The sequence below is a fragment of the Patiria miniata genome, unplaced genomic scaffold (genome assembly GCF_015706575.1).
Source record: "Patiria miniata isolate m_02_andy unplaced genomic scaffold, ASM1570657v1 HiC_scaffold_4, whole genome shotgun sequence".
In the NCBI taxonomy this organism is placed as follows: domain Eukaryota; kingdom Metazoa; phylum Echinodermata; class Asteroidea; order Valvatida; family Asterinidae; genus Patiria; species Patiria miniata.
The window spans coordinates 6973921-7243684 of NW_024037071.1; the positions used below are offsets into that span (position 1 = coordinate 6973921).

Below are 269764 nucleotides of genomic sequence, written 5' to 3' on the forward strand. Positions count from 1 at the left end.
TAAAAAGCACAACGGGAATTGAGGAATTGATTTAATAAAGAAGACTTGGCGTAAATTGGAATTTTGATTAAAATTTTGGTTTGAATATATATGAGGTTCAAACCAAAAATTTAAGTCAGTAAATTTTGACGTTGAAACATAGTCTACAAAATGCCACTAACACCACGTTAGTGGCATTTATTTGCATTGTCAAATTTGAGATTAATTTTGTAAAATTTGCAACTGACTTCGGTATAAGTTGTAGAAAGTTTTGTTGGCGTTTTTAGCTTTCCTCCGCCATCGTTTGGCTGAAAATTTGGCTTTGTTCTTGTCATTTTAAAGTTCTTTTAAGCATGCCTCAGTTTTACTTGTTGTGTACGGAAGCAATTGTTGCAATGCTTATCTATTTATTTGCATTTGGAAAACATTTTGTTTTTGTATTTTTTGCTTCCATTGTATTTTGCTTGTTTATATAAATATAAATATATATATATACATATATAAATTATCATGCAATGATTCTAAATATGAGCTAATCAAACTTTGGCAAAATTATGAGCAAATCTTGATTAGCTCATATTTTGAATTTATTGCATTATTATAGCTCTATACAGAGATGTACCGAGCACTGTGAACTGTGATAGAAGACGATTTCATTGGATAAATATATAAATACATACATATAAGCTTGTACCACACTCTAAAACTGTGTTTAGCGATTAAACACAATCTTGCTAACCACTTTGTAAACATGTTTGGAAGTTAAACATAACGTGGCCAATTTTTAAACATCAATGTTCGAATGCTAAACACAACCCATCCTATAGTTAAATCATGTGTATAGTGTTTAAACGTGTTTACAAACTGATTGCAAGAAATTGTTTAGAAAAGTGTTTAAATAGCTACACACAGTTTTAACAGTACATATTTCAATTCATGTTAATTTTTTTCAGCTTTCAATGTTTGCTTCTTGCTCGGTGTCAGTCGGGTTTTTTTAGTTGGTTTTAAGTAAGAGCAGGGGGCTTAAAATCCCACCATCACAAGTTCGGTGCTCGGGTAACCAGACCTGCCCATGCCATTCACACGTCACAAATCAAATTTCAGTATTGAAAACACTTTAATTTGGATATTTCTACAGATTAAGACATTTTGGGAATTCCAGAATTCAAAGATTTTTTTACACATTCAGATTTTGCTGGAATTGCGGGAAAATACAATGTGCATGAATTTTATAAATAGGTATAGACAAAGTTACTTCGGAATTTAGTGGAATCAGATTTCTTTATAACAGTGAAAAGGGTGACTGCTCTATGTTCCGACACCCCTATGTTCCGACAACCTAAATTGTGTTACTCCCGGTTAGGGTTAGGGTTAGGGTTAGGGTTAGGGTTAGGGTTAGGGTTAGGGTTAGGGTTAGGGTTAGGGTTAGGAATAGGAATATGTGCAGTCGGAACATAGGGGTGTCGGAACATAGAGGTGTAACCGTGAAAAGTGATGGATGTTTTTACTCAGTACATATGGGTTATGGCTGTACCTTAAATTCTATTTCGTCATATTATGGAGTCACGAAAGACAATGTGATGATAGTGATAACGTCGACTGCTAAAGCATATCTGCTTTCCACCTATACACATGTTTTGTGGCAACCTTTCCCAGCAGCACCTTCACATTTCAACTTGTTTTGTCTTAAGCGGTGAATTTATTCAAGAGTTGATGAAATGTATTAACACAAAAGTACATCTCCCCTCATTGAATTAAGACACTTTTGTTTTTACAGGTGTTTTTTTTTTAAATGTGGGTGTTTTTTTTGGGGGGGGGGGGGGGGGGGTTCAACCTTCAAGCCTCATTATATTTCATCCACTCATTTTGGAGCAAAAAGAACTCGTTTTGTACAATATTTCGATGTTATATCTGTACAATCATGTTTTATGTCACTGTTTATGTAACAGTATATTGTAGAGTAATTTCGTACAATGCATTGACCAAATAAATGTCAATTATATCTTTCACAGCCCAAGAAGGGTCTCTGATATTGCCGTCTACTACACTCAACTGGATTGATTTCGCCAAAAGAGGGCGCAATTTTGGCCAATTTTGTAGAGAAATTGCAGCACCCTTTTTTGTTTGCTGCGTAATGTACACAATTTTACACCACATTTGTATTTACTTCCACTCGAAATGAATGTTAATTTCATTATTCTTAATTGCCCTCCACAATTTAACTTTATACTTTCATGTATGTGCACTGATGTCCAAAACATGACTTGTACGTAAAAAGTAAATTTTCATAAAGCAACGCGCTTGTCATCATAGACTCTCCGTTTAGAGCCAATGTTAGACCCGAGTCAACCAGGCTCCCGACATCAAATCCAGACGACGCGTTTGTCATCATAGACCCTCCGTTTAGAGCCAATGTTAGACCGAGTCAACCAGGCTCCCAACATCAAATCCAGACGACGCGTTTGTCATCATAGACTCTCCGTTTAGAGCCAATGTTAGACCGAGTCAACCAGGCTCCCAACATCAAATCCAGACGACGCGTTTGTCATCATAGACCCTCCGTTTAGAGCCAATGTTAGACCGAGTCAACCAGGCTCCCAACATCAAATCCAGACGACGCGTTTGTCATCATAGACTCTCCATTTAGAGCCAATGTTAGACCCGAGTCAACCAGGCTCCCAACATCAAATCCAGACGACGCGTTTGTCATCATAGACCCTCCGTTTAGAGCCAATGTTAGACCGAGTCAACCAGGCTCCCAACATCAAATCCAGACGACGCGTTTGTCATCATAGACTCTCCATTTAGAGCCAATGTTAGACCCGAGTCAACCAGGCTCCCAATATCAAATCCAGACGACGCGTTTGTCATCATAGACTCTCCATTTAGAGCCAATGTTAGACCCGAGTCAACCAGGCTCCCAATATCAAATCCAGACGACGCGTTTGTCATCATAGACCCTCCGTTTAGAGCCAATGTTAGACCCGAGTCAACCAGGCTCCCAACATCAAATCCAGACGACGCGTTTGTCATCATAGACTCTCCATTTAGAGCCAATGTTAGACCCGAGTCAACCAGGCTCCCAATATCAAATCCAGACGACGCGTTTGTCATCATAAACTCTCCATTTAGAGCCAATGTTAGACCCGAGTCAACCAGGCTCCCAACATCAAATCCAGACGACGCGTTTGTCATCATAGACTCTCCGTTTAGAGCCAATGTTAGACCCGAGTCAACCAGGCTCCCAACATCAAATCCAGACGACGCGTTTGTCATCATAGACCCTCCGTTTAGAGCCAATGTTAGACCGAGTCAACCAGGCTCCCAACATCAAATCCAGACGACGCGTTTGTCATCATAGACTCTCCGTTTAGAGCCAATGTTAGACCCGAGTCAACCAGGCTCCCAACATCAAATCCAGAAAACAGAGCACAAAAAGAAGGAAGACTTATTCAAAAGTTGATGTTATGGTTCATGATCATGTCGCCCGCAAATTACAAGTTCATTACAATTATTGATTCGGTTTTCACAAAGCAACCCTAAATTATTATTTTTGTTTTAATGAAAACACACGTACACATTGGATATGGAACATTTTTTTCTACTTCTATTTTATTGATTAGCAAAAGCAGTATACCTTAATGCTGCTGCAAGAATATAACAGTTAACTGCAATTACCTTAATTTGACAATATGGCTATATCTCATACACATAGACAATATAACCTTTGAAAGAGGACCTATTATCAATTTTGAATTCTTTTACTGTAGGGTTACATCTTTTTGAATGTTCCTCGATACAGGTACTCTACGATACAAACACACACATATAAACATCGTCCAACAATATGTTCACCCCACTCTCATTGAAGGAGTCGAATTTCATCTGATCATTTTGGGATGATGTCAGTCATGTGACCTTTAAGATGTCGTTGGCTTCATTTTACATCAATGGTGACATAATACGACGATCAGATTCAATATTGTGACCCCTCTTTCTCTGGAGTTCGTTTACAGGCTGTGTACAACAAGAAAACCAGAATGTTTGGAAATAAAAACAAAATAACAAAAAAAGATACCCAAGAAGTTTTGCCCAATTACAAAACTTTGAGTATCAGATTATTTCACACCACTCATGTACAGTACTACGGTGTTTGAACACAATCACCATTCTCAATTTTTCCATTCTCCATCGTCAATTTTTCGACATTTCAGGTTTTATTTAATTGTCTTACCCATGTACAGGGTGATTAAAAAGAAACGAAACCCAAATGTCTCGACCACTGTTTTAATGAGATTCTGCATGTAGCACTTTCAAAATCTAGGATATGAAAGCCGGATTCATAAACTTTCTTTTAGTACAGGAATCATTGAAATCACTCATGTGCTCTTCAAGTTACTGAATTTTAAACACAACCATTGTTTTAAAGTTGTGTCCACGAATCACAAAAAAGTGAGAGTTCTTTCAGCAAAATGAAAACAAATCACATACACGGCATGTGTGTGAATTGTTATCGTTTTGCTAAAAGAACGCACGCCTTTTTTAGTGATCCGTGGACATACATGTCATTTTAAAACGGTGGTTGTGTTTGAGATTCCGTAACTTGTAATTACATGAGCAATTTGAATGATTCTTGTACTAAAAAAACCCTTATGAATTGGACTTTCATATCCTAGATTTGGAAAGTACTACTATACACACAGAAATTACCTAAAACATTCACATTATCTGTACAGATAACTGTCATGGCTTGGAATCTACATTATTTATGTTTTATCTTTCGATTTAATTGCAGGCCATACCGAAATTGAATGTCATCTTCAACCAAACATTAGTACACACTTGCAACATTACAGAGAAAAGCTTGCAACATTTAAACTACGGGTTGTTTTCTGCTTCACAGGGTCAAACAAAAAGCAGACCATAGATCCCAGCATTACTTAAATTGACAAATCTGTTGAGATAAAATCGCCACTCCGAAATGACCCTAAAGAACTGTTTGATTCATTTGAAACGATCTCCTCAAAAAAAAAAATATATATAGAAATGTTTACAATCCTGTTGATAGCCAAAGCACGCTTATTAAAAAAAATATTAAACTTTACTGCCCACTACAGTCATTTTTTTTCTAGTCATTTTTTTTTGGAGGGGGGGGGGGGGCTGAGTGGCGAGGGGTTTTAAACAGTAAAAATCCTACATGTACATTATATAAAATGTACATTACTCATTTGGATTTACCTGATTTTAGGGTTGTCGTCATTTAAGTACATGTATTGATACAATCTTAACTTGTAAAAAAATGACATAATTTTCTCACTGAAAAGTAGACACAAAAAATAGGATTCAAATTGATAATTATTTTTGGTGCTTCTTACATTACATTTATGACATAATTTTAAAAAGATATCCTTAATCCAAAGATAAAGCCTACGAGGTCAGCCTTTACTCAAGGTGTACATGTCTACGCAGACATCTACAAAGGTAGGAGTGACCACCAATTAATAAAACCTGCGAAAAAAACCCCATAAAATGGCGTAAACAACTGAACTTTGGAATTCTCCTATACTTCTGCACACAGCAAGTGAGGAAAAACTAAAATAACAAACAATTACAAAAAATAGACTTATATTTGTTGACAAACACAGGGCTGTTTCGGTAACTTTTTGTGACACATGACATGTAAAGTTTCAAGTTTAAGTTCCATCCAGGAAGGATGTGTAGTTCTGTTTATAATAAATGGTGGCATAATATGTGATTTCATTCTCATTGGGCTTTGAATTATGACGTCACATGTCACGTGATGGCGTCATGATGACATCACATAAATTTTCATCTATAACTTTATTTTTTTTTGTAAATAACAATTTGGCCAGAGCATACATCGTTCAAAGCAAGTTCACATTTTTCACCAATTTTAAATTACAAGGCACTTCCGGTTTCAACTGGAAGGATCACATGATTTTGCACATAATATCAGAAGTGAAGACCCTGGATTGTTCTATTAATTCTCGCAATAGTCATTTTCAGGTCTCTCATAATTGATTTTATATTGATTTCCAAAAGATTAAATCTATTAATCTTTAATGTGACGTCACGTGACCCATGATGACGTTATCATGACGTCACTTCATTTTTGTTATCTATAACACATCCTGGTCTAAGTACACACCAACTTTCACACCAATCGGACCTGTTGTACTGTAGATACAGACCTTCAAAGTATGGACGTTTACTATGATGTCACTTGTCACGTGCTGACACCATCATGACGTCACCTAATTTTTCATCTATAACACCTCCCGGTTTAGGTATGTACCAAATTTCAATTTAATCGGACCTGAAGTTATGGGCCTTCAAAATGTACATCTATATTTTGACGTCACGTGACTCGTACTGGGCCGTACCATGCGTATATCTGCGTACAACAAACCTACACAAAACGATAGAGATGCATATGAGGTGCGTATTGTGCGTTCGACTGCGTATGAAAAAAATGTCAATGCGCAACTCATAAGGAATTAGGATACGCAGAATTGTGACAGGGCCCTAAGGTATGACGACGTGAATGACCAATTTTTGGACAACAGCATTCAAACCCCCTCTCATAGTCATACTCAAACTTAACTCAGAGATGCCACCACTAAACAATATACCACTAAAAAGCCGAAAAAAATCCCCAACAAACTAAAAACATCCTTAACTCTTTCTAAAATGTGCTATCTTGACGTTTCAAACCAAAATCCTGTACCTTTGTGTGTGTCATATTACCGAGAATAAAATGTTGCATTTTGTCATAAATTAACTTCATCTACCTAGGGTTTTTAACACAACAGCTTGAAGTGTTACCAGAACTGAGAAGAAAAAAACAAACACATACTCTACTCCAAATCTGAATCCATGTCTGACAACTCCTTGTCGTCTAACTTCATAGCACCCATCCAGTCGTCTTCAATTGGTGCTATGACATCTCCCACAAGGACTTTTTGGAAGAGTCTTGATCCCCTTTGTAGAAGACGTCTTGCATGTGCTGCTCCTCTTCTTCGGAGAGCCATCAAACCGTGCTCCACACCCACTGATCTGGTCTGGGCCTTATATTTCCAATCCGTTTCCTATATGGATGAAGTTTGCAGATAATGACAAGTTGAAATTACAAAAGGCAAACTGGTTCATGCATAAGATATATTAATTGGCTTTCAACACAAGAGTGAATCCAGGGACCCCCCCCCCCCTATATTTCGTTTTGGTGCATTCAAAACTTACTTTGTATTTTCTCTCAAAATAAGTCTTTTGATGGTTGACGCATTCAAATTAGCAAACGTCAGTGCGCCTATAACATATTACCATGCTTCTCGTTTCTTATTCGATTATGGACAATCAATATCATCGTTTGGTCATTCAAATTAATACGATTTTTTTTCATTGGAATATTTTCTTATTTTCCTCCAAGGTTAATTTTCCCAAAAAATCTGGGTGACTGTACAACATACATTTACAATGAAACAAATTAACTGATATGAGGGATACAAGATGTACAAAAATAATGAAATGGAAAGGACTAAGATAGTTTCATCTTCACTGTTGATCTTTCCTACTTGTTTAAACATTTGGTCACGGGGCTTCTTTATAACGTTGACCATTTTGTGACGTGCAAGACATCTGGGCATGTATGTTTGCCAACAATTCTAACCATTGGGAACACTTCTCTTGGGTAATTTCTGAAATGTTTTCTTGCATATATCTGACCGAACACTTACTTAATTAAAAGACCAGTGCAAAGTAATTTTTCAATGCAAACCTCGCAAACACATCTTTGTGTCAGCCTTATTTTCAAGTTGTATTTTTCCACTTCGAAGGGTATTTTTGGTGCCTTCTCCATTTTTATGCTGACACAAAGTTCCATATTAATTAGTGAAACTTTCATTCATACTGGACATGATTAATGTTACATGGCTATTTCAGCACAAACATTTGGTAGAATTGTGGATATGTCACAAATTTCTTTTCTTTGATGATTCTTTGTTTGGTCCGTTTAATAGCTCCATGATGTCAGGACGCCAATGACCCTTCTTTCTCACAAATGTTTTCAATTGGCAAATTTTGGGTAAATTATTTGAAAGAAAACCCCTCAACTGAACAGTGTCTACCTGAAAGCACATCAAAGCAACAGCGAGCTCAGTAGTCCACAAAAGCATGTAAAGTTGTAAATGTTTAAAGACATGCTCTTTGCAATAAGATTAACCAAAAAAGGATGTCAAAATAGTTTTCATACATTTCAGAGAAGTAGAAAGTTGCACAAAATGTATTCCTGAGAAAAATTCATAGCACAAATCCTTTAATTAAGAAAGAGATGTGTGCATTCATGGAATGAACATCAGATATGTTTACGCCTACATAATTCAGACGATTATTTTCAAAATCATTTCTTTGATGACGTCAAACACTCTAAAGAATGTTGGCTATAGATCTAAGAAATACCAAACCTAACACAAAAAGTATTTTAAATGTTCAATTCATGAGATATGGAGATAAGCTGTACAAATGTGAAAAACAGTAAAAATCAACATGACGTCATTGTGATGCCAGGTTCCTTTTTCATTTGTAAATCTCACCGCTTTGTCTACAACCAAGTTTCAACCGAAGTTCTCTAGATGAAGGCCCTTAAATAATGCAATTCAGTTTTAGATGAAGGCCTGATTGTGTGCAGTTTCAAGTCAATGTCAGTGCGTTTGAAGGTTTTTTTTATAAGCAAAAAATATTAAATGCTTAAAAACTAATCAGTTGAGAATGTCATCATGACGGCATTTCAGATTTTGAATACTGTAACCAATAGATATTTATACCAATTGGACATTTCCAAATATTTGCTTTAAACGTCACATATATTTCGATGATGTCATCAAGGTGTCACATATTTCTTTTTTGTGGTAATTTGGTTCATCTATTTATGACCTGACTTTCCTGACAAACCTGATCATCTTCCACTTCAAACCATGGCTGCACCAGAGCCACATCTGACGTCTCAGTTTCTGCTGTATTCTGTTCCATTTCCCCAATGAGTCGTTGGAAATACAGCAGGTAGTTTTTCATCTCGTTCTTAAGAAGAACGACCTCCTCGTGGTTCCTTTGGGACAGCATCCATAGATCCACTGCAGTCTTCTTGAGGTTCCATGAAACCTTGGTTCCTGCAACCAAGATACAAAAAATAGCAAGAAATGTTACAGAAAAGTAACCCATTACATGCACAATATGTCATGTATTATTTGCAAGCAAATAAATCGTGAACTAATTAGGGTGACACGTCAACCCAACCACCCATCAATCATGTCAATCAATCAGATGACATTACCTCTCTGCCAAGGGAAATTTCCAGCTAGTGCATCCGCTACACTCGCATCAACAACGTCACTGGCCTTCATGTTTTGGATGGAGTTTAACTTATCGACCAGCACTGCAAGTTTCTTCTTTTCCTCAAGATTTTTTTGTCGCAAGTTTTTGCGGATCTTAGAAGAATCTGTTTGCAAGAAGGGAGGAGGTGGGGGGGGGGGGATAGAAACAGCATTAAATATAATTATGTTTATATGAGTCTACAACTACAACAGGAAAACTAAGACAGATACCGTAATATTTCAGATTACAAGTTCGAAATTGTTGAGCTTGTCCAAATTTCACTTTGATTTTTCAAGCAACTTGTTTGTAATAGTGTGAATGGACATGAAGTGTGAGTGGTGCAGCCAATTCAGTGGTAAGGGAGCATTTTATGTACTGCCTGGCAATAAAATAATGAATATTTTGACATTAATTGTGTCAGAAGAAATTGAGTCAGCATTTTGATTTTATAGACCAGGTAGGTATTTTTTTTTTTTTTTAAAAACCAGTACTTGGTAATACAAGTGCAGCAGAAACGTATCGTCCAGGTTGGATGTCCCAAAAGAAAAAACACCCTAAACTTACTAATGATGCTATAAAGCAACCTTCTCCTTCCTCTCATTTTAAAAAAGTTTGCACTCTGCATTTACCACTGAATTGGCCGCGCACCACTCACACTTCATGTCCATTCACACAACATTTCCAAACAAGTTGCTTGAAAAATCAAAGTGAAATTTGGACAAGCTCAAAAATTTCGAACTTGTAATCTGAAATATTTACATTTAAGTAGAAATGAATCTAGTTTATTTCATTTGTGGCTATTAGATCTATTTCATTTTTCCTAAATATGTCCAACCCTGGTGGCCAAACAACAAATAATGACATAATCTCAAAATAGATCTAAGGGAGCATTTTATGTACTGCCTGGCAATGAAATAATGAATATTTTGAAATTGAATTGTGTCAGAAGAAATTGAGTCAGCATTTTGATTTTATAGACGGGGTAGGTATTTCTTTTTTTTTGGAAAAAAACAGTACTTTTGTAAAGGTACAATAGAGTTGAATGGAACGGCTGAAATAGATGTGGCAAACATACACTGCACTGGATCTAGAATTGCAACGAACATTGTGACCTACTTCTAATATTGTCTCCTATTCACGACAATGCACACTTCATTTTTTTAATTGCAAATATGTCATGGGCTGGGAAGAATATAATTTAAATGCACTACAAATAGAAACGCGCGTCATTGACTGAGCCATAAATCTAGTCATGGTTAGTCAACTTACCCGCAAACTTGGTTATTTCCAAGTCTCTCCTTTTGATTTGCTGGCAATGCAGCTCCACCTGGTCTTGGAGCACTGCCACTTGGTGCTCGATGGCTGCAGTGCGACCCATCTGGTAGAGTTCTTCTTCTGGAACGCCATACAGCTCATGTAATATTGTATGTGTCTCTTCCAATTCCTTCAAGATGTTGACTGCTTTGCCGGTTAACTTAGTGGCCTCTGAGTACAAGTCAGTACTGTCGAGCAACAAGCTGATGGGCTGACTTGAAATGTCTGTGTATTCTTGCAGGGGAGCAATTTCTCGGAGCTTCTGTTTTAACTGAAAAAAGCGCTCCAACTCAGCATCGGGTGCATGGGGCATTGTGTTGCTCTGTGCATCTGCATGAAAAAAGATGAGGATGGTGAATTAGCACAGCTTTCTCTACGAAGGGTAACGCCTTCTGTAACTAGCACTACTTGTAAATGAGACCCTAATGTACAGGTATATGATGCATGTATGTCCTTAATGTTCACATAACAAAATAAAGAATCACAATGATAAAATGGGACTACATGTATTTGTGTTTATAGACAAACATAAACGTTATCTATACATTTGTACATGTAGTTTCTTGACTTTCCCGTTTCACAAATCACGTTTCTTATGATGTGATCACGACAGCACACTTTTACAAAATTTAGATTTATTACCTATCAAACCTAATACAAAAAGAATTGTCAAGGTAGCATACTTTTTTTCACAAGATATGGAGAAGAAAAGTCAACAACAATTTACATAATGATGTGATGTAACCTCAATTTTCCTTTTTCGCTCCTCCCTCTATGTTTAAATACCAGAGTTTCATTTGAATTTGCCTTGTTGTTCTCTTAATATACATGTAAATGGTACAATGTAGGTCCTTAAAAATCCACCTTATATAATGACATAATATGTGATGACACATGTGATGACTTCATCATGGCTTCATGATTCAGGGACTTATCTTCAGATAATTCATTCATAATCTAATCAAGTAATTAAAAACCATCACTTAATCAGTTATTGTGACAATGAAGTTATTGTTAGGCTTTTGAATTCTGCTGTCAGGAAACACTGTACCGAAAGTTTTCAATATTTCAAGAGAACTACATACACGTACCTTTTGCACATGCTCTTATTTCTCTCATCCATTCACCGAGATTACTGTAGTCAGCTTGCACTTTGTCCAAAAGGCTCATCAAGTCAGTGTCAGTACTTGATATCATTTTCTGAGCCTGAAATAGATAACAATTTTATTCCTTGTTAAGTTCATATACATTGTACTCCTGACAATGCACGATGAAAAACAATATCTTTTTGACCAAATGTACAATTCAGGAATTAATAAATATTCCTCTGTTATGTTATCAGAGTCTGCCCAACAATGGGTTACAGAAAAGGGCAGTTTGTTGGGTAATTAATTTTACAATCATATTGGGTCATTGGATTTTTTCAATAGTAAGTCTTTTTTTTAGTATCTTTAATCTATTTTATATTGTGTTTTTACAATGGAACCCCAAAAAACAGTTATTTCTTAGAAAAAAAAGTGCTAGGAGTCCATGCATTAAAGATTAAGGGATGATCTTTTGACAAATCCTTTACATTTTTACGACTGAATTATTAACATTGAAGCTTTGTTACACGTTCCAGAAAAGGAATATGGGTATATTTAAGGCAATCTTATAGCAGATGTTTTTTAAAAATGTATTATTGAATGAATACCACTTTTTGGGGGAATTCTTAAGAAAAAGCCAAAAAGAAATCTTTTCAAGAAATATAACAATGTCAGCATTTATGTAAGTGCCTTTGTGTTAAGGTCTGTATCGTGGAAATACCTATGCTGTTATTTTTAACAGAAGAACTAGACAACTGAAATATTACACACAATATCCAAGTTCTTTTAAGAATGTCCTAATAGATACATGGACATGTATGGTGTACATGTACATGCACCATCTTGCCCTATGTTACGCTCCGATGAGACACATGAAACCTTCAAAATGACGATTCTAAAGAGCTGACCTATTATCTAGAAATATAAATTCATTGTTGTATGTAGATGATATGATTATTTTGTCTGACACATATGAGAGACTACAATTGCTTATTAAGAAATTTGAGTTATTTTCTAATAAGTGGAGACTGATTGTAAATGTTAACAAAACAAAAGTCATTATGTTTAACAAAGATTTATCTAAAGCCCAATACATGTACATGGTTAATAATTTGAGTACATGTATTAGTGGTGAATCCATTGATATTGTTGATTCTTATTTGTATTTACGGATTACTTTTCAATCTCAGGTTCATGTAAGTCAGCAACTAATAATCTTGTAAACAAAGCAGCCTATTCAATTAGAAAAGAAATTGGCAATAAGTTATATCCTAAATTAATTTGAAAATGTTTGATACCTTAATAAAACCCATTGTTAAAAATGGCTCTGATTCTGAAATAAAGTGGAAGAAGGGTAATAATCGAGCAAACATTTTTCAAATGAACTGGTATAAATTCATTTTAATAAAACAAGAAACAACAACATCCCTAACACTCCTCAATCCTCCAAAATCCTCCTGCCGGTTTGGATGAATTTAGAGGATTGAGGATGAATGGCAAGATGTTTTTTTTTGTGTGGAGGATGCATTACTTCGTGCCAGTAGGCCATATCCTGCATTGATTATGTTCAGCCATGCATAAATCAGCTCTGTGTTTTTCTTGTTTTTCATCTGCATCACTTCTTAACGCCATTCGTTCTTTGCTAGATTGAGACAGTGGTCACCCTCCACAGACTAAATTAAAGAAACAACGGATGATTTTGGAGGATTGAGGCCGAATCTAATTTTTTCTTGCACACATAACCAAACTTTGAATGGATCAATCGGTGTATGTAATTAATCAGATTAGTCAAAAAGCTGTGCAGCTTCGAATTTTTTGGCACAAAGTGATCAAGGAATGGCCCAATGGTATAAATCCAGAACCCATACATGTACTGTAAGTGTTAAAAAAAAATCATACCACTTCATATCTCTTGCACAACTGTCTAGCCAGTCCTTCTACTTTTTTGGAATTCCAAAAAAGGACATGTGATGTCAGTGTATCTTCTCGATCTGGAACACAGAACAAAACAAATGAAAAGTACACGGGACAGATGAGAGAGATGTTTGATGAAAGAAAGCCTAGCAATTAAACATGTTATTGTTTTATTAACATTTGTCCTATAGGGGTATGTGTGGACTTCAGACTCACCCCTCCCTTCGCTGTCTTGGCAATAAAGAAAGTCAGCTCATTCATAATAAACGTTACAAAATTGAAAATAGGTTGTTATAAAAAGGGTTGTATAAGGCAAAATGTGTGACCTAGATTTGGGAAAAATTGAATTTACACACGTAAGCTAAATATCTAAAAATCTTTTTAACTGCTTCCGAGTCATGGATAGAATTTTCTGTAAAAAAAAAACCAAACAAACAAGTGCGCTATTCCCCCCCCCCCAAAAAAAAAAACTAGCACTGCATATTGCACATCAATACTGTAGGAAACAACAGTAATGGAAAAAAAAAAAGTTTGCTTCAAAGTTAGAACACATACTTGCTTTTCCCATGTTTTTGGTTGTGGAACCACAGCGTGACAGGTAGCTGAAGAATAGTTCCATGTCTTCACCTGCACCTGCACCAGCTCCATCTTGGTTTCTTCCACCCCAAAGGACCTTAAAAGTTACAGAGTAATGTGCAAAGGTCCACAAATGACAAGCCTAAACAAAACATATAGAGGGGTCGGGGGAATAAATGAAAAATGATGGGGTTCGAAAATCAAAACCTATCAAGTTTAAAACACCCAATTACAGTAACCTCCTCATTCTTTAAATGACTGGCATCAGGAGCTCTGGAGAAGACATTGTATTGCTAATAGTAAAAAAGATCTCAACCAGGCCATGCACATTTTAACATGTATCTCATGTGCAACAAAAGCACCAATATCAAAAAATTGCCATGGTGATGAATTGAATGAAGAAAGGTATGGTTTTGTGCTCTGAAGCCAGGCAGTGCTCTGTATGAGTGGGTTAGGAAGATATCGCACTCAGGCATAACTTCAAAATTGTCACTGATTATTGGTTAAGAATGCATCATTGTTCTGCAACTGAACTCATTCAATGATTCACCATGACTGCATTGACAGTGATTTCAAAATATGCTTGTCATCGAAATGTGTAGAAACTTCAAACAGTTTATTAAAATGTCTTAAAGATGAGATACACAGTGTCATACCTGTAGCATGCCCACATGTATACTCTTATTGAATAACCACTCGCAGTGATACTGTGTTGCATTAGCCTTTGTTACAACTTCAAGATTCACAACTTCTTTCGTTCAAATGATAACAAAGGTAATACTGTTCGTGTTGTTCAGTCACTATAGTTTTCCCACAAATATAGAACACCTTAATAACAAGGTCCTTGGGACTTTACAATTACCTTGTTATAACAGGTACCTTGTATTAACAGTAATGGAAAACAAAGAAAAACAAAGCCTTTGAGCCTAACATTATCCTTGTTATAAGTATGATGTTGTAATAATGGTTCATGTCTCCAAAATTACAAAACAAAACTGTTTCAAAATGTGCAGAAAATCATTGAGATTCTTTTGCCCAATAAAACTTAACTGGCACTCTTGAAAACGAAATGGATCAGAAGCAGTCTGTTAAAGTTCACCGTACTGGCCCCTTTAATACTCTCTGCCAAAATTAACTGACTACAAGTTTAAATGTACATGTACATACCTGGCAATCCCAGCTGTGAGCCTTTGCATGCATCACTGACAAAGCTGGTTTGATGTCGGTCACCGCTGTTTTGTATGAGGGGTCAAGCTGGGTAATTTCCTCCTGTCTAGCCCATGGAAAGTATTTGCATGCCACATCAAGCCACAAGAAAGTAACCTGCTTGGGGAGCAGGAAGTGGACATGCAAATAGTGGGGATATCCATACTTTTCCCCAGTGAACATATTCACAGCTTTTTGGGCAATGCTGTGCCGACAGCCCGCCACGTCAAGGCCAGCTTCATCTAGCTTTGACCTTGATTTGCTTTCTACTCTTGCAGCTTTCCAGGTAGTCTTGCCGCACATGCTGTTATGATCCTCCTCCTTGTCCCTCTGAAATGGAAAAAAAAAACTTTATTATATAAACAATCATATTTAGAATAAATATGTGTGTAACAATCAGACAATAACAAGTCTAATGAGGCAAGCCCATCCCCTGGTCAAAGATCAGGATAAAGACAAGAAAGCAAAGCAGTCTGAACACGCCTTTTACAGTCACTTCATAAGACAACTACAATCATTCATGCAAAATGTGTGCAGAAATATAAAAAACAATAGAATTTTAGACTACAGCTCTATATCAGTTACAGACGAGGCTTTCCCTCATTTAATTTTTTTAATGACTTCATGCTTTTTATGGTTGAATTGCAGCTTTATGAGTTATTTGCTGCTCTTGTAATTCTCCCAATTTAGGTCTTAAACATTGCAGCTTTAAAATATCATTTCTAAGATGAACATTTGGGACCAATGATGACATCATCCCCACCTCGTTCAGATTTTGCACAGTTGATTTTATTATTCCCAACACCAAGTTTCATGACAATTAGATATTCACCATGGCGTCAAACTTTTTCCAACTTTTGTGCATACATTTATACCAAACAAGCTTAACAGAAAGTAACTTTGAATTTAGCATGTTTGGTTCCAGATATTTTGTGATAACCTAACAAACTTCGATAATCTACATTATCTCCCATTATGATGTCATTATGACATCACCTCAATCTATAGGGTCATTCCATGTCAAATCACCCAAAAGAAATTAAAATTTAAACCCCACCCCCTTCAAATCAGTTCATATTTAATTTATAGGGTAATTTAGGCAGAAAAGGCTGAAATATCAAGTTTAAGCGCCATCGGACAAATACTTTTCGCGCTTCTGCCCGCCATTTTTTGGCAGTTTTGGTCAAAATGGGCATGGCCGCCAATTTTCAAATGACCATATCTCCATAACCTGTGGGCCAAATTGGTTAATCTTGGTTTCTTTTGAAAGGTTACATCATAAGAAATCCAAATTTACCATTATTTTTCATATTGGAGTTATTTGAAGTTTGATGACCTTTTGACCTTAACTTTGACCTTTAATTTGACCTTGTGGATCATGTGACCCGAGAAAAACTTCAATGAAAATTATACCTCACCAAGTTTTCTACAAAATATCCAAAAATTGGGAGTATATTTGTTTTGTTTGGTTTCCAGCTCATTTCAAAAATGTGATATCCTTATGCAGTGTACTAGTGGATTTAAATCAGTGATTTTTTGTCATTGAAATGTGTACATGTATAGGGATATAACATTTTGCAACACATATGCCAACTTTGACATCAGCTAGAAACCAAACAAAAAAATGGTGCAGGAAATTAAGAGCTTTGAAAACCTAAAATGTGCATATATTTGCACATCAGGAAACATACATAGCAGTTTACCTTGTTTTTCTTTTGCCGATACGTGTAAACTTTGTCCATGTGATGTGAAACATCTGAATCCTTCTCAATGAATGTACCGCTGAAGTATGGTTTCTGAATGCCTCTATGAAAATAAAAATATGTAAACAGAGGGTAACAAATAATTATTTACGGAAATGAAGGTTTACCGCACTAACCTTTTAATTCCAAACACATGTTCAGCCACCTACCTACATTATTTGCTCGCTGTGTTCTTTCAAAATGACAAAGTCATTGTGCTCCATGGTGAGCACAGTAAAAACAAATGACAATAAAATCAATATTCAGAACAAAAATTGGTAAAAATGTACACATTTTGAGATCATACCCATTTGAAATGCTTTCCAAACTGAAGAAAAGAGCATCATATAAATTAACATCTTCCTGATAAAACATGTACAGTTTGAATACTTAATTAATAAGTTTAAAATTTTAGCAACATATAGTGCTTCCTTGCAGCTGTTAGGAGGGCAGAACTGCCAAGACAAAACACATGCATGATGGCTGTCACCAAATCTGCAATGGCTACAATCTCCTAAATATCAGTAGACAATGGAGTTACCAAAACAAATCCTACAAGTAGCTTGTTCAAGCACAAAGGATGGCTGCAATACAGGTAGGATCAATGTCTTTGAGTAACTGTGCTGGTGTAGAATTCAGGGAATTAATCAGTATGACTGCAAAAGATACACTTGCAGTATTCTTCACACGAATGTCCTAAAGATGCCTATTCCATACAATTAAATCTCACCTACTTTGAACATATAGCCACGCAGTAAGAGTGCTGTCGGTAACAACATCAGACTGAAAATGGATAAAGGCTCTAACAATGATTTACTAATCTGTTGCTCACTGACAATGTGAAGCATTCTTGCGAAATGAGACAGAACTGGGCAGCGATCTAAATTTGGGTTTGCTGGTTTAGGATAATTCATTTCTAATTATAAGACTGACGGTTGCACTTCAGTCAAAAATTGTGTTGTCAATTAACAGCCATATAAACTTTGCATTTATCAAAAGTGCAAAAGTGAAATATTGCAGAAAAAAAGTTGTGACCTGCATTCATAAAAAACAATGATGTAAATACTTTTTCTTATAAACACATTTATTTCACATATTATTATACAACTTTAAAACACAACTGTGTTGTATTACACTATCAAAGGTTAAAAGTGTGAAAATCTTGCAAATTGAAAAAAACAAACAAATTTCAGTATTTTGTATTTTTTCTCCGCTTGACCTATGCCCAGTTTACATGTAGTCTGATTTTGCAAGAATAGCTCACATTTGTAATGAATCAAGAATCTAGAATCAAGAAGGACATGTGTACATTTTATATGCATGTGTATTAGTTAGCCGCATAATGTTTGTATAGTACACGTTACATGTGACCTGTGAGTCAAGTTTGCTTGCAAATATTTGTTATTGTGCTCATGCTCATGGAACACAGGAAGTGAATTCTATTTATACCTACCACTCCAGTGGCACTACATTATTTTACGTTCCACTAGCTCAACTTACTTCGGTACTTTGCTATATCTGTACACCTTGAAGTTTCCATCCACGTGTGCTGAATGTTGTTTTATAGCGCAAGGAGGACATTTCATGTCATCAAGTCCTTGACACAGAGCAAGTTCCCTTTCACAGTATCTGTACTCCGACAAACATCTTGAAAGCATTGTGCGGTTAATGCTTGTTTCCTGTAAAAGGGACGGAAATATGATGGTTTAGTTATTTATTAGACCAAAAATTCATACAATTTTAATATATGGTAGGTAGTTAACTTCCAAAATACAGGAGCAATGCTAATGTTTTTTAACACCTGGGCATTAAACTAACCCCTTTGAAAAATGTCAGACAGGTTGCATTTGCATTCATATTCATTAATTTTTCAAAATTTGCAAACTTCATGTTGTGTGCTATAATACCGGGTACCAGTCTGATTAAATGTCGCATAATTTGAATGACCATTATAAATTCCAAGAAAAATGTTCAATGAGTATGTTAGCGCATAAGATGTTTTGGATGTGGAATTTTGAAAAATAGAATTCCAAACTGAATAGATAATTTCTGGTATTGTACTAGTTGTCAGCTTGCTAATGAGACATTATGCCAAAACAAAAATCAACACACTGCACCTAATCAATGATGCTTTTCTATTACTAGACTTGAAATCAAGCTGGTATTAAATTGGTAGTTTTTAGTCTGCCTGCACCACTTAACACAGAGCTGTGTATGGGGGGTAGGTATATAATAACATGTTGAAATGTTCAATGAAACCTAGGCACAAACATGTGTGTGGGTCGATTATAAGTCAAGTAAGTTGAATATTGAACACTGAGCAGTGGGGTGGTGCAATGCTGGTTCATTTTGGTGTCACCAGCTGACAAGCATGGCTGTCTATTAACGACTTGATTTCAAGTATATCTGAACTGGAGCGTGCCATGTTAAACACCTTTTTAAAACCATATAAAAGCCTGCAAATGCAAACATGCCGGTTGGATTTGTAACAGGGCATTTCATTACTTCATTATTTTTGAAAAAAACCAAACAAGAATACATACAACAGTTTAACATCTTCTAACCAAAATTGTATTATTAAATAAATAAAATTGTATTATTATGGCTTCAGGCCTAGATGAACATTCCTTTTTGCAAAAATAACAATCACATAATACATTTTTCTCCTTAGAGGAAAGGATTCGATTTTCTTACAATTGACATAACAATCTTCAATATTCACATCATGGATGGAAATGGTTAATGGCCTCCAGTAACAAGAAATTTATATTGAGACAATTGGGGTTTTTTTTAAAGTCCAATTTCACATTGAAAATAATACTTCATTCTTGTACCAAGAGCAAATACTCTTTTTTTCCAGCAACAACCAAATAGTTTCCAAAATTCGAGAGCAAACACTTTTTTTTAAGAAGCTGTAATATGGTAAAAGAGAAGATTTTTAAGTGAACTTTACTATTCAAATAAGGAAATATTTCAAGCAACAGAAATACTACCGCCCTAGTAACACACCTCTATGCTGATGTCCTCAATCACCTTTGCAAAAGCTGAGAGAGAAGTGCCAGGCATGTTACTCATAATTAGATCAATCCATCTCAGCAGCTTCACCTCCACAATGGTGCCAATGTTTTTGGGATTGCCTGGAAAGAATCCATTGGCTATGATGTCACTGACCTCACTGTTTGCGTCGATGAATCCACACAAAGAACACCTAACTTGGTGTTTCCTGAGGTCATATCTTCCTGTTCAAACAAACAAAAAATAATCACAGTAACATTATCATGAAATACACAATGTAAAGTTATGAGGCAGCGAAGTTCACAGATGAAAAGAAACTGACAAATCTGTATGGGCAGGGATGGGATGACTTGAGGTAATTAAAAGGTTACTCTTTGTTAAAGGCTGGTTATGACTTCTTATGAGATGCAACACTGGTATGTAGCTTCTAAATATTCATCAGGGCCAACTGCAATTATATGGGTAGGGCATAGAAACAAGGGACACAAAAGGAGGATATAACAACACCCAGGCAACAGGACGTTTTTTCCCTCACCTCCACCCCAGCAACTGTTCACACTAAACCCATTTGGCAACTCCAAGCAAACTGTTTTCAAGGAATATGCATAATCGGTTTAGGAAATGTAATTGCGTGTGTGTACTTTTGTACTTAATTGTTTTGAAATACTTTTATAGAAAACCTGTAAAGGCAGTGTATTACAACACCAGCAAATATTGTGGCGCAAAATATTTGGCGCACTATTTGTGACCTCGGTGACCTTTTGAGATCAAAGACTTTAAGGTACGATAAACAAAATCCAGGACAAGAGAGTGCCTCTATGAACAGACAAACAGAAATTACCAGGAATTTTCCAGGAAATACTTCCAGTGTGAACAGGGCTAAAGAGAAAGACATTTACTGAGAAAAACTGGAATGTAAACCAATTGAGATGGATTAAAGAAGAAGGTGAACAAGCAATTGATTCATTTGAATAAAAGACAACAACTAATTAATTATCACTAGAATTAATTATAATTTGAAAAACAAGTATTAGACAATATTGCTAAATGACATTATTTCTTACCTTGAAGAGTCAACACAATATACCGACTTCCATTTGCAGTTGGAGATGTTTCAAACTGATCCTCAGAACACTTTTGACATCTTCTTGGGAATTTCACAGGGAAATATTGATCTGCATAGATGTATAGGGAGAATAGTTTGGAATAAGAATACATCCTTTTTTTACCATTAATCATTTAGGTTTCCCTGGTTTCTTCAAATTAAGGAGGCTGAATTTTTATTTATAATTTGTTTTGTTTTCCAAGATGGCAGCAATGTATGCAAATTCAAAATGGCTACAAAAAAATTCAAAACAACCTCAATATTTTTAAAATTTATAGTAAGCCATCTTCTCTGTATTTTACCGAATTTATGCAGTTTTTTATCTCGGATAAAAGTTCCATTATCTTTTTACCTAAAGGTGTCAGAGAGTGTACTTCATATACTCTGGCAGGTACCGAGTAGATTGGTAGGAAATTGAATTTAAGCAACATTTTAGCGATGTAAGTATTCCACTTTTATTGTCAAATTTTACTTTCATAGATTTTAGTTCTAAGACTATGGCGCAAAGAGCAATGTATCGTGCATGTAAAGCACATGTTAGCTGCAAGCACATGTAATGATCATACCAAAGCTCTGCAAATGTTGACCACTGTCACCAATCACCACTGTTTGACAAGGCGGAATCCTCTCAAAGTAGGACTTCATCCACATCTCTCTGTGATGGAACGGTTTGCAAGTGTGCAACTCAACATCGCATTTGGAACACAGCACAGGAACTGGGCAGTCTGTGCACCTCACTGTTGCCTGGTTGTTTTCACATCTCTGACATTCAGGTTCAATGGGAACTGCCTGGCTTTCCAAAACATGTTGGAAAATTAGCGGCCGAATGCCCTTCCAATTCCCCTCAACGGCTTCCATTCGAGAGGACCAGCTTGATCTGGAGGATGATGCTTCGTCAGTCTGAGGACAAGTGTCTCGAATAAGATCCTCTAAAGATGCCTGCAACATTTCGTAACCTGATGACAGTCCACAAAAGGGGGGGGGGGGGAAGAAAGAAAATAGCGAAATTGCTGTGCCGTTCCAAAAGTTGCAATTATCTTAGTGCAACTCTGTTAGGTACAACTCTTACATGTTTGAAAATATCTTATACAGTGTGCATTTTGTATCAATTACATGTACAATTACCTGAAGTGAATCGTAGGTAAACTAGGAACCTTAGTGCTGAATTCATACCTATTTGACTATGGCCATGACATGACATTTAAGAGTATATTCTGGACATCAGCAACCTCTAAACAACTGACTGTGCAACTCTCATGAGCACCAATTGACATACCCCTTAGACAACCCTACATGTATGTAATTTTTGTACACTAAGTTTTGTTTGTCTCAGATTTTTGCGCGTTCCGCATCGATTTGTGTATCATGTAATTGGACAATATTTCACAAGCTGCGTTGACAGGATTCTAACGCAATTCTACTGTGATAGGTCAATTGATGTGTATCCTGATGAAAGAGCATTACATGTATTTTGTGCAATTGTCAACAATGACCTTAAATGATCATGCAAAGACATTCTGAATCTTCAAACCAGACAACCTATAGGTATTGAGGTTCATGAGTTATTAAAAATTGGATATTTTACAAATTAAACTCTTCCAAAAAATGTGAATTAAATTTAAATATTGATGTAAAAATTGGTTTACAAAACTACTTCAAGTCATATACGGTCACATGTACATTTATGTAACTGATCAGATGGCAACAGACAGAAAGTAAATATTTGTGACTCCACGTGTATCCAGGAAGTACAAGGTAGATCAGGGTTGGATACATGTAAATCACAATATTGCTCTGAAGATTATGATTTTGCCCATCAAAACAATAAAAGTAAAGCAAAGAGCCGCAATTTTCATATTATAAGTTTTGTCTATTTCATTTTCTACCCCAATGCTAGGGGGGGGGGGGGGGGGGATGAGTTTTAGAACCAAGCGTGCAAACGAGTGAATCTATTTACATCTGAAACTGCCACACAAAAATTGAAACAGACAAAGCATGCTCGTCACCTATGACATTAATATTGACATTTCCTTTACACAAAACCAACTTCATTTTCAATATGTAATTTAGTGTCGGGCAGAATACATGTTATGTAGTTGTCAGGAAAACTGAAAGATATCTGAACAAATTTATGTATTTCAATTCAAATGAACGTTACCTTGACTCAAATCAACGTTGGCTGCATACTGTTCATCTTGTCCAGTCTTCTGTGCACCTAAAAAGACGAATATAGTGTTTACAGATTAGGCCTATAAATATTATCCATATTTTTCATAACTAAGAACTATTTTGTGTTTATTTCACTGCATCTTATACCCATTATGAGGAATTTAGGTAGACAACTTGCTTCAACGATTCCAGAACACGACAAACAACTATACATCTGAGAACAAATATTCAAATTAATATCAAATTATGTACTTGTCACTGTTGTTATTGTTTGTCTTTGAACAATTATGCATTTCCATAATACAATTAATCAATAGCAGTGGCGACAATTTCTCACAAAGGTTGGGGGACAAGTCGTCGCAAGGATTTTTCTGGAGGAGCAAAACACATTTTCCCTCAAATCCCTGTACTTTCCTAGCATATCACCCGTTTCCCATGGAGCGCATCTCCTGTCTACATGGTCTAACGTCTGATATCAAAGCATGCAGATATATGTGATGCGCGCCTCAGCCAATCAGAGTCAACTTTACCAATTTGTGACGTCCTTTTTATTCCCAAATCAGGACTAAAACTGTGATTGGTCACTTCGAATGCAGTGTTAATACAACAACAGCTGCGCGCATACATGTACGTACATGTACATGTAGCGTAACGTAATACATAGCCTGTGACCACAGCCTTTGTTGCTGTGTCCACGTTTTTTATCCATGTCTAGACGCGACAAAAAGCGAATGACCAAAGACCCGAAATAGACCGTGCCTGCTGATTGGTCAAAATCTAGAGATCAAGATGCGGTTGTCTTGCTTAATAAATAAGGGAATCTGTTCAAAAATTATAGACTATGGCTTTTGCCCAGACTAGTCCTTTCCAAGCACACAAATTTTAAGGGGGCAGGGGGACATTACCCCCCTCCCGCAGATCTAATTTTTTTGTTTTGGCCTTTTTTAGAAGTATCGTTGAATGGCTATTTACATCTTATTAACTCTCTGTTATTAGAGAGTTCATAATATTGGAAAATTGTATTTGGCGCCTCTTGTGTCTCCTGGGAAATTTTTGAAAATGTGTGATGATGTTTGCGAGTTATGATGCACACACTGGTGTGTGAATGTCAATGACCCATTGCAAAATATTGAGGGGGGGGGGGGGCACCGCAATAGCTGTCCCCCACATTGGTTGGGACATCACCGACCATGATCAATACATACAGGACAAGTACATTGTTCTCGAAAGGAGAGCGGCATTTTGAGGTACATGTACATGTACAACCATTTGACACAACTAAAAATAAAGTTCCTAACAAATTTTGCTGAGTCTAATCAAAATCTACATATATTCTTCTTGAGCGACACTTTGCCCTTATTTTATTTGTTTGAGTATCTTTCTCAACTTGACACACTATAGGCATGGGCAAAACAGTGGAAATGCATTTACTTGCCTCTTCCGTCTGCAGGATTATGTCTTCTGTTTCTGTACTTCGTCTTTGTACGACGTTCACTAGTTTGTGTAGAAGGTCTCGTACTTTTACACAATGTCTTTCTCTTTGGTGGCAAGAAGAAACCCTTTTTTCTTTTTGCTGTTCAGAATAGAAAAAAATACAATAACTACATGTATTTTTGGGGAAAAGTACATAATACATTGTTTTATATTTGAACATTACTTAAAGGTTTATTATGTTTGACATGATTCCACTGATGTTTGTTGGGTGCAATTTACGTGAGTGTGTAAAGAGGTACAGTATGGAGGTTAGGGACAAACTGTGCAGCGGTTCTGTGGGAAATGGGCGTGTTTTGATGGACATTTTTGTACTTTTACATGTATTTGGTGTTTTGAGAAACAAACAATTTTGCGGGGTAAGCTGTCCATGGGGCTCCGCCCAGGGAAGCATCCATTTTTAGGGGTCACATGTTATGCGTATACGTATACCTACATGAACACAGATGGCCATATTTTTTGCACCCCGTCAAACGTTAAAACTGTGATGCCGAAACTGTGATGTCTGCTTTATTCATTGCAAAACAATCTGGTTGTTCAAGGCATGATTTGCAATACAACGCTGCCAACAGACATATACTGTGGCATCGATATTTGCTGCGCTTTACCAAGGCCCCACATCGCATTTGGCAGATAGGCCCTAGGTAATTGCAGGGGGAAAAAAATGGTGTCAATATATGGAATTTTTTCCAAAATGTTTGTTAGAAATTCAGCTTTAGCGGCCTAATTTTTTTTTTTTTTTAAATGAGTGATCTGGAACTGGAATTGTGATCCGGTGTCGTGCCAAAAACCGTCCGGTGCCAAATAGTGTCTGCTAATTAGCATAATGCGATCTCATTGGTCATGCGTCTATGACGTCACATTGTTTACGGACGCTTGCCAAATAGTGTCCGCGCTTAGCGTGCATCCTATTGCGTGCCTTGTCGAGCTGTCAATACATCGTATAGAAAAAGATCTCTTTTCACCTGAATTTGCTTTTTACAATCTGTTTTAACGTTTTCCTTGTTATCTGTGATAACTATTTGACTTGGTTTCCCTAATAGTTTAAACATTATATTTGTGCAAAATGTTTGTGTCTTTGTTTCGCGTCAGTTCACCTGTTTGGCATGCAGTACGTACGTAGGCCTAACGCCGTGTGAAGTGTGTGTAGTACGTACTGTGCTGTGTGTAGCATTATAACCAACGTTATATTTTACGGTTTCTCCAGAGTCCCACTAATACTGTCCGATTTTTCCTGCCAAATGTTGTCCGATTTTTCCTGCCAAACTGTCCGATTCCTCCTGCCAAATATTGTCAGATTCCCCCCTGCCAAATACTGTCAAATTTTTCCTGACAAATACTGTCCGATTTTTCCTGCTAAACAGTGTCCGATTCCCCCTGCCAAATAGTGTACAATTTCCCTGCGAAAAAAATGTCCGATTTTTCCTGCTCAATACTGTCCGATTCCCCCTGCCAAACTTGTCTGATTCCCCCGCCACTGAATATTGTCCGATTTTTCCTGCCAACAAATACTGTCCGGTTCCCCACCCTGCCAAATATTGTCCGATTCCCCCTTGCAAAATACTGTCCGATTTTTCCTGCAAAATACTGTCCGATTTTTCCTGCAAAATACTGTCCGATTTTTTCAGCTTAATACCGTCCGGCAGGACGTACGTACGTGCGCCCTTGTTCTCGCTCGATCGACGGCGCCCGGACACTATTTGGCACCGGACACTATCTGGCATGTATTACATGCCAAATAGTGTCTGGCGCCTACTGTGCATGCTCAGCGGACACTATTTGGCACTGGACGGTTTTTGGCACGACACCGGCATGTCCGGAACTGTCACACTGACCATGGAGGAATAAGATTAAGAATGCACTGACAAAATTATCATAAATAACTTCAAGTAAATCAAAAAGTTATAAATAAGGCGATCGTGTAGTGTAGGGCCCGGTTCTAGTATAACGGAACAAAATCCATTTTAAAATTATTGGACCTACAAAACTGGTTGGCGACATTCTGAATAAACAGGTAGGCCTATGTCATAAGGCCAGGGCTTTGATTTTTTGGGGGTCAGACAAGTCGCCCGTTGAGACAACTCGACTCGGGACAAGTTGACCGTTGAGACAACTCGATCGTTGAGACAACTCGACCGTTGAGACAACTTGACCGTACATGTGCGATAAATGGAAAGACAAGTCGACCGTTGAGACAAGTCGACTCGCATGATTTTGGCCCTAGTATTGGGGATAGTACCGGGGATTTTGACGGCGGCTGTGCGCGTATCCCCAGTCGTACCGTACAAGGTGGCATCGTTTTTGCCAGGCCTGTGCGCGCACCTATCCCCAGTCAACTTGTCCATACCCCGTGCACGCAATTATCCCCGTCAACGTGGCCATATCGTGCACAGTGACAGCGTTTGTGCCAGGCCTGTGCGCCCTCTTGCCGTGCCGGTCAACGTGCCCGCGTGCCGGGCCGGGTCTGGTCCTCGCGGGCGCCGGCCCGACGCGACGGCCACCGGATCGGAGCACCCTCTGCGCATCGAGTATGCCCGCGCCGCGCCCGGGACTGGTCCTGCCACAGATTTATGCAACTTTTTCCGCTCCACGTGTATACATTTAAATTAAGTCGAGCTGTCTCAACGGTCGAGTTGTTCCAACGGTCGAGTTGTCCCAACGGTCGAGTTGTCTCAACGGTCAAGTTGTCTCAACAGTCGAGTTTGTCTCAACGGTCGAGTTGTCCTGAGTCGTGTTGTCTCAACGGGCACGCACGGCGTGCTGAATTGCAAGGCACAAACCCCACAGGAAAGTTGTTCTATCCCAAGATTCTGTTCAAAATTGCAAAAAGGGTGTCATTCATGTCATTACTAGAATTCAGATACGAGAATAATCTGCTTCTGATTATAAAGGTCAGGTGATTTTTGAGCATGAGCAATTAAAAATATTTTTGACTCTAATTTGATAAAAACAAAACAGGGGCCATACACTTCACGATCGCCTTAAATAGTTGTAACTTTTTAAGGTTCAACTAAACTTGGATTGATTATGGAGGAATAAAACGTGGCACGCCGGAAAAAGCAACACGCCACGTTGCCTACCATGCCTACTTAGTCTCATACCTCCATGACCTCCATCGTGTCCGTGGCCTCCACTGCTACTGGCTGCTTTGTCATCATCTGGATCATGCGAATCCATACCTACTGTCCCAAGTTCATAAGCTGAATATCAGTAGGAATTTATATCATGCACAAACTTTAATTAAAAAAAAAAATCTGAGTGAAACTGGAGTGACCGTCACGTACCTACCTCACCTGGTCACTCAGCCATGTCATTATTGTCAGCTCAGGACTAAATTTTCGCGCCAACGGTGTAGCATGAATGTGCGACTCAAAAAAAAAAAGACTCAAATAATATTACGTTGCAATATTGCGCATGCTGTTATGAGTGCTTAAACACGTACGACGTGCGCGTACGGCCCGGTTGTGGAAGGCCAATTTTCAAGTGAGTCTGAATTTTTTATGACACCATTGCCAACGTGTACAGCGAACATCCGGTTGTGTTGACCTCTCTGCCGATGTAGGTCGGAAGAGGGCGGTACGTTAAAATGTGATATGCACTCAATTGGTCAATTGTGACATGTACACAAAATAAGAAGGAGACTGGGTTGTGAATACAGGTCAACTCGTACGCGAACCAACTCGTACGCGACCAACTCGTACGCGGGTCAATTCGTACGCGAACCGACTCGTACGCGAACCGACTCGTACGCGGACCGACTCGTACGCGGACCAACTCGTACGCGGACCAACTCGTACGCGTGAGTTTAGACGATTGGTTTAGCTCACATGGACAGATGAAATTAGGTTCGGTACGGTAGGTCGGCATAATTTTACCTTTTCTGAAAGGTGGAGATTTTCAAATTAAATGTAGTTGATTTTTGAATCCGCCAGTGCTACTTACAGTAGAAGAATTCTGCGTTTGTTTGTTTTTTTACAAGTTCGCTTGATTGATTGGGAAGTTGTCTTCGCGATAACCAGTATGATTGGTTCCCGCCGCACCGCGCACTGTGTATAAAGAATGCATGATTGAATCACTGTAACCTGTGTATGCCGCGGTATAATTGCTGGTTGGTTAGACAAGTAAAATGACAAGAAAACACCGATATTTGCGAGGTCTATTGTATAAAAAGGAGCTACTATAAAAAAAAAGGAATATAGCATCACGCATGCTTATACAGTTGTACGGACAGTGTCCGCCAGTTTTTTGCTTGGTTCAGATAGTTTTTTAGTCCTAATTATTATATATCCAAATAATATTTTGTAAAAAAAGAAAAAATGGGGAGTTGATTTTTTCATTTTTTGTTAAAATCAGAATTTTATATAATTTCACCGGAAATGCGAGGTTTCTTGGGTCAAATGCGATTTTCTTGGGTCAGAAAATTATTTTTTTGCTTGGGTCCGATAATTTTTTAGTCCTAATTATTATGTATCCAAATTATATTTTGTAAATTAAAACAATGGGGAGGTGAATTTCATTGATTTTTTAAAATTAGAATTTTATTTAATTTCACCAGAAATTCGAGGTTGCCCTAAAAATATTTTTTTTTCTTGGATCCGAAAATTAATTTTTAGCTTTGGTCCGATAATTTTTAGTCCTAATTATTATGTCTCCAAATTATATTTTGTAAAATAAAACAATGGGGAGGTGAATTTGATTTATTAAAAAAAAAATGAATTTTATTTAATATCACTGCAAATGCGTGGTGGCCCTGAAAAGGACCGATTGTGTTTTCAGTTAGTGCAATTGTCTATTCTCTCACTCCCAATCACACACAACGGTCACACATTGAACTACGGACTAACCGTCACACTATTCCCAAATTCTTCCCAACCATGCCAACCCAATCCTCGAAACCACTCCTAAAATGGAAAATGGCCCGCGTACGAGTTGGTTCGCGTACGAGTTGGCTCGCGTACGAGTTGGCTCGCGTACGAGTTGGCACGCGTACGAGTTGGTTCGCGTACGAGTTGTCTCGCGTACGAGTTGACCAATCCGCGTACGAGTTGACTCGCGTACGAGTTGGTTCGCGTACGAGTTGACCTGTTTCCAGCATGCTCATTTCAAAAGTCTTAAAACTAAATAAAAGTCAAGTAGCGGGGAGCTAGAGACCGCAGTCTCTCGTCATTGGCATCTTTTAAAATCGACCGCGAAATAATTTCAATTGTGAGATTGTAATTGCTGTGATGTAGAGATTGAGGAGGATGTTTTTTAACAACCCTGTTTAACGGTAAGCATGGTAAGTGAGTCTGTCTGAGTTTGTCAAGTTTTCTTTGTTCGCAGTGGCTATTGTTACGGCAGCCGTAACGCATTTCCCATTTTCTATCGTTACGGTAGACTGCAACTTTTATAAAAACATGAGAAGAAAATATAAAATTAGAAGGAAAAAAGTGAATTTGAATGTTATGAAATTCGGACTTTATTTCCCTTTTAAAAAAATCCTCCAAAGCCTCAGGTTAGAAAAGGAAAAAAATTCGAGTGCAAAACTGAGATGCGAACCCTCAACCTCGCGGTGCAAAATCCTACCCTCTATCGACTGAGCTATCGCACTGCTCGCTAAAACGTGGGGAAACAAATAATTATATACCTGCGTGCGTATCAAAAAAGTATCGTAGAGGGCGCTAAACAACGGCTGCCGTAACGATAGCCACTTCGTTCTTTGTTTTAGCCCGACTGCCTCCGTCCATGCATTCCTTGCTCTAATTCCTCTCTTCCAAGCTCTGCACCAACTTCATAATGTTGAAGTTGGCTCCATGGCCTCTGGCCGTACAGTACTAGGTAAGTGCTACGCCTAGTACTCATGTAATACTAGTAGTAGTATCACTTGCACCTTAAGCTTCACCTCAGCGTTAACATCCAGAAGTGGACTTTGCTGAGTACCTGCGTACATGTAGATGTAGATCCTATGTAGATGTAGGAAAGTTTAGATTCCCATGTATCTGGCTAGCCCCATAAATGTGGCCAATTTACTGGACTACCTCTTTATAGGCTAATCAGAAAGTGCTGCCTTTTTCAGATGTCTATTTTTCGTGAAACTTCCAGATTCATTTGTACACGTTTGCGTATCAAAATTTCAACATGAAATTTCACAAAAAATAGACATCTGAAAAAGGCAGCACTTTCTGATTAGCCTATAAAGAGGGTGAGTAAGCTTCTAAAGCAAAAAAAACCTACAAACTAAGCCTAAATGTGAAAATCAAAATTTGACAAAGTGCGACACGTTTTTGTACAGGTGGCTGTGTGGCCTATGTTTACGGAGGTAGTCCAGTAAATTGGCCACATTTATGGGGCTAGTATCTGGCAAGCCCGACTGCCTCTGGCTGTACAGTACTACGGCCTAGTCCCATAAATGTGACTGAAATACTGGACTACCTCCGTATGTTCTAGTCCGACTCCGAGTAATAGGACTCTACGAATCGCCTTTTTTAACATTTGGAGATGGTCGGGCGATAGTTAGTAATACTAGCATGGAGGTATTCCTCCATGATACTAGTAGTAAGGTCCTAGGATCTTAGAGTACATGGCGATACCAATAACTTATTTTGACCATTTTCACTTGTACCCCCTATCAAAATCTTCAGATTTCACCCCCAAAATTGAAATACAAATGGTGGTGGTTAGGTTCACATACCTTTGGGAAGAAAAGAGAAATTTCACCTTCAATTCGGGACACATCCTTGTCACAAAATTCAAAAATGTTTGGACTACATTGGAGCTCTCTTGTCTGCGCTCTTCACCTGCAGCCGCGTAGTACATCCGGGTACTCCAAAGATTTTGGAATGACAGGCAACAGCCGCGGTGCACTTTGCCAAAGTTGACGCACGCTCAGTGGATGATTAAAGCTCCAGTCTGGTTCCCTGACCCCATTGGCCTTGTGACTATTTTGCTTTTTCAAAACCGTCGGAATTCGTTGTTGAATTACCATGATTTTTGGATAACTACACCTCTGAAGGTACATTTTGTTTTTGCTATTTAGCAGTCATAGCTGGGGTAATTTTCTGGTGACAAAATAATTTTGATCTTAAATTGATTTTCGGCTCCCCTAGCAATGGGACTATCCATGCACAGACCATGAACATATGGAGGTAGTCCAGTATTTCAGTCACATTTATGGGACTAGTATAGCTGGAGTTACCCAGCCCTGAGTTTTATCATTGGGTTGTCTATTAGGGCTGTAGCGAATTTGGGGTGAGTTGTAGTTGCAATTAGTGTGTAATGGGGACAAAATTGAACATTTTCCAAAATTTTTTGCCTATACTACAAGTTACGAGAAAAATTCGCTCCAGCCCTAATAGACAACCCAATGATAAAACTTAGGGCTGGGTAACTCCAGCTAGGACTAGTACAGTACTAGTCCGAAAATTTTGGACTCTCAATACTGTGTATGAGAGTCCCAAAACTTAAGGTGTTGAAAACATGCAAAACAAGAAAATAGACTGGCACCTAAAACAACCAGTCCAACACAGCTTCAGTACTGCATCAATCAACCATGCCAAAAGCATTTAAGAAACATGTGGCATGAAGCGGGAACTAGTCTCAATTTACTACACATTTCTCCATAGTAAAGCCACCAGACTATTGACACTGAATGAAGGGGTCAGTCTTTCCAAATAGGCGGACCATGGTTGGACATATACCAGTCTAGTTTTTAGCCCCATTTTGGAATCACTTGACTTCCCACTCATGTGCAAAATATTGAAGAAAAGTCTCCTTTAAAAATTGAATTGAGTCTGCAAACTTGGTTGGTGAAATGCTGAGGACATTTTCTTTGCCCCAGTGGAATTTTTGGAGAAATTTGCTGGCTAAACTGTGAGTAAAGTTGGCCTGATTTAGTTTTGCACATTTCAGAGCACTCCAGAGCCCTGACTGGTGCAGTACTATCACAAGCTGTGTAATACGGCCAGACAGGCGATGCTCCCATAAACGCTAAAAAGTGATGTGATGTAATGTCCCTTTAATCCTAGTGAAAATACACAAATCCAAAAACGTCACAGTTAACACAAAAACAGATGTAATCATCATTACAAGTGTTGCATTGTTAATTCCTGCAGTGTTGTGATGATGTGCAGTGGTGTCTCTGCGATGAAGTCTCTGGCATCCAATCTTAACGGCCTCTTTGCAGTCGTCAAACCGACTGGAATCACATCTGCTGGCGTAGTCAATCAACTCAAGCGAATCCTAACCAAAGGTAGCATAAAAAGTTTGGCTCATAAAAATGAATTGCTGTAGTTGTCACATAACAATAATTAATGGCATTGGTCCCAACTAAGGGTGAGTCAAAAAGAAAGTGACCAAATCAGAAAAAAAAAAAAATTCTTTAAATATGTGGCTCGCTCATAGAGATATATTAAATTACCAGAGCGCTAACTCGATGTACAAAGTAATGCCTGGGCCAAATTTCATAGCACTGCTTAACAGTAAGCAGAAAAGTTGTGCTTACTTTAGCAGAAAATCATGCTGCTGCTTAAGCACTATTTCATGCTAACGGTTGCGTGCGCATGGAGATTTCTATTGTTACGTCACTGATTTAAGCAAAGTTTTCTTCATGGGTTAAGCGTGATTTTGCTGCGCTTGCTGCTTAACGGACCCTAAAATAGATGGAGGCTCGGTAAGCACAAAGTCGGCTGTTAAGCAGCGCTATGAAATTGGGCCCTAATGGGCGCATCCATGTTTGTGCACAAACCTATGGAGAACTAGAAATTTTGTACAGCTTTTGTACGGCTATTTGCATATCTGCGTTTGTATTCCATACCGGTGCGTCATCGAAGCCGATACGCCCAAAACCGAAACGCACGATCAGCAAATGAGTGTGTCATTTTGCTCTACGCAAACAGCGCAATGCGTGCGCGTCCCTCCGCTGCAGATGCTTTTCGCCGTGACTTTATTGAACCGTCAATGACGCGCTTAAGTTGTTTGCGTATGTTCTACTTGCGCGTTGCATGTAGAGTACACTTTCAAAATTCAATTCATCTAATTTCGTTATGTTCTACAAACACGCAAATGAATTCAAAATGTCTGCACCCAGGACGGCTTCAAAGCGTCACCGCACTCAAGAATGAGGAGTTAACGCTCTATAATAATTAAATATAGCTCTATGGGCTCGCTCTATTTCCCCTCATGAATTTATTCTTACCGTTGCACTCATAAACATTCATTATTTGTAAAGTATCTCTTGTTCCTTACACTTGTAGAGCACAAGAAACAGCTACAGGAGTACAGCAATCACCACACCAGGTCTGGAAAGGTGGGGGCACCTTACAAGAAGCTCCGTATCGGCCACGGTGGCACCCTGGACTCAAATGCCTCAGGGGTTCTGGTTATAGGGGTAGGCTTGGGGACAAAACTCTTGGCATCACAACTGAAGGGAAACAAGGTAAGATAGTACCCAATCTGGGTTGAAAGTACAAGTACAATGTACAGGCCAACTTGCAGGGGGCACTTTAGTGGGTCCTCATTTTCAAGGAGGGCACTCAATTGGTTTTGGTCACAGTTAAACAAAATCCACAAGCTTCTGCTGAAATATCTGAGCTGGGGTGTTCAGAGGGGGTTATTACTATTTCTTATTTATTCAGCCAAATTACAAGCATACTACAAGCAATCCACAAAAATAAACAAAACTTAACAGAAACAGCCCAATCCAAGCTGGCCAGGATTGACAATAATAAAACACTGTGACTCGATAGCCTGTCAATCCTAACTTGAATGGTAACATACAAAAATAAATTAAAACATAGATACAAATTTGTAATGAAAAAATATCAGAACACAGTGACAAAAAACTTTAAAAGAAAATAGATTAAAAAGATTAAAAGTTAAAAACTTGACACAAATTACAGGTTATCAAAGGCAAGAATAGCTGGTGTAAAAACATAACAATATGCAGAAATAACATATGGCTAAAAAAAAAAGGTGGCACAGAACGCAGCTGTGCCGGTGTATTGTGAATTTAGGACTTTGAAATACTGACTCACTGGTAGTGTTGCGCATGCCTACGTGAGGATTGTGAACGTTCAACTAATAAAACGGTAAAAGGCACTGGATTATAGGAGTCCAAATTTCATGTGACACTGGAAAGGTGTTTAATACCAGCCAGCCGGTCTTCATCAACCGTTTAAAACCGGTCTCACGACCAATAGGAATGGGTAAACTGTAGGTATTTATGTATATTGCTTAATTGCCACCAGCCTTCAGCGCTTATGATCTCCATTCTGTGCTAACAGCGCTAGCAGAAAAAAAATAACCCTGTAACCACAGAATCCTCAGTTACGGGATGTACGCATGCGCATAAGGAAACATTCCTTTGCCAACCCGTAAAATATGATTACCGTAAGTGTGGAATTTTCTGCTACACTAAGCAGGGATTTTTAGCTAACGGTAAGCAGAGCCATAAAATTGGCCCCTGAATCCGCCACTGGGGACTGTATAAAGTCAAATGACACTGACAGGGTTAATGGTAGAGTTGTTTTGTGTTCTCTCGCAGCGATACCGAGCAGTCGGTTGTCTGGGCACATCCACAGACACGCAGGACGTCTTGGGGAAAATCACACAGCGATCACCGGCAGGTAATGTGTAGCAGCCTGAAGTTGCCATATGAAGCACTATAACTCTATCCGCTCCATTCACAAGTACCTCCTCACCGGCAAAGAAAGTACAGTTTGGGGTGACCGACCGATGCCATCTTGCCTGACTGTAATTTTGCCGCAACGCGCGGCCGTACCACTGCATGTACATCATTGATCTCCATTAGTAAGACTAATGGAGATCAATGATGTACATAGTACAAATTCCCTGGTGTACGTGCGTCACACACAAGGAGCGGTGCGGGTCAACCAGCTAAAAATGTCCCGCCCATGGGACGTCGTTGCTAGGTAAAAGGGCGCCCTCTATGTTAGCGCACGGAGCCCATAATCACATTATAAGGTTGTGCACAGTACATTCACCTTCAGGCTGGTTCGTACGTTTGTTCGTTTGCAAGTATTTATTTTGTAATTTGTACTGCAAAGTACAATGCGTTTCAATTGATACCGTAAGTGTTTTGTGGCATCAGATTCATTTCACATTTAGTTTGTGTGAAGTATGAAACATTCTTAATGCTCTGGAATGCTCACTCAAGTTACGAGGATGCCGCGTTATAATGCTTTACTTTGAATGCGCATTGCACTACTCGATCCACCTACCCTGCAGGTGAAGTGAATTAAGTTGTGAGCAAAACGAGTTTTGAGTAACAAAGTTGGGTGGTTGCTGAGAACGTAAGCCAGTGTTGTTTGTTCCAAATTCTCCGACGGCTTACTCCACCTAGCAGTTTAAATAAACCGTAAATGTTACCAAGTTCTTTTGGAAACAAATATTTTATAGTTGTTTTTCCATTTTTGTAGATCACGTTACACTGAACCTGATTACATCATCTCTCCAGCGCTATGTGGGCAATATCATGCAGATCCCTCCTTTGTGAGTAAATGTTTTATTTGTTGGGATTTCCCTCAATAATATTTAGGCATTGTGCTTACAATCCCGTGAATTGTTTTTTTTTTTTAATCTCTCAGCCTCCAAATTCCCGCAGCCATCTACTGATGAATCAACAAGCCCAACCATACAAATTGTACTTTCTGATTCAACCAGTCCCTGGCAATTGCTAATTCTGTGGGGGGTTTTTGCGAGGCATGCTATGGAGGGATGCAGGGATGCCAGTTTTCAGGCTATGCGCTCCGTGCGCCAACAAAAGAGGGCGCCCTTTTACCTAGCAATGACGTCCCATGGGCGGGACATTTCGCTGGTTCCTTGTGTGTGTCGCATGTACACCAGGGGATTTGTACTATGTACACGGTACGCAGTAGCCGGGCAAAATTGCAGTCAGGCAAGATGGCGTCGGCGGGTCACCCCCAACTGTACTTTCTTTGCCGGTGAGGGGGTACTTGTGAACGGAGTGGATAGCCTGGATCCAGGCTTTTTCATGTTTTGGAAAAAAACATACTTGGGCATTCCATACCTTCACAGCCCGGAAAAATTCATCCCCGTGTAGCAAGCACAGAGAAAAAAAATTGTTAGTGCAACGCCCATGGCAATTGCAGCACAAGCTTGATACATGATTATAAATTCAAAGTAGTCAAAGTGTTGTATTGCAATGTGTTTATGGTGTATTGCAATGGTTTTGTGCATTTAGCTGCTTTCACATGTCAAATTGTTCAGGCCCTGGAGCAAAAACCCACTGGTGTCCATGAGGGCTGGCCACCCTGTTAAAACGTTACACTACCCCACTAATGTTTTCCCTAGATGTCCATGTACTAAAGTTTTAACAATCAGTTATTTTTTACAGTTGACAAGAAAGACCTTGTCATTTTGTGGATTTCTCAGTGTTTTAATAATCATGGTAAAACTGTCAGATTGAAACTCGATAGAAATGTTAGCATGACCAGGGAAGGTGTGAACGCAGAGTTGGCTTCTCAAAAATATCCTCTGATAACTTGAAAGAGCGCCCTCTGTGAAGTCATGCCTTCAGCGCTCTAACCGGGGCGCAAATATATTTTATGCATCTCGGTTAAGTCATTGACCCTAATACGCAATATGTCACCTGATTCGGAATAAGTTTTACGTGTACACGTACTTTATATTCCACAGTGGTCAATGTGGTTTCACTGTAGCGTTCTTAATGCTGTGTGGTCTTAATGCTGCGTGGTCTTAATGCTGCAGGTTCCGGGTTCGAATCATGGAGGAATTTCACAGTTTCATCCTTTTTTTTTACCGAAAGTGAATTTTTTTCCCGAAATTGTGTTTAATCAAGTCCTGATGATCGATGAAATACTTTTCTCCCTTTTCTTCTCATTCATGACACTGGAGGATTTTTTTTTGAAAGGGAAATTAAGTCCGAGAACCATTCCGTTACCAATTGATGCACGTGCATTATAAACTAACTGAAACCGGGCCTTTTGCCCGCTGTGCCACCCTGCTTAGGTTTTACTCCATGGAGAACGACACTGCTACTTCTCCCCATTGCTTGCATACTATCAGCTAAATAGCCAACTTGTCACGTAGCCTATCGACCTGCTGGAGTTACAGCCTTAGTAAGGCCCATCATTGACCATGTGTTATATATTCTATGTCTCCATGTATTAGGTACTCAGCTCTGAAGGTGGGAGGTGTCCGAATGTCAGACTTGGCTGTACGCGGTGAGCCCATCGCACCCAAACCAGCCAGGCCTGTCACCGTACACAGTCTGGAATGTGTCCAGTTTTCCCCACCTTATTTTACTCTAGGCAAGTCACTTGTATCTGTCTAATACAATCAAGAGACATTATATTGTCATCACTAAATGCTTTATTTTTTTGCTACCAATGTTTACAACTTGCTAAAATGCTCCGTCTTTTTTCGATTTTAACATTGTCTCAAAATTTATCTAAATCTCTGAAAACGTGTATTGCATCAATGACTTCATGTAGCTCAGTTCTTGTAATCCATTTCAAATTTGAAATTCTTTCAACAGAGTACAGAAAGATGTGAGCTCTTCCGATGAGGAATTCAAACATCCTCTATCATTTTGTTTTCTTCAATTTCCTTGCAAGTTTTTTTATATTTCCTAGGCAGATAAATGCTAAACAAAATGTCCTCAACTGTTTGCTTTTTCCTGGGTTTGCAGCATTGCTAATGTTGCTATAGTGTAGTGACTTCGGGTGTGATCTCTGGCTACATGGTATACAGGTTTATGGCTTCTGACTGACGCCCTTTGAACGAGAATATTGACAAATTGGGAACCGCAAACATACGGCAATTCGGAGGTTGCAGGCTGAAACCCCACTCCAGTCAATTTCTTTGTTCAACTTTGAGAAAAATTATTTTGTGTGTGTGTGTGTGTGTGGGTATGTAAACACCGGCAATCGTGGACGTAGGACAAAAGAATTGGGGCGCAAATAATACGTCCACGATTGACCGAACGTCCACGATCTCAAATCGTGTACAAAACCAATGAGAGCTGTCGCTAAAAAGTTACAAACAAAGGAAAGAGGACTAGGGACAATGGGGCGTCCACGATTGCCGGCATTTACACACGTGGGTGGTGTGTGTCGCCTAAACAAAGTTTTGGGGGACACTTGCCAGTCCTAAATTCTGTATGTCCGTATCCCCGTACGACCATATGTATGTTGAAGTTTAGATAAAGTTTTTGAAAGTGGGTACATAACTTCTACATGGTTTCGTGAATTTTGCTGAAACTTGGATGCAGTGACCGTTAAGTGACACAATTCTTCATCGATTACTGAGGTCAAAGGTCATGTAGGGGTCATTTGGGGTCATATTTTCAAAATGCACAAAATTTGACTTTTTTGAAAAACACAAAACGTATAGGGATCGACTGCGAAAAAAGGCAAAACGTGCGATCCGCGGATCACTTGTCTGAGAAACAGATTATGTGCAAACTTATTTTAAAATTAATGCCCATTTTTCAATTGCAGATATCCACTGTGGAGGAGGGTTCTATGTCAGACAGCTGATACAAGACCTTGGTCAAGGTAGACACAAAACCACTAGTTCACAATCAATGCTGGGCGAGTAACACGAGTACTCGAGTACTCGCGCGTAGTGTGTGCTACTCGTTGCCCTCGTTGTTTTTCATCTACTCGAGTACTCATCCTGGCACGAGTACAAGTAGGTACTCGCAAGTAGCAATTTTGTGTTACAAGTGCTGACATAGAAAAAAGTAACCACTTTGCGGTTTCTGTGCCAAACTTGTCTTTTGTCTTAATACTCCCCCGCGATAAAGGAATCACTACCTCCATCGGTTTCCTTGGGATTCCATCAGCTCTCTCAACGAATAATTTTTCAAGTAAAATGAGCCAAAGTTTTGCATAGTCAGGATATCTCAGTCCTGAAGAATGTGGTGTGTCTTCTATGCTGTTAATTCGTAGTAACTGCCTTCTTAATAATGTTTATGCCATATTTTCTGTATTTATGGGAATTTAGTAAACAACTCACGAGTACTCGACTACTCGCGAGTAATTTCTCTGTGAGTACTCGAGTAGGAAAATCCACTACTCGCCCAGGCATATTCACAATGTTCAAAACCTGATGGCAGAAGTCCTACTTTACCAACAGTCATATGCGTCTGTGATGTGTTAGTGCACGTCATGGTTGAAAATTATTTGCATTTACTCATTACCGTAATGTGTGCGACATCCAGTGCATGCATTGTAGCTGGCTCCGTTAAGAAGTCCATGCAGTACCATATGCCAAATATTCCCCCTCCTATTTTGAATGTTACCTTTTTCCCCCAGCTTAAACAAAAGGTTTTGTGTATATTTTAATCCTTTGTTTTTTTGAAAATTTATTTTTAAATGCTTCAAAAAAAAATCGTAAACAAAATTGCCATTTAAGAAATTTTAAGTACATGTATAAAACCATTTTTTAGTTCCTTGTTCGTTGACTCTGTTCTTTACAGATATGGGGACCAACGCTCACCTTGCAGAGTTAACACGCACCCAGCAGGGACCCTTCACACTAGCCAAGCACGCACTGGCAGAGGACAAATGGACATTAGAGCATATTTGCGAAGCGGTTCAAGAATTCACTGAAATTGCAGAACTGGAGAATTTAATAAAGCCTCCTTGAACACTGACAGAATGAGATGACTAAAATCCTTCATCCCATCTGTGAAACCCACAAAACGAGGAGTGTTCAAATCTGGTATCAGTGTCGGACACCTGAAAGGTTAAACACTGAAGCTACGAAAGGGGGGACGAACCTGTGTTTACAGGAAGTGCCCATCTCTCTTTCGAAGCGATTGGGCCAGACTCAAGTCCATGAGGTGCTGCTGTGGGGGATCGCCACACCTCCTCTACAGCAAGTCTGTTACTTTCCCAGCATTGAATAATGCGGTACCCATTTAACACCTGGGTGGAGAGGAGTAATTGAGGTAAAGCGCCTTACTCAAGGGCACAACATGCATGGCCACGGCGGGGCTCGAACCCACAATCTCACGATTATCCAGGCTGTGCTCCACCGTTAGACCACACGTACCCAAAGCTATGAAAATAGTGCCGCTGCTTGTAATATTTATACGGCGAGCATTACTTGCAGACCAACGTGAGTGTTTCCTGTGCAAAGTATGTCTGTGCTGCTACAAATCCAGTCTTTGGATGCATCTCTAGAACTTGTCTACATTGTGCAAGTCACAGGGAAAGCATTGACACCTGTTGACATGAACTGTGGGTCCCACAGAATCAAAAAGGGGTCAACCAGCAGAATATTTAGGATGTGGACACTTCAAAGATAGTTTGCTGATCAGGCTTCCCTTCAAGAATGATTCTGTCGGAATAATTTTCAATTTTAGGTGTGTAAGCATCTCAGAAGAGACGAGGACACCACAAGTGCATCGAGGGGCATTGCTCCGAGTACACCCCCAAAAGTAACAGAGATATGACAGATACCTAACTTTGTTGCATTCGTTCAGTATGTGCCTTTATGAAGATAAGTTGTGCACATTTGATGACAAGCCATGCATAAGTTTATGCCATCTGCATGCAATTCAGTGTTTGCACACGGTTTTTCCTTCACATTGAAGCTATTGCGAGAGAAAGACAATACCATCTATTGTTAGTTTGGGTATCAGGTTGATGGAGGATCAAATGGTGCAGTGGCTCTTTCCTAGCCTTCCACCCCTTGTGGTCTGGGTTTGATTCCTGCCCCAGCTGGTCCACATGTGGATTGGGTTTCAGTCCCTACATGATTCCATGGGTTTTCCCCAGAATGTTCTTCTGGGTTTTTTTGCTCCCACTTCTAACACTGTAATGTCTTCATTGCTTATAAACAGGTTTCTTCAGGCTTGCGAGCTAGTGCCCAGGGCGCCAAGCTGAGGAATCATTGGTTTCAGTCACAGAAAATATAAATACAAGAAATAGTAATACTTTACTGGCTAACCCTCTCATTATTTCAATTTTACAGCATAAAAATATCTTGATCCAGAAGAATTGTGAGCCCACAAAAATATCAGAGCTGCAAAAATTTGACGCCCGAGTCATATCTGCTAAAAAAAAGTGTACAATCTTTTATTGCAAAACTGCGCACTGTACATGTATGCACAATTATATACAAATGAAATAACTGAAATAAATATACACTGCAGTTCACCAAACTAATCACATTTACTTGAACATTTGTGTCTTGCTGCATGATCTTACTATCAGAATCTTATGTACATAATGCATGTGGTTAAAAAATTGAAGCCACTGTACAATATACATGCACAATTGTACACTGTATCTACACAAGTGTTGTAAGAGTCCTTATTTTCATCCTTTTCCAAAATACATGTAATTTGTTGCATTAAATTTATTAGAATCATTTCCAAAGCCTACTTTATTTAGACAAGTCACTTTTACATGGACCTCTTTCAATTTTCTAGAACACACATAATGAATCAGAAGGTTTTTTTATGGTGTTATTTTTTCAAATGACTCTTTGCCGTTAGCTGCAATGATCAATTGACTACATACAGTGAATCAATTAATTATGAAAAACAGCAGGATCATGGGCGTCGCCAGAATGTTTTCTAGAGGGGGGCAAAAAAAAAATTTGCCAAAAAATGCTTGTATTTCTCAACACATTCTTGATTTATCAGTTTTAGAGGGGGGAAGGGACATTTTGCCCCCCTCCCAACTCATTAAATTTACACCACTTTGTCTTCGCGCCTCTTTTTTTTTTTCTCTCTCTCTTTTCTTTTTCTTCCTTTTTTTTTTTTTTTTTTTTTTTTTGCTTTTCCAGGGGGGGGGGCAAGTGCCCCCCCTTGCCCCCCCCCTCGCGACGCCCATGAGCAGGATCACCAAGGAAACCCTTAACTGCCAAAGAACTGTGCACTGGTGCCCCCCTCAACAGTGAAGGTGAGAGGACCATGGGCGTCACCAAGATTTCTTTCTAAAGGTGGCAAAGCACATTATTTCCCCAAATCCTTGTACTTTCTCTAGCATATTCTCAATTTATGATTTTTTTTAGGGTGTGCAGGGGGACATTTGCCCACTCCACCCCCATTCACACCCCTGAAGACACCCATGTTGTAAACTGTGCATTCAATTAACAGCAATATGACTCTACACCTCTATTTTTTGTTCCCTCCCCCCCCCCCCCCTCCCCCATCCCCCTCCTCGGGGCGCCCATGGAGAGGACCCTCGGGTGTCATTCCAACATTTTAGCCCACACCATGTGTTCTGACACGAAGACACTGCGGGAAAGACGTAGTACTCAGAACAGACATGGAGTACTCCAAACACTGGCGCTGAAAAGTGTTGGCCACATGTCTGTTCCTGCATGGGAGTCTATAAGGCACCAAGTGTAGATGAATTGCCCAGAAATGTCATCCAAAACTAGAAAATGCAGCTTGAAAATACTGATTGACTGGTGCCTATTCAATAACCAACATTTAATGTACTTGTAACCAGTATTCCAGCATCTCTATGACACATTTACCAAAAGTTTCAGACCTTGTTACATTTTTTGAAAAGATGTACGGAATTGACCCCATTCTCCAAGTGTGAACACATAAGGCCAAAAAAAAAAAGTCTCCGGTTTCTGGTATGGAGCTTGCCCCAAAAGTGGTGCGGCGACGCGGCTTTTTTTTTTTTTTTACCTGTTTTTTTTTGCTTCAAATGCCGGCTGATGACTGCAAATGGTGCCCGACTAAACTTTGTGCAATTATATGGGAGTCCAGAGAGGCCACATAAAGCTTATTCTCGATCATAACCCCATCTAAAAACACGTTAAAATTGCGCAGCAGCAGGATTCCAGTCAAACCAGTGAGTTTGGCGGTTTTGAGACATCATCTTTTATTGAAAAAAAAACATTTTCATTTTGCCGACGCGCATGGCTACGGCGACGCGCGCGCATACCAGAAACCGGAGACTTTTTTTTTTTGGCCTAACACATTTTTTTTTTATTAATCAGCACTTGTTCCATCAACTGGGATTGCATTCCACATCTCCATCCTTGGAAGCCTTGATCTTTTGTATCTCCTGCTGGACGAGTCGTTCCATCTTCAGAATTTCTTGCGGTTTCTTGTACTGTTGGTTCAATACAAACAACGAATTCTGGATTGGTAAAGTCGGCAGGTTGCTACTCGCCCTTAATCCCTGTAAGGTAAACCTCAGCTTTTGTGAGGTTCCTTTATTTTGTCCGTCCCCATTTCCCATGTCTTAATGCATGGTGTTTGCATAATCTTTATACAGTTTTCCAAAGCTACGACAATTATTAGGAAACCTCACACCGGTCCCTGCCTCCTACAAGATGGTTTGCCTGTGTCGGCCATGTCCTGATCTTTGCTGAGGCTCTCTGCCCTATCCTCACACTGAGGCAAAGTACTGTCACTAGTGTAGTGTGTGCTTGAGCTATTAACAGCACATCCATAAAGTCCACACCTCATGTGAGGTTACCTGCCTGTCAGCTTTAATATGGTCACTTTACCCTGCCCACCTCAACCTCATACTGAGGCAAATTACTGTCACTAGTGTGGTATGTGCCGGAGGAATTAACAGCACATCCAAGCTATGAGGTTTTCCAGTAAACCTCGCGTTAATCCATACCTCATGCGAGGTTACCTGCCTGTCAGCTTTGATATGGTTACTTTACCCTGCCCATATCAACTTCGCACCGAGGCAAATTACTGTCACTAGTGTGGTATGTGCCGGAGCAATTGACAGCACATATGCACATCCAAGCTATGAGGTTTTCTAGTAAACCTCACGTTAATCCATACCTCATGTGAGGTTACCTGCCTGTCACACCATTTAAGCTTTGGTTACTTTACCCTGCCCATACAACCTCGCACCGAGGCAAATGACCTCCACTAGTGTGGTGTGTGCTTGAGCTTTTAACAGCACATCCAACTATGAGGTTTGTAGCAAACCTCACATTAGTCCATATCTCGTGCGAGGTAACCTGCTGGCCTCAACCTCACACTCAGGCAAATACCCTACATAATAAGCTATTAATTGTAAGCTACGAGGTTCTCAGGTCATGTCAGTCCATAACTCATGCGAGATTACCTGCCTGTCACACCATTTAAGTTTTGATAAGGTTACTTTCCCCTGCCCACTCAACCTCGCACCAGGGCAACTCACCATTATTATCAGTGTGTTGTTTGCATGAGCAATGGACACTGCTGCTTGATCAAGCACAAGACCTGCCCTGTCCATGTCCGGTATGGAGAATTTCTTGTAGTACCTTTATAAACAGCAAACAACACACACAAAACTAGAATAATCTTGACATTTTTTCAATTCTCAAGTTAATTTTATGGACATTTAACGAAGGATGAGGGTCAGCTTGACACAGTGGCAGAAGCTATTGAGCCGATGGTCAAGTTAGGCATAAAGATCTGTGGCTACAAAACATTTACTTGTTTTATGGCTGCTGAGTTGTGTCCAAACCAAAGACGTTGACAAAATGGAACTTTGCTGACATAGGGTTACTCGGATAGCTCAGTTACCGTAGATAAATCATGCTGCATTCAACCAAACTACTGCACAAATTACTGCATCCAACAACAAAAACATGGAAATTACCATATCAGTTTTCCTGGATGGTTGTTTGTTGCATAAAAAAGAAATGAATAGTACAACTAGCCAACTTTTTTTGCCATGGAGCAAACCTAAAGTTTTCGGCACAGAAACTGTAGGCCCATCAGGGATAACTATGAATACTGGGGCTGCTTACTTTTTATTGGACGTTCGGACAATGCAGCATCTGTTGTCATTGTCTACGGTCACACTGTACACGCCCATTGGATATGGCAGATTGCGAATTCTCCACTGGAAACTCTGCTTGGTGTCCTTTCTCGTAAAGATGGGCTGAGGAATAGAATCAACTTTATGAAGTTAGAAGGTAAACATTGTATTGAAAGTAAATGTACATCATTGAAATCTACATGGTTCACTGCAAGAGAGTCCTCCTTGCATAAAACTTTAATAGTAATATCAAATGTAAGTATCTGGTGACTGCAGACTCGTTTCGGTTTGCAGCAACACCATGTGTTAATAGATATAGTAGATATATAGTTCTGATAAGAACTTGTCCTGCTTATTAACTTTCGCTAAGTAGTTTTTAGTTCTGATAAGAACAGTCTTGCTTAGTTCTAAAAGAACTTGTCTTTTGTCTCAACGTTTCAAGTAGCCTGTTCTAGTCATCGTCAGGAGACTGAGGAGAGTTGGAGATGCTGCTCCTTATTAGTAGGCTGTGTTAGGATTGGAAGAGCTTGTGTTGGTAGATTCTGATTGGTTGTCTGTTGGGAATTGTGTTGGAGTGGGATGCCCGTAGTGGGTCCTGCTCGCTCAGGTGTGTCAGCCGGCTGTGAGCCCTGGGCATTGTGTCGGAGTGGGATGCCCCCTGTGTGTCCTGCAGGACTGTTCTTATCGGAACTAAAACTACTAATAGCCTAAAAATCTCATATGACTGCAAACTCTTTGTAATTCACACGGAGCTCACATTTAAACTGCTCTCTCGCAAAGGTTCCACCTCCAGACTGGCGGCCAGGCAGAGTTGCTCCCCGATCTCAAACTCCCACTTGCCAGCACCACCGAGTGTTGTCTTTGTCTTCCATTTTCTAACTACGAAAAAACGAATGAAATTGTTGAAAATGTCTACAGTGTCTACAGATAAGTTTATAGCAAAGGGTTCTGTAAGGAAAACTTATGAACCATAATTAAAGGTAGAGTACATTATTTGCAGCTATCCAAAAAGTAAATGACAAAATTATTGTTGAAGAACATGCTTGGTTTAAAGATAGTAATGGCACTAAACTCCCTGTGAAATTGTTCTGTCTGGCGTGCTGTCATTTTGATTAAAAAAAAAAAACAGAAAAAGGTCATTTCCAAAGATGCATCTAAAGCACATTTTTTGGAAATTTCCGTTAGCATTTCATTTTTAATTTGGCAAAGTCGTGAATGGGTGCGTGCAAGCGTTGACACGACGTACACACGCTCGCGGTTACTATTATTTGTCAGTTCAGCGCACGACAACACGTAGTGCAATCGGCTGAATGAGAACGTGTCCTGGATGCTGATTTCAGGTGCAATTCAAAACGTGACTCGGCAACTTTTGAATAGAAATTGAGATTCTAGAATATTGTATTCTCGGAATATACAGCATTCAGAAATGTCAAAAAATGGGTCCACCTTTAGTTAGCCTTTCCAACTTACCAAGTAATTCGTTTGATTTGAGGTCGTATTCCTCCACCATCTCTGTTCCACTCGTGAAAATAAAGTGCACCTTCTTGCAAGCTAAAACAAGGAAAACAGGCAAATGAATTACTAGGCAATCTCTTTGAATTTTCTTGGACCAAGTGTTTTCATCACTAATTTTGTAATCCTAATTTTATTTTTGGGCAGTGGATATCTGTTAACCGGTCTCCAAATTTTTTCAAGCTCTTTTACCGGCACAGCACTGAACATGCCCAGTGACTGTTTTTTGGGACTTACAAATTTTAACCGTGACAAATCTTCGTCTGGTTTCTTGCTTTAATTGCCCTTGTGAAATCGTGACTTCGTATTCACAAGATGGCGTAATGCAATTTCAGACTTTATTTCCCTATTAAAAAAATTCCTCTAGAGCGATGATTCAGAAAAAAGCAATAGGCCTATATAAATATCGAGCAAATGACCCAAAACGACACACATCTCAGTGAACATGATGAAGAATGTGGTGTGACTTCAGACTTGCACGCTATTTTCTTACTTCATCATATTTAAACATATATTCTACTTTTATAGGTATTTGGTTAACTACTTGTGTGTACTCGACTACTCGCGAGTAATTTCTTTCCGAGTACTCGAGTAGAAACATCCACTACTCGCCCATAGCAGTGCCACTGGCACTCTGCAGACTGCAGTGACACTGAAAAGGAAAACAGTTGCCAGTGCAATTGTGTAACTTGCGATGGTTCTCTTCAACTATAGTATAACTCCTGATAGATCTGCTTTTGTTGGTACTACTACTAACCATCTTGCACCAAAGCAGTTTTCTTTGCCGATTTCAATTCTTGCAACCAGCTCTCTACCGACGATAGAGTCTTGGCGACGTTCATGGAGGACGCCATTTTTTAGCAACTACGGCAACCAGAAACAGCGCCCTCTCTTGCTGTCATATTAATGTAAACCTCTCGACCGAGAAGGGCACTGAACCAATTCAAGCCCCATTGAAAACAGTGTAAAATCAACAAAGTGCAGGGCCAAATAACATGCAAGCCGACATCACTGGGGTTTCTCAAACAAAAATTAAATTATTGTCTTGCACGTCATCTTTTCATTTCTTTTCAATTTTGGGTAGACTAGCCGATTACATTTTTAAATATTCACACCAAAACAAAATCACCTCCCGAAAAGTGATAGTTCCCAAGCCTGCATGTAGCCGTTTTACAAGTGACATCCTTCCACTTTCTCAGGCAAATAGGACCCATTTTTCAACCGTAATTTTATCAAGCCTGCCCTCTGATCGAAGCCAAAATCCAGGGAGTTGATCCTTGGCTACATTTACACAATTCCAACGATTTTAAAGCCAAACGGTCTCCGTTTTCAAAAGAAACTGTGGGGTCACTTTTTATGCTAATCAGCTCGCGTAGAAACTCTCACTTGAATTAGTTCACTGCACCCAGAGGGTGGACAAACAACCCATTTTTTTGTTACGATCATATCAGATTCCCCAACTTGTTTTCGGAAGAACAAAACTACTTCATATCTATTTTGCAATCCTCCATCCAAAAGGCTTTTATATTTGGTTGCTTTTGCTTACCAACGGATTGATCTGCCCACGATCTGCCTTTATCAAATTTATTCCATCACTTGAACTTGAGCCGATCGGATCTTTTTCTCATTTAAAAGTGGCAGTGTTTTGCAGAGACTGAAGCTTACAACCCTGTCTGCAAAGAAGCCTATATCCAGTGAGCTTAATTAACCAAGGGCTAATATTAAAGGTACAAGAACAAGTACTCAACCGCTAGGTATGACCATGAAATTAAAGAGTTTCCGATCAAAATTAAGAGAAAGGCTTGGTTCAATTCAGGTATCACCATTGCCCCAGCGTACTACAAGCATGATTACACCAAGGCTCGACATGATGTGACGGCAGCAAAGCGTGAGGCAATTAATTTTTAAAAAAAATGGTGGCCTCTGAAATTCGAGATTAACCTAAGTCTTTCTGGAAGTACCGGTATCGTGAGGAGATATGAAGGTAATCTGTTCCGAGAGGATTAAGGACAAGGCAGATATGCCATAATTTTTTTCATCAGTTTTCACAGCAGAAGATATGTCAGGTGTCTTGAGCAGGTGTAGAACATAGAGATTGCGCCTAGTCTGGTGCTTAGTTGAATCCAAACAAGTCGCCTGGCCCCGATGGGTTTCACCCATGAGGAGCTAGGTTACTATAAGGGCTATTCCACCTCAGTATTGCGCTCTAGATGTCTCAGTTGAATTTGGTTATATTCCTAAAGAATGAAGAGCAGCTCATGTTAATCCTGTCTAGCTGTTGGAAACTACCGGCCGATCATCACTGCAGCCCCACTTCAGTCAGACTGAAGTAATTGTGAAATATATTATATGGATGATCATCATGCTTTGTTCTCACCCAACCAGCATATTATTATGGCTTTAGAAGTGGTATAGATCTACAACTATACTCGGTTACTCGAAATCAAGTCATTCATCACATGGCCTGCTCTGCTTGATCAAGGTTATTCCATAGATGTCGTTTATACTTAGACTTGCAGGTGAAGGCATTTGACTCAGCGTCTCACAATCGCGTCTACTTGAAAGAGGTTGGAAGGATACGGAATTGTGGTCATGCACGTTTGTGACTGGATCGAAGCCTTCTTAAAATATCTGGGTCTGCTTCAGATTGGTATGAGGTCACCAGTGGAATTCCTCAAGGTGTTTCACTTTTAGGGCCTGTGTTGTTCTTTATTACGGTAAAAATATAATTATTTGCGGATGATACTAATTAAGATCTACATAAATTATAGTGTGAGAGGAGAAAACCCTTCCCCTTCCCTTCAGGAAGACCTGATAATATAGCACTTGATGAGTGGCAACTTCAATTTAATCCCAAGAAAACGGTGGAGTCGTGCGGATTGGTGTTGATAAGTGCAATGGCACTTCTCTAGTGAAGGGAAGTGGAAGTGATGTCTTTCATGATCTCAAAGATATATCATCAGAGAAGGATCTATAAGTGTTATCTTTGACTCACTGTTGAAATTTCGTGACCAATGATCAGCTAGCTCTGCATCTGCACTGAGTTTCGAAAGGTTAATGCTGGGAGTTATGATAATATATATAAGCGGACATATAGTTATGGATTGTGGTATCTTGTTTGTACAAATCCCAGATGCGACCTCATCTTGAGTTCAATAGTGTCTGGTCTCCTATCTGATTAAAGATATTAATTACATTGAATCGGTCCCACGTATAGAGCAACTATTGGTTCTAGAGGACAACCTCTGAGACTGTTGGTGCTGCATAGGTCTACCCACTCGAGTATCGACGACGGGGCAGACGTGGTCCAGGTCTATACAATTCCCGGTGAACTTGTTAATTTGATCATGTAGAGGTGGAACAAATATTTAAGCCTATATCAACTAAATCAAGTTGAACTAGACGTCACACCAAGAAATGTATGATGTAGACTGGATTTTTCGGCACATCGATTCGTTGACACTTAAACAGCTGCCAGTGAGGAAGTGGTCCAACGTACTCCACTCAGTTCTTTTAAATTCCACAACCGTAAATTCACTCCAAGATATTCATTTGTAATTACCTCATCAACTGCCATTCTCTTCTGTTATTTTTTCTGCAACCAGACCTCTTTAAGTTAATAGATCAGATTAGTTAGGCTGACCAAGATTTGTTGGGTCATTATGTTAAGCCTATATAGGCTTCAACTCGACCGACCCTCAGGCAATTACAAGCAAGATTTTACATTGCTACAAAAACAATAATTTAGAAACAACTGTATTTCTTTCGGGGTGAAACGTAAAATAACTCGAGCCCGCGCCCGGACAGTACAAAGGTTTTTTTTAGCTTTAAAGAGAAGTGTATACGAAATTATTGGTCAGCAATATTGGCTTTGTTGGAGCATGGAGAGAGTGATAAAACACAGACGAAGACAACCTCGTTTTCATTGTGTTCAGCAGAACGCTCCCGCCACAAGTTACTATTGCAAAACGAGCTTGAACATAAAGTAACTCCCCGGGGATCGGGACGAGGTTGCTGGCGGAGGGTAAAGCCGCTTTGGGCTACGGCTTGAAGTAACATCAGTAACACACTTGTCTGTTAGAAGTGGCATTAGCCGCTTCTATGTGTTATGTGCATTAGCCATAGCCAAGATGCGGTAAAATTAGACGGGTACCCATTCGACGTCCATTCATTACCGTACTATACAAAGGGCGTGGACATGGGTACCCACAATAAATAAATTGCTGTATTGACAACGCCCGGAAAATTTGTCAGGCATTATTGGACTTTGTCTCGGCGTTTGGGTTGTGAAATCTGCACCAAGTCTGTCTGTTTCTTCGCTTATTTCACTCGCTCGGGATTAAAGGTAAGCTTTCGTTGTTTCAGAGATGATTTATACTTTGACAGCACTGGATATTGACGGTCTCCTTTCCCTATGTTTACGAAGTACGACGGTAAAAATGTTTGCCATGCAGCAGAATTAATAATGCACGCGCTGCACACACACAGCATCGACATCGTGACTCGTCACCTCCATTTTGTATGCAGTGTGTACTGCTGACTGGAGTAGAGGCCTACACCACATTCACATGTTTGTGTAAACAAAATGCCAGAACATTGTTTCATCACATCATCACATTTAACAATTAATTTGCCTTTAATACATGTATCATGTAATAAGTTATAAGTACATGGATAGGTCTAGCCCCACTAGTGTGGCCGTCGGTATGCTGCGCTGAACCCAAGGCCACACACCGTGGTCTGCGCACTACTGAGGACGTTTTCATAATTTCAACAGCGAATTTCTTACATATGGTTGTATTCTACGATGTCCCAACTTTCACTTCTGGGATGCTTGGGTGTAATGATGTTCAATTTTCCAAGATATTCTTGAATCTTTCTGGAGCCCATATGCACTCGTGAAACGTCTGGTGATGGCAGCCATTTTGAATGTGACAAGAGATGACCTCAAGCTGTGACGTCGCGTTTATGCAAATTGCTTGTCGAGCGAGGGTGCGAGTTGCAAATGCGACGGCTGTTTCCTGTGCCGTAGATCCTGAATAGAGATCAGTGCACGTGGCCCCCAATAGAGATCAGTGCACGTGGCCCCCAGACGATAAATGCATGGTACAGGAAACAGCCGTCGCATTTGCAACTCGCGCCCTCGCGATCGCCCGACAAGCAATTTGCATAAACGCGACGTCACAGCTTGAGGTCATCTCTTGTCACATTCAAAATGGCTGCCATCACCAGACGTTTCACGAGTGCATATGGGCTCCAGAAAGATTCAAGAATATCTTGGAAAATTGAACATCATTACACCCAAGCATCCCAGAAGTGAAAGTTGGGACATCGTAGAATACAACCATATGTAAGAAATTCGCTGTTGAAATTATGAAAACGTCCTCAGTAGTGCGCAGACCACGGTGTGTGGCCTTGGGTTCAGCGCAGCATACCGACGGCCACACTAGTGGGGCTAGGATAGGTCAAGCATTAAAAAGTACTAAGTTACATGTATCATCCTTGTCCAGGCATGCCGGCTGGTTTTTTTTAGGCAGTGTATATTTTGCCGGAGACGGCAAACCTTTAGTAAACGTTAGTTTGCCGGATATGCACTGAACATGCGCAGTTACTGTTTTTTTGTACTTAAACATTTTCCGGTGACAAGTTTTAGTCTGGCTCCATGCCAAAATTATCGTTGTTACCTCGTATTCACAAGATGGGATTCAGACCATTTTATAATTTCGGACTTTATTTCCCTTTTAAAAAAAATCCTCCAGAGCCACAAATCTGAAAAAGAAAATGTAATACTCTGCAAAAAATGTTTGAGACATGTTAAAATAATAAAAGGATAATATTCTTATTTATTTGGGGATGAGAAAAAAAACCTTTAAAATGTGGTGCGGTCGGAATCGAACGCGAGTCATCCAACTTACTAGAGCCTTTGCTTAACCATTACACCAAACGTGCTACACAACTTTTGGTGGGAATTTAATACATCTTATAATTCAGCCCTATTTTAAAGAGTACAGCGCCCTCTGTTGCTATGGATTGCCGCCGGCAAACCTTTAGTAATCGTTAGTTTGCCGTCATTACCTCCGGCAAAATATCCACTATCTTTTTTTTAAAGGGAGGACGAGGAGGCAGTTAAATATTTAGGATGGTAGATTTTTCAAGATGGATTCGTCATGTTCTTCTAAGTTCCATTTCATCTTCTTGACTCTTTTGCTGATTAAGTTGTGTCTAAAAAGAGCCGTTGAACTTGTAGGCTAAGTAAGAAAATAAACCAGTTTCTCACCCCAACCCGCTTTTCTCACCCGCCGCCTTTTGTTTGTATTTTAAAAAAATTAATCCATACTTTTGTAATATATTTTGTACATATACATTTGTACTGCCAATATATTGTCTTTTTATTTGTTTCCTACAAAAGTTTAGCTGTGTAGATAGCTAGATAGATGCACATGTTATAGCTTTGTTGTTTACATTCCTATCTTTTTTTCTGAACATGCTGAAAGAAAAAGGAATTTGAAACAAAGTGAGGGGTGTTCCATCAGTATAGGGTTTACCAAACCTACCAAACAAGAGTTAACAGCAGTTTCATCATCATCTGAAACATTTACTTCAATGGACTCGAGCTGCCAAAGGGCCTCAACTTGATTGATTGATATTTCAATGCTGCCATTCATGACAGTATACATGTACCATTGTATTTAGACCAACAAACAACAGATCATCCAAACAAAGGGGAAAAAATCAAACACCCTCCCAAAGAAAGCCGACACAAATTGTAACAACATACTGAAAAAAAACAGATCAAATAACAAAGCCGACACAAGACTTCAACATACTGAAAAACAAAACAAATAGCAAACCAAACAAAGGATAAATAGAAACGAAACACAATATCAAAACTCCAACAATAAATGGATTCATAAACCAACCACAGATTACCTTTTCTGCCACACGCTTCATAACTATTTATGACAAATATAGGCCTAATACCAAGACAATGCATACAAACTTGTGCCTATATCACTAATCAAACCTTTTTATCACTGATTTATCATAATCTGTCAGGTTTGTGCACAAGTTTAATTATTCAAAGCTAGTTATTTTTAAGTTTTTTGGGGGGTGGCAGTGTTCTTAACAAACAAACCTGCTTTTGGCTTAAATTATGTGTACTTGTGAAATGTGACCTCAACTGCATCTAGCCAGCATAAAAAATGGCCCCAAAAAGTTGACTTTCTACCTACCCTATATTGAAACATTCTACCTCACTGATTGAAACAGCATGTGATCGGAAACAGATGTATTTTTTTTCTTGGCCTTACATGTACGATATGAAATATAGATTGTAAAGGATGTCATACAGATTTGCATTTTGCAGTAGGTCTATCTTTAGCAGGATGCACAGTACATGTACATTGTACATGTAGGTAACATTAACCCTAACCCCTAGGCCCTTGTTGCTTACAACCATCCTCAATCCTCCAAAATCCTTCAAAATTTTGCAACTCCGCCTAAATTTTTCAAAATTGTCAGACAGTCCTGCCTCAAAATGCATTCATCGTCAATCCTCCAAAATCCTCCTCATCCCAAAACTTTGCACTCGTGTTTAAATGAAGGATAACCAACGCCAAATCCTTCAAAATCATCAGACAGTCCTGCCTCAAAATGCATTCATCCTCAATCCTCCAAAATCCTCTTGTGCTTCATTCACCATTCATCCTCAATCCTCAAAAATCCTCATGTGCTTCAATCACCATTCATCCTCAATCCTCCAGAATCCTCATTTGATTCAATCACCATTCATCCTCAATCCTCTAGAATCCTCCAAAACCGCCAGGAGGATTTTGGAGGAGTGAGGTGGGTTAGGGTTAACCCTAACTACCTAGGCCTTTCTGCTAGGATGTAGCCTCAATCCTGCAAAATCCTCCAATTGGCCTCATGGAAAAATAGCATATAGCCTCAATCCTGCAAATTCCTCCGTTGTTTCTTGAATATGGTCCATGGAGGGGTGACCACTGCCTGAATCCTGCAAAATCCTCCGGCTATGACTGTCGATAGGCTGAGGCAGAGGCAGTGACATCCTGGAGCAGTGCGGAGGATGTCAAGTATAATCAAGGACTAAATTTATGCACGGCTGAGCATTTAACAACACAAGGTCTGGCCCAAGACCTTGACACAGTGCGTACTCCGAAATTAGCAACGCACTTTGGCCATGTAACCTCAATCCTGCAAATTCCTCCAATTTGCAAAAAGGATTTTGGAGGATTCAGGGCGGTTAGTTAATTAAACAGCATTTTGGAATAGTCATTAGTTTCTGTGATACAAATTTCTGTAATTGATTTAAAAATAAGAAAAGAACAGTTCCTCTTAGGATGTGCATCAATTTCTAATTTATCTTTGCTACATCTGGAAAAATAGTTGAAAAAGACATTCTTTAACCCTTACCCCCTTTGATCTATCTAAGACAATAAGAAGCTTGGAAGGACACACACAACTATGTAGCCTAATTATAAGGCTTGATTCTCCTTGTGCAATCAGGTTTTTCTTCACACTCTTAGATTTTTCAGAAATGGGGGGAAATAATGTACCAGTCAAACATGCCAGGGGAGTGATACTACTTACATGTAAGGCATCACACCGGAAAGATGTTGTGTTGAAGTGTTTGTAGAGCGTTTCTATTCCACGTCGCACCAGTGGACTGGTCATGTGGGAAGAAGCCAGCTGGCCCACATCGCATACATGTACTGTACATGTAGGTCTGTCATGAATGTAAACATCACGCATCCAGTACTGCCATATTTGCCGAAAAATACATGTACTTTGACACACGTATGCATGTACAAGTAGATGTATGCATGTACACTGTCAAATTCTCTTGGTAAAGTAATTTAAATTCTGTACTATATTCTAAAACTATGTTCTGTAAAGATGATGGTAAAACTTGTAATGTTACAAGTATAAAACAATGATTCAATATTAAAGGTAGTGTACAATGTATATCATTTGTCTGATGGTCTGATCGTGCATTTTTTTGTTTGAAGCAACAAAGGTGTGGGGCGCTATGGTCCAATGGTTACGGTGTTCGACTCGTGTGCCGTGGTACATGGGTTCGAATCCTGACCGTGGGAACATGGTGCTTGTGCTCTTGAGCAAGGCATTTTACCATTATTGCTTTGTCCTTCGGATGGGACGTAAAGCCGTAGGTCCCGTGTGTTGTGTAATGCATGTTAAAGAACCCAGTAACACTTGTCGCTAAGACGAGGGGTTTGCCCCGGTGTTTCTGGCAGTGGCAGCAACATGCGCCGCAGCACCTAGCAAAAAGGTGCTACATAGTGGGTCTCATATGTTCATATACTTCATTTACCTGTCTTTGGTTGCATTCTCCCCGTGCGCTTTGTATCCTCTGAAAAAAGGCGCTATATAAATACAGTTATAAAAAATCTCAAAAAGGGTGCTTAACAACTATATTGTAACCTGATGAAGTTTTTGCTCAATGAACGCTGTACATTCAGAGAAAACAATATTCTAGGATCTCAATTTCAATTCAAAAGTTGCCAAGTCATGTTTTGAATTATATCGAAATCAGGGTCCGGGACATGTTCTAATTCAGCAGATTGTAGCTTCGTACATGTGCGTCATGGCACGGCTTGCGCGCACCCATTCACGGCTTCGCTAAATTAAATAACAAACTACTAACGGAAACTTCCAAAAATACGTCGTTATGGTTTTTTTTTTTTTCAAAATTATAGTATGCCAGAAAGAACCATTTCACAGGGAGTTTAGTGCCATTACTATCTTTAACCCTGATATGCCCAGTGCAGTTGGCAAAGAGAATTATCAGACCTTTTAAAACATTCTAAATTTGCCTGACTAAAAGGGTTTTGAAAGGTGAAATAGTGCTGGAACTTTGGGACTTTTTGAAAGGTTTCCAAAGGTGAAGCAACTCTGTGGGCAAATTCAGTAAGTTGCAGTTCAATACCTTTCGAAAGGAATTGAAAGGTGTGGTAGTGCAGTTACAATAAATTCTGGAGGATTTTAAAAGGTCCTGCAGTTTTTTCCTCCAATTTGCCAGCACCCAGATTTTGAGGTGTTTTGAATGGTCTAACTACAGGAGAGTTAAGGGCTTGATAAAAAATAATGTTGTTGATGTTAGCACACGCTTAATTGGTGACTGTCTAAATTCACTCAAGACTCCAGTGCTGTCTTGCTATCATGCATGAGTACCGCAAAGACTGCACAAGTCATTCACAGCACGCTGCAGAGGTGTGTGGAATACATGTAATTAAATCTGGAATCTATTTTCCGTATTTTGCAAGTATAATTTCATTAGGGTTTCCATCTCCTTATGTATCCATTTGGAATTTGGATGTGTGGTTCATCTTAGAGACCACTTTGTTTGTTAAAGGTTGTTGATGTTATTGTAAAGCACTTATGTTAAAAAAAGAAGTATTGGAGACGATATAAAAAGTAGCCTTCAATATAGAACAAACACAATTACACTACATGTACAATTGTATATGTAATAACAAAATGAGGCTTCTCATTCTCCATGTACGTGCACGAACATGTACATACATAAAATAACCATAAACATGTACATGTACACGCATACTGAAATTTGTATTCTTGTTGAGACGTTTCTTTGTTCTCGTGTAGTAAAGTTTTTGAGTTTGAAAGTGAAGTGTGAAAATGCTCTTATTTTAACCAGAATTAATTTCCTTGGCTAAAATTTGGACTTAATATCCCTTTTCTAAAACTCTTCCATTTGCGACAGATCAACCCACCTTGGAAATTCCTAGTTTTTGAGTAAAATCCATATATCTATTTCGTGAAAATCTTGTGGAGATTCATCTATAGAAATTGTCCTGTGGAGACGTATACAGTCTTTTGTTCCCTATTGTACACGCGTCTCCAGAGGGTACGGTGTATCAGATCATGTTCATGTACATAAACGTGTACATTGTACATACATGTACGCTGTACAACATGTCACAGTCCTTACAAAATGTGTCCTGCTTCAAATAGAATTTCCAATTTTGATGTTGTTTCTTGGAAACTAGAGATAACCATGTGACCAATTGGTAATTTGCATACAGACCTGTGTAATACCGGTAGTATACAAATAATGAATGTTTATGAGTGCAATGGTACATGTAAGAAGAATTTCATGAGGTGAAGAAGGAATGTTCCATTCCACGAGGCTAAGCCGAGTAGAATGGAACATTCCATCTGTCACCAAATGAAATTATTCTTACCATTGCACAAATGTGAAACATTCATTATTTGTTTTGTACACACCTGAATACATCCTCGGCATTTGATTGGACAAAGCTACCAGTACCAATAGTGTCAGCGTGCAGTGGAACCTCCATTTACTGTGGAATAGAACTTTTGTTTTTGAGGTGCGGCCAGGCCGTGGGTTGGGACGAATAAGTCAGTGATCAAGGACCTACCAATCAGATGACGGGGATTTATTCAGGCATTGTGTAATACTGCATATTTTTTTTCATGTACATTTATGTAACACAACATGTGTACCACAACACAAGTTAACCATAACCGAACTCAACCCATCAAAGTTCAACAGCAGGTTTTGTTTACATGTAAATCTGTTGGGATAGGTACAGTACCCCTAAACTGATGTTTTTTTACACTGGGGTTGGCATACCTCCAGAAACTAAGTCCAACAGTGTGTGTGTACAATTTCCCATGTGGGTGTTGGAATTTGCCAGAATGGGTGTGGTTCCTAGTAAATATTGCTGGGGAGTTAGGGTTAATGACTGTGAATTTAAAATGTCTTTGGCCAGAACGTGGCGTACTTTCACCCACTGATACTAGCATGTTATTATTACGCACGTGAGTCAACTGTGTCATTTTATTGTTTCCACTCTGTGTAGATAATTCAAGATGTCGAACCTAGCCACCCTGAGGAAGATGCTTGAGCAGCTCCGGCGCGAGGTCAACATCGACCGCATCCGGGTCTCCCAGGCCGGCGCCGACCTGCGGGACTTCTGCGAGAAGAACTGCCAGGACGACATGCTGCTGACCGGCAACCCGCCCAATGGAGAGAACATCTACAAGGACAAGGGAAAGTGTGCGATACTGTAACCCTCCCTCGACTTCTTCTCTCCGGTTCTCTTCATCTCTGTGAAAAAAGAAAGAAAAAAACCTCGTCACTCATCATCAGTCCTCCTTGTTTGTTCCGGTTATAGTAACATGAATCCACTTCCAACGCTATTAAGCACCACATCTTCAGATGGGGTTTACCCGACCGTCTCAGCTGGGAAGCCAAGTGCCTAATTCGTACTGTAGTCAGCTGTTTTCTCCGACGTCTCCTGCCATTTTATGAATTGACTAGATGCGAGCTTCCATGGACTCATTCATGAACTTGAATATGATCTGTGGGGTCCATAGAAACACCCCTCCCTCTATTTATTTTTATGGACAATGAATTGAAATTGATTTCAGATGCAGGTCTTCCGTAGTCTGTCTTCTCTTGCGTCATTTTGTTTTTGTTCATCATTGTATGCATTTCAGGTTTGAAAAATGTCCCAATGTACTCATTTTGCTCTGTCAATAAGACAAGCTCTTGAATCTGACTTGAATCAACTGATCCCATCAATTACTCTCAACGAAACATGGTGAGGAGTACACGTAGGAAAGCTTCACAGCATAACGATCTGTCGTTCTAATGGAGTCCTCCACAGAGTGGCTTCAGCTTCTCCATCACCTTCATGACTTGACAACTCGTGTGTAAACTACGAACGAAATCATCGGTTAAGACTGTAATGTCTGCCCTTCAGACCTGTCGCCTACTGCTATGTCCTACCCCTAAGTAAAACAGAGCACATTCTCTGAACCCAATACGTTTTGTCTACCGGCTTTAAACTAAGTCTTGAAACCTCATGTATATGTACAGCTGATGCAGGGGAAGAAGTATCTCCAGCAGCACACATGACTACATGCACCGTAAAATATATGCAATTTTAATAGAAGAAAATTGCCTGTGGTTTGTACTCCAGTTTTTACGTACCTCTTTTTCTTCTTTGTCTTTAGGTTTTACAAGTTGTGCAGAGGTACTAGGTGTCAAAAAAATGTCCTACTTTGATCCTAAATAACGCTGTTGTTTACCAATGGAATTATATCAAAATTTCAGATCATGTAAACAAGGCATGATACATTTTATGGAGGGAGTTTCATCGGCTTTGTGCGAGAGCGTGAGTTTTAAACGCCATACAAAAAAAAATACTCACTTCTAGAATGTTGATACAGAGCTGAAGCTGGTGGCTGAAGGCGCATGCTGCGATGTGCAATGATATCAGGGGTGATCCTGCATTCCTTCAGAAGCTTTTAGCCGCAGCACACGTCTTCCGCCACCGTCTCCAGCGTTGTTCCAGCGGGATTCCGCCCCCCCCCCCTAAGATCTCGGCCATCGAGTGACGAACAATTTTGAAACTCAGCACATGCTTAGAGCAACTCTTCCTACACATGCCCAAGAAATTTCATGACTATAGGTCAAAGGGTTTTGGAATTATGGCTAATTAATTATTCATATGTACGAATCTGCTCGGTGTACACGACGTATATGCGAAAATTCAGTTTTCACGGCGCATAGCGCCGGAAAATTTTTCGCTACGTGCCAACCCGTGGTCCGATTTTTATGTTTTTGGTATCAAAAGATGCGCAAAGCTCGAGGCTAAAAAGTCATAACAGCTCGGGTCGCGAAAAATTTTTTAAGAAGCTATCGCGGAAAATGTTGAGGGGGGGCGGATTCCGCCCCCCCCCCCCCCCCGGCCCCTTTAGGGTTAATGCCACTGGTAAACAACAGAGTTATTTAGGATCAAAAGTAGGACGTGTGTTTTTTGGCACGTAGTATTTGTACAATAAACCAATGATTCTGTCTGTTTCTGAATTGCATACTGCCACATTTATGACTGCTGTATAACTGTCATGTACCAACTGTATATTTGCATTTTTTTTTTCCAATTATGCATCCGAATCTTACTACCACCAACTTGGTTAATACCCTAGTTCCTCTTGTTGCAATGTTGATGAGGCTCTTTTTGAGAGGTTTCTAAAGGTCGCCAATTAAGGCCGGTGCCCATGAATTATGCACATAATCGTGTAATGCAATACGTATTCATCTTCAGGGTTTTGACTGACGTAAACGGCAAGGTAACATTGATCTGCGTGAGTTTGATTTCTAGACGAGGGTTTTAAGTTTAACAATGAAAGTTTACGTCATTCTAGTCCCCTTTAAACGGTCAACCCACTTCAAATATTTCCTTTTGTTTTGTACAAGTATTGGGATAGGGGATTGGGTAGCGTTAATCATGTGTGCACTTAACCAAGAATCTCGGCTATTTTATGTGTATGGGTGTATGTTTGTGTGCAAAATGGTTAGATGGCTGAGCAAGTGTGTGTTCACGGGGGGAAAAAAATACGCCTGCCAGAAATTTGTTGCTACCGTTGCAAAGTAATTGTATGCCAGACTAAATCCTGAACATTATTTTCATTAACTGTTTCATTTCATTTCTGTAACCAAAGTCTCAAAAAGGTCTCTTTTATTTAATTGATATAATTATGGGACAGGAAACGAACTTTCACGCTCGATTATTTTCATTGCACAGCTAGCATGAAGTGCATGGCACATGTATGTCACAATCTTTTGCATTAAAAGCATATAAATGCTCACAGATAAAACACTCATTACTAATTTCGTGGGGGAAGCGCCATTAGTGTAGATGTAACACGGGATTGGTAAATTTGTAGGGGTAATAATAATATGCCCTGTGTGAATGTTTTGCATGTATTTCAGAGCCATTGCATCGCAAGAATGCAGTGATTTTCATTGTTGGACAAGTACACGTGTATGTTTTCCTGTGGAAAAAATCAAGTTCTTGCGTCAGTCAGAACCGGTCTCATTTGAAAACTGCTGTGGTTGACATTTGACCTTCAGTGCTGCCATAATTGGACAGTTATAAGATCATGTACATGTCAACTGTTAAAATCCGTACGGGTTGGCCTGGAAAAATGTGAAATAACTTTGATCATAATTCTCTAGGACTGCGTTGGTACATGTACCTACATTTTGTATTGGCATTTTTCAATGAAACCAAAAAGGCATGAGCTACCGCATAGGAGAAAAATTGATGGTCATTATCATGGAGAAATGTTCTAAGGATAATGTAGTACTTAAATCATGCATAAAAAGTTTTGGAACACACTGCATAGTTCACCATTCAGCACAAGTTTCTGAGAGTATAACATTGGTGCCCAGTTCCTCTATTTCCCGTTTTATCCATTGTAGTATTTTGTTTTTGTAAAAGCATTGTAATTTCATTAAAAATAAACTTAACACCTGTATAATTAAAAAGTATCAGCTGATTTTGTTTCAACAAATGTACTTTTTGTTTGTGTGTAAAAGGTCAAATTCACAGAGTAAGAAAATGAATACCTTCACCTTATAAGACAGAAATGTTATGAACTGTATGTTGTTTATTAAAAAAAAAAGTGTAATGTATGTAAATTTCAATGCCTTGAGAAGCATTTCTTGGCATGTAGTTGATGTAGTCACTACAATTTTAATCTTAGCTACGAAGTCTTAACTTATATGAGTTTTATGGAGAAGTTGCACCAACCCCGTTTTATTGAATTTCCATCACTTTTTTGTCATTTTTAATCCTTGATAGGCGAAATTTATAGGTCTTTTTTTTTTTAACAGATAGGGCTGTCCATTTCCAAATAATTTAGTATTCGATTATTTGAAACTGCGTTTGACCGAATATTCGAATATTCGAAACTAGGCGGTCAAGTTTACACATACCGGCCGCAACTGCGCGTCGCACCTGTCAAAAGTTGCCATGGTTACACGCAAAGCGCGCTGATTAGAATTTGCACGTGGTAATCGATGTTATTGGCCGCACAAGCGTTTTGCAGTAAGTATTTTAATATAACTGTCAATGGACGATGAACCGCCGTCGACAAAACAAAGTTACTTTCAATAAAAAGTGGCATCTGACAATGAAGCGCAGCAACTTTACAATTAAATCAAAGTCACAGTCGTGTACGTACACGCATAGTTTTTATCTTTCGATATTCAAACCAGCAAAAAGAATATTCGGTTGATGATCAAATATTCGGTATTTTTAGGGCAGCCCTCTAGCATCCCAAACCAGTCCACGGAGTGCTGTTGTTTTAATATTCCTTTTTTTTTTGCTTCATGTGTTTCCCTGACTGTATTCAACTTGGTTTACTTCAAACGTCCCACTGTTGTACTTTGAAGAGAAAACAGTACTCCGATTTGTAGATTTCGACAGTATCACAGTGAAATTGTATTCTTGTTTGTGTAAAAAAAAAAAAAAGAAGTAAGAATTGGTTGTTAGATCTAATAAAATAGCATCTGTGAAGAAACACGAGTTATACATGTAATGGCAAAATATCATAAATGTAGGACATGCAACAGTAGTTTGTTGATTCATTCACCAACCGTTATAATATTTGTGTAACTGTTGCATGTTTCATTTGTACTCCATCCCAGGGCAATAATATTTCTAATCTTTTTTGAAATATTAATGAGAATGTATTAGATTAATTTTCATTGTGTGTATTCCAAAAGAGAATGAGTAATGTATTCTGCTTTGAGGCTCAAAAGGACCAATATCATGGTGTTGACAGGAAAAATAGTTTTCAAAAACAGCGCTGACTAGCTTTGGGTTGTTTTTTTATTATTTTAAGGGACAAAAGCGCCCAAAATGTCGAATGTAATATCTAAAACTTGTTTTTAATTTGAATGAGAATTTCATAAAATTATGTGTAAAAAAAAAAAATTGAAATGTATTTGTTGGTATCAATCACCATACACTTGCACCTGCAAATTTAAGGGTAACTGCACTCTTTAGCAGTGCTATGAAATTGACCCACATGTGTTTTTTGTAGTAATGGTAATGGCTGTTTTTTATTCTGTGCATTGGGTAAAGCTAAGTGCTTTTTATTCCCAGGTTTAAAAAAAAAATGTGAATCACTGTGTGCACTGTAGCGTGTGATAGCAATACATTGAAACTTTAATTAAACAGTGAATGTGTCCTTCGTCCTTTGTTCAGCCTGTCTGTTCAGATGTATGTCTCTCATATTAAAAAAAATACCAGTGAAAATACAACTCCCTTTATCATTAAAATTCTTGACCAAATTCAGCATATTTGTTGTTAATCTGTGGAGTAGTAAATTAACATGGATTGGACAATTATTCAAGGTCAATTTTGGCATTGTACTATGCCGGGAACGAAGATTCGCTAGCTTTTGCCCATATGAAAACAAGGTGATATGGTACATTATATATAATCACCACTGAAGCCCATGAGAGTCTGAGAAATTTTCCGTTTTGTAGTCGTGATGCTGCTTATAATGTATGAAGACGGTAATTTTAAGATACAATAGGCAGCCGGAATTCAGTGTACTTGCTACATCACCAGAACACCTGCCAACAATTTAATATGCGATGGCCTTTGCAATGAGGATTGGAAAGAGGGTGATCTGCATAAAATATCCTGCAATATTCTTGAAGGGTTGTGATGAAAGGGATTACTTTAAATCTGTCTTGGTTGCCTGGCTTATCTTTGAATCGTAAATTCTATTAATTGTAAATTGTTTAATCATTAATTACATGACATTGGCAACATGAGGTAGAATTGGCCCAAGTCTACAGTACAGTTTTGAAATTTATTTGTGGGACTGGGAACGAATAAAAAGTATTCCAAAGAAAATATTGAAGTTATTGATCGAAGCATTATTTTTCTCATTTTTAAAAATGCAAAATACTAAGCAAAATAAAAATGCATAATAAAAACAATGTACGTAGGCACGAGAGGGATTTGAACCCTCGATCTTCTGTTTACGAGACAGACGCCTTGCCACTAGGCCACCGCGCCAAGCCGTCGAAGAGGGCGTAACAGACGTATATAAACTCGTGCATTTGCGATTACAACGTAATGACTGGTACCCTGCTATATTCACCCATTTTTCCCAAATGTTATTTTCTTTACGTTATGTGTGCTTTACGCACAGCCCTATCCACACGTAGATTCCGATTAACATGATTATCCCACACTGCTTTATTCTTTAGTTCTTAAAAGCTCTAATGTGGGTGTGATAATTGCTATTTAGTAGGAACATCCCGAGACATTAATTAATTTATTTAGAACTAGTTTACTGCTTACCAGCGAGATGAACAGCGCCACCTATTGAAAATAGAAAAAAAATTGTTCGGACAGCGCCATCTATTGTTTCCACGTATGATGTGTTATTGAACTACTAGGAGGATGGGAGTTAGCTGTGCCTTTAAAAGTATAAAACTTTAAAGGAGAAAAAATGTCGGAAAATTAAATTCAAACAGTTGATGCAGTGGTTTTCTTGAAAATTTCGGCAGTAGAAATAAAAAATATAAACATTGGCACTGTTTAATTCACTGGTACTGCGGGCCTACTTAAGTTGGTCCGTGTAATTGCATCAAGATCGATCACCTAAAGAAGAAAAATAGCTCCGGGAAATAAGACGAGGAGCTCGCGTGATTAAGGCCCATTATCATATCTTTTAAAAACAATGCAGCATGCAAAGTGTATATATTAGGTTTCTGCATGACATTGATCAGACCCTTCTCCTAATGGAAAACAAACCGGGAAAATGCTAAAATAAGTAAATTAGCCCTGCCATAGCAAAATAATTTATGAGCTAATAATGCAACTTTTGTATCCAATAAAATACATCCCAGAGTCATGGATGATTGGAGGAACAAGGCATGAGGCTTCATGCAGAGAGAACTATTAGATACTGACTCATCAGAAAGGCGCTTCAAGCTGCAAAAAACCTGAATGAAAACTACAGCGAAACGGTTATTGAAACACTTGAACATTACGATGTTGTAACCTAAAATTAAAACAAAAAGCATCAATTCATGTGTCCCAAAAATTCACCAGTGCGGACACGGCTTAAGGCCTTCGCTACACCGTATACCACCGCCCCGTTTTTGGCCAACAGGCGGGCGGCCCAGGCCGGGGGCAGAGTTCGAAGGACTGCCATCTCTCCCTCCCGCCCCCCCCCCCTTCCCTCTCCGGGGCCCTCCCAATCACGCGGTAATGACGGCTCGAAGGCACCGCCTCCCTCGTGCGCGTGACGTCTTTGACTCATCGACATAGGATGCAGATTTTAAAAATAAACCCGCCACCAGTCTGAGGATATAGGTTTCGTAATTATAATGGATAGCGGTCAATAATTTTGAAGCTTATAATATACATTGTGCATGTACTTGTAAGGGCCACTGATACTAGTGACCGAGCTTTGTAGACCCGCCGCTGCCTGTTCGTTATGCATGGCGCAAAGTGTGCTCGACTTTTGATTTTTTTTTCTTTCCCATGCTGAGTTTTGACTGGAAAATTTAGGCCTGGAGAACGGTCATGAGGTAAGTGACATAATTCTATATGTTTCGAAATATTTAAGAATATTTTTTTTGCAGTACCACTGTATTTCATTATGTTATTAAATTTCAGAGCTAAATTAAATGAAGGGAGTGAGGTTGCCAGCAGTTTATTACATGAATAATTGTTATGGGTTTATCGAGTATCGGGAAGGATCAGTTTTCCTATATTTGAATGTTTTTTAACTATAAGTGCAAGAGATGATGGCCCCAAACCGGTCTGCCAAACTTGACAGGCAGATATTGGGTGAAGAGGTATGGGTCCGAGATGCAACTTTCAGTATTAGATGAATTGAGGAGGATCTAGACTTCAAAATAATAATAAAATGGCTATTTTATTACATTTCGTGTAGGTTCGTCCATAAAAGTTTCCATTTGGAATGAGCCCATAAGCGGCGGAACCGGGGGGGGGGGAGGGGGAACTTGCCCCCCCCCCCCCAGAAAGTTTACACAAATGCCCAACGAGATGAAAACAAAACTTGCCTTTAAGTTAAAATTTCGGCTTATTTGTTTTCAGTATAACCATTTTGCTGCACCGACGGAAGATGCCTTTTACTGGCAAGTGCCCTGTACATAGCCTAAGCCCCGCCCAACAAAATTCACAGTCGATAACTTGTTCTTCTCAAACAAACAATGTGGTTTCCCAGTTTCCTGGGGCTATAGCTTCGGGGAAAATAAAGTTAACGTCATTGCTTTGGAAAAATGACAACAATAAACACCAGTTTGTGTTATCTCTCATTAACTTTGTCTTTGTTTATTCATTCACAGCTTTATCCGTGGTTTCCTATAAATTCCTGGGGCTTCGGGGGAAATAAGGCTATCGTCATGCTTTGAAAAAAATGACGACAATCGATCAGTGAACACCATTTTTATTGTCTCGTTAAATGTCTTTGTTTCATTGCCAGAAGGAGACTTGCCATATAACAAAGACGTTTTGCCGGCCAAATTTAATCGCTCGGTCGGGTCAATCATCAGTGATCATCTGCGCAGATAGGGCGCCAATCCCAGAGCCAACATCTTGGAAAATTGCAGGACTCGAGTTGTAACGCGGAAAATGTGCAATAATGATTGAGAGTTGTATCTGCGGTGTGCAAGGAGCCCTATCGAGATATCACAGAAGGCTTGCGGACTCCAAAAGATCCGCCTGGCTCCGCCGAGTTATGAAGATGGGTAATTATGTTGAGCACGATTTTAATTCATTCAACTCCATGGTGATTTGGTGGTACATTCAACGTTGGCAAAGACTGTCCAGGGATACAGGGAGTCATTGAATTTACGGTCATTCAGATTATTTACTATTATTTAAAAAAGAAAAGATTTTTTTTTTTAATTCAAACTGAATCGTAAACACGGTAAGGTGTATTAAAATTATAGGGAGCAGCCTGGTTGCCCAAGTCGGCGTACAGTTGCAAAGTACCCCAACCGCGCAAGCGCTGCCTACACGAAGATCCCCCTTTTATTTTTGATGCGGCTTCGTAATAGTATCGTGATTCGGCGAGTAAAATAGAATAAATTATGGTCGTACAAAAATAGAAAAATTCAAAAAAAAAACGCCGTTGTGAAATGAAACAAATGGAACGGACAACCCCCGCACCGCCGTACAGCTAGCTAGGTCTACACTTGCACTCGCATATATCATGCATGCAATTTGAACGAGGATGTCGAGTGACGTCAGCCAATGAAGATTAGAAGAAAATCGCCATTTTGGAATGGTCGATAGCGTAAAGGTGTCCCGTGCAATCCGTGCTCTATCCTGCCCATCCAAGGAATTTATGTTAGTTTTATTGTGATTTGAGCTAGTTCAGACCATAATAAGTCTGCCCTGAATATTGTTTGACAAACGCACCATGGCCGGTAAGTGCAAACTCTTTTAAAATATTGAGTTCACGTAAACGGAACACAAGTATTGCTGTGATTTTATGCATGCTAAGTTACCGTACATATGTACATGTAGGCTACACACTCAGTATCGTACTCGTACTAGTCGTACAGTCGTAGTTCGTACAGTCATGACAGTTCAGTGCTTAATTTGTATGTGCTGTGGTAAAACTGCACACAATGTATTTCTTCAAAGAAGTAGGAACATTATTTTTCCCAATTAAATTTTGCCCATTTATATTTCGAAGTGGCTATCGTTACGGCACTCGTTGTTTAGCGCCCTCTACGATATTTTTTTGATACGCACGCGGGTATATAATTATTTGTTTCTCCACGTTTTATCGAGCAGTGCGCCAGCTCAGCCGATAGAGGGTAGGATTTTGCACCGCGAGGTTGCGGGTTCGAAACTCAGTTTTGCACTCGAATTTTTTTCCTTTTCTAACCTGAGGCTTTGGAGGATTTTTTTTAAAAGGGAAATAAAGTCCGAATTTCATAAAGTTCAAATTCACTTTTTTCCTTCTAATTTTATATTTTCTTGTCATGTTTTTTTATAAAAGTTGCCAGGTTGCAGTCTACCGTAACGATAGAAAATGGGAAATGCGTTACGGCTGCCGTAACAATAGCCACTGCGTTTATATTTTGTAGTGGGAAGATACAAAACTCTTGAAATATCGTCAGACCCCCTAAAGCTACGAGGTTCTTTTTCTACGCACTCACCTTCAAGTTGTGTGTGACAACGCGCGCGCGCATATGCAAGCGTTACCTGCGTAGATAATGGACGGTCGAGTATATATGAGAGGCACTAAACTGAACGGCTTGCTCTATCTATCACACAAAGCACAGTTACTGAACCAGGGACGTTAAAACAAACAACATGAACAAGGCCCAGCAGATCAGAAGGGCCTGCCCTTGCCTTACTCCTAGAACTATGAGGCTCCACGTAGTGCCGACTGCCGTTGACAAAAAAAAACAACATTGGCCAACAAAAACATCAGATTTACCTCAAAACGGCCTCCAAATTAATAGATACGCCACGTGAGCTCCCCTCGTGATCGATCGTGAACACGTTAAATTTCTGACTCGTGTTTGAACAATGCGATGTGGATGTACGTGCCCAGCGTTCGTCCAATGGTCCCAGCGCGACTCCGTTACCGAGCGCGATGCATCGATTATGATAATGAGTAGACTGGGTCTCGTTTGTACAAGTGCATTTCGAACGATGATACGGAGTCAGGAACTAGCTTGAACTGGTTTCCGCTGATAGCTGCCCTAGTTCCCGACTCAGTATCATAATTCGAAATGCACTTGTGTGTACAAACGAGATCCAGACGCATTTTTGCCAGGATGCAACCTCAATCCTGCAAAAAAATCCTCCAACTGCCTCCATGTAAAAATTTCATACAGCCTCAATCCTGCCAAATCCTTGGTTATTTCTTGAATGTGGTCCTTGAAGGGGCCACCTCTGACTCAATCCTGCAAAATCCTCCAGCAATCACTGTCAATATGTTGAGGCAGAGCCAGTGCCATCCTTGAGCGGTGCGGAGGATTTCAAGTATAATATAGGCCTAAATGTATGCACGGCTGAGCATAAACAACACAAGGTCCAGCCCAAGACCTTGACACAGTGCATTCTCCAGAATCAGTCACACATTTTTGCCATGTACAGCCTCAATCCTGCAAAATCCTCCATTTTGCAAAGATGATTTTGGAGGATTTGGGAAGGTTAGGGTTGAGGTTACATGCTAGTAAAAATGCCTCTTAGAATTAGGGTTAATTTCTCTCCTCTTGGTGACCCAGCCAAAGGTATCCCTTGATCTCCCAAGTTGATCCTTGACTTTTGACCTTGATAAATTAATCATGATGATCTTGTTAATCATGTTTTACAAATACCAGCAGATTTTAATCAGAACGGTGTTTATTACGGGTAGCTTTGATTCATGGTTTCTTCTATTGCTGAAATGGAATCCTCTGGCAATTGGACTTTGGCCTATAGTACATGCTGTCATTTAAAATGTATATTGGTCAGTCTGTAAATTTGGGGTTCACCTTTATAATTTCCTTGTTTCATCTTACATTTTTATGCCCCGCGGCGAAGCCGAAGGGGCATACTGTTTCCGCCTTGTCCTTCCATGGGTGGGTGTGTGGGTGGGTGTGTGGGTGGGTGTGTGGGTGGGTGTGTGGGTGAGTTTGTCTTACATACGCAGTGTGGACTTCCGAACAAAAGACGTCCACATAATGTAGGTAGCACCGACGTTGTGTGGACTTACCCCACGTCCACACAGTGTTTCCCCATTTCTGGAAAACAGGTTTAGAGGGAATTTTTGGGTTAGGTTTATCCGTAGCAGAATGAAGAGAAACACTAAAGGGAATCATAGAAAAAAAATTGGGTTGAAAGAGTTTTCACAGTTTGAGAAAAATGAGTTTTTTCACTGGTTTTTCTTAACTACACGAAAGCAATGGAAAGTCCACACTAGTCATGTGAAACAAGTATGGGTGGGTGGGTGTGTGTGTGTGTCCGGACAAATCTTGTCAGCGCGATAACTTGAGAAATACTTAACATATGAACTTCAAATTTGGTTTGTGGATTGTTCTTGGTAATCCTAAGAAGCCTTTTGCATTTGGGGCCAAAAGGCCAAAGGTCAAGTTCACAGTGGCTAAAACAATAGAAATCTTGTCAGCGCGATAACTTGAGAAATACTTAACATATGAACTTCAAATTTGGTTTGTGGATTGTTCTTGGTAATCCTAAGAAGCCTTTTGCATTTGGGGCCAAAAGGCCAAAAGTCAAGTTCACAGTGGCTAAAACAATAGAAATCTTGTCAGCGCCATAACTTGAGAAATACTTAACATATGAACTTCAAATTTGGTTTGTGGATTGTTCTTGGCAATCCTAAGAAGCCTATTGCATTTGGGGCCAAAAGGTCAAGGGTCAAGTTCACAGTGGCTAAAACAATAGAAATCTTGTCAGCGCGATAACTTGAGAAATACTTAACATATGAACTTCAAATTTGGTTTGTGGATTGTTCTTGGTAATCCTAAGAAGCCTATTGAATTTGGGGCCAAAAGGTCAAGGGTCAAGTTCACAGTGGCTAAAACAATAGAAATCATGTATTTATTCTGAGATTATAGGGATTAGGGATTAATTCATATAAAACCTACAGAAGACACTAATGCTGTCAATGAATGTTCCATGTGACCAAGGTACATGTAAGTTGATGTTAAAAGAGTGGTGTTATGTCATGGGAACTGTCACCGTTGCGGGGCATTTGTGTTTGTAAACACACCTGACTTGTTTATAATTGTGATACACTCCCTAACCCCTAGGCCCTTTATGCTTGTGTGCATCCTCAATCCTACAAAATCCTCCAGTTGCCACCATGTAAAAATTGGATTGTGCCTCAATCCTCCAAAATCATCCATTATTTCTTGAATTTGTTGAGTGGGTGAGGTGACCATTCCTAAGTCCTTTAAAATCCTCCAACAGTCACTGTTAATTAATGGGTTGAGGCAGTGCAATTACATTCAGAAGCAATGCTGTTGACATGAGCATAATGCAGGGCTCAGTTATGACTGAACATAAACATGCTGGGTACAGCCTGTGAACTCAAGTTACTCAACACATTGCATCCTCCAAAATCAACCCACACTTTTTTTGCCATTCAGCCTCAATCCTCCAAAACCGCCTGGAGGATTTTGGAGCATTAAGAAGGGTTAGGGTTAATGCAGTCATCTTCCACGAATGATTATGAATAGCAAGCTACAAAAGTTCCAAGGTAACAGGGACAGGAAAAAATGTCACACTTTGGCACCCTAAATTTACAGAATGACCCCATTTATACATGTATGTGTACATTTGAGTTGGCTTAACCCTAACCCACCTCACTCCTCCAAAATCCTCCTGGCGGTTTTGGAGGATTCTAGAGGATTGAGGATGAATGGTGATTGAATCAAATGAGGATTCTGGAGGATTGAGGATGAATGGTGATTGAAGCACATGAGGATTTTGGAGGATTGAGGATGAATGGTGATTGAAGCACAAATCTTGAGGATTTTGGAGGATTGAGGATGAATGCATTTTGAGGCAGGACTGTCTGATGATTTTGAAAGATTTGGCGTTGGTTATCCTTCATTTAAACACGAGTGCAAAATTTTGGGATGAGGAGGATTTTGGAGGATTGAGGATGAATGCATTTTGAGGCAGGACTGTCTGACAATTTTGAAAAATTTAGGCGGAGTTGCAAAATTTTGGAGGATTTTGGAGGATTGAGGATGGTTGTAAGCAACAAGGGCCTAGGGGGTTAGGGTTAAGATCTTTTGACCGAGAGTTAGATGTGCATGAATCATGTTGCTTATTTACTTGCTTATTTAGTTTCCAAATTGTTTATTGTCAGTCAGCCGTTGTGAAATTTGTCTGTTGAGGACAGTGCTGCCATTTTGGGGCAATAGCAGGTTACCAATTCTGCCGTCACATGTATGTACAGTACAGATACATGTACCTCTGGGTGGAGAAAAAGCATTTGGGATGAAACCCACAATAGATTCATTTTTAATCAACCAAATGGATATCTGGAAAATTGATGTAACAAGAACGTACAATATATGGTAACCTGGTATGTATACGTGTGTGTACATTTATGTATCTTCCAGTATTTATAACAGTTTGTGAATAAGGATTTGTGAACAGTTTCACTTGAATAATGCAAATTTGTTTTCGTTGCCTTCACAGGAAGCGGCGAGGTGCAATGGTGCTTCTCACAAGTTAAAGGGACAGTAGAAGATGATGTTACCGATGGTAAGTGCAAACTCACTTTGCAGAATCATGTACATGTACATATATGCAGATACATGTACATGTGCAGATACATGTACATGTATATTATACGCTTGTTGCCTGCTGTGGCAGGGTCCGTGGCGTTCTGTACACCCGAGGGGGCAAATGGTAACCAGCGCAAAGCCCGTCACAGCAGGCAACAGTTGTTTTGTTATACCACGGTAATAGACTACTAACATCTGAAACTGTGGGTCTAGGCTGTTGCGATACAGAATTGGCAAACTTTTTGCACAGAACTTTGTGTATTTTTCTTCGTGCTGATGCTGACCTGTTAAAAAATCAAATTTTTGATCTCGTCTTTGGAGGAAGAGAGAAAGCTCTTCTTTGGAGGCCACCTGTTGTCATCTGCCAACATTTTATGGTGAATTTACGGCAAAATTTGCACAGTTAAAAAGAGCAGATGAACAGTGACGAACGATGTAAACAAAAATGGCGGTCATAGCAAAAACATTGCTTCACTGTCCCCTGTGGTACATCTCTTAAAAACATATATATTGATTTACGTAGTACCAGCATAGCTACAACCTCGCACCCGAGGTCACACAAATATAATACAACGCGATGGAAACGATCAAATTTTCAACAGCGGGAAAGAAAAAGGTAATGCACCCGTGGGGAACATCACTCATGTACCACACGCGTGCAGCGTACATCGCACATCGCTGTACATGCGTGTTTGTCGCATGACACATGATCGATGATGGACCAATAAAAATTCACAATCTATTACCTGTGGTATTACAAGTGCGCATGTTCAACTTTGGATGTAGTCTGAACTTTTCATGAGTTTACTTCAAATATATTGGTTCAGCGCGAATCTGGAATGCCAGTCTCAAACAAGTGTTACTGATCTCTAATATTCTCATTTCCTGCCGAATCCTATCAAAGAAATTCAGAATGTTTACCTTAACTTTCCTAACTTCATAAAAAATAGATTTTGGCAGATGAGCCATGTGTACCAAGTCCCATCGAAATCCGCCTAGTATAGCAGTGGTGGATTCGTGGTGGATTTCAATGGATTTGGTCCTGAGGCATTATGTGAAGCAGAGTCAGTGATGGATTTTGACGGACTTTGTACTCTATTTTTAAAACGCAGTAGGGAGTTAGGGGTATTAAAAAGTCATCAAGCAACACATACAATTACATGTACATGTAGTTTGAACGCCCCACTGCTCGTTCATAAAACAAGACCAGGATGTGCAGGAAGCCGTGTCGACCTTCAAACACACTGACTGGATTTAGATGTAACATGTATGGTTATGCTTTGCACAATTTCATACCTGTCATGTTGCGGAAATTTTCATTGAATCTGTCAAATACAAATTGTGTCATGTACATGTACTGTGGGGAATGGAATAAGGAAGTAAATGTACCTTACCCCCCTTTTATTTACAACACTGCAGTTGAATCTGTTGAGGTACATGTATTACAACAGGTACATACACAAACTTAGCAGTGCCCATGTCAACTGCTCTTTTAACCCTAACCGCCCTGAATCCTCCGAAATCCTTTTTGCAAATTGGAGGAATTTGCAAGATTGAGGGTACATGGCCAAAGTGCGTTGCTGATTTTTCGGAGTACGCACTGTGTCAAGGTCTTGGGCCGGACCTTGTGTTGTTTATGCTCAGCCGTGCATAAATTTAGTCACACTTGACATCCTCCGCACTGCTCCAGGATGTCACTGCGTCTGCCTCAGCCTATTGACAGACATAGCCGGAGGATTTTGCAGGATTCAGGCAGTGGTCATCCCGCCATGGACCATATTCAAGAAATAACGGAGGAATTTGCAGGATTGAGGCTATATGCTATTTTTCCATGAGGCCAATTGGAGGATTTTGCAGGATTGAGGCTACATCCTAGCAAAAAGGCCTAGGGAGTTAGGGTTAATAAGCTCCTGCATAGTAATGTCGTTCCTGCAATCAACAAAACTGTGGGTCTTTTTGCAAATGGTTTCCATTCCCTTTAATTTAAAACTCGGTGTACATGTATAACTCATTGATAACTTCCTACAGTGGCACAGGCATGACAGGTTGAACAATGAAGAGGAAGTGTTTACTACATGTACATGTATAAAATAGCATTTCTATCCCCTAAAAAATATTTAAGCTTTTTTAAGCATGTGTCCTTGAATTTTTGGGGGTACTACTTTGTGACTCTTTTTTTTTTTCAAGTATACATTAGTTAACTTTATGTATTTCACAGCATGTGATGACATTTATTTAATTACTAGACAGGCATGCAACTTTTCCTCGGATCTGCTGATTTCCTCGTTTTCTCATGAATGCTAAATTGAAAAACACTAGGGGCCTAAACAAAGTCTTGTGTGGTTTGGATTGGAATGCCCTCGTTGGTTTTTTTTCCCCTTAATTCCCAGTTGCGTTGCGTATGGCAATGAAGTGTTGAACAAGGATGAATTTTCAGCAAGGTTGTTGCGCTTAGTTCATAATTTCATTATTTCTTGCTATTTTTATGTTAAATTCTGTGGTACATTATTTAATGCGTACATGTACATGTAATTGATCAACGTTATAAAGGCCGCGCAATACAAATTTAACATATTATTATAAGAATATTGTGATTATTACAATCACATGTACATTTGTGTACATGTATTTAGCGAAAACATTTGCAGAGAAACGATTGTATGAACTTCACCTGTGTCAAATGAAAATCGTTTCAGGTTCGCTTTGTGTAATCCATTATCCAAGCCAATTCATTACATGTACATTGTACGTACAGGTACATATACCGGTATGCACAAGTACATGTATGAATGATCAGGTAGACCTTCTGTTTGCCGATTTTTTGCCAAGAATATTTTATTTATTTTTTTATCATTTTCTGAGGATAGCATTCTGTGTACCAGCCATTCAAAGCTAATCAAACAATTGGGCTGAGTGGTGCAGGCTCGAAAACTTCAAAATTTATTACATTTACATGGACGTGTACCCTCTTAACAATGCTTAAGAATTAACATCAAAGGAAATCAGGTAAACCAAGCAGTGATTGTGTTTTTGTAATCTCAGTATTGACAGAGCAGTTGGCATTCAGTTTGCAATGTAGTACTGATAAATATATGTGCGGTTCCTACAAATGTACTTGCAATTCTACAGCTGAGCTCTCAGCTGCAGCATTCCCAAAGCTTTCGAAATGAATTACCGTCTCACATATCTCACAATTTCTTAATTCTATCCCTCTCTCTCTCTCTTTCTGTGCTCTTTTTCCCTGTGTTCTCCTCTAGCCGATATCATTTCCACAGTAGAGTTCAACCACGACGGAGAGCTGCTAGCCACCGGCGACAAAGGCGGTCGCGTTGTCATATTCCAAAGGGAAGAACAGGTATGCTGAGATAGGGTTACCTAAGGGGGATGTGAAGGGACACAAAGACTGACAATCCCCCCCCCCCACCCAACCAGTACACATGCCATGGCATGTGTTTCTGTTATTAGTGAGTAGTACATACACGTACATATTTATGTGCATGTGTGTAGGCCTACACGTACAAGGTAAATGTACAGTATTTGCTGTACATGTAGTACCAGTCATGCAAATAGTACAAGGTGGATGTATCCCATGAGGTCCTTTCATGTGCATTTTGTTTGAAATCAAGTTTGCTTAAGATACTAATATGTAAGCCCAAGTGCATTTCTGGAAACAAGGATATGAATGGCACGGAACTAGTGGTGGGATTTAAATCCGGATTTGTTGAAATTCGGTTTGAATTTCACTATTTGGTTTAGATTTGGGAAACCGGATCTTCAAATCAATCTTTACAAATTAAGTCTTCAATTGTTTGTGATACAGACTTAAGAAAACAACTGGAACATCTCCTAATTTGCTCCGTGGTCTCTGATTGTAACTGCATTCACTTGCTAGTGGTCTTCTTGGGATATGAATAGCCTACCCATTTGACTTACCAGAGATTTCTCTTTTTGTCAAAATTACTGCTTTGAAGTGTTTTGTAAAGGCCAAATGGTCATTTGAATCCTTCAAACTATACCCAACGATTGGGAGGGCATTGCATGTGGCACCTCACTCCTAGCTTTTTGTTGGCATGGCTGTGAGCTGAATAGGAAGTTTAGATGAAATCAGATAACCGTTAGTCGGTTTGAAAAAAAATTAGGATAATCGGATTTGATTTCTCCCAACACTACACGGAACACACTACGCATACCTTTTTGCCATGTTCCATTTGTGTTCGTTGGATAGCTGATAATAGTACAGTGTTTGTAAGTACAATACATGTAACTAGAGTATTCAGGAAAAAAGGTACATGTTGGTAACATCTACGCAAAAAAAAAAATAATAATAATAATAATAATATAATAAAAGGGCAGACGGAATTTATTCAGTTCAATTGTACGTACACATTTGTGCAGGATTGGTTTTAGTTTGGGTAGTTGCCTCTCAATGGAATAGCATGCACATTTGTACTTGAAAAAAATTGTAATGGCGTACCAATGACACTTAACTTCAGTTGTGGACATCACAAAGTGTCCTTCAGTTTCGCTTCCATATGAAGATTGATCCCATGATGGATCATTCAGGCTCTGCTTTGATGGAATATGTTGCACAAGGCTGCATCTTTACATGGCAACTGCCTCAGTGGAATGTTCAGGGGGGCGGGAGAGGGAGAGATCACTCATGCATACAAACTGCATATTGAAATCCACACGTAGCCGCAGCAAGTCAATCACAGACTTAATTTAACCAGACGTTCGCGTGTGTATTCATTTCTGGTGTGCAGTAATACATGTTGTGTTCCTGATATACTGACAGATGAGACTGTGTAACATTATGGACTAAAGACGTGTCATTTTTTTTTGCATGGGTTTCCAAATCTGCAGAGTAAAAACTGCACGCCACCGAGAGGAGAGTACAACGTATACAGCACGTTCCAAAGCCACGAGCCTGAGTTTGACTATTTGAAAAGCTTAGAAATTGAAGAGAAGATCAACAAAATCAAATGGCTCAACCGCCAAAACTACGCCCATTTTCTGCTTTCAACAAACGGTGAGTCTCGTACTCTTCTTTTGATATTTTATTTGGTCTGTGTTTATTAAAACAACTCTTGTTTCAGCGGACCATGTTAACAGGAAAAGGCTGATGTTCCTCAAATGTTCCTAAGATTTTAACCTCTCAAAGCCCGTTTTTTTTAACCCTTGTTTAACATCTCTGGCTGGCAAACTCAGCTACGCCATTACAGCATTTACAATCAACGATGTGACTGTTTTTAACAGTTAAGAACTCCCTTCTTAATTTGATATAGCCATGCTTTGACTGGAGGTGATTGATATACCAGCTGTACCTACCAGTTACCTCTTTTGTCTTTTGATGGAATTTGACTCGTAAAAGCGTTAACACAAATGTGATCTGACTATTTTTTTTTACTAGTCTATATACAAATGCATGGCAAAGGAAGTGGAAGAAACGTTTGACTGCCTGTGACTGATCAAACACTAGGAAGATTAACCCTCCTATGCAAACATACATTCTGTGCAAGTTGTCCTTGCAGTCAAAAATCGAGCCTTGCGAGCCTGATCCCACCTCAGAAAATTGGCTGTCTCCGAAGTAGTCTTTATTATTGTCATACACATGTTGTTCAATTTAACATCCACCCTACATGTGTACCATCCATCTATCCGTGGTTTTGGATCTTCTTTTTAATTACACATATGGGCAATTGCAGGGTTACTCACGTTACATTTTTGATGTACTTCTGAGTTTCCTTGGGCTGTAATTACCTTACTGAAAAGGTTTATTAACTGTTATCCCCATTGTAGATAGAGTAGACCTAGACCTACCTAAGCACCAATGACAACATCCAGAAAAATGTGTTATGTATGATAAACAAGACGCACAAAATCGGTTACTCAGGTTACATTTTCGTAACGTGAGCAACCATGGGGATAACGGTTATTAAACCTTTTCAGTAAGGTAATTACAGCCCAAGGAAACTCAAAAGTACATCAAAAATGTAACGAGAGTAACCGTGGAATTGCCCATATGCAAAAATCTGAACAATCCTATTGATCCAAACTTCCTCTATTCCCCTCTGCTCTTTCAGATAAAACAATAAAACTTTGGAAAGTCTCGGAGCGGGACAAGAAATGGGTAGGTTCCAACTTGACTGAGGAGGACGGCGCATTACGGGACCCCTGCCAAATCACGTCAGTGCGCCTACCCGCAGTACAACCCATCGAATTAATGGTAGAAGCAAGCCCTAGGTAAGCCCCTGTCACGGTCAAATCAACTAATCCGTTAGTAATTCCAGCGGTTGGTAAAGGATTCTGCGAAAAAAGAAGGAAACTTTATCACTGAACCCATGGAGATCAAGAAAGTGAGTGTGACGAATGCCAAGATTCAATCTGGCAAAAGCCGTCAAGGCAAAAATCTAAATGTCACCTTTGCCAACCAGATCCCCTGACCTTTTGTTTTGGCCGTGTAGCTTCGGGAACCCTTCCAACTTCCAAATCGAAGGGCATTCTTTATACTTCACTAAAAGCCCAGTGTGAAGTAAGAGTAGCTGGACTGAACAGTAATGAATCCATCGCAATCCGGTTCGTAAGTGTGACGTCGTTTCAACTTAAACCACGCCCCAATGCACACACTGTAGCATTGGAACCGGAAGAAGTGCAAATGGCTTGTTTAGCCAATGGGCTCTTGTAATCCGTGGTGCGTGCGTGTGTGTTACGCAGTCACTTACGAACTGGCAACTGCCCAACCTGGCTTAGAATTTTGGCAAGTACGGGACGGCTCTGTTAAAGAGGTTTCGCAAGTGATTGGATACGGTTAAACATGACATATAGGTCATCAGTTTGTGCAGTCTTATGACGCCATACGCAAATTGCTATCTGCACTTTTGTTGCTTCAAACGAAATGCACAAAAGGTAAATGGTCCTATGTATGGCCTTTAACCCTAACCACCCCAACTCCATCAAAATCCATCCCCCCCCCCCCCCCCCATTTTGATGGATTTTGGGGGACTTGGTCCAGAAGGCCTGGCGTGACTAAATATTGATGGAGTATGATGGACTTGGGCCTAATGGCCTGTAGCAGTGCTAGGGGTATCCGATTGATTTTGCCTAGCTTCCTGTAACTGCTATTGTGATAAAAGCCATGTGTAGCAAGTCCATGAACGTCAACCAGTGCGTCAGTGGCGGATTCCATCATGTCATGTTATAGTATTGTATTGGACTCACAGTGATTGATGGATTTTGATGGACTTGGTCCAGTTCCTGGGGAGTTGGGGTTAAATCGGTAGGTGTGTTTCAGGAAAGTTACCACTGTTCCTACATGCCTTTTACCTTGCAAAAAAATCCAGATTTTTATGAATTTGTGGCAATTTTGCGAACAACTTGTGTTTTTGAAAACCCACTCCTGACATGGTTTGCCCTGCATGTTTTTTCCTTTTGTTCGTATATCCACTTCAGGAGAGTATTTTCTAATGCCCACACGTACCACATCAACTCGATATCAGTCAACAGTGATGGGGAGACGTATATATCAGCCGATGACCTTAGAATCAACCTATGGCATCTAGGAATCACAGACCAGAGTTTTAGTATCCTTTTGAATTTGACATTATTTTTTTCATTCTTTTGACATATATTGCTATGTATTTATTTTTTATTTTTTGGGGGGGCATAATTTTTTGCTGCTGAAACCTTTTGTCTTCCCCATTAAAATTGCCAATGCTGCTAATGCCATTCTCTTAGACGAAATAGAATGTGTATTTGTAACATCTGCCTTTATTTCCCTCTTAACCCTTAGGCCCTTTTTCCTAGGAACTCTCATCAATCCTACCAAATCCGTCACTTATGTTCAAATGAAGGATACCCACTGCCTCAATCCTTCAAAATTCTCCAAAAGTTCTGCCTCTCAAAATGCAATCAGCCTAAACCCTCCTGTGCAAACATACAATTCTGTGCCAAGTAGTCCTTTCAGTCAAAATCAAACAAGTGACTGTTTTCAACTGTTAAGAATACCCAGCCTACATCAAGCAGAATTGACTGGCTGGGACTGTTTAAGTAACTTGATACAGCTATGCTTTGACTCCGGCTGAGTGATAAAACAGCTGTGACCACAACTTGCCTGCTTTGTCTGTTGACCCCGTTTGACTAGTCACTGTGCTTACTAGCCATATTATCTGACTGCTGGTGACTAGCTTTGTTAAAAGTATAGCAAGTATATGACAGTCTGTGACTGTTTAAATAGCAGGAGGGTTGATCCTCGAAAATCCTCCTCTTTTTCAAACATCATTCAGCTTCAATCCTCCAAACTCAACCGATACTGACTGTCCATGTGCCCTCAATCCTCCACAGTCCTCCAAAATTGTATGTTGCAATCAGCCTCAGTACTCCAAAATCCTCCAAAACCGCCCGGAGGACTTTGGAGGATTGAGAAAGGTTAGGGTTAATAGAGACGAATACTATCAAATTGTCGTTTATTACCCCAAGGTCAACCAAATGTTAACATGTCTCAGTCAAATTAATTTCTGTGGGAAAAAAAATCATAAATAAGCAGTTATTTTATTTCGTCTGCTTTTCTTACTCAAAATGTTACTTAAAATGTCTTTTAAGTAATATTGTATGAAATTTCATTCTGAAGACAATATCTTTTTATGTAATGAAAATATTGTGTTTTTACGGCCTACATTGTACCTGGTTGTTTTGCATGCCAAATCGCCGACCTCAAACGTTATATTGCCACATTTGGCCAAAAATTGAAAATGACGTATATTTTGAAAAATGAAAAAGTCTTCCCTATGCATGGTGTTTTGTGCCTTTTTATTGGTCAATTAAACAGGTTAATTAAACAGGTTAATTAAACACAAGATTGTCAAAGGTACATGTACATGTAGCCCAAAGTAAAAAAAAAAGGAAAATATAAAAGACGAACAAACAAAAAAATTCACAAAATAAACTTATTTTCCTATCTACCTAGGCCTACCTGGATAAATTTTTAGGGCGTTACCGTAATCGCACAAGTTTTATCTCCGCCTTAACATTTTCATTTCAATTTTTTTTGTGATGGGAAAGGGGGGGGGGGAGAGGGGGAAAGGAAGGATTTCTGTTACACTGTTCAATCATATACAAGCAGTTAGCCCATTTAAATCAAGTCAGTTTTTCTTTTCTAAAAGCATCAACTAACCGCAGGGATTCAGATGTATGTTCACTTCACTACGTCTAACACTGCATTCTGTAACAGCTTCAAGGCTTAAAAAAAGAAAAGGGAAACACATAAAATCCCTCCGTCCGTGTCTCTTCCCCCTGAGAATTCCCCCATTGAAATGCCACACAAAGCCATCAGGGGGAGACATACAGAGTCAAATTTCCTGCTGCTTAATCCAGCCTCACTGTGCCTGTTTTGTTGCGCTGTTTTTTTTCGAAATCTGAAATTGTAGACGCACAAGTTTGCTAATAGGTGGGGGATTTCTCGGGCATAATGCAAGTCGGTGTTGACAATATTTTTAAGTCTAAGCAATTATTTATTTTTGTATCGCCTTTGATTGTCCTGCTAAGATCCAATGTTTGCCTCATTTATTTTTTGATTTATTGTTCAGGTCAATGCATTCAGTAAGCAGTTTGCAGCAGTTGTTACATTTTCCAAAAAAAAATTGTTTAATTTAATTATCATGTTATTTTGGAGACTTTTTGTAAAAATGGGGACTGCCACCCCCCCCCCCCCCCCCCGAAAAAAAATACAAAGTTGCCTTTCTTTAAACCATTAGGAGTTTACTAAAACAAAAACCGGAAACTGTTATTGAAGAAAAGAAAAGGAATAGATAAATTTTGGCTTGATTATTAAATTGGCTTACTTTCCATCTCATATTTTTAGCCCGCAGGCTAAATTGCGCACTGGAATACAATTATACAATAAAAGGACTGAAAATTAAAAGTAATTTGCTTGCTGTGATTAAAAAATAATTAGGTTTTAAAAGTGTTTATTGGGAAAACCCACATTAAAACAACATTCAGGCACACAACACACAGGCACACAACCACTGACACCCACAACAGAAAACACATTGGAAGCAAAATGGCAGAAAAAAAAAAAAAAAACCGAAAGTAAAAATCCCACTCATTTTTGGATGCCGTTTGTCAACAGCGTCCTTCCCATCCCTGATTCAGCAGTTCCTTTAAAGATCAAGCGAGGCCGCAGTGCCACTGTCATGTGCCTGTGATCTTCATTTCCTGGCTGTCTGACATTTAGGACTAGAGAGCGTAGGATGTCTTGGATTATCACCCGTGTCGGGCCCATTGCCTTGTCTCCCAGACCTCATCTTTATTCAGATTTTTTTCATTATTGTGTGGGCGCATAAGCTTACCCAGCACAGTCAAATTGAAGTGACATTGACCATTGATTTCCCTACAAAAGTTACAAATCATGATGTTAAAAATAGAGAAAACCTTGGAAATAAGTGACACATATTGTGTTAAGGTATTTTTAATATACATGTACATGTATACATACACAGACTAGGAATTTCTCATTGTATAGTGACTATGGACACTGTGTATTTAATTCTTTGCACTCATTCCTTCTTCAGTTAAAAAGAAGTACAGGGTGAGTAAAAAAAAAAAAAAAAAAAATGTCGGGACCATTGTTTTATTGAAGTTCTGCATGTAGCACTTTCAAAATCTAGGATATGAAAGCCCAATTCATACACTTTCTTTTAGTACAAGAATCATTCAAATCACTCATGTACTTTTCAAGTTACAGAATTTTTAACACAACCGCCGTTTTAAGGTTATGTCCACGGATCACAACAAATCTCAGTGTTCTTTCAGCAAAACGAAAAATCACATATGGATGTGTGTGAATTGTTTTTCGTTTTGGTGAAAGAACACGCACCTTTTGTGTGATCCGTGGACAGATCCTCAAAACGGTGGTTATGTTTAAAATTCTGTAACTTGAAGGTACATGAGTGATTTTAATGATTCTTTTGCTAAAAAAAAAGCTTATGAATGAGGCATTCATATCCTAGATTTTGAAAGTGCTACATGCAGAACTTCCTTAAAACAATGGTCCATACATTTGGGTCTCGGGTTTTTTTTTACTCACCGTGTATGTACGACTCATTTTAATTTTACTTCAGGTAGTTGCACCCTGTTTATTTTCATTGCATCAGTTTATGCTGTTAACTCTCCTGCTATCTGAACAGTCACAAAGAGTTTTTAAAAAATCAATCCGCTTCCCCTACCATGCCTATTACACAGGCTAGTTACCAACAGTCGGATCGTATTTCAAGCAAGCACTGTGCTAGTCAAATTCAGTCAACAGACAAAAACAGGCTAGTGGTAGGCACAGCTGGTTTATCAATCACCTGCATATGTACAGTCCAAGCATAGCTGTATCAAGTTGCATAGCATTTAACACTATTTCAGGTCAACCCAGTCAGTGAGCAATTTGCAATAGTTTTTACATTTTCAAAAAATTAGTGTAATTAATTTATTATGTTATTTTGCCTGTCAGTAAGACTTTTGTAAAATAGAGATTTCCAAGAAATATTGTTGGCTATCTTTAAAAATTTAGGACGCAACCACTAAAGTTACCGGTAATTAGGTTATTTTCAAAGTGTTCATTTGGAAAATCAACATTAACCCAAACTTTATAGGTATTTTTGCTAGGATGTAGCCTCAATCCTGCAAAATCCTCCCATTGGCCTCATGGAAAAATAGCATATAGCCTCAAATCGCGCAAATTCCTCCATTATTTCTTGAATATGGTCTGTGGAGGGGTGACCACTGCCAAATCCTGCAAAATCATGCAGCAGTGACTCAGTATGTTGAGGCTTGGCCAGTGACGTCCTGGAGCAAATGGATTTCAAGCATAATCATATTTATGCATGGCTGAGCAAAAACAACACAAGGTTCGGCCCAAGACCTTGACAAAGTGCATCCTATGAAATCAGTAACGCACGTTTGCCATGTAACCTCAATCCTCCAAATTCCTCCACTTTGGCAAAGAGGATTTTGAAGGATTCAGGGTGGTTAGGGTTAAAAAAAAAAATGCAGACACACAGCACACAGGCACGCTGCTGCCACTGCACAAAAAGCACAATTGAAGCAATGTGGTTGTTTAAAAAAAAAAAATTACCAAAACGTTTTCCTCATGCCATGCACATGTACGACCCCTCCTGTCGTGTGACCAAGCTTGGTCACGTGGTGGGTCACGTGAGGGCCTCAACAACCCCAGTCGATAAAGACACCATAATGGTGTCGCAAGCTCCTGATACGAGCTCTGTAACTTAAGTCTCAAAAAGGTATCTGTTATTTAATTGATATAATGATGGGACAGGAAACGAACTTTCATGCTCGATTTTTCTCTCATGTTTGGATGACAAGAATCCTTAACCCTGCACCTCAGATATTGTTGATATTAAGCCAGCCAATATGGAGGAGCTAACGGAGGTCATCACGGCGGCCGAGTTCCACCCTAGGGAGTGTAATGTATTTGTTTATAGCAGTAGTAAAGGCAGCATCAGGTTATGCGACATGAGGCAGGCGGCGTTATGCGACCAAAGTGCAAAAAGTGAGTAGATTGGTCCTCGCGTTTTAGTCAGGGAGTTTAGATTAGTATTTGAAAATTCGCAAACATGGGGGAATTCCAGAGCATAGAGGTTTTGAGCTCTGTTCTTGGAACAAATAGAATATCTTTATTTGTTTTTGTTTTTTTAAACGTTTGCTATATCACAACAATCAATTCACTTTAAAGGCATGTACGATCATTTGCATTTTGCCCAAAGTATTAACCTAGTAAATATCAAAAAGCTTCTTTGGATTAAAGATCATACTGGTACTAATACAAAACACCCCGTTAACATGGTTAAAGTATAGACCATTATCATGTTGCAGCCATTTGATTTTTTCCCATTCAAATCAATGTAACCAAAGCGAGGCTGGAAGGAAAAATAGTCTGGTTCCTTTTTGCACAAAAATATTATTCAGTACTGTTATTGGATACAGGGAACATGACTAAAATGGTGGAAGCATGATATAGGTTTGTATAACCGACATACAGATCCTTGTCATTTGATTGGTGGACCTCACATCACGTGACATTCGTTATTGCTCCCATTCACGCTGCGACTCAAAAAGTACTATCCGCCCATGGGGAATGGGAAATACTATTCAAACAGTTAGGATCATGACACGGTATTTGTGTGCAAATGCATGCTGGTGTGCGCGTTCAGCGTTGCGCGTATTGTTCCAAAGAGCTAGCGCTACAGCGTTGGGTTCAAACATTTTCGTGAAGGGGTGGTTTGGAAGAGAGAAATACATTTTCCTCCAGTTTTGTATTGAAATAAAAGTTCAAATATGTCAAATGACAAGGATCTATATGTCAGTTATATAAAACAAATATTGGGTGGCTTTAAATTGTGAAATGGGAGGAATATTATCGCTCGGTAAAATCTGGACTTTTCCAGTTCACTCGGCTCCTCGTGAAATGGAAAAGTCCAGATTTTACCTTGCGATAATATTCCTCCCGTTCCACGCTGAGCCACTCAATATTTGTATACTATTCCGTCTGTCTTTTGGAAGAAGGTGAGTTCCAACAATCAGTCAATTGACTGATCATTGGGAATAAACAGTTCTCTTGACGAAATTGTGTTTCGTGATCAAAAGATTGTGCATGGTTTCTCATTGTTTTCATTGTAAAGTGTAATATCCACTGAGCTGAAACTTCAACAGGTTAGGTTTTGAAGATGTCTTTGGATATTGAGTTGTGATATTATTGGAAATGAACAAAATGCATGAAATGCATACGATCCTGGGCTATATGCCTTTCATATTTGTCAAAAGTGACTTTATTTTTTTAATTTTTTTATTTATATTGGCTGCACTGCGCTGCAATATCTGCCCTTGAACCAAGTCTTGTGTTCAGAACTCAAAGACAGTAAACGGACCGAATTAAGCAGCTTTGTCGTGAGCTCCCTGGGCCCACATAATCCATCCAAATCGGTATCATTGCTGACTAGCTCATCAGCTGTCTAATGACATTTTTATGCACCCCGAAACTCCCTTAGCGGGTAAGCCAAAGCATCCTCCAATACGTTTCGGCTAGAGTTCATTGGTACATCCAATCGACCTTCTTGAAATTGCATCAAAAGAGAGGATGTCAATTCTGAATAAAACAGATTTATTTTTTACCTTATGAAAGGGAAGTAGCATCTTAACATGTGACGTGATACTTAAAAGTTATCTTATTCCATGAGAATATGTTTTATTATGTAAAAGGCTCTAATCATTTCTAAAAGGCTAGAGTTAGTATTAACTCCGTGCAAGAATAGTATATGGGCAATGCCAGTGCTATGTAATGTCCGGGACAGAGCTTGGTGAATAAACCTGAAAAAGTATTTGTTCAAATCCATTCTCTTGTAATGGTCGAGGAGATTACATACTAGGAGTTTTGGATCATTTCTCTGAATCATTAATTAGATGCCATGGTTAATTGGCCGACCAGCGTTGGAGAACACTGACTTTTTTCAGAAAGTGCTCCTAAATTGTCATATTTAGTTCCTCTGCTTTTTCTTTGCAATTGATTACACACCTGTGAAGAGGTACAAGCCTGCTAGACTGATTCTCTGATCTTACAATTCCCCAAAGTCTGTAAATTGCTCTGTTTCATCTTAAGTGGGTCAGGGAACCAGACTAAAATAACATGATTCATTTTCTTGGTTTTTCCAGCATCTACAAGCCCAAAACATGAAACAAGTCAGTGTTACAATATTTGCTTTGACATACTAATTCTCCAAATCCATTTATTTTTGAAAATTGCAGCAAAAGCAAATGTTGTACATTCCCTTTAAAGTGGCACATGTTATTTTCTTTGACCAAATCAAATATGGATTCCTATTTTTACAAAGCATCTATCTTCAAACGACTTACCATCCATCCTCTCTCTATCCCCCATTCCCTCCCCCCTCCTCATTCCTCCAGTGTTTGAAGAGCCCGAGGACCCCAGCAATCGTTCCTTCTTCTCCGAGATCATCTCCTCCATCTCAGACGTGCGGTTCAGCCGCAGCGGCCGCTACCTGATCTCCCGGGACTACCTGTCGGTCAAGGTCTGGGACGTCCTGATGGACACCAAGCCCGTGGAGACCTTCCCCGTCCACGAGTACCTGCGCAGCAAGCTCTGCTCGCTCTACGAGAACGACTGCATCTTTGACAAGTTTGAGTGCGTCTGGAACGGCAACGACACGTGAGTGTTTTCTGTCTGGTATCAGTTGTTATGGGCTCCGTGCACAAGTACTCCTTCAACGGCCAGAAAAGGAGAGTTGGTGGAGACCTAGACTGGTTCCCGGTTCATCAACTGCGTATTTCGAATGATTCAAACTTGTTGGGGGCGGGGATTAGCCTGGGAGACCATCGCAAGTTAAATTTGAACATATTTGTGCCAACAACACCTGATGCTCATGCGAAGATGCTGTGGCTATAGCTTTGGCACATTCAGGAAGTTGTGCGTACTTCGCGCGCGAACCAGTACAGTACAGTATGCACATGCTGTGTGGTCCTACCCCCCCCCCCCCCACAGGCTCTCAAAACTGGTAAAAAATCGCCCTCTATTGTTGGCGCACGGAGCCCATAGGTTCAATCGTCTGCACTAGACTACATTGTATAGACCATATGTGACGTTTGTTAACAGAATTAGATGTTGTGGACACATGATGCCAACTTTCAGCTAACGGGGGCCAATTTCGTGGAGCTGCTAAGCACAAAAATTTGCTTAGCACAAAAAAGTCTGGCTTAGTAAAAAGCAGGTTACTAGCCAAAACTCCATGTGATTTCCATGCTAAGCAAACAACAGCTGAATACCAATCACAAGCAATATACATCACATGGACAGTTGGTTGGTAATCCTGTTTTTGCCAAAGCAGACTTTTCATGCTAAGCAAATGTTTGTGCTTAGCAGCCCCATGAAATTGGCCCCAGTTCTCTTCCGCACTGCATGTATATCTCTTGAAATATGAATGGTTTAAAAGTTTTCACTTGAATACAATGTTGGCCAATCAACATGGAAAAGATGCTCAAAAGTTTGGCTTGCCCGGCGGTCACTTGTCGGCATGACGTCACAGGGCACATGGTCTATATTTCACTGTATTCAATTCCTGATGAAACCACACAATGCTTGGGCGGTTTGATATTTGTCATTGATATTTGTCAGCATTAATGTAAAATGTTGGGTTGGTAATTTTGGCTCATGTTAGACTTTTGGGTTAAGCTACTTGAAAATGAGGATCAAACATGTTGCAACCTGACGCCACTTCAGCGGCTGTGTACAAAGTCTATGGAGAGTCGAGACAAGTTTTAAAGTATTTCCTAACAAAATTACAAATGTTTCTCAGTCCCAGATTCATGTCTTATCATCATTTTTTGCAATGACTGACCTTCATTGAGGTGATATATGAAGAAAAAAAGTGCGTCAGGTTGCAACGTTTTTTCCGAAAAAAAATTTGTACACAATTTCAGTTTTCTTTGTTCTTGATCCAATTGCTTGCATTAAATCACAAACTTTGCGCATTGTGGCAACTCTTTATAAAATTTGAGTTTGAATGAATTGATTGGATATGTGTTTAACCGAAAATGTGATTTCCGTCTGTCATTGTCACAGGGCCATCATGACCGGCTCGTACAACAACTTCTTCCGGATATTCGACCGGAACACGAAGCGGGACTCCACGCTGGAGGCGTCGCGGGACAGCACCAAGCCCATGCAGGTGCTGAAGCCGCGGCGCGTCAACACGGGCGGCAAGCGCAAGAAGGACGAGATCAGCGTGGACAGCTTAGACTTCACCCGCAAGATCCTGCACACGGCCTGGCACCCCAAGGAGAACATCATCGCCGTGGCCGCTACAAATAATTTGTACCTCTTCCAAGAAAAGCCCCCGAGCTAAAACCGGCTTTAGTTTTGTACTCTCATCGTCTCTCTTAATTAAAAAAAAAAAAAAAAAACCAGTGTCCCTCCTCCGTAATGTGTTTGAGAAAGAAAAAAAAAAACCGAGAAAGACAAACAAACCATCCTCATGTCTTCGGTGGATTAATGCTGCCGTTGTCAATGTCGTCATTGTTTTGTTCCATTTTGTGGTTATGCTGGAGGAATGCCAAAAATGTACAGTGGTGTAATTTTTTGTAGCGTTGTACAAGGGAGAAAAAAATGGAATATACTAAAAGAAGGTCCACAAGTGCTTTGGTTGAGAGGGTCGCTTTTGTAGGTCTGTAATGAGGCTGTGCGTCGGTGCCCTCATCTAGATGTCATGCATAGTTGGTGTCTGAGAGGGTGCCCTTTGTTATTTAAATTTAGTAACAATGAATGCATAAAAGGTTTTACTCGCGCCTATCCAAGCGATGCCAAACCGTTGCCCTCTAACTCCGCCTTCACGCATAAGGAGTGCGTTTGATTACTTCACCCAGCTTACTCGCGCCTGGCTCCTCGCGTGATGACAGACATGCGCAGCGGAGCTAAATAAACAAACGGTGTCGGGTAAAGTTTCGTGCAAGAGCTGGAAAGTTGAACTTTGACATGACACTGAGGCTGCATCCGAATCAACTGTTTAGAGCTAGTTCTACTAGGTCAGCGCCCATTGAAAACTACGCGGGGACGCGCTGACAATAGACGAAGCCGTAGCTCTGGAAGCCTGTTTCCCACATAGCCTGAGGCGCCTGCTTGACGTCACGTTGGCAGCCATGTTTATTGCATGGCCTTATGGGATACTTACCCAAGTAACCGGCTCGGCGAGTCGGTGACTTTTGCCAGGCTCGAGCAAGCGCGAGAATTCACGTGAGAGGTAAATCGAATGCTGTCGCGCTTGCACGAGTAAGCGCGGGGAAGAAATCGAACGCACTCAAGGTCTGTTGTGGGCACCAGTGTTCAACTAGTTCGAACAACTTGCCAAAAAAAAAAAAAAAGAGAAGCGAACATGTCATGGTGGCTGCTATGTAGAATTAATAGACAGTACAAATTGCTTCTGCACTGTCTATTCCTGCCAGATGATCACATATATTTCAGAAACTAAATGTCGTGACTTCAACCCAGAGTCAGAATAAGTGAGGATTGAAGAAAGTTTGCCCACTATAAACTCAACGGGTCCAAGACACGGGAACAGTTTTGTGATAATCCTGTGTCGTAAAAAACAGGGTTAAACCTGTTAAAGTTGCTCTATTTTGTTTTGGATATTTTTAATTTCTCATGGGTCTCAAGTTATAAACTGCTTGACCCATGTAAAAATTTTAAAGTACACTTTCCACACAAAAAATATATAAAGAATATGACTTTATGAAAGTACTTATCAATTTTGTTTTGTCTTTGAGGACATCAACTCGGGTAACGGCAGGATTTCGTGAATTATTTTTGTGGAGAAATATGTTCACCCAAAGACAAATGCTTTGCAGCTTTTCAATTATAAAAATGTACCATCCAGTCTTTCAAGAAGGCATGGTTATCATTGCCATATCAATTTCAGACCTCCCCCTGAACTCTTCCACTCCTTGCCCCACCCCCAGTCCTTCCCTCAAACAAAGGAGATTCGTTTACTGACATTTTCAGCGAAACTTTTGCAGTGACCTACGGCCCAACTCCAACTATAGCCATGGACAGCTCAGCTGATGTAGTGTAGACTAAGAATTTGTATATATTAAATTTAACAACAAAAATAACACCAAAAAAAAATAACACAGAAAAAGTGCAAAACGAGACGGCATAATAGGATGGGATATAATGTAAGATTCGGTGGTGTACACCGACGGAGTTGGTCAAGTTTTTGTTACTTTTTTGTTTTGTTTTTTGGTTCCATGTATTATGCTTGTGAAATATATTTGAGGGCTGTCGAAATCGTCTACGAAAATAATTGTACATGTACGTATATGTTGAGCATGTGATTATTTTTATATATTTTTTGGTGCTGTCGATCAGAACGTGATTGTTGGCTTGGGATGGGGGGAGATTAATCGGGGGCGGGACTTGGAGAGGGGGGGGTCTCGTTCAAAATTTGCTAGTGTAAAAACTTTTGTGCGGGTACTAGTTTTATAGTCTGTGGTTAAACACATCTTCAGATGTTACGGCCTTTAAGCATCAGAGAGGTGTTCGTTTCTGGTTGAGCAGAAATCACACTGTGCTGCTTGGGTTCGCACGTTCTCGACTTTAATAATTTTGACTGGCCGTCATTGGGGTTTTTTACTCCAAACCTCGGTTTGTGTCTGGCTGTAGTTTCAGGAGATTGATTGGGCCCCTGGCCTGTCCGTGCTCTGTTCTGGGAACATCAAATCCTATAATCTGAGACTCGAGTTTAATACAGTTGAAACCCTGCTTATAACAAGGAAAATGTTATGCCCCAAGTCTTTTTCCCCTTGGTTTCCCTTTGTTTGGCATTACATAGGCCTACCCCCTACCCTAAAACGCCACTGCTTGTTATAAATGCACAGACGTGAATTGTTGAGGAAACATATTTCAAAAGCGGAGTTTCTACACTCCACAATTTTCCAATTTATGTAAAAGCATTTCCTCGTCAGGGCAACGCACCATAAAACCTTCCTTGTTGGTGCAAACAACTGATGCTTCTCGTACTTCTCATTGAACAAAAAGCAGCATATACAGAAATTGGTAGTCATGCGTATTTCCCACAATACTTGGTTAACCAACCATAACTGCCGTGACAAAGCGTGTTGACGACCAATTTCTGAGGTAGTGGATTTTCACAATTTTTTTTTATAGTCGTCACCAATATGACTCATGATTTGAAGCGATGAACACAGACATATTCTAGCAAACTACAACTTTCTTTTTTCCATCAGTAGGGAACAAGACTCTTAATATATTTCAATCGTGTTAACAATCGAGTTGCCAAAATTTGTCTTGCCCCAAAATTGTGCCCATTTACTCATTAAACTGAAGGGGGACAAAATGCCTTAATGATTAGATACTGATTCTGGGAGAGTCTGAAATTTAACAATAAAAACTTATCCTTCAAAAAAATGTGAGGAAAAAAATTGTTTTCTGAAACCAGAGGTATGCGTTGTGGAGGAAAGATGGCCAAATATGTGGAGATTTCAGTGCATGTGTTTATCTACATTTTGTTCTGGCCAAACTGTTTTGTCGGTTGGAACAACCGGTGTTGGGTGTTTATGACAGATTGGTCAGATTCACAACACATGGAAGCCTGTACAAATCTCTGTTTTGGGGAAGAGACTGTTTTATTTCCCTATTAAACTAGGGTAAATTCTCTTCGTGATAATTCAGCAAATTGATGTCCATTTCAACCCCCGACATCCTGTTTTGTTCACGGAATGGCCTTTGTCATTTGCTTCATAATTCACGAGTTTAAAAACACCTCAGTATTATACGATTGTACAAACATGCGGCCAATGCCATGGATCTAGTACATGTAAGCACAAAAATGTTTGCTTAGTCAGTACAGGGTACCAGCCAAAGTATCATGCGATGTATATTTTTTATGGCTGGTTATCACCTGATTTACACTTTGCACTTCAATTTGCTCAACAGTTCTGTGGTATTGGGCCCTGCGTGCAAAGGGAACAGCGTTAACATTCCAATAGTCCTAAGACCAAATGACGTCCGATGTGTTTACATGTGGGCTTTCCTATGAGCGTGACGTCATTAGGTCTCAGGTCCATTTGTTGTGGGGGGGGGGGGAGTTGTGTTGATTGGCTTGATAATACGGAAACTTACGTCAGTTGTAGCATTTGAGAACAGACTTTTCAGGTATGTCCAGATATTGGTTGGGTGTTGGTAAGCCCAAATAGTCACACGGACAACGTCATACATAAGACGTGTTATTTGGGATAGTCATTGTTCTGGCTGGAAAAAAAATCGAACTAGTGGCCTGACTTGTGATACGTTTATATCTACTCTGGTTTGAGTTAAGTTCCGTTGTGCCAATCCTTGTGAAGGTTGCGTGGCTTTTTCCCTGTTCTGTTTTGTAAAAATAAAAAATATGTTATAATGTAATGGTATGATAATGCATGGGACTCGTAAAAGAAAAACTGGCACAGTTTCCCTTTTTTTCGGGAAAAAAAAAACACATGAACATCAAAATGATCATGAAACTTTTGCCTTCTATATATGACACAATTGGGTTAAACTGACATCACCGAGCCAAACATCATTTTGTTATGCCCTGTTATCTGTATACACTCTCTGTCCAGTTTGCGTCGAGACTAGCTGTTTTTGGATGGGAACAAGAACAGAACTGTTTCTGCTCCGTTGGTATTTTGTAATAAATTAAAGTGGCTGATGAGTGCTATGCTGCAGGTGTCGGGCCGGAGTTCATTGTCTGGTTTGTATAGTGTACGCCCTTAATGTGCCTGTACATACCAAAAAAACAAAAATCACAATCAATTGGGAAAACTGTGTAATTATGTAATAAAAGACTGTAATAAAAGACTCCAAATGCACAACAAAAATGGGCCTACTTAAACTATGTATCCTATCCCAAACTGTAATATATGTATGAACTTATAAAAGAAAAGTTATGTGCAACTTGACACGGTAGACTCAAATTGTGGGTGCGACATTGAATCACTTTACATGTACTTTTTCTATAATGTACTAAGGGGAAAATAAGTAGCCAACAGATGAAGTTCTGTTTTCAGTGGAAAAAAGGTTTTGGCGGACTTAAGATTAGGACTTTGAAAATGATTGTATGAAGACTGTATCTTTTCTGTTTACAACCCATAGTCTGGCCTACAAAATGTGTTTAGCGAGTGAACACAATTCTTACTAATGTTTTGCTATCACCTCGTGCTAAAAGTATTTAGCAAGTTAACATGCTTACAAACTGATAGCAAGAAAGTGTTTAGAATTGTAGGCCAGGCAAATATCCACACAGGGGCAATTAGGCTACCTTTGTCCCAATGCCTAAAATTGAAAACTTGGTCCCATGGTCAATTTGACCTCTCTTGGAAAATTACTCATAACTCTGTCAAAAACCATTAGATTTGGACGATTGATGCTTTATTTTAAAGTGGAAAGGCGTATCTTTTAAACCATACCTATGTTATCTATCTAGGTTACACATCCTACGTCTGGCATTCTGCTATATTTTGTTCGCATTTTGTTTTGATACACACTGTACAAAGTGACTTTTTGGTAGCAACCTCAGTCCAAAGGTTTCGAGCAGTACGCTCCCACAACCTGCTCTTGACGACGAGGTTGAAAGTAAAGTTGGCCCCGAGGACAAGGATGATTTTAAAGTGCCCTGACCACATGGTTGTTTTTAAAAATGCATATCTGTGCCTACAACCACACTTGTGTCAATATGTCATACCCATGAATATTTTTTTATTTACCATTATTTGTGGTGTACAATAATTGAAATGGTGTAAATCCTCTATTGAACAGGACCACAACAGAATGTGCCAGCCATTATAGGGGACAAAATGGCCTACGAAAAAAAACTTGCTGACCACATTTTGTAATAGGATTACTGTAATAACGTATAACTGAAGTGAATGTTTTTGTGATTTGCTTCTTTTTTTTTTCATTTCGGAGGGAACATACATTGCCACCGAATGGAACCTCTCATTGTAGGGACATAAAATATGAATTTGCGAGGGAGGAGACTGCTCAACAAAGACAAAAAAATATACTGTTTAAAGAGTAAAGAACGTGGATTGTAAAGGTAAAATAAAATAAAAACTATGAACGTGTACGTCTATTGTGTTTGTTGTCTGTTTTATTGACCAACAATATTTTATTTATCTCCCACAAGAGGGCGCTCGAGCAGTTGCTCGATATCGCCAAATCCCATACTTTAATTATTTTGTTTAGTAGATCTGGAACATAACAAAGGGAGGTCTGAAATTAAAAACGACGGAGAGAGCTACATGTATACGTAATGCATTAAACACCCAATCCACACACAAACAAATCACCCATACTGACAATTGTATCCTTGTGGAGACATTTCTTTGTTCTCGTGTACTAAAGTTTTCGAGTTTGAAAGTACAGTTTCAAAATTCTCTTATTTTAACCAGAACTAATTTTCTTGGCTGAAATTTGGACTTGATATCTCTTTTCTAAAACTCTACCATTTGCGACAAATCAACATACCTTGGAAACTCCTATAAAATCCATATATCTATTTCGTGAAAACCTTGTGGAGACAAAGAGAAATTGCCCTGTGGAGACGTATACAATATTTTGTTCCCTATTGTGTGCATGTCTCCACAGGGCACGGTGTATCAGATCAACAGTATTATTCAAAATGAAAGCAAAGAACATTTACACAGATTAGGGCAATAGTGACTATGAGATCGTGGGTTCGAGTCCCACCCACACCTTCATTTCCCGACACAAAATACATATTGTGTATTCCATTCTAAAATACGAATTTGCAATTTCTCAAAGTTCAATGATTTCATGTTTATTTAGAGTTTCCCCACATGTTTATTTAGAGTTGTGTTCCCCAATTCCCCGTGCTTCAACAAATAACACCTCGTTTTCTCTTATTGAATTTCAACTTGTATGTTTTATACCCCCCACCCCACCCCTCCCCCAGCATTCATAACTCAAAATCGCCAAGCCGTAATTCAATAACTAAACATTGGCCGGTTGTTCTCGGTTGATGTTTCATTTCAAAAGTGAATAACTTGTGTATTGCTAGACAAATAGCAATTTAGAAGAACTCAACAATTGGATGAAACTCGAACAGAGCACAGGGAACACAATTACTGATTAAGTACGGAAATTTATCACCAGACGAGATTCCGTCCAAAATGTGTAATAAGCGTTGTGAAACTAAAGGGGAAATGTTCATTTAATTATAGGCTTAAGGCCTACACCAAGGCTTGATGTGTTGAGATAATGCTTACATTACGGTAAGTTACTGAATCCATGCATACAGCCTGTCGGGCATCGGGTGTCGACGGCGAACTCTTGGCATGGGGCCGGCCCGCCCAGGGGACCGTCAGGGGCTTTCCCTCCTGCATGTAGCAGTCCGTTACCATGGAGATTTCTTGACGTGATTCTAAGAAAGTATATAAGATCGTATATATTATGCTGTTGTTAGGTTGCGGGGTCAAAATGACACAGAAGGCAGATCCATAATTCAAGATATTCATGAACGTTCACACGCTAGTATTCGCCATCATGACAATAGACCTACTTCTTGGAAGAGAGCAGTTCGAAGAAGATGTTTTGTTTAATTGGTACCTTCTAGTTCAATACCAGTCAGTGTTTTCCCATTATGTCTCGCGTATTCGTTCGTGGGGGTGACAATTACTGTGTGTGTGTGTGTGTGTTGAGTGACAGTTCGATTGTCTGAAGCGGTTTGATAGTCCGAAGGTTCGATAGTCCAAAGGGTTCGATAGTCCGAATGTTTGTTAGTCCGAAGGTACCCCGCAAGTGAAATCTTTAGAAATAGGGACAAAGGGACAACAATGGAGGTACCCCAGAAGTGTCCGCCCGCTGGAACGTCCGAAGGTTCGTTAGTCCGAATGTTCAGTAGTCCGAAGGTTCGATAATCCGAAGGGCTCATTAGTCAATTTTTTTATAACCGTTCAATAACGTCCTGAGGCTTCAGTAGTCCGAATATAAGGTTCGATAGTCCGAATCGACAATAAGGTTCATCAGTCCTAACTTACACTGTGACAACATTGAACATTATTGTAAATTCGGACTGTTGAACCTATGTGCTTTCGGATTAATGAACCTTCGGACTATTGAACCTTGTTTCTATCGGACTTTTGAACATTCGGATCACCTACCGCAACTAACCTTATTCTAAATTCGGACCACCGAACCTTCGGACAAATTATCCTCCGGATTACCGAGCCTTTGCACAAACGAACCTTCGGACTACAGGGTGAGTAAAAGAAAATTGAACCCAATGTAGCGCTGTCGTGATCCATATGAAAGCCCAATTAATAAGCATTCTTTTAGTGAAAGAATAATTCAAATCGCTCATGTACTTTTCCATATATGACATTTTGAACACAAACACTTTTTTTAACCTGGATCACAGTAAAGTTGAGTGGTATTGAAGCAAAACGAAAACTATTCACATACCAAAAAAAAACTACACCAGAACACTCTCATATAACTGACACTTAGGCCTAATTATCATTGTCTAAAAAAAACGCTGCTTTATAATGTCAAGAGTTTATAGTCTTGCTCTGCCTTTTACTTGGCTACCCCGGAGACTTATGAGATTATTCTGATCATTTTCAGGATACGGTATGGTATTATTTTGTTTTTACTGAAATATCACGTACCTTAAAGGTGATCCGTGGACAAGGTTAAAAAACGGTGTTTGTGTTCAAAATTCCTTGACTGGAAAAGTACATGAGCGTTTTAAGTCATTCTTTAACTAAAAGAAAGCTTATGAATTGGGCTTTCATATCCTAGATCTGGAAAGCACTACATGCACAACTTCTTAAACGAAAACAAATAGGGGACACCAATTGGGGTTTACTTACCCTGTAGGCCTATTGCTTCAAATACTCGGATTAACGAACCTCATTTCATTTTCGGGACTAATGAACCCCCGGTTATGGGAAATGTGTGTGTTCAGACTATCGAAACTTCGGATCATTAAACCTTCGGACTATCGAACCTTCGACTATCGGGCGGACCCCTAAGTTTGCATGAAAATATATCTTCAAAATGATTGAGTGAAAACCATAACTTGTTGAAGAGATTTACGCATTGTCTTAAAATGAGCCGTCACGCCGAAGACATGGCATCATCATTCTTGCCAGAATGACGAATCATCTTTTCAATTCAGACGCTGTTTCACACAACGTTTTCTCCGAACCACAATGCGTCACGGTAATGTTGGTTTACTGTGAACCATATACCTTTGAAAAAAAGGCAAGAAACAAATCAAACATGTTTTTATAAGTTGCTATGTAGACACATCGTTGCCATGCGGACATTTGACTAGTTTTTTGTTGACGTTCGTACTTTCACCATAATTTTGAATAGTGCATGCCATGTGGGTGGTGCGATGTAAGGTAGTCGGCTTCGAGTGAACTAATAGTTCGCAGGGGGCGAATCAAACGCCCCCATCACTTATGCTGTCTTCCATGACGTCGATCGCAGCCAGATTAATTGCACACTACTTTATTGTGAAAACGGCGTGTGTTATCAGTTTACTATATGGTGGCCCTGAAGGGACATCTCATATCGCAAACGTGTGCGCATACGTATGCGATGTCGCAAAATTTATCGCGAACGTGTGCGCATACGTATGCGATGTCGCGAAATTTATCGCGAACGTGTGCGCATACGTATGCGATGTCGCAAAATTTATCGCGAACGTGTGCGCATACGTATGCAATGTCGCGAAATTTATCGCGAATGTGTGCGCACACGTATGCAATGTCGTGAAACAATTCGCGAATATGTGCGCACACGTATGCGAATGTGTTTGCAATGTCGTGAATTTTATTGTATACCTTGTCGCATACCTTTCAGTAAAATTCCTAATGAACTGGGGAGTTGTAGCAGCTAGTCTGGAATCTAGACGTACTGTTAGATATAAATAGGGTCTGACTAATAAACCTTCGCACGCACGCTGTTCCTCGCGCAATCGTTACTACTAGTACTGTCGAGCGCAAACTTGGTACTTGCGCAAGTTTAAAACTTGCGCGCGCAAATTTGAAAGTTGCGTAAGTAGCAAGTTCGCGCTCGACAGTACTAGTAGTAACGATTGCACGAGGAACAGCGTGCGCGCGAAGGTTTATTAGTCAGACCCTATTTATATCTAACAGTACATCTAGATTCCAGACTAGCTGCTACAACTCCCCAGTTCATTAGGAATTTTACTAAAAGGTATGCGACAAGGTATGCAATAAAATTCACGACATTGCAAAACAAATTCGCATACGTGTGCGCACATATTCGCGAATTGTTTCACGACATTGCATATGTATGCGCAAACGTTCGCGATAAATTTCGCGACATCGCATACGTATGCGCACACATTTGCGATACATTTTGCGACATTGCATACGTATGCGCACACGTTCGCGATAAATTTCGCGACATTGCATACGTATGCGCACACGTTCGCGATAAATTTCGCGACATCGCATACGTATGCGCACACGTTCGCGATAAATTTCGCGACATCGCATACGTATGCGCACACGTTTGCGATATGCGATGTCCCTTCAGGGCCACCATATTACTAACACACGACAACATTTTCTTAGAGTTACGATTAACTCTGTTTTTCAAGCGTGCGGCTCTCATTACGGAAGCCGCTTACTTTTTAGTCTGTTCAAAATTCCAACTCTGTAAGAGCCGTAACAACTGGAATATTCTTCGTTTTCCTACACTGATGGACGACACGCGTACCAGTAGTCTATTATCTTTACACCTAGCAATAACTGGTTCCGATCGTGCAACTTACTGCAATTTATGTGACAGTTGGAACGAGATATTTGTGGATTGGAAATTATTTCTGAGACTAGTTACCTCCGCCAAGGAAGTTATGTTTGCATCGGCGTTTGTTTATTTGTTGGTTGGGTGGAAATTGTCGGTTAACACTCCGATAACTCAAAAAGTTATGGACCGATTTTTGCATGAAAAAAGTATAGTGGTTGTCGTCAGTACAAGTATACCAATCGATTTTGGAAGTGATCCGGATCTGAGTCAGGATCCAGGATTTCTTTTAAGGATTCTTCATGTGGGTATTTCTTTTGGGTGTACATGCAATATGGAGGGGAATTGCCTATTCTTGGCGGAGGTTTGCGCTCTCTGAGAGCTTTCTAGTTGGAGGTATTTCTGAGATGGGTTGAAAATATTTCTGAGATGGGTTGGAGATATGTCTAGGATGGGTCGGAGATATTTATGAGATGGGTTTGAAATATTTCTGAGATGGGTTTGAAATATTTATGAGATGGACTTGAAATATTTCTGAGATGGTTTTGAAACATTTTTGACATGGGTTGGAAATATTTCTGACATGGGTTGGAAATATTTCTGGGATGGGTTGGAAATTTTTCTGAGATGGGTTGGAAATATATCTGAGATGGGTTGGAAATATATCTGAAATAGGTTGGAAATATATCTGAAATGGGTTGGAAATATTTATGAGATGGTTTGGAAATATTTCTGACATGGGCTGGAAATATTTCTGAGATGGGTTGGAAATATATCTGAAATGGGTTGGAAATATTTCTGAGATGGGTCGGAAATATTTATGAGATGGTTTGGAAATATTTCTGACATGAGCTGGAAATATTTCTGAGATCGGTTGGAAATATATTTGAAATGGGTTGGAGATATGTTTTGGATGTGTAAGATATCTCCGTGGTCAGAGATTGCAAATACAATGTTGTGGATAGGGAAGTTGGAGGGTCAGGTGTATTAATTAGATGTAACACTCCCATGCAAACATACATTCTGGGCCAAGTTGTCATTTCAGTCAAAATCAATCAAGTGACTCTTTTCAACATTTATACGAGCTCCCAGCCTACATAAAGCAGGATTGACTGGCTGTGACAGTTATGTAACTTGATACAGCTGTGCTTTGACTGTAAGTGATTGATAAGCCAGCTGTGCCAACCTCTTGCCTGGTTTTTGTCTCTTGACTGAATTTGACTGGTCACAGTACTTGCTTGAAATATGATCTGACTGTTGGTGACTATACCTGTGCAAAAGGCATGGCAGGGGAAGCAGATTGATTTTTGACTGTCTGTGACTGTTCAGACATATAGGCCTGGGAATCAAGCTGCGTGACTAGGACTCTACGAATCGCCTTTTTTAACATTTGGACATGGTCGGGCGATTGGTTACTCAGACTCGCAAGCCAAGATCCCCAACGATCAATCATCTTCCGGTATCCGCCCAGCTTTGCTTAGATATTGATCGAGAACAAAGTTGTGTAGTATAGGCCTAAGCCTTGACGCAAAATGTAGGACACAGTACGCAGGATCACCCCCACTATATGGGGAACCCTTCCACTTTCTATATTAACGAGTATTGAGCAAAGCTTATCTAATATCACTAATGATCTATTATGTCTGATAGCCTCGAGCGAGCTAGGCTTACGTGCGTGTGGCGTGCAGCATCTTTTCTACCAATCAAGTTACGAAAGATGCTGACGTCTATGCACTCATCCGTGAAATATCGATTGTCCAGAGCTGGTCTCATTGTTGTAGGCAAACGCCCTCGCTGTCAACCCATGTGAGAGTCACGGACTTGAAAGTACTCCCGAATGCCCAACAACGCCACCACCGGTGATGGTGCATGAAGTGCCCATGATATAATCCTCAGAGCTTCATAATCAAGACGTACAACACGCAGTGAAAACACGCCGGACGACTGGCGTGTAGTTTTACGATCGTATTATTTGCACAAGGTATCAGCAGAGTGTCCTTCACCAGTTATATTACATTATTTACCCGGAGTGTATAGTATACCTTGTGTGCCATCTTTTGGCTCACCCCCAGGGTTCGGATGATACAGAATTTCTAGTGGGCCTGAGCCCTGGTAATTCAGCCAACATTGTAATTCCTTAGAAGGCCTGTCCGACCGGGCTGGTCTTAGTGCAGATCCGTGCCGTCACCTGTCCGATTAACCGACCATGGCGTCCATAACGACGGCGTGGCTGCGGGTCATCGCTTCGCTAACTCTTCTCGGAATTGTATGCGGTAAGTAGTGGCGGCTGTGCTGGCCCTTTCGCTTTCTTTCCACTGCAGGAAAGTCTAAACTGACATGTTGTTTTCTTTCACAAAGGTCTAGGCCTTCGCATTTCTTTTCAGGTACCGGTGCTGTGCATGGTTATTCCCCTTCCTCTATGGTTGTGCTTAACTGTATTTGTATAGCTGGTTAATGTGCGTAAATTGATTTTTAAAAAGAAAGGAAGAGGAAAGAATAGTGCATCCTGATACTATCTCAATGAACGTGAGACTGAGAAACATATTTTGTCCAATTTGTGAGAAATTACAACTCTCCATAGAAATATACTTTGTTAACGACCAAAGAAGTGGAGTCTGGATGCTACTACTAGTACTGGGCCTACTACATTCTTTCCCGAGAAAGACACCGCTAGACCATTCCACCTCCATGGCTAGACAGACATAGCTTTAGGTCCCTGTCTGCTTTGTGATCTTTTATATTTCTGAAATACCCCATTAAAAGTGTGTGTGTGTCCTGCGCGAAATCACTCAGAAATTATGCTCAATTTTTTTTAAGTAATGAAAAAAAAACACTGGTGCAATTCAAGCCATTGTAGGGCTACCTTTTCCTGCCCTCGAAGGGCATTGTTCTGTCGTTGTGGGTACATACATGTACACAGAGCTTGGAATACCCATCTCTATTACAATGTTCATGACATATTTCCCGTGTCATGAGCTTTAGAGCTGGCTATTCCAAGCTAAGGTATGCTTTACTTATTATTGCACATTTCCAAAGAGATGGAGGATAAATTTTGAGTGCTTCGTGGTATGTTTTTTTTTTATAGCTTTAACCATTTGTGATTCCGGTAAAATTTAAGCGTAGATTTTTTTGTCAACCAAGAACTGATGAAATTATTTTCTTGCAAAACTGAGCCAATAGCTGCATTTATAGCAATTTCCTTTTCAATATAAAAAAACGTCTGCTGCAGCCAGCTCTATTTTGACCCAGACATTCGATCTTTCAGAACTCCAACAGGCTTAACTAAAGTAAAAGTAAAGTCTGTCATGAACCAATGTGGCCCATCAGGCCGGCGTTTATCTCCGGTTTCAGTAGCATGAAACGACTGAGAATATTTCTTATTCCCCCCTGGGTGGGATGCTAGTCCATTCCAGGTTAATCCCCAGCTAATGCCGGTACCCATTTATACTCCTGGGTGGCCGGAGACTTGGGATGAAGTGGCTTGCCCAAGGACACAACATATGGGCAGCGACTGGATTCGAACCCATGCAAGGCCCTCTGACCATGAGTCACGATCCACTATTGGCCACACTAAAGGCAAATTATGATTCAGTAACATCATCGAGCTGAGGCTTGCAAAATTATCTTATCCAAATTATGCGACATTGCACTGTACGAAGCAGGGGTGCGTTTTGGCGGTCATAACCAAGAATTGGTTCTGTTGTTTCTCTTTGGCTAATGGTTTTGGGGGTTTGAGTATTGCATTACCGTGAGTAATTCTCGTCAATTTAAAATTCCCGCAGAAATTCACTGACAAGAAAGAACCGAACCAATTCTTGGTTATGACCGGCAAAACGCACCCTGATGGGACTCTATACGGATAAGTACGCCCATGGGGTACGCCGCTGTCTGAAGGCTGCATTGTTTCATATCTATTGTGTAATATAAGCCCTTTTCCACACAAATCATGATCTTGCAGATAAATTGGATTAACATGTACTTCATGTGTACATGTAATTTATGGCGTGCTGATAGGCGTGTCAAAAAAGATGTTATTTGTAAAACAAGACAAAAAATGATGATAAAGCATCAGACAATTATGTCGATACGAATTTCACTTTAAGGTGTAATAGTTTCCCTATTGTGTTTGCACAAGCAATTGTAAAAATCGAAAAGAAAAACGGTAACGTATAAGTCATTTTAGTTTAACAAAACATCGAAATAATTATGATGATTAGAAAGTCGTCGGGTTTATTTTTATGCAACCGTTTAGCATTGTAAAGTTTTATTCCAGAATACAACATTATATATGCAACTTCAGTCAGATTTATTTATTCATGATAGTTTCCCTATTGTCTTTGCACAAGTGAGCAATATTGTAAAAATTATAAGAAAAATCGTAACATATAAAAAGAACCATTATTACTGTAATATATACCTGTTAATAGTACCTTAAGGTGACATTTTTCGTCATTAATTATACTTTAGGGAGACACCGAACAATAGGGAGACATTGGAACTCTTTGGAACATGAAAAAACATGAAAAAAAATGTCGGCGGGCGCCCTTCTTTAAAAAAATACATACCAACTTCAATGATTGTTTTATTCCGAACGATATATATTTCATGCGGAATAATTTCATGGTGTTTGATACCACCCCATGCACTTTCCGCAAGGTTGTTCTGATTAAATCGGTATATCCGTTACCGGGTCTAATTAGCAATGTTCCTAGTAGGTGCCTTTAACGAATGTCAACATATCGCCGACGTGATAATTTTTTTTACCTATATTGTCTGCAGGGAATTGAAACTACAGTGTATACTTTTTTCTGTATGGAGGGGTGACTACAAGAAACGGTACAAAGAACTTACTTCGTTTGAAATGCTTCTCAATGTGAGGAGAATGGTAGGCCCCTAAATAGATATGAACAACTTTCATAGTTTCGGTATAGGGAATCATCGAGAAGAATACAGCCGCTCTTGTAGTTTGTACGGTCAAGATCTGGTTCAAAATTAATACTTATTGGAGACCTATAGTCTTGAGCAACTTGCACCAATTTCAGACGGGAGTTACAGAACCGCAATGAACCAATTCTGGAGATTTGAATTGAGCACATGAAAAGTTTGTAAGATCGGCTGTGTCCAAAGATCGACTGCAGTCGTTTCTGGGTGACTTCAGGGCCTATTAAATGAACGACTATCTAAGTTTCGCCAATCTGAAACCAAATTCTATTTGACCAACTTTTAATAATCGCTCCCGCATTGTTTTGGTTCGGTGCGACTGTGATAACGGAACGCCAGTCCGGCGATTTCTTTGGGCTTACCCTATAGGCTGGTTTTCATTCTTTGGAGGGACAAACTTTCTAGATATATCGGACATATAGGGTCAAACAGCCTCTTGCCAGAAACACGACATCATCGTTGTGGAGCAAAGCTTGCGTCTGTGAAAACGTACATTGGTCTTACATTAATTGTATTTTGTTTATTTATATTTATTTCTCATTTTAACTGGGTAGCCCATTCAGTGAAATCCACTGATCTCCCATGGGTCCCAGTACAGAGAAGACAATGTGAAGAAGTTACAGTTTTAGAGGTGGGAGGTAAAGCCCAGAAGAGTATTCTGAGGAAAACCCACGGAATCAAAACCCAATCCACATATTGGCCCAGGCAGGATTTGAAGCTGGGTCACCGCGGGGGAAGGCGAGGAAAAGTACCATTACGCAAACCTGACTCCCAAGAATTTGTTGGATGTTGCAGTTTGCATAACCCATGGTAAGATTCTGCGTTTGGATGTGATGAATCCTCATAACGCATTAAACAGCTTCTATACACTCATGGATTGGTCTTAAGTCATACTACAAGTTCAGAACAGAAGAAGAGATCAAAAGTACATGTAATTCCTTCGGCGACTGACATTTTCGCTACAGCCTGTAATTGCGCGTAATGCATGCACTCGTATAGGTCAACCATGCATCGCCTGATTCGACTGGTATGCACTGCGTCTTAATTTGTCGTCTGCTTAATTGCATAAATTATTGCTCTACACGATCAGCTCTGAAGGCTTGTACTTTTCTCCAAGCAGAATGTGCGTACATGATCAATAATCGTTAGGCCGTACCCCCTTCCCATGAAAGAAATGAAGACGTGGAGGAATAAACTACATGTACTAGCTAAAACAGTTCGAATGAAATGAGACAATTTTAAAGAAAAGTTGTCAGATTTGATCGGAAAGGTCTGAGAATCTACGGTGAATAATATACAAATAATGAATGTTTGTGAGTGCAATGGTAAGAATAATTTCATGAGTTGACAGATGAAATGTTCGCCCCGTGGAATGGAACATTTCATCTGTCACCGAATTAAATTATTCTTTGTATTGCACGAACATGAAACATTCATTATTTGTTTTATATAACACCTGAAATGAACTCACTTCAAAATGGGACATTCACCAACAAAGCCCGCCTACATCTACTTCTTGAATTGTTTCTTCACAAAATTCGAATTATTCGCTGCTAGACATTAACTCGGCTCTCGTCGCATGGCTGGTTATTTTTGAACAAACCAAAAAAAAAATTTTCAGAGGGTTGCAGACGCCCAAATCGAGAATAATGATAAGATGCATCTTTGAATTATTGTTGGGTGTGTATGTTCTGTTACGCTATACTTACCAGTCAGTCATGGAACTCGAGTCGGTGCTTTTTCGGTGATGTTTTAAGCCTTAAGATCTCGTTACATTGCAAAATGTCATGTTCGATCTGCTGACGCCTTAACAGTTCCTCCTCGCCTGAAACCACCTGCTTTTTATGCAGCTGTTTCCTGTCGACATCACACCTTTTGAAATCAAGAAAGTCGAATCTTGAACCCCCCACCCCAGCAAGAAAATGTCAGTGCGCGCACTTAGCTATCCCCCCCCCCCATTATTTGTATAGGCCTAATCGTTATGACTTATGTATATTCGGGTAGTGCTTCGAATGCAGGAAACCAGTTGAAAATAAAGTCACAAAGATTGACGACGAAATGCACAATATTGATCTTTTTATTTTTCCATTAAGTAGGCCCCTAAGCAGGCTTTTATATATAGATCTAATACCTGATAGGTTATAAGCTACCTACTCATGTCCGTCATTTTATTTTCTATGAATTATTGAGTAATTTGCTATTTCAAAATGATTTGTATAAATGAGAGGTTAAAATATGAACCTTTAGAACTAGAAAAAAAATAATGCCGTTTCCATTGCTGTTGCACTTCCACGATACCATGTGTGAAATTGCGTATAGGGCCTAATAAACCTGCTATATTTTTAAAAAAAAAACCACATAATTGCATATCCCAAGACAGCATATAGCTAAAACGAACCGCAAGTACTTCAAACATGTAAATTAACATCCCTCCCCTACCAAAATTGTTTATTCAAAATGATGATTGCTTCTGCTAAAACTCAGTTCGATTGTCTTTGAAAACTGAAATTTGATTTAGCACTTCCATTTTCTATGAAGAAATGGTCGGAAACGTTTAACCGTCCAACCAGTCTTTGCATTAACCTATTCAGGCCGCCGCCATCTTTGTTTCCTAGAACCCCCGCCCATGCAGTCTTAAACTTGTCCTTGAATTATTCTTCTTCTCGCCAAATTGAATTTAACATGTCGAGACTGTTCAGAGAAACGTTTCAACATCACCAGTTATCTGTAGACGGGTCTTTTGTACGCCCTGTTAATGCTCGTCTCCATAGCAACGTCAATTAAGAAAAGAGATGCTTCGTTTTGTCCCGCTTTGGAGGAGAAATGTCCAGGTTTTTTTTTTTTCACGGGCCCTGCTCTCCTGGCTTAGTGTTTCGTTTGATAAAAAGATGTTCATTGTAGTTTTTTTCCCGTTCATGTTTTATAGGAGGTAGGGCCGAAAGCCATTAGATGTGTTCGTGTGTAGAATATGACCCCAGTGCTAGGCTACAACACGCGTGAATTTCTGATTTGGAAGATGGGACCGGCAAATAAAAGAAATCAGATGAATTCTCGTGTAATGATGACTCGCCAGATTACATGTTTTATTACAGTTCGAAGCCAAATCTGAGTATAAAGCTCATTTGTATAATCGTCGGTTGACGGTATTCTGTTGGCAAAATCTCAGCTTACAGATGTTGTACATGTAGGCCTACTACGTCAGCATTTTGTTTTTGTGGAACGAAATAAATTATGTAATTGCAGGCAGAATGTATAGATCTCGACGTGTGGCCAATCTGCATTATGGTGAGTCATCTTGTGTTATTGTAGGTCCGAACGGGGGAAAAAATGCTTCTATACCATTGTCGTGAAGGTTGAAGCACGCAATCTGCGCCCTGCCGGATGGGACGCAGAATAGGCTTAGACTAGAGGGAAAATTCAGACAAGTGTTAAGGCCATGATAGAGAAATGGAAGGGAGAGATACCTCAACATTGGTCATGCTTTTTATTTCCGTCATTAATCAACGTGAGGGAATCGAGAATGAAGCAGTGACACCTGTGTTCATTCCCACCTATAGTAGTGGATTTGTATTTCATTCCCTTCATCACAGCCGGTCCGTGACAAGCTGAGGTCGCTATCAAAAGACGAATCAGATCCAGCCTTGGTAATATTGGCAACGCTACCCAGGACATTCCGAGCACAGACCTCACTCGTGCCTTATTGAAGCTAATGCGTGCGCGTGAGCTATGCCGGGAATGTTCTGGGTAGCGCTGCCAATATTACCAAGACTGGATTTGATTCCTCTTGTTAACAGAGACCATCAACGCCGCGGCAACTTAACCGCGTTTGTCACGGGACTGGCTGCAGGATAGGGGAATAAAAATTCAAGTCCAATCTCCGACCAAGTCTTATTCCAACTCTGTTATTATACAAAAGCACCGTTCTGGTGCTACTTGTATTACGAAATTGGCATACTCTCGAAATATTGATCTATTTGTTTTGTAGTCATAAATACCTAAGACGGTTTACCTATTCCTATTGGTCGAGAGCCCGTAACGTAGGCGCTTTTAAACGGTTGATACACACCGGCTGGCTGGTCTGAAACACTTGTCCAGTGTCACATGGAAGTTGGACTCCTATGAAATCCATGCCTCGTTACCGTTTTAGCATACAGTGAGTTAGTAGTTGATAGCCCTAAATTCACGGCCTAAAGTTGCTGAACAAAATCGTTGGAAGTTTTGAATTGTTTTGACTTTTAGACCGGACAGTTTAGAGTTTTGGACCGAAAATGTATTTATTAACATCGGCTCGGGTAATTACATGTATCAGCATCCAGACTCCAACTGGTCTTAAACATGTAATATTTAAAACTGGCCCAGCATATTAATTTTCTGCGTATTAAACCAGGGCAGCCCATTAGTTTTCATGAATTGTTCTGCCTGGGGACACGAGTAACTTCTTCCACGCCTGGTAGTCTTTCCGAAATCATTTTTCCCTAAAATCGAAAAAGAGGGTTTGTTTTCTCTTGGGAATAACTTGGCAGCTTTTGAATATAAAGCAAAGAGCTATAGTTCAGTTTTCATAATAACTATTTGGACGAGTTTCACATCGAGATGCGCACATGCCAAAATGTCACATAATTAACTCTCACTTTATTCCCATAGTTAAAGCGTTCATTTTTTCGAACCACCATCGTGGAAAATTCACGTGTTTTTAACACCAATAAGACTAAGAGATCGACAGTTAGGTAATTAATTTGCATTTGCGTATTTTGCGGCCGTGGGAATTCTAAGGAACCCTTAACTTTTCACACATGTATTGATTTACCCATCACGGACCATGGTCTTGAAGGCTAATGCCCGGCGTTTTGAACCCCATCCCACCCCTCTACTCGATAACAAAATCCACTGGTAGGGGTATGCAAGGTGCTCCGAGGGTACATAAAATGACCGAACAAAGAGTGTTTTACCTTCAATGGGAAGGTTTCGCCGCTTCAGTCGGACCCCTGACATCGTATTGGCAGACGGACAATCGGCAGTATTTATTGTTTTGATAGCGTTGCCATGGCGCCTTAAGCCGCTGTCGTCCTCCTCAAGGTCGTTGGACAAACGGAGGAAAGCCCGAATGGATGAGCCACCAAATCGTAGCCCAGGCAAAATAATTAATGAGAGAGGCTTTATATAATAAGATGGTTAAGTTGCAGGCCTTATAAACCTTGTCGATGTCACGTTTTAGGCAAATGGGTTAGATGACGGAGTTGTATAAGTTTATCACCTTTATGTTGCCGGCCCCAAGAACTCGTTAACACGCTGCTGTTACATACACATCGACTTTCCCCCGAAATTTACAGTAGTTACGAAGTCTAGAACCTTCAAGTAAATCATGCCACAATCGGCACAGCAACTCAGTGCAAAGACATTGGGATTGCATGAACTTTTTTGTCATCTAGAATAGTCGTAATCTCGCGTTCCATTTTTTTCCAAGATGTGCATCAGAGTCCCAAATCCTCGCTATGGTTTGTGACAATAATTGGGGACTGGGGATGGCGGTATCAGATACGTTATTCTGCCTTTAGATGGTGGTTTATCCCGTAGGATATTAACTCGAGAATTTCTAGTGTTTTGAGTAGGACAATGTTAAATATTTGATAGTCATTGAAGGGGAAACATTTAAGCTGAAAATGTCCTTCATCATTCAGGTATTTTAAGCTCCATAGAGTGATTTTAAATCGAGATTCTCGGAGCTTTTTATTTCGGGTGCGGATGAAAAAAAAGGTCCCCAGTAGTCATATAACGGGTTAGCATATATAACCTCGGCTTGGCTGCTTAATTTCAACTTGAAACCGAGGTCCTCAGTGCTGTTTTTTTTCTGTCGAGAATTTACAAAGAAAAGGTCCCCAGTAGTCATAAAACGGGTTAGCACCGAGAGCCTCGGTTTGGCTGCTTAATTTCAACTTGAAACCGAGGTCCTAAGTGCTTTCTTTTCTTGCGAGGATTAAAAAAAGAAATGATATACAAATTAGCACTGAGAGCCTCGGCGTGGCTGCTTAATTTCAAATCGAAACCGAGGTCCTCTGTGTTTTCTTTTCATTCGAGGATTAAAAAAGAAAAGGTCCCCAATAGTCATAAAACGGGTAGGACCTAGAACCTCGGCTTGGCTGCTTAACTTCAAATCGAATTTGATGTCCTCGGTGCTTTCTTTTTTGGCGAGGATTAAAAAGAAAAAGTCCCCAATAGTCATAAAACGAGTTGGCACCTCGAGTCTCGGCTTGGCTGCTTAATTTCAAACCGAAACCGAGGTCCTCAGTGTTATTTTATTTGGTGAGAATTTAAAAAAGAAAAGGTCCCAATTGTTCAGCACCGAGAGCCTCGGTTTGGCTGCTTTATTTCAAATCGAAATCGAGGTCCTCAGTGCTTTCTTTTTAGGTGAGGATGAAAAACGGTTCCAAATAGTCATCGATTTTAATAGCTTAAAAGTCGTCTGTATAAAAGTGCAAAAACTCCCAACAGATTTTGCTTGCGTAACAATTGACTCGATTGGAGCTCATTCAATCAACCGTTATTGCTGTATCAACCGAGTGGTGTTGACTTAAGTAAACGCTGATGATGGCTTGGTAAATATTAGAGGCTGGATGGGATGTTTGCTATCCAACAGCTCACAGCTTAATGATAAGATTCCCGGGGCTCATGCAGGTGTCATGAAGATTATGTTTGAACAGATCTTTATCTCTTTACGAGGAAATGGGCCATCTTTTACTTTACTACTGGTTTTTTAAAAAATGTAGCAGTCAATCCGTACATATATTACAAATACTAGCACTCCCTTTTTTGCAAAACTTGTCTAGTCTGAAAATGTATACATGTAAATACTGTACACTATGGTCTTTATCCCATCTCATTTGGACATCCCAGTCCAGAGATACAGCTAATTAAATGAAAGGACTTGCATTCCAAGTTGGGCCACTTGGTATCTAATGAAAGGCATTCACATACCAAGAAGGTGACGAAAGTGGCCCAAACAGATTTTGACAGTCTCTACAAATTTTTCCGTAGCTTTGAAACAAAAGGTCCAAATCACATAGCACGAAAATCCTGTAAAGGATAAAGAGACACTCTATCATCTCATGGTAAATATGTCCCCCCCCCCCAAAAAAAAAAATAATTAGTTTCCTCAGAAAAATGGTTTCTTCAGATTTAGTTTCCTCAGAAAAATGGTGGGTTTGGCATTTTTGAGGCACCCTGAATATTTCTCACTAGTGCGGTCCGTGTGTGATACTCAGCGTCGCAGGCTAGTATTGAGCCCAACAGTGCCTTCGCCGGTCAAATCACGATTTTCACGTCCTCAAATTGATCTGCTATTAAAGAGCATTTTGTGGGCCATGAACTTGAGGGTTTGTTAGGGAAAAAAAGATGGAAGCTGTGAACACGAGTACGAGCTTGTATTTCTGTGAAATTTGGATAAAATTGGGCACTAAAATTGCTTTATTTTGCAATGGAGCGATTTTTCAAAATAACGATGGGCTTCTTTAAGGGGTGATCATCTTCGGATGGAAAATTCTCCCAAAAGTCATCGGATTAGGCCTACCCCAAAAACATTTGAACAGAAAATAAAAGATGATGAAATAAACTTAATTTGATGTGTCTCGAACACCTTGGAGATCTGTAGGTATTTTTCCTGATTTTTTTTGGAAGTGGGGGAATTTATGGCGGCTTATTTACTGGTCTGCAACCTCAGACATTGATGTACTCGCCATAATGGAAGTGCGTCGCGTGACTTCGAAAAGTTGCTCGCGGATATGAAGATTCAGAAATTTTCCACTGTTTTGCGTTTCCTGTTGGCGCTGAAAATGAAATAAACGTTGTGAATCCATTTAAATTAGTATTTGGTAACCGTTTTAATGTTCGAATATTAAAAGGGGGACGGACATACAAATAAGCCAATTCTCGTGTCCCCAATTAAGTACAAAAAAATTCACAGATTTGTCATCTGACCAGTACTAAAAATTCGAACAGCTCGTATAAGATTTATTTGAAAACATCAAACCTAAAATAAAACACGGTGAATTCATTTTTAAAAGTGGCTGATAATGTTGGACACCCCAAAACACTTCTGATTAATGAAGGATTAATCGTGTGATTTTAGTGACATGGACGCGGTATAGACAAGGAACATTTTGGGTAGGTATGGTTGAAAGCCAGCCACGGTGTTTCAGCTATGCTTCGCCTGTTTTACAGTGGCTTAAATCTCAAAGTGGAAAAAGATAACTTTGGACTAATTTTGAAATCCGTTTTGATCAAAACTACGGTTGTGAACGAAGGGAGAAAACCCCCACAGACTCTTACAATAGACAGTGAACTCTGCGTTAAGCGGGTCATGGTACAAATAAATTGTTTAGTCTGGATTTTGTATTCATGGAAACATAGACAAAACTTTTTGTGTTTCGTTAAATGGTTATTCCTTGGCAAAAGACGGCTTTTGTAAGGAAACACAGAGGCCTTGTTGATACAAACCATATGGCACGTGAACATTTTGAATGGGACAACCTCCAGCGTCGTCCGTTTCCATGCCAACCGGCACAATCTAATTTGACCGCGCAGTTCTTGCATTGACCAGAATTCGTCAATAAAATCCGATTCTATTGGTTAATGCGGGGTTAATGATTGTCAACCTAAAAAAATATTGATTGGTTGGCATGGAATCAAATGACAATGCACGAAGTTGCTATTCAAAACTTGCACGTCCGCAAGGTTTGGGCCCCCTAAATTGCCTTGAACTCTACCACAGATTACCCGAATTTTACAAATTGTTTCCGTCTTATTGAATCCCGACACAACAATGGACAGACGACGACTCACTACTCGAATACTGTGATTTTATTTACACCTTAAAACTTCGAAGAAACTTCTTTTTGTGTGTGTGTGGATACACCAAAGAAAACAATAATATCAATCGTCAACATTTTAGGAACGCGATCGAATTTTCGGACAAAGTATAGGAGAAGTAAGCTTGGACTATAAACTTGCACGAAGAACGCGATATTTTATGGACCTCAAAACGAAATCTTTGTGTGCTTTGTCACGTGATTGCAAACTAATGACAGTTTCTATCATTCCGTGTATTATTATACAACATTGGTTTAAAATATAAAATTATAGAAAGAATTTGGAATCAGTGGTGATATATATAAAAAAAAAAAATTAAGTTAATCACGATTTTCAGTGAAACGCATTGCAGCACGACACATTTCGGGGAAAAAAAACGTTGATCAAATATAGGCCTAATAATAACCATTCCAAAAAATTAACACATTTTGTAAGTGATAGATGTGGCACGTTGTCACAGCGAAAAGTCTCCGGAAGGGAAATTAGCTCAGTTACCGTGGAAAAGATTTTTCAAATGTTTTCAAATATGACGAAATCTGTACACTGCAAAAACTGTAGTGTTAATTTAACACCATTCGGTATCTATATAGGACAACACCAGTAAAATCTAACACCAGATGGTTCTATATAGATACATGTACCAATGGTGTAAATTTAACTCTGCAGTTTTTGCAGTGTACAGTATTAATTAACTTCGCGTGAGACACAATTTCTTTTAAACGAAAACGCATTAGGGAAGGCGCAATAAATCAGTCTCTTAAAGCTAACGCAAGAATGTCAGAAATACTTATGCTATTGGCGGCCTAAACAGGGCGAGTCAAACAGAAAACGACCGGGATTAATGATTTTTATCATAAAAAAAGCAATCACATTTGACACACCAAGGAAGTATGTCTTGAAAGAGCATGCTCTTCCACTCATCTGAAGAAAAAAAATCACTGAAATTGATCCATGCTATCAGAACTTATGCATGTTTTACTAAAAGTACCCAATTTTTATATCCGTGGAATGCTATTCGAAGCTATTGGCCTGAATGAGAATTATAGATTACACACACAAGCATTCGAATACAGAAAAGGTTGGACTGTCAGATTTTGTGTTTTGAACATCAGGAACAAGTCAACTCTTTGTTTTTCCTGAAATATTGATGGCGATTTTGGTGTGTTTTCTTTGCAAGTTCTCGTTCATGTATCGATGTGGGTAAACGTCCATGTTTCATTGTATTTAAAGGGTATTCATCAGTTCGCAGAACGGACAATGATCAGTGGTGGACGGCTGAATTTTGTGATCTTTTTATATAACTTGGGAATAGCATATGCAAATTACGTGACATTTTTACAGTTATATTGTCAGTAACATGAACTTGTATTTTTTATAAAATGGTGCCGGCTACATATCTTAAAAATATTGTTTTTCTCTCATTAGGGCACTTTCTTTTTGACTCACCGTACATGCAGAAAATTAAGGGGAAAAAGTTGTATCGGTTTGGAATTGGACACGTATATAGCTTCTATGTTTTAGTGTATGCTTTCAATCTGTGTATATTCTTTTTATCATTTCCCTTAACTCGCGGAGTACGTCAAAGTTTCGTCACTGATTTTGTTTTTTTCTGTTCCGTTTCTTTCGCAGCAAACGATTCAAAGGTAAACTCCATCTCCCCCAATGCTGGCAGCACGGCAGGAGGAACCCGTCTCACCATAACCGGAACAGGTAAGCTCGTCGGATAGGCGCCAGACTGACTGAAAAGCCGGGGATACGCGTAAGGATATGTCCGGAACTATTCGCAGTTTTTACAGGGGCTTTTCTGGCCTTGTGGGCCCTAAGTAATAGCTCCAGAATTATCCTGAGGTCGGGTTCAAGCCCCGCTCCAGTCAAATTCTTTGTTCAACCTTTCAAAACTTAATATGTTTAACTTGATAGAAGACACAAGAAAATGTCGATTTTAGGAACAAGACTGGTCACAGGATATCATTCCATTGAAGAATTGAAGTCCGGTGAAGATGTGAAATCCAGTCTGGCGGGAGTTCAAACCGGATCAATCAAAATTGGGAATGCGGATAAGGACTAGACCTATTAGTTTATGTGAGATATGGCGGACACAATACTAACACTAATGCGTATTTATAAAGAGCACGCATCCACCACTATTGGTGCTCAAGGCGCTACATCGTTATTACCCTGCTCATTGGGCCAATGAAACACTCCAAAGACACTCTCAGCTCCTTGGGGAGTATACAGCTCCATGCTGCCATTTCGGCGCGAAGCAGCTAAAATCAACCACAATAACCATCTCTGCCCAGGATGGACTCGCACCCACAACGTGCATTGCCCACAGGCGTTACTTGGTTTGGGTAAATACAAAAGATCTTTACCCAGAACAAACAGCGCCCTTCTATTGCGTCCGCCATATCTCAAATAAGCTAATTGTTTCCGGTCGCGGTGCATTCGTTCAATTCCTACCTTCATGTGGGAACTTTCTAGAACTGATGACAAAGTTAATTTCTTAGAATAAGTGGCAACAAATATGATTGATGGTCCAAGAATGAGTTTATCATGCACCGTTTGAAAGGCAAACGCAGAAACGAACCACATCTTCTGATGATAAACTTCTCATTATAATAACTACGATTGTGTATTGAATTATGATATACAGAAATCAATATTGATCTGCTATTATGGACAGGTATAATCAACTGGGGTTGACTTCCTTCAATAATTCAGGGAACAATCACGCCTGTCCTTTACACTCTGTAAACTAATCCCCTATTGGCCGACATTAGGTTCTTTGTGAGTGTTACGCAATGTTTACAGCCAATCCATGGCGACGTACCAAGCATCAGGTCCCTGCAAGGTTGGGAATCGATCTCCTTTTGTCGTTTGGTGGGCTGATGATGAAAACAAGTTTTTGTAGACCTGCTTGCGTTTGGGATGAGAAGCTATACCTCTAACTCCAAATTCCTGTGGGGAACAAAGAAGAACGTTTATTTAGCTGTTTCATAACCGAGTGTGAAGATTTTTTTTTCAAACAACTAATTAAAAACGTCGCACGATATATAGACAGGTGTTGCGCATTAGTTCCGCCAAAAACCTGTCGTGTATATTAATTTTGAAAATGAATTAATTTTGTATTATGTCAATCACTCGATCTTTGTTTCAGTCAGTTAGATGACGGTACTTTGTTTTAAAAGAAGGGAGTGAAAGGCTTTTGACAAGAAACGTGCTTTGTAATTTCCGTCCTGTCTGCTGTCCGTCCCTTTCCATGTGTTTTTGGGGTTTTTTTGCGTTTTTCTGTTCCTTTTGCTTTTGTCTTTTGCGCTAGTTTTGATTACGACATGCATTTTGTCACCCAAACACATAATAGTCAGGGGAAACGGGGGACGTATGGCCGCTTGTCAGTTTTATATGGTTGGGGATCCTCAAAATAGTGTGGTTGTACGCGCCGCGCGCGTGCCATTTTCCATATAAGGAGATTTTTACCTCCGACGCGCGCGAGGCACATACCATAGACATGAGCAGAGGGGTGTTTCACAAAACAGGAATTAAAATTGAGACTTAAGGATTTGCATGGTGGACATTATCAATGAATGGGAGTTTTGCGGTAACACCATGTGAACGATATCTCCTGGTGAGTTGCGTGGTTCCGAGAAGAACCAGTGGGTTTAACTGGATGGGGTTTCAGGCCTGCTTTTAGGCGTGATCATCTTTGTATGGAATTTCCTCCCAAAAGTCTTTGGATAACCCCCCAAAAATTGAACGGCCCGGATAAGTGTTAATTTGATGTGTGTCTCAAACACCTTGGCGAGTTAATTGTAAGGTATTTTAAAGAATTTTGGGAAGTGCGTGTAATTATCATTGAGGTCTATGGCAGGTTATTAGCCTTAAAACTGTTGATCTTTCTTTGATTTCGCTTCACTCTCAGGGTTCAGCCCGGATCCGTTCAGCTTCGGAGATGGCAACGAGAATAAGGGCAACCTGGTGTATCTGCAGAACTCCTTCTTCTCCGTTGCCTGTGACGTCCTTGCTTACTACAGCAACAAGGAGAAAATCGTTTGCGACACCAGGTCGGTGTCACATTGTGGATTCTGTAAAACTCAAGAAATTGATGATTCTATAATAGAAAATTAAGCTTCACTAAATTTTTCCATAGATGATTTTGCCAGCGTATAGGGATCAAATTCTTATTTCTGGCGAGGGTGGATGCTATTATAATTTTAATCTGATATATACCCATGGATATTGGTGATGTACCCTAACGTGGCGCGGCCCCTAACGTGGCGCATTTGACATGAAATAACATTGGTTATCATAACCAATCATTGGTTGAAATAACCAACAATTGGTTAATATGTGTCCAACCAACCGATTCGTTGATCATTATATAAACCAATTGCTGCTTATTTCAACCAATGATTGGTTATGTTAACCAAGTAGAGCAAAAGTTTTACCTGAAATTTAACATTACTTAAAATTCATGCTCTAGACATTCACGTTCATAAATCGTGATTAACTTACCCTTTACTAAATTGGCAGAAAAAAGTATTTTGGCGTGATTTTCCGATTATATTTCGAAGTGCACAGTGCACCCGTTAAAAATGCGCAAAAAAAAAATAAGAAAATAATTTTCTAACAAACTTCTAGTTGGGTTTGTGAGTAGAGATGACGATGGTTTATCAGCATTTGTCAACTTTAAAGAAATTCTTATATGTTAGCTTGGAATTTTCCGAGCTTTGCTCAAGCGCGCCACGTTAGGGAACACTCGGCCGTTTTTGTGTTCAATTTTCGGACTCCACCGTTTTTGAATTTCGGACTCAATTTCATGACACTGAAATTGTTCACAAAGGTTCCTCACAGCAAGCGTATATTATTTATCTGAATGAATTTTAAGTTTGTCAACAAAAAAGTTTGGCAACCCTGCATGAGGAAGTCGGGGAAACGTCGAAGTGCGCCACGTTAGAGAACACCACTAGACACCCTTATAAATTACACATTTATTGTGTGTGGAATGCAGTGGGCCTGGATAGAACTAGTACAATGTAATACACATTTTCACAATGAAACATTAATAAGACGTAGGCTTTCAAGTGATTTTGGTAGATTTTGATGCGGCACTGAAGTACCATAGTACAATGAAATGATTTTTCTTGTTCTTGCAGGTCGTTGAAGGAAGAGGGGACGTTCTCGGTGTTCGTCATTGTCGACGGGGTACAAGTGACCCGGTATTGCAACAAGGATTCGTGGTGTGAATTTAAAGTACGTTGCCACCAGCGAACGTCATATCGGATGATCAAAACTCAGACATTCAAATCGTTTGCATAAAGGCATTTTGTTCACAGCTTTAACCTCTGTGGCATGAATATCGCATGCTGTTGCACTGCGTAATATTACGATCATTACAAATAGGCCTAACTCATATTATCCCGTCCCAAAAAAATGTGAAGACTAATGTTTTGCTATTAACAATAGGCCTAGACTTTATCCTGGCTTTGCGAGTTTCGCATATGACAGCGAACAATACGAACGCCCATGTACACCGCCGCACTCGGTAGCAAGTCAGTTCGGCTACAAGAGGTTAAAACCAGCACAGTGTGTCCGTTTTATAATCAAAATCGGCGGATGAATAATGCCGGAAGTTGGTAGCGAAGTCCATAGGCCTACGCATGTCGCAATAATGTAGCAGGTCCCTATTCACTCTATCAATAATGCTGACGTAGTCATGCTGTCTACCCAACCTTTTATGTCCAGAAGAAAGAACATCAATGAATCAATTTCAAATGAATTCGTCAGGCTGTCAGGGTTTTTTTTCTTCTAAATCTTGTGTGCAAATTGTCGTACATTCTGATGAGGGTCATAATAGACAAAAGCTTATGAAAGAAATCAACACATTTTAGTAAAACAGTAAGAAATGCAAAAAAAAAGACAAAACATTATCACAATCTATTACAACTAAAGGAGCTATATTGGCCTAAACGTTGTCACGCTTTTTTCCAAAGTAATTTTAAGGTAAAACCTCTGACGTCTCTTTCAAAATTCCCAGGGCCGTCGAACTTGAACTGTTGCGAGTCCTTGAGCATTTTTGCCATATTGAAATATTAAAGTAAAGCCAGGTGATCGTTTCACGGAAACCATGGTTACCGCTATCAACAAAGTGACGCTTGGCGCCCACCGAACAAAAGGTTTCCGCGATAAATGCATTTTTCCCCCCAGTGCAACCTTGCTTCATTAATGCCTGGTTGGTGTCTTTTCATCTAATCTCACGAGCGGTTGCCTTTGAGGTTGGTTGTTGTTTGAAGTCATTGATTAATCAATGTATGGCATTGAAAGTGTCGTTGAACTTAACTTCCCCCTCTGATGTCTGACTGTTTTTTGAGACTTGTGAAATTTGGGAGCGTGTTCGTATCAAATTGATTGATACCTCATCGTGAATTTTTTTATTTAGTTTTTTTTTAAGGCATTCTATGATCATTTGCCTTTTTATGTATTTTGTCCGTTTCTAATGATAACACAACTCTATCCAAAGAAGACTGTTCAAAACCAAACCTGCTGAAGTTTCAGCTCAGTGGATATTACAGTTTTCGAGGAAAAAAGAAAAGAAAAACCATACACAACCTTCAAGGTGATCTGGAAGCATGATTTTGTCAATAGCACTCTTTATTCTAAAACAATTGGCTGGTCGTTGGAAATCACCTACATCTCTTGATTTCTTCTAAATGACAGCAAGCCAGACGGAATAATTTCACGGGGGTTTTAGTGCCAGTACGATCTTTAGTCCAAGTGAGCTTTACGATACTATTTCAGCAGGGTACTTTATTACTTTTTGGGGGGGGGGGGGGAATGCAAATGATCCTATATCATAGTTTATCAAAGAAACTTGTTGTCAGTGATAAAAAGTTAGATTTGGATCCGTTTCTGTTTCCTTAATGTCCTCACCCTAGTACCGAGACGACAACACGCCTGACATTTCCTCGGTCACTCCAGGGAGCGGAGTTCCAGGTACGTGACAATATGACTTTTTTATTGGTTGCATCTCAATGAAGGTCATTCATTGCAAAAAAAATTATGTGAGACGTGAATCTGGGACTAAAAAAAAACATTTCCAATTTTGCCAGGAAATACTTAGAAAATTTCTTGACTCACCAGAGACTTTGTATACACAATTGCGGAAGTGGTGTCAGGTTGCAGCATTTTCCCCACGGATTTACTAACTTCTAAGGTTTTTTTTTAGACGTTTTCGAGAACGGAAGTTGAAACCATACGCAATTGTTTTGTGACAGGCACACGAGTCGCCATTCGTGGACGGATCGTCACCGACGTCTACGACCCTTCTAAAGCCTTGGAGGATGAAGACGACAATTACGAAGGCAAAAGCCAGATTCTCAGGTGCGAACAAAATGCATAACATCTCATAATGTTTTGTCGATTTGTGTCTCAGTTCATGTTTTTCCCCGAAAAGTTTATGAGGAAAAGCCGCTTCATGCGCACGCGATGACAGAGCAAGTTCTATCGAAAAATAACCACTTTTTCAATGATTTTCGTCTAACGAACTTACGTTTTCAACGTTAGAACTAAGTTGGTCAAAGTTTCGGGACACCACCGGTTTAACAACACGTTTAATTTCAAAAACATTTATTGCAAAGAAGAATCGTAAGGTAAAAATTGTGTAAAACACTTTAAAAGAACTGATTATAGGAAACCTTGAGCGATTTTGGAAATAAAGTCTTTACTCTCGACATTATATAACGACAATCGCGTAGTGGCATTATTTTCTCTGATGTTTTCAAATATTTTTGTTTTCTCTTTTAAGGATCTACTGGGGTAATTATTTCTGTGATCCCATTGATCCTGAAACAGAAGAATTGTAAGTATTTCTGTGCTTTTTAACACTCGGAAAGTAAAACATTATTATTTCTGTTCAATTGTTGTAAGCGTCATCACATTTCATAAATATCTATATAACTGACTAAGTTTAGGGATTCTATTTCTTTGTTATTGTTAGTTGTAGGCTACTGCCTTGCTAATAATGATAAATTGATAATCATTTAAGATCAGTCTTCAAGATTATATCATCATTTTACAATCACACACAAACATTACAAGTATATGTGTCTGATAATTTAGGGAACTTTACAGTATTTTTTTAAGTTAGCTGAATCATTCTGTCGCCAAGGAGGCGTTTCTTAATCAACCACACGAAAATTCTCTGAGACAAATTGTCCAGCTGTGCTGGGTATATTATATTGAAAACCATGTATTCTCAGGCTGCTGGGCCGGACCAAATTGAATAAAACAATACAAACTTATTTCATGGAAATAATGGTCCCAATGAATTGTCCAATGAATCTGTTTCTTTGGATCACGAGGGAGAGTAGTTAAAAATATGATGTGGGGGACCTCCCATATGGGGGCCACTGACCAACACTGAGTATGAGTTGTGGGTAGTGTTTTTTGTACTTTACATCATGGAGCTATGCTTACATGTATAATATCTCCTGTAGTTCAGTAAAACAAAAATCATACCTGACTTTTTCCTTAAATCAGTCATGTTCTGTTCTCCCTTGTAGCTATAACATTGCTCTGGATAGTACAGACTCGGAGTACGGAGTCATCGAGTGTGTGCCAAAGGGAACATTTATTGGTAAGACTTGAATTTCTTCCACTGTAACAACTTTGTCTCGCCTGTTATATGACATTTTGTGCGGAAAATGACGAAAATAACATGTAGTTGAATTGAATAATGAATCGTTACCCTGAAAGTAACTTTTCCAGTGTCAATTCTGGGTTGACAATTAGCTTGTTTTTTTCTTCCATAACACATTTTGTTCAATTTTGTTCAATTTTGTTTAAGACTAATCATTGTTATTATTTTAAACTGGAAATTAATTCAGATTTTGAAAGTGAAAAATTGAATAGCCATTACGGTCGGTAGACATAAGTGAACTTTGGCCAACTTATATCTCATACATATCGACCTCCCGCACGCCGGCCAAATTTACAATGATCAATAAAAACCAGGAACTATAGCTATCCCTAACAGTCCTGAATCCTCCAATTTTAATATAATTTTGCACACCCCCTAGGGAGTTAGGGTTAATGCAAGTCAATCCTCTTTCAATTGTTGCCTAACTCATAAAAAAAATTCTTAACACTCTTGCAGTCATGGCATCACCGTAGCTACCAATATGTAAACAGATACACAATAGCTTTGTCATGTAAAGCTCAGCTATTACCATCAGGCACTTGATATCAATGGGGGAAAAAAACAAGATTTATGCTTGATTTCATTGATCGTGTTGATATAACACCCCCTAGAACTGTGACAGTTAGATACACATTGCTTTCAAATGGATACCCTGGCTTTTTTTAACATGTTTCAAAAGAGCATCCGTCAGATTCCTGGTTAGTGTTACGACTTCTGGTTATTGTTACAATTCCTGGGGTTTATTTTAATTCGGAAAGCTGCAATGAGCATGGCACAAGACTTAAACAATGCTTGTTTTGCATTTTTTTTGTTTATACCCGAAGTTGTTGGCTCTTAATCGCAGGAGTGAAGACATTTTACATTCGTCCCTTTGTGATCTGTGGACAGAACTTTTAAAACGGTGGTTGTGTTTCAAATTCTGTAACTTAAAAAGTACATGAGAGATTTGAGTGATTCTTGTACCAAAAGAAAGCTTATGAATTGGGCTTTCATATCCTAGATTTTGAAAGTGCTACATGCAGAACTTCACTGAGAAAGTGGTCCTGACATTTGTGTTTGGGTATTTTTTTACTCACCCTTTCTTACAATATTGAAATACTGTATACTTCACCCCTTCCCCTTTTGGGAAAAATATACTTGATCCTCTTTCCCCCCCCCCCTCCCCAACTCCGCCCCACTTCCCCCCCCCCCCGAAAATTGGATTCTTGATCCACCCTTGTTCTTAACACATAAATAAAAGTCACGTTTACAGTGTTGAATATGGCCAGAAAAATTGGGATTTGCTGATACATCCTCGTGGTATATTTCTACCCAAGTCATCAAAGAGTTACGGCAGCAAACACATAATATTTTGTGTGGTATTGGAAGTATAAAGTTGGATTAATCAAATGATAAGACACTGAAACAAAGCTGTTCAACCAAAGATGAACAATCTGTTTGGAATCCTATATAGGACCTTATAGGTCAATCATCCTAGTCCTACATGTCCCTATATAGGATTCTATAAGATGCCTATTAACCTATAGTTCAATAAGACCTGAAAAAATCCTTTGGGACAACCTATATAGGATCCCCTGTGATTTGACCCCAAAAAAACTATAGGAGAGCTTTATGTTTTCTTGCAGGATTCCCGAAGGATTTGTTTTTGGTAATAACGGGGGCATTTACCCTTCATAGCAAAGCTTCCAGATGATAAATTAATGAAAAACATTTCCTTTTTTTGCAGCCTCACAAACTGTCAACTACCTCATTTCTGATCAATACGGTCGTAGCGCGACCGATAAAGGCATCCTCAAAGTTAGTGGTCAGAATGAAGTCTACCTCTTCCAAGCACATGCCGGTAAGTGTTCTTGATTCTTTAAGCTGTGGCATAGCAGCTCAACAAATCATCATCTTCATTTATAGTTCATTAGTTAGTTATTTAGTGGCAAACATTGACATCGTCTATTGCTCCTACATATTTTTACCGATTTCAACCCAACTTCGTCAAAAGTGTGAGTAGCCCAGCCCCAATGTGTCACATGGCCAAACTGGGGTCAAAGGTCATCAGGGGTCACTAGAATAAAAAAACCTGACTTTTTTTTAAACTCAAAACACTACTCTGTCCAGAAATTACATGGCACAATCTCATGACTCATGCATGAACCCGCTTTTTTTTATCCCGCAGCTTCCGAGATATTTCTTAACGAGCTTGATTTAGAATGCAAAAGATCACGCACATTTTTCAAATATTTGACTAAAATTATTATCTTTTTCTTGGAGGTGGAGATCAATCGTGCATTGCTAAGTTCAATCATAGAGCAAGGAATGTATATTTTCTTCACTGGAAAAAAAACCAGTTGTAAACATTTTGTTACAAGTGTATTACATTGCATAAGCCATTGTTCGTGTGATAATCTCTCAAAATTACTTTTGTCTACATTGCCTTATCATGATAAGGTGCCTTTGTTTGCCAACTTTTAAGGCATTTAATTGAATTAAATAAAAGAACCAATCCTTTGCACTTGTAAGTGCTATAAGCCCCAGCTTCTAATTAAATAGCACTCAATTTCTTAACACTATAGCAACACCCAGCCATTCCAGAGATAACCATCCATAGCTGTCAATATGGCTAAGCCAGAGATAACAAAGAATGATCACATGTGCAGAATGAATGTGATCGGAATTATGCAACAGTTATATTCTGCCGTTATATATGCAACCGTTATATATTGTGAGATGTCAAAGCAATCAATGTAGAATTCTTGAAGTGGCTTGGCTTTATAGACAGCCAAGAAGGATTGCTGTTCTTGATCCTTAATGGAAGTTACTTGTAGTGTTGTTTTTCTGAGGTATCTTTAGTGTATTGATCGCCAGCCGATTCTATTTGTTTACGTCTTTAAGCCTAAGCTGATTACCGGATAGAGCATTTTGAGGGAGTGGTTTGGTTTAAGCATGGAGGTAGAATCATTTCAAGCTGTCCTATTGGTTCCATTGAAAAGGTCAGGTAGGCAGGACCTTGCTCTCGCAAGATGCCTTAAACTTTTCAGGAAATAAACAACTACTCACAAGCCCCCCCCCCCCCCCCCATTACAAAAGCTCTTACTTTATCTTCCCTGAGATTGAATTACAAGAGTGTTTCGTGAGCTACTCCTTGAGAAACGGGTATTAATCGAGATTTAAGATTTGCAGTGAAGGAATACATCATGGTACAGTTTGTTTGACTGGTTCCTCCTGTCAGGGTGTTTGAGCGTGCAACCAGGCTCTTTGCTTCCTCTCACCCATACACTGTAGCTGTGCCGAGATGTAGAGCAAAGAGCTACTCTGATAGCGTTTTCCCACATTCTGTATCTCTTTGGAACTCCTTGCCTAGTTGCTGTTTCCCTCCATTCTATGATCTAGCCTCTTTTAAGAGAAATACCAATTCACACCCAAGGGCGGATCCAGAACACAATTTTGGGGGGGGGCAAAAAAATTTTTGGTCCCCCAAAAAAGTGGGTCAAAAAAATTACGGCGTGGGGTTCGGGGCCCGCTAGGGCCCCGAAAATTTTTTGGATTCTAGATGCTCTGTGGTGCGATCTGAGGCAATTTCTGACCACTTCAGCCAATGTTTTTTGAGGAAAAGATGGTGGTGTACTCATTGCCTGCCTTTATTGCGATGTCACATTAAAAAAAAAAAAAATTGGTTTCGTTTTGGGGGGGGCCATGGCCCCCTTTGGCCCCCCCCTGGATCCGCCCTTGTTCACACCTCCAGCTTTCCTGATTATTCTTTTCTTTTCATCGTTTCTCCTTTCTAGCCCTTTGCCTAGAGTGGCTTTTATAGCCGTGCTTGGCGATTGTTCATAAAAAAACACAACCTGGTCAAAATTAAGAAAATGGCAGCAAAGTTATCAACACCAAAACAATTCCTAGTATTTTCAGCAATAATTATTTTGAAGGGCCTAGATGGGCAAAGATAAGTTCATTTTATGCAGGAAAAGTTGAAACTGTGAGTGGCCACTTTAACTATCCATCAAATATAGTGAGATTTTGAATGTGTGCTTGTCTTTAAGGGATGGCGAAGTGCAGGCTGTGTTGAAACATATATCTATTCCTGTGCAAATTTAATAACCTTTCTATTGACTTCACTATATCTTTTTGAAAAAGGGACCGCACCAGCCAACAGTTGACCATTAAAAACAACAATAAATTCACATCAAGGCGTTTCACAAATATACGCGAATATACCAGGTCATCAAAAAGTGCCATGTGAGGTCCACATGAACCCCAATAAATAATTAGATAACAGAAACAGCTCCTTTTATGATAAGGACCCTCAGAGATGATTCTCCTCGAAACCACACAGGACGGAGCTGCAATTACAATAGGTGACAAATATAAAAGGCAAGGACGCAGCCAGGGACATTTAGAAGGATGATATTGTTTGTTTAGTCGGTCCGTTTGAAGGAATATTGTGCTGGCGAGACATCATAAAGTGGCTCCCTTCTGATTTAATTTGTGATTTCATTCATCTGATACTAGTGTTCATTCAAAGACTGCGTGAATCACATTGAAAACATCTGACAGCCTACAAGCCACTTGTTACTGTGCCGCGTGAAGTGTGAAATTGCTTAATCTAAGGACATGTTTTTGTCCAAGTGGGTAAAGAATTGTATGAAAGAACGTAATAACGAGAGATACACACTATACCGCAAGTTTTATTGAGGCACAGTCAGCTTCAGATCTTCACATTTTTGGACTTATTGGTTTCCATTTTATTCAGGTACATGTAGTTGAAGAGATGGGGCTTATGCTGTTTTTTTTTTGGTAGGGCCCTAACCTTTAAGCAACTATAGCGGCCAGAGAAATTTAGTACTGAAATGCCCCTGGATGATGCAGATAGCCAACAGTTTAGACTTTTTTTTTCTCGTTGAGCAACACATGAAAAATAAAAGTCTACATAATCTGATACTGATAGCAGTTTAGGAGTAGACCATTTAAATAAGATGTCAATTTTGCATAGTTAGGTGGTTTAGAATGAAAAGTTGCGTATATGAAGAAAAAGTCACAACATTTGCCTCATGAAAGGGAATACATTTGCAAACATCAAAAAAACAAACTACCAAATTATTATGAAATACCTTACTGGACTGTTAGTGAATGACAGTCTAAAGCATCCTGTAAAATCATGGCACCTGGTGTGCTGTCATTTTCAAGAAAAGTGGTATTTTTGTTACAATTTTTAATGCTGGTTGAGAAAAAAATGGCTTTTATCAAATACTGCCCCCATGCAGTATACCATATTTAGTTAGTCCGCATTTTGTTTGCAATCGATTACACGCCTATGAACGGGTACAAATTAAGCCAGCTAGACTGGTTCCCTTATCTTATAATTCCCTGACATCTATAAATTGCTCCATTTCATCTTAAGTGGGGTCAGGGAAACAGACTACAGGAACACGATTGTTTTTCTTGGTTTTCTACGAACACAAAACTTCAAACAAGTCAGTGTAACATTTTTTGCTATAGCATAAACTACTTTACCCCCAAATCCATATCCATTTTTGAAAATTACAGCAAAAGCAAATAAAGTGCCCCTTCTAGAACTTTGAAAATATTTTTATATTTGATATAAATCAGGAAGGGCACCATTTCAAATGGTTCGATTAATTATTAATATTATCATCTGCTTTTGATTTCCTCTGACTTAAGATGTACTGGATGTCAGCCCTAAGCAAGGCAGCACGCAAGGTGGCACAGTACTGACCATCACTGGGCGTTACTTTGATGAACGGGACACTGTCGTGCTAGTTGGAGGTAAGAAAATGAATTCCTAACATTTAATTAACGAATATTCAGTGCAAAGAGTGCATTTTCTTGTAATTTTAGAAAGTACTAGATGTGCATCAACTAGCCAATGTACGCTTTTTCTTAATTTGCATACAATTCGGTGCCAACACCAATTTATGACAGAATACAACGATATCAAAACTTCAAAGGGATATTTTGCGAATCGCAAATACGTCCGTCGTAAATACATGTCTTTATGACCAGCCACCTGTGTCACAATACAATCCGTTGCCATGATACCCGTTTGGTTTATCTGTGTTTGTGTCAATCGCTTTAATAGTCGATCGCCAACAGAACAATGAGAGTACCATGACCTGCGATGGCTGAATGCATTAGCCCCCTATAGTGATGGCCTGGCCCAAGGACTAATTAGCGGGGGATTTGTACTATTGATCTACTATGGCCATAGACCTCTCATTATGATCAGCGGGCACTAAGCTTATTGCTCGTTGCTTGTTGCCTGGCTTGTAAGGCCTATAGAACCTTAAGCCTGCTGTTTGGAGATTTAACAATTCAGTAATCTCTGAGGAAGTACACAGATTATCATTATGAAACATTAATACAGTCTATAATAAAAAATTACACAATAACAATTGATTTTTCCAACTTTCACTTAGGAGGTAACTCACTGAGTATACAGTGTTTATACATCGGTGAAAGGCAAAACCTTATTTGAAAAATTGAAAGATTTCACATGATTGCATAAAGCCATAAATTTATCAAGAGAGTAGTTCAGCTATTTAAAGGCAGTTTTACTACTTTGGGGTTTTGTTTGTATTTGGTTTTATGCATTAAGAATTTCTTTTTCAAATTATTAAATTTGCAGATATACATGTAACTTGTTTACCATGAAACCTATTACTACGTAGTCAAACCATAGTTCCTAGCTCCATGGTCAAAATAAGGTTGTCAGTTAGAAGGAAAGTCGAATGTGCATTTGAAGAGGTTACTTCCAAAACATGATTAAAAACAAAAAGTTGAAAAGTTGCACAATTATGTTAACTTATAGAGCATACACAATCATTACAACAGCTGTTTCTGAACTACCTATTTAGTTTTTTTTTATTCTTAAAATGTGATATAACAGCTGTCGAAACTGACTTTGGGCAACCAGGACAGTGCGAGATTTTAAGATAAAACAAATTGGCATTTATCACATTTTTGAAACAATCTCTTCATTTTCAATTAGGTCAACTAAACATTTTCATGCATACACCAGTCTTTTCTTGAGATTTTAAGATGACGAGCTAATATTGTTTCCATATCACTTCCTGTCTGTACACTGTGTATTATGTCACCATGATTGTCTGAAAATGAAAATGAGTTTGGAAATGGCTTTGCTGTGAAATAGTATACAAATAATGAATGTTGTGAGTGCAATGGTAAGAATAATTTCATGAGGTGACAGATGAAATGTTCCATTCCATGAGGCGAAGCTGAGTGGAATGGAACATTTCATCTGTCACTGAATGAAATTATTCTTTCCATTGCACGAACGTGAAACATTCATTTGTTTTATATAACACCTTATATAAATCCTTGTCATCTGATTGGTTGACTTTTAATAGCCAATTTATTCAGGTTAAAAACTGTTTAAAAGTTCGACAAGTTCATCATATTTATATTAATGCAAACTGTTCGACAGGTTAAGAACAATCATATTCAATTTATCTCAATTTAAAACGGCGCCACCCCCAGCAGCAGTGACACCGTGTAATGGAAGTTCTATTCACCCTGCAATAGAACTTCCATTGCACTGTGCGCTGCGCGCCACGCGCGCGCCGTGCGTTGGTACGAATAATTCAATGACATGTGATCAACGATCCACCAATCAGATGACGGGGATTTATTCAGGTGTTGTATAAAACATGTTTTTGTTAATACTTGTTCTCAATAGGTGTTCCTTGTGAGATTTTCAACATAAGCACTACAGAGATCCTGTGCGTGACGGGAGCAGCCCCTCCAGCGCAGAGTGCCTACCCTGGTGGCAGGGGCATGAAATATGAAGTCTGGACAGACACAGCTGTCGGGTAACTACCTGCTTCGTAGCCGTTTTTATCACTTTATTTCAGATGAAGAGTAAAATGAGCTATTCTAATTTTCTTGTTTTTTCTTCTCCACGACCTAAAAGTTCATTATAAAACATGTTCATTGAATGAAAGAGCATGCTACAGTGTAGTGCGAATGCAGTGTTCTGTCTGTTATAATTATCGTCGTTGTCTTCAAGCTAGCTTGAATGAGCAATCCTGATTGGTGGACCCATGGCAACCGTAGTGTGATATTATCCCAAATACCACAGTCAGTATACCACTGCGAGGATTGCGCTATTTTAAGACCACTAGATAGGACTACCACTAGACTTGAAATCAAGTCTGTAATGAGTGGTTTTAATCGCGTCCGCTGCGCGCGACTGCCAAGCTCTGTGCCGGGGGTACGACGTACCGCATGCTGTCCTAGTAGTGGGGACGCTACGTACATTTTTGACCCCATGCATGTGCGACCCCATGCGTGTGCGACCCCATGCGTGTGCGACCCCATGCGTGTGCTGCATGACCATGCCACGCAGTAGTACATGACTTTTGCATAAATGGTTGTAGCGCTCACGTTGCATGAACGGCGGTGGTATGCGGATTCTGGCGCTGATGACGGACATAAACCACTATAGACTTGTCATCAAGTCTAGACTACCACTGAAAAATGTACCGTGTGTGCATTCCATCTTTACATCAAGTTTGCTTTAAAATATCCCACTCGTGCTCATGGAGCAAGGAAAAATGAAGTGCATCTGTGTTCCATATGCCACTCGACTTTCAGTCAAGTCAATCCCACTTTTTCATGTTTCGTTATGTATGCTCTTGAGAGTACTTTAAGTCTGAGATCAATAATGGTATAGTAGAATGACACAGAGACAGCTCTTTAGATACTTTCGTCTAAGAAATTAGGGTCATGTTTCAGTTCTCAGTCTAGCTCTAGTGACCTTGTGTAAGGACTTATGTGTTACACTATCGTAATACATGCGTATGGGACACAGGTGCACTACACTATTCTGTGTTCCACTTCCCCTCATGGATAACTAATAATGTCTTGCAATTCTTTTCTCTGTCAATTCCTGTTTATCATTTAAAGCTGCAGTCCATCATTTGCAGCTATCCAAAAAGTAACTGATGTAATTATTGTTGAAAAACATACTTGGTTGAAAGATAGTAAGGGAACTAAACTCCCTGTGAAATTATTCTTTATGGCATGCTGTCATTTTGAAGAAATCAATGAAAAAGGCCTTTCCAACGGTGCGTCTTAAGACGCACCATTGGAAATTTCCGTTTCCGTTTTATATATTCGGCGAAGCGCGCGCAAGCATTGACACGATGCACACACGCACATGGTTGCTATGATTCATCGGATCAGTGCGCGACATCGCACAGCTGCAATCGGCTCAGTGAGAACGTGTCTCGGACGCTGAATTCAGGCCCAATTCAAAACATGATTCAGCAACTTTTGATTTGAAATTGAGATCCTAGAATGTTGTTTTTCTCGAAATATACAGCTGAAGCTGAGCTGAAACTTCATCAGGTTAGTTGTTCAGTACCGTTCTTTAGATTTTGAGCACTTTTGTTGCTTCAAACGAACAAAATGCACAAATTACAAATGATGGACTATATCTTTAATGAATTTATTTGATTCCGTCCACAGTCTGGATAATGCCGTCTGGAATACTAGCGCCGCAGACTACAATTCTACTCATGTCATGGAGGCCAGCTCCACGCCAGAGAACGTCCTGGGCGAGGAAGATAATTTCATCTCACGACTCGTCGGTTACTTTGTGCCACCTCGCAACGGGGAATATCAGTTCTTCGTACGAGGGGACGATGTTGGGTCCCTGTGGCTAAGTACAGATGGATCTACAGATAATCTGGTATGATTTGTGTGGGTTTTTTTTAAATACAATTTTATTTATTTGGCTGTTTATTTATGGAAATTTGAGGAAAACTCACAAATTTACAGCTTGTTAGAATTAATTAGCATCCATGGCTTCAAACATTGAATTATTTAAAGATCGCTAATTTTGAATAATGCTTGACTCGTGAAGCCCACATTAAGTAATTCTGTTTTCAACAGGCTTTTTTTGTTAGCTTTTTGGGTTTGCGTAATTTTATAGTAATCGGTCTCAGATAGAAAGTCCTGCTCTTGAAGATTTCATGAGATGGTTGTCATGTGTTCAAGGATATATCTTTCAAATTTTATGCCCTTAATTTTTAAATTTTTTTTTTTTTTTACCTTTTTCAGACTGAGATTGCTTATATGACTAGTTTTCAAGCAAACTGGCATGCGAAAGATAGCCAGGCTTCCGAGAAGATTAATCTCACTGGTGGTCAGAGGTGAGTAATCAAGCTTATTGGGTCTGTATTTTAAAGGGCCCATGCAATGTAATATGTTTTAATGCAATCCAAGAAAATGCACCTTTGTGTCCCATTGAAACTTACTTTAAATTTTCGGTTTGCCGTTGTCAAGGGTATTTTGGTGTCTTTTGGGTTTTTTGTTAATGTGAATTTCCGTATTCATAAGGCAGAAACCTCAATGTTACAGCTTTTTTAGCACCAAAAAGTTGGTAGAATTTTGGACATTTTGCTGTCGTAAATGTTCTTATTTATGTTATAAGTTGAAATTTGTCACTGTTTTCACGAACTGACACGCAAGTAGATGTACTGTGCATGCAATTCGTGAAGTAACACCCCTGATTTTTTTGGTTTTCACGAAATGACACGCAAGCAATGTTGGGGACAAACGATTTGGAGCAAACAGTTCGAAAGGTGTGACACATATTTACTCCATCCATGCACTTGTGGTGATAAAGAATTGTTTTGCGTAAAAACCTTTAAAGTGGTGAACTGCAATCTTGGCTTTAACAGATGCTTAGTTAATTAGCAATTGAATAATTAAGACGGGTTTCAGTTTGTGCAAACAAAATAACGGCTTCTAGACTTGCATGTCAGTTCGTGAAAATCAAAATTCATTAAATTACGCATTACTGTACGGTGTACGAGTACTCTGGGACCACTAGGCAGGCCAGATTATTCAACAGGCACAGGAGGCCTACGATAAAATTTCAGGGCCTACGAAAATACCAGTGTGCCATAAAACACACACATCCATACAGACACAAGAACAGTTTTAGTGTCTCTCTCTAATTTTTCGATTTTGGGAAAGCTTCAAACTAGCTAGTACATAGTTGACCATGGACAATGTGTGTAATACACATTGTAATAAGTTGTAGCGAACCCAATACATGTCCTACATTGTACAGGCTTTTAGAGCTATCAGTTTTGGCCTGGCTTGGCTAATACAGCTTAGCATGTAGCGTAGCATCAACATGAAATGCAAGGCTCCAGCGCTGACCAGAGCTGTGAAATTTGTGCCAGTGCCTAGGGTGGAGTAGGGCCTACGGATCACTGGTGCTTAGGGCCTGTGGAACACTTAATCCGGCCCTGCAACCTGGTGACAGTTTGTGGTGTCAGTGATGATGCCTCACATTTGATCATACAGAAATACGTTTTGACTTTGATTCTGTACAGCTACTACATGGAGGCTCGTCACCGGGAGTACGGGGGTGACGATTTCATTCAGGTGGGCTTTGCCGCCTTTGACTCGCCCCTGAATACCTTCAACACATCGACCGCAACCAATGAGATCCAGGATATCACGACCACGTCCACTGTCCATGAAGAGCTGCAGGTATGCAAATGAGGATGAAGTTGACTCCTGATTGGCTGATCAGCTGATCTCGACTGTGTTGTGTTTAATCGTAATCCTAGATAAGCTTTGGAAATCTGAAGCTTATAAGTGTTTAGAATTTATGTGATCAACTGCTCTTTATACCCAGTATCGTTATTCAATGAGGACTTGGATACACCCTATGATTGGTTTAACCATGGTCAGCTGAGATTTAACTCTATTCATAGTTATGCAAATGAAGACAATGACCATATGTGATTGGTCTGAACAGGATCGTGCATTGATTCAGAAATATGCAAATGATTAGAGAGAACACTCAGATTAGCATGACCAAATTTCCCTTCTAATAATACAAATTTCATCGTCTTTTCTGTTGCGTGATCACAGAGAAGAAAAATAATTTGTGAGAAACTTTACATGGATCTTTTTGTATCATATATGTCCTCTTTTTGACTCCACAGACTCTAACGATTGAGGGAGGTTCTTACGAAACTCAGGAAGTTTATGTTGAGCTGCCGTCGTGCCCAACCACCGTGGCATTCAGCAATGAGAGCGGTCAGTGTGACTTGTCTGGAGTCTACAGGTTGCAGTTTGATGGCCAAACTACAGGTAAGATACAGGGGATAGTAATCCTGTCATCACAAGTCAATCACAAGTCATCACAAGTCAATCACAAGTCATCACAAATCATCAGAAGTCAATCACAAGTCAATCACAAGCTACCACAAGTCATCACAAGTCATCACAAGCCATCACAAATCATCAGAATCATAAGTCTTCACAAGTCAATCACAAGTCAATCACAAGTCATCACAAACCACCACAAATCATCACAAGTCAATCACAAGTCAATCACAGGCCATCACAAGTGATCACAAGTCATCACAAGCCATCACAAATTGACAGAAGTCAATCACAAGTCATCACAAGTCAGAAACAAGCCATCACATGTCACCCAGACTCGAGTGACAAGTTGTTAAACTGAATTGTGACATTGACACTGTCATTTGTTTGTCTCCTATGTGATCTGATCTTTTACGTGATCTGGTTTTTTAAAATTTGAATTGAACGATTAGTAATTGACTTACAACCTTTGTGGCACACAAAGCAAAATAGACTAAGGGCCAAATAGATTATGAATTTTTCAGAATTTTCTTTTTCAATTTCACAAAGGGATTATAAAGTTTGAAGAAAAAAAAATTACTCAACTAGGTTAATTCAGTTAATTGGTAGTGTCTATGTATTGGAGTATTTACGGCAGCAGCACCGACTTGTCAAGATAGAAATATTCAATATAATGAAGTTAATTTTAAAGGGAGTTTGGGTGTGGGAAAAGTATTTGAACAGAAAATGATCTGTAGACTTTGAAGATCACTTTGTCAAGATTTGGCTGAAACAGCTTTGAAAGCATTGGTATGATCAAGTTATCAAACATTAATTTTTCCTAACAAGGTGACATCAATGTGACTGCATCTGCTGCAGAAGTCGAGGCAGCATTGAACCTCATCCTGGACCCTGACACAGTTGGTGTAAAGAGGTCCAGCGATGGCTACACAAATACCTACACCGTTGAGTTCCACATTGCCCAAGGTATGGAAAAACAACGCCAACTGTCATTATTTTCAAAGGTTTTGCAGGAGATGGTTATAATTTTTATGGGGAAATGTAGCAAAATTAGCAAGTAAGTAAAGTCTGTCACAAGCCAATATGGCGCGCAAGCCAGCGTTTATCTCCAGTTTCCTTGGTATGAAAAGATCGAGAATATTTCTATTCCCCCCTGGATGGGATGCCAGTCCATCGCAGGTTACTCCCCAGCTAATGCTGGTACCCATATATAGCCTAATCCTGGGTGGAGAGAGGCAAGTTGGGAGTGAAGTGGCTTACCCAAGGACATAGCATCTGGCCAGTAGCTGGATTCGAACCCCTGACCCTCTGATCATGAGTCATCCTAACCATTTGTCCACATTTTTAGCTAAATAAGATCCAAAGTAATAAATGTTGAATCTTTACTTGGCAATATATAAAAAGCTTCTGCCCCTTCTGCATTCAACAATTTTGCTAATTAAGACACAATTTCAGAGAGTCTACATTCATTCTTTGCGTAGGCCTATGCTGAGGTAGTATATGGGCACAAAATGGCACCTGCTGGGAGATAGCAAGCTGATGTACCACCTTGAAAGTCGTAGCGCATTGTTTCAACTACATACACATCTAAATAAGGCAAATAATTCTGTTGTCAGAGAGTTATGAAATTTTACATGCTGTGCAGAAAGACATCCTGCACGCAAAGACACACCACAGGTAATGACATAATTCTGAATATAAATATTGTTGTCATCAACGACCAAAACCCCCCCACTTTTTTCTCACTTTTAGAAGGAATTGCGTTAATGACTGTGGATCAGGATGACCCCAACCTGGTTGTCATGGTAACTCGGGTCAAGTCCTATGTTCCCGTTGAGTTGAGTGAGTTTGCCCTCCTGTACGATGGGATAACCTCGGTGCCACTGTCTTCAAGCTCAACGGCTGAAGAGGTATTAACACAAATTTGAAAAAAAATATTGTTCATTTCTGTTATTTTTGTTTTCAACTTTGTTTGTTTGTGTATTTTTAATGGAAACATTCAGATTTTTTATAAGATGTAATTTCTGGAGCACCGCTCATGCATTAACAGTTTTGTAGCAATCAACTTCACATTTCAACAGTGAAAAAAAATTTCTTGAATACTGGGCTCATTCTAATAGAGTTATTTAATGTAAATTTAATAAGTGAGTGAATTAAGGGCATGTTTTTAATTGTGTGTGTATTAATGGAAGTTTTTAGTGTAAAATTTGAAGTACCCATCATAGAAACCAGACCCTAAAATTCAAATCCCTGAAGTTGCTGTTCAGATTGTTCACATGTTCGCTTGATAATACTGCCACATTGATGTGTCAATTCAGCAAGATACAAGTGTGTACAGTGAGGTTTTTAGCTTAACGATGTAGAGTTTCCCACAAATAACATTCCAAACCTTTTCTTTTTCACTGTCTGAGAAGTTACTACATGTATTGTGTAAAGTTGGTTACAGGTACTCAATTTCATAATCTGGAACCGGTTCCTGACATCAACAGTCGGGTACTCGGGTACCCAGTTCCGATGCACACCCCAACCGCTACACCATTGCAGCAATAGTACCATTTGTAGGGGAGTCAGGTTGGTGTAGCGGTACTTTCCTCGCCTTCCACCGCTGTGACCCGGGTTCGAGTCCCGCCCGGGCCAATATGTGGATTGGGTTTTCAGTCCCTACCTGATTCCGTGGGTTTTCCTCAGAATACTCTTCTGGGCTTTTTTCCCACCTCTAAAACTGTAATTTCTTCACATTGTCTTCTCTTTACTGGGACCCATGGGAGATCAGTGGATTCCACTGAATGGGCTACCCAGTTAAAATAAGAAATGAATAAATAAATAAATAGCGTTCACGTGTCTGTCATATCTCGTGGGGTGCTGTGGTCCAATGGTTATGGTGTTTGACTTGTGTACCGTGGTACATTGGTTCGATTCCTGACCGTTGGAACATGGTGCTTGTGCTCTTGAGCAACGCACTTTACCATTATTGCTTCGTCCTTTGGATGGGACGTAAAGCCGTAGGTCCCGTGTGTTGTGTAATGCACGTAAAAGAACCCAGTAACACATCGCTAAGAGAAGGGGTTTGCCCCGGTGTTTCTAGCAGTGGCTGCAATATGCACTGCAGCACCTTGTAAACCATTATAAGGTACTACATAATGGGTCTCATATTTCTCATAAACTTTATTTACCTTTCTTTAAAATAGACATAATTTCCAGCGCCTTGCGTACCTAATTGTTGGTAGATACGTGCGCTATATAAGACTCCGATATTATTATTATTATCTCTCTCTTTGCCACCTTTGAGAGGGTACGCATGTCGATGGAAAGTCAATTCAAACGTCATCATTTCCGCAGGTTCAAAACGCCCTCTTGGAGATGTTCAGCGTCAAGTGTTCCACGTCCGGAAAGATCCGGGGTTACTACGTGCAGGACTTTGAAGGGGATTCCTTGGGCTGGATCAATGGGGAGGTCATCAATAACCAGGAGCCGTATTGCGGCCGCTATTTGGTCAAGAACCCATACCACATCTTCTATGCCGGCAGGACTGTGGTACCCGGCAGCAGTCAAACGGTTGAGTCCTTCGATGTCAGGCAGCATGATCAGGTGAGTATATGCAGCACATTTGAAGAGTTTATTTCCAAAAATGCGATAAACGCCATTTTGGTCCCTGTAGCTAGAATGCTGTCTTCTCCTGGTTGTCCAAAACAGTCAGTTTCGGCAGCTGTTATGTAGTTAATCAAAATTTAACCAGTTTTGCGCCGGGTGACTTGTACACACCCAAAGGTTTTTGGTATTCAGAACGGATGACGGATACACACTCAGGCAAGGGCGGAAATCGCTCCTTGAACGTGGGGGGGACAGGTTTTTTTTTTCTCCCCGAAATTATATTACTCACAAAAAGTCACAGGCTGAACGGACAACTTTCCACTCGTAATATTGCCATGGGGTATGGCAGCCATAGCGATAGACTTGAAATCAAGTCTGTAATGAGTGGTTTTAATCGCGTCTGCCGCAAGGGCAGATCCAGAACACAATTTTTTGGGGGGGGGGGGCCCCAAAAAAGTTTGGTCCCCCAAAACAGTGGGTCCAAAAAATTACGGCGTGGGGTTCGGGGCCCGCTTAAGGGCCCCGAAAATTTTTTGGATTGTAGATGCTCTGTGATGCGATCTGAGGCAATTTCTGACCACTTTAACCAATTTTTTTTTGAGGAAAAGATGGGGGTGTACTCATTGCCTGCCTTTATTGCGATGTCACATAAAAAAAAAATAAAAAATTTTCGGGTTTTTTTGGGGGGGGGGGGGGGTCATGGCCCCCTTGATAATGCAACAATATATTTCTAAACCTCATTGTGTGCATCGGGCATTTTGTCATTGCGGTTCTATAACCTTAAAAATGGGCACAAACCGCGAACGAGTTCGTTTTCAGGGTGATTAGTTAAACTACAACAAACCACATGGGCCAAAAGGAGCTAACGTTTACAGTCGGTGCGCACTTCATTTTTTTGAAGGGGATTTACAATTATTCGTAACAGTTTCAACTTCCATAATTACTTAAATATTACTCCTTTTATTCAAAGACAGTTGCAAAAGTACTATTATTATCTACAATGTTATACGCTTTTTACTGTAATTTTAAAAACAGGACTGCCAAATAAAATGGAAACTTGAAAATGATCGTGTAATAATTACCCCCATATTTATAATGGTGTTTCTTCGTAAGCCAGATGGGCTACTATTGGCCCTCGCTATGGAAACGTCATGCATACGCATTGTAGTAGCTGCATATATGAATATTCGCTTGAAAACGTCTTAGTCAAGTAGTTAGACACAGACTGACCATGCCGCGCGTTAGTGCATGACTTTTGCATGAATGGTTGTAGCGCTGACGTTGCATGAACGGCGCTTGCATGCGGATTTTGGCGCTGATCAATGAGGGACATAAACCACTATAGTCTAACGACTTGTCATCAAGTCTACCATAGCGATTGCGGGCCGGAGTGGGGCCGAATTTGTATAGGAGTAGCAAATTATATGATGTACGCAGGCAACATTGTGTATAACGTATACCGCATGAACCAACACGCACGTACAGTACATGTACGTGGGTAGGCGTACAAGAGCTTCGTCGAACCGACAAGAAAACCAAATTGGTTCTCAGCCACAAAGCGACGTATCAAACAGGCTTTTCCCTAAGACTCTGCCATGGTTGGTCACCCACCCACACCTACACATGAAAACATGGAGGGGACATTCGACATTGTGTCCCCCTTTACCATATTCATGGGGGGGGACGTGTCCCCCCTGTCCCCCCCGGGATTTCCGCCCATGCACTCAGGGAGCGAGGCCAGAAATATCTGTCTGCGACTCGCTCGTAGCGAATGAGGCCAGAGAAATGTGAGTGTGCTGCCCGAGGGTGGTGGCTTCAAACTGCCTGGCATTCAGGGTGGTGGTTTCAACCTGCCTGGCATTGAGGTCGAGTGAAAAGTAATCCTGCGCCTCGTTTCATTCTTGGCATGAACTGGTTAAGAATACAATAAAGCGAAAAATGCAGTTTAGAAATATTGTTATTATTCTTTGAAGTTTCATAACCGAGCAAATTGTTAAACTTGTTTCCACATGGATATATGGCCTTTTGGGGGAAATAAAGTTGTTTAGATGAGTTTAACATAAATCCTTGTAAAAATAGTGATTAGGTTGTATGATGCTTCAGTTCAGTTTGTTTTGTGTCGTGGGTCACACGGAATGCAGTACATTATTCCTTTGTTGTTCCCCAGCTGTGTTTTGGTCACCGAGGAGGCATACAGAACTATATCCAGGTGCTCATCCACTGGATAGACCAGGAGTTCAACGATCGTAAAAATTGGCAATCCCTCACTGACAGCAATCTGCAATCCTCAGAGAGGTGAGTACATAGATAGGAGAACTGGGGGGGGGAGAAGGGGGTATTAACGATTTGGCAAACAGAAACTTAATTTGTCCTCCCCCATGGGCCACAAGTCGGCCATATTGGTTTGAGAGTAAGGTAAAATCTTCATTTTTGGAACGTGTGTAGAGAAATGAAAGCAATGTCATTACAAATTAATACCAGTCTCTTCTGATGAGTAATTTAAAATTAAACATGCTGTAATGTTTTAAGCCGCATTAAAAAGAAAGAAAGAGAGGCTATAGTGAATAAATAGTCTGGCACCATTCCATTCAGGGAGCACAACAAAAATGGCCACCTCGTGCATAAGGCCCATTTCCCAACACCCCACCTCCCAGCTACCCCCGTGTTACTGATTCCATTGTCTAATTATTTGCCGTTGGTCCTTGTCTGTTACAGCTGGACATACACCTGTCTGGATATTGGCACCTTGGTTCAGTCTTCCTGGGTCTACGGCCAACATTTGAGTGGAACTGCCCTGAGGTTCGAGCGCATTAGAGTGCGCGCGGTGGAGGGACAAGATTTGTTCCTCGACAATCTGTACATCGGAAGCAGCATCCCACAATGTGAGTACAGTAGCCCACCTCAAATTTATGTGACGCTCTTTTTTTTAAAGGTAGAATAATCACTTGTCATTTGAATGCTGTATATTCTGAGAAAACAATATTCTAAGGATCTCAATTTCAATTCAAAATGATAATATTCACGCTGAGTCATGTTTTGAATTGCATCAAATATCAACGTCTGAGACACGTTCTCATTCCGTCTACACGATGTCAGGCACTGAACCGACAAATTGTAGCGACCGCGCACACGTGTACGTCACAACACTGGTGCATCATACCCACACTTGCGCGTGATCATTCACGGCTTCGCCAAATTAAAAACGAACTACAGAAATCTCCAAAAATGTGTCTTTATATGCATCTTTGGAAATGACCTTCTTTTATTGTTTTCTTCAGCAATAACAGCTTGCTAGAAAGAACAATTTCACTGGCAGTTTCGTGCCGTTACTGTCTTTAAACCATAAGCTTTCCAACAATAATTTTGTCACTTAATTTTTGGATAGCTGCAAATGACATACTCTACCTTTAACATGAACAAGCAAAACCCTCTATTCTACACTACAAGTTTATTACTTGAACTGTGGAGGGTTTTAAAATTTTCGTGGTATATGAAAGTCAATTTCGTGGTATATGAAAGTCAAATTAGTTTTGAAATGTTCACATACTACGTTTCCAATTTTGAATAAGTGTCCACAAAAAAATTAAAATATACATCATGTGCCATTCAACAATCTTTCTTAATTCATTCTTATTGTTTTAAAAAATCACCACCTCTCCCAATTTAACAATTTATAAACCAACATACTTTGGCTTAAAATTTGGAAAAAAAGATTGGCATTTAACCTGTTCATGTTATTCCTTGCAGATGTGCGTGAGCAGCGCGCTGCCAGCCCTAACGGTGTATTTGTGTTGGACGCGTCCGTCACCAAGACTCACTTCAGCTTCGACATCACCCTGACGCCGTCCAACTGCGGCTACGACTTCCCGCTGCTGGAAATCAAGGACGCCAACGTCACCGCCAACGGCAGTGAGGTGGCGTGGTACTGGACGGAGACCTGGCCTGCAGACACCATGATCTCTGTCCAGCGGCAGGTGGCGGCTACACCGCCCATTGGCGGGACGTTCGAGATTGAGTTGTACGGCGTGAATTTCAAACGTAAGCTATTTTTCTTCCCCTCTTTTGTTCAGCATCATTCGCAAACTCTGACACTGTGGACTGATTTAGGGAAGAATGCAGAAAAAATTAGTATAGGTTGAGAACTGTTACCAGGGCCCAATTTCACGGCTCTGCTAACCACAGCATTCCAAGCTTAGGGATCACCATTCTGTGCTAACCGCGCTAGCAGAAAATTATGCACTAACCCTGTAAGCACAGAATCCCTAGTTACGGAATGTACAACAGACATATAAATGCATAGGCTGCCAGGTCCTATTAAAAATAAGCATTTCTTGATCTACACGGCGCCCGACTAAAATCAAAACTATGGGCTAGCTCACCTCTCGGTATAGGGATTTTACACACAGTTAAAGAATTCCAGCCAAAACATTCTATGAAGTTATTTTTCGGTTGTAAAAAAAAATTGCTTGTGTACTAACTAGGATTTACATAGATAAACAACAATACGTTACCCAACATTTTCACGCAGATTTTGAGTAACACAGCCTATATTACCCAAAAAATGTATGTGCTGTATGTAAATGTATGTACTTTACTAAGCACGTACCTGCATTGATCGTGCGTCGCATGATTAATGTGCGTCGTCAACAAAACGTTTTGCCCATACTTTTCCAATTCAGGGTTGGCGGTCTATGTGTTGATCGATAGATGACAGTTGTATACCTTTGTTTATCCTTGACAGCCCCTGTTCAGTTGTATCATTTTATATATTCTTAACTTTTTGTTTAATGTCAAAAGATGTAAAATAAATAATAAATAAATAAATATGTATGTGGGATGTACGCATGCAAATTTGCTTACTTAAGTTTACTGTAAGCACAGATTTTTTTCGCTACAGATTTTTCGCAAACGATTAATCAATAAATCAAATTACCTTCCTATTATGGGGGCGTTTCCCCGAATTCCCCAACAAACAGTTCCAGCCCTGGCCACGGCCGACCAGCTGAAGGAGGCCCTCCAAGCCAACCTGGACATCGGCTCCTTGGAAGTCTTCAGAGAAGGCAGCTGCTCGGGTTACTCCTGGGAGGTGGAATGGTTGTCCAAGGGAGGCAGCCAACCCCTTATGAAGGCAAGTCTACAATCGTTAGAAACAGTCGTTGTACAACAGTGATGTCACATTAAGGCTAGTTCCTACTCAATGCCAAAGTGAACAGGAATTTGTAATGAATGTCCAGGCAATTTTCACCGTTGAGTTGCAAAAGTTTGACAAAAAAGTTCATCTTCATTGAATTTCCCTGCAAACATTTCGTAATTTCAAATTTTTGGGCTTTGCATATGCATTCACTCAAAGTTTGAATTGGTCATAATAAGAAGGTTGAAAACACTGACCAAAAGCAAATGGCAAGAGAGTGGCTCGATCAGGCTGGGTTAGACAGATAGTCCCAAAAAGAAAAAAACAGAACCCGTAAAGTGCCCTCTTTTTCACAGCTTTTTTAAATGACATCACAAATATTGATACACATTTAACAAGTAATAGTTCATTGGCTTTTCAACAAAAAAAACCTTTCCAATCAGAAACATATTTACTGAGTTATGGCAAATTCCAAAAAAAGTGATTTTTTTTTTCTCGTTTTGTCCACAGTCTTTAATAATTGTCACTTATTAGGAATGAAATGGATTTGGGGTGACAGTAGTTTTGCTTTCTTTAATTTAAAAAAAATCCTTATTAATAGTGTGTTACCTCCCGAGTGAAAGTTGGAAAAACCGATCTCATTAGCTCTCTGGTCGAGTGGTAAGACATCTGCACTAGAAAGCAGGAGGTCGTGGGTTCGAGTCCCACCCGAGTGATTTTTTTCCAACTTTCACTCGGGAGGTAACACACTGAGTATACAGTGTTTATAAGTCGGTGAAGGGCAAAACCTAATTTGATTTACATCACCACAATGCAAAAATTCCATCTTATGAATTCATAGATGTTTACTGTTTTGCTCTGTGCTCTACTTGGTTGCCTCCTTCACAAGTGCAAGTTTCGGCCCTTGTTCCCATTGCAGCAATCAAGCATCAGTTGCCGTGATCAAAAAACTGCATGATAAACGTTTGATTGATTTGTGATGACTTGGGGTTGACTCAATAGGCCTGAGACCTAATGAGCTCACGCTTTGTTTACATGTTTGCTTTCCTATGTGGTAGCCGGTCCCTACTTCGTCTGGCATCCCGACTTTGCTCCCATAGGAAAGCGCATATGTGAACAAAGCCATTACGTCATTATGTCTTAAGTCTATTACAACTCAGACTATCACAGAAATAACTTCTCTTCATTTGTGAACCATCAGGTGAATGGTAGCGAACTGACAGGTGTGGAGGTTAGCGTCGGTGCTCACCGGGTGGAGGAGGGACACGTGTTCTTTGGTCCCATCCCTGGCGAGTTCCTGAGAGTTGCTCATCCCGAACCACAGGTGAGTCCAAAAATATAAGCACCCTGATTTGTCACCACTACCTTAAATGGAACATGAAATAGATACACAAAGATCTGTTTGTGAAAATAATGAAATCTTTGAACTGTATGAAAATAGTTGGACAACCTTCCTTGGTTTCTTTTATATTTTAATGTGCACACTTTTCACTAATCTCAATATAGAGGGTGTCCCAATAAAAGTTGTGCAAGCAGATATCCTTTAATTTCTCAAAAATATCCTTAAATTTCTCAAAACTACTTTGAGTATTTAATCTTGATGGAGCATATTAGTTATACTTTTGTGTATAATCAGTAAAAATGCCATGAACAGATTTCCATGGCATTTTTACTGATTATATACAAATGTATAGTTGATATGCTTCATCAAGTTGAAGTACTCATGTTTTAGATTTTGAGAAATCAAGGGATATCTACTTGCACAACTTTTGGGAGCATCCTGTACTTGCTGTTTCCTGACACACAAAGCTGTAGCTGCGATATGCCAGACATGCATTCAGGGACTATCTGTACAAATTATGAACCCAAAATGTCAGTCATCATAACATAATGCTCAAAATGTCAGTCATCATAACATAATGCTCAAAATGTCAGTCATCATAACATAATGCTCATTTATTGTCTGTACCAGTAGTGTAATATTGAAAATAAACAAAAGTTACTCAAGAAAAACACAGACAATTGGAATTAGACTTCGACTGAAAAATAAACTCATTTGGTGGATGCAGTAGCTTGAAACAAAGTCATTGCAGGACAACTACAGATACTCTCTTTTTTTTGGTGGGGGAGGAATACCCAATTTGACCAGAACAAAGAATGTGTAAATCTAAAGTCTTAAATAATTCTTCTCTGGAATAATGAATGAAATACACACTAATATAAAGTCAATATAATTAATGGAATGAATTTGTGTTTCCCAGGTGGAGGTCATTGTGAATACGATCCCGTCCAGCTGCTCTGAAGGCCAGTGCTCCTTCCAGTACAGCGACGACGTCACGCCGAAAATCATGAGCTCAACTCCAGCAAACGGTGAGTTTAAAATATATCAAAATAGATGGATATATCAAAAACAAAAATTCCCTTGGCCTACCTTGTGCTAATTACTAATTAAATACCTCCTCCTGTTCATCCCCACAGGCTCCGCCTACCACAGCACTGTCCTGACTCTGAGCGGTTCCGGGTTCAGCACCAACGCCGGTGAGAACAACGTCACCATCGGCGGTGTCATCTGTGACGTCACCTCCTTCAACGAGACATCGGTGTCCTGCTCTGTCGGGCAGGCAGCAGCCGGCCTGTACAACGTCAGCCTGAAGGTGGATGGCCGCGGTGACTCTGATTATCCAAATGGTAAAAGTGATTTCTTTATAGACTCCTTGCACAAATACCCCCTCAATGGCTACAAAGAGAGAGTTGGGAGGGACTGATGACATCACGATGGGAGAGAGAATTCGTCATGTCAAAAATGGATTTTTTTTTTTTTTTTTTTTTTTTTTTTTTTTAAATTATGCTTTAAAACATTGTACTTATTAAACCATTTGAAAGGTTTAATTGAAGGAAAAACACTATTTTGTATTGTATTGTATTGTATTGTTTTATTTTCCATGTGTCACAAATTAATAAAATGCTAATGCAACAGTTTATTTACTACAACAATAACTAAAGTTAATAGAATGCTAATACATGTAGAACACCTTGATCAATTAAACATAAATGGTGATAGATGGGGGAACCAGGAAAAAGCCTAAGCTTATACAGAGCCTGGTCCCGTTTGTGAATAACTTATGAAATAAACAATAATTAAAGCTATAAATTAAATCTGTGATCAATAAATTCATTAATTAATTACTTTGCATAATAGTAGATAAACTGAAGGAAATTGAAATATACTGATTTACAATGTAACAATTTATTATGATGGAATGTGACTTATTCAAATGTGAATTTGTATACGAAAACCTAAGTGTCTTCCATCCACACAGCGTGATAAATATTCACGTTAGGGTGCGTGATATGATTGGTTAAAATAATATGTATGCTGCAGAAAAAGAAATACGTGCCCAGTCATGACACAAAATAAATACCAAAAAAATGGGACATGCGCACATTGTACATCCTTTACATGGTGCCCCGATGTGCTGTATTCTCGTAAAATCTCGCAGGTTTTTGAGGTCAACTTACATGATCTATTAAATTTGTTAAGGAGAAGAAAAAAAACGCATCTTTAACATGATAGTTCTCCTTGTTTACCTTTCAGTCAACCTTTGTGGTTAAACCTATTGTAATTTGTAAAACGATGAAGTTATTAAACCACGGTGTAATTTTGCAATCTCACCTAATTCGATGTGATTTTTTTTTTAGGACCAATCACGTTCAAGTATGAACTAGGAGTAACCAATATCACCCCAACAGCTGGTAGCACCGCAGGTAAGGAATTCTAGCTTCAACATTTCCAGTTCTATAAAATATATGGTGCGAACTACCATTGGTGGAGCACTGGAGTTGTAGTTTAGAATGTCTCAGGTTCAGGTTCCAATATTTCTTTTGCACTAACATTTCAAAGACGTATAGAGTCACTTTCCATGATGTTTTTTAAAGGAACGAATCATTTGCTTTTTGTTTATTTAAGTGGGTTTTTTTTTTAAGTGCACAAAAATTGCCAGAAAATCTTAAGTAGAGTGCGTAATAACCAAACATGTAGAAGTTTCAGCTAACTGCTGCTATTCATTTTGAGGAGACAGAGAAAAGATATGTACAAATTTGTTTGGTCTCGTAAAACCTGATTCTGTTGTTTAAACACACGTTTCTGGGTCAGCTTCTGGGTAATTAATACCCATGTTCCTACCTGTCCTCAATAAACCATTTCCATTTTCCAAATGCACCTCTGCAGCTTGAAATTGGCCAAATTTCAGTTCAGTATAAACACAGCAAATCTATGTACACATTTTCTTTTGTTACATATTTCCCTGTGATTTGTATAACATTTGATTTTTGTGACCATTTTTATTCAGGCGGTACCAGGGTAACCATTGCAGGATACGGCTTCAGTGAGGAATTGGAAAACACTGCTGTATTGTTTGGTTCGCAGACCTGCGTAATCGACACGATCGCTTATGACGAGATCCAGTGTGTCATTGCCATGGACACTCAGGTATTTTGTAATGAAATTAATTGCAAATAACTAGATATTTTGTGATGAAAGTAATTGCAAATATCCCCGTTATGATCTGCAAAATGATTAGGAAATTACATCTGGGGTCACTTTTATTTAAAAAATTGTCCCTTTGCAGAAAAATTGTGCAATTCTTAAAGGAATATTCCACAGTGCATGCATGATTTATTATTATTTATTTTTGGTAATGGAACCAACTCCTCAAAAGTGCCTTAGGCACTGTAGCTTGCAAGCCTGAAGAAACCTGTAGAGAGGATGAAATGAAAAGAAATTACAGTTTTAGAGATGGGAGGAATACCCCAGAAGAATATTCTCGGGAAAACTTACGGAATGCGACTAAGAACCCAGACCACATGTTGGCCCAGGCAGGATTCGATGGCAGGCGAGGAAAGTACCGCTAGCCAACCTGACTCCCCATGATAATTTCTTTCGTCTTTTATATTTGTGCTTTTACTGCTTGTCTGTGAAATGGACACACTGGCTTTGTTGGTAGGGATTAAATTAAGTAGCAGGTGTTGGAAGAACAAGAAACACATACGGAAGGATCTAAAGGTTCATACATTTCAATGGAAATTTTTCACTCGTTTTCTTGCAAAGATAAACTAGAAATTTCAATTGTTATTAAGAAGTACTAGTGGTTGAATAAGAGTTTTCATGGGGGATGTTTAACTACAAACCCTCTTCATCCTTTGCAAACATATCTCTGGTCATTTTATGTTTTTCTTGACAGTATTGACTTTCTCTTTTTTCATTTTAGGAGTCCAGACGTAAGCGTCGCTCTACTCTGGAGGTGGACCTGATCATCGTGGTGAACAGCCAGACTTTCACCGAGCAGGATATCTTCACCTTTGATTCATCCCTGACCCCAACAATCGTTGGGATCAGTCCCAATGTGTCTAGTGTGCAAGGTAATTACACAAAAATATTCTGTCGAAAAAAAATGTAAACTCGGTAATTTTAACCATATCCTGAAAACTTAGCACATTTCCAATTGAAGTCGGTAGGTTTGAAACCAACACTTTATGTTGCTTCCCCAATCGTGCTCCCCACCATCCTTCAACCCACGGTCTTCCTAGATGGCTCATTCTCTTATCTGTTTCCCAGTCTTATTTCCTGTGTCCAAGAGTCGTTTTGGACTACAGTGGAACGTCACTATACCGAACATTGGGCTATACAGAACATCGTTCTTGGCTCCCAATTTTTGTGTACAAAATGTACCGAACATTGTTGTTGAAAATTGTCAACATAAGAGTGACAAGTGGCTATTATTTCCCCAAGGAATAGAAAGGAAAAGCCACCATTGCTGTAGGTAGTAAGCTCAAAAACTGTGTAATTACATAATTCAATAGTTGGCACGTGTTCAAAGTCGTCTTTCAGTAGCCCAGGCGTGCAGGGTGAAGTTCTGAAGGGCGTTATTTGTTGAAAGTGAATACCGGAGCACCAGCAGCTTAAAATCACTATACCGAACGATCGCTATTACGAACAATTTCTGTGGATCCTGCAATGTTTGTTATAGCGGCGTTTCACTGTATAGATGCTCCCTGCCTTTTCTTAGCACTATCTACTAAAATCAAGCAAAACAGTTGGCAGATGCATAAAGCAACAGATTTGTTCAAGTTCTGGCCAAGAATTTGAGACCGTCACTCTTGATTGCCATAAAATCAATTTGTTTAACTCTTTCAGTGCCCGTGAAATTTGAAAAGTTTAACCCTAAAGTGCCCAACTTCGAGCGTTTTTGTTAATTGTTCGAAAGTCTGTAAACAAAAAAGTAAATAAGTTTTACTCACTACATTTGTTGTTGTTGCTCTCTGGTACATCCTTGGTATATTGGAAAGTCAAAAGTAGTCACAAACATAGTGATACACCCTGAAACACTGTCCTGCACACAGGGGAATTCCGCACTTTTTGCAGAAAATACGAGATTTATTGCTGCGCCCTCTCGCAAGAACTCGAATGAAAAAATAAATACAGGTCGTACATGCATGAAAATGGTACCATTAGAAAGAGCGAGAGCGCCCCTTTTTGATAACATATTTACTCTACCTCGTACATGTACGAGGTTTGGCAATTTTAAGTACGAACATTACCTCGTACATGTACGAGTTTGGCACTGAAAGAGTTAATAAACAAAACAAAATCGCCACATCAGTCATTTTTTTTTTAATTAAGGTTGTTTTAAACAGTCTCAAATCAGTCCATCACCCCCCAAAAAGAGATGAGTTTGGGATAGTGTGCTGTTTTGGAGTTTCCAAGAAATAGCTACAGGGATTGTTTTCCTGAAAAAAAGTATTCCTTGAATCCTTTGACTTAAATTTAAAAAATCTGCACTTCAAGAGTTTTGTGTAGCAAAAATCACTAGGTATCAAGCCTTGGTATCAAGAAAGGTTCATAAAATCAAACCACACAGGAGTATATTCTTTGAAATTGAGCCACACATCCTCAAACGGACACATTTTTGGAAAATTATTTTGTCTTGTTTTCTTGTAGGAGGGGGTGTTCTTGTCATCTCTGGCAGCGGCTTTGGAAGCAGCGGCGCCTCAGTAGCGATCGACGAGGTGGACTGTGCAATCATTAGCCAGGCGGACACTGAGATCAGCTGCACAATCCCTGAACACGCACCGGGAACCTTCCAGGTCATCCTGGAGGTATCTGGCCAAGGGTTTGCCGAAGCCAAGTGAGTTATTGAACTGCTGTGTGACCAAGGGATGTAGTTGAGTCCATCACAAGTCCGTACAAGTCCATCACAAGTCCTCCAGTCCCAATTCAAATCACAAGCTATTCAAGTGAGCTTCGACAAAGGCATTCCTTTCTTTTATTGATCTTCTGTCGTTTCTTTGTGACTGGACTTAATTGTGAATGGACCCGTGAATTACTTGTGACTGGACTTGTGATGGACTTCACTACATCCTGAACTCCGAATGAAGTTGTGTTGATTGTGAATTTCAATGTGTAAAGAAGCCATGATAGTGAAAGGAAAACAATTTTTTTTTAACAGATAAAAGGTTGGAAACTCCATAAATTGCAATAATGTCATTAACAACTTAGCCTTCTGTTGGTTGGTATGATTTGCTGGCTTTCCATCCAATTTTTTTCTGTGATTTTTTTTAAACAGCGGCATGAAATTCAAGTATGAGCTAGATGTAACGGGGATGTTCCCCGACCGCGGTTCTGTTCAAGGCGACACCGTGGTGACTATCACCGGTGTGGGCTTTGGCAGTAACGCCAGCGACGTCTCGGTCAGTATGGGCGGCGTAGAGTGCGCGGTGGACTCGGTGGCCAACGACAGTATCCAGTGTGTGACGACCACTTCAGAGACCACTCATTATGTGGACAACTCCGGCAAGCACCAGTGTAAGTGGTTATTGGCTTCTTTCAGTGTAGTATGCTTTGGCAGACCTCGGAAAGGACATGGTTAGGCAGTTTAATAATAATAACAATAATCATAATTTGAGAGGCTAATCATCCTTACTGGCAGCTGGGATGCTGAATTGCGAAGGACACGGCTACAACGTGGTTGGGCCGCTGGCTGGTAAAGAAGCCTATGGCCACATCGACCCATATATGACCACGGAGCACAGCCTGAGATCAAAAGTGTTTGATATTTCCAGAGGGAGGAAAATAAGAGGGCCCGGAGAAAAAGCCTCGTGGCACAGGAGAGAAGCAATGCACAACTCTACCCACATGTGATCCGTGGCCGGGATTCAAACCGGGGTCATGCCATTAGCCTGCTAGCCCCCCCCCCCCCAACTACCACCCCCCCCCCTTCAGCCTAACTTTTTTCATTTTTTTCCACTATGGCCTGTGCCGTTCAATCTCATTTTACCAGAACGCCTCACAAATATGCTGTAATTTGGTGTTAGGCTCCCTTATTCACCTTCTGTACTAGTAAAAAGACTTCATAACGGGATTTGAAAATTGAAATCGTAGGATGAGTTACTCATTATCAGACTATACCCTATCTATCTCTGATTCCATCTGCAGTGTACGGTGTGGGCTACAAGTGGGACCCCCAGGTTCTGTACATCACGGCCGGTGACGTCGTGGTGTGGCAGTGGGCCGTGCAGCAGCAGGTGACGGGTATCGGATACGCCATCATGCAGACGGCCGATGCTGATGCTGTCATGTACGATGGACAGGGATTCTACAGTGGTGCCCGGTCCTCAAACGGTAACTAAGAATTCTAGTTTCCTTCTTTCTTTCTTTTTTTGGTGAACAAAAATTCTGTTATCCTTTAACCCTTTCATTACCCCATTGTTTGCTTGGCTCTCCCCATGACCAAACTGTTTGCTCAGTCATGCGGAAATCACTAGAGCGTGAACAAAATGAGCACAAGTCCAAAACTCACTTTTTTCAACCCAGATTTTCATTGCCAAGGAGTGATTTAAATCATAAGTGTTGTGTGTAAAGTTTGTTCCTTGAACCTTACTCTTTTATGTGATGTAAAAATGTAGTCCATATGTCTAAATATAAGAATGTTATGCCTGTTTGTTCATCTGGTTCCATTTATCAAACTGCAAGACATTTCACCACATGACCAAATGGCACTCCATACCTCATTTTGTGCGTGGATACTTCTGAAGCACTTTTCTCATTTTTTTGTAATGGCAACACTATGAATAAACTACACCATTAGAACGATCCGAAAACACTCTTTCAGCTGGTATATGGTTGATGTATGGACGGCCAAACATATCAACATGCCGCCTTTCTGAAAAGTAGTGAATATATCTGTGTTGAGGGTGTTCTGTGTGTGGTTTCCTGGTCGACTAAAGTTGCCCATGGGAACCAGCAGGGGGGTTCTTCTTGTCGACAAAAGCCGCCCATGGTAAAGAAAGGGTTAAATGAGACTTTCAAACGAGACAGAGAATACGCTTCCTTTCCTGAATTTTACCTGAAGTGTGGGCTAAGCACTTGAGGTTCAAGAGAATAAATTTGCTCACTATCCTAGTGCGATTTAAAAAGTTAAGAGTTACATAATTTTATCATGCCTGTTATTTCTTGCAAACATTTAGATATTGATAGACCATGTAAATTGGAGTCACCAAAATTGAACCCCCTCCCCATTCAGCGGCTGACTAATGTTATGAAATGTAAAATGGAACGAAGTGGAATGCTAAAGTTCCTAAATATATTCTTATCTTTAGACTTAAACCCCCCTTATATCAACACCCCCCCCCCCTTTTTCTGCAAGCTAGATCTGTCCCTGTGTTTATCAAACTGTTCAGCCAAAATTTTAATTTTTCTATTATCATTGACATTGTTAAAAATACAGTACAGACTAATACCCTAGCACTAGCATTTATTATGGTACTTGCTTAATTTTCTTAGCATTTAGTAATTATCGTTGACATTGTTAAAAATACATCGGTACACATCTTTCTGAGACTAGCACCCTAGCACTAGCATTCATTATGGTATTTTTATTTTGTTAGCCATCTCTTGTTCCTGGCTTTAACCAACTTTTTTTTCGCCAACCAATAAAGTCAATTTATTTGATCAATCTTCCCCCCGAAACATGTTTTCCTCACACAGACCAGGTTAATATTGTTCAGTTACCGACAGACACGTCACAAATGGCTGACTCTTGGTTCTTCCCCTGCAGGTGCTTTTGCTTATAAGTTCTCCACCCCCGGCACATACTTCTACTCCAGCGGTCCGGTGGATGAAGACGGGACGCTGTTCATGAAGGGAACGGTCAAAGTCAACGAGCCTACCGCTACGTCAAACAAACTGTTGGTTACAGTAGCCGGGTACGACGCCCTGCACGACACTGATTCAGGTATGCTGTGAGGATCAGAGAAAACAGACAAATTTAAGTTTGCTTGATCGGTAGATGATCGTTAACCAGTTCACGCCGCATGACATGTATACCCGCAAAGGTTTTTGGAATTTGGAACGGATGATGGATAAACACGCAACGAGCGAGGCCGGAAATATCTGTCAGCGACCCGCTCACAGTGTGTTCAAATGCCAGTTTCGGCTTTGCACCTCTGCGTATACGTGTTGCCGCTGAGAAAACCAAGCCACAATTTTATGTCACAAAAAAATGCTCAAAATTCACTGCAGGCTCTATGCCGTGAAAAATTCATTCTTAAGAGCTTCCAATTGCAACCCGATATGTCTGATACATTAATTTGAGGACAATTTTAGTAAAAAAAAGATAGAAATTCATATGTTTTGACCCTGTGTCAATCGGCTTCCACGGATGTAGTGATGACATTACACATTAAGTTGATAGGGATATGTGATACGGACTTGAATTGCAAACCTACTGAAACTCTCTAATGTCGGCTTGGTATTTTCCAACTGCAGGTGTGACCGAACCAGTTAGTTCAGACAGTTGTCCGGGAAGTGACACGGCTATCCCATCATGCACCGTGCCCCCTGCAGAGCAACCAGACGATTCCAGTTTCTACTATTCCTACTGGGCTTGCAGCACGCCCATTGTTGATGACTTCAGTCCAAAAGTGTAAGTGATATCCATCTTTAATTGGCAAAATGAGACTGAAAATCATAACTTCCTGCTTTACTCTCAGACTCAGCCTCCTGATACTAGGAGTACAATGCCCATTGAGTGCATACCAAACATTCTTGGGAAAATATAGCAATCACCAACTCTTCATGGATGTTGATCGGTGGAGGACGTGGTGGGGGGGGGGGGGTTCGCCACCTTTTAAATTTAGGGATTTCATATTGTTTGTCTCCCCCCCCCCCACTGATGATCTTTTGCTCAAACAATGGGTTTAAATAATCAGAAATTGCCTCAGATTGCACCACAGAGTGTCTCTAGAATCCATACTTCCGAGGCCCTTAAGCGGGCCCCGAACCCCATACCATAGGGCTTCGCGCTTCCCATTTGCATTAGTTCTGATCAAGGCTTGTTCCTCCCTACTTTTTAGAAGTGATTGACGACCTTGTGCTGCTTATTAGCAAGACATGAGACACATTCAAAATGTGTACACAAATAGTGTTAAACTTATACAATATTTGAAATTTCAAATTGGGGATTTGACGAGCCTCCCTAATCTTAGGACAGGGTACATGCCTGATCAAGCTGAATGAACTGATTTTAGAGGTTTAATATTAAAGCAATAGTATTCCACAGTCTTTTTGTATTTACAATTCATACTTTGTCTTTGGTTTTGTTTATCAGGGGCACCCCAGACCAGATCATCAACATCACTGGAGTGGGCTTCAGCAACACACTGTGCGAGAATGAGATCTCATTTGGTGGCTACTCCTGCGTTCCCCAGTCAGCCTCCAATGTCTCCTTGACCTGCCTAGTGGACACAGCAAGCAGCATGCCGGTTGGTGAGCCTCTTGCCATCTCACTGGTTGTCAAGAACCTGGGCTTGGCGCTGATCCAAGTCCCGACACCAGCCGACCTCGGATTCACCCTCAAGCCACAGATTGACGCGCTCTCCGTGCAGAGTGGGGCGATTACGGGCGGCACAGAGATCGTCATTTCTGGAGACGGTTTTTCATCTGGCGACATAGCGGTGTGGATCGGGAACAGCGGTTGCGTGGTCCAAACGGTTGCCTACACGCAGGTGGTGTGCGTGACGACCGCCGGCAATGCGGGCAGCGCCGAGTTGCAGCTTGAGATTAACTCCCAGTGGGCTAGCTGCAACGGCGACTGCAGCTTTGAGTTCTCCGAGGCCATGACGCCCCTCGTTGACGCCATCTCCCCGACCACCGTCTCCGGTGCCAGCACCTCCATCCAGATCTTTGGCTACGGATTCATCAACGAAACATCGGACATCACCGTCACGATTGGCGGGGTCGCGTGTGTCGTCACTGCAGCCCACGATGAAGAGATTGAATGCGATGTCGGGTACGTGCCCGTCGGCGACCAAGAAATGGTCGTCAACATCGCCGGCAAAGGTGATGCGTTCTTCAACACCAGCAACATCATCAACAGTGCCATGGTCATCGATAGCATCAGTCCCACTTCCGGAAGCACCGAAGGTGGCCAGACCGTCACAATCCTCGGCAGCGGTTTCGTGGACGGGAGCACCACAGTTGACATCGACGGCGCAAACTGTGCCGTTCAGAGTGTGTCTCTCTATGAGATCACCTGCGTGACCTCTGCCCATGCGGCAGGTATTGTTGACCTCGTGGTGACCTCACAGGGTGAAGCCTATCCTGCCGTCAATTACGAATACTCGGCTTCTGAAACGCCAACGATTAGTTCAGTCTCTCCTGGCTCAGGTCAGTTTTTTTGTTAACTTTCTGTCAATATCAAAGAGATTTGTAACTTTTAAATTCATTGTTAAAGTTGTTCTTTTTTTATAAATCTCATTTCGAGATCTGTTACTATTTCGGTAATGTTGCGTCATTTGACTTTCTTCACTTTTGCAGGTGTTACTGGCAACAGCATCACAATCAGCGGCTCCAGTTTCAGCACCACCACGTCCGACGTTAGCGTCTTCATTGACGGCGTGCTCTGCACTGTCAGCAGCGCGGCCGTTGATTCTATCAGCTGCACCCTGGGACCCCACTCAGCCGGTACATACACCGTGGTGGTTAACATCGAGGGCAAGGGCCTGTCGGGAAGCGACACCATGTTTGAGTACGAGCTGACTGTGTCGTCCGTAAGCCCTATAGAAGGTGAGTTAATGTTGTTTAGGGTTTAGTTTAAAAATAATAGAATTAAGATGCAGGGATGTAGTCCAGTCCACCACATGTCATCACAAGTCCAGTCACAAGTCCAGTCATAAGTAACAGTGGATGAACAATAACAAAGCAATGCCTTTGTCAAAGCTCATTTGAATAGATTGTTGAGTTGCATGGGGACTGGAGGACTTGTGATGGACTTGCAGGGACTTGTGATAGACTTGACTACATCCCTAAGTAGAGGCTGCCAGAGCACAACTTAACTCTTTCGCTACGGAATTTAATCTACCTTTTTCGTCCCAACTGGACGTAATTAAAAGCTGAAAATTCCGCCGAGCGTCGATGTGGGCGCCGCCATCTTTGAATGTATCTCCGTAAACAAACTGCTCACAATAACCAAAAGCGCACCCCGGCCAGACGGAGAGCCGCTGGCAGCGGCTCAAACTAGGGTCAGAGGTTATACGATATAAATTATGTAGATATTGCCCACGTCATAGGGATACCCTGTTTATTCATAGCGACGCAACCGAGCCGTTGCCAGCGGCTCGCCGTAGCGAAAGAGTTAAGTTAATTTATACACGGTACATAATATTTAACATCATTCGTTAAGATGGAATTTGCGTCGGGGTGATGTAGATTCAACGTTACGTTTTGCCCTTCATCGCACCGACGCAAATTCCATCTTATGAATAGTTTCATTGCGGTATCCACTGCTAAATCAGATTCTGACTATTTCATACATTTTTTTGTTTCCAAGTTTCTTCTGTAGATTTAATTGAAGGTCACTTTGACTGGAACTGGCATTTTTTTAAAGAATCATGTCCAATAGAGTGTAGGAATTGATTAAATACATGAAAATACTGTAATTAGAAATTGCTAAATGATACATCATCTGTGGGTGCCCTTGACTTTCTAAAAAGTGTGTTCAACAATCTCTGCATCTTTACTTGAATTTTTGCTAACCTAAGGTTTATCCAAACTTGGTTTTCTTCTGGGAAACTAATAATTTGTTTTTGGCACATAAGAGATCAATAAGTGCTATTTTTGATGTTTTCAGGGAGTTTTGGTGGTGGTCGTATCCTGTCCATCGACGGCGCTGGTTTTGATGAGACAGCCGTTGTCATGGTGTGCAACAATTCCTGTCCACTCGGCAACTCCACGTCCTCCTTGATCGAGTGCGAGGTCCCTGCCAATTCAGGTCAGAGAATTTCCCTCTTTTTGAGATAAATGTTCCCAAATCTATGACGATATTGCTGTTTCTATGGCAGTTGCTTATTGCTAATCTTTGGTGTTTTTTCCCCTGTAAAAATCTTGAGTGAAGACTGCATTAAAGGGACAGTTAATTTTTCTTTAAGGCCAAAAAAAAAAAGTCTCCGGTTTCTGGTATGCGCGCACGTCGCCGTAGCCATGCGCGTCAGCAAAATGAAAAAGGTTTTTTTTCAATGAAAGATGATGTCTCTAAACCGCCAAACTCACTGGTTTGACTGGAATCCTGCTGCTGCACAATTTAAACGTGTTTTTAGATTGGGTTATGGTCGAGAATAAGCTTTATGTGGCCTCTCTGGACTCCCATATATTTGCACTAAGTTTAGTCGGACACAATTTGCAGTCATCAGCCGACATTTGACGCCAAAAACTCAGGTAAAAAAAAAGAAGCCGCGTCGCCGCACCACTTTTTGGGCAAGCTCCATACCAAAAACTGGAGACTTTTTTGGGGGGGCCTAATCAGAATGTTATTTCCGATATTATGATAATTAGACCAAAAAAACCTTTTTTTTTAAAACTTTTTATAAGAAGATAACAAGAGTTTCCAGGGTTAGTTTTTCATTTTACAACAACCACCTTGACAAATATTGGAAATTTGTTTAATGACCCTTATGCAGATTCAGTAGTCATTTAGGGCCTGTCTCAATTCATATCCGGGATGAGCTCTGGACATGTTGAGGACATTGTATCGGGTATATTAGTGGCAGGATTTTGAACAACTTCCCCCGCAATCTTCCCACAGTGAAGTTATCGGTCTTGAATGAGTCAAGCAGTTGCTGATGAAAAAGTTCCCGGAACATGTCCAGGACAAAGTGAATGATTCTACCCGTAACTTGTCCAGAACTTGTCCCCGACGTGAGTTGAGATGGGCCCTTACTCAAAATCTCAAACTTCACCATGTGTTAAGGGTTTTTCACAGATAACATTGACCACATTGGCAATTTTCTTAGCAACATTCCTAAGCACCTCCATGAAATTGAACCCTAAAATGGCACTTTTTAAAAATCTCTTCTATATCTGGCTGGTTGCAGGTAGCGGCGAAGTCGTTTGCGACGTCACAGTCACCCTGGACAGTGGGGCCACTTTTACCGAATCAGATGCCTTCACCTACAAGACTAGCCTGACGCCGGTCATAGACTCTGTGGAGCCACGGCGTGGGGGCACAGCAGGTGGAACGACCCTCAACATCACTGGATCTGGATTCGAGTAAGGGGATAATACTGTGATGGAGCAGTTATTAATGAGTGGTTTAATACCGATTAGTAGCCTGGATGCCTCTATTAAGGACTGAACTAAGGACTAAGCATTGTGGTCAAAAATCATTAAAAGTCATAATCGCTCTAACAATTTTGTCTACCATTTTGCGTTATGTCGTTGTTCAGGCCCCTTCTATGGTGTGTGTGACATGTGCGGTGTACTCAGCTGTATACCTTTCTTTCTGTTGTAAACATTCAGCACCATTTTGTATGGGCTGCCACAAGGGTGTAAATTGAAGCCGTGGTGGGCAACAGATTTTATCAAAAATTGTATATTAACACCCTCATGTGGAAAAAGAGTCATTTTTGTTAACTCTTTGGTAGTAATATTTTGTCTGCTCAATGTGCTTGGAAATACTAACACTATTCTTAATTCTTTATTTTTGCAATGTTGACCATCCATAGTTTGCCAAACCATAGCAGTACTTAGCAAAAAGTGTCAGCCACTGGACCTGGCAAAGAAAGGTCTATAGACTAATTCGGCAACAGCTATTTTCTGTGGTGGCGCCATGCAGGCACATGCGAATTGCTCTCAGGTAGTAGGCATGCACTCCGGGCTCCTTCAACCAATGGGGCCTCCAAAATGCGAGCACATTGTCTTTAAGAAGGCGTGTGGCGTGCACACGGAGGTGGGACCACCGCAAAAAATGGCTTCTAATTTTGTTTTACACAATGGTCCATTTACACAATAGTTCATTTTGCTCAGTCCTAGCCAACACATGCAACATATGTACTACATGTTCTACATAACCCCAAAGGACCGACACACAAAGGGAGAACAACAGATCCTTTCAGTCCTCGGGCATTGGGTCTTTTGTTCAAAATGGTCCTCTGTAGTAGGTTCTTGTGCTTAGTCTATGGAAGAGTGTTATATTACAGGGACAAAGGGAAACACAAAGCATTGTCCTCGGGAGTATAGTAACACAAGAGTGTGTGCATGTGGCATGGAGGGGAGGATCCAGAGACCCGAGGTTCAAATCAACCTTTGTTATTACAAATATTATTTTTCACATTTTACAGGTCATCTGGTAACGTTGTAACAATCGGAGGGTCAGCCTGCACCGTCCAATCAGAATCCACCACCGAGATCATCTGTGAGACCGGGGCTCACAGCCCGCCGGAGATGACCAAAGTCCGAGTTGAGGTCGGAAGCAACGGTATCGCGACCCAGGTAATCTTTTTTTTTTAGTTTCACCTCTAAAAATTGATTCGTTTTTTTCAATTGCTGCTTTCTTAGAAATATAAAAGTTATTCATTTTTGAATGAGAAATCGAACAAAAAAAAATCCACAGACAGTTAGTTATTGAATTATTTCTTCACAAAAATCAAATTATTGGCTTCCTGACAATAATTCAGTTTTCGCAGGGCGAGTTCATATGTGCACAAGAAAATAAAGTTCCTTCTTCAGAGAGTTGCAGAGGCCTAAACCAGAATAGAGTAGTATTTTTGGTAAAATATACATACAAATAGCAATCCGCACTAATGACATCACTTTTGCTCCGCGTTGTACGCACGCATATCTTGGATGTCAGACAAACTTTCAAACAATCACACACGCGCGTGCATGCACACCTAGCCGCATAATTTGCATAGAAACTGTGTTGCAAACGCGTGTAATCTTCAAACGAGAAGTTCGTAAAGGATGTTTACAACAAAAAGGGATGGATCTGCGATTTATTGTCGGTAACCACGTCGCAGGCCCACAGACATGATCATTTCTAAACCTGGCATTTGTATAATTCTGGACACTAGGAGTATGTAATCAAAATTTCAGCCTCTATCAGGTAAAAATACGAACAAAAAATGCGGTATAATTTTTGTGCCATGGTTCTCCCTGGACGTCATGCTTGTCTGAGATCCGGGTACTTGCCAAACGCTCAGCTTCGTGCGGAGTGCTATTGAAAAGTTGTTAGGAGAAAAAATCTTGTTTTAAAGAGCTCAGGGTATACATCTTTAATGCGTGAGGACTATTTTGAGAAATGTCTGATTGTTTTCCAGTAATATGTAAATAATTGTTGACCTTTTAGGACAATGCCGATTTCTACTACATTGATGTGTGGTCCTCTCGCTACACCTGGGGTAACCAAGACCCGCCAATAGCGGGCGACTTTGTCATCGTCCCGGCCGGCCAAACCCTGCTCCTAGATGTCACCACCCCCATCCTGAAGATGCTTCTCATCCAAGGTAAAATTCCTCTTCTACCCATAAAAATCACGAAAATGACATCCTATTTTTCACACTCATTTTTAATACATGTATAAACTAAATAGAGATATAAAGCCTATATGCACACTGTTACTGTTTAGGTCAGAAAAGTGAATGCTGCTTGAAACTTCACGCAAATGCAAATTTGATATTGAGAAATATTTGCAGTCGGAAATGAAGTTTTGAGTTTGTTTATTTTGTGTTCCCTTTGTGCTCGAAGTCACCCTTGTGTTAAGGTGCCTTTAGAGGGATCCTAGCACAATCTTTCTCAAAGCAAAATTTAGCCCAATAATTGGGCAGTATGAAATAATTGAACTACCGTGCTGATTGTTTTTCATTATGACAACAAAAAGTCTACATTTTTCAATTCTCCAGTTCTTACACACGGAATGGTGTCTAGTCTGAAGTAAAAATGTATGCTCAGAGAGCTTACTGTCTGAACTTATCAAAACTGGCAAGTAAAGGCATTACAGAAAATAAAAAAACCTGTGCCCTAAAAATGCGGGATGGGTCATTTGATCCCCCTCGCCTTGACTACTGTCCTGGAATTGGTCCATAAAGAGAAGGAGCAACGCAGTGGCAACACAGAAGAAACGGAATCGCAATTTTTATCCCTCATTTCAGGTGGTCAGGTCATCTTCGATGAGGCCGACATTGAGCTCCACGCCGAGAACATCCTGATCGTCGACGGCGGCCTTTTGCAGGTGGGCACAGAGGAAGAACCCTTCCAGCATGAAGCCACCATCATGATGCACGGCCACGTCCGCTCCCAAGAACTGCCGCTGTTTGGCGCTAAGACCCTGGCTGTCCGGAATGGGACCCTGGACCTGCACGGTAAGCTGGATCCCAGTGGGCTTCATGCAAGCAATGTTGTGGAAGTTGTGAATCAGGTTTTTGGATCAAGGGTGAAAAATCTGGTAGTCATTTTGTGAAAAGAATGACATGATTTCCTTCGTGAAAAAAGTTTGAAAGTGGGATGGAGATGCTAGTAGAGGCAGTGAAATGACACTTCCAATTCTTTAAAAGATATTGACAACGGGGCAAGTTTTTGGTCTAATAAATAATTCATTCATTTATTCCTGGGCCACTCCAGTGCCGAGTATTGGCTCAACAATTAGCTTTACTGTTATTGAAAATTTACAAACAAGACATTGAATTGTCCTCCTTGGACCCTTAATCTTTTTACTAATTATTGAGACCTGTCCATTTTGTATTTACTTATATTTTGTTGCGTCAGTGCAACAAGGTCATAATTCGATTCTGCAACAAAGTCGTGTTTCATGCGAATATGCTCTGTGCAACAAGTTCATATCTCGCGTGTTGTGACGTCCATTGACTATGTGTGTACATCTGGGTTACTTTAGGCGAGCTAAAACCTTTTGACATGGAAAACTCATATTTCATGTACATGACGTTACAAGCTATTTTAGGAGGTACGACCTTGTTGCACGGACACAACAATTTATAGTAGTTGCTGTCAACAAGGCTAGATGTCACTTATCGTTAGAGACTAAAAAAACCCCAGAAAAACAGAGAAACAAATGGACATACTTAAACAAAATGTGAGACACCCCCTTACATAACACAAGACAATGGTGCTAAAAAGCCGTTTCCGAGTCATACTCGGAGTGAATTTGTGATGTCATCATTTTCTGCATGACCTGAATCCATTTCAACTCCAGCAATTTTCACACAGTGAGTGTTCACATTGCATTCGCAAGACATGCGAACCATCCTGAAATTCTCCTACGCGTTTTGTCTCTCTGTCATCCAGGCAAGCCGGTACCCATCACATGGACACGTCTGGCCCAGACATCGGCTGCAGGAGCTACCCGGATGGTCCTGGAGCAGTCAGTCACCTGGAAGGCCGGGGATCAGATCGTCATCGCGTCCACGGGGCATCGGCACAGCCAAATCCAGAACGAGTTCCTCACAATAACAGGTTCGCAAGCCAAATTTTCTTTGAGACTTCACAAACTTGTAGATATTGTGTTAAAAAAAACCTCTACCCCTCCCGGTTCAAAGAATGCATTGTTTTATGGCTTCGAAATCGAAATGCATTGTTCCTAATTCCTAAGATCCTAATGTGTACTCCCAAAAACCTTTGGATTCGGGGGAGAAACAGTCCAGGTCTGTCAAATTGCATCAAAATGTCATTATGCCTAACTACATTATTGAATTTCTTTAACGGTAATCCCAAAGTCTGGATTTTGATGGATTTTAAAGGATTCTGGACTACAGAGCCCAGGCACTACTCCTTTATATCAGGCTTGATGTCCCAACAAAAATAATCTGTCATATTCAAACAGTGCAACAGTGTTGGATTTAGTTTGATTCTGGGCATAGCTCCATAACCTTATCAAGGGAAATTGAGAACGTAAGTTTTTGACGAAACCCATAGAATGTTATTTAAAAGTAATTCTGCTTTAAGATTAAGAAGGCATAATCTTTTCCAAATGCTTTTGTCACAGCTGTTTCCGTGGACGGAACCGTCTTGGACTTTGAGCCCGCACTGGAGTACGAACACTACGGCTTCACCCAAGTCGTTGAGGGCGTTGTGCTGGAAATGCGCGCCGAGGTCGGGATGTTGACCCGAAACGTCAAATTCAGGGGATCAGTCCAAGATGAATGGACGGAGACCATCGAGGCCTGCCCACATGAGTTTGACACAAGTAGGTTATGCCAAAATCTGATTTATAAAGTTAAAGCTTGGTATGTGTCATTTGCCGCGACAATCTGAGAGAGAAGACTCAAAAATTATAATCTGAGATTTCTACTGTGCTGGGATGCAGCAGACAAAGAGCTTTCTTATGGTATTTTCTGACTTTTGAAAGAGTTGATTGTGATGGTTTGTTTGTCTTTGTCTTTTAGATCAATTTGCTACTCAGACCTGCTTCCTGGGCCGTTTTGGTGAGGAAACGGGAAGCGACCAGTTTGGCGCCCAGATGATGCTGTTTGCCAGGTACCAGGATGAACAACTGGTCACCGGTCGCATTGAGTATGTGGAGGTCACCCATGCAGGTCAAGCTTTCCGCCTTGGCCGCTACCCGATCCACTTCCATCTCAACGGCGACGTGTCGGGATCCTACGTGCGCGGTTGCGGCATCCACCACACCTTCAATCGCGCGGTCACCATCCACGCTGTACATAATCTCCTTGTGGAGCACAACGTGGCCTACAACATCATGGGCCATGCCTACTTCTTGGAGGATGGCATTGAGACAGGCAACATCATCCAGTACAACCTGGGTGTCTTCGTCCGTTCCAGCAGCAGCTTGCTGAACGTAGACATCACTCCGGCCACCTACTGGGTCACCAACCCTGACAACATCATCAGGCACAATGCGGCAGCCGGAGGCTCACATTTCGGCTTCTGGTACAACATGCCCACCCACCCTGCCGGTCCGTCGTTCACTTCGTCCATCTGTCCCCGCAACGTCCCACTGGGAGAGTTCCGGAACAACTCGGCTCACGCATTTGGCTGGTACGGCATCTGGATCTTCCCGACCTACCACCCTAAAGTGGGCGGGGGCTGCAATGCCTGGGAGGATGAACCGGCCAAGTACTACAGCCTGTACGCCTGGGAGGTAGAGCGTGGCGCAGAAGCAGTTCAAGTCGGTGCCATCCAGTTCCACGACTTCGTGATCTCGGATGCGGACAAGGCTGGAGTGGAGTACCAGACTATCAGTGCCCCTTGGGGTGACTCCCTAGTGAAGGACCTGACAGTGATAGCGTACAGCAACATATCCGAGGCCAACAAAGCCAGTGAGTGTACGCAGGCAGGCATCCACGCCCCTAAAGGGGACGGCCTGACCGTAGATGGCACCAAATTCATCAACTTTGACCAGTCCCGCTGCGCTGCCTTCCGAGCCTGTGCCCACTGCAAGGTGGACCAGGGGGGCTTCTCGTTCCGCACCCAGGGGCTGGAGTTTGTTAACTCTCCAAACAAAGTGGCCTTCCAGTGGCAGCATGAGTGTTGGATCGATGACTTGGATGGGACTTTCAGCGGAACAGCAAATTACATAGTCCTCCCGAAAAACCCCAACCTTCCCCCTGACCACTGCAGCCAGGAAGCCACCTACAGTCTTGGCTTTCCAGGCTCTCACTGCGACACAACGATCCGTCTCCATCGATTCTCCTTCAACAACCCTCTGCCTTCCTCTCTGCTGTACAAGAACACCCTGTTCACCAACGAGCATGGCACTAGCAGCATCCCCTACCACAAGAAGCGTCTCACACACCCCATGGGATGGATGATCACCCTTATCGAAGGCGACAACTACAACATGATCTTTGAAAATGTGGATCATGTCACCAACATCTCCTACACTGGGACCTTCTACAACTTTGACGATGGTGACTTTGTGTTGATCAACCACAACTTTACGCAGAGGCCTGATAAGTTTGCAACGATTGGCGTCATAAAGAACAGCACTGAGAGTGTACCGACGTATGCCGCAGACGACAATGGAGACTGGCACTTTGACAATGACACCAGGATACTTAGCTACATTGGTATGCACAGATTTTTTTTCCCAGAGTTTTGCACTGATGAAATTGTTTCAAGTCAGTCTGGTGCAGTAGTTTAAAGAGCAAAAATAAATCATGGCGTACTTTCAGGAAGTAAAGATAGATTTTACAAGAAAGCATTGGTGAAAGTGATTGAGTTAAACAACTTTGTTTACACATTCTAGGCATATTTTACAGATGTGAACCTCGCATTTTGTGATCAGAAATAGTAAAAAGTTCAAGGAAGTTTTCAGAAGAGCGTGTGTCTCTAATGGTGAACAGTCTACGCTGTTCAAAACACTGAGTCCACACAGCCTTTTTTTTTAAACCACACATGACTGAGAAATGACACCAACTTTTGTAGTAAGGAATTAATTGCTTCAATAGGCCACTCTCAATTGACGTCGCTTCCTACAGATTACCACATGCATCGACATTTGGGCATCAAATGTCCGTGACACTTATCGGCTGCGCCGTATTTCAAAGAAATTTTTAGCAACGTGTGTGCGTGTTTTAATAGAACATTTTGAACACTGTGCGCACATGCACCTGATGAACATGCAGTTGTAATTTTCCTACAAAGATGGCTGTCTATGAGAGGGGACTATGTAACGAAAGTAACACAATGCTCGTTCATTTTTGAGCTGTAACGGTTTCTTTCAGGGAGTAATTTCTTTTATAATATAACTTTCAATTACATAGCCTATTTAACACATTGTACCACTTGAAGCATATTTCATTGCTATGCCATGTTCTACTAAAATATGTACAAAAGCTTTTTTTTCTTGCACTTTAAGTAAAAATTTGTACAGGCAATTTGGAGGCAACCAAATATATTTGAAGTCCAAGGAACTCTCTCAAACTCAAAAACAAGAGTACATTTTTTTCCCAACAGTTTTAAGGAAATTCCTTAGAACAATACATGGAATTAAAATTCGCCTTTCGTTTTCTCCAAAACAATTGTAACTGTAAACTGTCTCATGTGTCATGGTCCTAATTACTCTTTACACAAAGATTTCGATGATCAGAAACCACTCCTCACTGATACAACGTTTGTATAATTTTGCTCCACTTCATCCAGTGTCGGGCAAGGGCGAGTCTGAACCTGTCAACCGTAACGTTGACCTGGACGTCTACCAGTGCTTCTACAAGGATTGCCTGCGGCCGGTGCCTGAGATCCCCGAACCACCCCCTGCAGGCCGACCGCTGGACGCCCGCTTGTGGTCTGACACCGCGTCCTGGGATGACGTCGAGGCAGGCTGGAGCGGGGCCTTGAACGGAACAGTCAACAACGTCATGATCATGCCTTGTGAGTTAGGTTGCCATGGCCAACATTTATACTTTTAGCAGTTTTTAAGTACCCATTTAGAGCACATGGAATATTATGCATTCTCTTTGGGAAGTTTGAAAATGAGAATGCTGCAAACTTCAGACTTAGACTGGAATGACCTGAAATATACAAATTTTAAAAAATGGTTTTAACGTTTTTGTACTAGCAAGACCTTTCGCAAAGGCAAAGGTCTTGCTTGTACCATGGGCCTTAGGCCATTTAATTTCCTTTGGTTTAATGCACATGTGTATATTGTGTTTTCAAACAAAAACAGGTCATATTTTCCATCAAACTATCATTTGTTTTACAACACAACCTTAGGGAAGCTGGTAGTTTCTTGTGAAACCTTTTACATCATTTTTAACGTTACTTACTTGTATTTTAAATACATTGCTTGTTAATATCAAAATTAAATGGTGTCATACTTTACAAGTTGTAATTGTTTAAGGAATGAATCCATCAGAACTTGTTTTACAATGTTATACGTTGTATTACATCGTGTTCACTGCTTGGTGAATCCATGAAACTAAACTGTATGGGCTTTTTTGGGCAATGTAAAGAACAACACTCATCTCGTTTTGGAACAGGAACTCATCATTTAAATCAAGTTTACCAAACTCTTGCGTGACAACATAAACACAGATGGAGTAGAACTATAATCCTTACACTATTCTTATGTTCCTACCCCCCCCCCTCCTGTAGCGATCTGGATGGTCGCGGACGTCCAGCTCCCTGTCATGAACAAGCTCTTCATCTATGGTGGCCTGGAAATCGAGGACAGTCAAGACAACAAGATAGAGGCCACCTACATCCTAATCCAGGGAGGCCGCTTGGTCATCGGATTCAGCGAGTCTAATCCCTTCCAGCATGACATGAAGATCCTGCTGAACGGACACCACTTCACACCCGACCAGCCCCTGCCCAATGGGCCCAACCTGGGCTCCAAAGCTCTGGGTATGTATTGGTCTCCTTTGTTCCAGGTGTTCATGTGCACCCCACTTTACAACAACAAAAAAAAACATGTGAGAGTGTCTCTTTGAAACTAATGAGTCTCTTGAATCAATCGCGGCAGAATGCTTCTGGGATTGTATCCACAGATGGGTTAAAAAAAGTGTAAACATTTCAAAACGTTGAGCGGCAAATTTTGATTTTTTTCTAGATAAGTAGAAACTGTTTAAACTGTTTCGTAATAATGACTGAACAGAGTCTGATTTTTAACAAGAATTTTGAGGCAGAGAATTTTGGTATGGAACACTGACATCTGTAGGTATTATTCTGCTTTTGTTTTGTTATGTTGCAGCAGTGTGTAGGTATTTAGAGACAATTCATGATTATCAATGGTATTATTCGATGCCCTCTCCTTTTAAGGTGTATTTGGTGGTCTGGACATCCACGGCAAGAACCACAGCGTTTACTGGACCCAGCTATTGATCACCGTCAACCCAGGTGACAATACCCTGACCGTCAGGGATCAGACAGACTGGCAGGTAGGGGACGAGATTGTGGTGGCCACTACCTCCTACGAAGCCTGGCAGACGGAGACCTTTGTGATTGAAGCTGTCACCGATCCCTCTACCTTCCAGATCAACGGGAGCTTTGCCTACAAGCATCTGGGTAAATCAGCTTACTCTCTCGCGCAGTGAAATCTAGGGTTCTCCAATTAGTTCGTGCAGGCACTATGGCTTGAAAGCCTGAAGAAACCTAACGATAGAAGAAAGTGCAGTTTTAGAGGTTGGAGAGAACCCCCACAATGATATTCAACGGGATAGAGCCCAGAATCATGCTACAGTCCATCATTTGCAGCTATCTGAAAAGTAACTGACGTAATTATTTTTGAAAAACATACTTGGTTGAAAGATAGTAAGGGGACTAAACTCCCTGCGAAGTGCGCGCAAGCACTGGCACGACGCACACACGCGCAGTTGCTATAATTCGTCGGATCAGTGCGCGACGTCGCATATAGCTGCAATCAGCTCAGTGAGAACATGTCTCGGACTCTGAATTCAAGCCCAATTCAAAACATGATTCAGCAACTTTTGATTTGAAATCGAGATCCTAGAATGTTGTTCTTCTCGAAATATACAGCATTCACTGAGCTGAAACTTCATCAGGTTAGTTGTTCAGCACCCTTCTTTAGATTTTGAGCACTTTTGTTGCTTCAAACTAACAAAATGCACACATTACAAATGATGGACTATACCTTTATAACCCAATCCACGTCTTGTTCTGGTTGGCGTGTGAACCTCAGTCAAGCAGGTGAAGGGCAGGATCCAGACATTTCCAAAGAGGGGTGACTGGGGTGTAGAATTTTCCAAGATTTTCCAAGGAGGGTGGGGATGGTGGGGTTAATCAGGTGTTGCATTCAAGACCATAAATATTCCAGTCCTAATCAGTCCATCATAAGTCAATCACTAGTCGATTTTCTCAGTTTCAGTCGCGTGCCATTCAAACAAACTTTGACAAAGGCATTCCTTTGTCGTTATTCGTCCTACGTTATTCGTTGAGGTATTAACTTTGTGATAGACTTGCGATTTGAATTGTGAAGGGCTCAACATCGGCTCTGATACCCTAGCAGTCAAGATGGTAATCCTTACTTTTAGGACCCCTTTCCTATATAAGGTTAAAAGACTCACCAAAACAGCTGACTATGACACTCAAAAGTGACATTCTGATATTTATTGACACATTTGAACATTTGGCAATGACACCTCTTGAATATCAGCAGGTTTGATTTTGTAGAAAGAGGGCAGGGTTTTGATTTATGAGGGGTTAAAGACGACGATGACAAACAGAAAATAAATTTAAGAAGCAAGATGGCGAACTGCAAAAAAAGGTAGGAAAGTCACATTTTCTTTGAAAGTGCTTTCAAAATTATAACTAACATGAGTTTGTCTGAAGAAAAAAGACTTCTTTAGCCTGCAAAAGTCACTTTGGTACTGGACAGTCATCTGCAAAAGTCAGTTTAGAACAGAACTCGTACAAAATAGAGGTGTCCTAAAAGTAAGGATTACCGTCAAGATTGCAAATGGTCTGATTTGGACATTACAACAAAGGTCATTTCTGTCATTCTTTCTTTTTTTTCTGATTGTTTCTATACAGCTGACTACAATTCAGACTACGTCATTGCAGCCGAGGTGGGTCTCCTGACTCGTAACATCAAGATTGAAGGCAACGACTACGCTGATCTCTTTGAAGAGTCCTACGGAGCTCGCGTCCTGGTTGGACGATTCTTCCAGGATGGCGTCCAGTACAAAGGTAAACATCAGTGAGGTCTCAGGTGCAGATTCAGTCTGAGGGGTGGGGTCTAAAAAAAAAAACACCTGCTCTGTCACACACGCAAAAATAATTCCTGGATCCGCCCCTTGGGGGGGGGGTCATTGTACTTGTACTTGTGGCCTTAATATAAGCAAGACACTTCATTACAACTGTGCCTGTTGAAAAATGTAGCAGTGACTGCCGAAATATCTTGCAGTATGGTGGTACTCGTACTGAAAATTCTTGGTACTCGGACTTAAATTATATTACCCTTGACTTGTAGACACAACTACAGGGTGAGTAAAAAAAAATAACAAATTCCAAATGTCGGGACCATTGTTTTAGTGAAGTTCTGCATCCCATAGTTCAAAATATGGGATATGAAAGCCAAATTCATTAGCTTTCTTTTAGTCTAAAAATCATTCAAATCACTTACGTACTTTTAAAGTTACAGAATTTTAAATACAACCACCGTTTTAAAGTTCTGTCCACGGATCAACAGAAGTTAAGTGTTCTTTCAGCAAAACGAAAACAAATCACATGAATTGTTTTCGTTTTGCTGAAAGAATGCACATCTTGTTTTGTGATCCTTGGACAGAACTGTAAAAACGGTGGTTGTGTTTACAATCCTGTAACTTAAACAGTACATGAGCGATTTGAATGATTCTTGTACTAAAAGAAAGCTTATGAATTGGGCTTTCATATCCTAGATTTTGAAAGTGCTACATGCAGAACTTCACTAAAACAATAGTCCAGACACTTGGGTTTCACTTTTTTTGACTCGCCCTGTACATGGTGTTACCGCAAACCAAAGCTTTATCACTCATTAATTTCTTTCCCTGGTCATTCCCTCAATGGCAGGATATGCCCGTATCTCCAATGTTGAGTTCTTCCACTCGGGCCAAGAAGGTTGGTCAGATTTCTTCGACCCCCGCTACTCGCTGGCCTTCCTGGATGTGGGCGAGATCACCGATGACGCGCCCTCCTCCGTCTGGGGCTGCAGCTTCCATAACGGCTTCAGTCCGGCCATTGGCGTGTTCGGGACCGACGGGCTGGTCATCGAGGACAACGTGATCCATCACACCGTCGGATCAGGTGCGGCATTTATAAATTACAATTTCTTCTGTGGTGGGGAGGGAGGTAGAGAAAAGGGGTTGTGAAATTCAGTGGTTCTTGAGTAGGGAGTTGCAAAATGAGAAATTTTTCCTGAAACCTTAACTTTTGATTTCCTATTCTTCATAAATACAAATATGTACAACAGCAAGAAGATTAAACTAGTGGTAGTCCTGAAGTGCTGGAATTGTCAACTAAATAAAAAAAGTTGCAACTCTAAGATCTGGGGGAGGGTATGTTCAAATTGCCCCGTAACTATCAATTACAAAAGAAAATTTGCAACTTAAGGTTGGGGGTTGGGGGATGTTCACTTTGCCTCTTCTTCCTCCTCCGGATATTCCTCTGGTACAGTCAAGAAAGTTAAAGGGGGAAATTATGTCACTGAGTACTGCAAATCTTGAAAGCTCACCACCCGAAAATTCACGTGTTGCATCTTTAAAGAATTTGCCTCAAATTAAAAACTGACAAAGTTTTATGTATCTTACTGGCCAATCCAGAGGACTGGGAAGTGGAAAACTTAAACGAATCAAATAAGTCTGTTCGATATTCGTTTATTTTTAAATCTCGATATCATGAACAAAATATCGCGATATCCGATATTTTTGTGATGACGTCATTTTTCCATTCATGGAACAATGGAATAATAAAAAAACACGCTTGAACTGAAGTCACCACGTACTGTATCATGAGAGCTGCGTAAAATAACCCGATGGTCCACAAAATGTCCACAACAAAATCGGCTGGTATTTTTATACTAGTCTCATAAACTTTGCCAAGTAGAAAACAAATTCCACATTCAAAAATGGTATCACAGTTTGCGCGTACGCCTGGTTTAAAAGACTGTCTGGATTGTGTTGTGTGAACCGCGTAGAAGACGCAAAATCCAATGCGCGTACGTTTATGGTTCCGCCCCTTAATAGGTAAGAACCTTGCAGTAAGAGTAAATTTATTGGGTTTTTTTTTAGTGGGAGTGCTTTGGCGGCATGTTTTGCACGCAAGTAGTGACATTGTTTACTGAAGCAATACTACAAAAGGATATCGCGATATTTTTCGGCATATCCAATTTCGCGATATTCCGATTTAAAGTGAATGATACGATTTTCGATATGAAAATAACATTGAAATATTGTGAAATATCCTCATATCGAACAGGCTAATAGAATCAACGAGAAGTTGTCCCAATTTTCTTTTTTTGTGTCGTTTTGTAGCCATCATTGTTCGGGACAACAACCAACAGCTCATTCACAACCTGGTGACTCTGGTTGTCTTCCCTGGCACCTACCAGAACCGTTTTGAGAAAGAGAACCTGGAGTGGAATGCAGGCATTGAGGTGGACAGCGCCGGCAAGGTCCTGCTGGTCAACAACACTGTGGCCGGATCAGAGAGGGTGCGTAGCTTCTTACCAATCATCATTTTGAAGTTATCAGTTCATTTCGTTGGGTGCGTGGAAGAAGGTCGTTAGGGCAAAAAAAAATGGGTCAAAATGTCAATTGCATTTTTTTGGGTAATTGATAAAGAATGGAAATATCTTTCATTTGCTATACATATTTTTGTCTCAAGGGGTCACGTCAAAAAATGACGTTAGTAAATGTATGAAAAAGAGGGAAGGTTTTCATTATTTTTTCCCAGACAAATTGATGTTAGCATGTAATATTAATATCACAAAATATGTTCAAAGTGTATTAACGTCCCACGGAATCGGGTAGGTACATGTAAAGCCAAGTGTATTCCCAGTCAGTGGCGGCGCCAGACTCTAAAATTTTGGGGGGCAATTGGGGGGAAAGGAAATAATTTTAGGTGGCAATCAAAAAATCTCAAGCCCGTGTACGTGCTCGCATGCCATTGTCAATGGTCTGGAAATAAGCCACTGGAGCAACTTAGAGGTGTAGTCGTTTTTATGGATGAGAAATGTATCAAACCGCCGAATGGTGTGTTACAAATGCATAACAAATGTACAAAGACGTTGGCTAGCTGCACACTATCTACGGCTGAACAAATGCATGTGTGGCGTTTTTTTGTCTTAAGTACCAATGCTTTAATGCTTTCGTTCGCCCCAAATTTTACTTATAGATAAAGTGTTCGGGGCAAACTGGGGGGCAAGGACAAAAATTGGGGGACAATTGACATTCCCTAAGTTGATTTGTATGTATTTATTTCCCATTACCTGGATTCGGGAGATGTTAACAAAAGACCACAGCAATCAATGTGACGTAGTTGCTCTTAACTGTTTCAGGGCCGTTGAACTTCTCAGGGCATTCCACTGTGCACTTCTGTCACTTCAGACAGTTTAGTTCTAACTTGGCCGAGCTAATCCAAGAGTTCCGTTCAGTCAACATCCTGTCACATTCCCAAAGTTTATCTCGATTTGATAGTTCACGCACGACTTGATTCCACAACAGGTGGCCTTCAGTGTCAAGGGGGAGGCTTGCTTTGACCCGCCCAACCCCCTGACGGACTGGTACGGCAACGTGGGCCACTCCACCCTGCATGGCGTTCACGTCTTCCTATCCCCGATCCTGCCCTGCACCAAGATCGCCAACTTCCTGATCTACAAGAGCTGGGACTTTGGAATCTACCACCAGGTAAAAATGAATAATTCACAAAAAGATCCCTTCACAATCTCAGAAGCAAACTTCTCGATTCCTCTCTTATTTGAACAACTTGAGTGTCTAACAGGAAATCCTCATTATAACCCATTTGTAAGCTTGCGTTTAATCTTCTTTAATTGTTTTCTGTGTGTAGTTTGTTTATATACATGCATTGCTTAATTGTATTTTGACAAAATCATGATAAATATTTTCATGCATAGAATTTTTGAACTACAAAAAAAATTGTGGAAAAGAAGTTAAGTAACTTTTGGCTCTTTCTTTGTGGGGCGCTGTGGTCCAATGGTTATGGTGTTTGACTCGTGTGCCGTGGTGCATGAATTCGAATCCTGACGGGGGAACATGGTGCTTGTGCTCTTGAGCAAGGCACTTTACCATTATTGCTTCGTCCTTTGGATGGGTCCCGTGTGTTGTGAAATGTACGTTAAAAAACCCAGTAGAAGGGGTTTGCCCCAGTGTTTCTGGCAGTGGCTGCAATATGCGCCGCAGCACCTTGTAAACCCTTATAAAGGTGCTACATAATGGGTCTCACATTTCTCATAAAAACTTTATTTACCTGTCTTTAAAAATCGACATAAATATACCAGTGCCTTGAGTACCTAATAAGCCTTTTCAGAGTTCCAACTGCGCATTCGTAACCTGTGACAATGCGCATTGTTTGTCTCAAATGGCCTTTGACAACATTGCGCCACTGACTTTACACAAAGGCTGTTTGTGCATTATGGGTACTGTTAAAGGCCATTTGAGACAAATAATGTGCTTTGTCACAGGTTACGAATGCGCGCAGTTGGAACTCCGAAAAGGCTTATTGTTGGTAGATACCTGCGCTATATAAGACTCCGGTATATCTTTGTTACCACAAGAATGTCAAATCAGTAACTTTGGAAACCACCCTTTTGAAAATTCTAGAACCGTCACTGATGCTGTACCATACTACCGGATGTCCTAGCTACTTAACAGTACATACAAAAAATGGAAGCCTCGTGATTCCTCCAGTGTTACATTAGGCTTCAAGGAGTCCACTCAAAGATAATTTTTGTTGGTTGTTTCTTATGCACCTCTAGAGCGCAGCCAGACTTTTGATAACGGACGTGACATTGGTCGACAACAAGATTGCCATAATGCCCCTCGTCTTCAGCCCTGCGGCCTTGTCCCACGTCACCTCCGACAAGTTTGTCAGGGTTCAGAACTCGGTGATTGTTGGAGTCAGCGACTCATTCGACTGCACTAATGATGATGTAAGTACCACCAGTAGAGAGTATTATCAACCCTAATAATAATAATAATAATGATAACTGGTATTTATAAAGTGCCTCTGCCAAGCGATGAACCCCTCACTCTTGTTCACAGTGTACAAAAAAGTTTTGTTACACCACGGTAATAGATTGTGAATTTTTATTGGTCCATCATCGATCACGTGTCATGCCACAAACACACATGTACAGCGATGTACGCCGCGTGCGCGTGGTACATGAGTGATGTATCTCTCTGGGTACATTCCTTTTTTTCTTTCCCGCTGTTAAAAATGACGTTTCCACCGTGTGGTATTATATTTGTGTGACCTCGGGTACGAGGTTGTAGCTACGCCGGTACTAGGTAAATGAATGTATGTTTTTACGGGATGTGCCTGGGGGACAGTGAAGCAATGTTTCTGCTATGACCACCATTGTTGTTTACATAGTTCGTCACTGTTCGTCTGCTTTTTTTTTAACTGTGCAAAATTCGCCGTAATTTCACCATAATAATGTTGGCAGATGACAACAGGTGGCCTCCAAAGAAGAGGTTTCTCTCTTGTTCCAAAGACGAGATCAGACATTTGATTTTTGAACAGGACAGCATCAGCACGAAAAAAAATACAGAAAATTCTGTGCCAAAAGTTCACCAATTCTGCACCACAACAGGAAGAGACCCACAGTTTCAGACGTTAGTAATCTATTACCGTGGTATAAGAAAACAATTGTTGCCTGCTGTGACGGGGTCCATGGGTTTTGTACACCCTCGAGGGCAAATGGTACCCTCTGCTTAGCCTCGGGTGCCATTTTCCCCCCTCTGGTGTACAAAACACAGCAGGCAACAATTGTATAATGGACAACTAAGGGATACATGCACCTCTTAAACCATGCAGTTGTACGTAACTAATGTGGTAAATCGCTGAGATTCATATCTAACTTTCCTGTTGTTGCAAATCCCCCATTGTTCACATACTAATTGCTCACCCATTCACACCATTGTTATATCAGGTGCTTGCAATGGGTACTGTAATTTCACCCTCTCGGGGCCAATAGCACCCTGGGCTTCGCCTCAGGTGCTATGCGCCTCTCGGCTGAAAAAACGTCATATCCCTCATCACATTAGTTGACAATTGTTAATTGTCTTTTGTCTTATCCTCTATGACCTCCCCTGTGTCTGTATCTGGGGTTTGTCCTCCTATGTATGTCTGCATCTACCTCTCAATCGATCCCATTTGTCTTCCCTTGCACACTCTCCATATAACAACACTACACCTCTCAGGTAGAGCCCGAGAATGCTAGACAGAGCCGTAAACAGCGAGGCCCTCGTGCTCCCGGAGGGGGCCATGTAGGCATGTGCTGGTCCGTCTTTGCCTCTGGAAGCAATGGAGCTCCTTTCTTCCCCTTTCATACCGTCATGAGCTACCCCATGATCAACGGGGTCAGTCAGCTGCAAAGTAAGTGTAGCGTGTGGACGTATTATTAAAAAGCCTCCCTTTTCTTGGCAACGCCGTTCTCCTAATATCTCAGGTTCAGCCGGAGAACGCAGGCCAGAGTAGCAAGCAGAGGGGTCCGCGTGCGTCTGGAGGTGGCCACATTGGCTTAATGTGGAGCTGCTTTATGTCTTCCAGCAGCGGTGCCCCATTTAAGCCCTTCCATAACGTCAACAGTTACCCCCTGATTAACGGCATGACCGCCGTTCAGAGTAAGTGTGGGCCTTCAAGGTAGCAGCAAATTCAGAGAGCAAAGTCTCACCGAGACTTAAACAAAAAAAGGAAGATGATTTTACAAGCCTTCCAGTAACAATGCCAATTCACATTTGATTCAAACCGTAATCGTGGAATTTTTTTTCTTTTTAAGGGCACTGTCTGTAGTGCTACAATTCACTTTAAAGCCCGGTTCATGCGAAAGCGAATGCGAAGCGAATTTGACATCATAAAACATTCGCTCTGAAATTCGCCCGAGTTGAAATATGTTTAACTTTTACAAATTCACAGCGCGAGTACTTGCCACAATGTCACAAATTCGTGTTCGCTTTCGCTTTCGCACAGAGCATGAACCGGGCTTTATACGTAAATCACAGTTCAGAGAATGTGGTTCATATCGTGATTAAAGATAACAGCGCTTTGTTTTACTTGTCTTTGAGTGCCTGACAATTATGATTTGTAAGACCTTTTTCGTACATTGTAAATCAAAAAAGTCTTAACAGACCTATTTGGTTGCTTTTGATTCTCAGGCCAAAAAAAAAGTCTCTGGTTTCTGGTATGGAGCTTGCCCAAAAAGTGGTGCGGCGACGCGTTTTTTTTTTTTTTTTTTACCTGTTTTTTTTGCTTCAAATGTCAGCTGATGACTGCAAATGGTGCCCGACTAAACTTAGTGCAAATATTATGGGAGACCAGAGAGGCCACATAAAGCTTATTCTCGATCATAACCCCATCTAAAAACACGTTAAAATTGTGCAGCAGCAGGATTCCAGTCAAACCAGTGAGTTTGGCAGTTTTGAGACATCATCTTTCATTGAAAAAAAAACATTTCATTTTGCCGACGCGCATGGCTACGGCGACGTGCGCGCATACCAGAAACCGGAGACTTTTTTTTTTGGCCTAAGGTGGTTGTTTTTTTTGTGTTTTTTTTTTAATCTCATGCCTAATTTAGTCTTTTTTGTTTTGAAAAAAAAAAAATCACCCAGATGTTCATTTCCGTGGGTTTGGTGAGCACTGTGGCCGAACGGACGCCATGATAATGACCAACCCAAAGTCCGAAGATGCTTCCCACCCAATGGAATTATCTGGAATCACCATGACCGACGTCGCAGAGGCACAGAAAGTATTTATCAACCGTCCAAATGTTGGGTAGGTTGAGAGAATGGAAATGAAATGAACTTTGAGTAGAAAAATACCTGGAATAATTCACACGCCAACTTGGTACTTTTGTAGAACAGTTTTGATCCTCGGTTTTTCTACTCCAAAGCTCCTCCCTTTTCCGATTTTGAAATATTTTCTTTCTCTTGCCGTTAAATTCTATAAGATGATTTGAAGAAAACTTTTGTGAAATGAGATACGTGTTTTTTTTTGTAGAACCAATAAATCTGATAAACAATCAACTTTTACAACTTTTTTTACCGAACCAGGGCTGCATTTTGGTGGCCTTGACCTCTGGAATTGTTTCTGACATCACAGTCATTACGCGAATCATGTTGTTAGTGGACCACGAAAACGCCTGACCAAAAAAATTGTTTATGATGTCACTTTGTGTGGTGCGCAGACCGACATGACCACCATGGCAAGCCGAATGTTTTGGTCAATTTTACATGATTTATAAGCAAAAGTCGGGCATTTACCTTTCCAGTATTTTCCCAAGTCAGAGTAATTGTTATGCATTCAACAGCCCAACCGACGGTTACAAACCCACTGTTTAAATATCTTTTGTGGTGACAAAGTAATGTCGTCTGCTAAAACTTGTTTACCTGTCCGCCATCTTGAAATGTAAGTGACTTTGGTCGGAACAATGACGTCATTTCAGTGTAACTGAAGCGCCAAAACGGTCCCGAACTAGAAATGCGGCCCTGTATATGATTGTGTGGTGATTGAGAGGGTGCTTTTTTACCACTTTTGAGAGCGGGAAAAATGGGTGCGCGTACTGGTTTGCGCGCATGTAGTGCGAAGTACGCATGATAAATTTTAATCCTATATATACACAAGGCCATGACATCTTCTCGTAAGCCTCAGGCGTCATCAGCAGTGCGTTTGAATGTTTCTCTCAGTGGTCTCCCCCAACTCTCCCTTTCTCACCATAGAGGGGGTACTCGTGCGCCGAGTCCAAACTCCAATTGCGATTCCGGTTCTTTTTTTTATCATAACAACAGGTCTGTGAACCCGTCGGACTGCGTGGACATGGACTGCGACGGCATGAAGAAGGCCATGATTCGTGACCTGGACGGCACCTTCCTGGGCACGCCGGGCACCCTCATCCCTCAGTCCGAGTTTGAGTGGGACGGTGACCCACGGCGCGGCCTGGGTGACTACCGTATCCCCAGAACGATGCTGACCAGGACCGATGGATCTAGAATCCCCGTGGAAGACAAGGCCCCAAATAAGGGTAAGGAAACTAAAGTTTTAAAGAACTGCCCGTGCTACCTTTGAGCTTCACCCGGAAAATTAAGTGTGCTGTTTTTCTTGCAATACAAAAGCTGTTGACTTTTTTTAACGAGACATCAAACTAAAAATCTGCCAACTTCGAGTTATGGAATAATTCCTTGACCATGTTTGAATTGAATTATCCATGGCCTGAAAACTACTCGGTTCTCGCAAGGTAGGCAAGGCAAGGTAGGCAAGGCAAGGTAGACTGTTTCCCACCCTACTATAAAAATTGTTATAGCAGGGTCGGCACTGTCTAATTTTGAAAAAAGCAAATCCTCCCCCCCCCCCCCCCAAAAAAAAACTTTCTCTGAGTGTTGCGGACACTCAAAATAGAAAGGGTACTTTTTTTATAAATAAATTGGAAAAGTTGAAAACTTATAAATATATAACATTTTTGCATGCATGAGATATACTTTACCAATATTCCCAATACCTTGTTTGGCATTGCATATGGCAGGCTGGCAGTTGAACGTCTGTGGCTACTGGCTAGAGCATTGTTGAAAAGTTCATGTGTACATCCATAATGCAAAGCATATCTTTTATGGTGTACAATATTCTCAAGAAAACTTGTAACTTAACCACTCTAATGATCCTGGACATAATTTACTTAAAGCTACAGTCCATCATTTGTAATTTGTGCATTTTGTTCGTTTGAAGCAACAAAAGGGTTCAAAATCTAATGAAGGATACTGAGCAACTAACCTGATGAAGTTTCAGCTAAGCTTCAGCTGTACATTCCGAGAAAAGCAGCATTCTAAGATCTCAATTTCAAATCAAAAGTTACTGAATCATGTTTTGAATTGTATTGAATTGCAGCTATACGTGGCGTCGCGCACTGATCCGACGAATTATAGCAACCGCGCGCGCGTGTGCGTCGTTCCAATACTTGTGCGCGCTGCGCTGAATAACAAAATGAACTACTAATTTAAATTTTCCTACGGTGCTTCTTAAGAATCACCGTTGGAAATGCCTTCTTTCGTTGATTACTTCAAAATGACAGCTTCCCATAAAGAATAATTTCACAGGGAGTTTAGTTCCCTTACTATCTTTCAACCAAGTTTCTTTTTCAACAGTAATTACGCCAGTTACTTTTCGGATGGCTGCAAATGATGGACTCTAGCTTTAAACCACTCTAATGATCCTGGACATAATTTACTTCAATGGTTTTATTTGTTTCTAGGTATCTATCGTGGCACCAGTGATGAGTGCGAGTGGAAGAGCTCGTGGCAGGCCTATGAGTGCCACGGCATCGAGCACAGGATGCTGGTAGTGGAGAGCATGGATGGCGACACGGAAGTCCGCCGCCTGACGCCGCTGGCTATGTACACCGACGGCTTTGTGGACTTGATCAACGGGCCGCAGGATAATGGCTGGTGCCTTGGGTAAGTGATGGTGTCATATTATACAAATATTGAATGCTTCGAGTGGTGTAGTAAAACTAGCCTCCCGAAGTGATCCATGGACATTCTATTTTCCCGAGGCGAAGCCGTGGGAAAATAGAATGGTCCATGGATCATCGAGGGAGGCTAGTTTTACTTCACCACGAGATAAAGCATTCAATATTTGTTTTATAACACTTCACCCACAGATTCTGCTTGATTTTAATATTTTAAATTATTTAAATCTGAACACAGTTGAAATAAACTTCAATTTCAATACAAAATTGGTGGAAAATGTATTTCTCTCTTCCAAACTACCCCTTCACGAAATGTTTGAACCCAAGTCTGCGGCGCGCTCTCTTTGGAACAGTACGCGCTACGCTTAACGCGCACACAAGCATCCATTTGCACACAAATACTGTGCCGTGGAAATAGTACTTTGGTTGCCAATGGTATAGTACTTTGGTTGCTACGGGTATAGTACTTTTGGCCGTGCACAGAAAGATAGCAAAATTAGAAAGTAACATGTGACTCGCTCTCGGCCAATCAAGACACAGAATCTGTGGGTGAGGTGTTATAATATACAAATATTGACTGCTTTATCTCGTGATGTAGTAAAACTATAGCCTCCCAAGGTGATCCATGAAGCATTCTATTTTTAGAATACAATGCTCCATGAATCACCGAGGGAGGCTAGTTTTACTACACCAGGAGATAAAGCAGTCAATATTTGTTTTATAACACCTCTCCCACAGATTCTGCTTGATTTTAAGCGATACCTGATTAATTTATTATGAATACAATTTAAATTTACTTCTTTTTGAGTACGAAATAAGTTGAAAATTAACTTGTACTTTTCCAAGCTCTGTAGCACTAGCTCTTAGAAACAATACGCGGAACGCGCAATGCACAAACCGCGTATGCATTAATTTGCACACAATGCCTACAGCACTTTGGTTGCTATGGGTATAGTACTTTGGTTGCTATGGGTATAGTACTTTGGTTGCTACGGATATGGTACTTTTGGTCGTGCACAGCAAGATAGCAAAAATAGCAAATGCCATGTAACTCGCTCTCGGCCAATCAAGATACAGAATCTGTGGGTGAGGTGTTATAAAGAAATTTGGACCCCTATGAAATCCGGTCACTTTGTACATAACAACATTTTGACCAGTATCACAATGTCACCTTAAAGAAATGCTTACTGTTGTCGAATTTTATTTTCTATAAATGGCAGTTGTCAATTATTGCTCCTTTCAGATACACGTGTCAGGAGCGCATCAGCACACTGTACACCATTGTGGCCACAGGCAAGGACTACGAGGTGTACTTCACTAGCACCAACCCCCAGGTTCTTCGCTTCCATCTGCTGAACTCGGACGAGAGTCAGGCCGTCGTGCTCGGCGTCTGGTACGCCAACCCGCAGCGACTGGACGTCTACTACAAGGTGAGGTTTTTGCACCTGGACAGTAACAACAGTGGTTCTGACTAGCGTGCCTTGAACACAGACTTTGATAAACTGGTGAACGCCAACATAGTTTTGGATTGTTCAGTTGGTAAGAGCACTGTAACAGCAGTCCAGAGGTCACAGGGTCAAACCCCGTCCCAGTCATTATTTGTTCAACTTTAAGAGAACTAAAAATGTTGTCTAATTCATTTTGGGTTATGCCCTCCACTGATGTCATTGTATTTATTCAGTGGTTTTGCAAAGAGCTTGTGAGCAAAATGTGCATAGATGTATGGGTGGGACTCGAACCCAGGACCTCCTGTTTGCTTGAACAGTTGAGCTTCGTGGAGACTTCTACTGATTTACAACAGCGTAGGTGGGACTAGAACCCAGGTCAACCTGTTTACTTGCACAGTTGAGCTCCGTGGGGACTTCAACTGATTTAGGTGGGACTAGAACCAAGGTCAACCTGTTTACTTGAACAGTTGAGCTCCATGGGGACTTCTACAGATTTATATGGGACTAAAACCTAGGACCTCCTGTTTACTTGAAAAGTTATATAGCCCGATGGGGACTTCTACTGATTAGGTGGGACTAGAATCCAGGTCCACATGTTTACTTGAACAGTTGAGCTCCATGGGGACTTCTACAGATTTATATGGGACTAAAACCCAGGACCTCCTGTTTACTTGAAAAGTTATATGGCCCGATGGGGACTTCTACTGATTAGGTGGGACTAGAATCCAGGTCAACCTGTTTACTTGAACAGTTGAGCTCCATGGGGACTTCTACAGATTTATATGGGACTAAAACCCAGGACCTCCTGTTTACTTGAAAAGTTATATGGCCCGATGGGGACTTCTACTGATTAGGTGGGACTAGAATCCAGGTCCACATGTTTACTTGAACAGTTAAGCTCGGTGGGGACTTCTTCTAACTTAGGTGGACACAACAAGTTTGGTAATTGATTACGACACCCACTGCTACATCTAGGTAGATCTGTTTTCTGATTTCCAAGCTCTTTCATTAAAGGCTTTGTTCTAATTTGTGGCATAACGTTTAAAAAAAAAATGCCTAGCTGCAACAACTTTCTAACCAAATTGTCATTACGTGTACCGGTATGTTGTTTGTTTTACTGCATCTCAGCTGATTTATGCTTACCAAATATGTTTGCTGAAGCACTACATTCTACTTAGCAGCTCTGTTGAGTTGAGAAGTAGCATTTGGACTGACTTTTTTTTCAAATTTGTCCTTTGTGAACCATTTTATCATTTCACGAACCATTTTGTTGTAACCGTTGACCAAACAACAAGTCTGTTCTCTCTGTTGATTAGGACCAATATGTGACTCCCACCAACGCCGATTACAGCACTGGTGAGTTCACCTGGAAGGCCAAGGACCCGTCCCTGCCTGCCGACCAGTACAACCCCTCGGTCAGCTCCAACGTTCACGGCGAGAACTACTTCGAGAGGGACACCCAGACGCTGTGGCTCCTGATCAAGGGCTCCGAGCCGGTGGAGATCCGCACCACGGCCGTCATCATGGTAACGTTCGGCGTGCCCGCGGTCGGGGTGAACGACTTCTACGAGGACGCCAATCTGGTGATCAACCTGGCGGCCTTACTGAACGTGGACAAGTCGCAGATCCGCGTGGTGGATGTGGTCAGCGAGTCGTCGCGTCGCCGGCGTCGCGCCGTGAGTGGAGAGGCGGAGGTGACTGTGGAGATCGGCCCGCCGCCGGAGATGACGGTAGAGTCGCCAGGGTCGGATACAACCAATCAGACTAGCTCTAATGCGACCACGCCTGCCCCAGCAAGTACGTATCGCCTTCACCCTTTGTCACTACATGAAGCCTCCATTCCTCTTGAGGAATTTGTATCAATTCTCTTTCGATGTAAAAAAAAAACAACACTAACATGACTAACGAACTAACCAAGCAATTTACTTCCAGATCCCTCATAATATCATAGTTGCATTTAATGCCGTCTTTCAATACTGCAAATTATTCTGTGGTCCACTATTTTGAACATCCTTCTCCACCTTACTTCTTGTTGGGCAACAGAAAGTGTTGAGCGGAACAGATTCGTTGTCAGCTGAATCCTCAAAAGACTTCTTGACATCAGACTGAGGGCCAGGTGGTTCTTGGCACAAAAAGTGCATGCAAATTAGTGAAGTCCAGCAATTGTTCATACTGCGAATTCCAAAGAGTTGAGCACATTTCAACTCCCTTTTGGACATGCTACATGGCACAAACAGGTTTATGGCTTCTGACTAGCGCCCCTTGAACAAGGACATTGACAAAATAGGGAACCACTAACATAGGGCTGGATAGCTCAGTTGGTAGAGCAACGAAATGGCAATCCGAGTTTGCAGGTTTGAACTTCGAACCCCACTCCAGTGAAATTCTTTATTCAACTTTAAAGTTATTATAATGCACCTTGTTAAAGTAATTTCCCTATGTAGTTTATTTAAACAATTCCTCTCAAGGTGAATTTTGTAACAAATAGTTTATGACACATTGTAGCGGGAACCTATTGGGCTCTTGTCTGCCAAGTCGAGCAAAATGCAAGAAACAGGGACACACCGACAAGATTTCTAACTCTGTAGGAAGATCTAATGTATTTCGCCAAGCGGACTCTGCGGGCAACGGCCGGCCGTACTGCTACCAGAAGTGCATCTGATCGATTCCCAGCATAGACAAGCACAGCTTCACAAAATGTTTTACAATGTTACAACTTTACCCAACCCTGGAATCTAGCCACGCCCTGCCCCCGCAAGTGAACAATAGAACACCACTTGAGCAGCCTATTTATAGAACCTATTTCTGTAGCGCACGCTAGCCAGACCTAACACTGCAGGTCAGCGTACCTGTGGCCAAACGTGACAACAGTGCGCCGTCGGAGCCCTCCGGCGGCTAGGAACAAAAGCCACAACAAAAGTGCTACATAAGTTGTCCGTTACAATATCAAATGCACTTCCCATTTGCATTCATGTGAAGTATATGTCCCTAACACTTTTCCATTCCCTGATTCCATGGCAGCATCAGCACCCAGCAGCTCCTTGGACTTTGAACAGCTGGTGCAGATCCAGGAGGTTCTCGTCGACACGCTGCAGTCCGGTGACCTCGGTGATGCCCTGAACATCACCGTTACCTCCATGGTGATGACTGACCCCGTGGCTGAGGTCGTTGACCCGACTGGTGGCGTGCGTGCCACCAACGAGACGGGCGGAAGCAGCAACGGAACCAAGACGTAAGAGTTCCTCTCAAGGAGGCATAATGGGTCACTGGTGGATCCAGGAGGGCCAATGGGTGCCATGCCTCCCCCCCCCCCCCCCCAAAAAAAAAAAAAAAAATAAAAAGCAACATTGCACTCTATCCATCTACTCAAAAATCCAAAATGTAGCCGAAATATTTATAGCAGTCCTAACCACATAACGGTGTTGCATAATTTGGGTGATTCACAATTATTCACAATGCAGTGCGCCATCACGAGTTTTCCATGGAGCGTCCATTTTTCAAGTTTATGGTCGACAAAACACGGCCCATTTGAACTTGAGCTCATTTGTTATAGATTGGGGCATATCGTTCTGTCGCCTTAATACAAAAAAACACCATATTGATAAACAGAAAAGAAAAGAGCAAACAGATACTTAAATCATTCGCTTATGAAACTTCTGACCAGAAAAACAGTGCTCAAAGTCTAAAGAAGGGTGCTTAACAACTAACCTGATAAAGTTTTAGCTCTGTGAATGCTGTATATTCTGAGAAAACAATATTCTACGATCTCGATTTCAATTTAAAAAAATGGTGAGTCACGTTTTGAATTGCGCCCAAAATCAGCATCCGGGACACATTCTCATTCAGCCGATGCTATACAGAATATCACACACTGAACTGACGAGTTATAGCAACTGCGCACGCATTTGCATGGTGTCAACGTTGGCGCACACCCATTCACAGCTTTACCAAATTACAAACGAAGTACTAGTGGAAATTTCCAAAAATGCATCTTTAGACATATCTTTGGAAATGACCTTCTTTAAGTGTTTTCTTCAAAACGACAGCATTCCAGAGAGAATTATTTCACAGGGAGTTTAGTGCCATTACTATCTTTAAACCAAGTATGCTTTTCAACAGTAATTTTTTTCAGTTACTTTTTGGATAGCTACAAATGATATACTCTACCTTTAAAAGTCCCCAAGTAAATTCCTGAAAAAAAAAAAATATAATCAATTATTTTTAATCCCAAAGGTATGACGAGTTACAAAGGGAAGAAGAGGAAGCAGAGAATGCCAACTTGGAGGTAGAGATCGAGTACCGCACCCCGACTGGCCTGGTGCTCCACTTCCAGCCTGACGGAGCCAGAGAGGGGGCTGTCCTGACCCAGCAGCCGGCAGTGTATGCCGTGGATGCCCTGGTAAATAGAATAATGAGATCCCTTAACACCACAGAGCTTTGTGAAGTTAATAATGATTTTATAAAATGAACTTTATCTGGAAGCCATTTGAAAGCCCCAGTCAACTAGTGGAAGAAAAACCTCAGTGAGTATAGGAAATGCCAGTATAAAACAATTTGATTACCAAATTGATGACCCTTCATTCCTGTGCTACATAAAATGAAATAACTGAAGTACTTAATAATTTCAGAAGCGTCCTTGGCATTTTGAATTCATGTGTGTGTTTCACAGATTATATGGAAATAAGATTGGAATACTGGTTATATCTGTGCAACAAGGTCGTATCTCCTAAAACGGGCCGTATGTGAAACGCGAGTTTCAGAATGTCAAAAGGTCGTATCTCGCTTCAAATAACCCGGATGTACACGCAATGTCAATGGACGTCGAGATACGACCTTGTTGCACGGAGCGTATTTTGTGCAAAATACGACTTTGTTGCAGAATGGAGTTACGACCTTGTTGCACTGACACAACAATTTTTTTTTATAACTTAACACAATTTAAGAAGACTTTAAAGCAGAAAATTGAAGTTTGGAAGCAGCTGTTATACTGTTTTTATTCTTTAAACTTGGATAAACGTGCACATTTTCACATTTTTCTCAAATGGATAAATAGTATGTTTGAATATAAAACTCCTAATTTCCTACAGTGAGGTCTAGTTGCAAAAGAAGAGTACAATGTAACGAAGGCGCATAGGCGTGGTTTCTGTATTATGTGCCAATTGTGCACTTGGGTTTTGGCGTCACTTGTATCATCATTTTGCTGTTTCTGTCAACCGAGTTGAGGGTCACACATAATCAGTCAGAAGGAGGCATCTAATGCAAAGTAACGAAAAGGATAGCTCATTAGCACTTGTATTTACATTATATTATATCCTATATTCTCATTGATGAATCCATAAGAGCTTGCAGTACAGGGTGAAACAGACAAGAAACTTTAGGGCAATACAGGAACCAATGAGTTATAGCTCTCAACCTTTTTTAAATTTTGCTTTTAAAGGGTAACAGACTCCCGCGGCTCGGAGCTCCGTCAAGCCCCTGGCAGCTGACGGTATCGATCAACCCATCGACCCCCAACGCCAACACCGTCCAGCTCACGGGCAACCTGACGGTGCCGTTTGACGGCAGCTTTGCCAACTTCACCGATCTGACCATCGCGGCCCAGACCACCGGTGTCATCCTGGACTTCCGCATCACCTCGCCCAACACCTCCAGCCTCGCTGTCACCGCCGAGCCGTTCGACGTGGCCGTCAGGCCGTATTACCTTGCCGCCGTGACTGTACCTGACTCGACTAACATGAACACCGCATTTGACGTGATCATCGAATTGAGGGATGAAATCACCATGGCTCTTCCGCAGAACTTGTCTGCTAAGGTGAGAAAGCATTTTAAAGACAGACTACAAAAGGCTTTTTCCAAATGCCAGCTCTTTTTTTGTTTTCAGGAGATTTTAGGCTCCTGTGGCCCTGACTTCAGGAAAATGAATTGCTATGACATGAGGAAGACTTTTATTTTATTTTGTACTGGGGCCAAAGAGTTTCTGCTCTTATTTTTGGCATTTCTGCTTATTTTGTTGATTCAAATTGGAGTGAAATTGGTTTCATTATGGCTTTATGAATAATCAATATTAGGGTTTTGCCCTTCACCGACGTATGATATAAACACTGTATACTCAGTGTTCCCCTCCCCCCCCCCCCCCCCCCCCGAGTGATTGTGCAAAAAAAAATCACTCGGTTGGGACTCGAACCCACGGCCTCCTGCTTACTAGCGCAGATGTCTTACCATCGACCACAAGGCTTGTGCTTATCTGTCTTATGAACTTATGACACTGAGAAAGTTTTGAATTCGGATTTTACATATGGTTTGGAACAAATTTACCCATAACAATGCTTGTCACGTGTCTGTTCTAAAAAAAAAATCGTGAAATTATACAATTTTACTTGTGGTTTGTTATGTTAACTGTTTTCATGCATGTATTTGATATGTCAGCTCATAGCACCTATGAGACAGAAGTGCCAATATCATGGCGCGTTGTTTTACACAAGTCTATAATTAGGCAGTTCTTCTGTACCCCAAAAGTTAATTTGTCCTAATTAATATCTCCACCTTTAGGGTCTCGAGTGGCACGCCTTGATTGCCCTCAACATGCCCACCAACTACAAGGGTCAACTGCTGGGTCAGCTGGAGACGACCTTCGACCTTGCGACCTCCCAGGCCCGCTTCACCAACCTGTCCATCAACGCGGCCGGAGTCAGCTACATACTAGCGGTCAGCGTGTTGACCCTTCCCTCCAGCTCCTATGAGCTCGGACTGACCCTCGACCCCTTCGACGTAGTGGACCCGAGCACGGTCAACGTGACGGGACCGACGCAGCGGATGGTGTTGCGCTTCCAGGTTGACTACGACGTGGTGGCCGCTGGTAAAGAGGACCTGCTGGAGATCAACTTCCTGAACTACATCAACGGCAAATACAACGGCGTTGCCATCAGCAACGTTTTGATCGAGAGGGGTATGAACACAATCTGTTATCTCTGAACTCTCTTCTCGTTCACTTTAAGTTGAAAATTGGTTCCCTCTTGCCCACGCCTTTCATTGGCTGTGTCCTCTTTTAGCTGTCATATTAGACACACCTTGTCATCTGCAGACTATTCAAAGTTTACCAGACCTTATTTTTTTTAGTGGTCTCTAATAATGGAATGCATCCATGCCACGGTGTGCATCACAAACTAAGGTTATTGTTTATTTTCTTGTAAACACACGGTTGAAGGCAAACAAACTGTACAAATTCATGCAAGCATGGCCTCTCACTGTTATGGCAAAACCATCGCAGTAATGGCAAAGTTTGACAAATATGTAGTTCCTCCTCCGACTCCATACTCAAAAGCCCAACTCCCCATCATCATTGAAAGATTGTACGTAAGCTTCTCTATACATATGTTTTTGCCTGCTTCTCCACTATTGGTTCCAGAACCAAATTGTTGGAGGAAGTTGGATGGGTTGTTTGTCAGTTTTTTTTGTTGGTTTGTTTGGGTTTTTTTTCGGGGGGTTTGATTTGAAGGGCCAAACCGACCAACCGGCTGACTGTTGCAAATTTAGAAAAGTGGAAGGGAGGGGGTTTTGCCTTTAATTTGTCACTTGTTCGGAAAGGGAGCGGGGATTTTTTGGTTCCTTTTGTTCTTTTCTTTCTTTCTATTATTCTTTCAACCTATTATTTAATCTATGGACGGAAATGGGTTGTGTAGACTACAGCATCCATTTCAAATAAGTTCCCCACCCCCCCCCCCAAAAAAGCGCATGTGTGTTGTTGTTTTTTTATGGAGGGGGTCCATGGCCCCTGTCAGCACCCATGGATCCTTCATGTTGTGAAATAAACAACTCTTCCTCATCCTTGCTCCTAATATCTGTCCAACCCCACAGGGTCTGTCCTGATCTCCTTTGACATGCAAGGCGACGTGGACACGGCCGTGGAGGAGCTGTGGACCGACGTCCAGGGAGGGCACTTCAGCTTGGAGTTTGATGGCCGCACCTTGGAGGCTGAGTCCTACCTGCTGGTGGACGGCGATGAGTACGGCGTACCAACAACATCGGTGAGTGTCAGTGCAGTAAGAAGTCTTGAGTTGTCTTCAAGTCATCACAAGTCAATCACAAGTCCTGTGTCAGTCATAAGCTGTCGTCATGTACTTTAGTGCATTCATCATATACATGATGGTCCAAAAAAAGTTTTTTTTTTCAGAGGCAGATTTCTTAATTAAAGACACATGTTGAAATTGTTTTATGGCATTCCTAAACTACAACATCTTGGAAGTATGTGGTGAAAACGGTGTTGAAAACAAAGCTCAAGTTAAGAAATAGTGGCCATTTACAGAAGAATTGTCAAAAACTAGTTTGTCCACATCTATTGCAGTCATGTAGATTTAATTACAATTAATGCAGTTCTTTGTGCATGCAGTACATACTATTGTGTTGACCATATCTCATAGACTTGAGTGTGGACAAACCGGTTTTTGACAATCTTTCTTGAAACCATCACCATTTCTTAATCTGGGCTTTATTTTCAGCGCCGTTTTCACCATATACCACGACGATGTTGTGCTTTAGGAATAAAATCTTGAAACAAATTTAACATGTCTCCCAATTTTAAGAAATTTACATCTGAAAAAGTGTAAAGTTTTTTTGGGACCACCCTGTATATCAGTGTAGGTTTTGCGACATTCAGGAGTGAAATAATAGACATTGAATCTAGTCAAACATTGAGTCTAGTCAACTGGACCTGGAAAGTTACTTGAGTGAATAGTTTCACAACCTGTCCAGGTTGTATCTTCAATTCTAACTGGTGTAAGACACAAACGTCTCTCAGACCAACAGTCCAGTCATCCGTAAAATCCCTTGACACTGTAACAAAAGAGCTATTGTCAGCAGCCCTTCACTGCACACATTGGTGATCTCCCACCTTTCAGTCACTCAGAGCTTCGACCTGGATAGGTTGCGAGCCTGCTCTCTAAAGTAAGCTTTTCGTGTTTGGTGCAAGACCTAACAATCAAGGACTAATTTTCAAGTGCCCTCTTGAAGAAAAAATATTGTATTTGTGTATTTTTGTAGTTTTTGTTTGTTAATATCTTTTTTATCTTTTGTTTTTAGGAACCGCCTGCAGGCTTCCCCATCTGGGCTATTGCTGTGATTGTTGTCATTGTCTTGGTGATACTTCTCCTCATCGCTCTAGTTGTTGTCAAGCTTTGCTGCAAACGAGGTCAGTTTTCTCCATTTCTCCACCATGGTCCACCCTTCTTCCACCCCCCCCCCACCCAACCCAACCCAACCCAACCCCCCACCCCACCCCAACCCCAACCCCACTGGCAAAACAACCCAAACAGACCACTTCATTAGGGAAGAATGCACAATTTTAGTAACTCAAGGTTGCATCCCAAGGTACCCCGTAAAACCCTGTAAAACCCCTAAATCCTTGTAGACACCTGAGGTGAACCTTGAGTTACCACCTTTGTAATTTCACATTCTAGCTCCCCATATCTCTTGAAAATACAAGTGTCAGCCCTCCAAAGATTTTGCATAACCTTTTTGGTCTTATTTGTAAACTTGCCATTGTTATCCTTTATCCAGATATTTATAGCCAAGCCCAATATTTAACCTCTTTTTTTCAGCACATTAGTTTCCTTTTTTTTTAATGTGGAAATTCAGTCCGATTAATTCTTTAAGTTTCGATTGTGTTTTGCAGCATTCTAAATGTTATAAGAGAAACTTCAGATATTAACCTGTATATCACATTGTAAAGGCCTATTAAAATAATCTTCCTTAATGAGCCTTTTATACCACACTCACCCCTCTTTCTCTTTTGTTTGTTAACCAAAACGCAGGCAAGAAGACAGGTATGATCGAGGAGGCACCACTGACCCAAGAGAACTTCAAGTTGAAGGAGTTTGCCAGCTCCGGCTCCCTCAACAATCCCCTGCTGAAGGTGAACGATGAACCGGATGCATTGTCGTAAGTATTGACCTGTCTGCAGGCCCGATTTTATCCGATAGGCACAGCATGCTGTGCAGGCGCGGTTCTACGGGGGGGCTAGGGGGAGCTTTAGCCCCCCCAAAATTTTGTCTAGCCCCCCAAAAATAAATTCCTTAAAAAAAATTGCATTAGCAAAAAGAAGGATTGTGATGTACATGTGAACGGTCTCCCCCTCAAGAAATAGTCGTGACAAGGGTGCATTAGTTAATATAGTGTGAATGATATTAGAATTTTATTGGCGCTCCCCATTGTAAATATGGCATGCCCCCCCCCCCCTATTGATTTTCGGAGGCCTAAGTGTCTGGAGAAAATAACCGGTCTACATTTCAGCACACCTCCCTGAAAAAAAATCTGGATCTACCCTGCTAGCCCCCCAAAAATATTGGTTCTAGAACTACGCCTGATGCTGTGCCTATGGGGCCTACGAAAAAATGTGCTACCAGTTTGCTACCAGCTACCAGTTTGGCTGGAACATGGAGTTTGTGCTGGTGCCTAGGATGGAGTAGGGCCTACAAAACACTGGTGCCTATAGGCCTACGGAACACTTACTCCAGCCCTGCCAGTCTGGAAAACACAAAATGCACAAGGGAAACCTAAATTAACAAAAATGGGAGATTGCTTATATATGTGCTAAATAGTTGGTAGAGCACCATAACAGTTTTTCCAGTGTTACAGGTTTGATTCCTACCAGGGGCGGATCCAGCTTTGGCTTAAGGGAGAGGAAGGGGGTTAGCTGTCAGTGGGGTGGGGGGCGGCATAGCAAGCATTTGCTTCGTTTCCTACATGATTTTCCTAATATTTTATATTTAGGCCAAGCCTAAACTCTGTGTTTTCCTTTTCTGCTAGTAGAGTTCTTCTCTTGTCTGTACCTGTACATCAAACAAAATTCAACTGATAATAAATCGTGATTTGTGTGTTTTGCACATGAAGGTTTGATCGCAAGGGCACCGATTCTCCCAACACACCCAGACGCACCCCGGAGGTACAGGTGACCGCCCTGCCGCCTGGCTTCAACGAGGCCACTGGACAGGAAGAACGATGTAAGTTGGAATTGCAACATGGGCCTGATCTTTTCCTTGTCAACCGCCACATCCAAATCTCTTCACCAGCGCTGTAACTAGGGTTAGACTTCTAGGGGGCACCAATTTTTCATTGAGGCACTGAAAACAACTGATATATTGTTTTTGTGCAATTCAAAATTTTAAATGGGGTGGGGGGATGGGGGGGGGGTAATGGACCTCCGCTGGGGGAATTTTTTTTTTGGTTGTTGGACGGTCATCTCTTCAAGTTTGGTGGAGCTAAATGTTTTTTAGAAGGAAGTGTTGGAGAAACAATCTTCAAATTTTCTACACAGTATTTACTAATCAATGTGTTGGTGAAATGAAACAATGTAGTTTGTTTGGGAAAGGCCAGCTTTTTGTTGTAAGTTTGTGTTTCCATTTGGCGTGCACGTACATTGTTGTATGTACCCATGAGTATTTAAACACCGGCAATCGTGTACTAGGGACAAAAGGGTTAGGGCACAAACAAAAGGTCCACGATTGACTGATAGTCCACAAATGAAATTTGTGTACAAAACCAATGAGAGCTGTTGCTAAAAAGTTAGGAGTACAAACAAAGGGATTATAGGGGGTCCACGATTGCTGGTGTTTACAAAGATGGGTGTGTGCGTATGTGGGTTGAACGTGCACGTGTAGTAATATTTGACCGCATGCTACCTGCTATATTCAGTTATTTGATATGTAAAACCCCTTTGCATTCTTTTCCCTAGTGCTGGAAGACCGGGTCAAGATGATGATCATGGTCAAGAACGCCGACGGCACCTTCCAGAAGCTCGGAGCGGTCCAGGCCAACAAGGTGGGCACAGCCCGGGCCCTGCGGGAGGACGTCAAGCGCGTCCTGCCAGGCAAGATGAAGGACAAGAAGTTCATCCTGCTGGACGAGACCCTGAAGGACATCGACGGGGCCAAGGAGAAGAAGGCCATGTTGTCTGAGATCTACCGCTCTGACTGCGTGCTCATGCGCTGGGTCAAAGAACAGGGTGAGTAGCGGCTAGATTTTCCAACAGCATTTGATGACGGTCTACCACCATGTGGCTGTAAAATATGTGGAATATTTCACTTGGTGAAGTTGATACACATTTTTGAAAGAGTACATCGTAAGCTGGAAAAACAATACAAATCTCATTGCATTTCCAGTTTTCTTTGCAAGGATTTGTTTTTCAAAGTCAATCAAAGTTTCCTTAGTCTTCCGTAAAAATGGGTTTTAAACTTGACCTGCTGAAATTCGTTCCTATTTTCTCAGAACTGTTGGAGAGTACTATAAACCATTCATTTCCAACCGACTGATTTTCAAAGCTTTCCATGCTGTAGTGAAAAACAGCCCATGGGTAGTGGATGGTAACATTCTGTTACTATATGGGAATGTTGAAATGTTTACAGCTGCAGCAATCTTAAACAAAAAATACTAAGTGGCCCATTTGCCTGACCAGTACATCACACTTTGTACAGAATTTGGCAGCCGTGATGTTAAGCTCTCGATCACTACAAAAAGAAAACCAAGTCCTATATTTGTCCGAAATGAGATCCTTGTTGGAACTGCATTTTGTAGGCTCATATTTGGAATACAGCCTGTCTAAAAAAAAAATGGTACAATCGAAAACGATTTTTTTTTTCAATATTAAAGCTCAATATAAGTAAGTCATTTTGAGCATCACATTAAAAAAAAAGACCAGGCTTTCCAATACTTTTTGTTTCATCTCATTTGCTTTTGTCAATCCAGAGATAACTCCAGTTTACTGCGGAACACAAAAATTGAGTTTGTTTCTTTTGCCAAGTTGCAATCTTTTGTGAGCTTTAAGACAGCATGGCACAGTACTCGAAACAACTCTGCCCATGCATAAAAGTGGCACAAAATCGATTTTGGTGTATCGCACTAAATTGATTATATCTCTGAATTGACAAAAGCAAGTAAGATCAAACAAACACTATTGGAAAGCCCGGTCTTTGTTCTTTAATATTATGCCAAGTAAAGAGGACTTATTTTGAAATTTCATATTTAACCTTTTTTTTTTCTGATTGTACCATTTTTTTTTGGACAGGCTGTATAACTTTCAACACAACCCCAACAAATCCTTTGTTTTTTTTCAATTTACATCTTCTTGTCCATGAAACATATTTCAATCTTCCTTTCAACCGATAAAAAAAGGTAAAGGGGGACGAACCTATGTTCACAGGAACGGAGTGCCCATCTCCCTTTCGTAGGGATTGGGCCAGACTCGAGTCCATGAAATACTGCTGTGGTGGGATTGCCACACCTCCTCCACAGCGAGTCTGTTAATACCTTCCCAGCATTGAATAATGCCACTGACCTTTTAGCACCTGGCTTGAAAGGAGTAATTGAGGTAAAGTGCCTTACTCAAGGGCACAACACGCATTGCCATGGTGGGGCTCAAACAAATGGGGCCCACAAATGATTCAACTGATACTTACTCCAAATTTCATCATTTTCCCAATTTTGAATTAACCCTTTGATACTTTTTTGTGTGTTATACCCAGATGTGGCCAAGCTGTGCGTGTGCGGTCTGGTGGGTCAGTTTGAGTGTTCCCTGTGTCGTCAGCAGACCTACTGCAGCCCACAGTGCCAGTCCACGGACTGGGTCCGTCATAGCATGCAGTGTTCAAGCTACGCCGTGGCATCGGTCGACAACCCACGCCTGTAGAGACGATCTCGCACATCCCCGACATGATCTTGCATTCCATTTTGTTTTGTTTGTTTTGCTTTGTTTTAGAATCCATCCAGACCAACACCTTGATTCAGAGTATTATTTTTGTCGTAGATAGTTTAAAGATCAAGTACTTTCAGAAATGCACAAACAAGTTTAAAAAATATATCTAAGACAAGAAGTAGTTTTCAAACTCCATCCAGATATAGCTACACCTTGATTTTAATTACTATTTGTGATAATTATTTGTGATAGATTTATACTATACTGAAAATGTTTAGATAATGAGTGTGAAAATAATTATTAAAACAATCTAAGGCTAACTTGATTTGGTGATGAGTTTTTTTTTTTACCCAGTTTCATTTTGAGATTGTTAAGTTAATGTTGTAGATTATAGTACTTTAAGTTGTTTAATTTTGTTTGAGTTGAATTAATATAAGAACAGATTTCATATACTTGTGATAATGTTTTGTATATCGTTACAGAAGCAATACTGAGCCTGGCTTTCTGCAAAAGATACACAAATGCAAAGGAAAGTTATTTTTTGTAATTCATAAAAAAGTACGTTCCTCAGAACTGGAATAGAAGAGTAAGAAAAGTTCAAGTGAAAAAAAGTAGTCCACAAAATTTCATGTAGAGTTTAGGGTGAAATCTATTGTTTTCCAGTTATTTGTTAAAATGTTGCTGGATAAAGCATTGCTTTCTGTATTTTGAAAGAAAAAAATTACTGCTGATTATTTCCTTTTTTTTTACAGTGTAAATTTTCTTCTATGGGATATTTGTATAATGCTTCTGTGAGATTTTCCTACTTTGCTACTGTAAATTGAGGTTTTAAAGAATCTTCTGTAAATTTCGGTGTTTGTGCCTTTTTTAATTTTAAAAGCGAAGGCATGCATATTGTATGTTGATCACAAAAACTGGTTAAAAGATATTGTCTGTTTTTTTAGGCAATACAAATTGTTCCTGATTTTGTTTTTGTTGGCGAGCTCGTGGTTGAAATCTAACATGGAGTGCCTTGTCTGTGTGGTCTCATTCCCAAAATTAAGGACCTTGCGAGTAAATCTTAGTTTTGAGTTCAGCCAGGGGAATTGTAGTAAATGTACCTGTCTGCCAGATACTTTGTAACAAATTGGTGTGTCATGCCACTCTGGGCCCAAGTTCACAGCTGCTTTAACAGCTGATTTTGTGCTAACATGGCCTCTGTCTATTTCATAGACACTGTAAGTAGCAAGCACGGCAAAAGCATGCTTAACCCCAGAGGAAAAAGTTGCTTAAATCAATGACATAAACAAAAGAAATCTCCATGAAATAGTGCTTAAGCAGCAGCATGATGTTCGGCCATGGTAAGCACAACTTTTCAGCTAAGTGTTAAGCAGTGCTATGAAATTGGGTTTTGGAGTTCATTTTAACCATGAAGGCAGAAACGGGCGTCCAGGCCAGAGCTGCCGGGGTATGTCTACGGTCACCATGTTGCCACGTAGTTGTTCATGGGCGAAGACCTAGACATTGACTCTAGACTTAGAGATTTGGATGTGGCGGTATATAACGATGAAGTGGCATGAGTGCCAATTATTGGAGTTTGCATGAACTTGATTTATAAATTATTATTAATTTATTATCTTTGTGGAACCACAACTTTCCAAGTGTGGATATGGGATTTTTCAGAGTTGATTGATCTCGAACTGATTGGAACATGAAGTTTTGGGATAGGGAAAATGTGAGATCGACTCTCGCCAATGCTTCCATTCTGGTATCAACTGAACTCACTCAGAACAATTCAGGTCAAATGAATCCAGGTCAAGATGCATGATGGGTTTCTGTTTATCAGTTAAGCTTAATTTTGATTAAAAATGTGTGGCCTATTTTAAAAAAAAAAAAAAGAAGTTTTTGTTGTCAAATCAACTAAGTTTTTATTTCTGTAAAAACGCTTTCCTCTTTTTGACTAACATTCCATAGTATTGTAATGAATTGTATTCAGAATTAACGTGGAAATGTTTGTAGAAGTCATTTATATAATGTTTTGCTGTGCATAATTTTCAGTGTTTTTTTGTTTGTTCAGGGGCGAGGTATTAAATAGAACTACAGAAGGCTGATAGTTTTCACATCCAAAAGGCTGAATGATAAATCTCAGTGGAATTGGATTTCATTCTGTAAGCTAATTAAAACCAATTTTGCATTTTCTTGTTATAGAAAAATTGATTATTGCTGTTTTTGTTTTTTATTGTTTATTTTGGTGTGATTTAACCATTATCATCACTGTGTGCATGAAGGTTTAAATCAGTGTATATGCAAACCATAGGAGGCTGTTTCCTCGGCAATTCCACAAAGTGACTTGAAAGATCATGGTTTTAAATGAAATTGAATTAATAGATAAACCAGCAAGTTATTCCGGGGGGTGTTTACTACTTTCATTTTCACTATAATTTCTTTATATGTGGTCAGTATTTTTGATATAACCGTAAAGAGCATTATTTTTGGTTTGATTGAAAGCAGTTTTAGTTTTGTAGTGTTGTACTGAATAGTGTGTGCCATTTGAATAAAGTTACAAAGTTTGAGCAGGAAAAAAACATTAACCACGTTGTGCTCAAAGGGTAATTTTACTACTTCTTTGTTCAACTGCATGAGGTTTTAGGGAGATGACATAATTTACCGTTTCAGAATTATTAAAAAGAAATACGCATGGGGAAAAAATGGCCAAAGTAACAAAATTAAAAGGGAACAAAAAGAATAATCCCTGAACACACTCCCCCCCCCCTTTTTGGCAAAAAGGAAGTCATGTTGGCCCAGTGTGCAAGAGCGGATACAGAACACATTTTTGTGGGCGGGGGGGGGGGGGGGCAGACAAATGTTGTTCCCCAAAAAATGTATCCCAAAAGATTACGGCGTGGGGTTCGAGTTCCCACTTAAAGGCCCTGAAATTGTTTTGGATTCTAGATGCTCTGTGTTGTTCTGAGGCAATTTATTTAACCAATTTTTTTTTTAAGGAAAAGATGGTGGTGTTCTCATTGCCTGCCTTTAATAATTGCGAAGTCATCTAAAATAACAAAACAAAAAAAATAAGCCTTTTCGGAGTTCCAACTGCGCATTCATAACCTGTGACAACGCGCATTGTTTGTCTCAAATGGCCTTTGACATCATCGCGCCACTGACTTTACAAAAAGGCTGTTTGTGCATTGTGGGTACTGTCAAAGGGCATTTGAGACAAATAATGTGCGTTGTCACAGGTTACGAATGCGCGCACTGAGTTGGAACTCCGAAAAGGCTTATTGGATCCGCCCTTGAGTTGTTACTTTCCTCGCCTTCCACCCTCTATGGCCCGGGTTCGATTCCTCCCCGAACCACATGTGGATCCCTACCTGATTCCTTGGGTTTCACCCAGAATATTCTTCCGGGGTTTTCCTCCCACGTCTAAAACTTCTCATTGTCTTTTCTCCTACCGGTTTCCTCAGGCTTGCAAACTACAGTGCCCAGGGCAGTTGTGAGGAATCCTTGGTTTCATTACAAGAAATAATTAAAATATAAAGTAAAGTAATTTTGTTAAAATGTGTCATAATATTCCGCAAACGTTTATTACATGTGTTGCATATACGTTTATTGTTAATAAAACTGACAGAAATATGGGTTAAAAAAAATGTTTATTTTGTGTAAATGATCGTGAAAAAAATAATTCGCTAATTGGTTTTGCCACGCCCCCAAACCGGGAAACATCGACCGGTATTGTATAACAGCGCCCTCTATAATGATGCCCTCATAGGAGTGAAATGGACTTGCACTTGGACGTCTGTACTAATTTTCCAAGGTACATGACACCACTTTACTGTGGTAACCCGACTACCATTGTGTTTGAACGATCGATAAAATCCTGACAATCAACTTTTGCCTAGCTAGGTTGTTGTTATCGCACATTCGGTGTTTCGGATTCGTTGCACAATATCAGCTGAGCTGGCGATCTGTCAAAGAGCAGACGATGACAAAAGAAAGCATATGAAGCTGTACATATTGTCCTTTGTTTTCGTAATAATTGAGCCGTACTCTTTGGATAAAATAAATAGGCTACTTTGTCAGCTTTCAACAGTTCAAGTTTTGAGGTGAGTAGCTTTTTATTTGGTGATATTTGGTAGCTTAAAATTGAAGCTAAAAAAATCGTCTAAAAAAATAACGTTAGCTTTGTTGATGAATGGAAAGAATGTTGCAACCTGACGCTGTATTTTTCTTCATATATCATCTTAATGAAGGTCAGTCATTGCAAAAATGACGATAAAACATGAATCTGGGACTGAGAAATACTTCCAATTTTGTGAGGAATTTTCTTGACTCTCCATAGACTTTTGTACACAACCACTGAAGCGTCAGGTTGCAACATTCTTTCCTTGCAAAATCATCATTGTCAAGTATCACATTTTTAACTTTGATAGCTTGATTCACCTTTGTATTCAGAAAGCTTTGTATGCAAGTACTTGTAACACTTGTGAAATGTCGTGCCGCGTGACAATTTTGAGTGTACATCTATTTACGCGAGGACAGAGCGTGGCAGTGTTTACAATGCCACGTTCGCGGGTCTACACCCTGACCATTCGGTTAAATGATAGTCTGGTTCCAACAGCCAAAGATCCTGATGTTGAATACTATTACAGGTCAGGGAACCAGATGGTTCCGTAACAATAGCAGTTGAAAATCGCATTACGGCTGCAGCTGTAACGGCACTGCAGATATTATTAGTTTTATTACTATTATTAATAGTTACGGTATTTTAGTAGGCTAAGTATTTCCCTCTTTTTTTATTGCAGGAAACTTGGAGGTTGCACATCTGTTACAATACCAGTAAAACTAGCCACATCGTGCAACCCAAATTATTAACAGGGAATCGGAATAATTTGCAAGGTGGGTTTTGGAGATATTTTCAATTATGTTGGGCCTAATTGCTTACAAACAGTATGTTTTTTTTTCTGAGGTTGAAAGTTCACCTAACGCTAGACCCCCAGCTGAAATTTTGAAAAGAAAAAGAAAAAGATGGGTCTGGTTGCATACAATCATGTAAGATCAAGATCATTGTCCTAATATTATGATATTTGCGATGTGTATTGCAAATGGGCAAACTATCTGTACATTTTACTATTCAATAGCATGTTGGTATTAAAAGTGCAATCTAAACATGTTTTTACCCTGTTTTTTTTTGGCATTGATGACAAGTTGAGACGCATAATTTGAGCTCTACATTATGCAGGCCAAAAGTCCACTCCCACTGTCCAAAGTCCAGCACAATGACATGTATGCTAATTCCCTGGATTGTGTGGGGAGCAAAGGCCAGCTGGCTGCTATTGTGTGTAACAGCTGACTGTTCAAAACTCCCTGGCACGCACCTAGTGCCTGGGGTAGACCCCTAGATTATGCAGGGTGATAACACATACAGGTAGCATTGTCAACCAGCTGGGTGCATTGTGCAATGTTTTGTGTACATAAGAAGACAATTATGAATGGAAATCAGGGGCCAATAATTTACATGTGGATCTGCACCATAGAGCTATATTAAATTACTAGAGCGCTAACTTCGTGTACAAAGTAATGCCTGCTGGGCGCATCCATGTTTGTGCACAAACCTATGGAGACCTAGAAATTTTGTACGGCTTTTGTACGGCTATTTGCATATCTGCATTTGTATTCCATACCGGTGCGTCATCGAAGCCGATACGCCCAAAACCGAAACGCACGATCAGCAAATGAGCGTGTCATTTTGCTCTACGCAAACAGCGCAACGCGTGCGCGTATTTGCTGCAGATGCTTTTGCCGCGCTTAAGTTGTTTGCGTATGTTCTACTTGCACGTTGCATGTAGAGTACACTTTCAAAATTCAATCCATCTGATTTCATTATGTTCTACAAACACGCACATGAATTCAAGATGTCTGCGCCCAGGACGGCTTCAAAGCGTCTCCGCGCGCAGAATGACGAGTTAGCGCTCTAGTTATTTGATATAGCTCTATGATCTGCACATACTGGAATGTGATCATGTTGAGCCAGAAGAAATAAAAATGGAATTTTGCTCTGTGATGCTTTTTACTTGTTCTTGCACACCTATGTAGAGCAAGAGCTGTTTTGTTTTTTTGTCCTTGACCTTGATGACCAGTGGTTTTCCACCAGCAATTTTATGGCTGTTTTGGTGGGCTGCCCTGGGAACATTTTACATTCAGTCGTCATGCACAAGCTTTGCCACCCCATCAAATTGTTTATTGCCCTTGTGTGTTGGTTTTACAAGTGCATCATCCTCTTCACATTGTTGAAGTGCATTGTGTATTTAAGGAAAAAGATTGAAGATTTTTACCTCACAGTCAACAGCAGGAGGGGGGGGGGGCATAAAAAATTGTCGCCCCCCCTGGAAATTTGAATCGAAAGGACAGTAAAACATTAAAAAATCTAGCTATTTTTTGTGCTGAAATATGTGGTTGTAACATGGAGGTTTCTGCCCAGAACGATATCACAGTTTTTGCTTATGAAAAGGGAATTTTGCACTGGCTTAAAAACAAGAAATGTAACAAAACACCCTTGCAAATGGCAAAACGAAAATTAAAAATAAGGTCAAATGGGACACAAAGGTAGATTTTCAAGGATTGCATTAAAAAAATTACATTGCCTGGCCCGTTAAGTATATATCACCATTGTGTGTGTTTAAAAATATCTGATTTGTTCGCTTGTTATGCATGACTGAATTGGAGGTCATACTCTGAATACACTCGTGGTACGTGGCCAACCTTTTCAATATTTTTCATTCATCGGGGTAACCCACCCATACGGAGTTGGCGCCTTTTTTCAGTGAATTTGCCTTGAAATCCATGCAAGTTCGTACAATATTTTCCCCTGACCCTAAGGATTGACCCTGAGTTAAGGCAGGAGGTGAGGCAGGTCAAATCTCCGGGGGTGATTTGTATTATTTACCAGGAAAGCCGAGTTCAAAAAAGGTCTTGCCCAGTTTGTCCGGATAAACCTGACTAATTTTCAGAGTTTGGCTGTACGTGTAGGTAGGTACTGTACAATGTATGTGTATGAAATATTATACAAATAATGAATGTTTATGAGTGTAATGGTGAGAATATTTTCATGAGTTGAAAGATTGAATGTTCCGTTCAACAAGGTGAAGCCGAGTTGAATGGAGCATTCCATCTTTCAACGAATGAAAATATTCTCACCATTGCACGGATGCAAAACAAAACGTGTACTGCGCAAATGGCACAGACACAGCGGTGCCTAAAAAAAGTGTTTTAAACCAGTTGGTATTTTTATCAAATGTTTGAAACCACCCACTTGACGGGCTCTCGACTAATAGGAATGGGTAAATTGTCCGTAGGTATAAAAATGAATTAGATTTAAAAATCTTCATGTATTTGTGCAATTTTATAGAAGAATTGAAGTAACCCTCCGTTTCATTAAATTTGCATTCCCTGTCTTGTCTTCTTAATTTCATCCTAAAAAAATTAATAAAAAAATAGATTCCTTTTCTAAATTGCTATTTTCCCAGCAATTACAAAAATTATTCACTTTTGAATGAGACATCAGTACCTGTAAGTAAGAAATTTATTAAGAGATTTTTTTTATCTGTTGAAGGAGCACAGGGAACACAACATTTGTGATGCGATCAAGCTAAATGAGTCGTTTGCCGGCAATTATGATTTGAAGATACAGCCCAACATCTGTCAGTAGGGGTGGAAATTTCAAAATTGCCTTTTTTTTGGAAAAATCGGAAGGCTACATACATTTCGGAAGGAAATAAAGCATGTTTATTGTTGCTTAATAAACAATTCAATTTTGAATGGTTGATTTCTCTGTTTGATTTCTCTGTTTTCTTCTTTCTGATCTGCCTGTGTTCTAAGTCCCATAACTTCTGAACGGAAGGTCGTATTCACACGGGGTTTTCATCAAATATAAAGTGAAAGGTAGCTCTATTCAAAAATAAAAAAAACACCAAAACTTGGTAAGGGCCAACAAATGACTCATTTACATGTAGCTTGATCGCATCACATTTGGTGTGTTATTATAGTGTATTACTTTCCTCAGGAAACCACAAGATCACTTCCTATATTGTGTGTACATTTTGCATTGTACTGTGTGAACCTGGCTTTGAATGAACCACTATTGCATCAGGTCATTGTGCCCTATCTGTGCATTATGTACGCATGTACCCCGCAGTTTGTATAATGACTGATTGCTTTTGTGCTGGACAGCTATAGTCTGTACAATTACCACAAAATCAGCTCGTCAATAGACCAGCTATTATTTATGCCTAGATGGACACTTGCTAGTACTCATAATGGGCTCGCATGATGCCTGCATTCAAATTGGTGTATTTGATCAATATCACTATAACCACATCCTTCCTTCAGTTACCAGGTACCAATTTCATGCCAAAAACTGTCCGGTGCGAAGTAGTGACCGCTGAACATGCGCGCAGTAGACGCTGGACACTATTTGGCACGTAATACATGTAGGCTCTATGTGCCAAATAGTGTCCGGTGCTAAATAGTGTCTGAGTGCAATTCTGGGTTCCATGGTCAATGTCATGCATTGCAACATGGGTTTCAGAACCAATTCCCTTTAAGTTTAAATTTTACATAAATACATGTCGGTTACTTAATTCGGGCGATTCACAATGCAGTGCGCCACCAAGAGTTTGCCATGGAGAGTCCGTTTTTTTTCCAAGTGTACGGTCGACAAAACATGGCCCGTTTGAACGAGTGTCAGTAGACAACTTGAGCTAATTTGTTATAGATTGGGGCAAAGCGTTCTGCCGCCTTACAAAAAAAACACCAGCATATTGATAAAAAGAAAAGGGCAAACATATACTGGAATCATACACTGGCGAAACTACTGACCGGAAAAACTAATAATTTCAAATGTCCCGCGCTGCGAATTTGTTAACCACCTCCCACAATGCACTGGGAAAAATGAACTCTCAGTGGCAAACTCTTGGTGGCGCACTGCATTGTGAAACGTCCAAATTGGAGAAAAAAAAACTGGGGGCCAAGGAAAAATACACATCCCAATGGAGTTAGTTAAGTCTGTGCATTGCTGAGAATTTATGGGTTACTTTCTGCCAACAAATTATGGGGGAAATTATTAAACCAAAAATGTACAGTACATTGATACGGAGCAGGATGGTGACCATTCAAAATTTGACACTTACAGTAGTTTATGTACTTCATTCTGAGGCCTTTTTGTTGGGGGGGGGTAATTTTCACTGCAACTGTTCTTAACTTGCACAATGTATGATATAATGCTAAAAACTAGAATTAAATTTATCTGTATAAGTTTTTTCTGTATGCCACAACTATGAAAATTCATGTTACAGTATATGTAGATCTACATGTACGTGTACCAACTAATTACCCATGGAAACAATTTTATTGCTTACTGTGTATTCTCGTTAATTAAATTCAGGACACCATGTTTAAAGAAATACAAGGTTTCGACATGTTTGTGTAAGAGTCCAAAGTCTGATACATACATGTAGTAAAGCGACTTCAAACTGTTTACGGACAATTAGCTTTAAATGATGTGAGCCGAGATTACCAAACATCAATTTTTTCTGCAAACACTGCTCGGCAGGGAATCAACATCAAATGGTGATGTTTCAGGTTATTGAATTATCCAAGCAGTACCGGGTACCTATAGTCCAAACAATCTTGTTCTAGTTTGAAAATAAAGTTTAATGAAAATTTGTCTAAAATACATGAAAATATTTCTATATTTTTGGAAAAATATTTTTATTTTTTTTCTATACTTTTTTTACTAAAAAAAGCTTACGCAGGCCCAATTTATGGTTTCTCAAACCAGAGGAATATCCACTGTTGCTATATGTATGCCTACATGTACCAGTACCGGAAGATGTAGAACAAAAAGATGTTGCAAGAACTTTTTCTTCCACATTCTGCATCTTTTTGGAGCTCCCCGCCTAGTGCTTGTTTCCCTCCTACCTATGATCTGTCCTGTTTCAAAAGAGGAATGTCAATTCCGAGGATTCAGTATTTTTCTGAGTACATACCGGAACTCTTTGTTTAATTTCACTTATAGCCCTGTACATTTGTACCTCAAGTGGCAAATGTATACAAATGTTGCCTAGAAGGTGTTTGCAAATATTAGCCAGGAAACTAGCCACAGGTGACACGCGAACATGTTTTGGCTTTGTGCACATTCAGAATAAAAACGGTGTGCGTACTTCGCACTACACACGTGTGAACCAGTATGCGCACGTGGTGTGTCCCATCCGCGGGGCTCTCAAAAGTTAAAAAAAACAAAACAATAGCCTCTCTTGTTCACGCAAGGAGCCAATACAGCATACATTAGTATGAGTTGTTTGCTTGTTACCATCTTTCTTATTATCCAAGACTAAATACATTTTAGTGTATTCATAAGATGGAATTTTGCGTTGGGGTGATGTAAATCAATATTAGGTTTTTCCCTTCACTGACGTATAAACACTGTATGCTCGGTATACTCGAACCTGCCAACCGATCCCGCAAGCTCGGTGGTCGAGTGGTAAGACGTCTGCACTAAAAAACAGGAGGTCGTGGGTCCCACCTGAGTGATTTTTACAACTTTCACTGGGAGGTAACACACTGAGTATACAGTGTTTATACGTCAGTGAAGGGCAAAACCTAATATTGAATTTAAGTCTACCGTCTATAGAAGCACCGTACAATGTTATCCTAGATTACACGAAAGAGACCTTTCAACTTCTTTTGCACTTCTGTATTTTGCACTTCCTGACCACTGTTGAATATTTTCTTTGTTTGCAGCACTTCTAGTTTCACCACAATCACCTGGACCCCCTCACCACGATGAACTCGCAGAACAGCCTGAGCTCTGAGTCCTCCATGGGCTCACAGCCTCACCACAAGAAGTACCGTAGGCAGACCCACAAACGAATCTTCGTCAATCGCAGCCTGAACCTGGAGAAGATCAAGTTTTTCGGTTTCGACATGGACTACACGCTAGCAAGTAGGTTTCGAATGTTTAAAGGGCATGTCACTCTATCCAAAAATCTCTTTGTTGGACCCGGGTCAACCCATCACAGTACGCGTACTCGAATAGCAGTACTCGGAAAAAAAATGGTATAGCTTGACGTATCACGGCTTATTTTATTATTGATAGTTTCAGTTGAAAATGGTTGATTGGCTTGCAGAGAAATCAAAGTTTCCTGATTTTCCTCTGTGCACATCTGGACAAAATGCATTTAACAGCTAGCCGTGAGTGGGTCTGTATATTGATCTGACTGGGCCTGGGACAATTACGCACAATGAACCATTTGCCGTATGGCCGTATTCGGAAATAGAAGTACTTGTACTCGTACTCGTATTGTACTTGTACTCGGAATACAAGTACCTGTACTCGTACTCGAAAGTACAAGTATTCGTACTCGGAGACCTGAACTTGTACTTGGAAGTACAAGTACTCGTACTCGGTAACCTAAGTACTCGGCAGTACTCGGTACTCAGAAAAAAGTTCTCGACTTCAACACTGAATTCAACCCTAACCCCCTAGTAGTTCCCCAGGGCTACCTTGAAAAATTTATCCAACAGAGTCCCAACGGTTACTCGTATGAGTTTCCTGCTCCATCCAACATAATCCCACACAATCCAACTTGCCAAGTTGTTCGGTAAGTGAAAATATAAAATGACTGGCCTGCTCAACCCAACAGAATCCAAACTGTGCCTTATTTTTCTGTTTGCTGCTGGATCCAACAGAGTCCAACTCTGCATTATTTACCAGTGCCCAACAAAATCTGACTATTAATGTTTTTAATTGCCTGCTGAATCCAACAGATTTCAACAGAAATACACAAGGGGTTTACTGCTCAATCTAACAGGACCCAACGAAAATTATGTAAAATAGTTGGATCTTGTTGGATTGAGCAGGAAACATGTACATAATGATAACAATTATTTCTTACCCATTACAGTAGTTTCCATGTAATTTGACATTCACAAACAATTAAATGTCATGAATCACACACTACATGTATGATGGAAACATTTAGATCCTCTAATTTCCGTTCTAACTTTTGCAATAAGCCTTCAGTTGTTTTTTTCTTCTCAGAATTCAAGCCAAATCACTATTATTAGAGTTCCAGAAATAACAGAGTTTTAAGAAAGTGGTCGTTATCCACGCTTAACCAGGCAATTCGTATTGGTTCGTTGACATTTATTGATTTTGTTTTTCCTTTTAGCCTTGTAATGATCAGACCATATGTGCTGTGCAGTTGTGTCAAATTAATTGATGCATATTTATCAATGCAAATTGTATGTGTTACATGTACAGTTTGTAAAATATTTACATGTTAGCATTTTCAATTCTACATGTTGTCACCTGGTGTAGGCCTATACATATACAAATTACTTTGTGCTTTTTTGCGTAATGTATTATACTGTGAGTTCATTTGGTTCAAAATCACGATCCAGAGGATTTTTTAAAGAAGTTTTGACATTTCAATATTTTTTTATTATCTCAATTTCATCACTGATGTGTGCACATGTATATTTTCCAATCTCCTGTTTATTTTCCTGTTATTTTTGTAGTGTATTTTCTAAATGAATTTAGAAGAATATATTTGTACATGTATATTATCCAAATCAACTCAATTTTGTAATCAAAAATTAGTGCAGGTGTAACGTACACATCCTTTTGCAAGGTACCTACCGGGGTACATATTGTGGATCAGTCCATAAAGTTGGGGTCCAATTCCTTTTGTGTCCCTTTTAAATCTGATGTAACATTTTGTAAATTCAGGGCACATTCTTGAAATAATGCCTTCTGTCTCCAAGAGTGATTAAAGTAAAGTACCTGCCACTTAAATGTAACAAATAGTTTGAAGTCAATTTCAATGATACTTGCATGGTAGACTGTACACAGGGCAAGTGTAACAGGGATACAAAAATGTCACACTTTTGGACCTGAATTAATGGACTGACTGATGTACACATTTTTCATTGGACGGTGTACGTTTTTTTGTATAACACACTCTTTAGCAAATTGTTTGTACAGCGTTTTGATATTATTATAAGCATACCTGAATCCTGATAGTGATGAAGTTGTACACATACCACAATTTCAGTCTTGAACATCAAAACTTTTGAAACGAATAGAACCCTTTGTGACAAAAAAAGGTTGGGAACTGCTTTATTCAGTTTCTGTGAAAGGGAGAGTTTTTTATCTGTAAGTTGAAGCCTTTTTCCAATCTCTCACGGCTGATTTAACATTCATTGGCAATTTGCCTTTATGCTGGTAGAAATTGTACATCAAGGTCAAAGTAGAGTTTCTGTCCCTGTATATCAACACTCAGTTCCAAGGTGATTTTCAGTTGGACAGTGCGTGCATTTTCAATTTTGGGCATGAATTTACTGAATTGTACATGTAGTTATTGTAGTGAAAGGTGTGCCAGTTTTTTAACATCTGGAGAACGGGCAGACTGGGACCTTGAGTGTAAAAAAACATGCTAAACAAAGTCAGGCCAACTTTACTCACTCTGTAGCTGACAAAAATTCTCCAAAATTTGTGTAAGGCAACTTTAGGTCCTCAGTGTTTCACCAGCCAAGTTGGAGGTCTCAATGCAGTTTTTAAAGGGGACTTTTCTTCAACATTTTGAACCTGAGAGTGAAGCCAAGAGGTTTAAATTTGAAGCATTAGACTGGTACATGTAATGTCCAACTTTTTGAGAAGATGGACCCTTCAGTAGTCTGGTGGCATGACTATGAAAATGTGCAGAAATAAAGACTGGGTCCCAAATTTTCAGACTTGGGAGTGGGTAGTTTATTTGCCCACAAATAAATCATTTGTGAAACAATTTTTTGTTCATCCCCAAATTTGTTCTAGTCTAGAACCTTACCTTGACCACATAAATCCTTAAAATGAAATTGTGTGAAGTCAAATACATACATGTACCGGTACATGTACAGGTTTAAACATGTTATGCACAAGATTGTCAAAGTCAATGTGTACCTACATTTGTACATCCCCTAAGGAAGGTGTATCAATGTAGAACCTTTTTCTGGAATTAGAAGATGATGACAGGTAACTTCACACTGGAATACTTTCCTTACTGAGCCCCACTAAAGCAAGTTCACAGTATAGTTCTCTGTCAAAGATTCAAGAGTTAGTAGGATTTCAGTTACTTTTTTTTGTTAATTTGTAGTTTTGTCAAAAAAACTCCTATAGGTAAATTTCAAATTATATGCCAAGCCAGGGCTCTCAGTGTCAAGTCTTGTGTGAGGTTGGAGATCTTTTTTTTGGTCTATTTGTACCAGAAACGAGAGCACAGAGGTTTCCATGCTAATATGAAACAAGTTTTGACTTTATGCAAAAGAAGATGGGGTTGCAGTAACTAATAGTTACTTTTATTTTTGTTTTGTTTATATTCTTCACAGTGTACAAATCACCACAATATGAGCAGCTTGGGTTTGACTTGGTCGTCGAGCGACTGGTCTCCATCGGTTACCCTCAGGTTTGTCCACATTTTACTCATTTGTTGTCTCCACTTTTGCTACTTGCTTCCTTTTTTCCCAGTCACTCGCCCCAGCCAAAACCATTTGGCTACGAAATTAATTTGCCTTAAACAGATGGAATTAAAACAATGCATAATTGATGTTGAGTCAATATACATAATTATGTACATTGTACATGTACAAAAATGTATCTGCTGGTCATATATACATGTACAACGGACATCAGGGTCATGGCTCAGCTCACCGTTAGCAAAAAATTCCCTGGTTACTGTAGCAGAAAATTCTGTGCACATGGTAAGCATATTTCAGGGGTTAGGGCCTAGCGAGGAATTTTGGCGTATGTGCATATGCTTACATACATCCCCTAACTAAGGATTCTGTGCTTAATAATAATTTGTTGCTTATAAAGCGCGTTAGCCTATACCAAAGGTTTCAAAGCGCTTCACAATTATTACCCCTGTTCATCAGGCCATGAGACCAGTTTCTGCAGCAGCTCAAGATCAGCGCAATCTGGTCTCTACCTTCACAGGTACCCATTTATACTCCTGGGTGGAGAGAGCCAATTGTAGTAAAGTGTCTTGCCCAAGAACACAAGCACCATGTTCCCTGTCGGGGTTCGAACCTATGTACTGCGGCATGTGAGTCGAACACCGTTACCATTGGACCAAATAGTTAGTGCAGAATTTTTTTCTGCTAGCGCTTTTAGCACAGAAATGGTGATCGTAAGCGCAGAATGCTGTGGTTAACAGAGCCATGAAATTGGGCCCAGTTTGAGCGTAGGCTAGCCACATGCAAACAATTAAACTTCACCACATTTCTATTGCAATTTCCTGATGACACTGTGTGTGCATGTTCGAAGGAGATTCAAATTTCCATGCCATGTTTTGTGGTAAGGTTTAAATTATTGAATGCGGTAAGCCACATTGGTCACGGCTCATTTCAGTACCATAAATGTCAACTGTGGATCCGTTGGTCATTTATTTAAAATCATTTATTGTTTGCAGATGTAATGTCAATGTCTGTTTCTATGCTGTGTGTAAACATTCACACATTTCAAACTTCGTATTCATATCAGTGCACTTGTTCCACTTGATATAACCTTCAGCTGAATATTCGATTTGGTTTCCACGAAAATCAGTCGAGGTCCCCAGTTCAAGGTTAAAATTATAAAGTGCACGCATGTAGAACACAGTTATTGAAGGAGACCAAAAAATATTTCAAAAGCAACTTTTTTTTTTTTTACTGTGGGACGAACTCTTGTTGACCTAGGGAGTCCAGTCATACTGCCCTCGTGTGACCAATCAGAGGGTGATGTTGAGTAATATAAACCACAACACCTGCTGTACTTAGAAACATCTGGTGTGGGTTACTTAGCAGACGTGGTGTCACTTAAAGGACATCGTTAGACTACTCCGGTTGACCATGGGGTTGACTCACATTTTGTCAGAAAGTGCGATCAACCCTCCTTGCTCGCTTTAATACTGGCACAAGGGGAACAAGGTGCTTGTGTTCTTTGGCAAGACACTTAACTACAATTGCCTCTCTCCACCCTGGAGTATAAATGGGTACCTGTGAGGGTAGAGACCAGAATGCACTGATCTCGAGCTGCTGCAAAAACTGGTCTCATGGTCTGGTTGGGGGGGGGGGGGGGGTTGATTTTGCCCCCCCCCCAAGATCTCGGCCATCGAGTGACGACAAATTTTGAAACTCAGTACATGCATACAACAACTTATGAACATACCCAAGAAATTTCATGACTATACTGGTAGGTCAAAGGGTTTTGGAATTATGGCTAATTAATTATTCATATGTACAAACGGTAATTCTGCTCTGTGTACTCGACATATATGGGAAAATTCAGTTTTCATGGCGCATAGCGCCGGAAAATTTGTCGCTGCGCAGCAACCCGATATTTTTGTTTTTGGTATCAAAAGATGAGCAAGGTTTGAGGCTAAAACGTCATAACAGCTCGGGTCGCAAAAAAAAAATTCAAGGCTATCGTGGAAAAAGTTGAGGGGGGATGGGCAGATTCCTCCCCCCCCCCCCGGCCCTTTTAGGGTTAACCTGTTAGTCACTGTAGCGCTCGAAACAGCCCGAGTACTATATGGTTTAACTGGCTTTTCAGTGAATAAATACAATGTAATACACACACGTACAGGTGCTAATGGGTCGAATAAAACAACCAAAATGAAAACGCATGAGAAGACAAAAAAATTGAACCGTTTGAAGAGACATGGGTAGAGAACTTTAAAGTGAACCCTCACTGTCTGAACTTTTCCCGAATATTTTCATTGGACATCTTCCTTAAAGTTTTTAATGTTGATCTCTTGATGGGTTTTCCTTTTTTTTCCCCAAACAAAATGAGTTTAATTTTTCAATTGAAAGGTTCTCTTTTCCCTCCACAGGAATTGTACAGCTTTGTCTATGACCCTTGTTTCCCCATCAGAGGACTATTCTTTGATAAGACGTACGGCAATCTACTCAAGGTACGGTACACATCCATTGGGCTGGAATGAATGTATTGCCCGGCACAACAATTGCCACAGCATCCTAGAATTACAAAAAAAGTAGGATATGTACAAACCATTATTAGTAGGGCATTATACAAATATTGAGTGGCTCAGCGTTGAATGGGAGGAATATTATCGCACGGTAAAATCTGGACTTTCCCATTTCACAAGGCGAAGCCGAGTGAACTGGAAAAGTCCCGATTTTACCGAGTGATACTATTCCTCCCATTTCACAAATTAAAGCCACTCAATATTTGTTTTATATAACTGACATATAGATCCTTGTCATTTGATATATTTGAACTTTTATTTCAATACAAAAGTGGAGGAAAATGTATTTCTCTCTTTGAAACCACCCCTTCACGAAAATGTTTGAACGCAACGTTGTAGCGCTTGCTCTTTGGAACAATACGCGCTACGAGCAACGCTGAACGCGCTTACCAGCATGCATTTGCACACGAATACCGCGTCGTGATCCTAACTGTTGAATAGTATTTCCCATTCCCCATGGGCGGATAGTACTTTTTGAGCCGCGGCGTGAATGGGAGCAATGACGAATGTCACGTGATGTGAGTTCCACCAATCAAATGACAAGGATCTGTATGTCGGTTAATGCTGAATATATTGAACACTCGAATATTGGATCATCAACCAAATATCCAAATTCCTTTTTTTAGTTTAAAAGTTTAAATAGTCACAGGCCCTTTTTTATAAACTCACAAGTTTTTCAAATAAACTAGCTGCTGATAATGACCTTCGGCCCGGCCATCATCCATGTCCAGGCCCCTAGCAGGTTTCACACATTTATTCCCTTATCAAAGACGTTTATTTGGTCCTGTTCATCCCCTTTTTCTTTTGACTGGACTTGTGATTTACTTGTGACCTTGATCCATCGCAAGACCCTCCACTACAACACTGTTTGAAACAGAAGTCAGAAATTTCCAAACTTGTTATAACAATTGCTTTTGAAATGTGAGTGGTACCATGCAAAATACAGGATTGCCGTGTCTCCCCCCCAAAAAAGAAAATTGTATTTTGAAGATGTTTAATGATTCCTAATTCTCAACAGATGGACCCGTACGGTAACATCCTGGTGGCAGTCCACGGCTTCCGCTTTCTGCATACCAGTGAGATGCTCAAGCTATATCCCAACAAGTTTCTGGCTCTGAAGAGCAACGACGAGAGACTGTTTATCCTGAACACTCTCTTCAATCTACCAGGTAAAAAAATAGAAAACAGGGTTGGTCCTGTGCTCTCCAATACAATACATTGGATTTTTTTTCCATGGCAAATGTTCAACTATTTCAGACATCTGCAACCCTGTGGAAAATGACTTTTTGTTTTAAACCAGTCTTCTCTCTCACCCAGTCCTGGTTGGTGCTGGGGTGGGGGGATGACCAGTCTACCATGCGAGAACTAAATTATTATGATGATTGATCAGGCTGCATATAACTTGGCATTTGTACATGATCCAACATATAAATATGGGCCGTTTAAATAAAACAATTTTTTTTTATTATGATGTCTCATTCAAAAGTGAATAACTGTTGATTTGTCTTTCTGTTTGTGGCCTCTTAAATGACCCATGCAATGTAATTTTCATTAATGCGATCCTTGAAAATGCACCTCTGCCCATTTAACCTTATTTTTAATTTTTGTTTTGCTTTTTTAAGGACATTTTGGTGCCTTTTTGTTTTTTATGCTAATGCAAATTTCAATATTCATGAGCAAAAGTGTGATGTCATTTCAGGCAGAAACCTCAATGTTACAGCTATTACAGCACCACAAGTTGCCAGAATTTTGGATATTTTGCTGTTGTAAATTTTCTTTTCTTTGGTGATTCGTTGTTGTGTCAGTACATGGCAGCAAGCCCATTAGAAAACATTATTCACAAACGTTTTCAAATGAGCAAACTTTTGGGTTCACAATTTGAACAGAAAATGCCCTAAAACTGAACAGCGTCTTCCTGAAATGACATCACAGCAACAGTGCCCTCAGTTGTCCAAAAAAGCATTGAAAATGTTAAATTTAAAAGAATTGTACTTTTTGATATAAGTAACCAAAAAGGGATTTCATGTAGTTTTCATACATTTAAAGGGAATGTACATCATTGGGTTTTGCTATAATTTTCAGAAATGAACTATTTGAGGGGTTAGTATAATAGATCAAATATTGTTACTCTGACACGTTTAAAGTTTTGTGTTCGAAAATGCTGGAAAAACCAAGAAAAACAAAAAAGTTCAAGTAGTCTGGTTCCCCGACTCCACTAAAGATGAAATGGATCACTTTATAGATGCCGGAAAATTGAAAAGTAAGGGAACCAGTCTAGCTGACCTGTACCCGTTCATGAACATGTAACCAATAGCAAACAAAATTGGGACTGAAAAAAAGGTACATTTGGAGCAGTAGTTGAAAAATAATTAGGTTTTTCCAACGGTGGTCGGCCGACCACCGTTAGAAATGTAAACAAATATACCATTTTCTTGAATATGACTTCGCCCCAGGTGCCATAATTTCACAGGATGCTTGAGGCTGTCATTTACCAACATCCTAGTAAGGTTTTTCATAAAAACTTGGTAGTTTTATTTTTGGATGTTTTGCAAATGTTGTATTTTCCCTTTAAGAGGAGAAAGTTGCACAGAATATGTTCCTAAAGAAAATTCATTGCATGGACCCTGTAAGATATTTAATCACAATCATTTTAATTATTTCTTTCGAATGTGTAGAAACCTACCTACTTGCATGTCTGGTCAACTACTTCATCACGTCTCAGGACTACACGGAGACAGAGACCGGGGTCAAGAAGGGTGACCTGATGCTGTCATGGGAGAGCATCTTTGAAGACACCCGCAATGCTGTCGATTACGTTCACATCGGGGTATGTGCCACGCATGTACGTCAAGGTCTTCTTGTACTTTGTCTGTGCTCATATGAAAATGTCTTTAATCCTAAGTCAGATTTAAAGCTTTGCATGGTGGAGATACTAAATAATGAAAGGTTTGCGGAAACACCATGTGCGAATAATTTCCCAACTAAGAGAATGGTTCTGAAAAGAACCAGAGGTATAAACTCGACGTTCCGGTCAGTATGCTCTGACCATCTTCAGGACAGTGCCTAAACTCTAAGAAAGAGTTTAATCCTCCTAGTCTTTTGCACAACTCTTCAAGTTTTTGTAAAACCTCTTTTGTTCCCGTAGATTTGGCACCCACAATTCAGATTCCTTTTGTGTAGTTACATGTGAGCTCGGGGCAAGCAGACAGATTCGGTCACGCTTTGCTGCTCTCCGCAGCACCATTTTTTTATGCAGTAACTCACTGTGTGACATTTACTTTAACACTTCATATCCCTTCACCTGAAACTGACCTGCAGGGTTTAAAGGTTTTACATATATACTTCCCATTAGGTGCATGGGCGTCAATCGGTGGGGGACGGAGGGGGGACAAGTCCCCCCCCCCCCCACTTTTTAAAGTGGGGGGAGGGGGATATATCGTTTGTCTCCCCCATTTTTATTCGTCCCCGAATATAAATTGTAGCCTATATATGATTCTGTGGCTCAGAAAGCTGATTCAATTACTCCAAACTCAAAAATGATTTTTAAAAGGTGATCTTTTGCTCAAAACAGTGGTTTAAGTTTTCAGAAATTGCCTCAGATTGCACCACAGAGTGTCTAGAATCCAAATTATTTTGGGCCCTTAAGCAGGCCTTGGACCCCACGCCATTCGGGCTTCACGCTTTATGCTTGAATTACTGCTGATCGAGGTATCCCCTCCCCCACTTTTGAGAAGCGATTGACACCCCTGACTAGGAGGGTCAATAACTACTGAAGGATAGTTACACCCGTACTTTGGTACAATTTATTTGAAAAAAACTTGTACTTGTGTCCTTATTTTTCTGTATTCAACTATTTCTGGAGGATTATAAATCATGTTCTTTTGTACAATTAAAGAAAAGTATACTCTCACAAAACTGACTTTATGTGACCTTATTCTGCCCCCTCCTACCCCCCCCCCCCCAAAAAAATTCCATTGAGAGTAAATATAGGAAGAAGCAAATAGTCAGTTCAGTTTTTAAATATTTTGTGTTTTCAGTTTTCCAATCTGATATAAATCTACCTCTGTCCATAACTGCAAGCTCTTACCAACTCTTATAAAAGATGCAGTAAAAATGTTGCTATTTTTCTTAATAAAAAAAACCATTTCCAGGGCACACTAAAGGAGAAAACTGTTGAAAACCTAGAGGAGTACGTCATCAAGGATCCAAGACTTCCAACTCTGTTGCAGAGGTAGGTATGCTCCATTACAGCCATCTCATGGCAGCAGGAAGTAACTGGAAATTTTGACTTTTTGATATATGGTCACATTTGGTGTGATCGGGGGAACTGTTTCCATTTAAAGCTATAGTCCATCATTTGCAGCCATCCGAAAAGTAACTGGCGTAATTATTGTTGAAAAACATACTTGGTTGAAAGATAGTAAGGGGACTAAACTCCCTGTGAAATTATTCTTTCTGGCAAGCTGTCATTTTGAAGTAATCAACGAAAGAAAGCCTTCATCAGGTTAGTTGTTCAGTATCCTTCATTAGATTTTGAACACTTTTGTTGCTTCAAACGAACAAAATGCACAAATTACAAATGATGGACTATATCTTTAAAGATCAGTCACATTAAGGCGAAAACAAAAAGTCTCCTGTTTCTGGTATGGAGCTTGCCCCAAAAGTGGTGCGGTGACACCGTTTTTTTTCTTTTTCCTTTTTTCTTTCAAATGTCAGCTGATGACTGCAAATGGTGCTCGACTAAATTTAGCGCAAAGTATATGGGAGTTCAGAGAGGCCACATAAAGCTTATACTCGATCGTAACCCCATTCCAGTCAAACCAGTGAGTTTGGCAGTTTTGAGACATCATCTTACATTGAAAAAAAACTATTTCATTTTGCCGACGCGCATGGCTACGGCAATGCGCACGCAGACCAGAAACCGGAGACTTTTTTTTTTTGGCCTAATGTGGCAAACGTCATCTAATTTTGAAGATTAGATTATGTGATACAATCTACAACATCGAAAATTAAACAAGGGGAGTTACGGCTGTAAAAAAATAAAAGTAAACAAGCTCTGCTAAAAACCAGAAAGAAACCAAAGTCTTTAGGAGCATCTGCTACAAGCCCATTTTGTTTTAAGAGGATTAGAAAGTTGCCCAAAATATGTTCTAAAGAAAGTTCACTTTGGCCCTTTAAGTAGCACACTCAGCATTTACGGTTGAAAATCACTATACATGTGTTGAACAACTGCTATTGTGGAGTGCCGTGGCCTCGTGGTCTCGAGCATTGAATTCGTGGTCTGCGGGTAATTCTGCAGGTTGTGGGTTCGAGTCCAGCCAGCGGCTATGGTGCGTGTGCCCTTGGGCAAGGCACTTTGTCACTCATTGCTTCTCTCCATCCAGGAGTAAATGGGAACCTGTGAGGGTAGATATGGTTAGTGTGGTTGGTTTTAGCTGCTTTGCGCTGAAATGGCAGCATCGAGCTGTATACTCCCCAGGGAGCTGAGACGGTATTTGGAATGTTTCATTGGCCCAATGAGTAGGGTAATAATGCCTGCGCCAGGAGTGTCACTATGCGACAGACATGGCGCATTACAAGTCTCCATTATTGTTAGTAGAATTCCATTTGCATTTTCTATTTTTTTTTAAAATTTCGTCAGGATGAGAGATCACGGCCGTAAAGTCTTCCTGGTCACAAACAGCGGCTACAGCTACACAGAGGTGGGTCGAACAATATAGAAATATTGACTGCTCGAGTGGTGTGGTAAAACTACCCTCCCGAGGTGATCCATGAAGCATTTTATTTGTCCCGAGGCGAAGCCGAGGGAAAATAGAATGTTCCATGGATCACCGAGGGAGGCTAGTTTTACTTCACCACGGGATTAAAGCAGTCAATATTTGTTTTATAACACCTCTCCCACAGATTCTGCTTGATTTTAAGCGATAACTGATTAATTTAATCTACATTTAAATGTAATTATAATGTACGAAATAAGTTCAAAATTTACTTGCACTTTCCCAACTTACCCCTTCAAGAAATGTTTGAACCCAGCTCTGTAGCGCTAGTGATTGGGACCAATACGCGCAATGCGCACAGTTGAACCGTAGCCTATGCATTTGCACGCAGTACCGGTTGTCATGTGTATAGTACTTTGGTTGCAACAGGTTTAGTACTTTGGTTGCTATGGGTACAGTACTTTTGGCCGTGCACAGCAAGATAGCAAAAATAGTGAATGCCATGTGACTCGTTCTCGGCCAATCCAGATGCAGAATCTGTGGGTGAGGTGTTATAATAGTGGCTAGGCTATTGCAGTACCTTTTCCAATTTTGTAAAATTCTCGAACCCTCTTCTGGTAGGTTGTTAATTTTTTTTCAAATCGTCATTGAAATGTTGTTTGGAGATCTGAAAAAGCTTTTAAATGATAGATTTAACTTTGGCTTTGCCATTATACTATACATTTTTGACAATGATCTGTGGACGTCTCAAATAAAAAAAAAGTAGTTGAATGTTGGTCGGACAATGACTACAATAATTGTTCATGTTCAGAAGATTTTTTATAAAAGAATTATTCAGAAAAGGTGCATGATATTCATATCAAATATTGAATCTCGTTGCTTTATTTTCTTTGTTGTTTCAGAAAATTATGACATATCTCTTCGACTTCCCGCATGGGGCGACGGTGAGTATTGGCAAATTCAAGTTTAACCTTTGATATTTGTTACACTGTTTTTTGTTTTATACCATTACCGTTTGTAACATTTTGTATTCGTGAAATAATTTCATATTTTGCAATCTGCATTACTATGACCTTACATTGTCTACAAAACATTTTTTTGGGAGGCAGTTGAAAATGCATTCAAAAAGTTGACCTGAGATTTTGTAATTTTTTTTTTTTTTAAATAAAATTATGCGACTACTACAATACTAATTAGTTCTGTAAATGGTCGCATTTTTAAACAAAAAATTCAAATTGAACATCGGCAAACTAAGGCATGCATTATAACAAATTTTCAGAGAGTAAATTTAGGGCCCGTGACCATTCAGCCCCGGTATGAAAAGGGCCCCCCGGTAGGCTCGTCCCCTCCCAGCTACCGGCCAAGGAGCTGGTCCGGTTGCTAATCAGGAACTCCTCTATCCTGGGGTCTATTGTTTGCAAGTATTGACACATGTAATATATCCCAGAAGAAACCCGCTTGTGGTTTTCATCTCTCAGCGCGAAACAATAGAACACTTTCGTCGGCACAGATCAAAACCCCTGCCATGGGGTTTTGCGCACAATGGGACCGTAAATTACCAAGGCGTTTGGAAGGATTTTATCTTTAATCCGGTAAGTCTGCTATTGTTCTGCTCTGGAGGTTCTCTGAAATTGATGCGCCTGACTGACTTCCAAACTTCTGGTCAGACAGGACCATGTACTGGACGAGACTGGGCTGAAGACCGGACTGGCTTTGGACCGGATGAGGTACCGGGGGGCCCTTTTCATACCAGGGCTGAATGGTCACGGTCCCTTAGTGAATTTCGTTCATAATTTTGCAATTGCTTTTCTGATCTCAGGGTCCACCAGGACCGTCCAGTATGGTACGTGGTATCTTGCCGTTCGTTCCCGTTTGTTAACAGTTTGTGGTTGCAGATTGGCACATTGCTGTGTTTGTCTATTTACTGACGTTTTAACACCCTCCTGTCACGTCACACTATCGTTTTCCTCAACATTATTTGGCACCAATGGAGCACGGCACGCCACTCTTTTTTTCCCGTAGGTTTGTGAAGCCAATACGAATAATTCAGGAATTTTATAGAATCACAGCAAGAAACTTAGGTTATTGTTTTTCCCCTTTAATAAAAACTACCGATGAATTTGGAGCAGAAAAATAGTCTTTGGAAAAAATGGACAAAGCAGGATTCAAACCAGGGATCTTTTAATCCATAGCACATCTCGTTAGCCACTAGGCTACTGTGGCAGCTCGACGACTGCCGTTCTTTTAAATGCTTTAAATGTAACTTATAATAACAATGATGTGACGTCTGTTTTTTTTCTCATGAGTCAACATAATTTGCCCATTTTAACAAATTCAACAATGAAGACGTACAAAGGCCTTTGTTCAAGCAATAATGCAGAAATCTTGAAGGGTGTTAAGCAGGTTAATACGCTCAGTAGTGCGCCGTTTGTGGGTGATTCGCCCTCGGCCCATTCTCACCCACGAATGGCACGTTCCTTGTGTATTACCCTTACCATAAATGTTGTGCAAATCATTGCGTTTTGCCTGCAAATGTCTAAAAATGGGGGTTTTTTTTGGTGCTGATTATCACTTTGAGATGAACCCTCTGTGGCAAACTCTTGGTGGCGCACTGCATTGTGAATCACCCGAATTGACTGATTTCAGGCTTTTTTTTTTTTTTTCGAATTGTGCCTCCTGTAAGTAACATACGTTTGTATTGGCATCCTACATGTGTGTCTACATGGGCCTTCCCTTTGTACCTCAAATTTCAGGCAAAAATCGAAGTGAACTTCCATTCACTGTATCATTGTATGCGTACATGTACATGATTGTGCTCAGCAAGGTTGGCCATTGTTGTGCAAAAAGTTATGTTACAGTTTTATTTATGATTTGCTGTGAACAATTTTTACTTGAGCCTGAGATGGTGTGACTTTTTGAAGAGTTTCAGTGTCGTTTGCTGGCCTTTACATTTCACACATTGTTCATCTAAAATATGCTTCTTATAGCTGCATTGTAAAGTACAATCAGAAAGTTTTATTGATTGGCCATTCGGATACTTGCTTAACCCTTACCCTACTAGACCCTCCAACGCATGCCAATATGTGCCTCAAGAAAATCTCCTATGTTTTTTGCATGGCCCTCCAATATCTGCCATGTCATTTCAAGGGTAACTGGACAGGCACTCCAATACATGCCACAGAGAACAATGAGAGTCCTCTGATAACAAAGTGAGTGCCCCCAGCTGGTCAGTATCAGGCACCCTCCAGGGCCTCCAACTCCTGCCAATTGGAGCCTTCACTGTCAAGATAGTTTATCTGCCAAAAGACTGCAGCTGGAGGGCATTGGCATAACCAACTGACATGCAGTAAACTACCCTCAGAGAGTAAGGGTTAAACTGGCCAATCAAAAAGCTGCTTTGATCGGTCAGACAGAAACTTGCATTGATTGGCCACTCAGATACTGGATTTGATTGGCACATCAGAAGCATGCTTTGATTGGCCAATCAGAAAGAAACATGCATTTTGTTGGCCAGTCAGAAACATGGATTGATTGGCCAGTCAGAAACATGTATTTTTTTAGCTAATCAGAAACTGGCATTCTTTGACCGATCAGAATCCTGCATTTTTGGGGGGCAAATCAAAAAACTACTCTGTTTGGCCAATCAAAAACTTGTATTGTTTATCGTTTGACCAATCACATACATGTAGCTGCATGTTGTTGGATGTTCACATGGACAATCCATTGTCAGTGGCTTTACATTATCTATGTTGCCTCGCCAGTTTTCTTGATTCAAACCTTTATTTTGGCATTTTTTTTTTTTTTTTACATATTGCCAATTCAAATCACAGTTCAGTTTTACATTTCAAATTTACAACATTGTTTCTGGTGTTTTTTATCATTCCGTTCTACCTGAAAATGCTGAAAAAGAAAATCCTTTATTTATGATTTTGCAGCCTTCCACCCCTCACAAGCAGTGGTACGAATACTTCGATGTGTGCATTGTGGATGCAAGGAAACCCCTATTCTTTGGCAATGGAACAATCCTCAGACAAGTTGATCTGGTAAGTATGATTCCTAAAACGATAATGTTTTTAAAGTCTTCCATTTTTTTGTTCTTTTCACCAAGGCCAATGGACACAGGTTTACTGAATATTTGAGTAGAATTTTTTTTTAAAAAGGGTAAACAAACCCACACAAACACACACATGTTTGTTTTACATACTCTATGTGGACATTCCTTTGTTTTCGTGAAGTTAAGAAAACTTGGTACAAAAAATAACTTAACTTTAACTGTGAAAACTCTTTCAACCCCAAATTTGTTTTTTTATTTCCTTGAATGTTTCTCTTCATTCTATGACAGATAACCCTAACCCGAAAATGCCTCCAAACCTGTTTTCCAGAGAGGGCAAAACGTTATGTGGACACGGCTTAGTCCACAGAACGCCAACACAACCTGCATTATGTGGACATCTTTTGTTCACATGTCCACATAGTGACTGTAAGACAAACTCATACACACACACAAAATGCATTGACTTTATGTTTTTTGGACTAATATCTTAATGGGTTTATATAACATTTTGTTACTACAGGATTCATTTTTGTAGGCCCTATGAAAATAACTTTCACATCACAAATCTCTTTAACAGGTGTATCAGTTTTGACAGTTTTGATTGAGAGTACATAGAGGCTTGGGCCCCCCCAAAAAGTCTCCGGTTTCTGGAATGCAAGCGTGTCGCCGTAGCCATGCGCGGCGGCAAAATGAAACTTTTTTTTTTCCAATGAAAGATGATGTCTCAAAACTGCGAAACTCTCTGGTTTGACTGGAATCCTGCTGCTGCACAATTTTAACGTGTTTTTAGATGGGGTTACGATCGAGTATAAGCTTTATGTGGCCTCTCTGGACTCCCATATATTTTGCACTAAATTTAGTCGGGCACCATTTGCAGTCATCAGCTGACATTTGAAGTAAAAAAAAGTAAAAAAAAAAAAAAAGCCGCGTCGCTGCACCACTTTTGGGGCAAGCTCCATACCAGAAACCGGAGACTTTTTAGGGGGGCTTCTTTGTCCACCAACATGCTGGGTTTTTTTAAAGGAGAATTGGCCTAGAGCGAGTCACTTACTGTAGGCATTTGCTACATGTATGTTTACTATCTTGCTGTGCACAGCCAAAAAACTACACCATGGCTGCCTCTCTCTGAAAAAATACTATTTGCATAGAAACGAATGTAGCAACCAGAGGTCTGTGTGCACATGCATGGTTGTGCACAATTCGCGTATTGTTCCCAAGTGCTACACAGTTGCGTTCAAACATTTCACAAAGGGGAAGTTTGGAAAAAGTTCAAGTAAATTTTCAACTAATTTCATACTGAAAGACATACGTACCTTTTAATTGGATTTAGTGGGTGAGGCGTTATGTATAAATGAAGTGTTCAATTTCCCTCGGGAAACTAGGAAGCTACACGGATTGCTTCGGGAGGCTAATTAATTACCACACCACTCGAAGCAATCAATATTAGTATACTACCTCTTACGACCGTTCGTAGGACACTGGTGCTCTCAGGATAGGCAGCCACGTTGGGCCCTTCCACAAAGGCCAGGTGTACTCCGGCGGTTCCTGCGACGTCTTCAGCGATCTGATCGGTGCCAAAGGCAATGACGTGCTGTACATGGGCGACCACATCTTCGGCGACATTCTCAAGTCCAAGAAGCTAAGGGGATGGCGGACGTTTCTCGTGGTGCCGGAGATTGCCCAAGAGCTGACGGTGTGGACAGAAAAGAGAGGTTTGTCTTTTTCTCCAACTCCCCCTCCCTTTTCCCAGCTTTTTAAACAGGTTAATTGAGTTCGTAGCGCTCGGACATATTCAAAGAAAGGGTTTCAGCATAAAGCTATATTTACATATATTTTGATACTTTGACCAATTAACCTATCATGGTAGAATTGCGTCGACGCAGCTTGTGAAACATTGTCCAATTACATGATATACAAGTGGACACGGAACGCGCAAAATCTGAGACAAGCAAAACTTAACGATAAATTTCATAGGGTTGTCTAAGGGGCGTGGTTAAATCGCAAACGGTAACAGGTCAATCACAGCTACACATGAAAATCAACTTCTGGGCATTTGCAGATTAGATACTAGAGAGGTTTTGCATGTGAATGGATACGGTTAGCCTGCCAGATAGGCAAGCAGTTTTTGTGGTCTTGTGAGGTCATACGCAAATCACTATCCGCTAAGCGTGTATCCGGCACTGATATATCGCGCGTTAGCGTCAGTGTGAAACGCATAGTAAATTGCAGATTTTCTACCCTCTTTTCTGATAAGATATTTTAATCATGGATAATTTGATTGAAAGGGGATGAATTGCTGAAGATATATATATATGGCATTTGTCTGCGTTTGAAAACAGGAATTAGTCAGAGATGTGAGGCTTTCATCGGAGGCTGCAATTTTGGAGTACTGCTTGGTTTTGTCAACTAAGCGTACGAGTACTCGTACACGATGCGAAACAACGGAATAATCAATAACTCTTAAATGGCTAAATGTGTGCGTACACGTATCCAGTTGAATGCGAAACCTCTCTGTTGCCTGAGATATGTGTACCGGGTGCTTAGCCTTGATTGTTTTAGTGCCGCAATTTTTCCTTTTGTCTTTTTTTGGTTCCTTCTTGTAGGCTCAGTTGATGCCCATGGTATGTGGAGACATTTTACTTGCTACATGCATGGCTTTTAAAACTTTGATATGCAGGGTGTGACCTTAACACAAGTCTGTTTGCCCAGATAATCATACACCTCTGTGCAGATGGCGTCACACTTTGTGCACTCGTGCGCTTTTCTATGGGGCTACAAAACCATCGTCCTCACCAGGTTCCCATAAGAAAGCACACGTGTTAACAAAGCGTGACGTCATCAGTACAGAGGCTTATTGAAAGGGCAGTAAAGTGCCAGAAAGTAGAGTACTGAAGTTCACAGAACCTGCTGGATTTGGGATACATTTGTCCAATAAATGTTAACCTCGTGGCTACTAAGCGTATACCTGTTGAAAGCTGGTAGCAAGTACATGTAAAGTCTGTCTTATGCAGAAATGGCTTACCAGGCCAGTGTTCATCTCCGGTTTCCTTAGCATGAAATGACTGAGAATATTTCTATCCCTCCTGGATGGATGCCAGTCCATTGCAGGTTACTCCCCAGCTAATGCCGGTACCCATTTATACTCCTGGGTGGAGAGAGGCAAGTGGGAGTGAAGTGGCTTGGCCAAGGACACAACATATGGCCAGCAGCTGGATTCAGACCCCTGACCCTCTGACCATGAGTCACAAACCCTAACCACTTGGCCACACTCCCACTGTCGAAGGCTGGTGGGCGAGTCAAATTAAACACGAATAAACAATCAACCCAACAAACCAAAAACAAGTTAAAGGCAAACTTTGGCTGATGTGACTTGAGCTAACCCCAATTACATTGTCTTCATGGGAATGCTTTGCAGTTGCATGATGCAGGTTGAAATTTTCTGTGTCGGTGATTTGGCATCTTGGTTATTTCAAGACTAGTGAATAGTTTTTTGTTTTCATATTGTTTGTCTCTTTCTTCCACAGCACTGTTTGAGAAACTAGAGGATCTGGACTCAGCCTTGGCAGACCAGTACAAGTAAGCAATGCGCCTACTGAACATATTCATATTCATTTTTGTTCAGAGTTTCCAAAACAAATACTGGCACTCCAGAATGTTCGTCAGATTAGTCTATAACAGCAGGGCCATTTCCTTTGGGCCATCGGTTTTTTTGGTATTGTATATTTTTGTCCAGTCAGACTTACAGAGTGCATTGATGAATGCAAATCCCAATCAGCAAGGGTGTACGTGTTCTACATAACCCCCAAGAACCGACACACAAAGGAAGAACAACAGATCCAGGCATAGGGTCTTTTGTTCAAAACGGGTAGTGTGCTTAGTCTATGGGAGAGTGTTATACTACATTGACAAAGGGAAACACAAAGCATTGTCCTCAGGAGTATAGTAAAACAAGAGTGTGTGGTCATTTGCGTGTGGTTGTGTCTGTAATGAACGATTTCAGAATGAATCGATCAAATCAAGTGAATTCTAAACTCATTTTACAAATTTTACGCTTGTTTTGATTTTCAGGAATCTGGACAGCAGCACAGAGTTGGTGCCGGACATCAGCAAAGTCCGCAAGACAATACAGGTATGGGAACTCCCGTCATCTGTTTTCTGTGTCATGTAGAGTATAACGTGCCTTTGGCCAGTAGTAAAGGTTCTAAAATTTGATCTCTGAGTGAACTTAAGCCCAATTCATTTTTGGCAAACATTTTGGTCACGCATTTTTACTGTTTTACCGATGGATTTTGATCTGGGCTCCCTAGGTAGCTCAATTTTAGTGAATTGAATGTTTGTTCATGTGATTTGTGCCCTTCTCTCAACAGCAAGTCACCCATGAGATGGACATGTGCCACGGCAAGTTAGGGAGCCTCTTCAGAAGTGGTAAGATTAAAACCCAAAAAATGTGGATCTTGTGTTGTAGGCTCAAGGTTGCTCATACCCAATGCAAATGCTAATGAGAAGCAACCTGAAATCAGTAAGTTCAATTTGTTTTGCTCGAACACTTACCACAACGTCGCAGAATCACATCCACATTCACATCTGCTTCTCATATGAATTCCTTTGGGGAACTAACCCACCGGGCCGGTTTTTATGTGCAACCTCTATGAGAGAACGCGGCGAAAAAAATCATTAAAAACGTGCCTTTTTTCACATCTGTCGCCACCACTTCATTATTCGACAGGGTATACCTTAGATCTCACTACAGTGTGACCCTAACAATATACTCTTTCAGAAAATGAAAGAAAAACTGAATAAAACACTGAGTTTCACTCGCGAATTGATGTTAAACATTGCATTTTCAGTCAAAAATCTCCCTGTTTTGTGTGTAAACCACGCGTTCAGCCAAGAACTGGTCCATTAACATCATCATAACGTTAAATAGCGCCACCTGGGAGCTTAGATCTCTCGAGTCATTTTTCTTCGTCTCGTCAGCTTTCCAACAATATAACCCTTATTGTGATTGGTTAAGATTTAGGCTCGCGTGTATTCATTTACTAAAGAATTGTACATCTAAACTCCAATAAAATTTGCCGTTGCTCAATGGCTCAGCGCGTAGGGTCTGTTTATTGTACACGTGCTAGGCAGCGCTACTGTATATACACAGAGCCCGGGAGCTCTTATCTCTATGTGTCCAAGGTCATCTGGCTGTGCGCTTTGGCCAGTTTACATGGGGTCCTTTTGACCACAAAGGATTTGATATGTGTCTCCTAATATACACTAGCCAAATGTCCTGACTGTTCCTGAAAGATAAGACTCTTTAGGAGTGTTTATTCAGGTCCTTCTAAGTCCAAGTACGTTTCCAGGAGAACTTGAACCACATTAATCAGTTAATGCCGGAAGATGTGTAAGCCCGATGTGGCAATGTATATACGCAGGGGGGGGGGGGGGTTGACAGATTAAATCGCTGGCGATGGACTTGTGTAAAATCAGTGGTTCCCATTGGTTTTGCACACACCGTGTTTTGAGCTTGAACTTGGCCGCTGTACATGGCCTGTCGTCGTAAAAAATATCGCTCTGTGGTAGGGCCTCGGAGTGTTGCAAAATATAAAGTTACGGTGAGAAGCATCAGACAAATATTGTACAAATGACCCTAAAGAGTCAGTATTTGTGGTGTTTGACTTAAATTTAAAGTTTGGCTGATATGGCTTGTTTTTTTCAAAAATGGTGGTTTTCGGCCAAAAATAATCCCGTCGTCAAGTGATTAAAAGCACAGGAGACGAGCAGCAACAACACTTCATCGCAATTTTTTTTTCTTGATTCTTGTTTGTGTTTTTCCTTTTTCTTTCCTTCGGATAGGTTCACGCCAGACCTTCTTTGCCAGTCAGCTGCTGAGATTCGCCGATCTCTACTCCTCCACCTTCCTCAATCTGCTGCATTATCCCTTCAGCTACCTCTTCAGGGCTCCACACCAACTGGTAAAAAGCGTTCGGAAAATCCTGACGCACCCATTAGGGGGGGGGGGGGGGCATTTGATAACGGTAATGGACATGCTTGAAGCTCGCACATAGACACCACTGTGTTGTGCACCTTCAGAATGAAATAGTTGTGCGTACTTTGTGTGAACCTGTACGCGCATGCAGTGTGTCCCTCCCACTGGGGCATACTGGGCACGTGGTGGTTTAAAATCACCCGTGTGACAGACTCTTGACCAAGCGGAATAGGTAAACTGTTCCAGATTTATTGAAAATTGTTTTTCATTTCGGAAAGATTCTTTGGGATCCCAATGTCAGACTCTTTAACTTTAATTAAAAATAAATTCTATTCACAATTTAAACAAACTCTATTCATCCTCAGATGCCCCACGAGTCCACAGTGGACCACTACGAAATTTGCCCGCACTTCGAGGAGGACCAGAAGTCCATGAGCATGATGTCGCCGGCGCTGACGCGGAAGCGCACTATGAGCAGCCGCCCTACCAGCACCCACAACCACCAGACTGACATGATAGCGTCCGCACCGGATCCGGTGGAGGTCACTCACGACCACGACGTAGACGAATAAACAAACAAAACAGTGGCGGCTGATCACAAATCAATCACACGTCAAATCTAGTGTTGTCAATTCCATGACAAGTCCAGTCACAAGTTAAAACACAAGTTCTGTCACCGGTAAACTTCAGGTCGATTTACTAGTCCGGGTACGAGTAAGAGAGGACAAAGGACCAACTTTGTTAATAGTGATTGGTTGCGGTACCTGTTGATCAGATTTTAAACCAGCCAACCGACCCTGGCAAGCTTGATGGTAAGCAGGAGGTCTTGGGTTCGTGTCCCACCCAAGTACTTGGTACTTGATTGGTTCTTCTCCTAAGAACTCCGCAGGGGAGTTTTCACAGGAGGCCAGTAAGCTTGTGAAGTTTTTTTTTCACAGGTCTCAGTATACAGTGTTTCTACTACTACGTCTGTGAAGGGCAAAACCAATATTGAATTTACATCTATCTAACGCAAAAAAAAATACATCATACAATTGATATTATACAAATATTGAATGCTTTGAGTGGTGTAGTAAAACTAGCCTCCCGAGGTGATCCATGGACATTCTATTTTCCCGAGGCGAAGCCGAGGGAAAATAGAATGCTCCATGGATCACCGAGGGAGGCTAGTTTTACTTCAGCACGATATAAAGCATTCAATATTTGTTTTATAACACTTCACCCACAGATTCTGCTTGGTTTTAATATTTTAAATTATTTAAATCTGAACACAGTTGAAATAAACTTCAAATTCAATACAAAATTGGTAAAAAATGTATTTCTCTCTTCCAAACTACCCCTTCGCGAAATGTTTGAACCCAACTCTGTGGCGTGCTCTCTTTGGAAGGCGCTACGCGCAACGCGCAACGCGCAACGCGCACACCAGCATGCATTATTTTGCACACAAATACTGCACCGTGGAAATAGTACTTTGGTTGCTAATGGTATAGTACTTTGGTTGCTACGGGTATAGCACTTTTGGCCGTGCACAGAAAGATAGCAAAAATAGAAAGTGTCATGTGACTCGCTCTCGGCCAATCAAGACACAGAATCTGCGGGTGAGGTGTTATAATGTAATATGAACTCTATGACCTGGGATTGACTTGAGATTGACTTGTGAGGACTTGTGATTGACTTGTGAGGTCATGTGAGGACTTGTGATGGACTTGTGAGGACTTGCGAGGATTTGCAGTGGATTTTTGCATCTCTGTGCTATATCACAAGTCAAATCACATGTCAAGTCACCAGTTCCAGGGAATAGGTGGCAAAGGAATAGCCTTGTACACTTCATTTGAATTTGGACTCAATGACCTGGGATTGACTTGTGATTGACTTATGAGGACTTGTGATGGACTTGTGATGGACTTGTGAGGACTTGCGAGGATTTGCAGTGGATTTTTGCATCTCCGTGCTATATCACAAGTCAAATCACAAGTCAAGTCACGAGTACCAGGGAAAAGACAGTTGACTTGAGATTAGATGACTTGTGATCAACGTGAGACAGATGCGAGGACAACTCTGTATGGCCAGAAAAAACGTTTTCTGAGAGACTTAAAACCTCTAAACTTAGCTTCACATTGCAGGATGGGATGTTTTACATGAACTCAAATTGCGCCAGAATCTGCCAAGTCGGCCTGAGGTCTCCTGGAGCCCAAAACGGAGGCAAAACTTGGGTTCTGGGGGAAAAACTCAACGTCACTGTGCTTTTTTTTTTCCTGTTTAAAGCAGCTGGTATCAATTATACAGTGTTTCATATTTAATTGAAGACAAAACGGGTGTGGATCTCATATAGCTCACTAACAGAAAACAAAAAATTTGTCATATAAGTTTTTTTTTGCTGAAAAATGTGAGACGTTCTGGCGAAATGAGACGGAACTGGGCTCAGGCCGTAGTGGAGAAAAATGCAAAAACTGAAATGGGTGATATTTTTTAGATTCTTCAGATTTACTGATATTTGTAATCTTTGATACCGGTACGTCTTCTACAAGTGTTTTAAAGAAATAGTGTACACATTTTGGAATATAAGTGTCTTTAAGGAAAAACAATTGGCATCTTTCATTTTCGCGACTATACTAAACTGCTAATCTTTGAAGGTCTTTTTCTCATTATTTTACTTCTACGACATGTCGATAAAATGCGAACTTTAAAAACAGCCATAACTTGTCAATGGAATGTCCGATTGAAGTGCAACAAAGAGTATTGTAAGGAGAATTTTAATTTCTTTCCTTTTACCTGCATGCCCTATTTCAAACTCTGCCCAGTTCTGTCTCATTTTGCCATAATGCTTCACATATGGCTCATTAACAGAAAAAAAATTTGCTCATATGAGGCCAAAAAAAAATAAATAGTTGGTCTCTGGTCAGCGCGTGCGTCGATTTTAATCATGCGCATCAACCTTTTTTTCCCCTTCAAATTTACCAAGGAAGCTACAACAATGCCATCTATTGCAGCACCTCAAATTTTTGTACCAAGGAGCACCAAGGAATGGGGAAATTGCGTCAAGGCAAATAATGGAGGGCACCAAGGCAAATTATGGAGGACACCAATGTATATGAGGACACAAAAAGCAAATAGTTCCCACCTTGTTTGTACACTTCAAGCTTAAAAAAAAAAAAAAAAAAACGCGTCGCCGCATCAATTCCGGAACTTCGGTCTGACCAGAGACCGACTATTTTTTTTTTCTGGCCTAAGTTACTTTTTGCTGAAAAATCCCAATGGGAGTGCAATGCGTTCCCAAAAGTAGTGTTCAAAAGCATCAAGAATGCGCAGAGCTTTAAGGCGTTATCTTAACTGTGTGATTACAACTCGAGTTGTTGCAGTAATGTCAAGCAAACTCGTACAGTTGGCGCATTTGAAACTCTTATTTTCTTGTACGTCACTTGTGAGAGGTGTGTTTAGTCATATTGAGAAGAAGAAAAAGCAGGAACTCATTACAAAGGACAAACTTGTGGTCTCATTCAGTGATAAAAAGCGTGCAAAGGTTTTTACCAATTTTGGAGGGAAAAAAAATGCACAGAAATTAAGTGTTCTTAGAAATCAGCCCGTGCATCCCGAACAAACGACAACAGTAATTAGTTTTTGATGATGCTGATTTTAATACGTGCCTGCAATAGCAAAATGTGTTAACTTTAACATTGGATTAAAAAAAAGTATTTAATCTGTAATTTGTAAAATATGTTTATAATGTCTTAGGTATGCTTATCATTTAGAAAACAGTAAATAACCGCAGGGAAGTTGTTGACATTAATAATTGTAATCGTCATATTTGTATTCTATCCTTTTCTTTTAGACATAAGTGGCAGCCATTTTGTTTTGTGATTAGTTGAAGAATCAAGGAAGGCATTGCAACCCCCCGCCCCTTCCAGAAAAAAAAGGCTGGTACCTGTTTTATGTACCAGTGTCTTAATGAACAAAGTACATAGTATAACTGCTCAGTGATGGGGAACCAGACAATAATGGGACATTTTAATTGGTATGTTGACTTATTCTTGGAACCTGGAACCTTTTACAATTTTAATATCAAGTTTATGATGCTAGCAGTTTGATAGTCAAGATTTCCCCAAAGAATTGTCCCAAAGGTGTGTGTAAAAACTGGTTAAAAAGACATTGGGACAGTATTTAGTTGTTAAATACGAGCATATTTCTTTGCTTCAGTTTATTGGCATTTATGTGAACTTGCTTGCGACAAATTTCTGTATCAACAATTACATGCAAGTCTGTCTGTGAGAATTTGTTATTTGCTTAGATTTGTTTACACGTTTATATGTAACTTACGATTGTTTATTAATATATTTACTGGTGACAAACATTAGATAGTATGTTATCTAAAAAGAAATATCACATATAAAATTCCATTTTTTTAAATAATAGTTTATGCCTATTATGTGGTTGAAGGTTTAAGTTTAGGCCCTTGTTAAAGTTGTATTCCCCAGAAGAATATTCTGGGGAAACCCCACAGAATCAGGTAGAGACTGAAAACCCAATCCACATGTTGGCCCAGGCAGGATTCGAGCCTGGGTCACAGCAGTGGAAGGCGAGGAAAGTACCACTACGCCAACGTGACTCCCTGCAGGATCTAACGAAGTTTATGCCTTTTTCTGTTGTGAGAATGTGTACAGTAGTAATAAACGTTAAATGTCCTGAACAATTTTTTTTGATAATTTTTGTAAACACTGCAAGGTACCACAGCCCACATTGACATCAGTGCCTTATGATTTATGTATGAATTCTTAACCGTAATTTTTGAAGAAAAAAATGATAATGAGGGAGTTTTTTTCAGATCTTGAAGCTGCACGAGGCCCGGCACCAAAAGCATTCTATTGCATTCAGTGCAGTCATTAATTTAATTTTTGATTAATAATAACCCCCATTACTATCACTGAAACTCCAAAAGGTTTAGCTAAAGGTCCATGAGTTGAATTGTTCTGAGGAACACATTTTGTGCAAATTTCTGCTCCTCTTAAATGTATGAACATTATTTGACATCCCGTTTTGATTAATTTTATTGAAAAGTGCACTTCTTTAAACATAAAATGTATTCCATGCTTTTTCGGAGGATGCTGTTGCTGTGATGTCATTTCAGAAAGACACTGTTCAGTTTGGGGTTTCTCAGTTCAAATTGTGAACCAAAATATTTGCTCATTGAAAACATTTGTGAGAAAAGTTTGCTCATTGGCTTACCACCATGTTCTGAGACAACAACGAATCACCAAAGAAAAGAAAATTCACGACAGCAAAATATCCAAAATTTCAGCAAATGTTTGTGCTGAAATAGCTGTAACATTGAGGTTTCTGCCTGGAAAGATGTCACACTTTTGCTTATGAATATGGCAATTTGCATAAGCATAAAAACCAAAAATGCGCCAAAATATCCTTTTAAAAAAGAGCAAAATGCAAATTGAAAATAACTATAAGGTCAAATGGGACACAAAGGTGTGTATTTTCAAGGATTGCATTACATTGCACAAGTCATTTAATAAGTACGCTTTCTAACAATTGTTATTTTGCTGATGATGGTGTCCTACAATTTCAGACATTGCAAAAAAAGGAATAAGATTCGGGTCTGCAGACATCAGCACACTGAAATAAATTATGCCAAAATTATTGTATGAAAAAAAAATTGTTTACTTCATCACAAGTATAATTTAGGTTTTTTTTTTTTTTTTTAAATTAGAACAAATTTGGGGCAAAAGAGTCTGTTAATCTTTTGTGATGTAGTTGTTTATGTTGAAGCTGTTTTTTTATATAAACAATTTGACAGTGCTTTGGCAAGGGTTTTAATTTGGTGACAAAACTGTGGCTCTCGTCTTTTTAGCATCAAAATATTACAGATTTTTTTTATGTATTGTTGAGGAATTTTATTTTGAGAAATCTACTGAGCGGAAAGTTAAATTGATTAGCTTTTGTTGGACAGGTCAGATTTTAAGTGCTTTTCCTTACGAACAGCCTCCCCCCCCCTTCCGAACAAAATGAATCGCCGGTCATCTCATTGACCTTCAAAGATAACTTGATTGCAAGTATTTCTGCTTTTATTGTTATTATGAAAGTATCTAGAGAGCCTAACAATCGAAGAAAATATTAGCCAGTAGATTTAATTGCATTTTTTAAGCAGAAAAGAAGCATTGCAAATTAAAAGATTAGTCGAAACATTGCTGCATTATTTATCTAAAATAAGGCATTTTTCAAATATTAATACAGAGATTATGGCATAGTGTAGAGTACATCCTGTTTTCTTGTTGAAACTCCATCAACATGTTTATGTTGTTTCTGTCGATTAATTCTGTGAATGTTTATATTTTTGGGGGAAGTCAGAATCCCAGATCTGCCGAAATTCAACTTTGCGTTACACAAATTTTTAACATTCATTGTACGTGAGCAACAGTGGGAAATTCAAACGCCACATAAATCGACAGTGGCTGATGAGTTCTGGATCCATCAAAACCCCACAGAAGGTGATGGTTTTTTGACAGATTTTGTGGGGATAAGGACCGTCCACTTTGCTTTCGTCTTTGTTCTTCCTTGGGAGCGACTAATATTTGTGTGATTTTTTTACCTAGAATGTTGGAAAACATTTTAATAATGCATTCTGAACTTACAATGTATTTGAAAGTTATACAGAATTACAATCATTCAACGTTGTACAATTTAAAGTAGTATTGTATAAAGTTATGACCTACTTGTAAAATGCGTATTTTGTCAAGCATTCCAATAAAGTTCCTTTTTATTTAGAGCAAGTGTTATACAACTTTCTTTTTTATTCTTGATATGAAATCTTATTTAGGGCGATAATTACTGATTTGGGTGGACATGGGGGGAAAATAGTCTGAAAAGTCCGCATCCGTTTCCCCTTGACCAGTTAGATTGAAAAAAAGTATTCATCATTTAAAAAAAGAAGATTTTAGAATATTCTACGAACTGTAAGACCCCTGTCAGTTTTGTTGGATATCATGACGTCATAGTTCCATCCTTTAATTCCCCCACATAAGTACATAAAACCGGAAGTGTCCTAAACAATCATTTCCATCATTGGTCGTACAGTTGGTGTCAAATAATAAAAATTAAAAAATCGAGAAAATTGTGTGGCTTTAAAAAAAGGTAACAATTATGACTTAAAAAATCATGTTGAGGGAAAGAAACCATCAGTTAACCCCTTTTATCTGTTGTTTGTTATTTATTAATTGATAAATTTATTTATTTCGCCGAAGCAGAAAATAATGTGAGAAAGCGCGCAACTGAATTGGGAAACTCCAACTACACGTTTGTATAAATTTGGTCTGCCCAACACACGGTACTTTCCGTATGCATATTGCACAGCGCATGCATATTCTATAGCGCAGCGCGCTCACACAGTACACAAAATATAATAAGCGAGGACGGCCATCGAGCAAAGAAGAGATTTACAACGGGTGTTAGGTTTTCGACTTTTCCAGGGTTTTCTTTCCTTCCATCCAACAGTTTGAAGTTGAGAAACAATCTATGAAATCAGTAAGTATATTTCACGTTTGGCAGATAAATTGACGTGCTACAGTTGAGCAAAACCTGGTGGGGTTTTACTAGATGCTCTTGTTTTTTTTTCACGGACCCGAGTCACCACTTTGTTGTAATGCACGGCGTACATTCTGTGCGGTGTGGACATGGTACACAGGCACACAAACTGTGGCCGCCGTATCAATCATGGAACGCGGAAGATGTGGTGACTGTGTTGGGTTGATAAGACGAGCTGGGCAGCAGTGATACACTTCTCTGATCGCGCTCAGTGGATGCGATTAGAAGTGAAAGAAGACGACCATTATGACCATTGCTTAGCCTTACTTACTACTTAGTTCATGGATAGCTCCATGCTTAGTTTAAAGATTGTTGCCATTTTGTTGTGTTGTCACTGATAAACGTGTAGGCCCATAAACATGATAAAGATCACAAGAACATCGAGTTTGGTGTTGCCTGCCAATAATATGTCCACTCTGATCTGTTGTAAGTTTAGACTGGGATCCTCGTTGAAGACAAAACATTGTGTTGTAAACCAAACCATAGAGAATATTTGCTCTATGCCTCTGGCGTAAACAGACCTGAACACTGGTGAAACAAAATTGTTCACGTGTATAAAGGCAGTGTCCGAGTTAAGGGGGCACATCATTCTGAAATTGCCAATCTTTTTATATGAAAGAATTCCATAGACCTACATGGACATCACTAATTTTTCCCTGCAGTGACCCATCACTCGGAAAGCGATAACAATTAAATAACATGTCCTAAAATTTAAAGTCAAATTTAGCAGGGAAAATATTGAAGCTACTGAAGCATTTACTGAGAAAACAGATGATTCAATACGTGCGGCAGGATTCATGACTAGCAGTAGCACCCAAACAGCTCGATTTTGAGAGTCAAATTATGACTCCAGAGATTTGTTCTTGCAAAGGATGGTTGTGTGGCAGTTTATATTCTGCTTTAAAATGCTCTTTCCAATAAATATTGTTTCATTTTAATATATGTTAAGGAATGCTGGTATTAATTTCAATGTTCTTATTATCAGGCTTGGATGGGAGCTTTGGGTTTCCCCTCTTGTTCTATGTCTTTGACCCTTCTTGCATCCCCCTTCCAAACCCCCTCTCCCCCCCCCCCCCCCAATTTTTAATTTTTTTTGTGGGGGGAGGGGGAGATTTTCCCTCTCCTTTTGTTTTATTCTCACTTTAACCCTAACCGCCCTGAATCCTTCCAAATCCTCTTTGCCAAAGTGGAGGAATTTGGAGGATTGAGGTTAAATGGCAAAAGTGCATTACTTTGTCAAGGTCTTGGGCCGGATCTTGTGTTGTTTTTGCTCAGCCATGCATAAATATAGGCCTGGATTATGCTTGAAATCCTCCATACTGGTCCAGGGTGTCACTGGCCAAGCCTCAACATATTGACAGTCACTGCCGCAGGATTTTGCAGGAGTCAGGCAGTGGTCACCCCTCACCCCTTGCAGGATTGAGGCTATGCTATTTTCCATGAGACCAATTGGAGGATTTTGCAGGATTTAAGGCTACATCCTAACAAAAAGGCCTAGGGAGCTAGGGTTCCAGGATACCTCTGTACATTGTCTATTTCTGCATGTGACTCCCAGAGTGTCTCACATTTTAATGATAATTGCATGAGCTACAATCAAGTACAGAGCGTACGTAATATAAGAATTATGGAGTATAGTGTCATTTATCTATCTACAGAGGCATGATTTGATACCTTTTTTTGTCTTCTGACAGTGCGAACAGGAACAGCTGAGCGAACCTGACGCCCCTTGAGTACCGAGTATGCGGATAGCATCATTAGGGAGCTCTGAGTCCAAAGCAGATCAGTCCGATCAGGTCCCCCGCAAGCGCACCAGGAAGCGACGCCACCTTAGGTCTAGCCCACCCTACAGGTCCAGCGCCAGTACTAGCAGCAGCAGTAGCAGCAGCAGCAGCAACGGCAGTCGTCAAACAGTCCAGGATGACGTCTTGGTCCCGCTGTTAGACTGCACTGAACTCCATCGGGTGGCGTCCAGTTGTCCCATGCGGGGGGCTGGATGCGATACTGAGACTGCATTCACTTTTTCCTCATTGTCATCGTCATCATCGTCGACCACCACAAGGTCGTCAGCGTCTTCGGCCGTGACTGGTCTGAACTATTGCGGGTCGCCGACTGGTGTGCTGTCCCAGCAGAACTCGCCCGTGGACCGGACTCATTCCCCAGGCTACGATTTCAGGGAAACCACTGCAAGGCGGAGGAGCTATCTTGGTAAATCTTTTTTTCGTCCTTGTTTTTTTTTTAACTTACATTTTATTTTTAGAATAGGAAAAAAACATTAAGAATTGGGAAAAAAGCTTTAAAAATATGGAAGGGCTACATTGGCAATGGGTAAACAATCCGTGCAAATGTAACGATACAAGGCATGCACAGCAGGGTTGAAATGTGTTGAAAATAGGATTCACAACTAGCACTCAACAGCTTGATTTTTGAGACTCAAAATTTTGACCCCCAAAATTTGTTTCATTCATATGTACTTTCACATACGTTTCGCAAGAATAACACAAAAATGCCCAGTTTCTGAAGGATGGTTGTGTGGATGTTTATATCCTACTTTTAAATGCTTTTTCCAATTCACATCGTTTCGTTTATACCGCGTTTTGTAGCCCAATTGGGCGCATTCCAGGACATACATTTTGTAACGTCTCTTTAAATTTCGCAACAGAAATTCTGCCACACTTGTTATGATACTTGACAGATATTTGGCCCTAAGTGGTGTCCAGTACAGCCCTCCCCAAGACCTTTTTCCAGCGGTACTGTCTCTCAAAAGTCAGTAATGCCTCCCTGAAAACCTTTCGAAATGGTTTGCATTTCAAGTATGAAGTAAAATTCTGAGTGTTACGTATTGGATCAATTTACGTGTACATATTCAAGTTTGCGTTACGCAATGCGTAAGCCCAACTACATGTACGGTATAGCAGTGGCCCCAACTATAGTTTGGACAGTCCTAAGCTGGGCCTGGGACAGTGCCAGTTGTAGTTGGGCCTGGGACAGTGCCAGTTGTAGTTGGGCCTGGGACAGTCCCAGTTGTAGTTGGGCCTGGGACAGTGCCAGTTGTAGTTGGGCCTGGGACAGTCCCAGTTGTAGTTGGGCCTGGGACAGTCCCAGTTGTAGTTGGGCCTGGGACAGTCCCAGTTGTAGTTGGGCCTGGGACAGTCCCAGTTGTAGTTGGGCCTTGGACAGTCCCAGTTGTAGTTGGGCCTGGGACAGTCCCAGTTGTAGTTGGGCCTGGGACAGTCCCAGTTGTAGTTGGGCCTGGGACAGTGCCAGTTGTAGTTGGGCCTGGGACAGTGCCAGTTGTAGTTGGGCCTTGGACAGTCCCAGTTGTAGTTGGGCCTGGGACAGTCCCAGTTGTAGTTGGGCCTGGGACAGTGCCAGTTGTAGTTGGGCCTGGGACAGTCCCAGTTGTAGTTGGGCCTGGGACAGTCCCAGTTGTAGTTGGGCCTGGGACAGTCCCAGTTGTAGTTGGGCCTTGGACAGTCCCAGTTGTATTTGGGCCTTGGACAGTCCCAGTTGTAGTTGGGCCTTGGACAGTCCCAGTTGTAGTTGGGATTTATGCTCCCAACTACATTTGGAACGATGCTTTAGTTGGGACATAACACACACATTCAGATGCAAGTTACATCATGTACCAGTAGTCCTGCACACATGTAGTTCATGCCACACGGTGTGTCCCATACTCTGATGCTATCGTGAGACACCACACAGTATCATTACTGTTCCTGCACGGAAATCCATAAGAATCAGCTGGTTTCTAGTCGTAGCAATCGATTTCAACTGTTTTGTCTGCAAATGTCATCAGTGCCAGCACCGTCACTTGTCAACCTCCTGTGTCGCCGTTTGACATTTCAAAGTTTTGAATGCTGTCTCGAAAAATACTCGTTTCAAATATTGTATCTCAAGGGACTTTGCAACGTGCCTGCTGTACTGGTACATAAAAAAGGTGGCATGTACGGATAGTAACGGCGGACGCCCAGGAATTCTAAGCAATTTTTAATTTTTCTACAAGAGTGAATATCTTTGTACTTTGATCTTTTGATATCTCGAAGGATGACTACTATAATGCTCCAGTCATCATGTAGTTTCATTTCTTTCTCTGATAAAGAGAAACGATACTAAAAAGAATTTTTTTTAAAGTGATGCCTTTAAAATAAGCTTTTGAAGCAGTCACTGTTCGGACGTTATTATAATTTCAAAGGAGCACTTGTGAGAGAAAGTGCCTATTTAGGTTTGAAAATTTATGCATTTACCACAAAATTTCAATACATGTATAGTTGGAAAGACAATTAAAAGTAGAATATATAGATGTTCACATGACTATACCTTCGAAATTTGCTGTTTTTGTGTAATCAAAGGAATTTTTGGGTACAAAACTGGTGTGCGCTAGGATCACTACCGTATTCTGAAGCTAGCGTGGGACCTGATATCTCACAGTGCATCTCACAGTGAACCGAATACATTTTATACAGCGCCAGATTTTTGTTGACCTATCTGGATCATAATTTGATGCTTGACATTCGTATTGACGAGACTAAAAAACTGCTGCCATGTAAGATGTTTACAAACAGGGTTTTCCAACGTTTTCTCTGGAAATTTAAGACATTATTTCCCCTGAGCCAGACCTTTGAATATAAGGTAAGTTAACAGTCAAGAATATGACATTTTTTGTGAAACCTGGCCGACTGTTTAAAGGGAATGTGCAGCATTTGCTTTTGCTGCAATTTTCAGAAATAAACGGATTTAGAGGATTAGTGTGTTGCAGAAAATATTGTTAAACTGACTTGCTTCACATTTTGGGTTTGGAGATGCTGGAAAATCCAAGAAAACCAACCATGTTCTTGTAGTCTGGTTCCCTGACACCACTTAAGATGAAACGGAGCAACGTGTAGACTTTGGGGAATTGTAAGGTCAAAGAATCTGTCTAGCAGGCTTATAGGCCTACCCATTCACAGGTGGGTAATCAATTGCAAAGGAAGTGTGGAATAACTAAATATGAAAAATTAGGAGCAGGTTTTGAAGAAAAGCCAGTTTTCTCCAACGCTGGTCGGCCGACCAGCGTTGGAAAAATACAAGTTTTCTTGAAAATGTCAGCACACCAGCAGCCACAATTTTACAGGATGCTTTATAGTCATTCCCTAACAATCCAGTAAGATATTTCGTGATAATTTGATCATTTCGTTTTTTGATGTCGGCAAATGTTGTATCTTGCCTTTAACCCTAACCCCCTAGGCCCTTGTTGCTTACAACCATCCTCAATCCTCCAAAATCCTCCAAAATTTTTCAACTCCGCCTACATTTTTCAAAATTGTCAGACAGTCCTGCCTCAAAATGCATTCATCCTCAATCCTCCAAAATCCTCCTCATCCCAAAACTTTGCACTCGTGTTTAAATGAAGGATAACCAACGCCAAATCCTTCAAAATCATCAGACAGTCCTGCCTCAAAATGCATTCATCCTCAATCCTCCAACATCCTCTTGCGCTTCATTCACCATTCATCCTCAATCCTCCAAAATCCTCATTTGCTTCAATCACCATTCATCCTCAATCCTCCAGAATCCTCATTTGATTCAATCACCATTCATCCTCAATCCTCTAGAATCCTCCAAAACCGCCAGGAGGATTTTGGAGGAGTGAGGTGGGTTAGGGTTAACATAACAACTTGCAATTCAAAGAGTAAATAGACTCGTGTTTGAATTCCTGCCCAGGATTCTTTCAACCTTTGCCCCAATCAGGGCTGGTTTATTCTAGGCAGGCAGTGCAGCAATTTGCTTGTTTCTGAGTACGGATTGAATCTTCTTGATTTTATTAAACAGTAAAATGTTGCCTCTAAATAGGGGCTGAGGCGTTAGGGAGATGTTTTCAATGTCTCACTCATTCCACATGTCTCCCAAAGGCGTAACTTCTGACGCTGAAGTGTCTCCCAGATGGTATAATTTACGATAGTAATAATACGTCCTAAACATCTGACAAGCTGTGCCCACCACCTTTGAGATGCAAATGAAGAGCAAGCAGCAAGATGGTTTTTGTGTGAATTACGTGTGTAAATGAGGTCACATTCATTTCTCCAAATTTGACGCACGACTTCACAAGACTAGATTCATAATACTTGCTGTTTGAACTATTTGTTGTTAAAGGGAATGTACCGGTACATCATTGGCTTTTGCTGTAATTTTCAGAAATGAACTATTTGAGAGGTTAGTATAATAGATCAAATATTGTTACACTGACATTTTTTAAGTTTTGTGTTCGAAAAGGTTGGAAAAACCAAGAAAAACAAAAATGTTCAAGTAGTCTGGTTCCCTGACTCTACAAAAGATAAAATGGATCAATTTATAGATGATGGAAAATTGTAAGGCAAGGGAACCAGTCTAGCTGGCCTGCACCCGTTCATGAACATGTAACCAATAGCAAACAAAATTTGGACTGACAAAATGGTAAATTTGGAGCAGTATTTGAAAAATAGTTAGGTTTTTCCAACGCTGGTCGGCCGACCACCGTTGGAAATGTTTACAAAAATATCATTTTCTTGAAAATGACTTCACACCAGGTGCCATAATTTTACAAGATGCTTGAGACTGTCATTTACCAACATCCTAGTAAGGTATTTTGTAAAAACTTGGTAGTTTTATTTTTCGATGTTTGCAAATTATGTTGTATATTCCCTTTAAGTGCAAACATGTACATGTATGTACATACCTGCATGTATGTATGCACTTTTTAAATTTACTTTTTTGTTACTCATTTTTGGGATTAACTTGGGTTATGGAATCCCAGGCAGCAGATGGGATTATGTCAGCACTGATCACTGGTGACGCGGCAGTCACAAAGGATGTGACCTGATCCAACTGCATGCGACTGCACAGTTGGGATGGGTCATGGCATCCTGAAAATATTGCCGGAAACGCTGGTCGAAACACGGACCTATTAGGAATCCTGCAACTGGTAAACACCGGGTAAAACAATCAACATAATTTTAATAGACCTACCCGTACATTCCACAATCCTTCAATTTGGTGCTACATGTAAATGCACTGATTTCTAGAAAAGTTAACACCGTTTCAGATTTTAAAACGGTGACCGCTAATTGACTGTGGCAAGGGCGGGATGTGTACGTAGATTTTAAGGTTTTTAATTTACAAGCAAAGGAAGTGACTAAAGACGACAAATTAAGATTTCAGCACGTCGTCTGTTATTTATGTCCGTGTGTATGTTTCAAGTTATGGTTGTCCCGTTTCCATAGCTTACCATGTTTTTTCAAGCCTTCCTAATATGTGCTCTTGAAACAATTTTGATCTTGGATAAAAGGTTTATCAGCCTGTCAGGCATGCAACTTTTCCTCGGATCCGGTTATTTCCTCGTTTTTTTTATTTCTTAGGAATGCCATTGCAAATTGCAAAACACTGTACAAAAGTCTAAGTGTGGTTTGGAATTTCATCATGTTTTTGCTAAATTCCCAGTTGCATGCCTGTTTATGTGTATGCACCTAATGTACGTGTATGTACTGAATAACTTCATTGGTTGGTTTAGTTCTAGATTTGCTAAATCTTGGTGTAGTTTTTTTCACACAACAATTATATCAATTGCCATCTGTTTGTACAGTACCTCCTACAGCCTTTCTTTGTTCCTGTTTTCATTACACATACAAACGCCTTTTGTTTTGGAAACGGAAAGCTGAAGTCACGAACGCCCGGTGTTCGTAACTTTTGGTATTACTTTCAAAACTGCATTGCTTACAAAGAAAAGCTTGTTCTCTCCGGTTTTGTTAAGTCTGAGAACAGAGTACATTGCAGCTTCCCGACTAAACAGAAACTAGAACCTCCTACCCCCCCCCCACAAAAAATAAACAAAAGGACAAATAAAAATAATCATTACTACCCCAAAAAGAGAGGGAATATTTAACTCATTTAAAATTCAGAATTAAAATTGAAAATCATTTTTCCCACAAAGCAAATTAGGTTCGGGTAATATATTGCAGCATCCGTGAACAATTTGAGGCATATATCCCCACAAGTTTTCATTATTTCCAAAGCTGACGAGGGGTAGTGGATTGAGAGTTGGGGGGGGGGGGGGAGGAATGGAAAGCAGAAGTCATGAACGCCCAGTGTTCGTAGAATTGAGTATTACTTTCAAAACTGCATTGCTTACAAAGAAAACTGTTGTTCTCTCCAGTTTGGCTAAGTCTTCCCGACTAAACAGAAACTGGAACACTCCCCCCTCAAAAAAAAATTGAACAAAAGAGTTGGAAAAAAATCATTACAACCCCGAAAAGAGAGCGAATATTTAACTCATTAAAAATTCAGAATTCCAATTGAAAATCATTTTCCCCACAAAGGAAATATATATTAGGGTGGAATAATATCGCGGCATCCGTGAACCATTGAATTGAATTTGAGGTACAAATCCTGCCAAGTTTTCATTATTTCCAAAGCTGACGAGGTGAAGTGGGTAGAGGGGGGGGGGGGGGGTGGAGGCCCGGGGAGGACAACACGTGTGCCAGCCACCACGACCTCCCCCATTGATTCAAGAGCAAATTTGGCACGTTAAGCCGGAGCGATTGTTTTGTTTTTCAGGTCCTGGTTTTTTGTGTGAGTGTGTGCGTGTGTTCGCCAACAATGGGGGACCCTTCGCACGTACACAAGTGGGGGCCGGCGTGTGCGTTATCATATGGATTGCGAGGGTCGATTGAGGCCCGCTGTGTTTATACAGGGGACGTCAGGTGGTGAGCGGGGAAGGGGGGGGGGTGGAGGGTAACAGCCGTGAAATGTGGACTGGACATCAGATATCTAATTGCCTAGATTTGATGTGAAATACATTTTACATAATACGGTATGTACAGTACATGTAGGTTGCAACAGAAAGTGCAGATATTCAATCTGCAATTTCAGGAGGATTTTTTTTGGGGAGGATTTTTTTCACCCTGTTTTATTCATTAAACTGTTGATTTATGATTTTCTTTAAGGCATGATCTGTTGAATTAATAGTATAAATGCTCAATATTGTTGTCCTTGACTGCTGGAGACTTAATGTATTTGTAATGTGGGTTACCCTCAGTGCGTGAACTAGACAATTCCTGTCTGTTAAAGACATATTTTCTGTGCTGTTTTCGAGTGTCACTCTGAAAAATTGATTTTGTTTTTAAATTGCTATCTCTCTAAAAATATATTTTTTTAAATTCACTTTTGAATGAGACAAGAAAAATTGATTCATTATGGAATAATTATTGGTAATGTTGGGACAGGGGACCAGACTTCTCGGATCTGTTTGTGCACAAAAGCAGCCAAAACAAAGTGTGTTTTTTTCTCTAATAATATACAATGTACATTCATGCTGAGTGTATGTAAAACAACACTATTGATCCGGGTATGTATGTAAACACACAATGTATACTGTTGCACAAATGTAAATATTCTACATGGGTCTAAGTTTCTAATTTATGGGAAAAACATACCGGTACATGTACATCAGGGTTTTACAAGTTTTTAAATAAAAATTTATCTAAACGTTCGGAGACAAAGGATCGAGGGATTGATTATTTATTATCAATTGTAAACTTATATTATAATTAATTATATTGATTATAATTTAAATATATTCACTGTAATACTATGTACCAGTACATGTACGTGAACATGTTCATGCACTTTTTTCTTCTGCACGTTCTAGCCAGGTTGTCATATGTTCTGTGGTTACATGTAATAAAGTTTGCTGTTTGATTTATTATCCCTTTGAGTGCTCATGCAACACATTGCATCCCATGTGTTATACAGCCTTTGGCTTTGTGGCTCGCAGGGATGACATTCTCTCATGTTCCGCTCGTGCTCATGAAATAATAAATTTGAGTACAGGTACCGGTACATATGGGTTCTGTTCCACATACATACATAAGTTGATGATAATGTACCTTGTAACAACATACAATTACATGCATGTGCAGTTTGTACATGTTGGAGTCTTACTGTACATTAGGTCAAAAAAAAATAATAATATTCGGTCTCTGGTCAGACCAAAGTTCCGGAACTGACGCGGCAACGCAGCTTTTTTTTTTTTTCAAGCTTGGATTGTACAGACAAGGTGGGGTACTACGGTATTTTGCTTTTTTGGTGTCCTCATGTACATTGGTGTCCTCCATAATTTGCCTTGGTGCTTTCGATCATTTGCCTTGGAGCAATTTCCCATTCCTTGGTGCTCTTTGGTAAAAAAAAATTGAGGAGGTGCGGAAATAGAGGGCGCTGTTGGAGCTACCGCGGAACATTTTGAAAAAAAAAAAGATCGACGCGCATGATTAAAATCGACGCGCGCGCTGACCAGAGACCGACTTATTTTTTTTTTTTGGCCTTACATGTACATGTGAACAATCATTGATCTCCATACTAGTAAGACTGGATAGGACACAACGCCTTCCATCTTGTGCACGCACGTGTAGTCATCGGTGTGTTTGAAAGTTTGAAATGCGTTCATCACACACAGACCATGCAGCACGCGCACTTCACGCATGCACGGTCGCAAACGTTCAACCCGCACTGTATGGTACAACCCAGATGTTTGTGTCCGCGTTTTCCGAATCTTCACTGCGCGCAAGTACATGTATACTCGTGTCCTATCCAGTCTTACTAATGGAGATCAGTGTGTACAATGTAAAGAAATTTCCTCTGAGAAAGATACCGCCAGGATCAAAAGTTACATGTGTCCTTTAAAGGTGATACAACATTTGCTTTTGCTGTAATTTTCAGAAATGGATGGATTTGGGGGTTAGCAGTTTATAGCAAATATTGTTACACTGACCAGTTTAAAGTTTTGTATTCATAGATGCTATGCTGAAAAAAATTGTAGTCTGGTTCCCTGACCCTACTTAAGGCAAAACATAGAAATTTATAGACATGGGGAATCGTCAGGTCAGGGAACCAGACCAGCTGCCTTGCACCAATTCACGACTTCATGTGTAACCGATTGCAAAAAAAATGCGGACTAACTTAATTTGGTAAATTAGGGGCAGTATTTGAAAAAAAAGTTTTTTCCCAACAATGGTCAGCCGAACCATCGTTGGAAATTGATACAAAAATTCCACTTATCTTGAAAATGACAGCACACCAAATTCCAGATTTCACAGGATGCTTGAGACTATTATTCTCTTACAGTCAAGTAAGGTATTTCATTATAAATTGTTACTTTTATTTTTTAATAGCTATACGTGTACATGTACCATATTTCATGTCCGTCCAGTTGATAAGGCAGCTTGCAGCAGCTTTTTATTTCTTATAAAAAAAAAAGAGACCTCACTTCTAAAGAACGAACAACTGTAGGAAACTCTGTAAATTTAACTGTTGTGGTTAAGTACTGTGAGGTCAGCTCTAAACGTTGTTCCCTTTTTTTTGAGAGAGAGAGGGGCAGCAAATATGATAATTTTTGTGCTCCATTCAGAGTGTGTGACCCACACTGTCATGACTGTTCCAGACCACCAGAGGGGAATCATTGCAGAGGGCAAGGTCAGTTTCCTGGCCAGAGCTGTCGAGAAAGGAATCTGTACATGTATGCATACATACGTGTACATGTACATAAATACATGTACCGGTACTGGTACATGTACATGGGTGCTGAGCCTGACCAGTAATTCCCATAGGCACCAACAACTTGAATGACCCTCTTCTACATGTACATGTACTTTCTGTTCAAATTTTAGGGGGCTATCAAATGATCGATACTCGATAGTCCTGAAGCCCATCGCCATTTTCTTAAAAAAAACCCAATCCCTCCACCCCATTGCAAAACAGGCCCAATTTCCTCCCAAATGTCTAAGAAACACAAGCTCAAAGACCAGTTTAGAGCTGTCTTCAACTACCGGGTACAATCCCCCAAGTGCAGTGGTCGCAAAACTCGCTATTATGAAGAGAAAAATTGGCAGTAAAAAAATTGTGATAATATCGTTTGGCCGGCGTAGTCAATATATACATGTACATGTACATGGTCTATTCTTTACCCACATGTATTGCGATAACACAAGTTTGTCTGTCTGTATACACATACCCATGTACATGTATACTACGGTACAAACGTACATACACCATACACTCTGTATTTGTGTACTTTATATGCACAGATATATATGTATGGTCCAACCAAATGAGACAGCAATGTGTGCTGTGTGCATCATGTGTATGCCTCATGTTGGGCCTATGGGAATGGCTCAGTGTTTACAGTACCTGTTCCTGTGGAGTGTACAGGCCATGTTCATAAACCGTAATCCCGCTGTTGAAAATCTGCACGTAGACCAAAGCTTGAACCCATAGGAATGGCTGAGGCTTTACACAAATGAAAAAATATAATTTGTTTTTTATTTGAGTTGGCATAGGCCTATATGATCATGATGCATGTATCCTGTTCATGTGTTTTCTATTCCTTTCTCCATGGTTTTATTGACAGACTTCTTATTTTGGGCATGTTCCAACTAACGGTACCGGTACGTCAACAGATTGCTAGGGCTGTGCATCGATCGGAACCGGGTGCCCGAGTACCCGACTGTTGATGTCAGGAACCGGTTCCAGAACCGGTTCCCATCCGTGGGTGATTTTAAACCACGGGTAAAACACCGCTGTGTTCTGCGTCACATCACGCAGTATGTGCCGCGTCACATCACGCAGTATGTGCCGCGCGTGCCAATCTCCATATAAGGAGATTTTTAGCACTACGCGCGCGAGGCACATACCATGGACATTAGGGGCCACTAGGGGTGCTTCACAAAACATGAAGTAAAATTGTTGAACAAAAGTCGTTGAAATTTTGTAAATTTTTGACTTATTTTGACTACTTGACCGACAATGTACATAAATTTATGAATGGGAATAAACATGTTAATGGTTTTTTGTGTGTGCTGGTTTTAAACAAGTACCTGGTACATGTGTACCTTTAAACTTGGCTAGGGGCCTGGTCACGGAGAGTGTCCCTTGCGTTCGGCTTGGGTCATTATCACAACAAGGCACCTACCGGGTAGCTGGTTTTAAAATCAACCAAGCACATATTTATTCCCTTAGTAAAAATCGTCGAAATTTGGTGTGCACATGCGCAGTTGGAATTCAAATGTGGCTTATTGCTTTTGCACTGAGCTAAAGTTATGTATTTATTATTAACCATTAACTCAATTATTTATACACGATTTTATTGTATTCCAGTTTGGCTTGTAATGAAGGCATTAAAAATAGAACAGCCATTAATGTTTGATTGTGGTTGGAATCTCTGCTCGATTTATCATCCTTTAGTTTAAGCTGAAATGTGCAATTCATGCAATAGGCATAAGGACTGGATCAACGTTTGCTTGAAGTCTCAAGGTGGCTCCCTAGTTTTGTTTTGTTTGATTTTAATTGGTCATGTTCTGCAACACCAGGCCTCGCGAAATTTTTAAAAAATGTAGTTGCCCTTCGGGCAGGGGTTCTTGAAATCTGGTTGTCTGAATTTTATTTTCAGTTGCCCAATAAAGAACTTAAAAAAATTGCCCCAAACTTAAGGCCAAATCCTAATAATGTACATGGCTGCTTGCAGATTGAGATTTACCGCTGTTCTGTTTTGGCTGGTACCCGTTATTGCTTTATGCGTAGATTACCAACATCAAATGGTGCTGAAGCCGAGTCAAAATGTCGATATTATCATGATGATTGTTCAACGCTGTGCACATGTACATGTATGGGGTTCTGGAACTTTCAAAAATCCCATGGACTAAAAATAAAGTGTAAAAATGTGTGAGTATTGGTGAAAAAAGTCGGGCTGGCAACCTGGAACTTTTGGTTGTCCGACAAAATTTTTTGGTTGTCGCGGTACGTCGGGCAACTAATTTCGCGAGCCCTGGACACTAAGTCATGTACATGTAGGTGAGAACTCTTGTATATGTTAAGCGTTCTGGCAAAATGAGACAGAACTTGGCAGAGGTCGAAATGTAGATATATTTTGTGATTATTAGGAAAGAGAATAAAATTCCTTGTACAATACTGTTTGTTACACTTCCATCGGACATTCTGTTGACAAGTTATGGCTGTTCATACATGTAGTTCACATTTATGCACATGTCAAAAAAGTAAAATACCGGTACTGAGAAAAAAGGCCTTTAAAGTTTTGAGTTTTTTTAGTCGTGAAAATGAAAGATACCAATTGCTTTTCCTGAAAAACAGTTTTATTCCATGCTTTTTATACTTTTTCTTTAAAAGATGTGTAGTAGACATGCATGTCAATTATTACAAATATCAGTAAATCTGAAAATCGAAGGGAAAAACCTCATTCGGTTTTTGGCATTTTCTCCAAAAATACGGCCTGTGCCCAGTTCCGTCTTATTTTGGCAGCATGCCTCACATGAGCTTTAAACTCGGCAGGAAAATTTGTTAGAATTTTCTTTTCTAAAGATGATAACTTAGAACACAAGATACATGTAGTGTCCGTCTAACAAGATAAAGCTTTCTTTTTGTGCTCTTTCCACATGTGTAAAACTCGTATAAAAATTTCGACCTGCATGACTCATTTTTTGCTTAGTGGATTACACACAAAGTATGTATTAAGAGTTTGTTGCTGATTTATACAGTACATGTATACAGTACTAATGGGAAATCCTTATTCTGTCTGCCTCACCAGATACACGGTTCCTACTGATGATGAATATTGCCATCAGTCTTTGTATTTTTTCTTTTCTTTCCCCCATCTTTACCCGTTGTTCATTTAACCAGAATCTACGGAGAGCAGTGCCATGCTAATGCAGCAGCATCAGTACATGTACTGGTACTAGTGGTGCGATTAAGATTAAGATTTTTAAAAATTCAGTTCGAATTCCACAATTCGGTTTGAATTTTGGAAACTGGATATTCGAAACCAACCTTAAAATAATTAGGCCTTCCATTTTTTGTGGCACAAGCCAAAAAAACCCAACTGGAACAACATCCCCCAATTGGCTCCATGATCCCTGAATCATGCATTCACTCGCTAGCGGTCTTCTTGGTTCATGAATAGCCTGCCCATTCGTCTGATTAGAGAGTTCCCACCCATTTTTTTTTAACATTACAGCTCTCAGGGTTTTTTTTTTGAAAGGCCCAGTGGTCATTCAATACCGCAAACTACATGTATGCCAAATCATTGCTTGCGGCAATCCGTGCGGCACCTCACTCGTTACTTTTTTGATGGCATGACTGTGAGCTGATTGGGAACAACCGGTGAAATCGGATTTTATGACCGTTATTCGATTTCCAAAATAAATTACCGGTAGGATAACCGGATTTTTAAATCTCCGATTTCCGCCACCATAAATCAGTAGTCATTCTGAATCAATTGAAGAAAATTTTGTGTGCACTCTGGGACCAGCTTGTCTTGTTTTCCATTTCTCCAAAAGACATGTCTACCGAGAGTGTGATTGGCACTGATGTTTACTTCTCTTTGTCCTCTTGAATTTCCATCAGAATCTACCGAGAGTAGTGTCCAGCCAATGCAGTACCACCCCCTTGCCTGCAACCAGGAGAATCAGCCCCACGAGCGAAGCGGAAGAAAGGTAGGACTAAGGGAATTTTTTTTTTTTTTTTACCCTGCTCTCTGTGGCCGAGGGCAGAATTTCCACCACATGGTAAAAGGAAACCTGGTCGGCGGACCACGTCGTACTTGAGATCCATCCAGGGCCTTCTTAGGGATCCTGGTACATGTAGATTTGCTGCAGCCACATGAAATGTTTTAGGCCTTTCACGCTATCGTCTTGCCTACCGTTTTAAAACCAACATGGGTCCAGTGTAGGCAGGACTGGGTCCCATCGGTAGGCGAGGCATACCGTTCACACCAGGTTGTACTTGGGTCGACTGTAGATTTCAGCTTTCCTACCCAGGTAGAGCCTTTCAACCCTGATCCCGTTGCCCGTTTAAAGCGCCAGACCTGTGTAAAAGCCATGTTGGATTCTTGTTTGTGTGAAAGGGGTTCCCAAAATTTTCTACCCGAGTCCAACGCAGAGATTTGGATAGTATGAAAGGCCCCTTTAATAATAATAATAATAATAACAATAATAATTACCCTGGATTGGACATTTGGGAGACATCCCCATAGACTTGTGTACAAAATTTTTCAAACTTAAATGTGCCCTAACCCAATATTCCCTTGTCCTTTTTCCACGAATTTTGGTATGTTTACTAATTAGACCAGGAGCAACAAAAATAACATAATTGCGACGGTAAAATTTTGCCTCTAAAGGGGGGCTGTGACATTAGGGCTCCCTAATGACAGGTGTCTCCCAGCGTTCAAAGAAATTACGATAACGTGTCTCCTTAATGGTACCTTTACACGTATAAACAGCATTTACACGTATAAGGCACACTTTATTTGTGTAACATTCAAAGGCAACAGGCTTGGTGGAGAACAGAAAATTCAATTTGGGCTCAACATTGCAGCTGTTCAAATGAAGCTTGTGGTTGCCTTCTCTGCAGATGATGGCTTTCGGTAACAGTTATGTAACACATAAGGTATCACATAGGCTTATAGGTTATCCCCGAATCAGGGTTTGTATTCAAGTCCAACACAAGTCCTTTCATAATAAAACCAGTCACAAGTAACTGGATGAACAATGACAAAGGAATGCTTTTGTAACAGTTCATTTGAATAGCTAGTGACTTGACTTACGACTGTAAGACTTGCGGGGGATCAGTGATGGACTTGTGATGGACTTGCAGGGACTTGAATACAATACTGCCCCGATGACTGAAGAGCACTTCATGATTTCATGGCCTGAAGGCACTCGGGTGCCATCTTGTGGGGCCTAAATGTAAAACAAATCTGTGCACTGTCCTGTATGCACAGTTTAAATTTGTATAGAGTGCTGTGACTGCATGGCTACATGTTAAAGTGTGGTGCCGAGCTGGCAGCCATGTTGGGAGTCCAAACTGAATTTTTCAAGGTTTCTCCTAAAGCTTTCAATATAGCACTACTCAGCGATCACAGCAGTGAACATATTTTCAAGGAAAAACCACAGATCTACCGGTATGGTCTCTCTTTTTTTTTCTGTTTTCTTTTTTTAGAGCAAAACCTTCTTGTGGTTTCTGTTTTATAGGCTGTGAAGCCATTGGTTGTTCGTGGGAGATAAGAATAGACTTTCTTTCCAGCGGTAGAAAAATTAGACATGGACAATGTAAATTGTACATGAAGAATTTTTTTCTGACGGGGAGCTGCCAGATGTTTTGAAGGGTCATTGTTCCTACAATGACACAGTGTCTTAATTTTGAACCTCTTGCTAGGTCTGTTCATGGACAAGAATTTTTTGGCTGTAGACTACATGTATATGTGACCAGCTCCACAAAAAAGGGTATTATGTCGCAAAAAAGTGAAATTGAGTTATATATGCATGGTTGGAAAGCCCACAACGTATGCTTTCATTTGGTATAAAATAATAGAGCTCCATGGCCCCTCCCGTTCTGGAGATGACGTATTTGCACACTTCCTTGGAGTTCGAATTGTATAACTGAGAAAACAGGCTTTGAAATAGCTGGCTCTGTTGTAGAACAACAGAACGATGCACACAAAATGGTCGTTTTTTCCCACTTTATTCATCAAAATCAACTTTTCTGTGAATGAAGCCTGAAACTGTAGGTATTAAAGATGTCATTCATGACAAAAAATTAAAATCACATTTTGACAAGATTTTCACCAACATGGAGCGGGCCATTACACGATAATGCACAGCGCGACTTAATACCCTTTTTTGTGGAGCCGGTCACATATGTATGACACACATTAGTGATGCAAAGTTCTAAACTTGTGCACATTGTACAGGGTACACACATACGTACATGTCTGTGTAGGAAGGAAACCACTAGTGTTCTTGCTTGTCGGTTTCCCTTTTGCCCTGAATCAATGAAAGTTCCTTCCATGTCTGATACCCATCCACCAAATGGATAAATCGGTCTGCTGTTCATAGTAGTCCCAATGTGTTTTAACACTCAGTTTGTGAGCCTGTAGCCTTGGCATACATGTACATGTACCGTACCATGTTCACGTGTGTACGGTATAAGGGACTCAATATCCATAGTTTGTGTACAGTTGTAATTTCTTTGTCCAACAAAAATCGGTTTCCAGGCTTTTAAAACTTGAAGCAATTTCACGCCCATTGGCAAAACCATGCACGAATGTGTCAAACATTCTATGGCTATACATGTTTTCAGGTTACGGAATTTTAAACACAACCACCGTTTTAAAGTTCTTTCCACGGATCACAAGAAGGTAAGTGTTCTTTCAGCAAAACGAAAACAAATCACATTGGGATGTGTGTGAATTGTTTTCGTTTTGCTTAATTAAAGAACGCACACCTTTTTCTGTGATCCGTGTACAGAACTTTAAAACGGTGGTTGTGTTTAAAATTCCATAACTTGAAAAGTACATACCCGGTAAGTGATTTGAATGATTCTTGTACTAAAAGAAAGCTTATGAATTGGGCTTTTATTTTCCTAGATTTTGAAAGTGCTACATGCAGAACTTCACTAAAACAATGGTTCCAACATTTGGGTTTCGTTTTTTTTACTCACCCTGTACCGGTACATATAAGCTACGGTTTGCAATTGCCACTAGGAAAAATCTGTATATTAATTATAGTAGAACTTCATCGTCCAAAAATAGTGTTGTCCAATGTGGCAGTCTATATTGGAATAGTCTTCATGACTCTTTTAAATCATCACCTACTCTCTCTATTTTTGCTAGAAAACTAAAAACTCATTTGTTAATTGCATACTAAAAAATGTAATAGGGATAATAACGGCCTTGATTACTGTCTTACACCGGTGTTTGTGCTCTGTCTTTCCATGTATGTCTGTCACTTGTCTGTCTGTCCATAGGCTGGGGAACAAAAGCTGATGCTTCACCCTGGACCTAGATGCTGCCATTTAGTTAATGTTCACTATTGTAAATATATCTAGTATGTATTGTCATACCTCTGTCTTTATACTGTATTTTCATTGGCCCAGGACGATCACCTGACCGGGCGATAAATATGCATGGCACACTCCCGTTGTATATCACATTGTGATATCACATGCATGTAGACTAGTCCCCGCCCCACAGTCCAAACCATTATGCGCGGACCGCGTTTAAACCAGACTATACTTGTACTCACTGGTACCCCGCAGTACTTTCACGTTCCACAATATAATGTATAGCAGTGAGGGAGCAGTGCATTTGCAGACGCTATTTACTTTAATTTGGCGGCCAGGGACTGCATCGTTGTCACTACAAACCAGGTTTTTATTCATTGTCCCTACCACTATAAAATATGCCAGGGGATAAGATTTTTTTTATTAAACTTGTAAAACCTTTACCCCAAATTTCCCTGAACTTAAGCTTGTTTTAATGCCCCTACATCTATATATGTTGAAAGAATTTTTCAAAGATTCCTTCAGTTTGCCACCCTTAATTTCCCCCAAAACAAGTAAAACACATCATCAAGACAGAGGTATGACAAAACAGTTGTTGACTGATGTGATGTGGGATATGACGATTTGAACACCCTCGGGGACGCATAGCACTATGCGTCCCTCGGGTGTTCAAAACGTCATATCCCACATCACATCAGTCAACAACTGTTAATTGTCAATTTGAATATACACTGTATAACATTATGTATTATGTATCATCCTTATGCAGCATCGAAATAAATGTATCGAATTGAAAAATTAAAAAAAATAGACTTTATTAGCGGTCACTCCATCATGAAAGTAAGTGAGTAAGACGTACTACAACTTGCACCGCGCCCTGCCCGTACGTGTATTTCACTCACTGTGCTGTGCTGAGTGTAATACACCCAGGCCAGCTACACCCATCCTGGACGGTAATGCCGGTATGCAGTGCGCTGAGCACTTCTCCGGCACATGACTACTACCCCCTTCCCGTCAATGAGAAAATCTCTCCGGCTTTGGAAATCTCCGTCAGGCTTGGCTGTACTGATAAGCATACAGGCCTGCTGACATGTGCTAGACACATTGTTCATTGTTGCAAAAAAAGCCTTTAAAGCCACAATCGACAACCCCCCCCCCCCCCCCCAAAAAAGAAGAAGATTGATGAGCATGTACGCCGTGCTTATGAAATATGTGTTCATGGGCCTGCTGTAAATCAATTCTGGTTCTGACAATTTCAAAAAGTGATATACCCGGTGATATAAAAAAGTGATACGTTTTTGTTAACCATGTACATTTTCAACAGTTTTTTTTTTGTGAAGGGGGGGGGTGTTGTACCGTACATGTGTAGGGATATGGAGGAGTCTAAAATCTTTAAAATATCCACAGGCTGCCAAGTGACATCTGCCTATTCTCCAATTTTCAAATTTCTATTTTGAAAATAAATGTATTTGTATAAATTACCATTTCTTCGTGGACATTCTAACAGTTCTGTCCTTTTTTTAAAAACTTGTGAATATTGAGTATTCACCGTTGTGCACAGTTGGTTTTTAGCAGGTGCAGGTACATACATCATACACAAGTTTAGGCATGAATGTTATGTGAGTGTAAATGTATACAAATTGAATAACATTACTATTCACCTAATGAACATACAATGCCAAGCGGCTCTCAATGAAACTGTACCAGTAGGCCTGCATATGCATAGTATGGTACAACTACAAGTTACATGTAAATAAAGACAAGTGTGTCTGTCCTATGATACACTGGACATGCCCAAGTACAACAGCTAATAACGCAGTTAATAATGGAGTTGATAACGATCTTGTGCAAAAAGACCTACATGTACATGTACATGTACGGTACATGTACATGTATACATGTTAGATACATTTGTACATTGTACCGTACACGCACGTATACATCATACAAAAAGACATGGACTGTCATTATTTGATTTTTGGGAATGCTCTCGAGGGAGGAGCCTCCAACTGCATTTTTAACGCCACCTGTAATTTGCTTTTCTATGCTGTAGCCTTGCGACTCAAAATTCATCCTTCCAACAATACTATTTCTGTATACCGAATAAGCACCGTGTACTCTACCGATATTTCCAAGGCACATGGCGCTGTATGTAAACCTCCATCCCTTCCCCCATGGCTTTAGTTTTGTTGGCAAAAATGGGACAGAGTTACACAGAACACGTTTAGCAGTATCCTGTATCCCAGCGATGTTTTTTTTTGGTAACCTAACACTACGGCACCTAGGTACGTGTTTTACCCATTTTTGAGAGCCCCTTCCACCAGGGGGCAATAACGTTTTCCCTCCACGCTGTGATATCACATAGGTACCCCCCCCCCCCAAAAAAATCTTCTTTGGTTATCAATTAGTCCATCTCTCGTCAGTCACTCATGGATAGTCAAACAAAATCCCAAGGGAATTTTTTTCCCCCCTGTTTTCTCATCAATATTGACGGCCCCCTCGGACCGTTGGGGTTCAATAACCGACCATGGACCCTGACAGTCTGCAGCCTTCTTATAAACCTTGCATCCTTGTGCCGTCATCATCCCCTTCGCTTTTTCCCCCCTCTCTCTTTCCTCTCCGTTTTTTTTTCTTTCAACGTTCTCTTTCGGCGCTTTTTTCCCCTTCTTATTGCCACAGGGCGGGAGGAGTTGTAGTATTACATTGATGAGGAGCCAGCGCAAGTTCAATGGCCCCCCTGCTATTACCGTGGATTATCTCTCTATCCCCCCCCCCCCCCCGCATTTTTTCCTTGTGCGTTGTAACATCCTGGTAGTCCGTGTGGCTGTGGGTGTATAATTAAAATGGGGCTGGGCTGGCATTGTAAGAAGCTTAACTCTGTTGCCCGCTGTATCCTTTGTGCAGTTGGCACAGGGATTCCAAGTACTCTGACCGACCGCAATCGGTGTAGAGATAATGTGGATCTTTTTATACACGGGTACAATGATGTTGGTCTATACATCACCTTTTACATGTGCTGGTAGAGTGCACTTTTTGGCAGGCAGTGTGTATACATACACATGTAGTATCAGGCCCGGGTGAGATTGTCAGAATTTGTCCTCATTTCAGGTTTTTACCATCGAGATTTTTTTCCTGATATCAGGATTTTTAAGGAATCCCTTCTGAAATCTGGAATTGATGAAGTTCAAAGGTAGAGTCATTTGCAGCTGTCCAAAAAGGACTGGATGGCAATAAACTCCTTGTGCAATTATTCTTTCTGCATGGCATGCTGTCATTTGGAAGAAAAGAAGGCCATTTCAAAAGATGCATTAAAGATGTAGTCCATCATTTGTAATTTGTGCATTTTGTTCGTTTGAAGTGGAAAAGTGCTCAAAATCTAATGAAGGATACTGAACAACTAACCTGATGAAGTTTCAGCTCAGCTTCAGCTGTATATTCCGAGAAAAACAGCATTCTAGGATCTCAATTTCAAATCAAAAGTTGCTGAATCATGTTTTGAATTGTTTTGAATTGCAGCTACCGGTATACGTGATGTCGCGCACTGATCCGACGAATTATAGCAACCGCGCGCGCCTGTGCGTCGTGCCAATACTTGCGCGTGCTTCGCCGAATAACAAAACGAACTACTAATTTAAATTTTTCTACGGTGCGTCTTAAGACGCACCGTTGGAAAGGCCTTCTTTCGTTGATTACTTCAATGGCTTGCCAGAAAGATTAATTTCACAGGGAGTTTAGTCCACTTACTATCTTTCAACCAAGTATGTTTTTCAATAATAATACGCCAGTTACTTTTTCGGATGGCTGCAAATGATGGACTATAGCTTTAAGTGACGCATTTAAAACATTTCCATTAGCAGTTGGTTTGTAATACGGCGAATCTGTGAATGGGTGCACGCAGGCGTTGACAGGAACACGTGCGAGCGGTTGCTATTATTTGTCAGTTCAGTGCGTGACATCGCGTAGCTCTGCAATCGGCTGAATGAGAATGTGTCCCAGATGCTGATTTCGGGTGCAATTCAAACCATATGACTTGGCAACTTTTGAATTGAAATTGAGATCCTAGAATATTGTTTTCTCAGAATATGCAGCATTCACTGAGCTAAAACGTCGTCAGGTTAGTTGTTAAGCACCCAGTTTTAGATTTTGAGCACTTTTGTTGCTTCAAACGAAACAAATTTACACACATGGTAAACGATCTACTCTACCTTTAATCGTAAGGTGCTTTCACAGGAAGTTTAAATACATACAGAAGGGAAAAAGAAAGGTTTTGCAAATGGTACAAAATGTACCTTAATTTTGGAAGATACAGACATACGGTACATGTACATGTATGTATACCGCAGGTGTAGACCCTTTTTTTTCTTTTGGGCAACCCATGGCAGAGCCATGGTCTATTATGGGTTTTTTTTTTTCGGCCTAAGCCAGAATTGTAAAGGAAAATCTAAATGTACACACATGTATAATGTATGTGTATGTACATATGGGCAATTCCACGGTTACTCACGTTACATTTTTGATGTACTTTTGAGTTTCATTGGGCTGTAATTACAAAAGGTTTAATAACTGTTATCCCCATGGTAGATAGAGTAGACCTAGACCTACCTAAGCACCAAAGATGACATCCAGAAAAATGTGCTATATATATGATGATATAAGACGGACAAAATCGGTTAATCACGTTACATTTTCGTAACGTGAGTACTTAACCAATTTTGTGCGTCTTGTTTATCATACATAACACATTTTTCTGGATGTCATCTTTGGTGCTTAGGTAGGTCTAGGTCTACTCTATCTACCGTGGGATAACAGTTATTAAACCTTTTCAGTAGGGTAATTACAGCCCAAGGAAACTCAAAAGTACATCAAAAATGTAACGTGAGTAACCGTGGAATTGCCCATATGAACAATTCTGGCCCAAAGTTTGCATACATGTACCGGTACCCAGCATATTATTTTCTGAATAGGTACAGTCGTACCCGAATAGTCAAATTCTGTGGTTATGTCAGAAAATTGTGGTCACTCTGACGTACGGTATGTTGATTTACGTCCATGTACTGTACGTGTACAAATGTACCGGTACATTGTATAAACTGTGTGCTTACTAGTTTAATTTCATTCCTTTTTTGCATTGTTTATCAATAGGTCCCTGTTGTGTTTTGTTGTTGTGTTTTTGTTGCTCACACCTCATACTTGTATTGTCCACCGCCTCCGCAAGCCCGGCAACCGAGGCCTCGTTAACTCAGCCCGGGCCCGGCGGACCGTCAGTCTGCCAAGCGTTGGTTGGCGCTCCTTCATGGTCTGTGTTGCTCTAATCATCATTCCTGCATTGATTCCGCGCGGGCCTCGGCGCTATAATAACATCAGGCTTTCTCTGTAGGAGGAATGGGTATTGATCAAAAAGAATAAGAAAAAAAAAAAGAAAACAGCAAAGCTAAAATAGTCAGGTAGGTGCACTTTCATTTCACTCTGACTGTCACTGCTCGACGAATTTTTACTTTTTATTTTATCACAAATAATTCAATTTTCTGCTGGTTTCTCTCCAAGGAAATTTTCAATGAAAAAATCTCATCACAGGAAATATAAAGAAACCTGAAAAAAATTGAGGATGCACATTATTTTCAGTCGACTGTTATGAAGTGAACTTTTTAAATATGTTGTTTGGAGAAGAAATTCTCAACTTGCAGGTTTTATTCTAAACTACGTTGCTTTTATTTTTATCATTTTGCGTCCGCAATACTCGGAATATTTTTACAACAACATTATTTAGGGTTACTTTACAAACAGATGCGCCAAGTTAGTAGATTGGTTCCCAGTCGCTACATTACAAATGCTGATAAGGAGGGTGGGAACCAGTCTAGCCTGGAAGAGCTGAATCATCTTCTGCCTGCAAATTATTCAAAAGTTGCAAACTAATTTGTTTGATGTCTCATTGATAAGTGAAAACTATTGTATTGCTAGAAAAAAAAGTTGCAATTTAAGAATAAAATCCATTTTTTTTGTGGTAAATTTTTTTTTAAAAGTACATGTATGTATGTGATTTTTTTTTTAATTTTAATTTTCTTTTTTTCATTGTCTGTTTTGGTATATATGCACACTGGACATCCAAACATTCTGATATTGGTCACTATCACCTGTTCCCTCTTGTAAAGGTATACTCTCACCCAGCGTTGCCCCCCCCCCCCCTCCCCTCCCATTGTGCAGCCTCGCCCCTCTCGTGAGGATCCCCTTGTGTACAGGCTTGAGCTGAACTGCTAACGTGTGACATACAACCGCGATCCATACCGAAATGCCCGCGTGCATTCGACGGCGGCAGAAATAATAAATCCGATAATTAATAACTTCTGACCGCTTTCTGTTGAGTCATGACTTTCGGGCTGGGTCGGTTAGTGTGTAAAAGTCTGCGGCGTGACGGAACCCTCAAAATGACAATCTGTGACTAAACACTGAACAGGCCAAGTCCCCCCAAATGACTGGCTTTTGCAAGCGAGTTGGTCCCTAGTATCCACATCCTGTGTCGAGATGCGAGTCCACGAAGACAGGGAACCAGTTTTGGCAGATTGAAAGACAGTGACCTTTTACAGGCAATTGGTAGGGAAGGGGACAGATTATTGGACACGCCCTGACATTGAATTTTAGCCAGTTACCATTGAGAACATACATGTGTACACGTGTATGGACTTTAAATATTTAAAGGGAAAATACAACATTTGCAAACGTCAAAAAATGAAACTATCAAATCATTTTGAAATACCTTGCTGGACTGTTAGTGAATGACAGTCTAATGCATCCTGTAAAATCATGGCACCTGGTATACTGTCATTTTCAAGAAAAGTGGTATTTTCGTATCAATTTTCAACGCTGGTCGGCCGACCAGCGTTGGAATAAACTGGCTTTTTTTCAAATACTGGCCACAATTTACCATATTTAGTTAGTCAGCATTTGTTTGCAATCAATTACACACCTATGAACAGGTACAAGCCAGCTGGACTGGTTCCCTGACCTTACAATTCCCCAGTGTCTATAAATTGCTCCGTTTCATCTTAAATGGAGTCAGGGAGCCAGACTACAGGAAAATGATTGATTTTCTTGGGTTTTTTTTTATAGCACCTACAAACCCTAAACGTCAAAAAAGTCTTTGAAACAATATTTGCTATATTACCGGGGGTACCAACCCCCCAAATTCATCCGTTTCTGAAAATTACAGCAAAAGCAAATGATGTATTCCCTTTAAAGGGGGCCCTCCCTATTTGGGTGTCCAACTTTTATTTGGGTTTAATACAAAACTATAATTTCATTTACATGCAGTACTAATCTCTAGTAGACCTATAACTTTCTTTTATTGAAATAGAAAATGGAAGAACGGGGTCACAATTTGGGTATAAATAAGTCAGTTCAGAATCTAGATGAAGTGGTCCAAGTCAAACGTCATTTGGGATAAAGTGGCTGATGTGATGTTACGCGATGTTAATGCGAATGTCCATTCTGCTTGAAGATTAACACACGAGCGTCGTGCGCCCACCTCCGTGCGCATTCATGCGCCTTCAATATGAGCATTCGATTATAACAGGAATGACCCAATAATGACCTGTGCCCATGCACAGTTGAAATACTGAGTTTTTTACAGTTGCACATGATACATGTGCATGTACGATACATGTATGATGTACTTATGATGTACATTGCACATGTACATGTATTTCCAGAATTTATATAAATGTGTATTTCCAGGAGCAAGCATGTTCCCAACATATTACACTTGAACTGTGCACATTTCTAATCAGCATTTTTGAATAAACAATTTGGAAAGATTTCCATATACGAAGTTCACTAATTTTCCTCTGTATTGACTAACAAGCCCCGAGATAGCAATTTCATGTCATCAAAGTCAATTTGAGCAGTGAGAAAAAACAAGCATTTTCTTAGAAAACACTTAGAATTTTTCAGTCCAATCTCATAGGATTTGTACACAGGGTGTTGAGTGAACTTCGTATATGGAAATCTTTCCAACAATTTAATCGCAGACCATATATACATGTAGATCAAAAGAAAGGTTCTTTTTTGTCTTTTCGCCCCTTACATATCTACAAACTGAATACCTTCTGTTTTGCCCCCTTCTACTCCTAGTCCCCCACCTCGACCAACCCAGACACTGTGACTTTTATAGGAAGGAACCTGCATTATTTCCAGCCAGCTCACTGCGCCCAGCCCAAATTGATTAAATTTCCTCATAAAAAAAAGTTCCTTTCGGGTTTGACTAATTCTCATCCATACACAGAGAAGAAGGTCGGTCTTTATCATCGCTTGCCCAGTTCCTTTGGATCTCGGGGGATAATCCCTCAGTGGGATCATGGCCTTAAGATCAAGAGGATTAACTGTATTGACTCAAAGCCCATGGGCTTGAAGGGGGGGGGGCAAGAGGGGTGGACAGAGTTGGCCCTTAAAGCCAGCTGCACACGAGAGCTAGGTTCTGAGCAAAAAGTTATTTGAGGCCGTTTGCTTGGCACGTTCTTCACAAAATATCCCAGTGAAGTTTCGCACACAAAAAAATCAAACAGGATAGATACTTGCCTCGCGAAGCCGTGAGGCAAGTATCTATCCTGTTTGATTTTTTTCGCTTCATGAGGCGACAAACTCATTGTGTGCGGGCAACCTGAGCTACATGCTGAGCTAAAAAGATTAACTAGCCAATGAAAGCACTTTTTCTCGTTTGTCGGTCGCATGATTTCAAAAATAGGGACAAATGCCAGCAGGCTTTAGAAGAATTGCACAACAATATTTTAAACGCTTGTGTACAGATTACGCGATTTCATTGGCTGGTTAATATTTTTAGCTCAGCGTGTAGCTCAGGTTGCCCGCACACAGAAAGTTTTTTGCCTCGCAAGGCTAAAAAACCAACGACAATTGACAGCACATGGGTATATTTTGTGAGCTACGTGCTGAGCAAACGGCGTTGATTGACTTTTTGCACAGCATATACCGGTAGTTCTCGTGTGCAGCAGGCTTAAGGAAAACTGAATTGGCAAAAAAATATGAAGTGTTCCACTGATTGGGCCCAAAAAAAAGTTAGTCTGCTTCCGGATTCCCTACCTACCCTTTTCTGAAAGTCTCTCCCCTAATTTTTTTTATGGGAAAAATGAGAAAAAAAGACACCCAAAACCATAAATTTTTACCTTTTACCCTTAATTACACGCTGATGTCTCCATATCATTGTACCCAAAAAAATTTGCAAAAAAAAAATTTCCCTACCGGTACCTACCCTTTTTTCAAATGTCATGTAATTGGAAGAAGAACTAATTTTTTTTGGCCTTGTTTCACACATGTACAGTACTTAGCAATGCAAAGAGTGAGTAGAAATCCCTTCCTAAGGGAAAAAGAAAATGCAAAATCCATACTCCAGTTCAAATTCATCGTTTCGTTGTTTCACCCTAAATGTAAACATCATACTACACTATACACTGTACATTTACCGTAGTTGTACCCACCCAAGTGGAATTAATACAAACTCGATTCAAATATGCCAGCTAAATTTCTTTGCTTTATCATTGGTTCAGTCTGTTTCTTTTCAACCACAACCACTCACAAGGCTTGATTTTGCACCAGAACTCTACGTGTACATTATGTATAGGCCCACATTTTACAATTACTCAAATGCATTTGCAGTTTCAGTGGGATTACTCTCACACAACAGGGAAGCTTAATCTTGCAAGCCCTACAAATAATTATATAAGAAACAACCCCCTTTTTTCCCGAAAAGTAGAACAAAACGTTTACTGTGCTCCACAAAGAAAAGGAGCCTTTCTCACAACTCAATAACCATGGAGCTACATGGAAAAAACAACCTGCCCGTAAAAAAAAAATAAAGGACTACTAATGAAGCATGGGCTGTTGTGGTGCCCGGGCATGTAATGATAGTGGATGTGAGGGCAGTGTGGTTTTTTTTTTTACGCACTGGTTCAGCTGATTAGAGTTCCAGCTAGCTTGCTCTCTGTCTCTTGTGTGTGTGCTGCTGGATATTGAGGTCGGGTCGGGGTCAGGCTGATGAAGATTTGCCCCTCCGGCAACGTAATGCATGATTCATGATGTGTGACAGACCGTTCCACTTTGGACATGGGGAGGGTTGTACCATGAAAATAAAGCCTTGGACATAATTATATTTTAATTGCGTGTACATCACAGGTTGTTTTATTTTGTCTGAACATGAAAAAAAGGGGACAAAATCTGTATAGTGGCTGATTATTTGTTTACTTTTTGAATGGGAAGATGAATTGGGCATTGCAGATTACATGTACACATGTTGCATATATTGTTCAACATGTATTGTACAGTGTACGTAGATATCTTCATTAGTTTCATATGCATGTTGTATTAATATCCCTGAAATTCTAAAGCTTTTTACAAAAAATAGTATGTAAAAATAGTAAAAAATCAAGTTTTATATGGGATGAGTTTGACTACAATATCTGTGTGCTTCTTGATTTACAACATGTATCGGAAGTTCAGTGCTCAGTTAAAGGGAATATACATCATTTGCTTTTGCTGTAATTTTCAGAAATGGATGGAATTGGGGGGGTTGGAAATATATAGCAAATATAGTTACACTGACTTTTTTGAGGTTTTGGGTTCGAAAATGCTATGAAAACCAAGAAAAACAATCATTTTCCTGTAGTCTTGTTCCCTGACTCCATTTAAGAAGAAACAGAGCAGTTTACATACATTGGGGAATTGTAAGGTCAGGGAACCAGTTAGGCTGGCTTGTACCCGTTCATAGGTGTGTAATCGATTGCAAACAAGTGCGATGGTCAACTGGGGCCAGTATTTGAAAAAAAGCCAGTATTTTCCAACGCTGATCGGCCGATCAGCGTTGGAAATTGATACAAAAATACGACTTTTCTTGAAAATGACGGTATACCAGGTGCCATGATTTTACAGGATGCTTTACACTGTCATTCACTAACAGTCCAGCAAGGTATTTCAAAATGATTTGGTAGTTTTATTTTTTGATGTTTGCAAATGTTGTATTTTCCCTTTAAAGGTAATTTGTTTGCACATTCATATTCTTTGGCCCAGATACTGTAACATGTACATTCACGCATGCAACTCCTCCTGGAATCATTAAATTTCCTTTGTTTTTTTTCACTTCCCACATGGTTATTAAAAAATGGAAAACATTGTATAAAGTCTGGTAAAGCTTGGAATTTCTGTCTCTTCCTTTCCTTCCCAGTTGCATGCATGTACAGTGTATTTCAGTTTCAAATTCTGTTGTCAGAGTAAAATATTGTTCAGCAGATGTGAAACTGGCGTGAAAAGGTGAAACATTTAAACAATATTATTATTAGTATTATTTATTTCTGGTAATGAAACCAAGGATTCCTCAAAAGTGCATGCCCCAGGCACTGAAGCTCGCAAGCCTGAAGAAACCTGTAGAGAGAGGACAATGAGAAGAAATTACAGTGTTAGATGTACACGTACGGTACTTGTGCATGTAACCTTCATGTACCGGTAAGAGTTGAGCTTGAAAGGGAATTTCAGATTTTCAGAATGGGAAAATTTTCAGTTGAAATGGACAAATGATTTGGCATGGACACGTACATGCACACCCACTATGTACAATATGTAAAATGTAATTAGATTTTAACTGTTTGAAAATGGGGGGGGGGATGGGAAAATGGACGAAACGGAAAGGGCCTGACCTGTTTTTCAAACAAAAGGGAGGGGAACCCTTGCCCCCATCATGTCTCTACCTAGCCCCCCTTGCTAATTAAAAATAAACACTTCTGAAGTCTTTTTTTGGCCACAGCCCACAACGTGGGTAATGAGGCATGAGGGCGGCATTGTTGATCAGCCCATAAAACCCTTGTGCCATAGAACTGGGAAACCACAGACCTACATGTAGGCTGGGCCAGCTGGAGGACCAGTCATATGCAAATCCCATCATGGAATTTGCATATAGTCAAAGCAGAATCATTCAGGCTGTTCCATTATGTCATACTTAGGGGTGTGCAAAGGGGTATCATTTTGTTCATACATTTTGTGTGTGTGTGCGTTTTCCCTTGCTTCCCATTGCATGCGAGGCAATCTTAACTTTTTGTAGAATTTCATGGCAAGCACAAAAATATTAGATTTTCCCATAAATACTTTGCAGTTAATGCTTTACAAATTTACCTGTATTTGGCGAAATCACTCAGTGACATAATACATACGATGTTCTGGGGTGTATATTTGTGCAAACTTCTCGAGGAGAACATTTCTACACAATTTTTGGAAAGGGCAAAATTCATAATTTTCAATGTTGGTTGGGCAATTGTAAATCGAGAAGTCAGCGATCAAACAATTTGTAGAGATTTTTTTTTTTCCCTACAACTTCATTATTAACTCGTGAATCGCGATTGTTATTGAGATATTTTGTTACCAGGGTACGTGTTCATTTTTTTGTTACTTAACAGTTTTGTGAATATGTATTGGATAAAAACAACCAAACCAAGAACACAAAGACTGCGCCACTATTTCAACTCTAGGCCTTGGCACCTCCATGCACGACAATCATTCTGTATTGAAAATTTTTCAAATTTGATTGTTGGACTTTTTTTCAACACAAAGGCTTGCACGCTAAAACTACCGTGTGCTCACACAGACGTTGATAATAAAAAACACCTCGAGTAACTGCCATGCCGTACACACAATTAACAACTTTCTTCATTCAACTGTTGATTAAATTTACAATTTTCTTTTTAAATTATCAAGTAATTTTGTCAGTCTTCATGCTTCCGTCGACGTCTTTGTTCTCCGAACTCACCGTTTGTGTCTTGGTTATGGTCTCACTACCGTGATGAAATCAGTCCGCCCAGCGAGGAGAAAGAGAGAAACACAGAGAACGTTGAGCTATTAATTTTCCCGCCATGAGTAAATATTTAATGTCCCCAGCTGCAGGCGGTGGTTTCTCTGTTGTTGTTATATTTCTGAAGTGTTTATAAAGACCCGGACGGGGAGGGAAATGGCGGCGGACTGGATACCAGCGCTTTTTCTTGAAAAAACAATGATAAAGGCAGGAGGGGGAAATTTCTAAAGGCTCGCAGTCAGAAAGTCAACTAGAAGGTGTAGCAGATGGACTGCCTTACATGGGCCTGCTTGAAAATGGGCATCTCAAAACAGTGGGCTCCGTTGTTGCTCTCGTTTGTCTTGTAATTTTGATATTATCAATTGCATGTTTCATGGATGGTCTCAAATCTATGGGGAAAATTGCAAATGTACAGGCATACCAGCTTTTTCTCTTATCCAGAATGCTGAAGTACACGTACTCTTGTAGATTTGCACCACCAAACCATGGAGCTACATGTACATGTACCGGGTATACTCCTAAAGATATGGAGGTTTTAATAGCTCCATGCACACTACATGTACGTAAAACACATCAAGAAATTGGACTGAAAGTGACAAATTTCAGGTAGCAAACAAGATTGTATCTGATTTGACTTATATTTTCTTTTTTGACTGAATGATAGTATTCAATGATACTTTTCAGAAAAGGTACATGGTACATGTTGTGTTGGACTTTTTATTTTTTTGCTTCCATCGATCTGGAAGCTCATGTTGTAGGAAAGAGGGATTTGCAATGTTGATGCCCTGCTCGAAATCTTACGTACAAGGCAAAAGTTAAAGCTACATTCTTTTTTTTTAATTTAATTTTCAAAGCCCTCAAATTGCCTCTGGGTGTCCACTGTTAGAAACAATAGTCTTTTGTTTATTGCTTGGAATGGTGTACACAGATTGTTGAATCTTTAATTGAACCGTTGATGATGATTGTTTTAGGGAAAGGATTTCATTGTAAAAATGTTCCTCTTTCCCCCATAGACCTTGTTG

The 269764-nt window shown here is 40.3% G+C and overlaps 7 protein-coding genes and 1 non-coding gene across 14 annotated transcripts; 5 read left to right on the forward strand and 3 right to left on the reverse strand.

Annotated features, from left to right (window-relative positions):
* Positions 1-6453: 6453 nt before the first annotated feature.
* Positions 6454-28515, reverse strand: LOC119739989. Its single transcript, XM_038215165.1, has 16 exons — positions 28085-28515; positions 24928-25065; positions 23482-23538; positions 21890-22279; positions 21283-21393; positions 20213-20442; positions 18704-18882; positions 17165-17267; positions 15423-15791; positions 14235-14352; positions 13665-13756; positions 11772-11886; positions 10636-11010; positions 9326-9490; positions 8947-9161; positions 6454-7088 (listed from the first exon to the last, which is right to left on the reverse strand). The coding sequence occupies exons 1-16, from the start codon at positions 28158-28160 to the stop codon at positions 6858-6860; spliced, it is 2964 nt and encodes a 987-aa protein (XP_038071093.1). The 5' UTR covers positions 28161-28515; the 3' UTR covers positions 6454-6857.
* Positions 28516-33053: 4538 nt separating this feature from the next.
* On the forward strand, positions 33054-40763 carry LOC119739577 (probable tRNA pseudouridine synthase 1). The gene is made up of 7 exons (XM_038214557.1): positions 33054-33210; positions 34214-34395; positions 35503-35584; positions 36398-36470; positions 38133-38272; positions 39464-39520; positions 40447-40763. The coding sequence occupies exons 1-7, from the start codon at positions 33081-33083 to the stop codon at positions 40614-40616; spliced, it is 834 nt and encodes a 277-aa protein (XP_038070485.1). The 5' UTR covers positions 33054-33080; the 3' UTR covers positions 40617-40763.
* A 2361-nt stretch (positions 40764-43124) lies between these two features.
* On the reverse strand, positions 43125-48124 carry LOC119739578 (protein DPCD-like). The gene is made up of 7 exons (XM_038214558.1): positions 47988-48124; positions 47189-47269; positions 46476-46597; positions 45708-45841; positions 45113-45215; positions 43918-44056; positions 43125-43542 (listed from the first exon to the last, which is right to left on the reverse strand). Exons 1-6 carry the CDS (start codon positions 48082-48084, stop codon positions 43952-43954), a joined length of 642 nt encoding a protein of 213 aa, XP_038070486.1. The 5' UTR covers positions 48085-48124; the 3' UTR covers positions 43125-43542; positions 43918-43951.
* Positions 48125-65073: 16949 nt separating this feature from the next.
* Trnat-cgu lies at positions 65074-65145 on the reverse strand. Its single transcript has one exon. It is a non-coding gene; the product is annotated as a tRNA-Thr (tRNA).
* Positions 65146-67644: 2499 nt separating this feature from the next.
* LOC119739640 (serine/threonine-protein phosphatase 2A 55 kDa regulatory subunit B delta isoform-like) lies at positions 67645-96064 on the forward strand. 2 transcript variants are annotated; one of them, XM_038214644.1, is made up of 9 exons: positions 67645-67856; positions 73291-73356; positions 76637-76734; positions 78243-78408; positions 79463-79622; positions 80829-80959; positions 85768-85932; positions 88341-88602; positions 90013-96064. In XM_038214644.1, the coding sequence occupies exons 1-9, from the start codon at positions 67751-67753 to the stop codon at positions 90293-90295; spliced, it is 1437 nt and encodes a 478-aa protein (XP_038070572.1). In that variant the 5' UTR covers positions 67645-67750; the 3' UTR covers positions 90296-96064. The 2 variants fall into 2 exon arrangements, with proteins under 2 accessions (XP_038070572.1, XP_038070573.1); XM_038214645.1 differs by lacking the exon at positions 67645-67856 and adding an exon at positions 68348-68540.
* A 6464-nt stretch (positions 96065-102528) lies between these two features.
* LOC119739628 (fibrocystin-L-like) lies at positions 102529-197696 on the forward strand. Of its 2 annotated transcripts, none has more exons than XM_038214619.1 (67): positions 102529-103016; positions 116176-116256; positions 118466-118607; positions 119700-119796; positions 121479-121536; positions 121818-121923; positions 122348-122401; positions 123105-123178; positions 124968-125081; positions 128912-129016; positions 130947-131079; positions 132740-132962; positions 133334-133425; positions 134620-134779; positions 135241-135388; positions 136232-136369; positions 137156-137313; positions 138743-138991; positions 141162-141289; positions 141710-141876; positions 142742-143032; positions 143971-144122; positions 145327-145449; positions 146387-146495; positions 146604-146813; positions 147825-147890; positions 148475-148614; positions 149393-149543; positions 151123-151309; positions 151748-151986; positions 152617-152802; positions 154238-154414; positions 154948-155104; positions 155789-156846; positions 156997-157245; positions 158309-158449; positions 159549-159723; positions 160794-160944; positions 161801-161957; positions 162603-162812; positions 163753-163920; positions 164450-164650; positions 164850-166493; positions 167569-167796; positions 168520-168771; positions 169186-169431; positions 170917-171072; positions 171934-172167; positions 173394-173572; positions 174585-174767; positions 175856-176029; positions 177303-177477; positions 178710-178872; positions 179886-180118; positions 181340-181541; positions 182799-182985; positions 184320-184800; positions 186025-186235; positions 187237-187402; positions 188441-188815; positions 189553-189949; positions 190858-191027; positions 192079-192187; positions 192810-192936; positions 193888-193997; positions 194729-194998; positions 196515-197696. In XM_038214619.1, the coding sequence occupies exons 1-67, from the start codon at positions 102950-102952 to the stop codon at positions 196676-196678; spliced, it is 14028 nt and encodes a 4675-aa protein (XP_038070547.1). In that variant the 5' UTR covers positions 102529-102949; the 3' UTR covers positions 196679-197696. The 2 variants fall into 2 exon arrangements, with proteins under 2 accessions (XP_038070547.1, XP_038070546.1); XM_038214618.1 differs by lacking the exon at positions 177303-177477 and adding an exon at positions 177551-177725.
* Positions 197697-200423: 2727 nt separating this feature from the next.
* On the forward strand, positions 200424-230507 carry LOC119739726 (cytosolic purine 5'-nucleotidase-like). Of its 5 annotated transcripts, none has more exons than XM_038214757.1 (18): positions 200424-200769; positions 201469-201562; positions 207464-207665; positions 211088-211164; positions 213571-213651; positions 214745-214895; positions 216402-216568; positions 217878-217957; positions 219368-219428; positions 220346-220387; positions 221263-221286; positions 223379-223486; positions 224972-225209; positions 227022-227073; positions 227566-227626; positions 227865-227922; positions 229339-229457; positions 229837-230507. In XM_038214757.1, exons 3-18 carry the CDS (start codon positions 207506-207508, stop codon positions 230041-230043), a joined length of 1686 nt encoding a protein of 561 aa, XP_038070685.1. In that variant the 5' UTR covers positions 200424-200769; positions 201469-201562; positions 207464-207505; the 3' UTR covers positions 230044-230507. The 5 variants fall into 5 exon arrangements, with proteins under 5 accessions (XP_038070685.1, XP_038070688.1, XP_038070686.1 ...); XM_038214759.1 differs by having other exon boundaries at positions 200425-200769; positions 216402-216553; XM_038214760.1 differs by lacking the exon at positions 221263-221286.
* A 6308-nt stretch (positions 230508-236815) lies between these two features.
* LOC119740077 (suppressor protein SRP40-like) lies at positions 236816-252672 on the forward strand. The gene is made up of 3 exons (XM_038215280.1): positions 236816-236995; positions 238747-239260; positions 252473-252672. The coding sequence occupies exons 2-3, from the start codon at positions 238795-238797 to the stop codon at positions 252670-252672; spliced, it is 666 nt and encodes a 221-aa protein (XP_038071208.1). The 5' UTR covers positions 236816-236995; positions 238747-238794.
* Positions 252673-269764: the final 17092 nt, after the last annotated feature.

What these genes read in the sequence shown, in the direction of transcription:
- LOC119739989 (XM_038215165.1), bottom strand. Translation starts at nt 28,160, where the DNA reads ATGGATTCGCATGATCCAGATGATGACAAAGCAGCCAGTAGCAGTGGA. An exon ending in TTGAGGACATCAGCATAGAG is followed by an intron (nt 18,883 to 20,212) that starts GTGTGTTACTAG and finishes TCCCTTTTACAG; the next exon opens with GAAACAAGCATTAACCGCAC. An exon ending in TTGAAGTGGAAGATGATCAG is followed by an intron (nt 7,089 to 8,946) that starts GTTTGTCAGGAA and finishes TCATCCATATAG; the next exon opens with GAAACGGATTGGAAATATAA.
- LOC119739577 (XM_038214557.1), top strand. Translation starts at nt 33,081, where the DNA reads ATGATGTGCAGTGGTGTCTCTGCGATGAAGTCTCTGGCATCCAATCTT. An exon ending in CAAGCGAATCCTAACCAAAG is followed by an intron (nt 33,211 to 34,213) that starts GTAGCATAAAAA and finishes TTACACTTGTAG; the next exon opens with AGCACAAGAAACAGCTACAG. An exon ending in ATCATGCAGATCCCTCCTTT is followed by an intron (nt 36,471 to 38,132) that starts GTGAGTAAATGT and finishes TCCATGTATTAG; the next exon opens with GTACTCAGCTCTGAAGGTGG.
- LOC119739578 (XM_038214558.1), bottom strand. Translation starts at nt 48,084, where the DNA reads ATGGCGTCCTCCATGAACGTCGCCAAGACTCTATCGTCGGTAGAGAGC. An exon ending in CAAATCAAACGAATTACTTG is followed by an intron (nt 46,598 to 47,188) that starts GTAAGTTGGAAA and finishes GTTTTTTCGTAG; the next exon opens with TTAGAAAATGGAAGACAAAG. An exon ending in TGCGAGAGAGCAGTTTAAAT is followed by an intron (nt 45,842 to 46,475) that starts GTGAGCTCCGTG and finishes TCTATTCCTCAG; the next exon opens with CCCATCTTTACGAGAAAGGA.
- LOC119739640 (XM_038214644.1), top strand. Translation starts at nt 67,751, where the DNA reads ATGATTGAGAGTTGTATCTGCGGTGTGCAAGGAGCCCTATCGAGATAT. An exon ending in CCGCCGAGTTATGAAGATGG is followed by an intron (nt 67,857 to 73,290) that starts GTAATTATGTTG and finishes TTGCCTTCACAG; the next exon opens with GAAGCGGCGAGGTGCAATGG. An exon ending in AATCACAGACCAGAGTTTTA is followed by an intron (nt 80,960 to 85,767) that starts GTATCCTTTTGA and finishes CCTGCACCTCAG; the next exon opens with ATATTGTTGATATTAAGCCA.
- LOC119739628 (XM_038214619.1), top strand. Translation starts at nt 102,950, where the DNA reads ATGGCGTCCATAACGACGGCGTGGCTGCGGGTCATCGCTTCGCTAACT. An exon ending in TCTTCTCGGAATTGTATGCG is followed by an intron (nt 103,017 to 116,175) that starts GTAAGTAGTGGC and finishes TTTCTTTCGCAG; the next exon opens with CAAACGATTCAAAGGTAAAC. An exon ending in GTTTGATGGCCAAACTACAG is followed by an intron (nt 135,389 to 136,231) that starts GTAAGATACAGG and finishes TTTCCTAACAAG; the next exon opens with GTGACATCAATGTGACTGCA.
- LOC119739726 (XM_038214757.1), top strand. Translation starts at nt 207,506, where the DNA reads ATGAACTCGCAGAACAGCCTGAGCTCTGAGTCCTCCATGGGCTCACAG. An exon ending in CATGGACTACACGCTAGCAA is followed by an intron (nt 207,666 to 211,087) that starts GTAGGTTTCGAA and finishes TATTCTTCACAG; the next exon opens with TGTACAAATCACCACAATAT. An exon ending in TCTCCATCGGTTACCCTCAG is followed by an intron (nt 211,165 to 213,570) that starts GTTTGTCCACAT and finishes TTCCCTCCACAG; the next exon opens with GAATTGTACAGCTTTGTCTA.
- LOC119740077 (XM_038215280.1), top strand. Translation starts at nt 238,795, where the DNA reads ATGCGGATAGCATCATTAGGGAGCTCTGAGTCCAAAGCAGATCAGTCC. An exon ending in AAGGCGGAGGAGCTATCTTG is followed by an intron (nt 239,261 to 252,472) that starts GTAAATCTTTTT and finishes AATTTCCATCAG; the next exon opens with AATCTACCGAGAGTAGTGTC.